Source organism: Paramisgurnus dabryanus, chromosome 6 (genome assembly GCF_030506205.2).
Source record: "Paramisgurnus dabryanus chromosome 6, PD_genome_1.1, whole genome shotgun sequence".
Classification (NCBI taxonomy): domain Eukaryota; kingdom Metazoa; phylum Chordata; class Actinopteri; order Cypriniformes; family Cobitidae; genus Paramisgurnus; species Paramisgurnus dabryanus.
In genome coordinates, this window is record NC_133342.1 from 25,519,166 (window position 1) to 25,726,056 (window position 206,891).

At 38.1% G+C, this 206,891-nt stretch overlaps 5 protein-coding genes across 14 annotated transcripts; 4 read left to right on the forward strand and 1 right to left on the reverse strand.

The window, feature by feature from the left end:
• Positions 1–1,876: 1,876 nt before the first annotated feature.
• Positions 1,877–101,669, forward strand: tnika (TRAF2 and NCK interacting kinase a). 8 transcript variants are annotated; one of them, XM_065276335.1, is made up of 33 exons: positions 1,878–2,198; positions 17,644–17,709; positions 51,082–51,138; positions 53,151–53,276; positions 59,496–59,606; positions 61,844–61,934; positions 62,740–62,870; positions 65,590–65,644; positions 68,063–68,141; positions 69,009–69,184; positions 70,979–71,045; positions 71,139–71,337; positions 71,660–71,770; positions 72,610–72,696; positions 75,179–75,370; positions 76,131–76,421; positions 79,651–79,815; positions 79,927–80,172; positions 80,402–80,529; positions 80,607–80,746; positions 82,495–82,592; positions 85,460–85,638; positions 85,973–86,078; positions 86,830–86,973; positions 87,471–87,573; positions 88,332–88,502; positions 88,624–88,767; positions 88,938–89,072; positions 89,653–89,753; positions 92,012–92,161; positions 96,865–97,024; positions 98,324–98,463; positions 99,817–101,669. In XM_065276335.1, the coding sequence occupies exons 1-33, from the start codon at positions 2,142–2,144 to the stop codon at positions 99,898–99,900; spliced, it is 4,290 nt and encodes a 1,429-aa protein (XP_065132407.1). In that variant the 5' UTR covers positions 1,878–2,141; the 3' UTR covers positions 99,901–101,669. The 8 variants fall into 8 exon arrangements, with proteins under 8 accessions (XP_065132413.1, XP_065132407.1, XP_065132408.1 ...); XM_065276336.1 differs by having other exon boundaries at positions 80,420–80,529; XM_065276339.1 differs by lacking the exon at positions 76,131–76,421 and having other exon boundaries at positions 80,420–80,529.
• A 280-nt stretch (positions 101,670–101,949) lies between these two features.
• On the forward strand, positions 101,950–113,705 carry slc2a2 (solute carrier family 2 member 2). 2 transcript variants are annotated; one of them, XM_065276345.2, is made up of 11 exons: positions 101,950–102,201; positions 104,552–104,647; positions 105,891–106,090; positions 106,296–106,420; positions 108,356–108,471; positions 108,991–109,153; positions 110,101–110,288; positions 110,393–110,497; positions 111,138–111,239; positions 111,437–111,640; positions 111,730–113,705. In XM_065276345.2, exons 1-11 carry the CDS (start codon positions 102,193–102,195, stop codon positions 111,931–111,933), a joined length of 1,512 nt encoding a protein of 503 aa, XP_065132417.1. In that variant the 5' UTR covers positions 101,950–102,192; the 3' UTR covers positions 111,934–113,705. The 2 variants fall into 2 exon arrangements, with proteins under 2 accessions (XP_065132417.1, XP_073671089.1); XM_073814988.1 differs by lacking the exon at positions 101,950–102,201 and adding an exon at positions 102,393–102,411.
• A 375-nt stretch (positions 113,706–114,080) lies between these two features.
• Positions 114,081–120,142, forward strand: eif5a2 (eukaryotic translation initiation factor 5A2). Of its 2 annotated transcripts, none has more exons than XM_065276346.1 (5): positions 114,081–114,239; positions 115,302–115,491; positions 115,619–115,723; positions 118,084–118,215; positions 118,324–120,142. In XM_065276346.1, the coding sequence occupies exons 2-5, from the start codon at positions 115,324–115,326 to the stop codon at positions 118,384–118,386; spliced, it is 468 nt and encodes a 155-aa protein (XP_065132418.1). In that variant the 5' UTR covers positions 114,081–114,239; positions 115,302–115,323; the 3' UTR covers positions 118,387–120,142. The 2 variants fall into 2 exon arrangements, with proteins under 2 accessions (XP_065132418.1, XP_065132419.1); XM_065276347.2 differs by lacking the exon at positions 114,081–114,239 and adding an exon at positions 114,575–114,709.
• A 47,228-nt stretch (positions 120,143–167,370) lies between these two features.
• Positions 167,371–196,685, forward strand: slc7a14a (solute carrier family 7 member 14a). Its single transcript, XM_065276349.2, has 8 exons — positions 167,371–167,739; positions 187,407–187,921; positions 188,923–189,159; positions 191,489–191,706; positions 191,848–191,994; positions 193,487–193,695; positions 194,729–195,606; positions 195,702–196,685. Exons 2-8 carry the CDS (start codon positions 187,615–187,617, stop codon positions 196,076–196,078), a joined length of 2,373 nt encoding a protein of 790 aa, XP_065132421.1. The 5' UTR covers positions 167,371–167,739; positions 187,407–187,614; the 3' UTR covers positions 196,079–196,685.
• Positions 196,686–200,951: 4,266 nt separating this feature from the next.
• cldn11a (claudin 11a) lies at positions 200,952–204,279 on the reverse strand. The gene is made up of 3 exons (XM_065276350.2): positions 203,845–204,279; positions 203,237–203,401; positions 200,952–202,672 (listed from the first exon to the last, which is right to left on the reverse strand). Exons 1-3 carry the CDS (start codon positions 204,068–204,070, stop codon positions 202,416–202,418), a joined length of 648 nt encoding a protein of 215 aa, XP_065132422.1. The 5' UTR covers positions 204,071–204,279; the 3' UTR covers positions 200,952–202,415.
• Between the last annotated feature and the right edge of the window lie 2,612 nt (positions 204,280–206,891).

Consider the following 206,891-nt stretch of genomic DNA (forward strand, 5'->3'; position numbering starts at 1 on the left):
GCAGTGCTCCGGCCCTCCAGGGTAAGATTTGGGGAACCCTGCCATAAGTAGATCTACCCTATTTCCTGCAAATATACATTCCCTCCAGAGCTTTAGCCTTTGATATCAACACAGAGAGGTACAAAGTAACTTTCTCAAATCTACACATTCACTGGATGTCAGTGTTGGAATGTTTCAAACAACACATGAAGCTTTGTTAACTTATTAACTCCTAAATAATACTCACAGGGGCACTTTAAGGGCTTAGTCCCAGACTAAAATGCTTGAGCTGTCTTCATTTAAAGGAAAACAACACTGTTTTTTCAATATTTTACTATGTTCTTACCACACCTTAGATGAATTAGTACATACCTATCTTTTTTCAATGCGTGCACTTTTGATCTTTGTACAGCGCTTCTTGAATGTGTTAGCATTTAGCCTAGCACCATTCATTCCTATGGCTCCGAACAAAAGTTTAATGTTGTGCCCTTATTCTTACTCATTTAACTACTCATGTAACATTCTTTAAATAGGGAAAACATGGAAGTGTTTGGTGGCTTCTAAATTCATCCCTGTTTGGAACCATAGGAATGAATGGGGCTAGGCTAAATGCTAACACATTCACAAGGCGCTGTACAAAGATTAAAAGTGCACGCATTGAATAAAGATAGTGTATTAATTTGTCTAAGTTGAGGTGAGAACATAGTAAAATATTGAAAAACGGTGGTGTTTTCCTTTAAAAACACCTTGTACTGACATATCATATATCAGTGTCGTTGTTTTGTCCCAATATGCATACCACTATTGTTCTTTGTTTTTGTTTTTTTGTTTGTTTGTAAAAACTACTTACATTTCCTAATATAACTAGTCCTCTATTAAATAAACCCTGTCCAGGAAACCACCCCATTATTTCTCTTGTGTTTCACAGTGACTTATGTATGTGTATGCAACTTATTGTAGTCTTCCTCACTTACGTTTTTATCAGAAGCAAATTACAAAGTACAACTATATTTATTAAATTAAAAAAAAGTAAAAAGTGCAAAAAGTGGGCCGATCTGAGACAAATGCAACATTGTCATCATACCATATAAAGGATTTGAAAAGCCACACAGTTTAGAAACAGATTTTGGAATGATTAAAAAGGTACACATGATCTTTTTAAATGATGAGGGAGGCTTATCTGATTTGCACTGACATTTAAAGAAATTAGCAACCTCTAACCTTGAAACACTGACATGAAGAGTCTTGCATGCTAAGTAATGAGAGCTACACAAATAGTTGCTGAGCAGCTATTATGAATATACAACAATTAAAACAAATCTATGGACTTTAATTAACTTCCAGTTACATATATATATATATAAGCAACATGTACAAGAATGTCTCTTGTGACAGCATGCTACTTTTTAATTCTAGTAAACTACAGCAAAACAGAACAATAAATTTGACCTAGACTAAAGTCTCTTAATCTAAATATGATTTTAGAGCATCAATGTTTCATTTTAAAAATTGATTGGCCTTACTCAGTCAATACTAAAGATACAAGTATCACAGAATGCTATTGAAACCAGTACATCACAAATATTATTAAAAAATGCTGTTAAATAATGGACAAAAACAAAATATGACTTCCAAGCAAGTGGATTAAACACAGCTGTGCCAACTGTGTCAGGCCTGCAATAATTTAAATTCCTTTCATGACAAGGAAACAGAACGTAATTTAAACCCCACAGATGCTTCCAGAGAAGATAAGAAATGTTTTTTTTTTTTTAGATGTTATGTCAAGAAGAAGATTGAACATCACAGAAGAAACAGCAAATGGGCGGTGCTACACAAATAGGCCGCGCCCCTCCGTTAACCACTCCCGCAATCTGATTAATGCTAAAGACTAGCGGCATTGAGATTCACAGACAGTATAGCGACTCAGCGAACGAGAGATGTGTAGCTGGTGCTAAAAAAAAAACATGCCGTCTTCACACCACACGATGATTCTGTTTGCCGAGGTCTAATGAAAGCTTGTGTTATATCGGTAGATCGATAGCTAAAAGAAGGATTGTAAAACAAGCCAGACGCTTTGGACGCGTTCACGACAAAAGCAGCGAGCGGCTGTTTGAAATAGATTCAAGGTTTCTTTGTTTCTCCGGTTCTCTGTCGTTTTGAACATGGCGAGCGATTCTCCGGCTCGTAGTCTGGATGAAATAGACCTCTCAGCGTTGAGGGTAAGTTATAACGTTAGGTCTTTCTTTTTTTTTTGAAGATGTACAGTGATGTCTGGTGCTGTAGCACGAGCCTGTCATTACAACGACGCGACCTCAACAATCAATACAACAATGGACAGCGAATGAAAATAATGGGTTAAACGACAGCGATAAGTCATTGTGTTTTTGATCAAGCGTTTTTGAAGAAGCTGTTGGCATGGCAACATTTCAGATCAAGTAACTACTGTAAAACTTATTAATGAATATTGCTAAAAAAAATCAATGAATTGATCAGGTTGGTGAGGGAAAAAAATCCCGATTAACCTGATGATGTTAAGGCATTTGCTAAATAAATACACTTTTTTTTGTGCATTGAAGGTGTTTGTCGGATTAGCCTGTTATTTGTTATGTGAGGGGTTTTATTTATCCCATCAATCGTTTAGTGGAAATAAAATATTTGTGCACTACTGCTGCTACGTGCTCTAGGCTATATGTCCAGCCTGGCAACTGTGTGCAATTGCATGGTTTAAATCCTTCTCACCCTACTATATAACTCGAAACATGTTTCTTTCTTTCGCTTAATGGTGAATAATCTGGGTTAAATCCTAACAAGGCTATGTTTACACCTCACGGTTTATAAAAACTGTGTCAGTCGGGCTAAACAGTGTTGTGCGCGTGTGTAGCCCAACTGTTACTGCATGATGATGCCATTTGTATGAATCAGATTGAAAGTGCATATTTATATATACCTTGAAAGCAGTGAATAGATGAACGTGCTTGTCAGGTGTAATTTAAATGTGTGTGCATGAAAATGACGCAAAAAAGATCGCGTGAAGAAGTACTGGACGAGTTGTGAGGTAAAATCAGCTGGTCAAGGGTGTCAAAGCAGATGGGCAGTTTTGAGAAAAGCCTACCTATCATGCCATATAGCGTCATGATGAGCCAGTTTCGCCGCGGCCATAAACCAATTACCCCGTGTGCTGTAGGATCTAATGTGCTAAAGGATAGCACGCGGAGTGCTTGCCTCTCTCTGCTCGCCAGGCTAAGTAGCGCGTGGGATGGAGAGATTACTGCAGATAGCCCTTTGAGAGCTTTTGATTTGGCCATCCATTGTGTCTGGTGCATTAGTGAGCGTCTTTGACACATGCATCTGTTTGTATGTGCATACTTCAACACTGAATGTTACGTAGTGCCACAGAAAATAAGGAACTGTTAACTATGCAACATGTCAACATGGCTGTGATATTCATTACATCAGATGATTGTGAGTGTGATGTTGCTTTTGCATTTAAGTGTAAAATTTGTGTCTTGGTTCATATGAAAATATTTTTAAAACAACCCCGTATTTATTGTGCAGACTGAAAGAACGTCTGAAACCGAGTATGTGAGCGAAGTGGATCAGAGTGGAAATTTGTTTTTCCCACTCCGCTCTGGCTTCACTCCGGGTTTTCATTACCCACAGGCAAAATCACACCATTCCACTCCCTGCTCCGTATCCACTTACATAGCCCACCAAAGCATCGCTGTGGGTGCTTGAGTGTTTTTTCAGCTGAGGCACTTTGGTTATGATGATATGGAATATTTGTCTATCGTGTAATGTGTTACTAGAATCACTAGTTGAACATCTCTCAACGACTTGGAAAAAGCACTGAACACTCAGCGTCAAGTCAAGTGTTTATTTCATGCCAGCTGCTGGCACTTTTTTAAAGGCAAGCACTTCAATACAAACAATTGAAGAAAACATGCCAGTCTCTGGAAAAAAAGATTTTGGGGCGGTTTCCGGACAGGACTTATCCTAGTCCCAGACTAAAATGCATGTTTATGCTGCCTTAATTTAAAAACATCTTGCACCGACAAATCCTTACATATATCAGTGCCTTTGTTTTATCTCAAGATGCACACCAGTAATGTTTTTGTAAGGTATGTTTGTAAAAACTACTTCAATGTCCTAATATAACTAAGGTCTAGTCCTGGATTAATCTAAGCCCTGTCTGGGAAACTGCCCCATTATGTCTTAGACTAGTCTTAAAAATTAGTCAGAAAGACTGTTTTATGTATGTTATGTAAAATGGTAAATTGGTCTAATTGAAATTCAGATAACTGATTAGCTCCTCTAACTAATTGTAAGTTAGTCTGACTCGTTCTTAAGATGTGAACTTCATGGCCCTTCTTACGTCCATTGGTTGACACATGGCACATACTCTGTTCTTTATCACGGTAAACAGACAAGTTGAGTGATACAGTTAAACATTCCAGTGCTGTTATACTAAATGTCACCCTTGAAACACTGCTCGGCCAATCTAACTGGCCCTGAGCTAACTGTTGAATAATATTTAATATTTGGTATTTAATACAAATCATGCTGCCTGCCCTTCACTTATCAGACTCAGAGACTGATTGATATATTGCTCCTGGCTATTACCATCCTCCAATGGCAGGAGTGAATTTTAAAGTCCGCTTGTATCAGTTCTTGACTTTCACTTTTTGTCAGCAGGGGCTAACAATGGCAGAGGGAAAACACTATGGCTGTGACGGTTGTCATAACCCTTGCGGGTGGTGAGGTGCGGCATGCGGTTGTGATGGATGTCACTAACTATAATAAAAAAATAAATTGTGCAATCTCACCCACCGAGATGTCTTCAGAGTAAGCAGACTTAGTGCGCTATTTGCAAGCGGAGGCAACTGATATCAGTGATGATGTGCTGGCTTTGGGGCGGAACAGTGAGGCAAGATATTCTCTCTTGGTCACTCAAGGTTGCGAAAAGTATCAATCTGTGCTACCATTACACCAGAATGCGTTTTCAGTTTGGCTGGAAACATTAGAACCCCAAAAAGTTGCTCACTTTGTTGTTTCACAAATGAAAGTGCTACAATAAACGCACCCATAAGCACCGATCCCATGGGTGCTCCGGGGCTCGGCTCGAGCACCCACCGAAATGGCAAAGCATATGCTCAATTGCTTCACATTTACTTCACATTTCGCATCTAAAACCATGCGGAAAATGTGGATGCACCGATAAAGTGTTTGAGTGTTTTAGAGCATCGGTCGTTGCCACGTAACTTAATCATTACTCGACATTGTGATGAGCACCCACAGACGGAAAAAAAACCCAGCGCCTATGAACACGCATGTTTGTTAAGAAACGAATATCTGATCCTTGTTTACATTTTTACATTTCAAAATATAAATATAAAAATATACATCAATGTGCGCGTGCACCCCCCCCCCCACATTCTATAACCATTGCAGTGGTAAAAATACTGCCACTGTCACAGCCCTAGACTCCACGGGTTTTTCACACAGAGAGACTGATTTTTCAAAGGCCTCAAATCAGTGCATTAGAGTAGAAAAAAATCACCACTCTTTTCTTGACCTTGCTTTTTTTTCACTTCCATTACTCTGCCAAGGCCAATTCTGTGGCTTAATGTCACAGTATATTCCTCTCGTGCACAGTCTAAACCTTCATTTGATAAAATGCCTGATAGGTCTTGAGGCTGTTTAGTCTCAACGTCCGGGTTGTTTTTGTACTTGTGAGAAAGCAAGACACCCAGGTGCTAACACCACATTATTTTTGCTGTTTGTACGACATTTTTTTGGACCGTGATTGATGTAAATGTGACACATGCACTTGGGAATCAATACTCTTAAATTCCATCAGTGCATTAACAGCATACGCAAATGACAAATGGATAATTTCGCTTAAATTGATAATTCACCCAAAAATTTAAATTTTGTTTACTCCCCCCTCATGTTGTTTTTAACTAGTACTGTGTTTTTTTTCTTCAGAAAAACCCCAGCACAGATTTGGGGCCATTACCTTGAGTGATTGTATTCTGCTGCATGTGCATGTTTTTATACATTTAAAGGAATATACATGTGTGTATATATATATATGTGTGTGTGTGTGTGTGTGTGTGTGTGTGTGTATGTATGTATATGTATATATGTATATGTATATATGTATATGTATATATGTATATATGTATATATATATATATATGTTCTAAGATGTTGATAATCTAAAAAGGACATCCATTCATCATAAAGCTATCATTGATATAAACCTAATGGGTTATTAACAGTTTTTCTGTATCTCATTTGTCATGCTATTTTTTAATGAGACATGCAAGAACTATTGTGACTTGTCATGCTGAATTTATTGCTGATATGCATTTGTTTGGTATTTCACTAAATAAGCTCAAAGTATTCATAGATTTCTCTTTCAAATCTATTGTTTAGGTTCCAAAGACATATATTAACCTAAAGGAATAATTTGGATTACTTTAATGATGGATTTACAGCTCTTTTCTTCCAGTTTTGTTATGTTGAGTTCCATATAAGAGAAGAATAACATGACAGCATTTTAATATAAAATCATCTGGGTTGGCTTAAGGGTAATTAAAGTGAGAGTTTCTACATTTTATTGATAAATTATTTCTTCAGTGTTGAGGTCACAATGTAATTTAAACTCTCATGTAAACACTGTTTTCTTACAGGTTTCTGAGATGAGCTGATTTTTGTTAGTTATCAGCAATGTTGAATGTAATAGTTCTCACTGTTCTCTCCTTCATTTATGTAGTGTGCATTCTCTTGCATGTGTTTAAGTGAGAGATGAGAAATAGGTCACCCCGATGCAGAGAGCACCGACATGTGCAGTAGAGAGGAAACATTTCAGTGCAGCACATGCTCAGATAGGTCATTCATAAACTTTCTCTCTCTGGAACAGAAACACAAGTCTATATATATATATATATATATATATATATATATATATATATATATATATATATATATATATATATATATATATATATATATATATATATATATATATATATATATATATATATATATAAGAGTGATGTTTAATATTACCTGGTCAGCCTCGCCTAGACCCGAGGGCAGACATCAGAAAATAAGCTTCAGTGGTGTGACCACAAACCTTGAAATGAGATCCATGCCCTTTCTGTTTGTTGTCTTGCAATTTTTAGCTCCGAACAGAAGTAGGAAAGACCTTGTTTGTTTGGGGGTCGTGCATAGAACAGTAACAGCGTTATTGGTCTCGGTTTTGATGAGTGTTGTCAGAATGACCTTCCTTTAGCCCATATTAATGAACTAGTGTATTTTATGACAGATCTACTGTTGAGCTATGGAAAATGAGTCCTGTTCATTTAGGCATATCAAGGTTCAAGGCTTTAAGAATTACCCTTTCTGAATACCACTGTTGTGGGCCGATAAATCGTCAGATGGTGCTTGGTATGCATCTCAGTAAAATGTTGCTACATCCAAAAGCCAGAGGGTGCTCTTGTGCAGAAACTCAATATGGGCTGCAGAAGAAGAAACATTTACACACGCTTCTCCATGAAATGGCTTAAGCATATAATTGAAGGCTGCGTCCGAAAACTCTAAATTGCTGTCTTCTGCGGCAGCTTATATACACTACAAACACATAAAAAAATATATTGCTATAATAAATATTTATATTTATATATGATATAAATGATATGTAAATATACACATTTTTATACTCATGCAAATATTTCATAAATATATACATGCATGCATGTGTGTGCATTTATATATACACATAATTATTATACAAATTACACATACATTTAATATGTAAACAAAAACTTTTATTCTGCAAACGATTAGTCATGACCAAAAGCCGTAGTACATGAAAATTTTGTGCATAATATGGGCCTTGCGATTCAGAGTAGTTCTCAGACAGATATTATAAGTGTGTATCTCATTTATCGTCCCATCCCTATTCCCTACTGAATAGCATTTGCAGTGACTAGAAGGTAGCCAATTACGTTGGTGTAATGTAAATATTCTTTTTAGAATATGACCAAAATGCTTTATGTAGGGGCAATGATATGCTACTGGATTCTGAACCAATTCTTGATGAAAGTAAAGCTAATATAAAAAATATAGCCTCAATAAAAGAGACAATAATGCTCAATGCTGCTAATTCTGGAGAAAATATTGGCCATAATATAAAAGTGTAATTTTTTTTTAAAGTAAAGCCCAGCATCACCAAATATGTCTCACCCAAATTTCCTATTTAAACAGGAAATATGTGAACACTGGATGATAAATGGCACTCAAGTGATTTTTTGTGTGTATTTAAGCAGGATAGGACTGTGAGGACAGAAGTACTTTGTTGAGTTTGTTTGGCTTGGTATTACAGAAGCCTTATCTTTCGGTCTACTTCTCCACATTCTCCCAGGTCTTTGTGTGCTTGCCAGCTTTGCGAGTTGAAGAAATATTGCAGGGACTGATGCTGTGAAGGCCAGGTGGTGTACGTCTGCTGTCCCCTCACCTGACTTCCGTACGCTGTACTCTCTCTGTGTGGGAGAGATGGCGAGATCGTACCTGCTGTGACAGAACGGTTGTGAAAATCTCTGCAGATGACACTGTGGGGCTTAATGTGTCCATTCTGTGTGTGTGTGTGTGTGTGTGTGTGTGTGTGTGTGTGTGTGTGTGTGTGTGTGTGAGCTGGTTATTGCGAGGGCTGCTGGCACAAGTGGTTTAGTTTTGAGTGTCATTTGCTGTCACACTCCAGTACTGGGCTACATTTGCTGCCATTCAGCCTCTAATGGGTTTTTGTATAACATGTTTAGTTTTATCTATATACATACGGTAAGGCAATGCATAGTTGTTGAAAGTTGGCCTTAAACTGTTTCTAGCAGCCTTGTTTTAATTGGAATAGTTTTCTCTGATGAAGTAAAATTTGTTTTACAGACATGTTTTGATGTTTTTTATGTAATTATTTTGAAAACAAAAACACTGTAGCTTTTTTAAGTAGTTTTTTGTTGTTGATGTAGAAAGGCAGGTTATATTGTGTCTGCAGTTAGCCTGTGCCTTGTAGCGTTAGCTGTCCTGAATCCCTCCTTTCCCCATCACTCTGCCCTCCAGCAGACGTCCATTGACCCACTTCCTGCCTGTATGATAAACTACTAATGTTGACTTTCCTTTGGTTAAGGCTTATTTCCTTTTTCTTCATCTGTATAAGATACAAACATCATCTGTTTAAAACTACTTGGGTGTCTCAAAGTAGGGCTTGGGCGGTATACCGAATTTTGTTAATATATTGTTATTTTTTCCCCTGCGGGATATGGAATGAGACAATTCCGTCCATATCAGTGTGCTGGAGGTGGCGTTTAGCGGCTTTTGCATCTGAGCTCCTCAGTTCTTTCCTGGTGAGAGAATTTTCTCATATGATTTGGGTTTAGAATTCAAGAGTGGTTGTTTCTTGAGCATTGTGCTGTCATGTATCTCTCTGCATCAGATTTTTTTTATTGTTTTGCACAATAATTGATATTAGCAAAGTAGTAATGTTCAGCTGTGCCATTAACTTAATGTAACAATGTTGATTCAGCCCGGCTGCTGAAGCAGCTTAAACCTAAAAATGTTCCCAGTTCGGCTACTTTCCCCAGTGGTTTGCTAGTACCATTTGCATAAATACAACAAATGAAATGAAATATAGATTTTAGGTACATAAATTTAGTTGAACGTAATCAAAAGTCATACTGTATAGTTTACAATGTATGAATTAAATGTAGTTCTGTCAACTGCAGGGTTTTTTCTGCATAGAGATTTTGGAGGCGGCACCTTGACCACATTTTTGCCTCTGGCTCTAGACAGGTTTTTCTGTCATGTGTCTTCAAGGAAAAGACTAACAATCCTTGCATTCAAGGTGTGTTATTATTTGTAAGTGCAGTTGCGGCCTTACGCCACTAGTGGCGCAGTTTTGTTGTCAGAACGGAAAGTCGCTGACCAAATTTGACTGGCATGAGGTGAAGCAGCCAGAGTTACTACTTTAACCCAATTAAACTATAGTAGACTATAATATAAGCTTTCATATGATTATTAAATTTTATTTATTAAAAAAGCACTATATTATTAGATCAAGCAAAGGGTTAGGATCTTAACAGAACTTTTATTGTATACAGAAATTAAGGCAGAAGTGGAGGAAAGGATGACAGAGTTGACAGATGATCTTTATGACAGTGTACAGTACATCAGCCATAACAAAAGACCGCAAAACACTGCAAAAATCATATTTCATTTCATTTTTAACAACTTTGCTGTTTGTAAACTGTAAATGAACTATGCTGTGTTGTCATTTTTTAAAATGTATTTATTAAACACTTAAGTGTCACGTCTAAAGTGTGTTGTTGAGCCACGTTACACATGCATGTTGTGTGCATCAGGATAGCTCCACCTGATTTTGAGCCAGAATAAACCCTGAACTGGCCCATTCATTGGTCATCAGGCCAGGAGGCTATCCTTATTGTTGAGTCCTGTCAAAGGAAGCACTCAGAGACTGCTTTTTGGCAACGTACACTGTAAAAAAGTATTTGCCTTACATTTTTTAGTTTAATTAACTCAGATTTAGAAGTCATTTCAACTTCCTATTATTTCTCTTGACAAGAGATAAGTTGTTATAACTTATGAAATATAATCGAAATATGCCAACTTCTTCATTTTATAAGTTATCTCATCTCTAGCCAAGTTAATTAATGGTAAGTTGAAATGACTTTTTGAGAAATATTTTTTTACAGTATAGAATGTCACAAGCCACCCTTGCTTGATCGGGAATTTTAATGTCCAGGATTGGGTTCAGAGCTGAAGGTGTAAATTATCACTTTGGTATTGATCAACGGTTCAGCAGACATTGGCCTTCCAGGCTGCTGTCTGTTGATGCTGGAACAATCTTCATTTGCCTTTTACATTGGCTTCAGTGAGTACTATGTGGCTCCAACCTGTTGCCTGTCCTCAAGTAGGTAGTTTTACAGTGTATCACATGTATGAGAGAAAGTAAACACAAAAGATGAAACGAAAAACACCTGAAGGCAGCCTGATCAGTATACTACACTGGAACCAATTAAAATATTTGCTAATGTAAGCGTGTACTGTTACATAAGATGATACTGGATTTACGGTAAGCAGTGCAGTTGTTGTGTGTTTGTGCTTTGAAGCCTATTACCTGAACACGGAAATATTTTGAAAATGATCTCTGTAATGATGTGCCTCTATTAAGCTTGACACTAATTACAGTCATATGCAGAAACTGTCACATAAACTCTATTGAGGCATCTTGGCAGATTTCTCAAACAGTGCTACGAGAGACTCATGATGACAGACACAGTGACACAGTGTCCTTGTGTTGTTTATTGTCAGGAAATGACTGTAACATATGGCTTACTGCTTTTAGAAAATGAGGGAAAATCAACACAATAAAAAAAATGTAAGGGTAGCTAATTCGTATTATTTTGTACAACCACACATTTGCTTTCGCCCCTGTGACACTGGGTTATAGGTTTCAGATGGAGCCCCATTTATTATGCAAAGCCATAGTTCACTGACAATCAGGGCAATTTCGCATTCATTATCGCGAATGTATTGCCTGCAATAATTAATACAATATTGCCGGGTTAGTGAACTACCGCTTTGTGTAGTAAATGTCACTCCATTTAAAAGCAGGTGATTGTGATTTCCTACTAATCAAGGCTTTACTGACTGACGAGATGCACATGACAATTGCTTGCGATAAATTGTGCAGCCCTATGTAGAAAATAATGTTCTGAAATTTGTTAAGATTTAAATGTTTAATATTTATAAAAGCTTAGTAATAGGAATAACTGAAATGTACAGTTTTTTCCATAATCTAATATAGTTCATTACACTGATTAGCAAGCGTGAATGCATTTTCAATACAATGTAGCACCTTGGTTCATTAAAGTTTATTGTGCAGTCACAATTCTTTGTGTGTAGGCCATTTCACAATGGCTTCAAATGTGGCTTATCAAATTGGAATTTGATGTGCATTTTCAAAAACAATGTAGTAAGTGAATCTGTCTCATTTAACTTCTCTGAAGTTATGTAAAGCAACTAAAACGATCAGGAAAAAACAAAAACGGATATGAAATAACAATATTTCTGTGCGTCCTCTAGCACATGGATGAGAATATGTGCTCACATCTGCCAGTGCCTCGGCTCTTTTCTGCAGCATGTTAAAGATAGATGAAGACAGAAATATTTGTGTATGAAAGACCGTGTGGCATAATGAAATGTTTATAGTGCACAAAATCTGTTGTTGTGCTTGGGTTAAGCAGACCGATCATTCAGAAAATTAAGAGGAAAAGAGAGATTGTGTATGGTCTAAGTGCTCTGAATGCTTTAAATTAGTTTATTATTCTCTAAAGAAGATTAAGGGACACTATACTTTTTTTTTTGAAAATATTCTCATTTTTCAGCTCCCCTAGAGTTAAATATTTGATTTTTATTGTTTTGGAATCCATTCAGCCGATATCCGGGTCTGGCAGTAGAACTTTTAGCATAGCTTAGCATAATCCATTGAATCTGATTAGACCATTTAGCATCATGCTCTAAATTAACCAAAGAGTTTCTATATATTTTCCTATTTAAAACTTGACTCTTGTAGTGTTACATTGTGTACTAAGACTGACGGAAAATTAAAAGTTGTGATTTTCTATGCAGATAGGGCTAGGAACTATACTCTCATTCTGGCATAATACTCAAGTACTTTGCTGCCTTAACATGGCTGCAGGATGTGCAGTGGTATTACACAGCAGCCGAAATAGTTCCCTTAGTAACTTTCAATTGCAGGGGACTATTTTTGGGCACTGCATAATATCATCGGAAAAATATCGAAACTCTTTTGTTATTTTTGAGCATGATGCTAAATGGTCTAATCAGATTCAATGGATTGTGCTAAGCTATGCTAAAAGTCCCTTAAAAACTAGTTTTAAAAATAAAAATCATGAAATGTACAATATATTTATATTTTGTTTTCGTGTTAGAGTCTGTTCTGTGTGTATGTTGAACAAAAATATTGTGTGTACATACAGTCCTAGCTGTATAAATAGGTAAAAACATAAACGTGTCTTGAACCGATTTAGCCTAACATCCCAACGATCTCTCAGCCCCTTTCACATTAGAAGCGACACATAGCGGAAAGGCAATGTAATCCCATTCATTTTAATGGAGAGTGCACGATTTCCAATGAGATGAGTGATGGTGACGGATGGCCACCTATTGGGTTAGTCCAGTGATGTGACAAAGTTGAAAAATAATGAGCAACTTTCGGAAGCAATGCTGGGCAAGAACCGCAGCGCTGCATCATGTTTAGGACAACTCGCAGGTATCGAACACAGGACATGCACATTCTCAGTGGTGTTTGTGGCACGGCAGGTATTTGAGCAGTGTCCAGAATCACATCAGACAGCCACCGCCAGTGTGTGTACATTCATAGATAATAATATGTTTAATTTTTAGATAAACGGCGTGACACGACACTTCTTGCCCAGTGTGCGACCTCCTTTACTACAGTGGATGGTTACTCGGTTGTTTATAATTGTTACTAGGAAAACAAGTATTTAAAAGGCCTCCTAACAAACTTTTCGAAAGTGATGGCGACACACAGCGACAAGTCGCTGGTAGTGTGCACACAGCATTATCCAATCAGCAATAGGTGGGTGTATGCGTGCAATGGAGGAGGTTATGAGCAAGCAGGACATTTGACTGCTGAAATAGTGATGGCTATGTGTTATACTAATTAAGCAGTATAACTGGAGAAAGGGTTATGAACAAAACCCTTATGATAAGGCAGGCAGCATGTATCTTTAAGTTGTTTATTTCTGTCTTTCCTTTGCTTCAAGAATATGCACATTTAAAGCAGGTTTTCCTCTCCCATGTGCTGCCATGTTAGTTTTCTGTCAGGCAGGTCTAGGGTGTAATGGCGGGAGCCATAAAACAACAAACAACAGAGACCTGAGTGATGTGCAAAGTTGTTAACTCATCTCTGTCCATCAGGCTCTCCTGCCTTGCACCTTCTGCCTCGCTGACAGTTCACACACTGACCTTCGTTTTCTGCCAAACCAAGACAGGAAGGTGTATGGGGGAATTTGAAACCGAAGCAGCAAAATAAACCAGGGTGTGAAGAATAGATAAAAAAAATGAAACTGATTTCCATAGCTGCAATGACTGACATGTGTGCTGATGCAGCCGGAAAGAAAGGCCATCCTGGCAGTCCTGTCAGACATACGGCCTGCATGAGATGTCTGGGGTGAAGGAGAGGGGAAAGAGAAATGCTGAGTAAGGAGAAAACAGACAAGACATACGCTGTGGATTTATGTGGCATCATCATAAACGTGTCCTTAAGCTCATTGAAGGTACAAGCTGCTAAAGTCAACATGTAACCCATTTACTTTCTTAAAAGAGTAGTTCAGAGAAACATTTTAATTCTCTTGTTTTTGTGTGCTTGCTCTGGCTTGTTCTCAGAAAATGCAAAAATGTATTGCACAAACCAATCGTTTAACTCCGGAAGACATTTATTAATCTGTGCGAGTCGTTTGCATTACTTTTATGTAGGGCTGGGCAAAAAAATCGATTTTTCGATTAATCGGTTTTTAAAACGTGGTCGATTAAAAATCGATTCTCAAAGAGCAGAATCGATTTTTTTTTCACATTTATTTCCACAAACATTAAACGGAGGAATGGAAGCATTTTAGATTTCGCAAGCAAGATGTGTTGTGGCTTTTAATTTGTTTTTATTAATTACCCACTTGTAAACTGCTGTTCACTGTTCTTTTTTATTAATATAGTATGTGTATTAAATCTATATTCATTGAGTTGAATCGAGAATTGAGTATAAAAACCTACCAGAGAACCGGAATCGAAAATTTAATCGAGAATCGGAATCGAATCGATTTGATAGCTTGTGAATCGAAATCGAATCGATCTGGAACATCTGAATCGATACCCAGCCCTACTTTTATGATACTGTAGGTGTAGGTGATTATCGCTTTGAAAATTTGGGACGTATATAATTATGTACTATAGGGGTCAGCCTCAAAATTGTATCATGATATTTCAAGAATTTTTGCACTTCATTTGCATTTTACAAGTCTTGTGAAATGTCCCCTTTTCTTTCTTTTGAAGTTCATTTTTACGTGTAAATATGTCAAATTACAGCAATCTAGCATCATGTGATCACAGAGAGAGCATTTCTGATTTCCCTGCACCTCTGACAATCACATGACACAGTTTGGGTTTTGGTCTGCTTGTACTACAAGTGGCTTTATGAACCCACTGGACAGACAGCCTCATTCCAGCAATGGCAATGAAGGTTGTTTAAGCAATTTCAACTAAGCTTTTAGCTTGAAGGCCGCCTTGGCATAAAATGAAGTTTGGGCCATAAACCCAATAGTTTTTCTCTAATGTTCTGTGAATGACTAGCAGTGACTCAGAATCGACAGTAACAGTTTTTACCCTGAGGGTTACTAGCAGAACTGCAAATATTGTTCTCTAGACTGTAGACAAATGGTTTCATTGTTGTATTACAAAAATGGTATCACAAAAATAAATTCTCATAATGGTAATATAGTAAGAATAAAGATTTATTACGTTGTTTGTTGTGTAGATTTAAGGACACAGTAATGAGTGTGGTTCTGTAGCTCAGCAGCACCAAATGTTCTGGGTTCAATTCTCAGGGAACATGTGTAATGATAAATTGTATACCTTGAATTAACTGTAAGTCACTTTAGATAAAACATCAATGAAGTATATGGGACCCTAGGCATTAGACAGAGCTTAGACAGTGTTTGATGGTTATGGATTTCTTAAGCCTACTTCTGAGGGATTGGATTTTAAAACTAAGCTGGAATACCGCAAATAGTTTTCTCTCTTTCAATACTTATGTTAGAGTGCATTCCAACAAACATAAAAATGTTCTCAACATTTCGCGTTATGGAGAGCCACTTTAAACGTCTTGCGGTGCACCATTTCCATGGATTTAAAGGGACTGCATTCTTTAACACCGTGTACACTTTGGTGTGTAAGAAGCATAAAAACAAACAAGTTAGGTAAGAATACTACCTGGAAACACAAAACAGGGAGGATCAGGAACAGCGGTTGACTGGATTAACGTGTTGTAGACTTTGTAGATGTGTCTTGGATGCACTATGATGTCGGTTAATGTGGTTTTATGCATTGACTGATCATGTTTTTCTAAGCTTGCCACAAAAGAAGTTCAAGATAAATCTTTTGTCATTGTGGGACATTGTGTAAGTTCTCTGTGCAGTATGCAATCACTCTCTTTCTCAGAAACGGTGTCGTCCAAACTAAACAACATTGCTTTGCTGCTAGCAGACAACATTTCCAAAATGGTTTGTTTGGTAGTAAGCTCCAAGTATTGTACAGACTGTCTACACTTGAACGGCAATGCAGTTTGCATTTTCTTTTGCCAGTGAACATAAGTATAACAGATTTTTCATCTCCACTAAGCAAAACCATGCAGTAGGCGATGATATTTTATGAAATACAGTTTAGAAAATAAAACAATAACCCTATAGTGAATGTTACAGCAAAACAAGAACCACTAAATTATGAGGAAGAAGTGTCCCTAGAAATAAATCAGGTGTGTGGAATGCCATCTCTATTTGCTTATGTGATTATTGATTCTTTACTGTGCATGTCATTTTTTACTCTGGCTGTAACAACATAAAACACTCATACATTTTATATATGATTAAATGGCACACAATGAAAAGATGTTGCCTTTTCCCCTGTGTATGTTTTGGATTTGTTTATGTAGGTGTTAGATGGAGTGTTGGATGTGAATCTCACACTTGGTTGGGTGCAGGCCATGAGAGATGCTTCATGGCAACAGTTGGATATACCAGGGGTTTTTGTGTCCCTGTGAGCTGAGAATGAATTAGCTTGTGAAAGCGTTCAAAGCTGTTAAAAGGAGTAGTTCAGTAGTTTCAAATGAAAATTGTCCCATGATTGATTCACCCTCAAGCCATCCTCAATGTATATGATTATCTTTTTTTCAGAAGAACACATTCGGAGTTATAGGAGAAAATGTCCTGGCTGTTTTGAACTTTATAATGGTAGTAAATGGTGCTTCTGATTTGAAGCCCCAAAAGCCCATCCTACACAAAAGTAATCCACACGACTCCAGTGGGTTAATAAATGCATTCTGAGGGCAATCAATCAAAAAAATATCAATATTTAAAACTTTACAAACTAAAGTAAATCGCTTCGGATAACAACCGATGTGTGCTCTCAATAGATTTGCGTAACGAATGCGGAAAAAATCAGGGATTTGGATTTCTAATTCCTTACTGGCTTTTTGTTTTGCTCTTTGTGCTTTAGTGTTCGTTGTATGCTATGTCATATGCTGGAAACGCGCTCTAACACACATTATTTCAAGTGTGTGTATATGCATGTGTACATATGTGCAAGTAATTGCAATTTTATATGAGAGCGTCTCCTTTACAACACATTGCATTGTATTTTGGGCTTTATATTTGTTTTAAAAAGACCTGTTACGGATACTGTTTGAAATTACAGATAAACAACATTAAAGTGTCATCTTTTTTGATGAATGTTCTTGCTATTTGAATTGATCATGTATTCTTTTTTCTTTAGGACCCTGCTGGAATATTTGAGCTGGTGGAGCTGGTGGGCAATGGCACGTATGGTCAGGTATACAAGGTAAGAGCACATACTTCGTTTTGTTGGTCTCAGACTGTCAGCATTTTAGATATGTGAGGTTGCAACTAATTTAAAGGTCTCAAATGTAAACCGTTTGCTGATCTAAACAGGCATGTTGGGACTCATACTGTCATACATAAATTGTTTATGTTTATTATGATATATATGATATATACCAGATATGGTAGATATGAGAAATGAAATATTATTATACGATAAGTTTGTAAATATATGCAATATGTTTGCATTTTACACATAATTGGTCACATACTTGTTAGTACTGTATATTCAACGTATATAAAACGTTTAGTTTGTAAAAATATATGGATTAGGTTAAGGTTTTTAATCCATGTAATAATTCATGTTCTCCACCTTTATGTTTGCCCCATACATGTATACTTTATGGGGCGGTTTCCTGGACGGATTAGACTAGTCCTATACCAAAATAAATGTAAGAGCTGTCCAAACTGAAAAAAACTTACACTGACATATCTTAAAATACATCCGTGCCCTTTGTTTTGCCTCAAAATGCACACAAGTAATGTATTTTTGTTAGACAGGTTTGTTAAAACTAGTTATTTCATAATTAAACTAAGGACTAGTCCTAGTTTAAAATAATCCCTGTCCGGGAAACCGCCCCTGTGTGTTTAAAACAGAAGTGGAAATTTAAATATCTCTACATATCGTATATATTTTTATAGCCATGTATTCGATTTTACTTGGTTAGGTACCCCTACCAGCATCATTCTGCTTGTGACATTGCACATGGTGCAATTTTGCCGTCTTGATGACCACACGGTTTGCACTTTGCTTCCTCTTAAGTGAATGGTATTTTCCATTCACATATACATGCACAGCTGCTTTTTGAGACACGGAAACCCGGCAAGTCTGGGTGTTTGATGTCTCCATTTCTTTCCTTTGCTGTGTTTTGATTAGTATCAGTCCAACCTTATCTCTTTGAACAGGCAGCTTTGTGGGAAAGTTTACAAGTGTCAGAGCTCTGTGGCATTGCAGTAGTGCAAAGACTCATGACGCATATGATGTGTGCTCATGGGGACGTTGTTTAGAGTCTGGCTTGCATCATGGCGCAGTCCCACCCTCTTTAACCTTCAATTATTTTCATTTAAAAAAGGCATAAAAAGCCCTTGAATATGTGTGCTTGAGGGCCTGAACTGAGCTGGGTCTCTCTGCCTGATAAAACATTTGAATCATCGTAATCATCATCATTCAGTCAGATTCAAGCTCAAATTTTCAAGCATCCCACCAGGATAGCATACGGGTAGAAAGATGCACCCTGTGGCAGAACAGGGACATATGCTTGGGAGAAGGAGACGGGAATGAGTGGTCACGAGATGGGAGGAGGGAGAGGAAAGCAGTGTAGAGACCTGGTACTGTGCCAGAGTCAGCAGATAGAACCTCACAGGAGCTCTTTAATGAGGGGAAAGTGATGAGAGTATTAGATGTGAATGTACTAAAGATAATGTCAATTATTTTAATGGGACAAATGTGTGACCTTGTCTGTGAAATCCAGGCTAAAATCTCATAATCTAATAATGAGATGGGTGCATCAGGTGCATTTTTACATTGGTTTCAATCTTTGACATGACCTTACCCGGTCAATTTTCAAGATAAGACAAGGTTATTTTTCACTGAATGTTCTTTACATTATGTAAGGTGATTTATGTAAAAAATCACAGCTTTCCATCAGTTCCTTTTCTTATCCTACTGTAACAACCCTGTACAATCAATTTCAAGGGGGTTAGGTTTACTATATGGCAGAGGAGATTGAATTACCAGTGTATGGTTGATGCTGTTAATATCCCTTACTATATTGAATGAAAGACTTTACCAGGCTGGTAAAAAGTAACAGTCCCGATGAAAATGTATTTAAAAAGTTAGTTATTACGACAGCATGTTCCTGGAAAGACCTCTACAGACCTGCAGGCAGATAGATCAGCTCTATGTTCAGAAGTATCTGTGCCCGGTTGCATGAAAGTCCTTAAGCTAAGAAATCCCTTAAATATAAGGTTAAGGGTACCCTTAATAAAAAATGGGTTGCAAGAAAAACCCTTAAGTGAACCTTAAGGCTGTCAATAAGTATTTACCCTTGAATGCTAAAGTATTACCTTAAGTTCTGCTATGCGTTGCTACAAAGTCCTTAAGTCCCATTTTCCCTTAAAAACTTAAGGGACTAAAACAGGTCCCTTAACGTCACACACGATGGCTGATTTTATGGTTTTTTTTTTAAGAAAATGAAGCACAAACGCGCATTTCTAACAATCGAAATAATCCCTAGAGAAAAGTGATGCGCATTTATCAGAAGAATGGCGGTTTGATCGTCCGTCAAAATAAAGTGTTTCCAGTTTGAATTACTTTGAGTATTCATGCATGCGGCACTTTACAGACTGTTATTTGCGATGTTTCATTGTACACAAATTCGCCGTCTGTTGAGCTGCGTGCGTTGATTTGTTTACGCTGTGAGATTTTGTAACCGTAGCAACTGCTTCTCGGCTGCCGTGTTTTGGCAGAGACTATCGTAAAATACTTAGTATCAACACTTAGGTAAGGGTGACAGTTAAGACCTTTGTTGCAACGCTCTTAAATAAATCCCTTACCTCAGGGATTTTTTCTCCCTCAGGGAAACCCTTAAGGAGTTTCGTGCAACCGGGCACAGCTTTGCACCTTTTCCATGCCAGGCATAGATCGCTACAACTATAGTGTGTTATCCAGTTTCTAATGAAATTGTCTCTCCATCTTGTTGTGTTTTCCTTTTCCTCCCTACGCTTCCTTCAATTCTGTGCATTTTAGATAAAGAGGTGACTGACACTGGGCAAGCGTGTGGTTTGTGCAACAGGAACAGATAAGGCTGTATTGCGCTCTGCTATTCGACTGTGTTGATAGTGAGGGTGCATTTTTACCCTTGTATCTTTATATCTGATGCTTTGCACAGTTTTTCTATTTTTGATAAATGTAGCACAAGCCCATCAGGTAGGCAGTGGAAAATGGGACACAGCTTCATATGCATTAGTTGGAAAATATGAGATGATCTTAAAGACTGGTCCGCCTTATCTTGTCTTTTTAACTTCTTATATTCACAATGTTATTATTATAATATCTCAGAGCAGTACAAAATGTGCTTACAGGGCCCTGAAGGTATATGGGCTATTATGGATAAAAAATAAAAACCGAGTAGACTGTAGAGTGCCCCATCGTGATTTATCTCACAAGCATCATTTCAAACAATTCCAGTGCATTCATTTCTTACAATTGGTACAATTTTGGGTCATCAACTTGTCTGTTTGACAATGTCCACAGAGCCCCAATCTGTGAAATCTATGACCATTGATTTGCTCAAAAGAATGAGAACCAAATGATGGTCTTCAACGTCACCGAATATTTTCAGAGCTGCTACAGTTAAAGGTATTAAAAAGTAGCACATTTTTCTTCTTCCTGTCCTATTAGGACAAAAGAGATGTGGGCACCTCTGAAAGTGCAGGGGCTGATTTGAAAGCAGATGAATGCTCTCAAGTTATTTTGGGTGGCATTGACCTATTTTTGGCTCTGCTGCTGAATAAAAATAACTTCTAAATGTCCTCGTGTGCGGTAGGGACACCTGGAATGAGCAGAGATTCCTGCTTTAAAATCCTGTAGAGGATGACAGCCTTGTCAGACTGTTGTGTGCTTTCTGACAGTGTGTCTCTTTCTGCAAGGGACAGATTTACTAAATGGGCAAATTAGCATGAGAGTGCAATTACAATTAAAGCACTGATGGAAATTTCTGCGGTGCAGGTTAAAGAACACAGGTGCAAAAATCTTATTTTCATAATGACCAATGCAATCTACAAAGGGTAGCGCAAATTAGCGTAGGGGGTAAAGAAATTATATAATAAAAAAAATGGTGCAAATACCAGTAAATTGATCAGTGCAAACTTCCCATAAATTTCACGTCTGAAAAGGAAACTTCTGCAAAGGCATATGCAATAAGGTCAGTCGCAAAAATGCACGCCTTTTCAGATAATGTAGATTCGTGAGTTTATCGCAAAACAGGCGTTTGAATTTGTGCAGTAAATCTGACCTTAAGTTTTAATTTTAAACCCATATGTTAAAAGAACATGTTGTTAACGTTGTTATCTGATATCTGAAATATCATTCTGAGGAAACTCAAGATAATGCTGTCTGTGAATTCCAACCCACATTCATTTTCCATTTTGATTGTATTTTGATTTGAAACTTGTGTTGTTGACTAAAATCTTGCTCGAAGATTAGTTAAGGTCATGTAAGAAAGCATTCATGCTAAAACCTGAGCATGTTATTGTGTGTTTTAGAGCCGCTCACAAATAAATGGGAGCCTTTGAAGCTGATCAGATAATTCTGACTCAAGTTGAATAAAACCAGTTTTAAAGTTTAATAGCAAAACTCAAAAACTCTGGGTGGAGCGGCATAACCAGAATTGTACCGTTTTGCACTAGTGACCTATTTCTGTGTTATGCCCTGTTGTGGCAGTTTGAAGTTGAGACTGAGGTTAAATAATTCACAAATTTATGTGCTGCTGTTACTGATTATGAATCGTGATGTCAGAGATTCATACTGGGTTTGTATGTCTTTCTTGGTTTCGAACTGTTAAGTGCTCATTATAGCCGCGACGGGTTATGTTACACGTCTGTTTCATATATACTTCTGCATCGACGTGCAAAGACGCATGCAGACCGCTGGTAGGCAGTATCCATGGGCAACCGTCAATGAAGAAGCAGCTTGGCTAGTTTAACCCACAAACGAAGAAGAAACAGCAGCTTGTTATGTATGTTTCGGGATGACGGAATGATGGAAGTAAATAAACAAAACAGCTGAAACAAGTCTTATTGTTCATATTAGGGTCATGGTCACATACTTGGTAGTCACAACTAGGGCTGTCACGATTAAATAATCGTGCAGTTTCAGCTAAATCACTCCTCAACTTGGCCCATATTTTTTTTCTCACTGTCGCAAGCAGAAATACCTATGATGCAATTTTTACCTGACGGGAGGGGTTCTAGTGGACCAATCACAGCGCTTGCGTTCCACGTAGAACTGACACGCTGTTAAAAATGTCCCACTCTTAAGCACGACTATAATATGGGCTTTAGCGTGACTCCTGTTGTGAATGTGAACTGCTTTGTCCATTTGATGAATACATTTACATGCATTTATTTAGCAGATACTTTTATCCAAAGCGATTTACAATTGAGACCGCTTTTAACATTTTGTCTTAAATTATGTTTATTAAAAAATTGGGGGGCAAGAAATTGACCTCCAGTTTCAGGCACCACTTTTTTGCATATCACTTTAAATATTTTAAAAGACTGTAAAAATGTAGCAGAATGTAAAGAAAGTTGCTTTAGATAAAAATGTCTGCCTAAAGCGTTAATATAAATTTACAACTTAATACATGACTGACAGTTTACACATCAATACCTTGGCATGACTGGCATTTTAAACAAAGCAATGCATTGAGATGCCGCTATAAGTACATTGTTATTCTTAAAGGGTTTGTTTCATTTAGCATATTTTAGATGATAAGCATACTTTTACTTGTTTACTAGGGTGTGGATTGTCATGTCTAAACGCGTTTCTCTTGTATACACTTGCCCGTGTCAAATAACAAACAGCTGAAACAAGTCTTATTGTTCATATTAGGGTCATGGTCACATACTCTGTAGTCACAACTAGGGCTGTCACGATTAAATAATCATCTCACAGGGCTCCAGGCTAACTTTTTTCACTAGGAGCACAGTGGCCCCCAACTGAAAATTTTAGGGGCTCAACCAAAAAATTTAGGGGGCACACATTGAAAATCAACATGCTAATCAAATAATGACATTTCTACAAATTTCCACTGTATTACTAATAAATACTTTGATGATAGATGCAGAAAGTACAATGTGCTGTTTCAAATTCAGTGTCACGTCACAAAAAAAGGTCAAATTTACTGGTCGCACATGTGCGACTGGATGTAAAATTCAGTGGCACAATCTCAAATTTTGGTGGCAAAATGCCACCATTTGGGGGCAGTCTAGAGCCTTGTCTCATTGCGATTGTTTGACCTCATCGCGATGATTTCAGATCACTGCAATGATTGCACATCTTTTTAAAAACACAAGGGGGAGCTGCAGCAACTGTAAAAATATTTTATGTATTGGCGTACGTCATGACTGTAACGTCACAGTCGGTGTTATATTGAATTAGTGTTTCGACTGTTTTCGACTTTTTTTCCTTTTACATGCACAGGGTTTACATAAGGAGGAGGAAACAATTGAGTTTGAGGCTCATGATATGCCATTACCATGTAAAACCTATGACTAGGTAAATTAGTATAGCATTAGTTTTAAATAGATGTTATTTTTCTGATATGAAAAAAATGTAAAATATTTTTTTGCCAATCAAATATTAAAATGTATATTTTCTAACAGTTCTATAAACTGCCTAGGGAATATTTTTCCTTGTATTTAAAGGATACATTGCACAATATGTCATGTTAAGATGATCATCGATTTCAAAACTAAAACCATCGACTTTCTGCTTCATAATTTTTTTATTTTTTTTTATTTTGTTAAACACAAAAGAAGATTCCTTTGATGGTTAGCACAGAGTTGACAGTACCTATTGACTTCCAAAGGATTTTTTCCCTTTTATGAAAGTCATTGGGTACCGTCAGCTGTGTGGTTACCATGATCACAAATCGCTAAAACTTCCAAATATAGAAACGATTGTTAAAGCTGAATTATTTAATGCTTTTCCTCCGTGCCTTTAAATATTGCATGCTGGTTTTCAGATGCCGTGGTTCTGCTCTAACACATATTTGCTTGTGTATGTTGTCTGTTGCTAAAAGTCGGCTACAGGCAATGATGAGCTCATGCAGTGTAGCATTATTAATTACAGCTCTCCATCTTTACATATGCCATGATGATAGAAAGGGAAAGGAGATTATCGAAGACATTTGAAACCAAAGTGGAAGTTCAAGAAGAATGTGTTTTTTTACTTCGTTGGCTCGTAACTAGCAGTTGGAGGAGGCTCCCGGGGTCCAGCTGCAAATGAGGCATCTGTGGTGTTCGAAACATGGCTGTGATGAGGGAAGATTAAGGTCCAATTGCCCTACTGCTACAGTAATTAAAACACTTCTTTATCTCCGTTGTACACAGTGGTTTGCCCATTCAAGGAAATTCACGGAAGAGGAAATTTATAGGGAAGTACTTTATCAAACGGCCTGAGTAACACCAACAGGTCTCCTAACAACAGATGGCATGCGTCTTGGCATTAGCCTGCATTGCTCTCGGCTCATAGTCATGAGGCGGAGCTCCTTGCTGGCATGCAAATTCTTCTCTCCGCCTGTTATTGAATCACATTTCTGTCATGAATGAAACTTGATGATTCAGTTTAAACATTTTGGATTGGAGCTATATTTCCTTATTACTGTCCATAGATGAGTAATGGCATAATTAATTGACCGTAATGGTGAACTAATGCATTGTTGTCCAGGAAGTGGCCTTTTAAATAAAGAATGTATGTATTCATCTTCCTTATGGCAGCGTGTGCCACCTGTTCAACCAGAATGCTTTATTATTATTTTAAAAGCAAAACTTGTACCACCCTAGAGATTAGGAGCGGATAAAAAAATGGATGTGTTATAAATTTATTTATCTTTAAAGATCTGACGGCTTAAATCAGGGATCATACTGCTTTAAAAAAAATTACTGTACTTGTTACATGACTTATCTAATCATAATTTAAAACAGGAGTCTCCAACCTTTTTGTGTGCCAAGGGCTACCACAATGGATAAAACAATCTGGAGGGCTCCTTTATGATATGTCTACTCAAACATTTTTGTTTTACCTGTTGATTTTCTTTTCTTCTACTTGTTGAAATGTTTTCATTTGTTTAATGTTAAAATACACAAAAGAAGCCAAGCTAATGTAAAATTAAGGCTTTAAGTAGAGTGTGCTTTGGCGGGCAACTCACAGTCTCTGTGTGGGCAACCCGCGGGCACCACATTGGAGACCACTTATTTAAAATAAAAAGGTTAGTTAAGGTAAGCACATTCAACCACTACTGTGTACTGTACAGCAAGACAGCATGTATATGTGCTGGTATTAATATGGCACATTAATGTCACACACCATATCTGAGGATTAATGTGATAGTTTGCCATGTTATGATGAAACTCTAAAGGAGAAGTTTTCCTCCAGAGCAGAAGCATTTGTTTCTTTGCAACTGCACCGATTATTTGACACGTGGATTTGTTTTGTTTTATTGTCACATGTGTTTTGTGGTTGCTTAGTTAATTTGTATTGCAGCAGTCTGGTACAATGCTTTCCTGCAAACACGCAGCTGGACACAGATTATTAAGCAATGCGATACAAATGATTCTTCCTGTTTGCCTCAATCTGTCCAGCAGAGAGAGAAATATGCTTTATACAGCATGCTCGTGGTTAAAAAAAATGAATAAAAACAAACAAAAAAATAGTATTTGTTATTGATATTTGTATTTTTGGTATCTTGTAGTAAAATTCCCTAACACTCTTAAAGCAACATTTACATCATTTTGTAAGATGTTAAGATCCATTTTCTGAGAATCAAGTGAATCATGTCAAATTATTTTCCTCTGAATAAATCTTCTTAAACAAGAAACTTGTCATACTACATGCACATCACATTTTTTTCAACACTATGGGTTCTTTCCTTTTTACGTAGTGATTGAAGTAAGCAAAGCCACAGACCAGACAAGAAACAGCTGACCGTTACCACTTCTGTTTTTGAGACAGGAACAAAAATTATTAAAGTTTCTGCTTTGTTTCAGATTGATGCAGACGATTGCTTTTATGCTGGCTTTGCTTTTTCCACCTAAAGCACTTAAAAAATACACTAGAAAACTGTTGCTGACTTTGATGTTTGCTTGCACTTGTATCACAAAAGTCAAAACCTTGATACATCTTGCAGTTTCGTAAACGGTACATCGATGCCGTGCTGTTAAAGCTCTCTCTGTTTCATAAAGGCATATGGACGTCTTGTCGCTTTAGTCAGTGTTGTGCCTAAATTTGCCTGACTGCCATCACAGCTCTGTTCATTTGAAGAGTCATTGGATTGTGACTGGATTCTGTGCTTCAGTAGAGACGGGCATCTGGACTTCCCTCGCTCAGTTGTGGGAACTTGGCTTGAAAAAGTGAGAAGTAACTGCGAGATTTGGTTTTCCAACGGGGATAATTTTGTTATTTTTAAGCGCTTATGATCCAGACACTTGTTCTCATTTGCAGGAACTGCAAATAATATGCTGCTGACTGATCATGAAACCAAACCCACCAAATTTTGCTCTCAGCAGAAAACTCAGCCAAGTCAATATGTGTGTGTACTCCTTCATTAAAGCATCACTTAAAATGTCAACATATACAAATCTTTTGACCAGTTTCAGTGCTCCGTGCAGCACATCAAGAATTATATAGCATGATGATGGATAGTTATAGCAATCACCCACAACCCGTATAGCTCACTGGTTGAACATTGGGTTTGCACTGTAAAATGTTAAGGATTGGAACCCAGGGAACACATATGATGATAAAAATGTCTACTAAATGTTTCTACTTAATACAAGCTGAAGATGATGCCGCAGTGAGAGTCGTGACCAAAAAACATTTACCGTTATCGACCATCAGAGCTCCTATAGTTGTTCTGTGTGTAAAAATGTTGAGGGCTTCAAAGGGAAATTTCTCTTTCATTTATTCCCTTCATGCCAGATGTAAGGTGTAAGATGATTGGGTTGCAGTAAACCGCTTGCTGCTCTCTCACATAGCAAAACTTGCATACAACCTCCCTTCCTGGCATCACTGTCTCCATGGAGTCATTTTTAATACATTGCTCTTTGCCCACTGCCAGTTTTAAACCATAGACCATGCGCTTTGCATCATAACTCTAATCCAGGTCAAAAGGATTCGCATTAAAAATGCTTCAGCACTTACGTCTCTCCTTGATCATACTCATTAAGGTCATGAATTATCAGCCTTTGTCCTTGTAGGTCAAAGATCCAGGATGAGGTTGTGAATATCGTGCCTTTAGCCCGAGTATAATGGGGCTTTTGTGTCTCTACTAAATTATTTTTTTCTTCCCAGATTCTACACTCGCTCATTATATAAACCACAGACTTGATCCTGATTTGTGTGTGAAAGACACTTGGCGCCTTTTTCTGACTAAAGTTGGGGTGGCGACTATAGGTCACGGCCTGGCTGAATTGGATAATGAGTTAAGCACAGGCCAGCTTCTGTATCACTCTATGCAGGCTTTTGTAAAGGATGATTTAAGATGTCTCGTGACTGAATTGTACAGTAGCTTCAAGCATTTTAATGGACAACAAGCCCTGCTTTTCGGTACACATAACATGGGGCTTTTGAATCACAGTATTTATGGCTGGGCATAAAGGCTAAAGAGCAGGAATGGTGGAAGGGGACTGTTTTTTTCCGAAGATGTTGCTGTTAAGTGCAGTATGATTTTGATAAGAGAACTTTTAATGATGTTTTTAATTAGTTTGTTTTATTAACTAGTCGGAATAGCCACTTTCCGACCATTTAGTTCCAGAACTAATTTATAGGGATCAGTACTGGGGCTATTACTTGAGAACTTAAATGTTTCCCAGGCTGCATTCGCACCCCAGTAAGAACTCTGAGGTGAGATATCATTCAGACTTGATGGCCGATCTGCACAAATGGCCACAAAATTCATGCAGTGATGGGCAGAACAGAAAGCATTTAGACAGCAATATTTCTTAAACATAAGTGTTTGTCCCTATAATACACATTTGCAAATATCTGCATACTGTTACAACTTCAGAAATGTTTTGCTTGCAGTGTGGATACTATCCACTGAATAGCCACAACATAAAGACTGTATAAGCAGTACTGGATTATAGCCGAGGATGTGAGTAGGACATGACCCAAAAGAACAACATAAAGTTGTTAAAGACTAAACGTAACAAAATGTGTGCGTGAGCTTATTTTACATATAAGATTATGGGTGTACTCACACTATCCAAACCATGCTCTGGCGCGTTTGACCCCCAAAGCCTGGTTCGTTTGACTAGTGTGAGCACTCTGTACCGCGCCTGGGTGCGGAGCGGTTCATCGCGCCCAGCCAGGTTGCAGAGGTGGGCTGGAGCATGGTTCACTTGGGCTCAGGCGTGGAAGGCTATGGTGTGAGCGCAATTGCGCAATTCAAAAAGCGAAATCGTCAATTGCATGACAACTCACCTTTATCTGTCTCCGTAAAACCTTTTAATGCGCGCATCAGGGTTACGTGAATGTCCGAGCTGCACACGTGACAGATCAACTAAGCAATATGATAACATGTGAGAGGGCTGTCTAAAAAAACAGAGACTTAACATTACAATGACTTCCAGTGTTAAGAGAGGTTGGAAAAGAAATGGTTTGGTTTGGATAATGTGAGTGCGCTGTAACTGATTTCATGCCACAGTAATACCTATGGTTGCAACATTCTGGGAGTTTTCATGGCTGGAAACTTTCCATGGGAATTATTGGGAATATATGGGAATTAATGGGAATACATGAAATTTAACGGAGTTGTCTATAACAGGGTACTTAAATGTAGTTTAAAAAACTTGCAGCATAATTTTGTTTAAAACAAAAAGAATAAATGCAATTTAATTTACCCTGCACATTCCTCACACATACACACTGCTTACTAAAATGATTTATAAAAAGATTTTGATCAAATAAATCCAGGCTTGATGAGCACAAGTATCAGGATTCTTTGATGAATAAAAAGTTAAAAAAAAAAATATTTTTATTTTAAATAAATTGTTCTAACAATACACACTACCATTCAAAAATGTGGGGTGTTTTTTTTTATTTCCTTATTTAAATGTCATTTTTAAAATTTGTATTACCTTGCATTCATGTCTGCTTATGACCAAACAAAATATTTATTTATGTTTGTATATGATAAAGGGTTTATAAATTTCCAAATAATTCCCATAAATTTCTGATTAAGTTCTGATTCAAAATTCCGCAGATTAAGTTTACTGAAAATGTTCGCCCCTTTGCAATCCTATATTACCGTGCTGAATGCTTACTTTTGTTAGAAAACAACATTTGTTTACTAGAAGTACACATGGATGTTGTTATTGTAAACGTCTGACATGGACAAGCATGCACAAGCCCGTTTTGATTTATGACTAATGCGCAGTTTCATAATAAAGGTTTGATTAAACTATGAATTTGATTAAATTCCTTACACAAAAGTTTGCGTTACTGTTGATAGATAGAATTGTGCTCGGGTATCATATATGTTGAGTGCCAGGATCGGAGCTCTGTGTTGTGAATTCTTTTTTTTGATAGCGTAGACTGAATACAGACATACACATTATGCCATATTAAAATGCCAAACCGATCGATTGAATCTAAGACAACTTGCAGTGCTATATATAATTGAGGCTGGGAAAAGGATATATTTATGTAATATAACATGTTTGTGAAGTAAGCATAAACGGTGTGTTTACAAGGTTTTTAAAAAAATGCAGCTGCTGGTGTTTTTTATGGCATGCTTTGGAGAAAAAACTTTTTTTGGTGTGTCATGCTTTTGGACAAAAGCATGGCATAAAAGCATTGCACTTCACTTAATTTTTTTTAAAGGGGGGAGTTGTAGGCTAGTGGTTAGAGAGTCACTAGGCTAGTAACCCGAGAGTTGTCAGTTCAAGTCTCACTGCCGGCGGTTTGTGACTGTGGTGCCCTTGAGCACACTTACAAAATGTTTCCTGTTATGCTGGTTAGACCTTACTCAGAAGTAGGTACGAATTTAGTTTCCAAATAAAGGCGTCCTTGGTACAAAAATCGTTCAGGTAGAAATAGTTCAGGCGCTATAAAAAGTTCCAGTGACGCAAATGGGGTTAATGTGACTGTATAGATAAGGGTAAATCGTATCGGGACACATTGCTGACTGGATTTAAGCCTGTGTGTTTGTATGTGATGCTTGATGCAGTGAAGGCCACATCAGATTTGATGCCTGTTAACCCAGTTATGTCCTGTCCCCCCTGAAGCACAGCACCTTTTTCCTGTTCCAGTTCTCCCTATTGCTAACCAAGGGTCAATTAGCAGAGTCTGATGTCAATATCCTCCCATCCTCTCCCACCCCATCAATATTCAGTGTCTTTAAAAAGCTATTTAGGCCTGGCCCCTCAGAGCCACCGGAGAACCACTATGCCTGCTGATATGACGCCTGATCGATTGATGACACTTACCTTTTGTTTCTGTGTCTGTTCATCTTTGACCCTTTAGGATGGTAGCCTGCTTCACAGGGCTTTAAAAGCATTTTTCCGAATGTATGAATGATAGAAATGTATAATGATATTCTTCTGTAGATTCGGCAGTCGTGCAGCACAGCTAAATTTTGGTACCAGAGGTTGTTCTTGCCCCTGTCTCTTCTGTTATGTTCTCCTTCAGTCTTCCTCTTTCTCCTGGAGCAGAGTGCCTCGGCTATGTAAATGTATTCCATCATTCCGATGACCTCCCAGGACTGCCGAAGCATGTCATTACTTTTCTCTGCCTGCCTCCCTCTTTCTCCCTCTCTGTCCGGCTGAGGATAAACGAATCAGTCTGCATCTCCTCATCTCTCAATTGCAGACATGTTGGTTGTTTGATGGACTTTCTGGCAGGGTATTATTAGTGTTGAACAGACATCCTGGCCACTGAGTATTTCAATTTTAAATACAGTCAAATTTACTGGTTATTTTTATACATTCAATAACAATAATATTAATATAGACAGTTTAAGCCATACTGTAGTAATTGTTACAATGAGAAATTATATTATGTTAATATGATACATGGACACATTTTATTTAAATGTGCTATGTAGTGTTGGGCGATATGCCCCATTTTGATATCGTCCTATTGTCAGCCTGTGGGATCGGCGATACACGATAGTATCGGGGGCGGGCACTAGTTTACTAATTTTTTTTTTTTTTTTTTTTTTTTGACTCATTTATGACATTTAAGTTACTTGATTGGTGGACAAAAAAAGAAGCAAGGGCAACATTGTCATGACTGCAACCTTCTTAAAACTGACGTCATTAATCCGAGCGTGTCATTAAAGCAAGGCGCTCTAAAATTTCCTGCGTGCCAGGGAGCGGGAACAACAAACTCGTTGGTTTTAACTGTCTGCGTACTAACAACCTCTCTAGTGCAAAGAAATGTCAGAGCCGCACATATTACAAGCTCATGTGCTAGGAAAAGTCAAAATCATGCGCATTACAAATTCAGGTGCTAGAAGGAGTCCATGCCACACGCATTCAGGTCGTAGCAAGAGTCCAAGACGCGCACGTTAAGTCCAGGTGCGTGTGAGAAGGAATCCGCACGTTACAAGCTCTCTCACGCAAAGTGAAGCCCACAAACCATCTCATGTGAGAAAAAACACACAATGCACGTGTTCATTTGAAACTATGATGATAATAATAATAACCACCACCAACTATCGGCTTGAAAGCCCGCTATTGGCTATATGTCTGTCGATAATTGATAAATGATACTATCGGCACAACCCTAGTGCGATGTGGGACTTAGAAGGATCTCTTTACAGAAATGCAATATAATATACACAACTATATTATCAGTGGTTTATAATGTCCTTACATAATGAACTGTATTGTTTTTATTACCTAATGCTACATACACAACAATCGCGGGCATTGCGTTAATCGCTCTAGATTATTCGCGGGATTTAATTTTGTATCATGCTAATTTTGCGCTCAAGTTGAATATTTTCAACTTGGGCGAAGACGCGTTTGAGGCGAATAGCTCATGTTTTGGCGGCAAACGTGTTACTCATATTGCGTCATTAGCATCGCCCCGCGTCGATCGCGTCTTTGCATTGACTTTATATAATCTTTATGAAATCGAAAATCGTTGAACTCGCATCTGATGTGAAACCACAGTTAGAATAAGCCGTTTTTATCTACATATATGCGTTTGATCAATACGTTGAATCAGACCATGACACGTTTCTTCTGTGGCAGCTACCATAGTTTCTCTCTTTTTGGTTTGTGGTGAGCTGTCGACTGAGCCGTTGTTTGCTGTTCACAATCTTACCGGTATGTTCTTGTCTTATTGCAGAACTTCCTTCAATTTTGGATATTTTATGCAACTTATAGTGGAAATGTAAAATGTTCATAAGAATAATTAAAAATGAAAGCATATTCAGTTTTAAGTATGACTAGAATTTTTATTTTGGCGTCACTAACAAGAACCTCAGCTTCAGTCTTCCACAGAAGCCTCTTACATGAGATCTCAAACACAAGAGTGCATAACTAAACTGCCTTGTGGGGCAAGCTTTTCTTGTTGCTCCTGACACATTGCCAACATGTCAACAAAAATTTGCATTTATCTGTCATGCCATTTTTAGTATTGCAGTCATGTCTGATGTCTGAAAAGTTTCAGGATAATAAACTTCAGTGAAGCGGTTGAAAGCAGTCTCATCAGGAATTTCCTTTTCCATGCACACACCCTCCTTTGCTTTTAAAGCTAATGGTGGGTGATGTGCCAGACCCTGCACTTGAGTTCCTCCAGGATTTAGACAGAATCTATTGTCTCCTCTGACCAGAAAAGAAAAGAAGCAGCTAGCTAGAATTAGTTTGTGTGTGTGTGTGTGTGTGTGTGTGTTTTTCAGATTTATTTGGTGCTAAAACATTTGAGCTGCTTTCCTCAAAGCTGTTTAATGTTGTAAACTTGAATAATTCTCAGTCTTGCACCCTAATTATTTAAGAAACATTTGGTAATATTATTTCCTCTGTACTAGTACTTTTACAGTGGAAGTATGTTTATGTCTGGGTGTTCTAATGATATCCAACATGATTCCTTCTGGCGAATATAAATACAGTTGAAACATCTGCTGGAGAGTCACTAGGTGGGTGTGAATGAGCCTTCAACAGCCGCTTATGAGACTTTCTTGGGTTCTTCAGCTGCTGAGGGGCTCCAGATGACTGCTGAGGCGAGGAACATGATTAGATTACTTGACAGAACATCCATCATTCCTTAAGAGGCAAGAGAATTCTGGGATTGCTTTTGGGATGTCATCTCCTCCTCATCATCCACCATCTCAAGGCCCTGTGGGTCTCATATGGAAAGAGGGTTTGGCTATTTGTTGTAGTTGTTGTTTTAGGGCATCTTTTACTTCTGTAAATTCCGTCTTCGACTGTACGTCTGATCCCTATGGATGTCCAGCAACGTGCCAAGAGAAAAATGCTCCTCACTCAGTGTTAATTTTTCTTTTGCTGTGCTGGAAGAAAAATGGAAAGTCTGCTGTCCCCCAAGAAGCCGATCTTATTGTACATGTCAGAAGTCAGAGAATACATCGCTTGACGAATAGCGCATACAAGACACGCTTGACACTTCTGCCTCTTAACCGACTATCGCAAGTATTACCTGGGAGTTGCACAAATCCGAGTCAAAAAGCATTAGGATAATGTATCGCCCTCAGAGCCAGCCGGCCGGTCCTTTAAAAACTTTGGCATACAATGGGCAGAGCAATAAATCAATACAAGCACGTCTGTTGCCATGGTAACCGCCTCCAACAAGTGGCTGGCATTTGCCTTGTTTATTTCTGCCAACAGCAAATCATACCTGATTGCAGGCAAGTCAATGTCCGCTTGATTTGTGACATACTGCTGTGTACACAAATCAAAAGAAAAGACTCGTGTAGGATATTCAAGCAATTTGAGGTGATATTTAAGGAGATATAAAATTATGTGAAAATTTATACAGCAAGGGATGATTTATGTAGAAGTAAAACTGTGTGAGTTATATATATATATATATATATATATATATATATATATATATATATATATATATATATATATATATATATATATATGTCTGAGTGCGTTGTGCTAAAGTAGAAGTATATGGGTGATGTGACCATCACCTTTTAACGCTGGTGCATTCATCACACAGGTATGATGTATAAATCCCATTTCTATCGATCCGGTCTCAAAGGAAGAAAGAGGGAGAGTGTGGAAGAGCAAGGTAGAATGAAAAGATTTACCTGACTGAAAGTGAAGGAGAAGATCTAAACCGGTGATGAGTCAACATTCAGAGACAAGGGCGAACAGACAGTGACCCCACTGAGAAACCATAAGCTGTTTGCTCTGCTGTTTTAATTGGTTCCTTTCTTTTTAATTAAAGCTGCTCTACCAATAATGGCAAGCTGGGAAACGTGATTCATATTTCATTTTTGCCTGGAGGTTTTCTGGAATTGATTTGTTTATTCCGAGCTTTGTCTGTTGTTCCGTTTGGTTATTGTTTTTGAGAGATACTATATGCAAATATATCCGACTCGCGTCTTTTTTGTACATGGTTCTCTCTTCCTATTGGTTAGGTCTTTATCTCTAGCTCTCTTGATTGTTTGATGTGACTAATAAAATAACAGAGCACATGTTTTGACTCATTTTTACAGGGTGGAGTGCTGAGTTTGTCAGCTGCATATTTGTGTCAGTTGATTTTTGCTTCTACCTGAATGAACTGCATTTGCTAATAGTGCCACAGGGATGACCTGTTTTTGTAGGCCAACGTGGAAGTTAGTGGGTCACTGGTTCTAAGAAAATAAACTTTGTGATAAACAAAAGGTTATAACACTTAGACTTTTTTGTCCAACAAGATATTCTTCACAGATAAACACAACTTTTGTGTAAGTCTAAATAAACTAGAAATAAAAAAGACAAATTTAGTCTTTAAAATATTGTGTCTAAAATTCAAGTGTAAAACGCTTCTTAACCAGGGTTTAGAATAAAGATAACTTTGGGTTAAACGCAGTTTGAAAAACCCTTTAAATTAATCTCTTCTTTGCTTCCTATGAGGTTTGTCATTTTCGTACAACATTTAAAAAATGCTGTAGATTTTGAAAACACATCACGTCTTGTTTTTCTGCATTTTGTCTTGGCCAATCACATCTCTGAGCTTTATTCATTTATAGCCTGTGCTGATGTATGGTGGCAGAACAGGGTCTGGCTGTATGGCTATTTGCTTTACTGATTTGCAGTGAGAGATGTTTGGAGACAGTCTGACTGTGACTACCTCAACACCAGCACCACAACTTTGGGTTAAATGCAGTTTGAAAAACCCTTATGTGTGTCAAGGACAGACCTTACTCAATGATACCAAGTGCCATCACCGTGTCCTCCATGCTTTCCGATTCTCCATTCTTGACTTACAGGCAGTTTGTCAGTGGCTTCCTGTATGGCGGCTCTAATGTGCAGTGTCACCGGGCAAATCCTCCAGCTCACCCGTCCTCACTGTAATTACTTTGCATGCTTGACTGACTCTCTCGATTAACACCAGAACACATTCGGCACCCGCTGAATTATTCCATCGATCCTTTTTTTTTTTTGAGTAGTCTTATTTAATTCCCTTCTGTTTCAGGCTGAGCTGTCAGAGTCAACGCAGATTAAACCCATTTTCGCAATGGGATTATTTGGGAACGCATTATTTATGGGATGTAGGTGAATTATTTTTTGTGGTAACAGGGTTTACAGCTTTGATAAATAGCCAATTAGATTGCCTCAAAGAAGGTCGAACAAAGACATGTGCCATTTAAATTTAAAGGGTGAAAGACCATGACACGCAAAAGCATGCTGAGTTTATTGCATGCTAAAGCATGGCACACATTTAGCACTTTCAGTTTGCAATATATAACTTGCATATTAACTACATATTGACCTGATCATGAGCCCCATTCACTTCCATAGTAGGAAAAAATAATACTATGGAAGTCAATGAGGCTTGTATTTTTCAGATTAGGCAATCCCATAGTGCATTGCAGGGTATAAAAAATCCAATATGGTAACCAAGCAATCTTGATGCATTCACTCAACACTAAAAACAGCGTGTTTTGATCAGGCTCTGAATCTGATCTCTTACAAAAGTTATTCACAAAAATGGAATTATCTCCGCTTTTAGCTAAAAAATCTGAGAGGTGATAAAATAACAATGAAGGTAGGATGAAACGGTTGTTTGAAAGCGGATGGTCTGTTCTTTCATTTGATATTTTGTTTATTTAAAGAAGATAATTTTTCTGAAAGGTATTAAACTAAAACTGGGTGGCAACTTAAAAAAAAAAAATGCTGACGGGGAAATAGTTAAGCATGCTTCCAAGCATATTTGATCATCACTTCAACAGTTGCACGATATAAATGTTAATGTATAAATTAGATGAATGTTGGTTTATAAAATAAACACCGCAGTCTTAAATCCTATTTTCTTTGTGTCTTTGCTGCGTTTGGGTTGGGAACTGCGCTCTGTTTCAGTCACACTTGATTCTGAGGAACTACTTTGTTTGGCGGAAGAGTAATATTTGTACTAATATAATTACAGTTTATTTGTGTTTTATTTTATAAAATCCCGCTAACGTTATGCATATGAAGTAACCGTTTTATAAAAGCAATAAACCCCGCGAAGCAGTGGGGTTACAGTGCATTTTATAACAGCTAAGGGTATAACAACGCCCCTTAGCTGTTATAAAATGCACTGGTAACCCACTGCTTCTTGGGGCTTATTGCTTTATTTAATGCTAAAATGTAAATTGGACTATTTATTTACCTAAAATGTATTATGCAGCCTTTTATTTATGCTTATATTTTATAATCACATGGTTCCTCCCATGTTTACATGAGGAGCATTACAAATATTTAAATGAATCCCTTCTTTGCTACCTATGAGGTTTGTCATTTAGTACAACATTTAGATTTTGGAACACAACACGTCTTGTTTCCCTGCATTTTGTCTTGGCCAATCACATCTGATATATGGTGGCAGAACAGGGTCTGGCTGTATGGCTTTTTGCTGTACTGATGTGCAGTGAGAGATGTTTGGAGACAGTCTGACTGTGACTACCTCAACACCAGCAGTATCCTCCCTGCTGCTCTTTTCATTTCAATTCTGCATTGCTCTTTCATAGCGGATCTGCTTTTTGCAGTCTACTGGAAATGGACAAAGTAAACATTTTCTTACTCCTTGCTCTTCACATACTGAAGCTTGATAGACCACATCAGCAACCACTGCATGGTGAATTCACACACAGATCCACAGTGACACACACATGATCCATATTTCTGTTACATGTAGGTCGCACGGTGGTGTTGTGCAGGAACAAAGCTCACAGTATGAGGTAGTGTTTCTGAGATGCTGGTTATTCAGCTAGACAGAAATGATTAGACGTGTGGTTGTTTGAGAGGGAGTGAAATCATAACTTATTTAGGAACTGTGTTCCAATTTCTCATTTTGTCAGCATGAGTGTTTGAGTCATTTGCTTTAAGCCGATGACAGGCTGGGTGTAAGGTTTAAAAAATTAAGAACCTACAAAGAAGGAATGAAAGTAATGCCAATTAGATTAAAGAGTAGTTCACTCAAAAATAAAATTCTGGTTATAGCAGAAGACCACAGTGGCCTCTTTATATCACCTGAAATATAAATATAATATATATAACCAACCTGAAATAACTCAAACCTGTTTTTTAGCTTATGCTTAATTATTAATAGTATTGATATGAGATTATTACTATCAGGCATCTTGGCATAACAAACATAAGTTTGGAGAGCAGCTTTGATTTTTCTGCATTTGATGTAGACCAAAGTTGCATCACTAGAAATGGCTGCTTGGGGCCAAAATTGCCACCATGTACTGTATCAAGTTCATGCACCTGTCTTGCTTTAAAAGTGAGTTTTGAAAATTTCACAACTCTGGCGAATTGTGTATTACATTTGCTCTATTATTCAGTGTATTGGTTATTGTATATGGGAATTCTGATCTTTCTTCATAGTTTTTTCCACATTTTATTGTCCCTGCGGTATTTTCTTCATCTTCTGCTGTCAGTGCTTGTTTGATATAACACTCCCACGAGATATGGATTTGAGCTTTGAGTGAATTTTCAAGGCTGCCTTCAAGATTTCAAAAACATCTTTCAGCGGGGAGTTGAACAGGATTAATAAGCTGTCCAATATGAGCGCTTTCATTCAGAACTTAAGAACCGTTATTTGAAAGGGGGGAGGAAAATGTAATTTGCTCGCTCTCTTCTCTTTGTTTTACTCATCTGGCTGGTTTAGATTGTGTTCACAGCTCAGGAGACAAACAGCAGTTAGAGCAGCACTGAACTTTAATTTTATCAAGCGTAAATATGTCATACTTCTGAAAGGAATGGATTTAAATAAAGAAGCTCAAACGCATTCCCTTGTATTTCTTGTACATTTGCAAAGCATGCTGTATTTTCAGCACATAGGCTTAAGGTCAAAGTATGGTAAAAAAAATTATGCATATGCGAGGGTCCACGTACATGACGCAGTTATCATCATCAGAAGAGTGCGCGCATACGGTATGCGCACAGCTCGATTTTTGAAACCCCTTAGGTCACGCAAGCGCCTGCAGGAGAAGGTAGCATGTAGCCCAGGAGATGCGTTGCATTTTATCGCAATGTGCGGGCGTCACACCAGGGTGTGAGTTTGATAGTGCGAATACATTATGTTAGGGGCTCATTATAGTTCTGCATAGATCCTACTACTACGCATCGGTTTTCATATTTATTTCTGCGTCGTCATCCGCACCAACGTGCAAACACACATGCTGACCGCTGGTAGGCAGTATCCACATGTGTAACCGACAGTAGCATGCAACAGTCAAAGAAGCATCAGCTTTGCCAGTAAATCCACAAACAAAGAAGAAGTTGCTTGTTGTGTATGATTTGAGAAGACCAGTATTGATGGAGGTAAATAAACAGCAACTTTTGTTGCGGTTTGAGTTAAGTCGGAAGTTAGGCGGAAATGCCTATCAAGGAATGTAATGCAGATATTTTTGACCTTATGGGAGGGGTTCTAATGGACCAATCACAGAGCTTGCACTCTGTGTAGAATGCGCAGACGCGTTGTTACATTTTTGGAGAGGTGCGTGTCAGGCTACGCACAGCCTATGGATAGCCTACGGTGTAGAGCCTACACGATTATAAATTACACTTTAGGGCTGCACGCCTATGACACAAATTGTAATTGAATATTTTTTTAAAGTTTTTTTTACTTTTTGCTGATTTCATAGATTTTAGATTGAAGTTTTAAATTAGCAAATAATTATGGAGTTATGTTATTAAAAAATACTAAATGAATGTTAAAGGACACATTATCTTATACATTTTAAAATCTCTGATTCCTGTCTGTATTTAGTGCCCAAACATACATTTAGGCATTAAGCAGACGCTTTTATCCAAAGCGTCTGCTAAAAGGCACAGAAATGAGCACAAATAGGCAGCTGTAATTGAGGCTTTTGGTGATTATGTATGTAATCCTGATTAGTTTTCAGATTAATTGTGCAGCCCTAGTTCACGTAGACGTAAAACAGACTACTTTAGGCTCAAGAGTAATTATTCTTGTTTAAAATATTTTTCCTTACCGACGCTCATTAATCGATCATTTACCAATAAGATGTCGATATTAAATTACAATTAATTTGAATGAATAAGCCATTAAAAATACAAAAAAACCCAACTATCTATATCTTATTTTAAATTATATTTTAACCAATAGTATTAAACGAACAAAATTCTTACTTTAACCAGTTGATTGTGTTCATTCATTGCTATGAGATATTACCATATATTATATATTATATTGTATTGTATTGTATACATGTTGTAGTAACAAAGACATATTCATCAAGGTTTTACTTTAGTTTTAGTAAAATCATGATTATGAATATAAACTAAAATCTCTGAACCCCATATTAATGATATATTCTCTTTCATAATCATTTAAGTGGTTAATAAAGAACTACACATCTACCCTGAGGACTCAAATTGATGTCAACATTTAAAGTAACTATCTGCAAGTCTATTAAAGAGTCCGCTTCTGTCTGAGCTTAGTTTAAGCTGAATAAAACTGTGCCAAATGGCTAGTCGGCAGCCTTCCATCGGCTCTGTTTATCAGCCCAGATGAGTAAAAGAGCAGCAATCAGCAGTTCTTCTCCTCTGGCGTACTGCACTGCTTACTGTAATTGTTGCTAGGTTACTGTATGGGAAGGCCACTTGCATTTTAATGGCCCTCAATGGGCTTTGTAATTGAATTGGTATGCAGAACAGAGGCTGACCCAAAAGGACCACTGTCTGATTATGGGCTGATTGCACACTGGGTGAAAAAACATTGGGTCCAATTATTCACCATAGCTGTGTTTCTTGGTGGTTTTGGATGATGCTTAAGGCACAAGAAGGATGCTGTTGGGAGTGATGAAAAAAAGGTTATTTTACCCCCCCCCCCCAATCCTCATTTAAAGTTTCTCTATTAAACTCCAGTAGACCTTTTTATATTTGATTTGCCTTTTTTATTTTTGTTGATTCCACAAGGACTCTGAATGAAGCTTGAAATGAGATTTTATTTTAATGCTAATCTGTGTCTTTTCAATAATGACATATAGATTGAATTATTATCAGAAGCTGTGCCAGCATTTCTGAGTAAAATTCTGATCAGCTCTGACTCCTGCAAACACAGTTACTGTTCAGTTTCATCTTTTTTTTCTTCAGGTCTTTTAAACTTATGCTTATCAAGTAGATGGTAACCTCTTTAATACTGTTTAAGAAGCTTTCCAGGGTGATGCCTTAAAAAGATAATGGGTACTTTAAAGATGCTAAAAGATAGCAGCTTTTTGTATTTGTTTACTTGCAACATAATTTGTGTAGTTACATTTTATAATAGTAAGGAATAAATAAATGATCAATCCTACATTTTTTAACAGTTTCCAGAAAGTCCAAACACACATTCTCTCAACATTTGGTTGTGTTTTTTTCTAACACATTCAGCCCACCCAATTTATGGTGTCCTATGGAGCAGCACTACTTGGATATTAGCCAATGGAAGACATATGCTCCACACACCTGTTTGTTTAAAACATTGTTTTTGTAGTTTAGTTCAGTAGAGCTAGTGGTACAGAAGTTACGCACATTAGCATAAAGCATAGGTTTGCTTCTCTTCTCCGTGGGTAATTGGCATCTTACAATGGTGGTAAGTAGTAACTTTCAATGGCAGGGGATTATTTTCAGTCAGTGCATAATATTACTACGCCTGCTGCAGCCATGGTTACAAGTCCTTGATTATTACGCCAAGCCATATCTGCCTAAAAATCACAACTTTTCATTTTTAGTCAGTCTTTGTACCTAATGCAACTACAAAAGAGTCAAGTTTAAATAGGAAAAATATCAAAACTCTTTGGGGTTTTTTAGCGTGATGCTAATGGTCTAAACAGATTAAATGGATTGTGCTAAGCTATGCTTAAAGTGCTAGCGCCAGACCCAAAGATCAGCTGAATGGATTCCAAAACTGTAAAAATCAAATGTCTAACTCTAGGGGAGCTGAAAAAAGAATATATCTAAAAAAAAATAAGTAGAGTGTCCCTTAATTTTAGCTTCTGTTAAGGTCGAGTGTTAATATAAATTTTATATTTAAAGCATTATTGGCAGACCCCCGCTGAAGACCCCTGTGCTCTATGATGTCAAAAGCATTACGGGAAATGAAGAAGTTGGAAGGCTTATATGATTGCTCATGACCTAGTTTAAGGCTTGAGTGCTAATGGACAGAAGCTCCTTGTTAATTATGGAAAGAGCTTAATGTTAACTATTAAATGTTACATTTGGCTAGTATGGCTACAAACTTGGCTGTCGTCTTAGCAGTACTATCTCTCTTCTCTGACAAGTATTTGCACCTCATGGGATTTCTTGTTATCTGTCATTTGCTTTTCTCTGAAATGTTGAATGTGGATTCTAAATATTGACAAACCACACTGTGGGATTAAACTTGTGCAAGTCAGCTGTCTAAATCTCCTTAATTATTTGCTATGCTCTAACAAATGGAAGAGATTATCTGGCAATACCCAGATTTCGGCATTTCTGGCATAAATGCATTTATTTTGCATACACTTCCCCACACTTTCAGTTGACTGTTTGTACTTAAAATTATTACACTATCATTGCTTAAATATTATGTTCTAATCATAACCATCCATTTAAAAGGAAATAAAAAAAAATTTGTTGTTTTTTTATATATGCCCAAAATAATATTGTACATATTTGTTGTTACACAATGTTCATTTTATGTACAAATGGCTATAAAAACTTCAAAAGGGGGCAAATAAACGTAATACAAATTTCAAGGTTGTATGTTTTGCTTTTGATAACTACACAACAGATTTTTAGATGATAACTTCGTTTATGTTGTTTGGGGGATTTTTGGACCTTGACAGATGAACCACAATAAATACTTAGATGGCAAGAGCTGCTTTACAACTGCTCAAACGTTCCTCCTGTGTCAGAAAAAGGCTAACAGCAATAGTTTTCTTTTCGTTGGGTGAACTAGCGCAAAACAGGTTCTTTCATCTAATGGATAAGGCTATTTTTGACCCAAAAGCAGCAGAAACCGCTCTAGCCAAAAGTCTTTGCATGTAATGAAACTTTCCTGTCATCTCTTTGAAGCCCAGTATGTATTTGGCTGCTCTCAGCAGTCCATATGCAGCACTTCAGCACCTCGTGGAGAGTTTGGCTGATCAGCTGCTGTGAATGGACAGATTGAAGTGGGCTGTATGCATCCGTTTTCCAGCTAAGCATTACTGCAGATACTGAATCTGGTGCTTTGCCAATGAAGCCGTATTAAAATTGTGCATAATTCTACTTCATGCATGCAGCTCTATTTCCCAATTGTTGATCTGAAAATATTTGCCCCATGTGTGCTTGTGGTTATCACTTTATCGAGAGCTAAAATGTTTGTTCTGCTGTGGTCCGGTGATGGCGCATATCCAAGTTTGGTTGAAAGAGTGCAGAGTCAATTTAGTCTTATCAGGGATGCTCACCTTGCACTGCACTGCAGCCATGCATAGAAGCCACAAGCCAATTGGTTTCAGTGGGAGCAGAGCGACGAGAGCCGAGCGGTTCTCGCTCGCATCTCAAGCGGACCTGCCATCTCATTAAACCCGGTTGTTTTGCTGTGACTGCAGCGGATCTTTGTCATCTCACCCCTGGAGCCCTCTGTCTGGAGATTTCTCTCCTTCTCAGAAATGTAATGCTGCAGAATAAGACTGAGACATTGACATTGTTTGCAACATAGGCAAATTGCTGTCAATGCAAGCTGAAGAAATGTGCAGGGACATTAAGGGGGCACAGTATGACACAAAAATATAGATTCTCTTTTGCTTATCCTGTTTAGGCAAGATTTGAGTTAAGTAAAAAAACACCTTCTTGGCATCTTACCCAAGAAGTGCCGTAGTAAGTTTGTGTGCAAGAATACCTTTGTTTAAATCCCAGATGAATAAAATGCATTTTTAAAAGTCACAACTGAATTTGACAGCTAGCTAGTATTATGCGTTTTCTGGAATGTAAACCGTATTTATTACCCATGAGAACAGCATGTCAAAGTTAGAGTTTTTATTAAAGGAATATTCCACTTTCAAAAAAAATTTCCCATGTCATCCAAGATGTTTGTCTTTCTTTGTTTAGTGGAAAATAAAAATTTTTTTTTAGGAAAACATTCCAGGATTATCCTCTATATAGTGGACTTTTGTGGACCTAAACAGTTACATGTAGTTTCAATGCAGCTTCAAAGGGCTCCAAACGATCCCAAATGAGGCATAAGGGTCTTATCTAGCGAAACAATCGACATTTTCGCCAAAAAAAGTACTTTTAAACCACAGCTTGTCATCTTGCACTAGCCGTGTGACGTGCCAGCGTGACCTTAACATCTGGGATGATATGAGGGTGAGTAATTTTTTAGGTTTTGTTTTTTTAATGAAAGAAGATTATTCCTTTAACTCTTTCCCCGCCATTGACGAGATATCTCGTCAATTAAGAGAAAACGCTTCCCCGCCAATGACGAGATATTCGGTCTTTCCGCAATACCGCTATTATCCACCAGGTGGCGCCCTTCCGAACTTTTTAAAACCGGAAGTATTGCCCTATGGCAAGCTGCTGCATGTCCGTGTCTGTTTTAAAGATCGCTCTGAATGGGATCTCTATGAAAAGTCCGTCATAAAAATGGAATTATTTTTGCTTTTTGCTCAAAATATGGTGTTTTTGCAAAAACCTACCCATATTCAAAAGCTGATTGCAAAAGAACCACTAAAGGTAGGATGAAACGGTTTTTTTTGTTTGAAAGCAGAGGGTCTGTTCTTTCAATTGGTATATTGTATGTTTATATATTTAAAGAAGAACATTTTCTGGAAGGCATTAAACTTTGGTGAAAATCATGAAAAACGCTGGCGCTGGCTGGCAACTTTTTTTTAAAACGCTGGCGGTGAAAGAGTTAAATTGAGGGTGTTACCTAAAATATTTTATTTAAAAGCCTCCCTAACCTAGAAAATGCATTTTTAAATGCGTTTCTAGCAGAAAATGAGTCGCCAGTGTGTGTGCAGAAACATCCTATTCTGCACACATCCTATGGTTTTGTAATTATACAAATCCATCTTTTCTTCTTTGTGTAATCTCCTTTAAACCACAACAGTCACACAAAACAAGCTGTTGGGGATCCCCTATCAATGTGATGTCACATTGATTACACCCCATCCATGACCGCTCACAGTCTCTGCCTTATGAGCGCGTAGTTCAACCTTCTGCCAGAGATGCATGTTTTTAGTTCAAAGCACATGTGTAAGTGCTTTAGCTGCTAATTTGCATACGGGAAGGGGAACAGAAGCTTTTTTTGCATTTAAAGACACACACACAAAAACAACAATTTTTTTGTTGCAGCCACAAATGGGGCCATGTTTAACATCGTATAATGAAAGATCTGTGGTGTATTATGAGCTGAAACTTTACAGACACATTCTGGGTATACCAGAGACTATTTTTATATTGCTGAAAACACCTACGTTAGTTGCCATTTAAAGCAAGGGATCTGTGAAAAATGTAAGCCAGAAACCATTGTCTGACCTCCATTTGAAGTTTTTGTGACTGAACGGAAACAAATCCCTGTGGCCATCTTCCAACATATAGTGGAAAATCTTTCCAAATTTTGGTTCAAGTCGGCAACCAGATGTGTGCGTAGTTTGTGTCTCCAAAAAACCTTTTACCATATAATGACCTTTAAAAAAATACTTATGGTACATGTCTAAAAACAAAATAGTGTTATCCTTGAACCATGTCTTAAACTGTCATGGTACTGTATTAACATTGTTTCGAATCATGCATTACAGAGCTCCACAAAATGAGTCCTGTTTATCCTCATTATTCATTCTCTCCCTGTTTACTTTGAATGAAATAGCCAATCTATTATAATTCCTGTTTGTTTGCTTCTAAAGAAGCTTTAAGATGGGATTTGCGGAATGCTTATAAGAGTAGTAGAAATATAAATATATGATGTGTTTTTAAATCTAGTAATCCTCATTCATGCTGGCGGTACTGCAGATCTAGGTCACAAAGGCCAGGATAAACACTCAATGGAGCTGAGATTATGAAAGCGCAGCTTTAAAATAGACACTCTGTGCTGACTTGGACAAATCTTATATGCAATACAGTGACTCTGCATTATAAACACACACATCACTGAAATACATATACTGTGTATTACAGTTATGATATTACATTTTTTATTGCTATGGTCAAGAGTTTGTGGATATTGCCTCTTTCTTGTTTGAAATCAATAACTTAATACCTGATAATGGTTAAATAAACCCGTGTTCAATTTGGAAAACGAAAATGAGATTTTTTGTTCAATGACAGCCGAAAGGCATCTCTATCTAGCCAGTCTGCTGTGTGTGTGTGTGTGTATGTATAACTACAGTAGCGGAGGTTATTATGCCTCTGTAATGAATGGTGAGGAAGTGTGCATGTTTGCACTGAGATGAATCGTTGGCTAATAATGGCCTCCTGAGGTGGTCCTGTCATTTGCCTGACTATCTTTCTTTTGGCTCTCTGACAAATAACCAAGGACACTCGCATTATGGCCAAATCCTGCTTGTTTTCAGGGTACGATTTTCTGGAGAGGCAATTCTTTTATTTCTTTATTTTGGCATTTAGCTGTCAAGATACTTTATCTCTTTGTTACTCTCTCTGTTTTTGTATCCTTTATTTCCTCTGTTTATTTCTCTGATGTCTGAAGGAAGGCATAGATAACATATTGTTGAGGTGGAAGCCTTTGAGTTTCAATTAATATGAGTGCTGGCTGCTGATTGGCTGACGCGAGCCTGTCGCCATGCTTGTGACCCACATTGGAAGAAGGATTTGGCAGATAGCTGAAGGAATATGTGAAGCAAGACTGCACAGAATGGAGTGTGGCAGGATGACACCGTTACCTGGCAAACACTTTATGCTTGAGTTAGCAATACAGACATGGACTGCATGCAGGGATTTATTATTTTTTTATTTATTTCATAGTTAAAGTTGCCATGAAACGGAAGTACGTTTCCCCATGGTAACGTATATCAAAGTGAAACCGGTTTCTGAAATGCGTCCATCGAGAACTGATTGGATCATTTGTAGTTGGGTTGTGTTGCTATTTACTTAGCGCTGCAATCTTTTCCTGGACCCCGCCCACGGGCCATACCACATAACCGAAAGTAAAGAGATGAGATTTGCGTTTTTGATTAAATATTATGATGAGGGCACCAGTGTTTCCTCTAGGATTTTTTCCAGCTGTGGCGGCAGGGGGCGCCCATGATGATTATAAATGTACATTATTTTTTTTAATGTAGAAAATAGGCTACAGTAAACTAACATGTGTTTTTTATCATTTTCATGCTGTCATTTACTTTTCCTTATATTTATAGCATATTGCTTTTCTATGTTTGATCTAAACTGTATTTTCTTAAAAAATACGTAAGTTTTATAGCTTCATACGGATCTTTCATTGTAGTTTTAATGTAGTGTGCAAGTTCGTGCTCGGGTTTAGCGTTACAGAGCTGTTGCAAAGTCACGCACAGTCCTGTTTGATAATCCGCACCGCTGTGATTGACAGAACACCCGACATCAGCAGCAATTTATTCCACACCCGGTCTGTTTGACATAAAGAGCCCGACCCGGTCACACCGCAAATCGCGCAGTTATAGAAACCTTTATGCTCTTCGCAGACAGATCTTAAACACAAATAAGCACGGGACATTTAAAAACTGTTACCTGTCGGAATCGAGTCGAATTCTGTTCTTGGATGTTAGACCCGCAGTTCACGCTCGCATATTGAGTCCCGACCTGGATCTACAACGCATATAACACGTTAATATTATTACACCCGTTACATCAAATATTAGAAGTTTCACCGGCGGGTACCCCGACCCTGTTGTTTCGTCTGAAAACAGATGAAACAGTCTCACCGTCTGCCTCCAGTTTTTATTACCAACGTCCGTCTCTTCCACGGGAATAATGTAAGTTTCCTTCCAAACAGATTCGACTAATGTCTTGCAGTCCTTTATGAGTTGTATTCAGTATTTAGCCTTTTGTTTTTGGACAAACATCTTATCATTTAATGTGAAACTTTGTGAGTGTCGATCTAAAGCACAGAAGATTGACTGACAGCTGAGCGGTCAGCAGCGCGCTGCGCTTATAGCCTATATTCTGAATAACTAATGGCCAGATAAGTTGATAATATGAGTACAGTGATTACAAATGAATGTCCAAAAAACTCGTAATATGATAAATCGAAAGATTAATCATGTCATTTCTCGCAGCCCCGCGCTGCGTCCGTGTAAATGCGCCTGTGAACAGCATACGCGTGATGACCTTGCAACTTAAATTACCCTAAATTTATTGTCAAAGATAAAAGTAAAATAACATTCGAATCTGTAAATTGTGTATTTTTATTTATGTGAACTCACAATAAGGAGAAAACCCTGTGCTTATTTAAAATCATTAAAAACATGACGTGTTTTCTGCTGCTTTGGTTTAACAGCGCGTCACAAAAAGAACAGAAACTCAAATACTTTTTTATTCGTTTTGTCAATCTGATAACTATTTAAGTGTAACATATTTCGTGTAGGCTTATTTATTTTATTATTATTTCTCAAAACAGAGACGTAGCCTATCATCTGTTGATTTAAATCTATTTGTGCATGAAACTAAACCCATGGGGGAAATTATGATATTTAAGGAGATTTATTTATAAATGAGTGAACAACGCGAATCCAGAAAGGAATTTTTTTCTTTCTTGCTGGGCGGACATTTCGGTATAGCTTTATTTATTTTGCGAGCTTCCGCCGCGGGTTTTGTCTAGAAGGGATACAGAAAATGCCAAAAAGTTTAGGATTAGATTTGGAGGTAGGATTTTTAGGATGAAAACAGCGGCTCTGGCTACATGAGATACACACACATCCTACAATCCTGTGAAATGTTGTGTTTAGAGTTGGGTTTGGGTGAAGGATTAGGATTAAACAGTGCTCATCCGGCGAGATTTCGTTTGCTGTATCCCTTCTATCCACAACCGCAAGCGTGGCGGGGATGTTTTAGGCGTGACGGGCCGCCACGGTTGAATGTATATAGCGGAAACACTGGAGGGCACATACATTTTGTAAAAATAATGAAGCTCACAGATAAGTCATTTGTATGAAAAAATACCACAAGACTCCAAAACCAATTACAGTTTTTCCTTTTTATTTCATGGCGACTTTAAGAAAATATTTTAGTGTCATATAATATAATGATACTGAGACACAATATTGTTTGGTTCACTTTCAGAGCAAATGATTTCAGCTGATAATTGTTTTTTTGTCATTTATTTTATTTAATGTATGTTCATGCATATTTTCTATGCTTGAACTGCATTATTTACAACTTTTAAGGACTTTTTTAATAACACAAAACAGCCATAATGTTTCGGCGATCCACATAAGGAGAGTAGTAGAGTTAACTTTGATGTAGGCATACTCTCATAAGAAGAGAAGAGGCACTGGTCAAGATCTGGGGATTGTTGTTGTGCACTTTACTGTAAACTCTCAGAAAAAGGTACAAGTAGGTACAAAGGTTTTCACTGGGGTGGTACCTTTTCAAAAAGTACCCTTTTGTACCTAAAAGGTGCATATTGGTAACTCCGAGATACATATTGGTACCTAAAATCTATACCAGGACCTTTTAAAAAGCTATCGTTCCACTGACAGCAGCTTTTGTACCTTTTTTTTCTGAGAGTGTACTTCGTACATGTAGTAATAACAATAAATTACACAAAATTATTTGCAATCAACACAAAATCTTACCCTAACCTTATATTTATTAATTTCACTGAATTAATATGGGTATTGGGTACCTTAAAATATTTCGTAAACTAATTGTTTTATTTGTTCTACATTAGTGAAATAAAATACCTCTACCTAAATGACTAGTAATTGTCCTTTGGTTTGCCTTAGTCATGGTTTCATAAATTGCACATGAATGCTGAGTTGTGGGATGCACTGATGTGTTGATGATTATATTATACAGTAAGGGGAATGGGAAATGCTGAGGTTGAAGACATGCCACATGTTCCTGTTTGAGGTGCTGATCTCTGTTTTGGCTGCTGTCCTTGTAAAGAACTCTCTTTCTTTCTCTCTCTTTGCCCACATTGAAATCTGGACTTCACTCTTCTGACACAACTCAAATGGCTTTTGTTAATTACTAACAAAAGATCCTTGTGACTTAGGAATTAGGGCAGACCGGCTTGGATGTAAACCCCCATGTGATTGTGATTTAGGTATAATATGTGTGCGTGTTCGTGTACTGCGTGCGTGTCAACGGGGGTATTTCACTGCTGGACACTAATAAGCTTCTATTGGTGATTAATGATATTGTGCTGTGCCTTTACTTTCCTTTGAGTATTTTTATAACATTAACATTATACACTTCATGACTGTAACAAAAGAAAACTCTTTAGATTATCAACCTTTTATTGGTACACATTTTCATTAAAACATTGCTCTATTAAGTAACACTTGCTACTTTCTGATATACATATCTAAATATCCCAAATTATCTAAAAATATCCAAATTCTGCTCAATGTGTAAACACTAAATAAAAAAGATATACATGCAAAGGTGCTTGTATGTATATCTTTATATTTAAGATAATTAACAATGAAACACTTAACAGATGGTCATTGCATACCAATGGTATTTAAGTGCCAAATATAATTATAGAATTATAGGTTTGTTAGGTGCCTGTTTTAAAACAACTGTATTGTTTGTTATGAAATGAATTTTTTCTCAGGCCGTATGTGTTAGGATAAGCTTATAATAACAACAGGTAAAACCAAAATTTTTTTTTGCCTTTCTTTAATATGAAGTGTTTTTTATGTCTTTAACACATTCTAAAACAAAAAGACATCATGTTAAAGAAATTTGCATAATTACACCTTTCCTGAACTTGTGTTTTTTTTCTCTGCAGGGTCGACATGTTAAAACGGGTCAGCTGGCTGCCATCAAGTGTATGGATGTCACAGGGGTGAGCTTATTTTCATTATTTGACTTTTTTGAGACCTTTCATGTCCAAACTACTTATTGGCAGAAATTAGCTAGCTCAAATTGGCAGGTTTATTTTATATATATTATATACTGGTTCATGTCCTTCACAGTATGATTTGTCTAAGCATTAAAGAAAACACCACCGTTTATCAGTACAGCAGGGCCAAAATTTGAGAGTACTCCCAAAAGTGCTATTACGCCATAAAATATAGTTCCTCTTTTAAATCCGCTTAGAAAAGCGCTACGTTTTATTTTGTACCACCAAACTTGCTCCTATAACTACTCGTCTTAAATAGGAAAAACGTTGATGCACACAGATGATAGAGGGATGTATCAACAATTCTTAGTTAAGGTAATAACATAGTTTAATATTGAAAATGAGTAGACTATTCCTTTAATCTTTGTACAGTGCGTTGTGAATGTGTTACGACTGTTTGGATCCTAAGAAATGAATGGGGCTACGCTAAATGCTAACACATTCATGACGCGCTGTACAAAGATGAAGTGCATGCATTGATTAAAGATAGATATGTATTAATTTTGTCTAAGTTGAGGTAAGAACATATTAAAGTATTGAAAAACGGTGGTGTTTTCCTTTAAGAAAGCATACTTTTTCAGTAAGGGTACTGCTAGCATGTGATACTGAATATTCAATCAGTATTCAATTATTTCAGTCATGTCTGCTCTTTTTTTCCATGCTGTTTTTATTGTAAAGTGAATTAACTGTCAATTAAAGCCATGGGAGATTCTGAATTACGTTTACAAATTTTAATTCAATAGCTGTTGTTATTTGACTAACTACACTGGGTTGTGTTTGTAATGGCTTAGGCTGGCTCCCTGCATTTCAGAATGAATAACAGTTGAGTAATAAAGTACATGCATGAACATCAGTTCTTCTTAAAAAAGATGATGACTTGCCTACATAGTCAGCATTTTTTACCTTACTGTACTGTAGTGAGTGATATTCCAAGAATTAATATGTTTGGTAATAATGATCACATGTTTGGGGAGTAAAGAGGACTACCTCATTTCAACAAAATCCAAACTCACGAGTCACATGCTAAGAACTTAAACAACATCCATCAAATATTACATATTTAATGATTCTAGTTAAAGGAAAACACCACCTTTTTTTCAATATTTTACTATGTTCTTACCTCAAACAAATTAATATATACCTATATTTTTTCAATGCGTGCACTTTTAATCTTTGTACAGCGTTTCCTGAATGTGTTAGCATTTAGCCTAGCCCCATTCATTGCTATGGCTCCAAAAAGGGAGGAATTTAGAAGTCACCAATCACTTCCATGTTTTCCCTATTTAAAGACTGTTACATGAGTAGTTACACGAGTAAGTATGGTGGCACAAAATAAAACTTTAGTTTGGAGCCATAGGAATGAATGGGGCTAGGCTAAATGCTAACACATTCAAGAAGCTTGTACAAAGATGAAAAGTGCACACATTGAAAAAGATAGTTATGTATTAATTCATCTAAGTTGAGGTTAGAACATAGTAAAATATTGAATTTTTTTTACTATGCATTAACATAATGTCAGCATTATTGTATTGTGCCACCTCCACTAAAAAGACAGCATGCTAGGTTTTAAGACACATCTTCTGTCTGACACGAAGTGAAAGAAAGCAAGATAAAGAGAGCTAAAATGAGGCCTGTCATTAGCTTAGATTGCCTCTCATCAGCAACATCCATCAGCATGCTCTTGAGAAAAGATCATTGAGTGGAGAGCTGAGGTGTCCCAGAGGAGTACTCCAGTCAGGGTGTAATGAGAGGGTCTTATCGCTAATCCCATGCCCTCGTTTCCTTTCTGCTTCAGTTCTCTACTTCACGTAAAAACACCAGCATCTTTTAGTGGGCCATTCGTTCTCATTGTGGTAGGTCAGCCAGAGTGGTCTCGCTGACCTCAAGCTTTACTTAAAGTAGACCATGTTAGATGCCATGCATCCCGTGATTTCTTGCTGCATGTGTCCCCACAGGATGAAGAGGAGGAGATCAAGGCTGAGATCAATATGCTAAAGAAATACTCCCACCACAAGAACATTGCCACCTACTACGGTGCCTTCATTAAAAAGAACCCTCCTGGCATGGACGACCAGCTGTGGGTGAGTACTGTGCCCCATTTTTTTTTAATAAAGATATTGAGTATATTTACACAACTCTGTATAAATTAATCTATTATATTAATCCAGTGGGAAGTGTATGAAAAATTGAATGAGCATAACTGAACAGAAGTCAAAATGCCAGTGTCTTGCCTACAAAGCTGTTGTCATGAAGAGTAAATTAACTTTTGTGAACTCTTTTATATGCATTTCAGTACCAGAATGGTCCGAGTTTTTGTTTCTTTTCTCGCCTGTAGTCTAGACCTGTTATAGCAGTGGTATTTCTGCTCCACCTCTCAGCTACTTCTTTACGTAATATTTCTCTACTACCGGCCCTTTCCCTCTCTGTCTACTTGCATTCACCCACGATTGTAAGAAAGGACAGCCCTGATAGTGGCAGGGTAATTTGTGTTGTTTATCAGCGGCCGCAGGGACACGCGGGCATGCGGACCAATAAAGATAGACATCACAGGAAATGAAGTGCATTTGTGGCACATCTCGGCGTAGATTGACAGCTCTTGAATGGAGAGACCTTTGAAATGAAGGTTGACATTCCCACTGCTGTAAGACTTGAGGGCCACAAACCTCTCATTCTCTTTAATATTTCCTCTGACCCGCCAATCACAAGGTGAAAGAGAGATATAGTGAAAGATTTTGGTCTGAGAGAGTGATAGAAACCCACATTAAGTTTTGTCATCTTTGTTTGGTAGTTGGTTTCAGGTTTCTGTAATTTTTTTGGGAGCTTCTTCTGTGATGGGCGTAAACCTTGATGCTAAATGTAATTAAATTTATTAAGTAGTGTAAACTCAATTTATTGAAGAGAATTCCACTACCTTTAATATTAGAGTTTCTGCAACAGTTTCTGCCCTTTAAGTTATTTAAACTTAAAATTATATTTTTATTATTATAAGCAAGCACGACCATGGGGGCACAAATGCATTTGCTATTTAAACAACATGGCGCTGGATGTGAGAATGATAACTGCATCAAGCTGAAACCATAGACTGTAATAAAAAAAGATGCCCGTTCGCTCTCTTCCATTGGTGAAAAGTGAAGCCGCCAGTGTCCCGGTACGGTGCTGACATCTTGGGTCTCGAGTCTGCGCTGTAGCTATTTCGGGACTAGTCCTGCGCAGTAGTGAGCAGGAATTAAAGCCGTGAAAATCAAGGCCCCTTCCTCACTCTCGCAGAATGCGCATATCACAGCTGCCAATCATGATGTCACACCACCACCATTTTTATAGCATTAAATAAATAACTAAAACAAATTTATTTTAAAAACAAACTCTTGAATTTACATCAGCGTGATTAAAACTACAGTAAATGACAGAAACCAGCTTCAGAAAAAAGATAAAGTGTAATTTAATTGTTTAGTTGGTCTCAAGTGCCATTGAACAACATGGGAGAGGCGGGGTTTATGACCTACTGTATACTGGGACCAGTCACTGGGGTGCGATCGAAACTTTTTGACTTCACTTTTCAGGGATTGTGTGGCACACTTTGCTGAAACCAGGTGTGCCTCTTAAGTCTGCTGGCTCTTTGATCGCCCCCTGGTGGCTGGCTGCAGTACAAATCATAACCTCGCCCTCTCCATTCAAACTCTGCTCTAAATAAAAACATTATAATAAAAGTTTCCAAAAGATGGTTTTGGTCCTTTCAAGTAGTTGTTGTCATGCTGATATATGTTCAAGTGTTCATTTTTGTAATAAGTTATATTTTAGCTAGTAATTTGATGCTATAGAAACGGGGCGTGTCATCATGATTGGCGTGGTTGAATTGGTCGCGCGAGCTATTGGGCGGAAGTTCGATACCGTGGCTCCACCTCTGGCTCCACATACGATTCCTTCTGCGCATGCCTTGGCTCCAAACTGGCGTTTTTACGTAACATGGCAGCGACCATGGTCGGACATTTTTGGCTTAAATTTATTACAATGGAGGGAGGCGACGTCGCGTCGTCCATCTTTTTTTTACAGTTTATGGCTGAAACTAGCAAAAAACATTTGCATCCAGGTGTATGATAGGGCGCAGGGTCTTTAACCTTTTCAATCCAAAGGCCACTGGGTTAAGACATAATTTTACATGAATGCATTTGGCAAATGCTTTTATTTAAAGCGACTTACATTTTTATCAGGATGTGCGTTCCCTGGTAATCAAACTTATGACTTTTGCGCTGACAATACATTTCTCCACCATTATGGGCATTTCACACTTCATGTTTATTTTCAACGGCGCCTGCCGTTAAGAGCCGTTGTCTGCAGAAAGGGCAGGATTTTGGGCGCATGAGCATGCTTGCAGATCGAAAACGCTTCACCTCTGTATCCGCCCCATTTTACCACTTCCTGCATGTCTCCTATTGAATATGAATTAGACATTTGCGGTTGCCGTGTACCGTGTGAAACGCCTATATTAGAGGTACAGGGAAAAATTAAAAGCATTTTAAGCCCTGTCAATAACATGTACAATACAATAATAATGTATTTAGATAAATGTAACAAAAAATAGTAAGCATATGAATATTGCAAAGTAAAAACAATTTTGTCAATACCATTTGTCTTCTGTGTGCAACATGACACATTTGTGCTGATTAATGGCCTGCAGTCATGTGTGATAGTCTGAACGTGAGTCAGTGTCTCAAAATAGGGATGTTTTAATAGAGTGCACCATAACCCTAAAGACGGCCTCATCAGTGATGCTTAATGATGTCATTCTTGCCTTTTTTTTTCTTTGCACATAGGACCAAAACAATTTTCATGTGATTTATAATGTAATGAAAATCAGGCAGCAATGTGATTTGCATCTATGTTGTCTTGTGTAATAAATGGCTTATGATCTGCTGCTCATGTAATATTGCAAGATTATTAAGCTTCAACAGTTGTATGTGCATAGTGCATTTATTCCTGATTTAACTTCCCAAAACTTCCAGCATACAGATATAAAAAATGTATTCCAGTGAATTAAATAATGTAACAAGGTGTTGCCTTATTTAGTCGGAGCTCCATAGTCATACAGCTTGAGTGGCTGTTGTGTAGTCAAGCACACGTCTCTGAGATGTGGTGTTTGAACCTAAAGCCTCTTCTCAAAGGCTAGACTGGACACTCTTCACTGAAGTGCGATAAGAGGAGCTTTAAGCACCAGTCTCTTCCAATTACAGAAGAACAACAAGTCTAGACTCTAAACTGGACAATTTGAGGATCAGCAAATCTGACTACATTTTTTGTAGACATTTCCCACAACCATATTTGATACGTTTAGTCATTGTTGTGAGAGTAATAAATCAGGAGATGTGCTGATAACTCCAGCCTTTGGCAGTTAGATTTTTTTTTTTTTTTTTGTTTAGTATGGCAAAGCTGGTTAGACTTATTTGTATAGAGTTTCTGGGGTTTATAAAAACTTGTTAGCGGTTGTGGCTTGTTACTTTAAAGCAGTGAAAGTGAAATTTCACTTTTACAGTTGTTTAGATTAAACTAAAGGCTGCTTGTTAAAGTCGGTAAAGACTATAGGCAGTGCTTAACTTGATACAGATGTGGACAGCTGTGGGGGTCAGACATTGAATGTGTGTTGTACTGTTTTTAGGAACTTAAGTCACGTTTTTTTTATAACCCTATGTTGTTAATGTTTTTTTATGTGTCCCAGACACACCCAGGTACACCAGTTCTGCAGATCATTTTTTTGTTTTTGTTTATTCACCTTGCACTAAATATGCCATTTACTTTGACTGTGGATCATTAGGTTAGTTAATGTGAGATGTGTTTTTCTCAATTTTTTCAGATTTTTTTTCACAAGTGAAAAACAGTGAAAATATTTGTCACTTGCCCTTTTCATGAGAACAAATCCTGTTTTCCTCTATAAGGGTTGACTGCGTCCTTCTGTGGAAACAAATGGGCACAGATTAATGGGCAGTGATTAGCTAACACGCTCGCTGTGTAATGTAAGCCTGTCTGCCGTATAGCACTAACACATTTTGGATTAGAGGACTTTCCTTTGCCTCTAAGGTCAATAACAGTAGAAAAAAATCATGACTGATGAAATCTCTGTTCTGCACATGGTTTGAAATGTGATAGGACAGCATTTAAAAAAATTCAGAAACTACTGATCCTATCTGTCTATTGTAACCAAACCAAATTCCTTTTGTGTATTATGGTGGCTCTTTATAAGTTTTTATACCGTTGAGAAAAATTGTTCCTTATTTTCCACCAAACTTGTTAAAAAAGCCCTGGTCTGTATCCTTAATCAGTCAAAGTCTGCATATTTATGCAGGGGCCGCATTTTTTAAAAATACGCCGCACCTTCGCCGCATAAATTGCAGATTTCTGCTTGCAAAATATGCGGGGCTTGCATTATTTCATAATCCCCGCATTTTGTAGCAAAAAGTTGTATATATCTTGGCAGAAAGATGAGATTTTTTTGCATTTAATTCACACATGCGCAGCCATGTCCCCTGTTGTCATGGGAATGTTAGAAAGCGACTTAATTATGCAACGTGAAAATCAATGAAAAGCTGCAAACAGTTTTTGCAAGTTCACGCAGTTTTTGCAAGTTCACGCAGTTTTTGCAAGTTCACGCAGTTTTTGCAAGTTCACGCAGTTTTTGCAAGTTCACGCAGTTTTTGCAAGTTCACGCAATTTTGGCAAGTTCACGCAATTTTGGCAAGTTCACGCAATTTTGGCAAGTTCACACAATTTCATTGCATAAATATCCCGCATATTCCATCGCATTTTTAAGAAAACATGCCACAAGATCAAGGATTTTTTCCCGCAACAATCACAAAAAAACTATTTTCTGGGAGGACTGCTTAATGTTATCTCTGTTGATACACACATTGTTTCATTTCACTTTTCCCACAGATGTCAAGCTAATCTTGTAATATAGCTTTGGGCAGTGCTTAAGTAAGGGATAATGTAGAGGCAGCCAGTAGTTATCAAAAAAAATAAGCCCCAACAGTGTGATCAGTCTTGTATCACACTGAAGGGGCTTATTTTTCGATAACTACCGGCTGCCTGTACATTATCCCGCTTATTACACGGCTACTTGCCACGTAAGGAAAAAAACTGGACATGAATATGAATTTGAAACATTTTATTGGAATATTTGTTTTAAATAAAAATTTTCTTATCTTTCCGCGAAACGATATAGTACCACCATTGTTAATTGTGGTTGTCCAGTGTTTGTCACAAGATGACGCCAAACGGTAATCTTTATTGGCGCGGAGGGATTTTAAACAAACAAGTAGTACCGGCTATGCGTTATTACTTTGGAGCAGTTATTATTTGAAAAGAACGAACCTGCAAATGTCTCAACTGACCAATCAGAATCAAGCATTCCAGAGAGCCGTGTAATAAAATTTGAATATTAAATATAAACGCATTTGATTTCTAGTTGCAACCTGTTTGTTATCCGTTGATATCCATTTAGCTACGTAGGATTGTCCAGGTAACTGTAGTGCATTGTCGTCCAAGCATTGACACTAAAGCATTGACTCAGCTACCAGATGTAACACCATCCTAAATCGAAATGCGAATTGAACGAGAAACTGCACGTTGTATGTCTCAGCTGATCGGTTGCATTCTCCGACAAGTTCTGTTCTTGCAGACAAATCAAGTCCAATTAAACCTGAGTGATACGCTCTGTAAATCACTGCATCACCTCTGACAGACACCAACCAGAGGGAGGAGGGGACCAGAGTCTGTAAGTGCATGACGGACGCTGGTCTCCTAACTCTTAACCATCATCCCAGCTCCCACTTGCATATTAATGGTTTCTCTCTTCATCTCTTGCTCTCTCCCTCTCTCTCGCCCTGCTTAAAGATTTATGTCCTGCATTTGAATTCGCCTACTTGAGTGTTTGTGTTGAATGCTGCAATTTTTATCCTGTTTTTTAATGATCTCAGGGATGTTTCTCTCTCTCTTAGTACATAATAAAACCCACCCGTTGCTCAATGGAGTGTAATCTTATGATAAACTTACAGCCTGATTAAAGGAGACGGTCTCTTTTGTACTTTGTCCTGGTTGGGTTTGTGATCGTTTTGTCTTTTAAATGGGTTGTTGTAATATTTTGAACAGACAAAAGTAGAAATGTGATGCAATAGGACAACAGCACAGATATGAGATATGTGCTGTTCCGAACACAGAGTGTGTGTGCATGTTTGTGTGAAGGACAAAAGGGCGTTGGTGATTTGTAGCTGTGAGCATCAGACACGAAGTGACCTGTGCTGTTTCCTCTACAGCTGGTGATGGAGTTCTGCGGTGCGGGCTCAGTGACGGACCTCATCAAAAACACCAAGGGCAACTCGCTGAGGGAAGACTGGACCGCCTACATTAGCAGAGAGATCCTCCGGGTAAGTGCACGTGCTTTGACTCACCTGACTGAAATATCCCGTAAAGGAGGTCAAGTGGATTTCTATAAAATGGTCTTTGTTTGTAGATAGTCCTAACTTGACCAGTGTCAAGCTGGTCTAGGTGGATGACCATAGATTTAAAATCTAAATCAAGCAAAATTAACCTCGAACATGGAATCGTTGATGCTGCCACGCCCCCATGTCACGTTCGGTCGGCTTCCCAAGCGGGGAAAAAAAATCAACCTCCTCTAACTTAGCTAGCTACAGCCAGTCAAAAGTTAGCATGGCAGATGCAGGAGACATCACGCGAGCTGCTCTTAACATGGTAAGCAAAAAACAGCAAGCGCCAATAAGAACTCAATAAGAACAGAGCACGCACGAGTGCACAGCAGAATGGCGTCTGTGCCAGGACCAGTCTTTTCTCTGAACTGAGATCTGTTTAAGTTTCATAACAACTTATGTTTAAAAGCTGTTTCATAACTCTTAAGCAACTAAATGACTTATTGGGGTATAGTCTCACAATCTCGTCTGACAGTAATAAAATCGCGATTTTAAGGTGCAAAGTACTGACAGGAATGTTCATTTGACAGGAAGTTTGATTTTTGTCAGATATGTGCGTGTACCATATTTTTGAAACAGACCCCTGTTCCAAGATGGCGGTGGTTTTGACGCATAATTCTTAATGACCATTTATGGTCCGCAACAGGGTTTATTAACAAATACTTTTGGGCACTCAAATAATAAACAAATTTAACATTAAAATAATACAAGAACACTTTTCAATCAGGGCATTTCACAATATGCAGTTTGTATAGTTTCAAATGAAAAAATTACATTGAATTCAGGGTTTCCGGCAGAATTTTTTTTAATTAAGGTGGTAGGGATGGGCGTGTGGGCGGGCCCGAGGGCGTGCAATCAAAGGGGCGTATGCGTCATGATGAAAATTAAAATATGTTAATAAAAAAAAATAAATAAAATATTTATTTTTAAAACACTCAAATAAAACTTAATTTTGAAGAAACTATGACAAAAAATAAACACATACTAGATTTTTTTATGAATTAAACGTTTTACCTCTAACGGGAATAACTGCGTGATGAAGTGAAACTAAAGGGTTAATAAACATAAACTAAAGTAGATGTTGTAGAACGTCTGGTGAACGATGATAGATAGCGCAAAAATTGTAAAAACTGATTATTTCCCACTAATGATTACATTATCTTAAAGGAGTGTAACTACTGTAGCATGTAAATAATGCACATAAATAAAAGTGAGCAAGAGCGCTCAACAATTATATCTCATAAACAGGCACGTGCAACCCTAGCAGGTTGCTCAAACAACAAAATCACTAGCTAACTTACTTTAAAATTGCAAGAACTATAGACAATAATACAAAAAAATATAATACAATAACGGGCTTAAAAATAACCCCAAAACATAAGACCACTTACAGTTCTCACGGACACGCGTTTTATCAACTGGCTATCCTCCAGACATGATGGACCACGTCTTATATCATTGCGCGTACACGCTCGCGGTGTGAAGCGCGTCTGCGCTATTCTCCGAGATGTTTTATCAACTGGCTAGTTATCCTCCAGACAGTGATGGTCCGGACCACGTCTTTCTCATTTTGGCTGTGTGACGCACGTCTCCGCTCACAGTGTGATGCGTTAAGGCGGTAGGGTTAGTTAAGGCGGTAGAGTTTCCAAGCTTAGGCGGGCCACCTTAACTGAAATATGCTGCGGGAAACCCTGGAATTGAAACATAAAGGGCACATATATTAGGAGGCGTGCACACCAATGCATTTACGCAGGTGTATGTTTTAAAATATTTCCAATGGAAGCATGCCGTTTTTTAAAAAAGTCAGCAGCAGGCGTTTTTCCCCCTACTAAAATCCCGAAGTTTTTTCCGCGTTTGAGCACCGAGAGTTGAAAAAGATTCAACTTTGGGTAAAAAGCTCAGCTTGTCAATGCCAGTTCTCCCACAGCCGTCCAATCACAGTTGAGGAGGGGAGGGACCAATATCACAACATCCAACCGTCGCATCGTTCAACAGCTTATAAACAAAGCAAAAGTATCACAGCAACCAAAGCGCTCAGCTGAAGAAAGCTGGCAGTCTGCTAAAAAAGCTGGCATTCATAGTTAGCAAGGGTTGTTACTTACAACCTTAGTTTATGAATGATGATTTCTACCATTTTTTCTGTCCTTGGATCCAATTCATTTTTTTCTCTCCACCAGGGGCTCAGTCATCTCCACTTTAACAAAGTCATCCACAGAGACATCAAAGGCCAAAATGTGCTGCTGACAGAAAATGCTGAGGTTAAACTAGGTAAGAGCACAGTCCTGTAGACTTGAGATAACTTTGCTTTAAAGCCAACTCTGAAAAGTTTAAAAGCATAAATCCTGTGCATGAGAATGCAAGGTATACACAGCTAGGTAATATTTATGCAGTGTTTTATTTGAACGGCTGCTTCCTTTAAGACCCTGCAGGGGAGTGAGGGCTGTGAGACGAAGCTTGGTAGATCAGAGGTAAATCAATTAGCCAGTGTGTAAATAATTGATCATCACTTAGTTCATGTCATTGCTACTAAAGCAGATTTCATAAATGTGTCGAAGGCTGAATGCAGATTTGTGCTTTCAAAAGGAAAGTTTCCTTTTTGCTATTTTTTTTTATTCATTTCATGGCCCGTTGCTGCTTGGTATGAGAGGTGAAGGATGCTGGTTAGGATGAACGAGATGCCTTGTAACGTCACGCCTGGTTAGGAGTGTTAAACCTAGACATGAAATCTGGAGCGTGAGAAACAGCCTGATCAGGGCTCTTTAGTGATCTGCAGGGTTCCTGTCATGCCAAAGGCACTGCGGCACTATTTTTGGGTGTTTTTTTGCTGCGTAAGAACCTATACATGACTCACAATTACACCCACTTGTTATTTTGCCACAAATATCATAATCTATGAAGACTTGATGAGGCAACCCTCAGGCATGTATAGTGAGACGATTAATTTAAAATGATCAAAAAATCTGTCGGTACAGGAATTGTCACATTGACGTGAACATTTGTCCGGTGTGTCTAGCTGTCACGGTGGTTGTAGATTGTTAATAAACTGATTTGACTTCTGTCTATTGTACTCCAGTGGATTTTGGTGTGAGTGCTCAACTGGACCGTACTGTGAGTCGCAGAAACACTTTCATCGGCACACCTTATTGGATGGCACCGGAGGTCATAGCATGTGATGAGAATCCTGAAGCCACGTATGACTATAAGGTGAGCTCTTCTGGGATAATATTCAATCCGTGTTAAGTTTTAAATTTAAGAAGCATTTATATTTACTCTTAAACTAATGCACCATTAAAATAATGTGTTCAATACGATTATTGTCACATCAATTGTGTTTGAATGCGTGTAATTACTCTAATGCATTAATAAAACAAATATTTTGCTGCTAATTTTGTGTTTTTGTAATAGGGCAGCATCCCTCTCCTTCATTTTGCATTAGCCAGAAGGAGAGTATTGATCGCAAGTCCTCAATTTACTCAATACACATGTGAGCATATGCAATCAAAATCAAATAAACTGTCCTTGAAAACAATTTAGCCCCCATTATCCACAGATCAGCAACGCTAATAGCGATCCGTGCCACAGCTGGCAGCATAGATAGTGTCGCAATAACAGGACACACAACTAGACAAACCGACAACTGCTGCGAGATCTCCACTTCCCGTTCGAAGAAATATTAGCCCATTTCTCTTTCTGTCGTTATGCTGTAGTCTGTTTTATTGCGTGTTTATAAATTCATTCCTGGTCTAGCTTAAAGCTCAGACAAATGTGGGGTAAGAGAAGGCTTTTATTGCAGTATGAAATATCATCTGTGTGCAGCGGTTTTACTCCCTGTATTGAATATCCGGCGCATGCTTCACTGAATTTATATTACCATCATATCAGTTTGCATGCAAGTCGAATATATAATGCTCAGCACTACTGATAAAAACGTGCTCTGTTGCTCGTTTTGTAACATTTGCCTGGAACGTTGTGGGTTCAGTCCTTTACCATTCAAGAGAATTGCGTACAGTTGGTGGGAGGCATTGTGGATCTTTATCACCTGACAGAGGAAGAGATAAATTAACAAAAGTAAAGGAGAGGTTAAATGCATGATTTTTTAGAAGAAGATTCTTTCGTGCATTTTAATGCCAGTCATGCAGGTAAATTGTGTAAGAGACGTGTTCAGTTTTTACTTGCAACAGTTCCACAGAATCATTGGGAGTGTGCCAGACTTCCAAGGAAGGCAAATTCTAGGTTACGTGATAAAGGTGCGTTGCGCCTTTTCAGGTAAATATAGATTATGAAACAAATGTGACTGCAAAATCTGGTCAAACTAGTCATGTACCAACATGTGGCCACACAAGTTCTAGATTTAAAAGTTATAACCAGTGAAACTATAACATATAAATGAAAATATCCGCTTGATTTCGTCAATATTGACTAAGACCAAGACAAAGATTGAAATCAATTTGAAGTCAATGATGCTCTTAATTTAATTTTTAGATTGAGACCTTAGCCTGGATTTCACAGACAGGGTCACATGTAATATAACGCAATATATACTGAAATCTAATGTACAGTGGCAAGAAAAAGTATGTTAACCTTTTGGAATTTCATGGTTTTCGCAATAAATTTGTCATAAAATGTGATCTGATCTTCACCTTCAAGTCAAGTGTAGTGACAAACATAATGTGTCGAAAGATCTGAATTTTTTTGTGTAATTATTTTTAATGTCTTTATTGAACACACTCGTGGAAAAAGTAAGTGAACCCTTAGAATTAATAACTTATTGACCCCCCCTTGGCAGCAATAACATCAACCAGGTGCTTCTTGTAGCTGTGGATCTGACCTGCACATTGTTGAGGAAGAATTTTAGCCCATTCTTTTTGCCTTAGCTCCGTCATATTCTTTGGATGTCTCATGTGTATGGCCCTCTTCGAGTCAATCCATAGCATCTAAATTGGGTTGAGGTCTGGGCTCTAACTTGGCTATTCCAAAAGGTAGATTTTGTTTTCTGAAGCCATTCTGTTGTGGACTTTCTCCTGTGTTTTGGGTCGTTGTCCTGTTGCATCACCCACCTTCTACACAGTTTCAGCTGACGTACAGACATTCTCACATTATCCTGAAGAATTGTCTGATATACTTGGGAATTCATCTTCCCCAAAACATTTAGCCAATACTGCCGTGGAGCTTCAATCTGCTCTTTTGCAAACTTGAAGCTTTTTAGTTGTTCTCTCATTGTTTGTCAATTCCTTTGACTTAGATGATGATCAGATCACATTTTATGACAAATTTATTCATAAAACTATGAAATTCCAAAAGATTCACATACTTTTTCTTGTCTGTTATTTGGTCCTGGGTGGTTCTCAACAGTAGTTCATAGTATAATAGATTTTTTTATACAGCATGTGATTTACAGACATTGGTAAGGTCAGTTGTTACATTGTCTTACTAGGCCTTCTTTGAGATTGTGTGAAATCATGACATCAAATTTTAATATTGTCATCTGACTAATATTGCTTTCCGAGAATGGGAACGAAAATTGGTTCAAGGACTCAGACTCAGATTATCATGTAATGTGTGACATTTCCAGATCAAATCTTACAACTGATCTGCTTCAAGCAAATCGGGACCACCCCGATCATATGAATCATGTTTGATATTTAGGATGTTAAATCAGGATAAACAGTTTGAAATTGCAACCGCTTAACAAGCTGCTGTACGGGTCCTGTGTAGACAGTGTAAACGGAGAAAGATTGACTATGTGTGCTAAAACCACATTTAATAATTGGGCAGGATTTTAAAAATCCTGTAGTGTGAGCCCGTCTTATATTGCTACTTGTATGCATCTTGTATTTCAGTTTGCATATATAAAACGGCGATATGATTTCTTTTGCTTTTCCATCCAGTTTCATATCAAGTCTCTCTCTCTTTTGTGTTTCAGAGCGACCTGTGGTCTTTAGGAATCACCGCCATCGAGATGGCCGAAGGGGCACCGCGTAAGTAACACAGTTCTTCTTCACTGGTCTGTGTGTACAGTTCATGTTATCACTGTGTCCTAGGACAAGCCATGACATTGAATAAACCATATTTGAATGTCACAGATTTCGACTGTGTAAAATAAAAGCGTCTGAGCTGATCTCAGCTAGGTGCTGTTGTACAGATGGCCGGGAAATAACGGACATGCAAGAGGGGCGGGCAGACTGTAGCATTCTTGTCCTGGCTAGAGACGGGAATAATCCCGGTGTCCTGGCAGGGTGCTGCTGTGTTGGATGGGGACAGAAAAGCTGTTAGGGAGTGCACTTAAGGACAAGCTTGCCTTTTTATGCAGTTCATTGGAGAGTTGACTCAACTTTATTATTACAACAATTTGATGTGAGCGTGTGTTTCATCTGTTGGTTTGTGTATTTTTGTTGGCACTGGCATTTTGGCCTCTGTATGCAGCACAGGTCTGTGTCCAAGAGTGGCACAGGTGCTCGAACCAAATATGCTCAGCCGTCCTTGTTTGGCAAGCTCACTTCAAAATATGCTGCCAGGCTGAAAGATATCATAACCTTTTGTCTACTCACAGACACCTGCCCACATACTCTGTTAGTCACCACCTGCAGCTATTTGTGGCACTCAACCCTGTGTCATACCTTATATTAGCTTTCACATTCTGTTGATTTGTCTATAACTAGGTGTCTGATTTTTCACAAATTGTGTTTGGAACCTCTGTTGACGTATTTGATATTGTTTGTGAAAGCTTTTAAATTGAAGCATGCTGATGGCTGCAGATATATGTAATGTGCTATTTATCAGAAATAGACCTCTCTTCAAGATCAAAAGGACCTTTATTGAACTAGCTACCAGAACCAACAAGCTTTTTAACAGATAAGGTTCAGTGTTTACACTGCACGCTAAGTGTCCAACTTTTGTTTGATCATTCGGGAACATTGTCAATATCTCTGTGGTGAGGGAGGACTAAATAAATGCATCTCTATTTTGGGGTTGGGGCCATGTATATTTTGTCACAGCCTCTGGTGTGAATCTGAAATGTAAAAGGTCTGCCTCAAATCAAAATGGAACATTTTCTATTAAAGATACTCTGTTTGATATATTGTATGTTATAATGCAAAGTCATTAACACAACATTTGTTGTTAATGTTTAGTTTTTGATTGGGAACTCACTGAGCATTTTTGTCCACCCATGTAAATGTGTCAATTTTATCAATACAGGCTACATTTTTAAAGTCCATGGCAGTTAAGTGTCCAGATATTCTGGGCAAATACCCAGGCTGCAAAAATTATCAAAATAACGCTAATCTTTATATCACAATATCCGCATAGCAATGGTTTGCAATAACTTTAATGATTTTAATGCTAGGTTATGAACAGTGTGGTTAATAGTTTTTTCTTCTGATACAGATAGCGGGGTGATGCTTTTTTTCTAAATATAAAACGTGTGTGGGCTTTCAGTTTTTGAATATTTCATTATAAATTGTCTGTTTCAAAACATGCATTATTATTCAGATTTCAATATCAAGCAGCCCTAGCAAATACCCATTCTTTTCCCACAGAATCTATTTGTAATTTTTGGGCTGACGTGTACTTGGGCAGAATTAAGCAGTATTTGTATTAAATGTAGTGGTCGACCGATATGTTTTTTTTTTCAGGGCTGATGTCGATACAGATGTATCATGTAGAACGAGAACTGATATGTCTGATGTAAAAATAAAAATGCATGTCAAAATTAAGGCTCTGACAAAAACTTTCAATGCTTTGAAACAATTCTGACTATAAGAAATGTTAATTATGACAATCATCATCATATTATTATTATTATTATTTATAATAATAAAAAACAACAGGAAACTCCCATAAACTAGATGTATACATAAAAACTATTTTTTATTGAATAAATGTATTATTTCCTAATGATTAAACGTTGCATACAATAGTAGAACTATTCAGATCAATGGATGACTATCCTATGGATAAAACGATTAACTAAACAATTCGATTTTTTATAATATTAGTAAATCATTTAATCGCTTTCATACAGCTTCATTGTGTATGTTGTTGAAAAGACCGCAAATGTTTTCATTAAACTATAACATTAATACTATTATTATAGGCACACTTAGTTGGTTCACTAGCCTATTCCTTAAGTATATATGTCGCCAAGACAGGCATTTAAGCATGAGAGCAGACTGACTGAAAACCAAAGTGCTTGAGTTCTTTATGCTTTAAAATGGCCTGTATTTTTGACTTACAATGACGTGCAAATGCCAGCTCGGTCAACTGCTCAAAACCTAATTTAATACTAGACAGTTCGCAGTCTTTGTAATGTGTTTCAGCAATACATTTTTAACATTTATAATGTGTTACGAATCAATTCTCTAACTTTACACTGACTCTTTGTTCTTTCTCTACAGCTCTGTGTGACATGCACCCAATGAGAGCCCTGTTTCTGATCCCTCGAAACCCAGCTCCAAGACTCAAGTCCAAGAAGTGGTGAGCAGCCCTTTCTTTGTTTACAGGGGTCACAGACCCTCGCAGAGACCCAACGGGATTTCACAAACACTGTCCAATCTACTGTTAATCAAAGGCTTTAGTGACTTCACTATTTGTTTCATCTGTCTCATATGATCTTTGTTTGATATGTCTGCCCTTCACATACACACACAGGCACAAATGCACACAGTCATGCACAGATGCTTTGAGAAAGGTTGCATGTCATGCTAGACATAAAGGCTTTAGTTAGTTAATAGCTACTAAGGCCTGTTTTACAGACAGACTGCTGCAGCTTTAAACGCAGAATAGATGTGCGTTTAGTTTACTGCGCTTTTTTTGTTTAGTTTAAGTATTTTCTTTAAAGATGCCATAAATTATATAACAGTTATTAGGAGTGGGCTATATTTACAAACCTAAAATCGAATTTACATGTCAATCCAAAAGGCAATTAATCTACATGGAGGAAAATCGAACCTGCTTGCATAGCCTGGATTAAGTCAGACTTACTGAATAGAAAGTGCTGTTGCCTGTCACTGTATGTGTGATTTGCATGCTTGCTAGACATGAATGCATTTTCTGACTGTTCCTTGTTTAAAGCCTGTATTGAAAAAGATAATACTACACATAAAATAATATGGATACACTGTTTATGGGAAACTGGCTTAATGTTTCATGATTCCGAAGTATTTTGTAAGTGTAAACATACGAGGAACAGCCCAGACACAACATTTAATCTTGCAAGGCTGCTGGATAAACAAATCATCAAACACATGTGAGATATGCATCTAAGAGTTATCGAGCACTCGCAAAAAGAATGAATGAAGATAAGCCCTCCAGTTTTCCTCAAACTTCTTCGTATATCCCCAGGTCAAAAAAGTTCCAGTCTTTTATTGAGAGCTGTCTGGTTAAAAACCACAACCAGAGGCCCAATACAGACCAAATGCTCAAGCATCCATACATCAGAGACATGACCAATGAGAGGCAAATCCGTATTCAGCTCAAAGACCATATCGACCGCACCAAGAAGAAGAGAGGAGAGAGAGGTGAACACACACACACACACACACACACACACACACACAGTGACCTTATCAGCTTTATCTATTAGAATTTGATATGTTCTGTTCTGTATGCGTCTCGTGCTTTCATTATATGCTTTACGGTGGTGAACTCAAATGATTTTACGCAATATCACATGGAAGAGAGAGCAGGCGTGTGAAGCCCTGCTTGGGATATTGTCCTCAAGCCGCACTTCATCTCTTCTGACATTTAGCATTCATCACTCACAGTACTGCCACATCTATTATTTCCTATTCTCTGTTTTACTAGATAAATGTCCCCTAATGCTACTTGTAGTTACATTGTGTGAGTTTAACTATAAGACTCATTTCCCAACAGCATATTTTGGCATATTCACTATTCCTATTAGACCTTTTCTCACTATGTCTAATGTAATGTAGAGATCTTCACACAGGCACCAATTAATCTAGTGAGCCTCACATGGGGCACCAATTGGGTAGTGTGCCATGTAAAAAAAACTCTTAAGTGTTGCTTTAATACAAGGAAGACACAGTTGTAATAAAAGATAGACAGGAATAACTAAAAACACTACTATGATACTAAAACACTAAAGGATATTAAAGTTATGCAAACTAAAGTACAGAAAGGTCTTGAATCTAAATAGCAGAATGTTTTCTGTTTTTTAATAAGGTGAATACTTTATTTCTCACAAGACAAAAAATGTTTAAATATTTTTGAAAATTTAAAATTCAGTTTTGTCAACCAAGTTAAGTGAATATTAAAGGAAAACACCACAGTTTTTCAATATTGTACTAGGTCCTTACCTCAACTTAGACGAATGAATACATACCCATCTTTATTCAATATGTGCATTTAATCTTTGTACAGTGTGTCTTGAATGTGTTAGCATTTAGCCTAGCCCCATTCAATCCTTAGGATCCAAACAGGGATGAATTTAGAAGCCACCAAATACTTCCATGTTTTCCTTATTTAAATACTGTTACACGAGTAAGTATGGTGGCACAAAATAAAACACAGTGATTTTTTTTAAGCGGATACCATATTTTCCGGAAAATAAGTCGCACTTTTTTTCATCGTTCGGCTGGTCCTGCAACTTATAGTCAGGTGCGACTTATATGTCAAAATTAACATGAACCAATATAAAACATTACTGTCTATAGCCACCAGAGGGTTTTATATGCTGCTCCTGTAGCCTACCCCAGAATAAATGTAAACTGTAAACTTAAAGACAACTGAGAAAGACGCAAACAATATGCCCCCCAAAAGAAAATCCTATTCTGCAGATTACAAACTGCAATTAGTAAAATATGCAGCCAAAAATTATTTCTAAATAAATGCGACTTATAGTCCAGTTTTTTCCTCCTCATGAAGCATTTTTTGACTGATGCGACTTATTCTCCGGAGCGACTTATAGTCCGAAAAATACGGTAAAAATGAGAACTATATTAACACTTAGTTTGAAGCATTTCGACTTTGGCTGCAGTAATATTGATGGAAGTTTGATCCAGGGGAGTAATGATGTTAGGTCGCATTAGTCAGTGTCAATTTTGTCACCGTCAAACTATTTTACCAAGGTAGAGTAACAGTGTTGACAGTATGTGGCAGTCATAGAGAAACACAAACTCTGTGTCTCTCCCCCTCTAACACACACATGCATAACTTTAACTGGCAATGGACTTATTAAATACGATGACGTGGTTAAAGGACACTGCGTGTGAAGGTTGATGACTCTTAACACATCATGGATAGGTTTTGCATGTCTGATTGTGACTGATGAACATTTTTCTCACCTGTAGATGAGACGGAGTACGAGTATAGTGGAAGTGAAGAGGAGGAGGAAGAGCATGACATGGGAGAACCCAGGTACAGCTTATATTAGTGGTGATGGGTTTTATATTGAATGTTTACATATATGGGGAAAATGAGGAAATATTCCTTTCATTTGTCTCTGAATAGCTCCATCATCAACATTCCCGGGGAGTCCACTCTGAGGCGGGACTTCCTGCGCCTACAGGTAGCCAATAAGGAGCGATCGGAGGCCCTGCGCAGACAGCAGCTGGAACAACAGCAGAACGAGGGACACAAGCACCAACTGCTGGCAGAGAGACAGAAGCGCATCGAGGAACAAAAAGAGCAGAGGCGCAGATTAGAAGAGGTTAGTGTAGCTCAACAGCTAAAACCAAGGCTTCCTGGGAACACAAACTGTTATCCATTGTAAATTTTTCTTTGGGTAAAATTGTATGCCAACTTTTTTACTATAAATGCACATTATGGGTGTGTTGATAATAACAGCAGTGCCCATAACTAAGGTTATATTTATATATAAAAGGGTTAATATACTACAGCACATGGTCCTGACACCTTCCGTTTGTGGATAATTGAGGACATCAGTTGCTTTGTCCCATAAAAATAACACATGACAAATAAACTGTTGCTATGTATATGATTCAGCTGCATCGTATGTTTGTGTCCCACAGCAACAGCGACGCGATCGCGAGCTCCGAAAGCAACAGGAGAGAGAGCAGAGACATCGCTATGAGGAGCAAGTCCGCCGAGAGGAGGAGAGGAGGCAGGCTGAAAGAGAGCAGGTACACACACACAGTTTATAACAGCACTGCCCTGATGACACAGCTGGAAAGCACATCTACATGCTCAATTAAAAGAAAGTTAATTGTTGTAAAAAGTAACAGTGTGTGCCTAAAGGAAGGTTCTGTGGAGAGCCAGATAAGAGGCACAGGAAGTGAGCGCACACAGCACCCGTGCCCTTCTCTTTATCTGCTCCAGACTGATTGACCATTAAACATCCCTAACTGTGACATGTTTGTGCGGTCTTATGTGTGCGTGCACCCCCATGACCTTGATCCGTGCTGCCATTGACAAATAGATGAGAATATCTTTCATGGGCATAAGTTAATTATTTTGCAGAGTGGCTCGGTTAATAGCCACTGTTTTCCAGCTCCGACCCACACACATGCCCATTCTTTTTACTGAAAAGGTTTTTTGGGTATTTTTATAATACTCATGCTTTCTTGCTCTCACTCTCTTTCTGTCTCTCTCTCTCAATATCCTTTACTTTGTCCTCTTGGACTGAATCTTTCAGGTACATGGATGGAAAAGCTCCCAGCTCTCTCTCTCTCTCTCTTTCGCTCTTCTTATATTCACACCTTCTCGTTCTCATGAGAATATCTGCTCTATTTTGTCCTCGGTTTACTCCTACACATTGAATTGGTGTAATAAATTATATTCCTTTTTTTTTACTCAATTTCTGAGAACTGTTGGATGATTTCACTCTGTCTGTCTTTCTTACCATGTTAAATCATATCCTCCTGTCACACATTCACTCTGAATCCTGTTTAAACTCTGATAATCTTTTAGCTTTTCTCTGTTTCCCTGTCTTTCTCTTTCTGGCGTCGGGGCTGGGCTGTAGGAGTATATCCGTCGTCAGTTGGAAGAGGAACAGAGACAGCTTGAGATCCTACAGCAACAGCTCTTACAAGAGCAGGCTCTCCTACTGGTAACACAGAGAAGAGATTCGCTCGCTGTGCCTCTGATCCCTCACCCCTCCCATATCATGTCAGCCTGTGGCCTTGTGCTTATGTACCCCATCTTGTGATTGATTGTTATTACGGTTTTGTCGATACAGTGATTTGTGTCTATGTTAGTTTTGCATTCGTCACAGCTGTTTTGACAGTCTAAGAATAGAACAACAACAAGATTGTGTACTGAATTCAAAAGAAATTTTAAGGTGGATGAGCGAATTAGGGTACGCCAAAGTCGTTTTATCTTCGGCAAATTAAAAGATTTGTTTTTCTGTAATCCCAGCTTGCTTTGAGGTATTTTAAGGGAATCTAGGAGAGCGGGCAGACTGTAGCTGCTGTTCTCTTTATTTTTTGGTCTCAAGGGAGTTTTGCAGTTAAGGTGATGCTTTTTCACTGAAACCACTTGGGAGAGGCAGCAGTGAGGGCTATATTTTCCGAGTAGCTCTGTTCTTTACCTTCAAACCGAGTCACAGATGTATCGAGGAAAAACTTCCCTGTAATTTGTTATCAGCAGCTGAACTCGCATTGACCCGTTCTGCTGCAAAGGCAGCACATATGCCTGGCATGGAAAGATGCCATGTCTTCTGTCATGTGACTGTTTTTAATGCGGTGATTGAGGCTTAGCGCTCCATTACATGGACCAGCATTAGATTGCTTGCTTTTGTAATTTTTGCTCCATGCTTTTTAGATTTATTTGCTATTATAGTACTGTTTTAGGCAGTAGACTGACTGCGAGATCTGTTTTGAAGGCCCCGTAAAATCGGTTTGCTTACTAGTGTACTTCTACAAGTTGACAAAAGTTATATCAAGCAAAATTACTCACAAACTGTCTTTTTCTTCCAGGAAAAGATGTGTACATTTCTGGAGAAAAATACCAGTGCTTATGTTACACAATACAAAGTTCTATACAGTTAGGGGAGGAGCCTCATTGTTCAGTCATGTCAATCATTTCGCAAACATTTCCAGCTTTATTTCTTCGTCCTAAGGCATAAAACCAAATCCTTGATTTTATCGACTAATATTTTTGTTAGGAATTGTGTAAGATGCTCTCCCCATACTGTAAGACCACCTGCAGTTACCAAGTAGCAATTCGTGGGTGGTGTAGGTGACAAAACTAAAGCCTGGTGCTGGAAATACACTCATAAAGGGGCGGTTTCCCAGACAGGGTTTAGATTAAGCCACGACTAGGCCTTAGTTATATTAGGACTTTTAAGTTGTTTTTACAAACATACTTAGAAAAACATTACTTGTGTGATTCTTGAGAAAAACAATGGCACAGATATATGTTAAGATTAATGTTAGTGCAAGCTGTTTTAAAGGTTTAGTCCATTTTCTTTAAAAAAATCCTGATCATTTATTCACCACCATGTCATCTAAAATGTTGATGTCTTTCTTTGTTCAGTCGAGAAGAAATTATGTTTTGTGAGGAAAACGTTCCAGGATTTTTCTCATTTTAATGGACTTTAATGGACCCCAACACTTAACAGATTTAATGCAGTTTAATATTGCACTTTTAAAGGACTCTAAACAACCCCAAACGAGGCGTAAGGGTCTTATCTAGCGAAAAGATTGTCATTTTTGGCAAGTAAAATAAAACCACAACTTCGCGTCTTCCTCCGGTCCTGTGACGTGCCAGCGTGACCTCACGTTATACGTCATCACGTCAAGAGGTCACGGATGATGTATGCGAAACTACCGCTCCAATGTTTACAAGTGTGGAGAAAAAGGACCATTCTGACGTTGTTATGTCGAATGATACTAATTAATGTCTTTGTGTCAGTTTATTGTTTAAAATGGTCTGCAAATGTAACACAAGACCTTTCTACGTCACTACGCAATTACGTGAGGTTGCGCGTCACAGGAACGGAGATAGACGAGAAGTTGTGGTTTAAAAGTGCATATTTTGTATTTTTCTTGCCAAAAATGACAATAATTTCACTAGATAAGACCCAAATGCCTCGTTTGGGATCATTTAGAGTCCTCTGAAACTGCATTAAAACTTTAAAGTGTTGGGCTCTATTAAATTCCATTAAAATGAGAAAAATCCTGGAATGTTTTCCTCAAAAAACATTATTTTTTCTTGACTGCACAAAGAAAGTCAACATTTTGGATGACATGGTGGTGAGTAGATTATCTGGATTTTTTAAGAAAATGGACTAATCCTTTAAGGTAAAACATCTCAAATAAGCATTTTACTCTGGGACTAGCTTAAACCCTATCCTGGAAACCGCCCTATAGTGTGTGAGGATCTGTTTTGTGCTCGTGTTTGTGCTGCTGCCACATAAGCAATCCAGCATGTGCTTGTGAATATGCATGTGTGTCATTGTACTGGCATGTGCCATATGGTCTTTGTGCTACTGTATTTGAATCCCTTATACTGTAGCATGGAGCTTATTTTGAGTGTTACGATAAAGTTTCTCTCTAACCATCATCATCTCTCTTTCTCACTATTATCAGGAGTATAAACGCAAACAGCTGGAGGAACAGAGGCAGGCGGAGAGGTTGCAGAGACAGTTGCAGCAAGAGAGAGCTTACCTTGTTTCTCTTCAACAACACCCTCAGCAAGACTCCAAACCTGCAGATAAGAAGCAACTGTACCATTACCAAAATGCAGGCAATGCCAGTGAGAAACCAGCCTGGGCCAAAGAGGTATAAAGCTTACTCTAGAGTCCTCATTGATTCTCCTCTTCTTCTGTGTTTGTCATTTTTGCAGCATTGCATCGCTGTCCTACGTATGCTGTGGTTACTGTATATAATCTAAGAGATTTTCTCGGTCAATAGCTCACTGTCAGCCTGGAAACTTTGAAAGTTGACGCTGCTGATCCAGCTTGAACAAGAATGCGACTTGACAGTTTAACTTGTTTTCTTTATTCCAGCAAAGTGAAATGGCCATCGCAGTGTTATTATGTTATTATTTTCAATGGCATAATCAAACTTTATGGGGCAGTTTTCCAGACATGGTTGATGTTAATCCAGGACTAAGCCTTCGATATATTAGGACAATAAAGTAGTTTTAACATACATACCTTACAAACAATACTGGTGTGCATCTTGAGACAAAATTATGGCTGATAAATGTTAGTGTCTGGGAAATTGCCCCTATGTGTGTTTTACATAGTGTTTAATAAAAAAACTTGGAGTAAAATTTATGATTGTAATTAACATTTACAATGTGCTTATTTTGAAACTCTCTTAGCATGGAAATATGGTGGGTTTTTCCTAGAATAATACATTTATTTATTTATTTTAAATTTCATCACTGCAATTGTAGAATAACCCTGAACTGAAAGTATTACAGCAACCATATTGTTCCTTATGTTATCTGGACTCTTTTTGGTTTACCTGTGTTTTTCTCTCATTTCTGACCAATTTGTGTGTTTGACCCAAAACTCTCAACTCACTGTTTCAGGTCCATGGCCGGCCCCTGAAACCAAACCAATCCATGAACAACAAGCCATTCATGCCCCCCTCCCGTCAGCAGAATGTCCCACGCCGCAGCCCCTCCGCCCCCACTACCCCTATTCGTGAACAGGTCATGCAACATTTGGAGCAACGGAAGCAGCAGCGCCTGCGGTTCATAGGCCATCCAAAGAGTCAAGAGAATTCAGCCTTGGCACAAGACATTAGCCCGGTTAGAGCCTCCAAGGAGGCTGGGCAGGAGCCCCGTGGACGCAGGCCCAACCCATCAATCGTTAAAGCGGTTAGTTTGCAGAACCTGGCCTGTCCTCCACTCATGGAGCCTCGCAGGTCCTCGCTCTCACCTTGTCGTAGAATAGATGTAGATGACAATGAGGAGCTGGTGTTTCATCTTAGTCAGGAGTCCCTGAACACAGCTGAGAACTGCATGCTGTCCATGTCAGCTCCAGAAAGCACCCTCCGACAGCAAAGGCACAGAGAAGTCCGTTCAAAGTCGGTGCCGTACAACAACCACCTGCCGCTGAGTCCGTGGGCCATGCCTGTCATAACGTTCAACTCAGATTATTCAAGTCACACTAAACGTAGCTCTTCCTTTGAAGACCTGTCTTCATCCTCTCGATCGAAGTTGTTCTCGCCTGATCTCAACCAGCCCATTTGGCGCGCCAATTCTTGCGGGCCTGATGGTTTGTTTAATAATATAAATGTGAAGTTTTCAAAAAAGTCGTCTGCTGGCATGGCGGAGCCACTGCGCGCAGTGCTAAACTGGCTTTCTCCTCGTAGCTCCCCTAAAACCAGCCCGTGCTCTTCTATGTCCTTGTCTCCCAGTAGTCCCCGTTACTCCACCCCTACCCCCACCTTATCCCCTATGGGATTTCCGATGTTCGTAAATGGGAGCCACCCCACTCTTTTTTGAGGTGCTGTGATCTTATTGTACATAGATGTAAATAGCTTTAAACGCTGCAGTTCTTCTTGAACCATATTATTGATTTTCTTTATTAATCCCCAAATAGGGTTGTAGTGGAGTTGTAATGCTATGAAGCTGTTTCATTGAGGCTTCTGATCAATGCTATTGATGGGAAAGTATAGGCTATACATAAACATATATTTTAAGGGTTGGTTCCATTTTTCTGATCGAATAAGCTGCCTTCTAAGAGGCCCAAATTACAATAGTGCAGATATTCACTACAGCAGCATTATTGCCAATAATGTTTCACAGTTCATCATTATTGGTCATTATTTTATACTCCTTCAGTATGAATATATGTATTAATCCCATAAAGCAATACTTAAGACATGTCAAGACTCCCATGCCAGTCTGACTGGCTCTTACCATGCAGATATTAATACCCCCAAACCCCCCCCCCCCCCCCAATTGATCTCTCTTGATTCTGAGCTCCATCAGATGGCCCCTCATTCTGCCTGGATGCCTACTGTATAAATGTAAGCATTAGCTCCAAAATCAGTGCGGTCCATCGCTGGGTGCATCTGGGTGCCTGTTGGTGATTATGCTTCTTTGTTTCTTCTGCAAGGCAACACATGGGGAACGCCTCAAATAATATAATACATTTCCTTTTTGATTTTGGGATGTGTTGTTTGGTTTTCTGGAATGCAATCCTGGTATCAATGCAAGACACTTCTGGAAAACTGAAACAATTCCATGTTTTGTGTTTTTTACCACCACCGTGTGTGACAAGTGTTAAGTACTATTTTTTAAATTTGAATGTTAGTTGCATTTTGAGAAACCGAGGATAGTAAATCATTTAGAATCCATTAATTCCCCTAAATTATGATCGTAGACATAGTGGATCATACTGTATCTGTGAGCAAACATCCCTCCAACATTCATCCCTCCACTAACATTTAACAGACAGTCTTCCTTCCTTTCTTTCTTGCCGACAGTAGGATTCTGCATCTCTGAGATGGGATAATTAACCGTTGTCTGTTTATAGCATCTGCTTCTTTAAAGAGTCTGCTGGTGCAAATAAAAAGCCCCCAAGCTGTGAGACGTGTACAGAAGAGACTTAATATTCGATTATTCACATAAACCTCATTCACACAGCACTTTGGTCCCAGAAAATATCCATAAAATTGGTAGACAGGCTTCAGTGTGAACACAAACACGTCCTGTAAATGTTCTGGGATCGCTCCCGGAGAGAGGACCTAGTGACATTGCCGTAAGATGCACGGAAAGCGTTGTGTGAACAAGACGCAGAAACGATGCCATAAGGGGCGTGCCGTACTCTGAAGTTGAGATCATTTATCGGCATACTAGTACAGTGCGCACCTTTATAATCTTATCATAAACAAAAGTGCACACGCATGGTTTCTGGAGATCTAAATAACGGATAATAAGCAAACTTCAGATGCTGCAGAGAAAAAAACTACCAAGTGGAGTACTTTAAACGCTTCATGTGTCTTTACGGGATCTTTACGGCATCTGTGTGAATGCATGCACAGATTCCGGAAAATCATTGGCGGTGTGAATGAACCAAAAATCAAACGATCCCGATTCCGGATGCATTTTCCGTGTTTTTTCCGTAATGTCTGTGTGAAAAGTGCTATAGACCCTTTTACAGCTCACGTGATCAAATAGCCTGCGCTCGCATTTGGGCAACAGAAGTGGTGTTATTCCCCATTGGTTCTAATGTGGTAGCAACTCAGAAAGTTTATTAAAACGGTTTCTCAACATCAAAATGTCCCGTTGTTGCGTTTGGTTGCACTAATATAATATACTAATATACGTATATATGTATCTGGCAACTTTATTTTTGGCCATCTGCTAACGTCTTTTATCCACTCCACTATAGTACACGGATTTGGTAGCTGTGTTGAAAATGTTGATAAAGTCAATTTTTTAAAAATAACTTACTGTTTGTGTTGCTTCACTGCTGATTCTTACGATACTTCCGTTGCCTAAATGCGCGCGCATACGCTGCCACGTCATCATTGTGTACAAACAGTAAAAGGGTCTATTGTCACCTTCTGCGTCTCATGAATATGGACACGCGTGTATTTAAAAGTAATTATTTATCTTGATTGAACCAAATGCCTTAAAGTGGGAATGCAAATCTTTTGATCAATGCCTCACATCTTGGCTTTTTTTGTTGCCAAAGCAGACTCTTTATCAATACAGCTTAGTTGGAATTTTCTGTGCATTGATATCTCAAAGGTCTTCAATTTCTCGCTCCGTTCTTATGAGGGCATTTAGAAGGTGCTGATCTGCTATAACCATTCGTTGTATGAGTGACCTGATCAACATGCAACGCCTAATTCAGCTGTTAGCTGAATAGATTGCTTTTCTTTTACAGATCATGTCATAGTTCCTAATGATTAACTTGCTTTGTAGTGCCTGCTGATACATATCTAAACTTGTCTTATTCCAATGTTGAATAGTTGGGTCCCGAGTCTGGGTGCATTTTTCAGGGTTTTGCTGGTTTTCACCCGTTTAATGGTGGTGGCTGCCATTTTAAAAAAGTCTGGCCCATCCTTACATGGTTTCTCTATTCACAAAGGTTGAGGAGCGCTCCAAACTGAACCGTCAAAGCTCTCCTGCCCTGCAGCATAAAGTGGCAAACCGTATCTCCGACCCGTCCCTTCCACCACGCTCCGAATCCTTCAGCAGTGGGGGTATGCAGCCCCCACGTACCCCTCCTGTGCACTGCCCTGTGGAACCTCAGGTACAAGTTTGATTAAAGCACTCTTTTATTTACCATAGTTAAGGGTGAACAAACATTCCACTACACTTGTGACCCTATGTTGTGACACTTTGTTTCATCTTATGTTCTCAGATGGCTCATCTAGTTCCTGTGAGGTCTCATAGCACCTCGCTATCAGTATCTCAGGCTGTACATGATCAGCCCACCAAGGGCGTTTCAACCTTCCAGGACAACCTAGCGTCCCATCGGCCCGAAATGCCGAGGCAGAACTCCGACCCCACTTCAGAGATGCCCCCTCCGGCTCCTCGCATGGCCAGCCGTGAGGAAAAATTCGATCGCAGTTCCCCCTGGCTGAGGGAAGAGGACCTTCCTCCAAAGGTCAGAACAGTTACAGAAATATGTGCACAAAGTAATGTTTAAAACTTTCCAAAGTTTGCTTCCATAAGAAATTAATATTGACATTTTTTAGATGAAGAGAATACATTGAAAATGCATTGTGCTTTCAGTCTTTGTTTTTTGTTTTTGTTGTGGAGATGAACAGATATTTGAGATCATTCTTTGATCCTCTGTCTCTCTGACATTTGGTCATTTGTGCTTTTGATTAAAGTTGTCCGGTAATACCCAGGTGCCTCAGCGGACCACCTCTATCTCCCCAGCTTTGGTGAGGAAGACCTCTCCTGGGAATGGAGACTTGGGTGGTGTGGGGAGAGCGGCCTCTCAGCTAACGCGTACCAGGTCAGTTCTCTGCCAAATCGCATGGTGTTAGTGTCGCTCTGTGTTGGTGCTTCATCTTTTCATGTTGATCTGTGCAGTAATCCAGATTTGAGAAGAACAGAAATGTCTCTGGATGTGGCTCTGGCGAGAACCAGCAGCAACAGCTCATCTAGTTCCAGCACACCCAGCTCTCAGGCCGGCTCCCATCCTGGATCCAGTGAGAGGAACCTGCCTAGAGGTAAGGGCCTTCAGCCCCTTCATACAGAGTAAAGTTTATGTTCAGTCAAAGGATAATTAGTCAATTTTCAGAAAAGGTTGATTGTCAGCTATCCAACCTTCAAGAACCTTAGTCATCACTATAAAAGGATATGTTTATTTGGAGTATACTCCATTTGGGTGGTCGTGGTGTGTTGTGAGTGACTGGTGCTGTCGGGGTTGTCCCGGCATGCCTCAATCTGACATCCTCTGTGGGACTGAAGCTGCCAGCATCTCACTCCATCCTGGTTATTTCTGCTGAAATCCTTCAGCTCTTGTTCCACTCTGTTCACCTGTCAGATGTGCAGTGCTGTGCTCATTCTCCAGAGAGAGAGCTGATGTAGAGTATGACATGGTGGAGGCATTAGTTCCCTGATTTACATATTTAGATATTCTGGTCCAGTCATGCCGATATTTTTATAGGTCGAAAATTGCTCTGCAAGACTTTTTTTATTATTATAGGGGTGCGCGGGGCAAAAACGCGGAGTTAGTTGTAACACAGACCGTTTACATTGTTGAACAAGGTTGAGTGATTAGTTTTTTCCATATTGTTTTCACACTGCCAAAAGACGATCTCTTGCAAATAATTAGAAATGTATAATGCAACTTTTTGCTAGGTTTGAAAATATTTTCAGCCAGCGGGGTTAATTGTATAACGCTGGGTTAAAACTAACCCCTCAGCACTTATGATATGAAAACAGCTAACGTTAGCGTAATTCTTGTCGTTGTTTTAAATAGGCTTCACACTAATGATTGCGGGCTGCCAACAAAATAAATGTGCCTGTCTTATCAAAAATCGTGAGTCGTATTTATTTTTGTTCATATCTTTAATATTGATTGAATAAGGTCACGTCAAAGATTGAAATCATAATGAAATTAATGGCTAAAATAAGACTTTGATGCTCATTATCTCTGAAATTGATGTTGAGACTTTACTATGGCTTTTACAGACTGGGTCACATGTAAAAAAATTTGTCATAATTGTGCTGCTTTTTCTCACATATTTAGAAATGTGTATCCATTTATAATTGAACTATGGTTAGATAAGGGATGAATAGTGTAGATACTTGTTTATTATAGACAGATATAAACAAATCCACTTCAAGTATAGAGACAAAATAGTAATTAAATATTTAGTGTTACAACTTACCCCTACCTATGGGGTAAGTTGTAACGTTTGCACTTTTGTCATGTTTGGTGTAATTGTCCAAGAATTGTAAGTAATGGAAACAAACTTCAAATGTTTATTTGTAGCAGAGATGTGTGTGTTGCTTGTATAAACATTTTATAAATCAAACTCAAATATTTCTTGAATGATTGAGCCAAAACCAAATAGCGTTAGGTTGTGCCACGCTCTCCCCTACTGTTTAAAGCAATCTGTCTTTCTTAAACATAGTTTCTTCGCCTATATGGTGTCATAAATGTTAAAAATGTTTTTATGAATTTGTTATAATAGTAATTAGGGAGCTTAGATGCAAAAGCTATTAAATGCCACATCCGTTAAAAATTCGATGGTGATATTGACAGAAATCTCTCTGCACATATTTTACTTTCATCAAATATTTCAAATCTGTTTAATCACGGCCATTCAAAAATATAATTTTTTGGTAGAATCTATTAGGAGTCAATTCAATTATTCCTTATGGGTTTTTCAGTGAACATGTTTATGTATATATTTGGTTCCCACCAATCATAAACAGTTTGGTTTACCATTGCATATGTGTTTTCCAGGCTCTGGTAAATCAGGCGGATCTCCAGCTCCATCACAAGAGACCCCAAAGCCCAGTCAGGATGAAGTCAAAGAACCGAACAAACCAAATCGACCAGCGGTATGTTCTTACCCTTTAACATTTCTCACTATTCTATGGTTACTGTCTCAAGTTTCAACTTATTAAACGTATTGTCTTGCGTACCTGGAATTTGCTTTAGGCCTTTAATTTGTTTGGATTAAGTTTTGGCCTTAAAACAACCTTTTATATGTTAATAGTTGTATTGTTCAAAGGTCACATAACACACAAATCTCATGTTAATCTTGAGTATTTATAGAGTAGTATTGCATCCTTCATATTTCCAAAGAGTCTTTAGTTTTATCATTTAGATGTTTTAAAGACAGATCAGGTCTACTTCAACTTTCCAGGGAAAAATCTGAGCCCCTGGAGGCGTACCGCGGGCGGAGTGAGTCACGAACAAGAAATACACGCAAAACATTATACAACTATCCCTGCACAACTTATGATTCACTACATGTTCGTGTCAGTTAGATTATATGCACTTACACAACAATTGCCAACAAAACGCAGACATCTGATGCTGTTTTACTTATGAGTCTGTGACTCATGACCCGGTTGGGAACGCCAAATTCAACGAAATCCATTTTTAAACACACACATTTGCACAACTCCGCTGCTACCCCAGATAAACAAACTATATCTATTGTTTCCATAATGCTGTGTTCATTGGAAGGCTGAACAAGCTTAAATTTCCCTTACGAACAAAAACACACATCTTTGGTGACGTTGGTTTCATGTCGGCTCTTGATTGGTGTGTGTGTGCGCTTTATAAGGACTTAAACTGTACTTCCACCACTAAAATTACCTATAAAAGAAATAAACCAAGATTGTTACGTATTAATCTCTCATGTTCGATAAAAACATTCGAAAACTTGTACGAACCCTGGCAAAGTGCTTTTTTGATACTAAGCCTATGTTTGGCATGAAGAATCCAACTCTTAAAAGGAACACGCCCACATTTTGTGAATTTAGCTTATTCGCAGCATCCCCCAGAGTTAGATAAGTCCATACATACCTTTCTCATCTCCGTGAGTGCTGTAACTCTGTCTGACGCAGCCCCCGCTAGCTTAGCTTAGCACAAAGACTGAATGGCTCCAGCTAGCAAACTGCTCCCAATAAGTGACAAAATAGCGAAACATTTTCCTATTTATGTGTTGTGATTTGTATTGTCACACCGTGTACAAATAACAAGGTCATATGAGACACAGCCATCTTTAAACCGTATACATGCTGGGAACTATATTCTCAGAAGGCAAAGCACTGCTACTTGGGCGGAGTGATTTTCACAACTCTGACCGAACTCTCTGCTCGCCCAAGTAACGTTAGCAGTGCTTCGCCTTCTGAGAATATAGTTCCCAGTATGTATACGGTTAAAAGATGGCTGTGTCTCATATGAGGTTGTTATTTGTACACGCTGTGACTATACAAATCACAACACATAAATAGGAAAATGTTTGCGTTGTTTTGTCACTTATTGGGAGTAGTGTGCTAGCTGGAGCCATTCACTTCCAGTCTTTGTGCTAAAATAATCTTGCGTCAGACGGAGTTACAGCACGCACAGAGATGAGAAAGGTATGTATGGACTTATCTTACTCTGGGGGATACGGTGAATAAGCTAAATTCCCAAAATGTGGGCGTGTTCCTTTAACAGTGATAAGTCAGAATGCATGAAATAGCTTTAGACCCCTCTTTTTAAAGTATTTCTTTTGTGAACATATTAAGCCAGTAAGCCCAGACTTTTCAGTTTTATGCATTGTCAGTTCTATTCACATTAACCTTTTATTCCGTTCATTAATCTGAATGTAATTTGAATTAAATAACCAAACAGGATGCAGAAGTGCAATTTAAGAAAGCAGAAATATCAAGAAAGACCTCCTAAATATCCCCTTCATGAAGAAGCAAAATAAGTAAAAAATTTAAGGGATGATACTGTATTTTATGGGTGTTTGAAAACTAGAGTATGTCTATGGCATGATGCATGTTTAAACGGGGAACTAGAGCTGTCTACATAATTAGCTGTATGACCTACAAATCTGCATTAACCAGCTCCAGTTCTCTCTTTCTGCAAAACTCTTTTCTGTATTTTTCTCTCTCTCTGTCCTCTTTATCCAACTTGTCACCAGAACTTTAATCACGGCTGTAAAGCCAGAGTAAAGCTCGGTGACATTGTCATCCATCTTTCTGTCCGTCCTCACTCTAAAGGTTGCTTGGCAGAGGACTGTGGGAATGCTTGTCTGCTAATCTCAATAGCAGTGCTGACTTGAGAAAACCTTGTTCTCTTTCACCCCCTAAACTTTCTCACCAAGCTGGATTGCCCAGTGGCTTTGTCAATAGACTCTCTCTGTGTATGGGGGGCTGTCTACCACCCCCCATTTGGCACAGATTGTAGTGTTCAAACACAAATAACCCCAGGCACTTGTTGGCAGCCTCGCTGTTTCCATAGCAACTGAAGTTCATGAGAGGGCATCCTTGTTTTAGGCCAAGAGCTGAGATTATGGTTTAAATGTGAACTGATTACAGATGACCTTTGCATGAGAGCTCCAAAATGCACTGAATGTATTTTTAGTGTTGAGCGTTCTTCATTTTCTATGCTGGCGGGGACATTATTAGCATATTTAATTGTGTGGGAGAGGACTTTTTTGTTATATCTTTTTTATTTGCAACAATCACATTACTCTGCTAAAAGAAAATAACTTTAAAGATTGTTTGCCGGTCACTTTTGGTGCCCAGAAATACTCAGATTTTACCATTGACTTGGCTGAGACACCAAACCGAGCATATTTGTCTTATCTTTGTAATTAAATCTCTTTTTTTATTTTTTTAATAAAGATTATGGACCTGCTTAATGAGATTTACTTTTTATTTGTTATAGCTTTAATGACTCTTATCACTAATCTCTCTTTCAGGATCTGACTGCACTTGCTAAAGAATTGAGGGAACTACGAATAGATGAGATCAATCGACCGCCTCTCAAACTCACCGACTACTCGTCCTCAAGTGAGGACTCTGAGAGTAGTGAGGATGAGGATGGTGAGAATGTGGGGCATGATGGCACGGTACCGGTCAGCGACATTCCCAGAATCATGTAAGAACACATGCCTCCAGTCCTCCTTAAAATTCATTGTTTTCCTGGGATACAAACATGCTGGGACTTATTTAGATATGGTGTTCATGAGGGGGTTGAAGTTTGAATCTGGTTTGTGTCAATCCTTGATCCCATTACCCCCTCTTTATTTTTATTTGCTTTTTATAATAGAGATTTGACTGATAATAGTGATTTCCTATTTAAAAAATGCAATTCGTAGCCAATTTTTATTGGCTAGCAAATATAGTAAATCAGTCAACCTGTACTTTCCACTACCTAATCAAAGTTGCTAAAAAGCCAAAAATAAACATGTTGCTTGGCTCGTCTCCTCCAGGCCCTCTGTTCAGGGGAATAATGAGTCTTTCACAAGCACTCATGATGATTCTTTTGGTGATTCCTACAACGATGAATCTGAAGACGGCACTCTGAGAAGGAGAGAGGTAAGTGTCTATGCCACGTTAGGCTACGTTTACATGGCAACGGTGTAGTAAAACACAGAAAAATGTATTTGCATTTTTGAAAAAACTCACGTACAATACATTTTAAGAGGATCCACATTTACACAGATTCTCCAACATTAATACACACATTTTGTAAAGTTTTTCTTAGAGAAATGTTTATATAATCAGTATATTTTGCAGTTGTGTACAGTAGTTTACATGGAGACAACGAGGCATTATTTTTAAAACCATGCACTTTCAAAGGTGTTTTTGTAAATGCCGTTGGAGTTTAAGGTTGAAAACTAGGGCTGTGACGATTAATCGTGTAAATGTCTAAAGGAATATTTATATCGCTGTTCTTCGGATTGTTTCAGGTATTTTTATGATAACCTAGTGGTTAGAAAGTCAGACTTGTTGCCGGTTCGAGTCTCACTGCCGGCGGGTTGCAACTGTGGTGACCTTGAGCAAAGCACCTTACCCTAATTTCTCTCCGAGCACTGGGATAGCTGCCCACTGCTCCGGTTGTGTGCGTGGTCACGGCTTGCAATGCGTGTGTTCACTATGCGTTGTCAAGTATGCGTACATCACTTTCAGTAAATACACTATACACAATCATTTCAGTATAGACAGGGGAACAACATATATACAGTACCCCTGTCCTAATAAGGTATATATTGTTTCATATACACGCACATCGTTCAATACTGAATTAACAAGCTTCCATTTTTAACTCTTTTGATCCTTTGTATAGACAAATGAAAGGCAACGTTTGGGTCACGGCGAGAGCAATGGTTTCGCAGGTCATGGGAATCTTCCAGACCTGTTGCAGCAAAGCCACTCACCATCAGGAACTCCAACTGGACTCAATTCCCAGGACCTGGACTCTATGGATGAGGTAGATAACACGATGAGAGACAAAACAGCTGTGGTTAATGCGCACACTCCCTAAGTTGTTTGTTTATGTGAGACCACAGAGTGCTACAAGAGACATTAAACAAAAAGCGTAGGATATGAGAACAACATGCAAATATAGCGTTATACATTAATACAAAACTATCTGACTGCAGATTAATCATGATATATAATGTTATAGAAAGCTGTCTAGTATTTATCAATAGTGTCAGATATCATCCCAATAATACATTTGAATAAATCTCCAAGTCTAATTTTTCTCTATCTAGATGACGGGTGTATTTTTATAAAATATGTAGCTTGACTTAAATTGCCTGATGAGTCATAGTTGCCTCCATTGTTCTGTCTTTTCTGTTATTCAAACACATGATTTGTGTTTCTTTTGTCCTTTTAGCCACAAACCCAGACAGTTTTTTTTTTTTGCTTGCCCGCTGTTAATCTTCCCACTAAGGCTGATAAGGTTCTTTGTTGTTTTATCAGTTTGGTCTTGGCGGTGGATCGAAAGCTTCCTTCACTCCTTTTGTGGACCCTCGCGTGTATCAGACCTCCCCCACAGACGACAATGACGAAAGCTCAGCAGCCGGTAAGTAAACAAACCCATAAACAACCTAATCGTTTTATCAATCCCTGCATACATTAAGTTAAGGCAGGATTATTTAAATAGTTGTTTACTTTGGATAAATAGGCCTTAAACTTAAATTTTATTCACAGCTATTTCATGTACTACGGCTTTTGATCAGTAAGTCCTTATCGATCTGAAATCAGTGTTAGTTTGAGTCGTTTAAAGGGACACAAGGCAGCATTTTTATGTTAATAAATCATCTTCGTAAGTCGGTATATGGTTAAATGACTCATTACATGACGAATGAAGACTCTCTCGCCCGCCCCTACCGTCTGCAGGAAGAATACCCCACTTGCAAGTTCGCTGTATCCGACCCGGTGTCCTTCAGTCTCGTATAGTCTTAGATATAGAACGCATTTACTCCCAGACACTAGGGGGAGCTAGTAGAGAGATAATACTCAGACTTGCCTTGTGTGCCTTTAAAACATGCATTTGAAAAAGCAATCGTCAAACATAATCATTATAAATATTCTTTATTATCATGAAAATACCCAAAAAGGTTTGAAGAACTGCAATATAAATATATCCTTAAGTCATTTCCTGGAGCTGCGTGTGTATGGTTCTTGGTCTACAATATTGGTTTTCTGCACGAGAGCGCCCTCTGGCTTTTGGATGTAACGGCATTTTTTACCGTAATTCATTGAAAAGCCATAGCAAGCATCATCTGCCGATATATCGGTGCACCCCTAATATTTACCCATGTCTTCTCACCTTTCCAGCTATGTTTGCGAATGAGCTTTTACGCCAGGAGCAAGCCAAACTAAACGAAGCTCGCAAGATCTCTGTGGTCAACGTCAACCCCACCAACATCAGACCCCACAGCGACACACCAGAGATCCGCAAATACAAGAAACGCTTCAACTCGGAGATCCTGTGTGCTGCTCTGTGGGGTACATACTCTGCTTTAGTTTTCAGAGCAATTCTTCATTCAATTGCCTGTGGTCGTAACCATAATTCTTGTTTGAAGCAGCTGTGTCAGGTTGCATAGTGTTAAAGCTTGTATTTGCACAGGGGTGAACCTGTTGGTGGGGACCGAGAACGGCCTAATGCTGCTAGACCGAAGCGGTCAGGGGAAGGTCTATAACCTCATCACTCGTCGGCGCTTCCAGCAGATGGAAGTGCTGGAGGGTCTAAACGTCCTGGTCACCATATCAGGTTTGTCTTAAAGCTTGACAGGGTCATCAAACAGTATTTCCGTGTCATGTACCGCAGTCAGATTAAATTTAAGTATAGATTTTTAAAGTCTGGTGGCAGCACTTGTGTGTCTTCTGGGGACAGGCATTATGTTTTACGATCGTTTCAGCCATCTCGCTGGTATTTTTTAGGGAAGAAAAACAAGCTACGCGTCTACTATTTGTCATGGCTGAGAAACAGAATACTGCACAATGACCCGGAGGTAGAGAAAAAACAGGGCTGGATTACTGTCGGTGATCTGGAAGGCTGCATACACTATAAAGTTGGTAAGTGAACACGTTTTTAAAGTCGAGGCCTCCAATAAGAGCACTGTTTTGATTTAAATATTGTAATTATTGCGTTGACATATCACTGTTGTTTTTTAATTAGTCGTATTGTTATGTTAACATAATTTAAGCTTGCACAGACTCTCACAGATCCTTTATGGCATCTCATATCTTCACACTAAATTTTGGTAGCGTAGTTAATTTTTGACACGTATACTGGCGTACAGTCTAATGCAAAGCGTATTCAATTTGACTCAAGCGCGTACATTGGTGTTGGACGCATGCAATACCACTCCTGGCCTACAGGGGTTCGAAATGAGCAGTTGTGCAAGTCTAAAGAGGTGACGACATAAAGATATATAAACAGCTTTGTACTCTTTCATTTATAAATGAGGGTACTTTCTGATCTCTTCGCACAATATCTCATATATATAGTACATAATTTATGTCTAAGTAGCTTGTACTCTGAATTGTTTTGTTTTTGAAGTTTTTAATCGACTACCTTGAAGCGACTCATGGGACAGTCTGCTTACTGTATAAATACAACGCAGTTGACTGAAAAACTTTACTTTGTTTTCAGTGAAATATGAGAGAATCAAATTCCTGGTGATCGCACTGAAAAACGCTGTAGAGATTTATGCATGGGCCCCCAAGCCATACCATAAATTCATGGCTTTCAAGGTATCACTGTATTTTTATATCTCACTTTTTCTTTCTTTCTCTCTCTCTCTCTCTCTCTCTCTCTCTCTCTCTCTCTCTCTCTCTCTGTCGCTTTTTACAATGTTGGATTGTTTCAGAGCAGCTTTAAAAAGAAAGAATAGAAACCACAGAAAATGGAAGAATTATTAATATATAGAATACAATATATGAAGAGCTCAGATGCAAAAGCTACTTAACGACACCTTCATCAAAAATGATATAATAATATTAACCGAATGCTCTCTGCATTTATTATATGAAGAGTTTGTTTCCAAAATGCGACAAAAAATAATAGTTACCACCAATCAGTATTGTATCAGGTCAGTATTAAAAAGTCAAGTCTTCATTATATGCAAAATACGATATCCGTTGTGTTATTCTGTCATCTTTTCTCCCTTCTTTCAAACCGCAACAAACGCCAGTCCTCCTTCTCTGCAGAATGCAATAAATCAGCTTAACCAATCACAGTGCACCATTCCAGGCATTGTAAACAATAATGGCAGCGCTTTGAATACACACTGAATCCTAGTTTTCCTCATCTACAAACAAACAAAAACAAAATAGTTATTTTGATGGCTTTGATAAAGTTGTGGTGGGGAAGAAATGCAAAATCGAATAATTGACGTGAGAGGAACTCGGGCGAAGGTAAAAGGCCGGTTGCTGCTTGTTTCTCACACGACAGTATCAAGCTTCTGTCATGCTAACACATTGACCCCAGGGGATCTTATGAAAAACATTTTATTATTTTACTCAAAGTCAACGAAAATCGAGCAGGACCAAAACATTTTACAGCCGATCGAGTTCAGCGACGACGTCCAGCAATGACAGTGTTCTTAATATGCCAAAGTAATTGTTTTGATTAATGCCAATAATATTTATTTTTTATCAGTGTATACCACTAGTCAACTAAATAAATATAACATGACGAAGATGAATGCACATTTATATATTGATTCAATAGATTTATTGCATTTTGTGAAAATAACCTGTTTTTATAATAAATCTTTGAAAAATCAAATTATGGATTTGAATTTTTTATGTTATTATAACCTTAAGATGCTATGTGAAAGTTTGTAACAGAAAATAAAATTTTTACCCAAATTAGTAAAAATGGTTTATTGAAACCAAACTCGTCATATGTTCATCAAATACTCTCGTATCAAATCTACTTGATCCCAGCTTTAGACTATTCAGAAATATCACTTTGTTGGCAAAGTCCGTTAACACAACGTCAATTTTTTAGCAAAGTGCACAGAAGATACTTGTGAAATGACTCTGTGAGTCTTGAATTTTACCTAAATGTGACAGCCACATGCATCACAGCGCCCCCTATTGTCTGTTTTAGTTTTGTATTTCTACACTTTAAATTCTGACTTTCATCATTTGTAATGTTTCTATTTGCATCTTTAGTAATTTTGCATGTGTTTACTATGTCTTGTACTTAAAAAAAATTCCTTTTTAAAACATGTTTTAGCTGAAAAGTAATTAGTTTGCAGCAAATTGATTAAACACCAATGAAATGACTAAAGTGACATTTGCGAAAATAAGACATTTCTGAATAATAACATTTAGATTTGCATTTAAAATGTTAAAGAAACATGTAAGACGCACTTAGAGGGTTTTGCATCTGAACACCTCATGTGGGATTATTGCAAATTATATCGTCCTCCATAAAAATTTTGAATTAAAATCTAATAAAACCGTATATACTTTCATTTTGACTGAGACGTTTAGTCAATTAATATGATAAATGAGACCCATCATATAAAACTAGAACTGTCTTTTTATCTTACATCTATCCACCTGTCTTTCTCTTTGTATTTCTATAAAAGCATGTAATAGGCTTTATGCCCCGCTGCACTACTTCCTGAACTTCAGCCAGCTCCTTGTTTCCTGTCTGCCATTATTGGACAAACTGATTAATCCAGGTGTGCCTGACCTCAGTAGTCACAAACAAACTGATTAATCCAGGTGTGCCTGACCTCAGTAGTCACAACAACAATAATCAGACACACCTGGATTAATCAGTTTGTCCAATAATGGCAGACAGGAAACAAGGAGCTGGCTGAAGTTCAGGAAGTAGTGCAGCTAGGCATCAAGCCTATTGTAAATAAAATCATTTGTATATAAAGTGAAGTCTTTCTAGCATATAAGGGCTGTTTGCATGCACTTACTTTCTTTTTAATACTTCCTAACAACTCATCTCCTTAACTGAGCCATTCTGCTGATCTCTCTTTCAGTCTTTCACAGAACTGCAGCACAAGCCTCAGCTGGTTGACTTGACTGTTGAAGAGGGTCAGAGGTTAAAGGTCATCTACGGCTCTAGTGTGGGCTTTCATGTGATAGATGTGGATTCTGGAAACCCATATGACATTTACATACCCTCACATGTAAGTGTATAGTTTGGCTGTCGAATATGTGAATTGAACAGTGTATATAATGTAATTAGTAACATTTTGAAAGATTAGATTTTTTATGTAGATTTTCCTAGTTAACCTAAACGGGTTTTGATTTCCCAGAAAATGTACATGTACATTAAACGGATAACTTTGCACACGCTGCAGGTCACTTCTGATAAAAGCGCCTACCATCGTGCTGTGGTTTGGCATCTGTAAAAACACAATTTGTGCTTCTGGGTAGGGGAGCTGATCGTGAGCAACCTCGCCTTGATTGGTTCAGGTTCCCCTGATGATGTGGCTCTTGGGGGTTTATAGTCTAATCTTGGTGAAACAACATGTGCCTACACACATTCTGTTCCCCTGATGGCACCTGCAAGTGTGAAAAGGTGTGAGGATGATTTTTAGGAGCCTTGAAAGAAGCATATAAGCTTATCTTTAAACTCCATTTGTCGAAGCATTCAAATATTGTTGTGTAGCCAGGTTATTGATAATGATTTGCAAGTTTGAAAAGAAATATAAAAGAAAAGTTGCTTGGTAATAAAGGCAAGTTATCCATACTGAGTTCTCAGAGGTCATTAATGCAAAACCTTTGCTGTGATAATTCCCTAATAATTTAATGCATCAGTCCAGCTGGAGCTTTTATTAAAATTCATTTTAATCTAAGATGGGCTTTGTGCCCTGAGCTTTATCTTTGTCTAGATGAAAGTAGTTGTAATATAAGTCACATTGCACTGTACAATGATTTTCCTTTTGATAAAAAGTCAGTATATTGCCCCCTAATGGTCTCTATGAAGGTATATTTGGTGCAAAACAAATGCACACCTGTGACAGTGGAATTTGTATTTGTAGAGATTATCCACACATGTGTATCAGTAAACTTGAAGTCGCAGAGGACGAGATGCAAACTTGTAGATTTTTTTTCTTTCCCTCAAATACAACACAACAGTTACACATTCACAAATCCTTCAGTGCAGCTGCACAAATCCCATTTTACAAATCACAGATTAAGAAACTCACAAGTTCACATTTTTTGCTACAATTGATGCAGTAAATATGGTGCATAACCTACTTGAACGCCTGCATCAAATAATGTGAAGTCACACACAAATTTTGTACATTTGCAAAATCAGTTTGTGCATCTGTGGGATGAGACTTGCATGTGTGTACAATTTATTTTTCACAAATATTTTTTTATTTTTTTAATATTTTCTAACCCAAACACAAGTAGATAAATACAACTGCTTGAATACGAGTTTCAAATACTCTTTTTCATGTGCTCTCTCTTCTGCACCAAATATCTCGAGATAAATGGTGCGAAAGTGATTTGTATACCTGTAGGCTATGGCGAGCACTGTTCAGCACTGCCCACCAGGTGGCGCCCCCTACACTCACTGAAGCAGAGTTTATTCATTACCACCAATGTTTCAGCAAAGTAAATCGCCTTTATCAAGGTATTATTTTCACCAAGTGGAGAACAATATAAATGGGAGTGCTAATTATACACACATGAAGGTAATTACATACAATACTCCAATGATTCATTAGTAAACAAAATATAAGTTTCATAAATTTCAAACCATCAATATAAGTAGATTAAAAAATACAAGCAGCAAATACACACATAGGCCTACATTTAAGTAAGATACCAAATGATGTAAGTCCCATTCATTTTTAATATCATAAAACAAATTATTTTATTTTTCAGAATAATTTTTAATTCAAACAGGAGGTGGGGCCATGGAAAGAACGTTTGTGATTTCTTTTGCAAAATAACCTTTTTTTTTAAAGAAAAATATGTGTATTTAAATCATGCTTTTTCTTCTAATATACTAATTTGGATGATTATTTCTGTCTTTTTGAATCGGGTTACTGAACAACTAAATTCTTTTTATTATTATATAAACAGTTGTTCTGATTTTTTAACATTTACTTTGGATGCTAACCCAAATCAAATCAGCTTTTTAGACTTGTGGATAGCTCGTAATTGTTTATATAGGGATCCGATAAAAAAACTACAGCTCGTAATACACTATTGAGAGTGGATTCTTATTGTCGTGAGCAGGGCCGTACGCAGGATTTTATAAATACCGAGGTCCATATGTATTTTTTTAGGGCATGCACGCCAGGAAAAAAAATCTTATTTCTCTGCTCTACATATATGAATTATAACACATCAGAAAACCAAAAAATCGAATAACTATAGATTTCAAACCATGTCAGTATGCGCAAGAATTGTGTTGTTTATTAGTAAGACATTGAAATAATTATGTTACCATCCTGGGCACTGTCAGTTAAGTAAACATAGGCTAACTGAATATAGGATCAGTTTAGTGAATTAACCAAAGGCTATCAAGAATTTGTTTATTAAATTCATTCACAATATGCACACACTTATTATACACTTAATATGCTGAAATACAACATCAATATTGCAGTGGCAGAACTAGAATTATTTAAATGGGGTGGCCAAGGCTACTTTAGGGGGTCCATATCCTATGAAAGAAAATGATATGTAATTATTTTAATACTTCACATTACCCCATATTAGATAAATATTCTTCTTGCCCTGAATTCATTACATGCATTATACTAACTGTAAGATACAAACATAATGCAAGGCTGAACTTGCATAATAAACCAATAATAAACCAACTTACTTCAAAGAGCAGAGCTCAAGGATTGTTGGCAAAAAAAGATATTTATTTAAAATGAAATTTGTATTAATCTTTTTTTACGAAGTTACAATCAGGACCAGTGAGTGATTTTCTCTTCTTTTGTTATTTAAGTAACTTTAATGACTTCAACCTGTACTGTTTTTTAGACTTTAAGACAGAATGTAATAAAATTTTTACATTTGGAAGACATATTAAGACATAATCAGTAGTTTACTATGATCACTAAAACAGTCCGGACCTCAATGGTGGGTACGGCCAAGGTCAAGAGTCCTGTCTGTGTCTGCCCTATTTCCCTCTTGTTCCTTTGTTGCCCCGCCCCCTTTTTTTGTTGCCATGGACATTAATTCATACTCCACCCACTGCCCATCTGTTTCCATAGTAATTAATTGTTTCCGTTCTGTCATTGGTTCTTGTCACGTTTAATTACCCTGATTGCCTGTTGATTGCCTGTTTGTCAGCCGTTGTTTTATGTTGGTTGTTTCCTGTTATGTGTAACTGTTCGTGTTCTTGCCTGTGCTCCTGTACCTTTTTTGGATTTAATACACTTAAAAACTGCATTTGGATCCACTCATCTTGCCATGTCTTGCCTTCTTGTGACAGTTATCATCCGTTAACATTGAAGAAAAGTCTTCCTTAAGGTCAAATGTAATATATAAAGTCTAAAAATAATATATAAGGGACCAAATGATTTTATTTAGAATCTTAATGATATGGAAATATCTTTGGGATTCACCCCCAAACAAATACAAGCTTATTTATTTGATAACATGTCACTGTGGTAAATCATATGTAGGAAAAACATATAGAGAATATAAAACACACATCGCAAAACATCAGAGTGCAATAATATGCAGAAATATGAACCTGCTATTAGCACTGCATTTTGTTGAACTTAATCATCCTATTACTTCATTATTGTATATAGGAATTGAGAGGGAATTTCCATCTAGAAGGTGAGGTGAGTTTGACCAATTTTTACTTAGACAGAAGGCCTTTTAGGTATATTAAATGTGAACATTGGCACACATGGTTTAAAAGTAGATTTTGATTTGGGTTGTTTTTATAGGTATTATGATATTAAAAATGAATGGGCCTTACATCATTTGGTATCTTATTTAAAGTTAAAATGTGTGTATTTGCTGCTTGTATTTTTTAATCTACTTATATTGATGGTTTGAAATTTATGGAACTTATATTTTGTTTACTAATGAATCATTGGAATATTGTATGTAATTACCTTCATGTGTGTATAATTAGCACTCCCATTTATATTGTTCTCCACTTGGTGAAAATAATACCTTGATAAAGGCGATTTACTTTGCTGAAACATTGGTGGTAATGAATAAACTCTGCTTCAGTGAGTGTCGGGGGCGCCACCTGGTGTGCAGTGCTGAACAGTGCTCGCCAAAGCCTACAGGTATACAAGTCACTTTCGCACCATTTATCTCGAGATATTTGGTGCAGAAGAGAGAGCACATGAAAAAGAGTATTTGAAACTCGTAGCAGCAGATTCAAGCAGTTGTATTTATGTACTTGTGTTTGGGCTAGAAAATATTACAAAAATAAAAAAATATTTGTGAAAAATAAATTGTACACACATGCAAGTCTCATCGCACAGATGCACAAACTGATTTTGCAAATGTACAAAATTTGTGTGTGACTTCACATTATTTGATGCAGGCGTTCAAGTAGGTTATGCACCATATTTACTGCATCAATTGTAGCAAAAAGTGTGAATTTGTGAGTTTCTTAATCTGTGATTTGTAAAATGGGATTTGTGCTGCTGCACTGAAGGATTTGTGAATGTGTAACTGTTGTGTTGTATTTGAGGGAAAGAAAAAAATCTACAAGTTTGCATCTCGTCCTCTGTGACTTCAAGTTTACTGATACACATGTGTGGATAATCTCTACAAATACAAATTCCACTGTCACAGGTGTGCAGTTGTTTTGCACCAAATATACCTTCATAGGTCTCTTTGTGCACTGCAGCCTAATTTGCAAGTCTCTCTCTCCCCCCAGATTCAGAGCACTGTGACCCCTCATGCCATCGTGGTGCTCCCAAAGACTGATGGCATGGAAATGCTGCTGTGTTACGAGGATGAAGGTGTTTATGTCAATACCTATGGTAGAATCACTAAGGATGTTGTCTTGCAATGGGGAGAGATGCCCACTTCTGTTGGTGAGTTGAGTCAAAAAACATTTTAAGTATGGTTCATGATGTTTATAGTATTTTTTTAAGTACCTTGGAGTAGCATGTATGCACAATGTCTTACGGTTAGTACCATGGCATATTTCAAAGGGATTGGAAATGGTCTTTTTGTAGGTAACTTAACACTTTGAAGTAAGCACTTAATAAATGCTTCGCTTTTAAAAATGTTGCCCTTTGGAACAAGTGTCAGGTTAAAAACAGTCACTTACGGCTAAGGAAAAATTTAGTCCCATGGCATTTATGTGACCGGAATGTTGCAGTATTTCTAATGATTAATATTACTGCGAGTCGCCCTGATCGCCGTCTGTCCTCTATCGCAGCAGCAAAGTTTGTACGTGTCAGCTCATCCCAGCAGCACACGGGCAGAGATTGAGGGAATCGCAGCTAACAGAAGGGCTGCCACACTGCTTCTGCCTTGTGGGTGGAAATAAAAGTAGTTCATCCAAAGTTCAATAACTTTCAGATCTGGCTTTAACTTTGAAATATGAATGTGCTTGTGTCTGCATTCGGCAGGGTGTTGTGCTTATTAGTAGGGCTTGTGAACAGTTATCTATTTTCAAAGACGTTGCCTAATCATTAGCCTCATTTACCGTGTGCTTGTTTTTGTAGGGTGATAGCAGATATCACCCTGACAGATATGTGAAAGGACCGCAGATATGAAAGAACTGTCAAGAGTAAATCGTAGCATTCAGGAATGTTTGCTGGCCTGTGCGAATCAAGGGGACATTTCACAAGACTTTTTTAGGATGTCAAATAAATCTTTGGTGTTCACAGAGTACGTATGTGAAGTTCTAGCTTAAAAATATCATATAGATAATTTATTATAGCATGTTTAAATTGCCACTTTGTAGATGTGAGCAAAAATGTGCCGTTTTGGGTGTGTCCTTTTAAATGCAAATGAGTTGATCTGCACTAAATGTCAGTGTTGTGGTTGGATAGTGCAGATTAAGGGACGGTATTATCCCCTTCTGATGTCACAAGGGGAGCCAAATTTTAATGAGCTATTTTTTTCACATGCTTGCAGAGAATGGTTTACCAAAACTAAGTGACTGGGTTTGATCTTTTACATGTTTTCCAGGTTGATAGAAGCACTGGGGATCCAATTATAGCACTTAAACAAGGAAAAGTCAGATTTTCACGATATGTCCCCTTTAATGTTTCTATCTCCTGGTAGAGGAAAAAATATGGCAAGAACTGTGTTATGTTGCCTATGATTTTAAGAGGTTTATTGTTTCAAGTGAAGATTGTCTATACTTTTCTGTTTTGCAGCCTACATCCACTCCAACCAGATCATGGGCTGGGGAGAGAAAGCCATTGAGATCCGTTCGGTGGAAACGGGACATTTGGATGGGGTTTTCATGCACAAGAGAGCTCAGAGACTTAAGTTCCTCTGTGAGAGGAACGACAAGGTAAGACACTTCGGCTTCATTCACTAGAGTTTTCAATAGCCTGCTGTACATTCACTCCTGTGTAATTCTCTTATGTACTATCATCCCTTATTAAAAACAGCTTAGACCAGTTTAGATTCGTTTAAATTCCAAGATGCTCTTGGTAAGTTTAAGATGTTAGACTGTTAAACTAAGTAAATGTTCTTGTTTCACAAGAATCATACATCATCTTAAAGATGGGGTGCATGATCTCTGAAAGCCAATGTTGATATTTGAAACAAATACGCCCCTACCCCAATAGAATTTGGGCCTTCATTTGATAGACCCGCCCCACACATACACAACCAAGGCAATGATGTTGGTTAGTAGACACATTAGTAGTGTGTTTTGGTAGTCGCCTGACTCCCTTTTCCCCAAGAGTTTTTTTTTTTTAAATCACACACTCCGCTTTTAAGATGGTCACTAGTACAGGCCAAATTATCTTTGAGTTTCTTTGTGAATCTCGTTTTTTTCCCATTGCAAGCGGAAATGCGTATTTTGATTTGATTTATTTATTTAAAAGGGACAACGCACATTAATCAACAAAAGGACAAAGTCCAGAATGTAAATGTGCCAGATGAAAAAAGTGATGAATTTTTGACCTGAGGGAGGGGTTCTAGTTGACAACAGCGCTTGCAGTCAGCATAGAATGGACGCGTTTTTACATTTTTGGCGAGGTACGCGTCTGGCTATGCATAGCCTACGACGTAGAACCTACGCAGGACTACAAATACACTTAATTCTGAGAGAAAAGATGATTTTTAGAAACAAATGATGTAGTTATGATATTTCCCAGCAGGGAAATGACTTATGAAGCCAACCTTGACCCTTGGGCAAAACTACTTTGAAGATCCTTTGAACGGCTTGAAAATTCACAAAACATACATTATAGCAGTGGTTCCCAACCTTTTTCACTTCAAGGCCCCCTAGTTGCCCACAACAATATTTGAAGTGCCCCCACTTAATTTTTTCCACATAAAATTAATTAGAACTTGACTAGACAGATGTGTATTTGCTACTTAAATGGCCAAAAAAAAAAAACATTTTAATTTTAGCTTATTTTAGCTTATATTAATGCTGGTTTTGTCCCTTTTTTTTAAATTTTTTTTTTTTTTTTAAGTCATCTTGAGGCCCTTTTGAAATCTGCTTAGGCCCCCATGTTGGCCCCGATGCCCTATATGGGAAACAATGCATTATAGTGTTCAATAAGATGCATTCGGTTCGTCATTTGGGTAGCTACTGTAGTATAGCCCTCCTTATCTAGAGTTTGTATGTTATTTATTATATGTGGTATTTAAGATGCAAGTAAATATTTTGAAACTTCTTTCCCTGCAGGTGTTTTTCGCCTCTGTTCGATCTGGTGGCAGCAGTCAGGTTTTCTTCATGACGCTCAACAGGAACTCTTTGATGAACTGGTGAAGATCCAACAGACTGGACACTGTGGAGCCTTTTCTCCCATCAACATTCTGAGCGCACGGTACTCGGACACATTGGTCTAAATAGAGACAAAATAAAGACTCATAAAGAATGAGACTTGAGACATGGGTGTGTTCCTGTAGGTAGATCACCGGCTCTCTTCACACTGCTCACACAGATGCAGTATCTGAAATCACCTGCAGTGGCATTCAGTCCCCAGAAGGGGGAGCCGTTTTAGACCTGTGGCCTCTGATAAAGGCAGTTCTTTCAGTATTCCCCCCATTTACCTTCCTGCCCCTGTTACTTTTGTTTGACTTTATCTTTTAGGTTTCAACGAGTCTTAGTCATTGCATGATTGTAAAGAATCGGACAGTATTTAAAAGATAAAAAAAAAAAGGTGGAAATAACATTAGCACTCAGGCTAAGATCAAGCGGTTCCACTTTTCGGTACTGGTAACAGTTCTGCCAGTTTCACAAATATCTGGTTTATCCAATTTCTCATAGGAAAACAACATGCTCAAAATGAACACTGGTGCTCATTTGTATATTGTCAACAAGATCCATATACTGTACATTATCCAAAGTACTGTATCAAAATGTAGTTCAGTCTGTTAAAGTGTTATAGCTTTGAGGTCGGAAAGATGGAATTCACTAACAACATTACTGCCTGGGTCATAGACGCTTCTTTATGTTGCAAACCATGTTTTGAATTTTATCTTTATCTCTGGTCTGCTTTGAAACATGACGAAACAGGAGCACGAACGTTTACTAAACGAGAGCCATACAATGAAACATGTCCCGCTCACTGTTTGCATGTATTGTGTAGACACTGGAACAGATGTCGTATGATGTTTATGTCAGATCAACATACCTGATATCAACAGAATCAATTTAAAAAAGAATGAAAGAAAGAAAGGAAATCGAAGCACCTTTATTTCAGTGACCGTTAGGAAATGATATTGACTTTCATTTAGATTTCATTATAGTGCCTAGCACAAGTAATCCTGCGTGAAAGAAATCTTTAGAGGCACATTGATTTTCAATGTTTGTGTCTTCAGCCATCACTGTGGGCTGTTGTTCTTCTTCTAAAGGCATTGTTGTGTTAAGCTATAGTCTCTTGCACTTTTATTAACAATGTTTAATCAGTTAAAATAAGCCGTTACACAAAGCATTCCAGAAAGGGAAGGGGTCTTTATCAACAATAACGTAAAACTCTCAAACGTATTGTTTGGCCTAAAATATCAGAAATGTTGATCTTAACTTTATAGGTTAACAGTTGCCATACTGTAATGTTTTCGTTTGGTTCATTGGGTCATTTTTATAGCTTTTACATTTTGGGTTTGTTTGCTTGGGGCTTCAGTTAAATGCTTTAGATTTTCTCAGAGTCACTTGATGTTTGCACAGTATATAGATATTTATATTTGTTTCACATCTCTTACATAGCAAAAGAAGAATATTTTAATGGTGACGGAATGAGACGTTTTTAGCAATAATGTCCTGCTGATGTATGTATGCTGTGTGAAACACTGTGTTGGCCGGTGCCGGGGAAGAACTCAGTCGAACCTCACCGAGCCCTTTTGATGAACAACTTTATTTGACACTCAAGAATGGTTACTTAATCTTTCTGTCTTAATACGTTTTTAACGATCGTCATTCTTTCGAAAGCTGTAAACAAATTTTTGGTTCTCTTACGGTGATAGCACTATATGTTCTCATTTTGTTTTTGTTTTATTTTATGATTAAAAAATAAATAAACCGATAAGTACCTTTGCCTTGTTTGTTCCCTCTTTCATTGTAGAATGTTTGTTCACAAAAGCGCCAATTTCGCTGACGGATGAAAACGACCCTCAGACTTTGTTCTTTGAAATGTGCTTGTGCAAGAAGGGTTAATATATTACAAAGATTTCTTATCCAACCACGTTTTGTTATGCTATATTAAGAAAAAAAAGAACAATACAGCAATGTGGACACCTTTGTGGACATTTTTTTTTTTGCATTTAAATCACACATTTTTATTAACATACCTGAGTCAGCTTGATAATTTTTACCACAGCGAATAGGGAAATATTTGCAAGAAAATGTTTTTTCCTAAAGCACCATATAACCACTACACCGATACATGGCTATCAGCATGATCAGGAATCATTTGGCATGAGTTCCCTTCACTAAAGCACAAATGTGCGGCATGATCCCGCAGTGACAGGATTGATCATTTACTGGCTATTGGGAAAGCAGCCGAGAAGCTTAGCCTGCTATTAACACGCAGGAGTCGTTCTTCTTCCCGCTTTGAACAAAATGGAGAAGGTAAATTTGACTTTGCATCTTCACTATAATAAATACCTGGATGATACTGGACGTTTAAAGCAACTTAATAATTTTGATTTGTAAGTCAGTGGTGTAAATGGTGTCTTATTTCTATTTGTTTGCAGTACAATTTCTTTATTTTTTGTAGCTTTTCTTGCTTAATTTTAGAAAGGTAAACTCTGAGATGGTGATGAGATACTGTACAGAATTGTGAGTGCATAGGTTATTTGTGCTGTAATGATGATGTTTCTGAGTTGATCATTAATGTTTATGCGATTTAGACTAAATGGAGAGCCATCTGCTTGTTAAGGTTTACAAATGAATAAGCAAAATACAAACTTGGGGGAAAACTGCTCAGATGTTCATTGTGCTTGGTGAAGACAGATTGTGATTTATTTATGTACTTTGTAAAGATATGCAATGGTTTATAGTGTAATGCACAATGCACATCGAGTGTAAGTGATTTTTGTGATTTAAACACATTGTTTTGTAAATTATATTCATTTAGATATTTAACATAGTACTGCCTGAGTACTCATAATAGTTTTTTTATCTGCTGGTATACATTTAAGAAGTTTGTATACAGTACCTTCTATTTCTATATCTATATATATATATATATATATATTTTTTTTTATTTAAACATTTTCTGGGTGAATTTCAACCCAGCTGCTGCGGGCTCGTCCCTTTTTGACCCAACGCTGGAAAAACCCAGCATTTTTTTAGTTAAACTTTTATAAAGTAATTGCACTTTTCTCTGAAACTGCTATAAGCATTTGTTTCAATGTGTATGTCTTTAAAGGAAAACACCACCTTTTTTCAATTATTTACTGTGTTCTTACCTAAGCTTAGGCAAATTAATACATACTTACCTTTTTTTAAAGCATGCACTTAATCTTTGTACAGCGCATTGCGAATGTGTTAGCATTTAGCCTATCCCCATTCATTCCTTAGGATTCAAACAGGGATGAATTTAGAAGCCACCAAACACTTCCATGTTTTCCCTATTTAAAGACTCTTACATGAGTAGTTACACAAGTAAGTATGGTGGCCCAAAATAAAACATTGCAATTTTTTTAAGCGGATAAAAAAATAAGAACTATATTGTATGACGGAAGAGCAATTTGTTTGCAGCACTTAGACCTCGGTGCGCAAGAGGTCGATGTGCTCCAAACTAAGTGCTCTTCTGCCATACAGTAAAGTTCTCATTTTTTATCCGCTTAACTCTTTCCCCGCCATTGACGAGATATCTCGTCAATTAAGAGAAAACGCTTCCCCGCCAATGACGAGATTTTCCGTCTTTCCGCAATACCGCTATTATCCACCAGGTGGCGCCCTTCCGCAACTTTTTAAACGCGGAAGTATTGCCCTATGGCAAGCTGCTGCATGTCTGTGTCTGTTTTAAAGATCGCTCTGAATGGGATCTCTATGAAAAGTCCGTCACAAAAATGGAATTATCTCTGCTTTTTGCTCAAAATATGGTGTTTTTGCAAAAACCTACCCATATTCAAAAGCTGATTGCAAAAGAACCACTAAAGGTAGGATGAAACGTTTTTTTTTGTTTGAAAGCAGAGGGTCTGTTCTTTCATTTGGTATATTGTATGTTTATATATTCAAAGAAGAAAATTTTCTGGAAGGCATTAAACTTTGGTGAAAATCATGAAAAACGCTGGCATTGGCTGGCAACTTTTTTTAAAAACGCTGGCGGTGAAAGAGTTAAAAATCGCCACATTTTATTTTGTGCCACCACTACTCATGTAACACTACTCATGTAATGTCTTTAAAAAGGGAAAACATGGAGATGTTTGGTGGCTTCTAAATTCATCCTTGTTTGGATCCTAAGGAATGAATGGGACTAAGCTAAATGCTAACACATTCATGACGCGTTGTACAAAGATTAAGTGCACGCATTGAAAAATTATGCTATGTATTAATTCGTCTAAGTTGAGGTAACAACATAGTAAAATATTGAAAAGCGGTGGTGTTTTCCTTTAAATATCAAAGATTTAATCAAAATTAAAATTAATTTGTATTCATAATGTTGGCACACCATTCTGCATTAGTTTTCATGTCAAGGTTTGCATACATTGTAGGAATCAATATATAAGCACAATATAACCTAAAATGACCCATGTTGTGGGAATCATTTAATATATCTAAAGAGAAAAACTAAATAATTAACATAGAAACCATTTTAACATTATTTGTATACTTACTGGATAAACAAAATAACTGCAGCTGTTCATACAGTATAAAATCAATAGAACGAATGGAAAGCCCCACCATGATAGAAAAATAAGTGTGTGTACCTGTATGTGTGTTAATGGGTTCCTGTATTAATATTCTATAGCAGTTAACGGGAACACTCGCTCTGGCTGTGTTCACGGCAGCACTTGGCTCTCTGCAGATAGGATACAGTTTGGGAGTCATCAATGCACCTCAGAAGGTCAGTCAGACATCACCACTCAATTCATTTCCCTCAGCACATGGTTTCACGGCACGCAGTGCCCGGTTGTCGTGGTTACGCACCTACACTGAAGTGAACTACTGGTCTGTATGTATATGGGTCTGGCCTGTGGCTAAACTGATCTTTGAAACAAAAACCTTGTCAAAAATAAAATGTTTAGGTTTGCTAAGGATGAGGAACATGGATCACAACTGTGTGGAGAAGTTTAGCCAGGCTAGAATTCTAGGAGCTGAAGTTAAAATTTTTTTACACAGTAACATTAGCTCAGTGTAATAGTTAATACGCGTTATGAACGAATGTTATTCACTTGTCATTTATTTCCTTCGTTATCAAAAATAAACTACTGTAAAAAGATTCTGTTGTTACAGATTATATGCACTGTCAAAAATAAAGGTACAAAGCTGTCACTGGGGCAGTACCCTTTAAAAAAGGTCCTAATATGTACCATTTAGGTACAAATATGTTGTATCTTTGAACTGCCAATATGTACCTTTGAAGTACTAATATGCACTCTTTGGGTACAAAGGTGTACCTTTTTTAAAGGGTACTGTCCCACACTGTCAGAAATAAAGGTACAAAACTGTACCTTTTCTGTCACTGGGGCTGTACACTTTCAAAAAGTACAGCATTGCACCTAAGGATTTTTCATTTTAGTACCTCAGAGGTACATACTGGGACCAAAGAGAGCTTATTAGTACCTTAAAAATACATACAGTATTAGTTTCTCAAAGATACATATTGGTACTAAATATTTACATATCTGTACCTAATGGTCAATACAATTATCTTTTTAAAGAGTGCTGCCCCACTGACAGCTAGGATACATATTTTGACTTTTTCTAACAATGTAGGTCCTTAAGGTGTGGTAATCTGCCCAAAATTTTATTTTGTTTTGTATACCTGTAAAGGTACCAAACGGAAACTTAGGGTACAGTCCCAGAGACAGAAAAGGTACAGTTGTGTACCTTTATTTCTGACAGTGCAGTGATAACTTTTGTACCTTAATTTCTGAGAGTGTGTGGAAGTCTACCCGATTTAGCATTTAGTCCACAAAAGTTTGTGTTGTTGCTGCTGAAACGATCTATACATACTAGTTAACTACTTAACTCCCTTTTCACAAATTCTGAGCAAAGTAAGATTTGGATTTATCTCCTCTAGGTTTTCTGTTCAAGCTTTTATTTACTAACATGTAAGGATGAGATTCTGTCATTTTGTGTTTAAGATCATCGAAAGGCACTATGCCAGATCTCTCGGTGTCTATAATGAAGAACTCACTCGTAATGAGAGAGGCAACGATACGGCACATGAAGATCAAACACATCCTTCTGTGGTCATGTACTGGTCTTTGTCAGTGGCTGTGTTCGCCGTTGGAGGGGTATTGTCCTCCTTTCTGGTGGGCTTTGTTGGCGACTTTCGTGGAAGGTGTAGTATCTGTTAATGTGCTGGGTATCATGTCTGAAAAGATAAGAACATGAAATGCAAAACATGAAAGAAACTGATTAAATAATGTTACAGTTAATGAGCTTTCTTTATCATAGAAGACTAAATAAAGTTTAAGATGTTCAAATAAGACAGAATGTGCCTCTTGTTTGTGGGTCTTTCTTTGAAAATCAATATCGTTTCACAGGATCAAAGGGATGTTGGCTATAAACCTCCTGGCCATATCGGCAGGGTTGCTCATGGGTCTGGCGCAGATGGGCACACCTCACCTCATGGTGATAGCAGGACGTGCTATCATGGGACTTTACTGTGGTAAGAACTTTGGCCTTACAGAAAACACACTACTGCTATTCAATGCACTTTCAAATATATTCTGACAGATGATATGCATTCCAGGAACCACAGTAACGCAATCACTTATAATGTACAGCACTATTAGCCAGTCACTATCATGAATTATACCAAGGGGGTGTTGAATGCTTTACTCTGATTGGTCGAGAAATGTTCCAGGAGTATGCATTATTTTTCGATAAACGCACACCTGGCCTGTCAAATGTCTTGGTTATGACAGACATTGCTCTGGGGGTTATCTTTGTGGTGCTTGGAATTAATAAAAAATCATGCATCATGCCGCATTACCACCTTGGCTGTGCATTATTTGGAATAATTCAACGGCCCATCATAAGTCATTCCTTACATAAACCCACAACAGCGTGAACGTGACCCTGATGCAAATACTAAAAAAATTGGATTGCCTCAACCCATGGTTGGATACATTTTGGACAGAATCGATTTTTGGGTTATAAATTAACCTTATAGTATGCTGTTTTGTTTCAACTAAAATACTGGTCTGTTTCAGTTTCAACCTGTGGTTTGGTAACAACAACCCAGCATAGTATCAAAACAGCTTGTTCTGTCCAATATTTACCCAACCATGGGTTAAACCAACCAAATATTTCTTCTTCTAGCATTTCAGCTGACTGTACTGTTATGCTGCTCCTGACATGGCTACTCACCAACGAAATAAATTGACATGAACTATTTATTTGGGCTACAATGTAATAATCGTTTTTCTATTAACATGCTCTCGACACATAGGCCTACCATACGTTCAGTCAATTACTTTTGCATCAAAACCACTTAATCCCGCATTCAGGCCATTCAGAAATACCGTTTTTTAGGCAGAGTGGAAGTGGCACAGCTGGCGGAATGGTGTGGCGCCAACAACCTGTCCCTGAAAGGGGAGAAGACAAACAAGGTTGTGATGGACTTCAGGAGAAACCCACTGACCATTGACAGCTCAGCAGCACCAAATTTCTGGGGGTGCACATCACAGAGGATCTCACTTGGGCCACCAAATCACTCTCCAAGAAGGCACAACAGTAATTACACTTTCACCGCCAGCTGACAAGAGCAAGTTTCCCTCCAGCCATCCTCACCACATTCTATATGGGAACCATTGAATGCATGTTGACCAGTTGAATCAATGTCTGGTATGGGAACTGTAGCACTGCATACCCGTCAATGGACAGTGAACACAGCTGCAAAGATCATCGTGGCCTTTTTCCGTCCATCCTGGCCATTTTCCTTACATGATGCTCAAGCAAAACCACCAGCATTGTGAAGGACCGGACTCATCTCTCCCACAGTCTCTTCCAGCTCCTACCGTCAGGAAGGTGGTATCGGAGCATTAGAGTCTGCTCTGCCAGAATGCGCAACAACTTTTTCCTCCAGTGACTATTTGTAACACCGTGGTCCTAAGAGATGCAACATTTTGTTCCACTGTTGTATGTCCCTACATGTAGAGCAGGGGTGTCCAAAGTTGGTCCTGAAAGGGCCGGTGTCCTGCAGAGTTTAGCTAAAACTTCCCTCAACACACCTGCCTCAAAGTATCTAGTCTGCCTAGTAAGACCTTGATTAGCTGGATCAGATGTGTTTGATTAGGGTTGGAATAAAAATCTGCAGAGACACCGCCCCTCCAGGAGCAGGAGTGGACCCCCCTGATGTAGAGGAATGACAATAAAAGCTTACTTGAATTGACACTTGACTTTGATCCATTAAGAGTCTGATAAAAAAAATGCTAATTAACAAGAAATCATGCCAGATGCACTTTTTTGCTGAACCCCAAGGCAAACACAACCACATTACAATTTACTATTAGTAATAGTTAGACTCTATTGACGTTGCTATTACTTAAACTATTGGACTCTGTTTTACTTATATTCATGTTTTATAATTAATTTACAGGATTGACATCTGGCTTGGTGCCCATGTACATTGGCGAGATTTCCCCAGTGAAGTACCGAGGGGCTTTGGGAACACTTCATCAGCTGGCTCTTGTAACTGGCATCCTTCTTAGCCAAGTGAGTCTTACTTCTTTATTTAATCTTCACGCCATTCCAGCATCTATGGCTATAAACATTGGGCCACCGGTTAATCCATACATAGATTAGTGGAGGGGCAATTTGCTAACTTGCATGTTTTTTGGCCTGTGGGAGGAAACCCATTCTGACACAGCGAGAACAGAAATACCACCTGACCTAGCCGGGGCTCGAACCCTGGACTGTGAATTGCCGTGAGGTGCTGCCCACTGAGCCACTGTGCCGCCCTATAACAAACCTTATCCATAAATAAACTACATTGAAATGTTCCTGGTGGGACCTAAATGAGACTATCAGATACTGTAGATAAAGAAGAATGCACATCTGTGACTTTCCACAGAAAGTATATCTAATAAAATCACATGTAACTAATAAAAACAGTGAGGCTTTCGTAGTTTTGTAGCTTTTAATTTCAGTTAATTCATTTGATCCTATAGTTTATCATTCTATTTTGGCTTATTATAGATGTAAGATGTGTTCTGATGTCCTTGTATTGTGCAGGTCATTGGTTTAGAGTTTCTGCTGGGAAATGATGACATGTGGCCTCTGTTGCTGGGTCTGTCTGGCGCTCCCGCCATCTTGCAAAGTTTACTGTTGCTTCTGTGTCCAGAGAGTCCTCGCTACCTCTACATCAAACTAGGCAAAACAGAAGAAGCATGCAAGAGTATGTACTAAGACGTCTTACTCCTAATATGTTTTGTTTAATTTAAATTGTAATCCTAATTTGAGTTTGAGGACCACTGCTTTAACTGAATTCATGATAAGATCCAAAGCCAAAAATTATGTTCATGGTCACCGGTATCCCTGGTGCTATATGTCAATGCACTGGGCTATCGGCACCAATGTTCACGTATTTTAACTAGCAGATCATAGTGCTACTCTTCAAAGTCTTTGATTCGATTCCCAAGCAAAGCATGTGCTGATGAAATGTAAAACTTAAAAGCATTTTAAAGGGACACTCGACTTTTTTCAAAATCAGCCTCCCTAGAGTTAAACATTTGATTTTTACCTTTTTGGAATCGATTCAGGCGATCTCCGGGTCTGGCGTTACCACCTTTAGCATAGCTTAGCATAATCCATTGAATCTGATTAGACCATTAGCATCACGCTAAAAATAATCAAAGAGTTTGGGATATTTTTCCCCATTTAAAACTTGACTCTTCTGTAGTTACATCGTGTACTAAGACCGACAGAAAATTAAAAGTTGCGATTTTCTAGGCAGATATGGCTAGGAACTATACTCTCATTCTTGAAAATCGCAACTTTTATTTTTTTTCTGTCGGTCTTAGTACACAATGTAACTACAGAAGAGTCAAGTTTTAAATAGGAAAAATATTCAAACTCTTTGGTAATTTCTTAGTGCGATGCTAATGGTCTAATCAGATTGTTAAAAGTGGTACCGCCAGACCCGGAGATTGGCTGAATGGATTCCAAAATGGTAAAAATCAAATGTTTAACTCTAGAGGAGCTGGAAAATTAGCAATTTTTCAAAAAAAGTGAAATGTCCCTTTGAGTCATTTTGTATCAAAGCATCTCCCAAGTGCATGAATGTAAATATGGCCAAGGCAACTAATAAAGCTCAAATTTTCCCCTACTTTTTCTTTCTGGCAGGTCTGAAAAGGTTAAAAGGAGATTGTGACACATCAAGGGACATCGCCGAGATGCAGGCAGAGAAGGAAGAAGCCATGAAAGAAGCCAAAATGTCAATTCTGAGGCTCCTTCGTTCCTCTGTGTATCGCAAGCAGCTCTTTGTGGCCTTGATGATGCATTTATCACAGCAATTCTCAGGGATTAATGCTGTAAGCCTCCTGTTTTATGGATAAAACTCATTTTAAATGACATAAGGACCACCATTTTCTATTAGACAACAATAATATTTGAACTTCTGTTCTTTTTTGTCCAGATCTTTTATTACTCCACTGCGATCTTCCAGACAGCGGGCGTTGGGCAGCCTGTGTATGCCACCATTGGAGTGGGAGTTATAAACATCATTTTCACCCTTGTGTCGGTAAACAGACGCTAATTTAAAGGCAAACACTGGCTGCTGAGGAACAGGCTCTCGTTTCTTAGAAACAGCAGTATAGTTTTGTCTTTAGGGACTTCCTATCTCCCCCCTTTTCGATAGCAGAGACTGATGTTTTAAATAATTTTACCTTTCATTGGATTATTTAGAAATTGTTAACGTTTCCAAAAATATTAGTCATTTATTTAAGAGAGATAATTATACACATTCCTGGTGTGAGATTATCAGTATAATGTTAACATAATAACATTACTGTGACCCAGTGAGACATCTTACTCTAGAATAGGTGAAGTATAAAAAACAGGCAGTCAAACAACTGCTGGAGCTAAAGCGGTTACTCAAGCCTGCCTTTTCTCCGGCCACATGCTGGAGAACGGCCAGATCTTATCTGGGACTTTGCAGTGTTTATCTCATAGTTCAAGGGCAGCCTGCAAGTGAAACCATTTTGAATAATATGCCAGGAGCCTTTTATTTAAATAAGCCTCTTTGAGACATTTATTTATTTGGTGATTCGATAGCCAAAAGTCTTTTTTATCGATTCTTTGAGCATATGGGCAATTGAAAGATAATATTTGCATTGAATTTGAGTCATTTGTTTATTCTTTTATGTTTGCATGTGTTGCAGGTGGCTTTGGTGGACAGGGCGGGCAGGCGGACTCTCACTCTAATTGGTTTGGCAGGAATGTGTTGCTGTGCTGTGGCCATGACGGTGGGCATGGCTTTTCAGGTGAGTTTATATAGTCGATATATTGTATTTTCAGCCTGCATGTGCTGGGGAAACTGTAGCTTCTCAAGCTAAATAAGCAGTTTTAACTACAAGCTTTACAAAAAAGCTATAAAATAGCCTACACTGTAAGAAATTGTTGCTGACTTGACGTTGAATCCAATTAAGATTTTCAATCTTAATTCTGCTCTGCTTCCCAGGATGTTTACCCATGGATGAGCTATCTCAGTATGACAGCCATTTTCCTTTTCGTATCATTCTTCGAGATCGGGCCAGGACCGATCCCATGGTTCATTGTGGCTGAACTCTTCAGTCAGGGGCCACGTCCAGCGGCTATCGCATTAGCTGGGTGCTGCAACTGGACTAGCAATTTTATTATTGGCATGTTCTTTCCTTATTTAGAGGTAGAGTAAATCAAATGAACTTACATTTCAAATTATTATTATTTTTAAATGAAAGAAAACCTTACCTTTTACTCTGCTTTGTTCCATAGAGCCTTTGTGGGAGCTATGTCTTCATAATTTTTGCAGTACTCCTGTTTGGATTCACTATTTTTACCTACTTACGAGTACCTGAAACAAAGGGGAAGACTTTTGAGGAAATAGCAGCAGGCTTCCGAGGCAAGCGAGGTGCTTCTCCCTCTAAAGCCCTTGCTGAGACTGAAATGGAGCAGCTCAAGAGCTCCACAGAGGCTTAAAGATTCAATGGAAACTGTGGAATGAGGAACGTTACTGCTTTCACAGAACTTATCTGCTGTATGGAGCCTTACCATTACTTGTAAAGAAATAACATGATGTTCTGTAGTAAACTCAATAGCATAATCATGAAGTGAGCAACATACACTGTGGACTTTGACTTTTGGGCATCTGATATTGATATTATGGAGACTTAAAACATTTTTTTTATATTTCCAAAGTTATAAAGTGTATTGTTCAATTTTTTAATGTTGATATAATACAAGCCACTTTTGAAGGAAAGTGACATCTTCAAATAGTTTCACTTGAAGTTAAATCTGAAAGATATTTTTCTATGTTGAGATGTTGACTTACCAGAATTACGGTTTGTTTAATTTTATGTTTATCTTTCTGAAGCATGATACTTCAGAAAACAACATCTTATGATGCCAAAATATATTGATTCATTTGAATCTAAAATAGAGTTCTAGTTAAAAAATCCCATAACATCAAATATTAAAGTCTGTCCTTAGCAAACTTCTGAATTGCTTGTAAAGACCAACCAAGAATTGGTTGGGATGATCAGTAAATTATTCACTCTCTGGATTTTGTCACAGCTTTGATTCATAGAACCGATGGTGGAGTTTATTTAAGATTTATTTAAGGATCACTCGTAATCATAAGGGAACCCCTTTTAGTGCTTTTTTACACCATTTTGTATAAAAATGGTATATGACTAATAGCCAGGAAATAATAATAAATAAAAGGTTAAATAAATGTATTTGTTACAGCGTAGTTTCATAAAAGTAAAATTAGTTTTTTATGACCTAAAACTTTGTTGTAAAAATGACCTTTTTTATAGAAACCAGAAGATTTTCTGATAAAGAGGAATAGCTTTGCAAATCATGAATAGCACACATTACACAAATTTCATTGTAAGAGATAGGCAAGGGTTACAGTAAGTGATTAATAACTTGCTGTATATCTTGGCACGTCCCACTTATACAGCTATCTTATAGCTTTACAACAATTTTACAGTTTTGTAATAGTGATATGGGGCGACACAGTGGCTGTGTAGGTAGCACTATTGCCTCACAACAACAACATGTCCCCAGTTTGAACCATTGCTGAGTCAGGAGGTCTTTCTGTGTGGAGTTCTCTCTGTGCCAGTATGGGTTTACTCTGGGTAGCCCAGTCTAAAGGCATGCAGGTTCGGTTATCTGGAGATGCCAAATTGCCTTTCCTGCAACGTGTTTATAGATCAACTTGTGTACAGATTGAATAGCCCTTGCTATGAATATAGCCATTAAAACTGGAATAACATAACTGCATAAATGTTTATTTTGTATGAACTATTCATTTAACTACATGATGTGTTTGTGCCACATTGTATTCACATACTTGTTTCTATAACATCAAATGTACATAAAACATTAGATCAATTTTGACAGTGAAGGCACAATCACTGAGAAAAAATGATTTATTAGCTAATTTAAGGGGTATGGACAGCTGATATCTCTCTCTTTATACTGATAAAGTTGTCTTTTTTCCTTATCAAATAATTTTAAACCAAAACTTTTTCCCAAATGTTATAGTTTATATAGATATAATGATATAGAGTAAATATCATTAAATAAAACAAGCATGCCTTTTCAAAACAACAACATTAATCTATCCTTTGGAATCTGTTGCTATTGTCATTCCTATATTAAAGCTTTACATCATGTCACCTTGATGAGCATGTACTTGAAAAATGTATTGCAAATATGCTAATAAATTATTACTTTTACATCAACCCTAAATTGTCGAATGGATCGATGTTTACTGCTTACCCTGACGTTGCACAAAAAGATAAATAAAGAAAGAAAATAAGTGAAGAGCTTAACTATAACTATTCTGTATATTTACCTTCATGTGTCTGGTTGTCTTCTGCATCACAACATCAACCTGATTATAAAAGACCAACACAATATAGTGTCAGGTGACACGTATAAAGGAGGGGTCAGAAAGTGTCCATTCACTGCTATTCATTTCTACATTAATGCTTTAAACATAGCTTAGATTTGAAATTAACCGTACATATTTATGTATACATCTATGTATATTTTTCTCTTTTTTTCTTTGTTAGGCGGATGTTTTCGTTGTTGTTAATGGGACAATGTGTGTGGACTGAAGCATTTCTCCCCTCCCGCACGAGAATCTCATTGCAGTAAAAGTGTGTGCGCGCGCTACTGCGCCTGCGCAGGTCTCCTCGTCTTTTGTTGGAAGTGAATGACTGGCGTTTTTAATGCTTTCTGCCCCAGCATCGCTACATTTCTAAGTGAATCCCGTAAGTACGGTACAGTAGGTGAATACAAGTGTGCAAGAGGATTGTATTGTGTGATCAGCGCAACGATATGTAAAGTTGTGCTTTATTTTGTATGTGTGTGGGTTTCAAGATAATGAAAAGCTAGAAATGAAATGCATAACGGCCTACAAAAGTTCTCGATTCAGCTTTGAGTACATCTGTTTACTTTACTACAAGCTAACTTGTATATCGTGCGTTGAGTTTTATAATGAGTTTATACTGGTTTTGTTAACAAAAATATTTAAAGGATTGTGTTAACTCCGTAGTTCCGGTTAACTTTGTGTGCACTTGTAAAGTGAGTCATTCATCCAGCCCGAATTCAAATATCGTGTCTGGCTGGTGTAGATTAACATTAAACACTTACTATCGGTGGTCTGGTCGTGTTGGTAGTCAATCATTTTAGGAGCTGGCCATTCACAACGTCGACAAATAATTCGTTTACTCGATAGTTGGTAAGTAAAGTTTACGCCACATTTTCAGCCATTAAGTTACCGTAGTTGCCAGCTAGTAACGTGGAGCTCGTGCTCTCGCTATAAAGTTGAATTAACTTAGACCTCTGTATTCTGGTTGTGTATTAAGATCAAAAGAGAGTTTTTTTGGACCATATTCTTTCTCTGTATTTTAAACAAAGAAAATGTCTTTGGCGCATATTGTGTATTTTCTTACCGGAAACTCTACGTGTGTTTTTAATGCTGCATTGCATTTAAAGTGTATTTTATGTTTAATATTGCAAACACGATTCAGTTGATTACTAATAAAAATGAGATCATCTGACAAATTACCGTTATATAACATCTGGAAAGTACCAAAAACTAGCATTGTGCTACCATGCTATCATACCATTAGACATGGCAATCCCACGTGCAAGGCCATGTTTTTTCATGTGCCATGGTGCGTAGGACCTACGCCGTAGCCTCTACGCGGCACTTTTCATTTAGCAGTTGATGCCACCACGTTGCCACAGTTTGTGTACTATTCTTTTAATAATCCAGCGATTTAACTTAAATAATATAATTGAGTCTTTTATTTCTTTGTTATACACAGAATCCTCTCAAATTAACTCATCATGGATGATCTCGATGCTGATTTCACCGGTGGTGATGCTGGAGCTTCACTGACCTTCCCAATGCAATGCAGCGCTCTGCGCAAGAACGGCTTTGTGGTGCTGAAGGGACGTCCATGCAAGATTGTGGAGATGTCCACCTCCAAGACTGGCAAGCATGGACACGCCAAGGTATCACATTAGTAAACTTGCTGCAAAGAGACCATTTAAAACTGAACGAAATACCACATTAGTACGGACTACATAATGTTGAAATGGTAAAATCTTAACATAAATGCTTCTTATTTGTGTTTATCAGGTTCACATGGTTGGTATTGACATATTTACTGGAAAGAAGAATGAAGATATATGCCCCTCCACCCACAACATGGATGTGCCCAATATCAAGAGACTGGACTATCAGGTGAGTTATCAATGGTCATAGTTACAGATGGTACTCAACCAGAATGCATTTCTTGCTGCTATGTGTACCACCACATGGTAGTGTCAGTTAGATTTCTCCTTCAAACTGCTATTTTGCTCAATAGCCTTAGAACTTCACTAGGGATGCTCCAATCAATTGCCTTCGGATCTGTATTGGTTGAATTATCATTGAATCAAATCACTAACTATGGCCAATTTCACAAACTGATCTTCTTATTTATTTTTGTCATGATGGTGCTTCTGAATACGAGTGCATTTTGAGACCATTTTTATACAATGCCAGCATTTTTACAACCAGTCTCTCATGTGCGACCTGCAAGTTTGGATTTTTCTCTGCTTGACGGGTATATTATTAAAATCATGCTACAGTAGGTGTGTATAATCCTATTGTTGCACATTCCAGTCCTAACATGCAGTACAATGCACCTTCACACCCCCATCAAACAGCATATATACGTATATATCTCATTGCATCTTTATGCTGAAAGTTTATTATTTGCATGGGTTTTAAAGTTTGGACATCTTAAATATTAATTTTACATTAGTGTTTATTTTTTTACTTTTAACTGGCATGTGCTTTTTTAAAAGTCCTATTAAATTGTTTTTTGTGGAATGAATATTTGTTCTTATTAGTTTGATTCTTTATTAAAACAATATTGTACCCAATTGTGGCAAATAAAATAACAAATATAACATCTGTGGTGTTACATTACAGTGGAATTCAATTGGTACTGGCAACTGTGTGCTTAACATAATTTATCAAAATATATTTGTCGTCATTTATCACAATACTTCCACAATATTTGTTTTCCTACTATGGAAGTCAATGGTAACAATTAGCTGTGTGCTTGCCTTCATTTATTAAAATATCTTTTTTTGTGTTCATCAAAATAAAAAAAACATACAGGTTTAGAACAACATGAGGATTAAATAATTTAATTATGACAGAATTTTTCATTTTTGCCTGAACTATTCCCTTAATGAATCGAAATGGATACTTTGTATCGGCTGATCTTGATGACAAAGAAATTGGTACTGTATTAGTCAGAAAAACCTTGATTGGAGCATCCCTTATATTCATGGAGCGAACATGTCGCACAGCTTGTTTCCATAATCAGTCAACCGCACCAGTAGAGATGTTAGAAGAAAAATAGGCCTACTATAAACAAAGTGTTAACATTCATTCAAAAAGGTCTGCAAGCATGTTTTTTGAACAAATTAGCAGAACACGCAATAAGTTTTCGATCTGTATATTTTCAAGGACTGATGTGCTTTAAAATAAATCATAAAACTAATTGTATTAAAACAATTTTCTAATCCTGGTTATTTTTCCATGCAATAAAATACGTCGATAGAAATGTGAATAAATCAGGCTTTACATTTATTGGCAGGCTTTGTCAATCTGCGCTGCACACGTGACCGATCAAGTAAACAATATGATGGGCTTGTGAGAGGGCTGTGTGTCATTGTGCACCAAACGACTCCGGGCATGGTTTGGGTAGTGTAGTCAGGTAGCTGAAATCTAAACCTTATTAATACTAGTAAGACTTAGTATTACCTTTTTTCATTTTCTCTTCATTTTCAGAGGATTATGAATTTGAAAAATGACTGTTACGACCCTGGCGGTGTTACACATTTTTTTAATGGGCATTTTGGTTGAGTACCTACTGTGTTTGTGCAGAAGTGCAATTTAACTTCTGTCGTGTTTTGCCTATTAAGGGTGAGATTTATTGGTGCTACCCACCCTCTCTCTTACCCTAACAACCACTTTTTGCTAGATCCAAAAAGATGTATACAATTTTGCTGATGTTGTTTCTGAGCTCAGGGATGGTGCATGTTTTTTTATCCAATATGGATCTGTAATATTGCTTTAATATTGGTTCATGCTGGTAATACTTGCCAGCATTTAAATAAGACCAGCAATGAAACTGCTTTTAATGTCAGGCTTTACTACCCTAAAATCTGGGGTATGTGAGTGTGAGCAATCAATAGATTGGGAGATGTAGCTAATAAACAGTGTTTATATGGAAGACTACTTTATAGGTAGTCAGTATAGGTTTTGCATTAAGTGTGTGTTTTTTATTGTTTAATCTCTTTTTTTAAAGTGACTGCAAAGTCATTAAACGTGCATTTAAAAAAAAACTCATGTGCACCTGCAGTAGTCTAGAGACTTCTCAATTGTTAAAGCATCATGGACCAAACTTTGCTGGACTAAACCCGAATCCAATTCTTGCCTTTGAAAGCTTGCATCTGACGGGAAACCAAGTTATTTACAATTATTATATATGTTCTGTGATATTGTGGTATAATTTGCCTTTTCCTGTCTTCCTCTCGACACAGCTTGTTGGCATTACAGATGGTTACCTTTCCCTTTTGAAGGACAACGGAGAGTTGCGTGAGGACCTCAAACTGCCAGAAGGGGAGCTAGGCAAAGAAATCGAGAGCAAATTTGAATCTGGGGATGAATTTCTGGTCTGTGGCTCTTCTTTGTGTGCTTGCACACATTTGTTTGTTCACAGTCATTTTTAAGATGTAAAGATGTGACCGTGTGTTGAAGTTCATTTTTTTTCACACCCTTAGGTTTCTGTGCTGTCTGCCATGGGCGAGGAGTGTCCGATCGCCATCAAATCCATGAGCTCATAAAGAACCGAAGCTTGACTGGCTGGTTGAGTGAGGGCTTCTACCACAAATATTACAGTTTAGGTCACCAAAGCCACAGCCTCCACAAACCACCTAGAATTGGTTCTGTTGATCAGTTAAAAGGTGCTGTACCTTCACGAATCACCGAGGTTTCCTACACGCTTGTTTTTCAGTAATTTTCGGCATCGTTCCTTTCATCATTACACAGATGCACTTTTTTTTCTTTATTTTCACATATGGGTATAGGTTTTTAATGCTCTACATATTGGTTATTATTAATGCCAGCTTAAGTTGTTGCAAATCATGCAACAGCTGTAAAAAAAATTACCTCTTTAAATGATACTGACTAGTGTGCTGGCATTTTGTTCATCTGTATTTGTGCTAAAGTCTGCATCTCTCATGTAGCCTTGGAGATGTTTGAATATTGCTCTTACAGCTTGGCACTTGTTGGGGTGGCTGGCAATCAGGCAGATGTTGTCCTTATTCATATTCAAGATAGTACTTTCCTTTTACTTCAAATTGCATCCAGACCAAATATACAATTTGTAACTGAACAATGCATTTTATTCGGCACATTTTGTTTTAAGTTGAAAGTATTGTTTTGTATTTTTAGTTAATCTGACCATTCCATTCATTCTTTGGTTTAAGTTTACATCATTCACTTTTATTTTGGTAGTAGTGAAAAAGTGTTTACACAGCAAAAAAAAAAAAAAAACATTTCCTGTTGCTTTTTCCAGCAGTAAGTGGAAGATAACTTTACAGAATGGCTTTGAGTTTTGCACTTGCTAATGAGCTGTGATGCAGTAGTAATTACATTACCTCTGTAACAAACTCTTTGTTTGTGTTAAAAGTAGCTTTGCTATTTGACGACAACCTAATTTAAAGCCGCAGCAATTAGCTTGTTATATCTGTTTTGTTTTTGTATGTACTCATGGACGGGCACAGTGTGTGTGTGTGCACTAAAGGGCTTCAATATACATTCTTTAAAATTCATGTTCCTGTACAATCTTGTATGCACCTCGTGTTTTGTTCATGAAATGTAGTTTAAAAGCATTTGTAGTTACCCTAAAATAATTGTTTTCAGTGCAAAGATGAGGAAACTTTACGTTTTAGTTCCTCAGGATGTTTTTGAACTTTTTTTATGGTAAAGCTGGATTAGCAAACAAAAAAGCACTTGGTTTTTCAGCAGCTTTAGGGGATTTGTGTTATTTGTCAGCTTGCAACATTTCCTGATTTAAGAGACCAATTTTTAATTTCAAATACAGCTCCACTACAAAAGTAGCTTTAGGTCAGATGAAAGTGTTCTATGAATGTAGAGTATCGAAAATCTTCATGCATATTGGCATCTCCAAATTAGTAAATCTCTCAGGTTTCCAGTATTCAGGTGTTTTCCAGTGCATAGTATTAGTCCTTAAACACTCTTTTTTTTTTCCTGTCTATATGTATGTCTGGAAAGAGAAACAGATGGCGGATGAGTGATATGGATCTAAATTAACCAATTCTGTATCTCAAGCTCCCGGTTCAATTTCATTCCTGCAATTATATGGCTTTCAAATTCAATAGTATTGTAAAACCTAGAAATACATCCCAGTAAATGGCTTAATTATAAGTGATGGGCAGGACACGACTGTACGGAGGTTAATCACACAAGCAGTAGAGATGAGTGTTCAGTGTTTTCATATAGTTCAGAAATTATTGTATGGGATCACAGATGGGATGAGAGGGATTGAATTATAATAAACTGTCAAGAAAAAAAGTATTTTGTTTGTGTACTTCATGTTTGCAATTGTCCAACTATATATTTATATATATTATTTGTTAACTCTCTCCTCGCTATTGACAGGTTATCTCGTCAATTAAGAGAAAACATTTGCATAAAAAACGTGTTCCTGTTGAGTTATGGTTATCTGTAATACTGCTATTGTCCACTAGATACCCACTTACCCAATTTATAAAAAAAACTGAAGCAAAAAATATTAAGTTTACACTGTATGTTTTGATAATCGTTCTGAATCTGATCTTTAAAAAAAATTCCTTCACAGAAGTGCAATAAGTTTAGCTTTTTGATAAAAAAAAATATTTTGGAAGAAAAATACCCATACTTAAGAGTTTAAAAGCAGAGAAAAATAATATTTTTTTTCTCCGTTTTGTTTGTTTATTGTTTGTTTAAAAAATATGAGTGTCTTTTCTTTCATTTTATATATATTTTGTATGTTTATATATTTTTAGAAGAAAATTTTCCTGGAAGGAATTTTGTAAAACTTTTGTGAAAATCACAAAAAATGCTTGCGGACAACTTAAAAGTTGAATAAGTTAATAGCATATCAGGTATAGAGAGTATAATTTTTCTCTTAACAATCTATATTTAATGTGTCCTTGTAGCTTAACTGGTAGAACACATTTTTTGTGTTATTTTTAACACGCGTCGTGTTGATTTTTTTTTTTTGTTAAAATAAAACACAAGTATTGTTAAAAGTAACACAAGTATTGTTAAAAGTAACACAAAATGTGTTGTTTCAATGATAACACAGAGATGTGTTTATTCTGGGACAATGCATTTCGTGTGGTGTCTCTAAACTAACACTGATTGTGTTGTTTTTTAACAAATCTGTTCTAAGAGCGTGGGTTTGATATCAGCGAATACACATATCTATAAAGTGTATCACTTACATGCACTGTAAGTCACTTTAAATAAAGGCATCTGCCAAAGACATAAACTCTAAAATGGTGGCATTAAAAATATTTGTATTGTAAAAACATATTGTGCTGTCCCTTTTAGTTGTTTTAAAGGGATAGTTCACTTTAAAATGAAAATTCTGTCATCATTTACTCATCCTCATGTTGTTCTAAACCTGTATGAATTTTTTTTTTCTGATGAACACAAAAGAAGATATTTTGAGAAATGGTGGTAAACACACATCAGTAAGTGACCATTGACTTCAAAAGTAGGAATAAAAAATATGACGGTATTGTCAACTGTGTGCGTACCATCATTTATCAAAAAAAAAAATATTCATCATTATCACAATACTTCCATAGTAGAAACAAATATTTTGGAAGTCAATGGTCACTATTTGCTGTGTAAGAAAGAAATTCATATCTGTTTAGAACAACATGAGGATGAGTAAATGATGACAGAATTTTTATTTTTAAGTGAACTATCCCTTTAATAGAAAATGAACACAAAATGACATATAGTGTGTCAAATAGCATAACACAAAAAAGTTTAAAATCAACATCTTTAAAAGATCTCCCCCTCCCTTGCCAGTTGTGTGCTGAGGTGGCACAATATAGGATCCAGTATTGCGTTTCACGTTTATTTTTGACCCAAGTATTTTCTAGTTGTAACATATAGCATAGCCACTAGATGTCAGTCTAGGACAGTTTAACTACCACCCTGCATGCTTAATTTGCTTTTGGTTATTAAGAGGTGACATGCAAGTTGCATGCCTTTTATTCTTAGATTGTCGTTTGTAAATATTTGCTGTGCATGTGCATGCTGTGCATGGGTGCTATATGTTTCAGAAAGTGATTGTGAATTAAAATGCAGTGTTTACATTACTTGTACATTCTGGAGGCCGGTGTGAGATATAGATTTGAAGCAGATGGTTCCATGGTGTCAATGGTCTTATATATGTACATATGAAACAAAACACGTTGTTTCATCACATCTAATGGCACACAAATCCAGAGGTGGGGATTCTTTTGGTCCTCACATATATTGCTTCCATCTGGAGACGAGTCTGTCATTTATTTTTAGGTGCTAAGAAAAACCTTGTTTCATTGTTGGATCATGAGTGACAGCTGGTTCCCACTAAAGAGATCAAATTTAGTACATCGCTATATGTCCAGCTTCATTTTCGTCTTCTGGAAAATGAAAGCAAATATGAATCCTAATAACTTTAGATGTGGCTTTGTATTCATATAGTGGGATCAGATCTATGGCGCCTGTACTGTATTGTACATAAACTCTAGATTGAGTGAAATGCAGTTGTTTATATGTGGCTAAGTGGTCCCACATTTTTCAGCTTTTTCAGTACAAACTTGCTGCTGAAATGAGGGACTATCTACAAGAAAGAGTTTGACTTGAAATGTCATTGAATAAATGTATGTCTGGTAGGGAATTAGACTCATCTTCTCAGTTACAAACATGTTGCCAGATGTTCCTAGAAAAAAACAAGCCTATTTTTTTCTTTTCAGATGGTAGGGGTGTATGGTGTACATAAATCATGAAGAATTAATTAAAATCATTGTTCTGGTTGCATAAAACATACATTATTTTAGGCTTAACTGCTTTGTGCAAAGTATGCATCTATCATACATACCTGCTGTATTGTGCTTTGCTTTTCGGTTACTATCAATTCTAAATACACAACTGTATTCTGGAATTTCTGGACCAAAAAAAAACCTAACACGCATATTTCAAGAGTTTGGTTCCAAAACGTGATAAACGCCTTTAAAAAATATATATAGTTACAGCAAAAACCAGTATTGTATTTGATCAGTATAAAAAAGTAAATTCTTCATTTTACACAAAATTCAATACCTTTGTGTTATTCTGTCATCTTTTCCCCCTTTTTTTTGCAAAAACACAATAAACACCAGTCTTCGTTCTTTGCAGAATGCAAAATAATTTGGTCAACAAATCACAGTGCACCATTCCACGCATTGTAAACAACAATGGCGGTGCGTTGAATACACACAGAATCCTAGTTCTCAACTACTTTGTACTTCGTGAACAACAAACAAACAAAAACTAAATAATACTTTGATGGCATTGATGAACCTGTGGTAGTTTTCTGTGGCGGGGAAGAAATGTAAGCCATCAAAATCAAATAATTTATCTCGGGAGACAAAAAAACTCTGGTTGCTTTTTCTCACACGCCAGCATTCATGCTAACACATAAAAACTTTCCATTATTTTACTCAAAGTCAACGAAAATCGAGCAGGACCAAAAGATTTTACAGCTGATCGCTGTCAAAAAAGGTTCAGCGATGACAGCCCAACAGCAGCAATGACAGTGTTATTAATATGACAAAGTAAGTGTTTTGACTAATGCCATTATTGTTGTGTTTTTATTAGTGTATACCACTAGTCAACTAAATGAATATAACATGGCAAAGATGAATGCACATTTATATATTGATTCAATAGATTTATAACATTTTGAAAAAAAAAATTCGCGGAAGAAATAATCAGTTTTCATAATAAATCTTGAAAATCAAATGACGGATTTGAATTTTTTAATGTTACTATAACCTAAAGATGCTATGTGAAAATTTGTAACAGAAAAAAAGTGGTTTTCATCTTCTCACTTTCTTGGTATAGAAAACGTTTTTAACTAAATTAGTCAAAATGGATTTATTGTGTTTTGGAACCAATTTTTTGGAACCAATATTTTCTTTACAGATCTTATACTGCGTGGACATGGAAACATTGAAGTCGATTGACCTCCAACCTATCATTTAAATGCACTCATCATGAATAGAGAATGTGGTTTTATTTTAATTTTATTTTGTAGTGACTACAAGCTACCAGCTATGAAAATGAAAAGTGAGGGTCACTAAACTATGATTCATTCTGATGCTGTGTAGTCAGAGCTAATGCAAACCAGGCCCTCCTCATCTAACCCTGATCCCAGATCAGAAGTAACCACACAGCAACCTATACCAGAGCCCACTACACAGACACTTGATACTATCTATCTGATTACATTCTCTCCCTCTCTCTCTAGGCTTCCAAAAAAAGTAACAACTAGGATTGAAATATGTTTGATATTAAAGTTTATTCAGAATATTCAAAGAACGCCTCCAGAAACCAACCTAAACACCCAGTTATGTGTTCACAATTTCTAGGAGAGAAAAAGCAGTGCATGTATTTTTATTATTCCTGATGTGGGGAGATTCTGAATGCTGAATATTTAAATGTGTCTATGGCACTTACTGTGCTGATTTTACCTTAATTAATAGTGTTAGCAAAGATCAAATACGTAAGGCAGGACTATTCAAATCTTACCTCCATGGAGGGCTGAGCACTTCAGAGTTTAGCTCCAACCCAAATCAAACTTACCCACCTGTGATTGTCTAGTGATCATGAAGACCTTCCGTGTGTCTCAATCAGCTCCCTTGTTCAGTAGTCAGGGCACTGATCAGGGAGTCGGCCATCTTAAGGGCTGTCTCAATCGCAAAATCCGTTCAGTGCACTGGAACGTTCGTTCCCTAAAAATTCCCACAATGCAACGCAAAAACCAGTGAGCATCGATGGTCCCTATGTTCCCTAACCGGAAATCACGTGACCTTTTCTGACGCTCGCCAACCGAACATCACGTGATCCAACTCAATAAACTTTATGAAATGTTACAGAACTTTTATAAAGACAAACGTTTGTTTTAGTTGTAAATATAAACACACATTGCTACACAGTAAGGGACCACAATCTACTCAATATTTAAAATAATAATATTTATTTAAAATTGTAAATATATTTATTACATTTAAAATGTAATTATATGCCTCCAACTTTATGCACAGATATGTAAGAGAATAATGACAGCATTTTCACAATGTACTGTTTTTAAAATTAAGTCAGAGAGATGTTGGTTTTGCCGGTTGTTGATGAGTACAGCTGTGAATAATCACAACGCGCTTAAGCAGCAACGTGACAGAAAAATAAGTGAACATTGTCCCAATGTGAAGTGAGCTAGGGTCCTTACCAGTGCCCGAACCTGTGTACACGATATACTGATTCACGACCTCGGGAGCTAGGGAACGAATTGAGACACACGGCTTGATTAGCTTGCTCAGGTATGTTTGATGAGGGTCGGAGCTAAAATCTGCAGTGCCCGGCCCTCCAGGGTAAAATCTGAATAGCCCTGATGTAAGGAATAATTGACAACGGGCCATTGAATTATTCCAAAGTAATTCCCCAAATAATTCAATTATTCCGCGTATACCACGGTTACCACGCATTGCTCTGCTGATTATTTTAAGACATTTTACAGGTTAGGTGTGAGTTTTACATAAAAATAATTAACACATTTCTCAACCAATCAGAATAAAGCATTCCACAGACCTGTGGTATAATACATAATAACGCTGCAGTGTGTATGCTGTGAACCACTAGCATCACCAAAACTGCAAAAATCCATTGTTCAGGCAAACAGGACGGCCCGCTGTGTGCTCACAGCAATGCTGAGGTGCCAAAAAACAACAGCTGCTTTTTAAAGGAAAGATACAAATATGTGTTATAAAGAGATTGTGAAGTCCCTGCCTGAACTGCTGCCACATTTTCTGGGACAAGAGGTTTGTGTGAATGGGGTTATAGAGTGAAATAATCTAGTAGCCTATGTAAACTTAATCTCTTCTGAACATTTACATTTATTCTTTTGGCAGATGCTTTTATCCAAATCGGCTCCGTTAAAAGATACATTTTTAATTAAATTTAAATAAATGTATTACTATGGTTCAAATCCAGGGAACACACAATGCTCTGCCACTGAGCTATACAGGAGGATGCTGAAGTTTAAAGTCATTACTCTTGATTTGAGTGGAGTCAAATGAATTACAGCATGCTGCGTAATAAAGATGAGTTATGAAGATTGCTTATTAAAACATAACTTAATACAGGATTGAATTCATTTCCTGTACTTTTCTTTGTAATACAAACCTTTAGTCATTTCCTGTCACATGTTCTCAGGGTAACTCTGACAGGGTTCTGAAAAATACATAACAGCTCATTGTGACAGTGCTACATTATTGTGTCAAAATTAAATAGCAGAAATATATATCACATCGTAACCTTCCTTTATATTACATCGTCTCTTTTTTATTTGATTATAGCTCTTATGAGTTCAGACTGTCACACAAAAACATCAATGTGCCACGTATTCCCAAATGTTCTGGTTACACATTGATAACACAATCTTATCTTTTCTAGCTTTTTAAAGGAATAGTTCACCCAAAAATTATAATGCTGTCATCATTTATTTGCCATCATGTTGTTCTGAACCTGCATGAGCTGTTGAACACAAAATAAAATATTTAAAAAAAATTATGACCTTCATAGTAGAAAAAACAAATACTGTAAAAATCAAGTTTAGAAAAACATGAGGGTGATTAAGTGATAATAGTTTTTTTGGAAGCACTTAAGGGAGTGATTTTCTGGAATTGTTTTTTTTTTATGATTTTCTTTTATTGTCAGCCTAATAGGTACAGTACAACACACCACATTACACATTATTTTATAATGACTCTGAAACTTACAAGCATGTGAGAAATATGGAGTTGTTTTTTCAGAAATGTTAAATATATGGGGGATGGTTGAGATGCAGTATTATTTAAAAGTAGCTGCTTGCCTACTGTCACTGGGGCGTTGTCCTTTTATCTGGACTGTGTGTGCGTGTCCCTACAGGGGGTCACATGTTCTCTGGACTCATAACAGACTTGACACTTCCCGTCACCCCCTCATTAGGTTCCCTTTGAAGTGCACTAGCAGGAAGCATAAAAGGTGACGCTCCAGATGAAAAGCATGACAGCTAAATACAAGGTTGTTTTATGCATTTATTTTCACCTTCCTCCTGTAAGGTTATTGACTATTTAGGCGAGTTAGGCAAGTGGACAAACCTCTTTGAGGTGTCATAGAGTTATTTAGTGGTTTCATTTGTGACTCAGTCTCCGTTTTTAGTTGATTGTTTTCTATATGAACTCATCCTATATAATGTTAAGAATATTCAGATATGGGGCCCTATTTTAACAATCTGAAACGCAAGTACGAAGCGCAAAGCGCTAGTGAGTTTGTGGGCGGATCTTGGGCGCTGTTGCTATTTTTCCAGCGGGAGAAATAACTCTTGCGCCAGGCGCAAATCAATAAGAGGTTGGTCTGAAGTAGGTTCATTATTCATAGGTGTGGTTTGGGCATAACGTCAAATAAACCAATCAGAACACTATCCAACATTCCCTTAAAACGCAAGGGCGCAAGTTCCATGGCGGGTTGCTATTATTATGACGGATTTACCAGGCGCACGCCAGGAGCGGTTCACGTTCTTGTAAGAGCAGTCAAAGACAGAGAAGTTGTTTTGTAGGAGAAACCCGCCCAAATCAGCGTCGGTTAAACAGGCGTGAGAGGAAATAGCCACAATTGTCTCATCAGCTGGCATCCCCATCGTTGCGCCAAGCACTACAATGATGTCAGGAGACGGAGGAATACCGAGCTTGCCAGCATAAATCGGGCACGCCGTGTAACGGGAGGTGGATCTGCCTCAGGATCTTACGCCAGCAGAGGATATCGCTGCGTCCACCCTCACCGCTGAAAGGGTTTGGGGGCTTTGAAATCGGACCCAAGAAACGCAAGCAAGGTCCAACCCCAAAGTACTCTTACAAATCAAGTTCATATACATTAAGGTTTCTTATGAAAACATTTAAATTATTATTTACATAAAATAAACGTAATACAGCCACACAACAAACTTATGGAAATATTTGAGTCGTTATTTGCATGAGAATTTTTTAACGCAGCCACACAATAAATAAAAACTATCACCACAATGCTCACCACTATGATTCCCCTTATCTCGTGTATTAATATTTTTAAATGTAACAATTTATGATTTGCAATAAAAACTATTGCATCTGTGTAGATTAGATAAGCAAAGTGTATGCGCATTGTGCACGCTATACATTATCAAGCATGCGCCCTTAAAATAGCATAATGAACAACGCGCAACGCACCACTGACTTTAAACTTTTTTTTCTGGTCAGTGGCGCAATTGTTTTTTGAAACTGCAAAATAGCACCAGGGATGGTTTGCGCCGGAACACGCCTCCTTTTTTGCGCTGAACCGCCCAGGGAGCGCAAGTTCATTCCCTAGTTTGCCGACGTGCGTCTGTGGAGGGAAAAACCCGCTGTGCGCCGGTGCAAAATACGAATGATTCATGCGTCACTGACAAAGTCAATTGCGCTGGGTGCAAGATAAGGCCCACACCTTGGTATCTTTAATATTCACTAAGTCAAAGATTGAAATCAAACTCCAAATCTCTTTATAAGATTATTGGCTGGTTTCACAGACATGGCTAAGTTAAAGCCAGGACTATAAGCCTTAGTTAAATTAAGACGTTTAAGCATTTTTTATAAACATGCCTTAGGAAAAGACGTTACTGGTGTGTATTTTGAGACAAATCAATGGCACTGGCATATTTTAAGGTCTGTACGTGCAAGTTAGTTTTCAGTTTAGACAACTCAAACATGTTTTAGTTTAAGGCTAACCTTAAACCTTGTTTGTGAAACCGGGGATAGGAGACTTAAAGGTGCAATTTGTAAGATATTTTTAAGATATTTTGTAAAATAAAACGATGTCATTAAACTCAACATTAATAAGACGTGATTGCCTCATCCGTCAACATGATTTCTCGTTCCCGTCTGATTGATGGCCATCAGCGGTTGAGTTAAAGACAACAATTCCCATAATTCCAAGCTGCTTCAGAGCGTTATTAATCTATGGGTGCGTCCAAAACCGCATACTGTATAGTAGGTACTGAATAAGATGAAGTACCTACTTACATTTCGTTAAATCAATAGGTACTGTATAGTATGAATTCTGGTATATGAATGAGATTCGGACGTACTACATCCGCCATGTTGCTACATCACGTCATGTCATTCCAGCGCGAAAACAGGCGCATGCCTTTCTTCTTCGTTGAATAACTCCTTTGCCTGGGCATCATGGGATAGTGAAGTGTCCATCGTATGCACACTGCAAAATCTAACCGGAAGTAGTAAGTCATCCGGGTACTTTTCGCATACTGTTTTTCGAATACTATGTATTCGGACATACTACTCGCCTCGCCTACTGCATTTGCTTACTATATAGTATGAAGTAGGCAGTTTCGGACGCAGCACAAGTCTTTGATATTGTTTTGATTGTTAACTAGCGGCAAATTCTACATATTACACCTTTAAGATTTCACAGACAGGATCACAGCTGTTTGTTTTTAGAAATGCAGTACTACATTGTTCTCATTTTTTCCCCTATTTTTAAATAATTGTCGCTTGGGGTTGGGGTTAGATTTGGGGTTTGGGTTGGGATGTTCTTTTATGTATTGGTTTCTACATGCTTTTCTTCCGCTTATAAAACTATTCTCGCCTATTGGCGAGTTGGGGTTTGGGTTAGGAGGTCTAAAGATGTAACAGAAAGTGATTCTAACCCCAAGCGACAATGGTAAGAAAATAAGAAAAAACAATGAGAAAACTAAAATCACACGAAAAAGAAACTTGTGCCACAGACACGTAAAACTATTTAGAAAAATTTGTGTTGACTGACAGGAAAAAGACTAAATTTCGTGCCATGTACACAAATAAATTAATCAATTTTTCATGACTAACACGACTTTCCGTGAGAAATGTCTTTTTGGTTTTGTGCAGGTGTATTAACAGCTCAGATAGACAGAGCCTTTATATGTCGGGATATTATGAGGAGGATGATTTCATGGGGTGAGAGAAGCTTAGCCTGGCTGTACAGCTGGACTTTCATCAGTAGCACAATGACTCACCTCTTTGTGATCTCAAGTGCAGCTCCTGTTTGAAGATCCTCCAGGCGTATCCCGATGTGTGCTCGCATTTAACTTTTATCAGAGCATTAGATTTGCCAAGAGTTTATTTACACCTGTGTATTTCACAGTATGCGTCTCTCTCTTTATATTTTTTAACTGACTCTCTTTCTGAAGCCTGTTTTCAAGATGCTCTTCAACCACATCTGGCTTCATGTATCCACCAAATCAATAAGCATGGCTTCAGGAGGGATAGAGGGACAGACGAGGGTTAAAGTCTGTATTGAAAACAGATGAGAATTTTAAGTGCTGGTTCAGGCAACATACTCCCCCAATTTTTGCTCAACAGGTGTTCCCATGAAGAATTTGCTGAGGGAAAACAAAATTATTTGGTTCTGATTGGTTAATGTCACTAAAAGAAAAAAATCAAACACTCGCTGTTTTTGTTTTTGTGAAACAAGGAACACTCCTTTTTTTTTTTTACAAGTAATCTCATTGACAAAATTCCAGATTGTGATAACATCCGTATACAGTATGTGCATATGAATGATAGTCACTCTTTGATCAAAACAAAGCCAACAGTCAGTATCATTTACATGTTAAATATATGTATTTGGTCGATGCCTTTATCCAAAGTGACTTACAGATACAATTTGTAACTTGAATGCACTGTTTGTGTGTATGTAAAATCATATACCGTGGAATCATATACACTGAAAAAAATTTTTTTCATTCAATTTACTAAATTTTTTAAGGTAAGTGGTTGCAATCAATTTATTTAAGCTACATTTAAACAACAGTTTTTTATTTTATTTTACTTCACTAATCTTTTTTGTTTAAATTTAGCTTAAATAAATTGATTGCAAAATTGAATCCTTTTTTTTCAGTGACAGCTCAAAATATAAATCATTGTTACAGTTTTTCTGAATTGCTAAAACACATTTTTTGAAACCATCACTCATTTTCTCAAAACCTTAAACACAAATCCCAATTTTAAACAAAATTCACAGAACCCCTGACTCTCCTAGCAAAATCAAACAATTGCTTCAAAACCATTTCACTTGTACTCAAAATCAAACTATGCTTTCAAATCATACACACACAAGTCTATAATATAAAACACTACAAGCATCCATTAGACACTACCTTAAAAAATGGAAAACACAACATCCAAGAGATCTGCTTACAGAAAAATACATGTTTATTGTACATAACAACACACTTGACAAATACTGTTAAAAATCTCTATTACTGTAATCACAAGTTTAGTTCAGTGAATATAGTGAATACTTTACTGTAAGTACTGCAAGTAATAGTAAGTTTTCAATATTACTGTAATCACAAGTTTAGTTCAGTGAATATAGTGAATACTTTACTGTAAGTACTGCAAGTAATAGTAAGTTTTCAATATTACTGTAATCACAAGTTTAGTTCAGTGAATATAGTGAATACTTTACTGTAAGTACTGCAAGTAATAGTAAGTTCTCAATATTACTGTAATCACAAGTTTAGTTCAGTGAATATAGTGAATACTTTACTGTAAGTACTGCAAGTAATAGTAAGTTTTCAATATTACTGTAATCACAAGTTTAGTTCAGTGAATATAGTGAATACTTTACTGTAAGTACTGCAAGTAATAGTAAGTTTTCAATATTACTGTAATCACAAGTTTAGTTCAGTGAATATAGTGAATACTTTACTGTAAGTACTGCAAGTAATAGTAAGTTTTCAATATTACTGTAATCACAAGTTTAGTTCAGTGAATATAGTGAATACTTTACTGTAAGTACTGCAAGTAATAGTAAGTTTTCAATATTACTGTAATCACAAGTTTAGTTCAGTGAATATATTGAATACTGTAAGTACTGCAAGTAATAGTAAGTTTTCAATATTACTGTAATCACAAGTTTAGTTCAGTGAATATATTGAATACTTTACTGTAAGTACTGCAAGTAATAGTAAGTTTTCAATATTACTGTAAGCAGCACTTGTATTTTGTAAAAATTCAGCAATCCAACTGCAAATTTTGCCAATTGCATGGTCTCTGGTGTCCTTTTCTTCCTCATACTCTTCATCTGCCTCTCAGACTGTTTCCAATTCACACAATTGGTAAAAAATACCATTAGATAAAATTGTGTAGAATTTTGAGTTGTTGTGTTTACTCGATGATAACGGTGTTGTAGTTGTGTTCAACTTTTGCCTGCCTGTGTTTAGCATTTATAAAACAAGTGCATTGCAGTGTGAAATGTGTGTTTTAGTGAGAAGTTTGTGTTTAGAATTTTGCAAAAAGAGTGCATGATTTGACAAATGGGTTTAGGCCACTATGAATTTGGTTCAGAGATTGGGGTTTAGTGTTTTAGCAATTCAGAAAAACTGTAAAAGCTTATCAGTGTGAATCAGGGGGGAAGGGAATTCAATAATGTTTTTTCTTTATTTGTAACCAAAAAAGCTACAGATTTCAGCTCAGTCAATGTTTTGTGATATTGTTAGTGTTTTTATGTGTATCTATCAAAAATCAAATGGTCCTGAACAGGGCTGACAAGCCATAAATGTCAAGTAGACCTTAGTTCCTGATTCTTTGTCTGAAAGGCCGAGAAATTTTACCTACTGAGAAGCTCAGATTTTGGTAAGATCAATCTTATTTATGACTAAGCTGGGATGTAAAAAACACAATTTTACAAACGTGCTGTTTGAAGTAATCTCTATGGAATGATACTTTAAGCTGTGGTTTAAGCACATGATCTGCTTTGAACTACTGTTTGTGCAAAAAGTCAATAACAAGATTGAGTCAAAGTAAAAACAGTACACCAGCACAACTCCTACGCATGGTTAGCACATTTGTACGTAGAAGAAAGAAAAATGCTTACGGCCTCTCGCTTACAGTTCAACAAGGCCGCTTTCATCAAACATTTGTGAAGTCTGTCTCTGAGACTTTATATTGGCAAGCTAGCATGTTTCTCCAACAGATATACGATTTTCCCTTTGATCATTTTATGATTTTCAGAATAATGGCATGTGTTAGAAAGCGCTGACATTGTCGAACGTCTCTCTGCGTGGATAGCTTGGATCAATGCTCCATGTGAATAGAGAGCAAACATAAATACGCAACCCATAAGAGTGATTAAACTTAAGATCTTTCAATGTTTTCATCTCAACAAAATCTCTAATTTCTTTGAAGAGGGGCCAGACTTCAAAACTATCACAATAATTCTCAGATTGGGCAATGAGATAAAATTCAGGTGAGGTTAGGCTTGGAGTGCATCTTACATAACACTGTTTAAGAGTGGTATGAAAGTCTATTTTTCTACGCGAACCAGTTTGGACCGCCTTGCGGACTTTGTTTGGACTCAGACTGAATGAAATGTTCCTCGTGGAGGCAAAATCAACCGCACATGTTAAGCTCGGTGGTTGTTTGAAGAGCCGAGTCGAGCAGAGTTAAGAAAACACAAGTGCCGGAATACAGTACACCCAGGTTGAAGGCCGTTGGTCTCCTGGGAGTGGTTAATAATCATAGAGGTCCGTGACAGAACATCATCACTGTGTCTGGAAGCAGTAATTATCCCAGGATGTGTTAGCAGATCTTCAAAGACAGATGGTTTATGACAGAACGTTTCATTTAGATATAACCGCTAGGTGATACTGATGCAAACTGAGTGAATTTTTGGCATTTAGAACCAAACACTGATATGTATACTGTAGTCCTCACACATTCTCATCTGTATGTACAGTAGGGAATTTTTAGGAGCCCCCCTCCCAAAAAAAGTATGTGCGTGAACGGATACTTTATATGTAGCTGAAGTGTGCCAATATATACAGTATATATATATAAGTGCCAGTAAATACAGTGCCTTTAAGCAATGTTTTGTTACACTGTCAGAAATAAAGGAGCAAAAGCTGTCACTGGGCCAGGTCCCCTAAAAGTACACATTTGTACCTAAAAGATGCATATATTAGTGTCTCAAAGGTACTTACTGGTATCTAAATAGCACATATTAAGGCTAACATCCCAGAGACAGCTTCTGTGCCTTTATTTCTGACAGTATATCAGCCAACATAGTAACTTCTCTACCAATAGCATCAGTATGGGTGGGATTAACTCTTTTTACTGTATGACCAGTAGAAGGGGAGTTTTTTTTTAGGATTTCTGGAACATGTCAAATGAAAAAATCCCACATGAATTGTGCAAACTGTTGATGTAAAAAGACTGCCCAACATTTTTATCCAACTGTAATCATATTCCTATAACCCTTGTTTACATTAAAATGATAGTTCACCCCACCAAAAAAATCTGTTATTATTTACTCATCGTCAGGTTGTTACAAACCTGTATTAATATCTGTGTTTTTCTCAACAACACAAAGGAAGATGTTTGTAATCAAGTAGGAAGCCGGAGCACCATTGACTTCCATAATAGGAAAGAAAAATACTGTAGAAGTGAATGGTGCTCAAAAACGATTTGGTTGCACACATTGCTTAAAATATTATTCTGTAACCATACTTACAGTTTATGGTCTTTCACGTAAGGTGCCATTTTATAATCTGTGGACTGATGTGTGTGGAAAATATGTAAATATGCTTTAGTCTTATGCCCAAATGATGGTTCCCATATTTTTTAGGCGATTTTTAAAAGAAGCATATGTCCACATCAAAAGGATCTTCTTGGCATATCAAAACAATTGCTTCCACATGAACACATGGCTGCTTCTGCTATGAAAGATGTGCATTAGAACAGAGTTTTGCAATGTTTGCCCAGACAGAAGCTTACTTTTTTATTTCGGGAAAATTCTGCAGAATTCTGCAGCATAAATTTGAAAAGGGCTATGCAAAAATCTTGTATTTGGAGTTAGTGCAGGACAAACATTTTTTTTACATCATAGTCGTGTCATTAAAGTCAAGCTTGTTTACTTAAACCACTACATTACTACTACTTTTTTTTTAATGATAAAAGATATCCTTCTGACCACTTTAGACTCTGCACACAAAAAAAGTGCTAAAGGTTGAGAATTGAGAGGGTGTTGATAAACGTTATTTCTTTTAGGTTTGTGCCAGGACATTGTTCCTGAACAATGAAAACACAGAAAGATCTAGGACAACCAAAATGTTTCCCAGTAAACGTTGTGACACACAGTGCAATGTGCTTCATTTATTCTGTAGATAAGGTTTTTAGTAATGGAAAAACAGGGCAGCTGGAATATTCCGGACAGCTGCTGGGATGAAGTGGCTAAACATCTCTTACTGTTCCTGATGTTGAACCTCATCCCTGTTCATATTGAATAATAAACATCAGGCAAATGTAAAAACAATTGGAATGTTTGCAGCAGTATTTCATTTTCAGGCACAGGAGTGTGGGAATTTAAAATAAAGGCTGGATACTGTGATAAATGAATGTTTATATCATTTTTAAACCATATTTTTTTCAAACTACACTTATAAAAATAAAGCTGATACAAAGGGTTCTTCACAGTGATGCCATAGAAGACATTTTTTTGGTTTTCAAAGAACCATTTAGTCAAAGGAACATTTCGTTCTTATCTTTGTTTTAGGTTCTTTGTAAAATGGGGCAAAAAAGGGCTCTTTATTGGCATCTTGTAGTACATTTACTTCCAGTGGATAGACTGAGAAAGGAATTGAGAGAAAAAGAAAAGAAAGAAAGAAAGAAAGAAAGAAGAATTTATAAAACTCTTTATTAACAAATGTATGAAAAACTCTTACATCAATAATACACAACAATCATAAAAGAAATTCTCCTAATTACAATGCAAAGTTAAAAGATTATTAATCATCAACAACAGAACACAGAGCCCCCTTAATACACCACTTCAACTCAAAAGAAAGCAAATCATTCACTGACTTGAAAAAACTACAGTTTTTTACAATCACTTTGCTACTATTTTCAGAACCTTGATGTCATTTTTCACAACTCTAGATACAAAACTCAAAACGGTAATCACTTGTAACACAGGCTGTCTAGTGTTCAAAACATTGCATTGTGCATTCACATCTTTAAAGACATCTTGCACTTGCACAATCATTTTTCAAAACACAAATTTACTGTGAAATACCATGGAAACATAACTATAGATCACCCACACACAAGCAACTGATAGTTTCACTAAGTCATTGTTTGTACAATCATTAAGTATTGTAGAACAAAATTGGTGATACAGATTTCATTATGGTACATGTAGAGCAAATACATATCTGTAAAAGTTCTGCAGTAGTAGAGAGAATACGACAGACACATTGGAATCATTGAACAAAGTTTGTAATGTATTGATGAAAACACTACAGTACAATCACAACATAGGTCACATCATTTCACAATCTGCACTCAATCATCAGTAACAAGTTGGCAGAATTGGACAAGCAATTACAAGGTCCTGCATCTATACAGTACAGTGATAATTGGTTCATGCTCCATGCTTATTGGTTACAATGAACCTCATTATCTTGAAACTTTCATGATTTTCAGTAAACATGAAAGATTCTTTGTCTGTTTCCATACAACTATTACGAATAATGCAACAGTTACTTATCATTTTGGGCAGTTGTATTGATTGATAGTTAGATCATTGTAAGAAAATGAATAGACACTTATTTGAAATGTGATGTGTGAATAGCCTTTTGAAACAGTAGTACTTTGATGTTAAGTTGTGTCATATTGAACATGTGATTTTGGTTGAATGAACAAATGATCCAAGTTTTATGTATATTGTATCCAAGCAATTGAGAAAAGAGTTAAGAGTTTTGAAAAATTTGCATTTTGATCTTTGGTTGTGAGTTTTGTGTCTAGAGTTGTGAAAAATGACATCAAGGTTCTGAAAATAGTAGCAAAGTGATTGTAAAAAACTGTAAAATGGATATGCACTCAGTCTGGAGTTTAAAAAGAACAGTAACTTCATGCAAATGCCCAAGTTCTTCCTACTTATTCAAAACGTGTTTTCTGTGAATATTTGACACCCAAAATAAAAGTTTCTACAGAAAAAGCCTCAGAAAAAAGAAAGAATGAAAGAAATGAAAATCAAAACAAAGAAAGAACGATTTAAAAAATGAAAGAAAAACAAACGAAAGGAAGAATGAAAAAAGAAAGAAAGAATGAATGAACGAAAGAAAGAAAGAACGAACGAAAGAAGGATAGAACAAACAAAAGAACAAATGAAAGAAACAAACAAACAAAAAACACAAAAAAACAAAGAATGAACAAAAGAAAGAAAGAACGAAAGATAAAAATTAAGGAAAGAACAAAAAAAAGGAAAAATGAACAAAGGAACAAAAGAACAAACAAAAAAATGAAAGAAAGAATGAAGGAAAAAATGAACGAAAGAAGGAAAGAAAGAATGAACAAAAGAAAGAACCAAAGAAAGAAAGAACAAAAGAAAGAAGGAAAGAACGAACAAAAGAATGAAAGAAAGAAATAAAAAACAAAAGAAAGAAAGAACGAAAGAAGAAACAAAACAAAGAATGAACAAAAGAAAGAAAGAAAGAAGGAAAGAACGAACGAAAGAAGGAAGGAAAGAATGAATAAAAGAAAGAACGAACAAAAAAGGAAAGAACAAACAAAAGAACAATAGAAAGAAAGAAAGACAGAACGAAAGAAAAAAGAAAGAAAAAAGAGAAAGAATGAACAAAAGAAAGAACCAAAGAAAGAACAAACGAAAGAAGGAAAGAACGAACAAAAGAATGAAAGAAAGAACGAACAAAAGAAAGAAAGAACGAGAAAATAAATAAAACAATGAATGAACAAAAGAAAGAAAGAACGAAAGAACAAAACTAATGAAAGAACAAAAGAAAGAAAGAAAGAAAGAAAGAAGGAACAAAAAAAGAAAGAATGAACGAAAAAAGAATAAACAAAAGAAAGAAAGAAAGAAGGAACAAACAAACGAAGGAACAAAAGAATGAAAGAATGAACGAAAGAAAGAACAGAACGAAAGAAAGAAAGAAAGAAAGAACGAAAGAACAAAACTAATGAAAGAACAAAAGAAAGAAAAAACGAATGAAGGAACAAAAGAAAGAAAGAAAAAACCAAAGAAGGAACGAACGAAAGAAGAAAAGACCGAATGAAAGAACAATAGAAAGAAAGAACGAAGGAAGAAACGAATGAAGGAGCAAAAGAATGAAAGAATGAATGAAAAAAAGAACAGAACGAACGAAAGCAAGAACGAACAAAAGAACAAACAAAAGAACAAACGAACAAACAAAAGAGAGAGAGAGAGAGAGAAGAAGGAAGGAAGGAAGGAAGGAAGGAAGGAAGGAAGGAAGGAAAGAAAGAAAGAAAGAAAGAAAGAAAGAAAGAAAGAAAGAAAGAAAGAAAGAAAGAAAGAAAGAAAGAAAGAAAGAACGAAATAAAGAAAAAAGATTGGTAAGTCAGTCTGTTTGAGAGCTGGAAGCCTGTAATTGAATTAGAAATGTCAGGAATTCTTTCATTGGGGTGAAATCCTTTCTGACCCTGAAGTACAGAGCAACAGATGTGCTTGAATGAAGCTTTTGACAGAGAAGTCAGAATGAATTCTGCATTTCTTTCTCTTCATTACCTTCATCTAATTCTATATGTCAGAGGTCATATCTCTCTTCACCCTCTTCACTCTCATGTAGGACATACTCTCTATTCATACTCATGTTGTAACAAATCTGTATGCTGTTTTTCCCATTCAACACAGACATTGAATGTTGTCCCATTTTATATTAGATGTGCACATAAGTTTTATTTTACAGTGTTTTTGTTACAGATATATTAATAACAATAAATGATGCATAATTACATCCAAGTGAAATTAAAACAAATTGTAATCCTATAGTACATGCTGTTAATCAATAATTACACTGTATCAAGGACGCTGTAAAATAAAAAGAAACCAAACATTACAGTTGACTTATTATGTACATGTTTAAACTGTAGGTTTACAGATTGGTTTACGGTTCGAGGTAAGGTCAAGAAAGAAACATACAGATACTTCAGATGTAAGTACAAGTTTTCCTATTTGAATACAAACAGTTAAAGACACCTAATATAAAGTGTGACTAATATTTTTTTTAAGAATCTTTGCATACAGTAGGCAACATATATAATTTAAATATTTCTTTTATGGTGAAATTCAACCTACAAGTTAAGTTTTGTTATGACGGCTTAGTAAAAATATAGTCTGGCTTCACAGTATGAGCTGGCAACCCAAGGCTTCTTCACATCATTAGATACGCTTCACTGGGCCTTCAGTGTGCAGACTGCAGTGCCTAAAGTCACTAAATCATCCAGAAGTGGATGTAGTCATAGTCATACCAGCTACCATGTCAAGCTACACCTCAAAAATGGTCCCTTTAGATAGTTGCAGTCTCTTTGCAGTTGCGATCTGAATCATAATAAACACGTCCGGCATCATGTTGTGCCTGATGGAATGTTAATCATCTGTTAATCTCTATCTTCACTCAACAGGGAGTGGCCTTAGTAGTTGAAAACATGCTTTTATACCTATGAGAAACAAACTAGGAGGGGCTGACGACTGAGATACTCTATAATGCCGAAGTGCAAAAAATATCTAAGATCTTGGCCAAGTTCTTCAAAAGATCTGCTTATCCTGGCCTCATGCCCCCGCTCCACTGTTTTGCTACTCTGCTGGTCATCTCCACTGAAACATGCAGAGCAGCAAGATCAAAGACGCTCCCGCTGGAGGTCTAAAGATGGAGATAGATCAAGTTTGCTCTCGTGAAACGTAAAGCCCTTTCAACTGCTGTTTCGCTTCAGTGGCATTATGATCTTTGTAACCGGACGATCAAAGTAGCAAACCTTTTTTGGGATGTGTTGTGAGCAGTAGCTCGGCTGTACGCATTCTCTCGCACGTCGTCGGTGTGAATCGCACAACCTTGGTATTTTTAGAAGGAATGTTAGGTTGGGAACATTTTGTTGGCATAGTTATATCCATCTGCATGATGATGTAGCCCTAACCTCTCATTTTATTTTCCTCTCTCTATTCCTTTGATTCACCGTGTCACTTTAATGTTCACCAGCTGTGAAACGTGTTTTGTACTTGAAATGAAAAGTGCTCTTTTGTTCCCACTGAGAGATTGCCATCTATTAAGGGGTTTTGTGCTTTTTACGCACGGGCTGGAGAAATGCCACTGCGTATAATTGATATTTTACTCTTTAAGAAATGAAACATGTGGCTTTACACACCACGTACTGTGTAACACACCACTGGGTCACCTGTCAATCAAAGTGCCTAGTGTATGCTATGAGTGCAAATAAAGGTTTTCTTTCGTCAGAAAAGGGATGGGAGGACCAAACCGTAGGGCTGAAACAAAAGTTTACAAGAAACATAAAACCAGGATAAGGAACCGGTATTGTGATTTGTACAAATGGGTGCTTGAGTTTGCTGGGATATGTGATTGATATTTCCTTCCTACAGTATGCTCAAACCTGTTCCCCTAATCTGACTTTCTATCAGCACAAGTAATGGAAATATTTGCATTTCCAGCACAGTTTTTGTTTCTGTTTCTCTGTGATTCACCTGCTGGATTTAATGAATATGAGCCCAACAGGGACCCTCAAAAGTGCATGGCCATGTCACAACCTCGTGTTTTCATTTTATAGAAGAAAACATTCACTTCTGAAGGGAACAGCTCATCTTGCAGTGTGTCTGGAAAATGAACCATGAAATTCAATTTGTTTATATTCGTTATTTTGTACACTTTATGATGTAAAAGGATTTTTCTTTTTTTCCTTTTTTATCGATGTGTTGATTCATGCATGGTATGATTTCTTAAAGTTTTGCATCCAGTATTGTGATTCAAAGTACAGTAATTGCTTAGTTGTTTTAACTTCATGCTGCATTTTTTACGATGTAATATACTGTATACGTTGAGATATTAGAAGTATGCTCTGTTGCAGTATGATCAGTTCCATATCTCACGAGAATTCGTACATATTTTACGAGGTGGCTAATTCGTATTTATTTATATGACCACATTCATAAGTTTTGGTACGATTTGCCTTGACCCCTGTGATGTTTGGGTTAGGGGCAGAGTTAGGGTTCCATTTTTGTTGTTGTTGTTTTTCTTTCATGAAGATCGTACGTTTTTGCATTTTCGTAAAATATTTACGAATTCTCGTGAGATCAGGCTGTCAGTTCAAGTGCATATCATATTTTGATTTGTTTAAAGCGTAACTAAACCCCTGGTCAGAGGCTGACTCCACCCACTGCAATATTTGAAAAATGCAAGAAAAGTGGGCAGATCCCAACGGAGATAGAGGGGACGAACTAAGCTCGTATCAAGTGTGTGGTGAGATCGTAACAAGGGCGTGGTGAGCTTGAACCTGCTTACGTCAGGAGTCATTTCTTGGACCCAACATCCAATAGGAAAATTCAACTGCAGTAGCCACCGTTCAACCTCAAGAGGGCAGCACTCAGACGTTTTTACACCATATATTGTAGTATTGAAACACTTTATATCCAAATGTCAAAAAACTTACTAAAATCAATGAACAGCACTAATAAAGCATCATTCTTACAGATCATTAACTAAAAAAAGTTGGTTTGGGGTTTAGTTACTCTTTAAGAAATGGCATCAAGACACTTTTCTAGCATCACAACTTTATTTACAGTAGGGAATGGGATGCACCGAATCCAGATTTTTTTGGGTTCGGCCGAATACCGAATCCACTGTTTAAGATTCGGCCGAAACCGAATACTGAATCCTACTCGCATCCTTATCCATTAAAACAGTAAAACACATTAATGAAGTAAACAATGTCCACAGCAGTGTATTTTTCATTTTATTTAATTTTAACTGTAAAAAAATAGGCAACATTATGCCAGGATGACAAGTGGGAAAAACGATTTTGACAATTACCATACTGAAAGCCTATGCATAATGAAAGCGATGCGGTGCGACACGCTCGGTTTTTCAGGTGTGTATGCAAAATGTGAACCGCCCCCCTAAGGCTCACTGAAAGAAAAAGCTTATCTCCACGTCAGCACCCGCTGTGTGTAATCAACGGCCGTGTGACGTCGACGTAAGCCTAGGATTCGGTTCGGTGGAAAAAAAATCTAGGATTCGGCCGAACCCCGTCAAAAAGCCCAGTATTCGGCCGAATCCGAACCCTGGATCTGGTGCATCCCTAATTTAGCAGCCATTTACAGTATACTTAAACTATAAGATTAAAAACTTAAACATAAAAAGAAACCAACTCGTGCACATAATTTAGCAAGACCCTCGCAGTGTATGTACCCTTAAATTAGTGGCTAGCAGCTGTGTTCAAATGTGCGCTTGTTGCATCAAGGTATTGAATGAGTGTACTCAATAATGTCCAATATGTCTTCAGAGACCAACAATAATATCTGTCCTCTCCAATAGTGCACTATATTAGAGTACAGTATAGATGGCTGTTTAACACAGCCATAGACTTGTGTCATATGTTGCCTTCAAGAACACCTGGGGAAATCATGCGTCCAAGTTAGCCATTCATTATTACAACATGCAGTGTTGGGCTAGTAAATGTAATAGAGTACTTGTTACTCCTTTCAAATATCATTACATCAGGGCCGGTTCTTGATATTTTGAGGCCCTAGGCAAAATTTATGTTGGAGGCCCCTCACATCCCCCCTAATTTTCAGAATAGATTTAATCTAATCTAATTTTTGTCTACCCAGTAAGAAATCATTTAAGCATACAGTGATTAAACATGTTTTTCCCCATTACTTTTCTTTTTTATCAAGTTAACAAATTGATTAAATTTATGTTAAAATTTAATTAGAAATTATGCAAAACCACATGTGTTAAACATTTTAAGCTAGGTCAAATTTGTTGTTGTTGTGGATCAGCAATTTATTTAAAACACCACCTTTTCGGGATAACACAGGATAACAGTTTTGCTTTTTCCAAAGAGTAAAATTAAAAAGACAACACTACATTGCAAAAACCCTAACCATAAAAAACCCTACCCAGTCTCACAAAGTTTCGTGATATAGTCACATATTTTTTTGATTCTTTTTTCGTGCTATTATCACGAAATTTCGTGTTTTTTCGTGATCGTATAACGAATTCCTGTTTTCGTGTGATTATCACGTATTGGTTACTCAACTGCTTTTTCCTATTTTTAAACCATTGTCGCTTCGGTTTAGGGTTAGATTTGGTGCTTGCATAAGAATGTCACTTTATATATTGGTTTATACTATTTTTTCTGATTTATTTTTTTATATGTCGCCTGGCGTTAGTGTTAGAGTTGGGTTTGGTTAGGGATGTCATTTTATGTAAATCTAACCCTAAACCGAAGCGACAATGGTAAGAAAATAGGACAGAACAGTTGAGTAACCAATACGTGATAATCACACGAAAACAGGAATTCGTTTTTACGATCACGAAAAAACACAAAATTTCGTGATAATAGCACGAAAAAAGAATCAAAAAAATGCGTGACTATATAACGACATTTCGTGAGACTGGGCTGAAAAAACCACAGATGAACACCTCCTAGAAATCTCTTATTGTTTTTTTTATTTTAGCTGGGTATGAAAAGGAATTTCCCTCTTACTGAACCAATATACAGTATAAAGTTATCTATTAGACTATAGATATATTCATATGTATTGCAATACCTTAAATATCCATACAAATCAGCTGCCACTGGAAGTTAAACAGACAAACTACTAAGCAAAATAAATCGTTTTTTTTTTGCATCGTGTTTTCATAATTTGAAAACTAAAATAAAGTGTAGAGGACTTACAAGATATATACAGACAGTTTACTTTAGGTAATTTATTTGCCGTTCGACTTTAAATACAAACTTTTTTATCTTGGCCAATTTGATTGTCAGCACCCCACGCGATGCTATCATGCACACGCATTCAAAGTGTCTGAACAGTGTCAGCAGCAATCAAGTTTGATCTGTCCTGAAATTACGTTGATACAGAACAAAGCCAAGTTTATTTTTAAAACGCATTATTTCAAAATACCTTGCTAAGCAGGAATCAAGGACGTGATAGCTGCTTTCACCGTCACTTTAGGTCGATAAGCTGAAGAGATTTGAATGCTGTTCATCTAGGCTTCTTCAACTTTTTGCGGTGCTGCAAGAACCGACAGGCGAGAGTGAATCGAGAGATCATACAGAGGAATCTGCTCATCATAAAGCAGGCTTTACAGACATTTTACTCTTTACGCGTGTTTTTAATCTATATTATAAAACAGTTAGTTCCAATCCTTGATTCTGATTGGTCAATAGCTGTGCTTTATTCACGATAAAACATGGCTATGACCACTTCACCCAACAGTTCTATTTATCACTGTGCCCTTAGCAACACCCTTAGCAACCACAGGTATCAGTTTGAGAATGGTTTGTTGTTTTTATTTGAGCTTTTATGCATATTACACATTGGAACGTTGTTGTTCACAGTCAGGGACTATTTTTATCTAGCAAGGTAAGCAATAAGGTACAATCTGTACAAATACACATTATACACTGAAGACACTTCTTACATACTAATACACTATATATCCTAAATAGTTGTGACCTTGTGCTGATCGCAGACAGACAGCCTTAAGCTATTTCTATAGACCACACACTCGGTCTCCAGGCCTGACAGTCTGGCATTAGTTGAGTGCATAAATTCAATTATGTTTGTGATCTTGCAGCATTACTCTGCTGTGAAATATGGTATTAAACATCCTGAATCGATTGATGGTTAAATACTCTTGCGTTTTATGAAGTGCTTTTTCCCTTTGTTTTGGGTGGGTCGTTGTTACAAAACATAAAGCTCTGGGAGATCAAAAATGTGACTCTGCCTGTAAAAACTCAGCTGAAGCACATTTTTGTGGTTTACTGTTTTCTGCATAAAACCATCCTACATACTATAAAGGACATTTTGTGAAAATATATCTTTCATATTGACTTAGGTCATGACAAAGACTGAAATCAATGAGTAAAAATCAAACTTTGATGCTCCTCATCTTTTAATTAGATAATGAGACTTTGGCCAAGTGCAAGTTGCTGCAGGTGCTTATATACAAATGATATCAATGTCCATATTTTACAGTTTTTATCAATGACTTACAAGGACATTTTAGATATATATAAAGTTAGAACTCCTCTTCAGTGTTGTTTTTGACCTTTGAACCCTGTTCCACACACTTTCTCACACAGCTCAGTCCTATTTAAGAAGATATATAAACAGACACTCAGTTGTTTTGACCCACTCGTAGGCTGTTATTCTCTTCAGAGGTAAGGGAATGTTTTTCCTGGTGTACTGCCACATCTCTCCCACTAGTTTTCCCAGCGTTGTTCCAGCATGAATGTTGTGCACACCAATGATACGCTCACATCTCATCACATGAGCCTGTGTGTGTTTGGTACACATGCACTGTCAAAAAGATCAAGTGCAATACATGATGAGTGTGGTGCTCCGGGGGAATCACGCTTATGTAAACTATGATTCACACATTGACATTCTACTCTGAATGATGTTATGCTCAACAAAGCTTTGATTTTTTTTATTCACACATAATTGCACATAATCGAGAGTATGTTGCCTTTAGCTGAAATCTTTTAATTGAATACTGAGATTGTACATAAACTCTCCTCTTCCTTAAAGTCCCCCTGCAGCCCTTAAAACTCATTTATGGTCATCAAAATGACACATTTAAATGATATAGCCTGTAAAAACAAAATTTCATGCCATACAACAGCTTGGTTGTACCCTTGTTTCATTGAATGAACACAGATCCATGAATATGCAAACTAGTTATCACCTTCACTCAGTCACACCAGCTTCATTCACTACCTGATCCACTCGTTCAAACACTGTAGGTTTATTTCAGTCATTTATATTTTACCAGAACCTTATTCATAAGAGTGAATTGTATAGGTTTTATTTACAAGTCCATGTATCAAAATGCTGATGTGTTTATATATCTCTCTGTATAATGCTGGCCACATAACTGTAACTGATATGATTAGAGTGCCTTGACTACATTATCAATATCCTGATCTCACGAATTTCCGTGGGATAGTCACGGAATTTTTAGCTCATTTTTCGGTGACATTCTCACGGATCTCTGCATTTTTCCTTGGCCCTGCCATGGACTTTCTTTTCCGTTGCATTCTCACGGATTGGGTACTCAACTGTTTTGTCCTATTTTCTTACCATTGTCGCTTCGGTTTAGGGTTAGATTTACATAAAATGACATCCTTACCCAAACCCAACTCCAAACCCAATGTCAGGCGACAATTGTTTAAAGTTTAGAAAATATAAAATAATAAATACTAAAAGTGACATACTAATGCAAACACCAAATTTAACCCTAAACCGAAGCGACAATGGTTTGAAAATAGGAAAAAGCAGTTGAGTAACCAATCCGTGAGAATGCCACGGGAAAATGAGCAAAAAATTCCGTGACTATCCCACGGAACTTTGTGAGATCATGTTGCAACATCTATATTAGCTAAAAATGTGTTACACAAACTATGTTTTCGTCCTCCACCTCAGGCTCAGACATCATAACATACATCATTTCCATGCCATGGTTTGTGTAACATTACACTCTTAGAAAGGATGTGTTAATTTTTTACACATCTTTGTGCGTTAAGTTTTCAATACATTATGTGTAATTTTAACACATTATGTGTCATTTTGTGTTGATCTTGTATTAAAAGTAACACAAAATGTGTTGTTTCAATAATAACACAGAGATGGGTGAATTCAACCCTAGTGTGTTGTTTTTAACACATCCATTCTAAGAGTGTAGCAACACATTATTAACTGTTTAATAATGTAGTCAAGTCAAAGGCTAATTATATCAGTTACAGTTATTTGTCTGGCCTAAGGAGGAGCAATAAAACACATTTTCATTCAGACATTGACTTTTAGTTGATCCTGTATAGAGGGTTTCAGCAGTAACATAAACAACAAGGGGTGGTGATGGTGCAGTGGATAAGACACGCGCCTTTGGAGTGAGAGACCCGGGTTCGAATCCACTGTGATGCACCATTGTGTCCCTGAGCAAGACACTTAACCCCTAGTTGTTACAGAGGCGTGCGACCTCTGACATATATAGCAATTGTAAGTCGCTTTGGATAAAAGCATCAGCTAAATGAATAAATGTAAATAAACACGAACACGTGTAACTTTCTGTAAACTCAGCTTAAAACAATAACAACAGTCCTTTTAGAGTTGTTCATTTCTGATAACAAGCAAAATAAACAACAAGAATATTATTTCATATTCAATATTCAATATTATTTTAATATTCAATTAACGACACTGAGCTAAAGTTACTGCGTAAAATGTGTACTATAATGTAAACAATGTTAACTACAGATCGGTTGCCAAACCTCCCTTCACATCTTCCCCTGTCTTTAGGAAACCAATTTTTATTTTTATTTTTGATGAGGTATTTGTTTCAGAGTTCATTTTAGCCACTAGTCAGACCATTAAACAAACAGAAACCGGAAGTAAAGTTCTGACCAGACATGTAACCACGTCACTGCATGTGTGTCCGATGAAACCGTCTATAAATTACTATTCACCAGATGGGGTCTTTAAGAAATTGGTCACATAATCAAACAAAGAAAAGATTGAGGGCCTGGGGCCAGTGTGAAAGAGTTTATGACTAGTTAATAAAATTGTCACTTCTGGCCTGTGCTACATTGCCACTATGTGTTTGTTGATCATGTATTATGTAGCTGTCAGCTATCTTGTCTTGTAAATTGATTGATGATTAAATACATTTTCAAAGTAACATGCATGCCGTTGTTTTCCTGCAAAATTGGTTTCTAAAATGTATTCACTGGAAAGGAAGCAATGATAAATCATAGTGATTTGCATTTTTTTGCATGCTATTAAGGTTCACATTTGATCAGTATGTGTGTTCTCTGGGACCATGACCCATGACCTTTGCCCTGCTAATGCAATGCTCTACCCACTCAGCTGCAACCTTCCCTGCATTTGTTAAATATAATCAAAGTTGCTTTCTGGATTATTTTGTACTGACGTCACATTTCCGTTATTTAGTTTCTTTTTGGTCAAATAGTAAGTGCTGGAGTGCTCTTCTATCAATCTCTGCAGACATGCTGCTGTGGTTTAGTGAAAGGAAATGAAGCGTCTTGCATTACAGAGCCTAAAGAGCAAATGAGCATTTAGGTGAACTGTATTGGAGCCCATCTGTCCTGCTTATGGCACAATCACTTTTAGTTCACAAGCTCAGAAATTGATACACGATGTAGATGCTCCATGGATAATATTCCTCTAAAGCTAATAAGAATGTATTATTAATTGGTCCTGGCCTCGAGTTACTTTGATGATTCCAGTATACAGTGTTTTTAATCAAACCTCGAACCACCGACCATACACAGTGATGTTATATTTGAAATGTGACCCATAATGTTGCTGGATTAAAGAGTGATTGTGTTTGATTTGTGAAATGTGAAACCGATTAGTCCTAAATGAGACTTGCTTACATGCTGTTTTCTAGACAACACCAGCTATTGTTACATTCCAGCAAGCAGATGTGAGACAAGAATTCTTTCCTGAATATCAAGAGTGCAGTCAATTATTTTATACGCTCAAACTATATAAGAGTTATTGTCTTTGTGTTCAGTCTTCTGTAAAAAAAAAAAGGGAATGGTTTCCACACATATTTGGCCACCTGATAATAAGTAGACTAAGAGGAACTCGTTGTTCTCTGCACAAATATGAAATAATATGTTTGTCTGTGTGAATGTAAATGCGTAATGTAATTTCTCTTATATTTTTAGGAGGGGAAAATCAGGGGAAATTCAGGCCATTTTAAGGTCATGTCAATATTGAAATCAATGATTGAAATCAAACTTTGATGCTTCTAATCTCATAATTAGATTACATGGGATGGTTTCCCAGACAGGGCTTAAGACTAGTCCCAGACGAACTGAAATGTTAGTGTTGTCTTGACAGAAAACAACTTGTTCTGACATCTCTTAAAATATATCAGTACGAGTGTTATGTCTGAAAATGCACACCAGTAATGTTTATTTATAAATTATCCTTTTAAAAAACTACTTAAATAAGTCTTAAATTAAAGGGACACCTAGAGTTAAACCTTTCATTTTTACCGTTTTGGAATCCATTCAGCTGATCTGGATTTTACAGGCAGGATCATAAATAAGTATTTATAAGTATACGATTTTTTTCTGTTAGGGGTGGGGTTAGCGTGAATAATAATTATTTATAATTAGCTTCATATTAAAGTAATGAAGGTTATATTCACCCTGTAAAATAATGTGATCAATACGTCATATGTTTTATATCATTTATTAAAATAATACATTTCAACTTCTTATATAGCAACTCAGTTTAAGTTTAAATAGTTTTTGTAATGAATACTAAGACACTGTAATCAATACTAAAAAGTCAATTCATTATTTGCAGTATAGTTGCTTATTTTATTATTATGGAGGTCATCATGATCAAGGCATTGCGCCTTCAGCTCTTTAAAGGAAAGAAACAATGGTGAATCAGATTCAATTTCAAGGCCTCGATAACAAGCAGATGTTTTTGGAGCCAGGTTTCCCCATAACACCCGAAACACACTCTCTGGCAGTCCTCTTTGTTTTCATCCCCACTCCAACTTCCAAGGCCTTGTTCCCATCCTCCCCTCCTCACTGGTTGACATTACAGGCCATTGCGCTGGCCTTGGTCTGGATATAATCCCTATATCAAAGCTGTGACAAGGGCTGTATCAGTGAGTCAAACAATGAGTAATTCATAATAGGGGTTAAAGAGGTCCACATGTCTCTAATAAGGCCTCTGACAGTCCAGGAAGTCAAGCATTATGTAATCATATTTTCTGGAGATATGTTAGCCTTGTTTGTCTAGAGGATTCTTCTCAAATGATCAATCTTTCCACATGTATCTGTCCACAGTAAAACACCCATCCCTATTGTTTTCTAGGATGATTAAGACACATTTTCCTTTTGATATCTTCTTTCGACTCTGCACCTCATCTCACTCTGGTGTCAGCTTGTAAAAGACCCCATGATATAAATGCAGTTTTTCTGTCCTGTGTTGACAACATGATCTCCTGTTGAAACAGGAAGTCTTGGTGAGACATACTTTAGGGTGGGTTTTTATTTTAATAGCCGGTTGTTACAGTATGTCCTAGTGGTGACCCCCCCGTTACACTCAAAAAAAATTGTAAAAAAAAGGTAAAATTCTGGCAGCTGGGTGCCGAAAAATACTGTAAAATAATGGGCACAATATATTACAGAAATTTTCTGTGATACAAAATACGTAAATTCTGTAATTTTACATGCACATTGACGTGTTTATCATGTGATTTTACAGTGGATATGTACATTTGCTAGACTGTGTGCAAGCCGAATTTATCCCCGCCCACAACATTTCAAACTGGGAAGTTCGGCCTGGAGTCGCTCCAGTCTTGAGCGAAAACTTTTCGAAACCAATCAAATTGTCAGGGCGGGCTTTATATGAGGATCAACAGTAACATAATCAACCACGTCAGCAAAGAGCGCTTATGTTGTATCTGTTTACAACAAAGATGGCTGCCGCTGGAGAATTGAGATGTGAAGATTCTGCCATCAAGTCTGTTCTAGAAGATATATAGACAGCGCGCACGACAACGTGGATATAAGTAGCGGTCATTGCCAGCTCCTTTTCAGAAGCCCATGGATGAAGTTCATCTAACTTACAAATTGTAATGCAGAGTTCAGACTGCACGATTTTAGCCCTGATTTTGACTCGCCGACAGGTTTTGAGAAATCGTCGACAAATGCCCGAAATCACAGGCCAATCGATGTTTGTGCACACGAGTGACAATCACACAGTGTGAATGATCAAAGACGCGTTCTGAGAGAATCGCAGACGATTCAAAATCATGCCGTTTGAAATGTGTTTTGACTGAAAATAACATCGTCGATGACCTACAGCCAATGAGAGAGCAACATACAGGACAGCTGGAAGTTCGGGGAGGAGTTATGAAGGTACAGCCCATAATATCAGCAAGCATGGATCTGGTTAAGAAAAGGGCTTGTTTTCTTTTTATTTTCGCTACAAACGAGCTCACATGCTATTTGTATGGCAAGCTTCTTGCTGGCTACCATTTTTAATAATAATCCGCAGTGTCACGTGAGAACTCCGGTCTTGCACGCGCCACCTCGCGTTGTTTCCTTGTCACTTCTCGCATGCGTTTGGCTGTGAAACGTAGTTGTTGGCGATTCTTCCTATGGTAAAGTCATGTGTGAAACCCCCTGTCGCCGATACATTGTGCAGTGTGAAAAAGCAGCGACTGAACGCTACCCCAGATAGTCACGCAGTATGAAAAGATCTGTGACCCGACTAGTTTTAAAATCATGCGGTCTGAACTCCGTATAAGAGATAGTCTGACTATTTGACTTAGAAAATAAGTCACAATGTCGTGATATGAATGAGGTAGGTGTCGATCTACGGTCACTAACTTAGACTTAGTACAATCATAATGTTAGTCTATTTTTTTACTTTTTCTTTTTTTGTTAGTCTCATTGTAGCGAAATAACTAGCAGACACCATTTCAACATACGTCACACACACGGTTGCTCTGATTATGATGGTCTATCCAATTGAGGTCTATCCATTTTTTGCATTGGTTAGATTGAAACACGCCCCATAATCCCGTAATCACAGCCCAATGGAGCGTTAGTTGATCGTAAGAATGGTCCCTGGTTGTTACTGAGGCGTTACCCTTTTAAAACGTACACATTTGAAACCTTTGCAATATGAAGGGTTCATATATTATATATATGAACCCTGGGGCAGTACCCTTATATATATATATGTATATATGAAGAGTTTGGTTCCAAAACGCAATAAACGCCATTTTTGAAAAAAAAAATGAGTTACTGCCAGAATCAGTATTATATCAGGTCAGTATTTAAAAGCAAATTCTTAATTTTACGCAAAATCCAATATCCGCCGTGTTATTCTGTCATCTTTTTCCCTTTTTTCCCAAAACACGACAAACTCCTCCTTTTCAACAGAATGCAATAAATCCGCTCCACAAATTACAGCGCACCATTACACGCATTTTAAACAAACAATGGTGGCGCGTTGTGGACACGGAATCTTAGTTTTCCTCATCTACTTTGTACTTCATGATCAACAAACAAACAAAAACAAAATATTTTTTAAATGGCATTGATAAACCTGTGATGGTTCTCTGTAACGGGAAAGAAACGTAAGCCATCAACATCTAATAATTTACGTGAGAGGCACTCGGGAGACGGGTGCTTGTTCTCCCGACAGCATCTAGCTTCACTCGTGCTAACACATTGACCCCAGGGGATCTTATGAAAAACCTTCCATAATTTTACTCAAAGTCAACGAAAATCGAGCAGGACCAAAACATTTTACAGCTGATCGCTGTGAAAAATGTTAAGCGACGATGTCAAGTATAACTGCAGCAATGACAAAGTAAGTGTTTTGATTAATGCCATTAATGTTTATTTTTTTATCAGTGTATAACACTAGTCAACTAAATGAATATAAAATGGCAAAGATGAATGCACATTTATATAGGTTAATGATTCAATATATTTATAGCATTTAAAAAAAAACTTGTCATGGATTTATTGCATTTTTTGGAAAAAATAATCTGTTTTTATAATAAATCTTTGAAAATCAAGTTATGGATTTGAATTTTTTATGTTTTTATAACCTAAAGATGCTATGTGAAAGTTTGTAACAGAAAATAGTGGTTTTCATCTTGTAACTTTCTTGGTATAGAAAACATGTTTTTACCTAAATTTTTCAAAATGGATTTATTGCGTTTTGGAACCAAACTCTTCATATATATATATATATATTTGACTATATTATCTGATGGTGTACTATTAGAGTTGGGACATGATGTTGTTCAAAATTCCTCCATTGACCAAATTTCCTAAAGATATGATAACTTGTTTTGTTTTATCTTGTTTTGTCTTTCTCTCATGGTGATTGCTCACTTACACTGTCCTCCACTGTGGAGGAATTCAAATCCCTTTACACTTTTCAGAAAACGTTGCACTCAATTCCTTCTCCTGTAATTATCAGCATTGCTCCACATTATTAACTTCCCAACACTGCATTTATTTTCTTTTTGTCTCATGCGCAAGTGAAAAAAATCTTTCACCCTCCGGCTCGCAGTGAAACATTAATCTTAGAAATTACGTCTCACTGTCTGGAAACAGGCCCTGTTGTATATGTTCTAACTTCTAAGCATTACATGTTCTGCTTAATATGATACAGATGCATTCAAATGCAATCATTAAAAAATTTGAGTGAAACAAAAAAGACACACGTGTGCAAGGAGAAACTATACATTAGCATTTTCATTCATCTGAATAGCAGTCTATATGCAAGTGCTTGGTTTGCATGGGTGTGGGAGTTGAGCCAGTCAAATGAGCCGTGATTGCCATGTGATTAATCACTATGAAATGTAATGTGAAATGCAGTCAGGGAAAAAATCCAAAACCTTCCAAAAACATTACATCTAAAAATTCCTTGTTGCACATTTTTAAGCTCAATCAATTTGAGATTACAATTAATTTCAATTTTCTTGTCTAGTGAGAAGTTGGTATAAATTAGTTTAATTTTATTAAATAAATTGTATTAAAGGAGACATATCATGAAAATCTGACTTTTTCAATGTTTCAGTGGTTCCCCAGTGCTTCTATCAAGCTAAAAACATGAAAAAGATTAACCCAGTAACTTAGTTTTGGTAAACCATTCTCTTTAAGCATGTGAAAAAATAGCTAATTGAAATTTGGCTCCCTTTGTTATGTCAGAAGGGGAAAATACCCCCCTCAGAATCTGCACTATCCAACCACAGCACTGCCATTTAGTGCAGAGATCAGCTCATTTGCATTTATAGGACACACCCCCAAAATGGCATATTTTTGCTTACACCTACAAAGTGGCAATTTTAATATGTTATAATAAATTATCTATATGATATTTTGAGCTAAAACTTCACATACATACTCTGTGGACACCAAAGATTTATTTGACATCTTAAAAATTATTGTTAAATGTCCCTTTTAACATTTTTGGACATTTTTGCGGGTTATGATGTTGCTGTCTACATCTACCAACTGTGCCATGCTTAACAGTCAAACTCCCCCTGAAACTATGCTATACATTCGTGTGGAAAGTATGCATAAAAACACACACTGTTTTGATATTAAAGGTCATTCATGGGGTTATTTCAAACCTGGGGATGAGGCGGTTGTAACATGAGGACAGTGGCTGATGGGCACTGTAGAGTTAAGACGCAGCTGGAGTTGAGGGATGTAATGGAGATTTGACCCAGCTCTGGTCATATAAAGCCAGCTGTGGAAACACAGACCTGGTACAGAGCAGCAGAGCAGATTCAGGTTGCAGGTGTTCGGCAGTCAGGAGATCGTCAGATTGTTTTTCTAAAGCTTGGCCCATTTGAGAGGCAGCCAGCCGTTTAAAGACTCTCTGTGGCTGTGGTTTCCACTGTGAAAGCGATAGATGAGGATAATGTTTATGATGAGCAGATGATCAGCCCTTGGCAAGGCTCATAGAGCAGAGGGCAACCTAACAAAATTCAGTTAGATGCACGAGATGCAACAGACGTCATGACAACTGCAGAGTCTAAACTGAAAGTAAAAGTGTTTCCTCATGTGGTCATAATCAGTCACAGCTGCAATACAAGATTGAATTTCACACAGGCATCTAAATTTGTGAATAGCCTCATTATGAAATATTGAAGAAATGACTGTGCAAACAGTACTTATTTATCAGAGTTAGGAGGCAGAATGTATCGCTCGCTGCAGGAATATGTTTATTTGTGCTCATCAGAGTCATTAAACATTCATTGTCTCCTCCAGTCTAATTGTTTGCTCAGCTAAACCAGAGTTAAAGATCCACGTTAAAGGCACAATAACTAATAAAAAATGTAGCTCTCTACTATACTATTATACCTTCCTCATTCTTCTGTTTTCTTTCTCTTGTAAACGCATAGCTATTTATAACATCTGATAGATCCAGAAGATACTCTGGCTCCCTTGGGTCTCCTTGTATTCTTCCAGAGCAACACAGTGTTTTTAAAGTACTGAGAATGTGTATCTCAGTTACTGACACACAGATACTTACTGCTCCACTAACCTTTGATACAGGGCATCATTTTTTAGAGCTCATTCAAGGACTGTAAGATAAATGATAAAGCACAGGAGACTGAACCTAACTCTGTGACAAATCAAATAACTCAGGAATTGCTGAGTCTAAAAAACTTTAAGCATCTGGGACCTATTGTACTGTAGTCTTCGTATGGAGATTGTTCACAGACAATTACATTGCTGTGTGTGTTGCTCTATATGAGGAACTGTCATATTACTTGCACGTCTGGTTGTGAGAGGCTAATGTTCACATTACCATGGTTTACTTTGCTGGTTTAATTTCCTGTGCTGTGTTTATAAAGGGCAGGTGCTGCTGTTTATATTGTTGTTATTCAACTCATTGTCTCTGTTCCAATATGATAACAGTCCAACAACAGAAGTGATCAAACAAAACTTGCGTCTCTCCTTTTCTTCTATCTTTTTTCAATTGCTCACACAACCTTTTTATTTTATTGTATTATCTTCAGTAACAACATGCTAGCAAGTATACTGATATTGTAAAAGAAAAATTACTGAACAAGAGGACAAAATGTATATTTGAATAATACCTATGAACTGTTGTTCAAAATACAAAGGCACAATTACTTCATATTGACCTTCCATAGATGTTTAAGCGATATTGCATAAAGCATTTTATAAGAGGTCCTCTACAGTATAACTGTCATGTTTAATTACATACTAAATCTTCATAACCATAACAATATCAATTTTAAAAGGACCTTGTCACAAGACTTTAAGATGTAAAATAAATCTTTGGTGTCCCCAGAGTACACATGTGAAGTTTTAGCTCAAAATACCATATAGATAATTTTTTTAACATGTTAAAATTGCCTCTTTGTAGGTGCGAAAAAAAAGTAACATTTTGGATGTGTCCTTTAAAATGCAAATGAGCTGATGAAATGCAAACACTAATCGCAATGATGGTGGTTCGTTGCAATTGAATCTCAATTGTGCTGTGAATTTTTTTTTCTCTCTCTCTCTCTCTTTCTCTCTGCACTAAATGGCTGTGCCGGTTGGATAATGTAGATTAAGGGCAGGGGTTATTATTATAAGATCTCCTTATGACATTGTCAGGTCGAAGCGGACCACAGACTGTGTGTGTCTCGCTCCTTCCAAAGTTCCACCTCGAGGAGGTCCCAAAAGCACCCCAATGACCAAACAACGAGAGATAAGTATATTAAAACAACAAGCTTTATTTAAATTATTTAAAAGGTAATAGGGAGTGGGGAAAGGGATTCTAAAATTATCGCTTCTTGCCCTCAGGGGGAATACGGGGCCAAGGACGTTGGAGGGGAGAAGCCTTCTCTTCGGGAACAGGGGACAACAGGGCAAGGGCCGGGCGGAGCTCCTTCGTCCACGACCCACCTCCTGTGTACAAGGACTTCCCGTGGCACGCCTCGTTACTCCTGAGGGCAGAATAAACACAATGTGAGTTCTTCGTTGGACAAAACTTGCACAACGCCTTCCTTCTAGGTGCCTAGATCAGATGGAGTGGATTTAGCAAAGACTCGAGGCAAAGTACGCATCTCTTTCTCACCAGGTCGCTGGAATGGGTCACGGGACTTTGACTTTAGTCCGCACACAGGTAAGTATGGTCTTTCTTTGCAGGTCTCCTAGAGCGGGGGAGGGGTCGTTGCGGAGCAGTTATCTTTAGCTCGTGATAAGGTGAGTATCTTCCTTTCTATACAGGTCTTCTAGGGCTGGGGATCGTTGCTGGATAAGTTAGCTTTAGCTCGTGATAGGTGAGTATCTTCCTTCCTATACAGGCCGTCTAGGGCTGGGGATCGTTGCTGGATAAGTTAGCTTTAGCTCGTGATAGGTGAGTATCTTCCTTCCTATACAGGCCGTCTAGGGCTGGGGATCGTTGCTGGGTAAGTTAGCTTAGCTTGTGATAAGGCGAGTATCTTCCTTTCTATACAGGCTGTCTAGGGCTGGGGATCGTTGCTGGATAAGTTAGCTTTAGCTCGTGATACTGTAGGTGAGTATCTTCCTTCCTATACAGGCCGTCTAGGGCTGGGGATCGTTGCTGGGTAAGTTAGCTTAGCTCGTGATAAGGTGAGTATCTTCCTTTCTATACAGGCTGTCTAGGGCTGGGGATCGTTGCTGGGTAAGTTAGCTTTAGCTTGTAGTAAGGGAAGTATCTTCCTTCCTATACAGGCCGTCTAGGGCTGGGGATCGTTGCTGGGTAAGTTAGCTTAGCTTGTGATAAGGTGAGTGAGTATCTTCCTTTCTATACAGGCCGTCTAGGGCTGGGGATCGTTGCTGGGTAAGTGAGCTTTAGCTCGTAGTAAGGGAAGTATCTTCCTTCCTATACAGGCCGTCTAGGGCTGGGGATCGTTGCTGGGTAAGTTAGCTTTAGCTCGTAGTAAGGTAAGTATCTTCCTTTCTATACAGGCCGTCTAGGGCTGTGAATCGTTGCTGGGTAAGTTAGCTTTAGCTCATGATAAGGAGAGTATCTTCTCAACTAGGCACGGGAGTAGGATCGAAACTGAAACCCATACATCACCGTCACCATCCAATGCAGCAAGAGGCGAGGGACTTTGTCGGGCTCACTGCCGGGGCTAGCACAACAACGTCCTGCTCAATATGTTCCAAACGGCCAATGACCGCACGTCCTCTTCCCTAGACAGGCGAAGATCTAGACGAAAGACAGGAGTTGTCACACATTAGTTTTCACACACAACGGATGTATGGGCGCCCAGGTCTCCTCGATCACCCTCAACTACTCCTCTGCGGCTGATGTAGTTACAGAACTCCTCACAGTACCTTACTTGCTGTTTCCCATTGAGCTCCTGCTGAACACAGTTACAGGCTTAATGTGTTTGGCTGGGCACGCACCGTCGTAGCGGCTCCCGATGGCATCCACAGGGGTTCAATCCCTCCTGAGGTGGGTACAAACAAGGACACAGCACAACACTTCAGAAGCTTTGTATACTCACGTCAAATAAATCACTCACTCGTTGCACAGCACACACTCCAGTGAATAGGTTAGGGTCCGTACTCCTCTCCTGGTGGGACTATGCCTGAATCGGGGGAGTAGAATCGTACTTGGCTATGTCGTGCGGTTCCTCGACCGATGGCAAAACTCTCACTGTCCAGTGTCAGCTCAATACACGTCTTTCGGCTCGCCCACCTATCATACACACCTGGTGGGGCCGCTTAGAAACAGGTTACACTCTCCTTTAACAATGTAAGCATTCAACATTTATCACTGATTAGCTGTTACTCACGGCTGGCAATTCTCTGATCGATCTCTCTCTCTTCTTATTTCCTCCTTTCTCAGGACATCCGCTGATGTAAACAACGTCTTCGATGCAGAGCACCCAGTCCTTCGTGCAGACAACAACAACAAAGGTGTCAATGTGTTTGTTTCACTACAAGGCTCATTCTTACTTGGCTTTAAATGGTGCTTTCTCTCTCTTCACAGATCCCAGAACGTATCAGCAACAACGTACTCCAGCATCAAAACGACTCACAACCCAGCAGGTACTCACAGCGTACATCCAACGCGACCGAACTCCTGAAAAGTAACTTCTGCTCTCTCCCTTTATATCCCTCTCTTTAGCGTGGCTCGTCCCAATCCTCGTTTACCACGTCGCTCACGCAGCTGTGCCTCATAACAGTGATTGCGGGGGATTCCCGGGAAACCCGGAAGTGCCGGTGTCTGTGCAAACCGGTCCAGTCACTCTGTCCAGGACTACAGTCACCTGTCTAGTCACTCCGTGACAACATCATAAGGAGAGCCAAATTGAAATTACCTATTTTTTCACATGCTTGCGGAGAATGGTTTACCAAAACTAAGTTACTGGGTTGATCTTTTTCACATTTTCTAGGTTGATAGTTATAGAACTTAAACATGGAAAAAGTCAGATTTTCATGCCATGGCCCCTTTAAGCATCTGAGTTAAAATGAAGCCTGGCTAAATTAATTCTTATTGCATTATTTAACAAAACAGGAAACTTCTGTGGTGTCTTGGATTGATTATTTTGGGATTTAAACACTAACACCATGAAGCATTTAGTCTTGTTACTATGTACAGTAGATAGCAGATGAAGGGTCTGTGGGAGGGAATCAGGCCTGGTAGGACTCCAAGTAGATCTGCTTTGACAGCTGTGTAGGTATAAACAGAAACTTACTTTAAAAGATACTTTTTAAACCCTTGGTCATTACTGGGAGAGACACAGTATCATGTTACTGTATGAATGTTGCTACTACACCAAGTATATTTTGAAGGTTATTGCATATACAGTAAGCTGATCTATGGTGTTTATCAGAGGTGTGTGTATGTAGTCTAGTGTAAAGTCATCAAAAGACACCACCTTGATCAAATGTGTTTGTAGCTCTCAGTTTTACTGTAATGATGCATAAACTGGCATGACATATATATATATATATAAACAAACTTAAAGCATTATCAAGTGAATTATGCTTTATAGCGTTCCAAACCTAATACTGCAAATGATATTTTTTGGGTCACTAAAGAGATTACGTCAGTGAAAGTCTCCTCTATGTTTTTCATTTCAAAGTGGTAGAGCCTGTGCTAAAGGCAAGAAAAACATTCATTGAAGATCCGCCTGGGATTTGGCCATCATTCGTAATAATACTTAAACACTAATTTTGCCAGTATAGCCACAAAGACTGTTCATGCACTCTTTTTTTGTTATCGTCAAATGTGCATGTGTTGATATATTCTCAGTAGGTGATAATAAACGGGATAAAGTTTCATGCATATAATCACTATCTGTTTTTTGAGGTGAGTCGACCCTCAGTTCCCACAGCAACTACAAAGCCATTCATGTGCTGCAGCTCTAGTGTTACTATGGCGACTGTATCTAGATCATCAGTATTTCCAAGGAATGGAGTACAATTAAACAAAGAATGAGTAAAAATAGAAGAAACAGAGAGAAAAAGATCAAATTATCTTCTTCAAACAGTGTGTGCTCACTTTCAAATGTGAAATCTATAAATAGCAAATGATCAGTTTCAGATCCCTGCCTTTGAACAATGCCTATGTCACTGATATATAAAAGATCACTTTAAATGTTTGAATAATTTTCGAGCAGGAAGAATATGGCTTACATTTCTAAAAGACTGCAGCGCTAGGATAAGTAAAAGTGCATGTCTGCTTACACCCTGACATGGCACACAGCACTTTTCCATGACTGTTTTCCTAAATATGAATGTTGCTGTGTATTTTTGCATACACACTACATACATACGCATTGGTTTCACAAAAGCTTTTTTGTGGTGAAAAGGTTTTTAAAGATATTAAAAAGGAAAAAAATAAAATGGTCAAATGTATGCTTATCAATAGAAAGTATACTATAAAAAAATCAAAAATCAAAATACTCTTTAAAAAAAATCTAATTCAAATCTTCATACTTTTAAAATTGTGTTATGTCTGTGTGAATGTGGTTAGGGTGTTTTCCCCAGTTTGTAATTTAGTTAAGAGAACGGGATTCTAATTCAATTGTTTATATTCATTTTGCAGTCGACATTCTTCTTTGCATAAGTTTACAATTTGGTATCGATTTCACCCCATGAGCACCCCAAGAGGCCTCAGGATGTCAGCAATAATCAGCTACGCATAATTAAACACCTTCATCTAAACATTTCCACCTTTGAAAGGAACTTCATCATTAAGGCTGCTTTTAAAGAAACTAATTCTCCACTCATCTATTATGTAAGGAATAATTGACGATGGGCCATTGAATTATAAGAAAATAATGCACACCAAGGGTGGTAATGTGGCACAAAGCAGAGTGTTACACCACAGTTGCGCATTATTTTCGAATAATTCAAAGAACTGGAGTCAATTATTCCGCTTACAAACATTGCTCTGGTGCCTATTTTTAAAAAATTTGACAAGTTAGGTGTGCAGTTTACAGAAAAATAATCAACACCCATGGAACATTTCTCAGTCAAATTCTCAATAATCAAAATAAAGCATTCAACAGACCCGTGGTATACTAGAAATCCCAAAGCCATATTAGTGAACCTCTCTCACACCAGACCAAAGTAAACATAATTAAAGTACTCTAATAGATAGTAATATATTATGATATTCTGATATTGACTCTATACTTCTCCTATGGAGATTTTATTTCCACAGTTTTAAAATTATATCTATTCACATTTGCATATTCATAAGATACTCTAAATGAATAGCTGATTTGTATAAATCAAAGGATGGGAGGTATCTTTGCCTTTCTGACAGCCTGCACGGTGTTCCCATTAATTAGCCCTTTTTATGAGTCCTCCATCCCACTTCAATCTGGATGACTCTGGCACCAGATGGTGCCCAGTTTAACTGATAGACGCTCGGCCCTCCCACTGGATGACTGATGCAAAGGAAAGATCCAATCACAGCAGCCTTTTTGAACTCTATCTCTATTGGCACAAATAATAAAACAGCTTCTTCACAGACAGACAGACAGTGACACAAGCTTAACAATGTTGAAATAAAAATAGAAAAATAGCGACAGTCTGTAAAGTGGTGAACTTAAGAAAACAACAATTAAATATGTAGTGTATTTATCACTAAACAGGTTGTGTATCTAATGATCAGTGAAACTTTGTAAGCTTAAACGAACAGTGTTGGGGAAAGTTACTTTTAAAAGTAATGCATTACAATGTTAAGTTACTCGCCCAAAAAAGTAACTAATTGTTTTACTTTTCATGGAAAGTAATACTTATGTTACTTTTGGGTTACTTTTTCTTACTTTTCTAAGGCTTGATCTCTTAAGCCTTTCAGGTGTTTTTATGACTGATAAGTTCTGCATTTAAAAAAATGTCATTTTCTATCATAAAATTTCAAGCTTTGGCCTGCTATCTCTGTTTCTTAAACTGTTCCCGCTCAGGCGCGCATACATAGATTGCGTGATTCTAGTAGTTTAGTTTAAATCAGTACATTATACCTTTTTAAATCAAATTAATTAAACTGAGAAGTAACTCACGTAACTTTTTAAAAAAAAGTAATATTATTACGTAATGGACATTACTTGTAATGCGTTGCCCCCAACACTGAAAATAAATATTGCACAGCTGTTTTTCCTCCCTTTATTTAAGCTGTTTTTTATATAAACCGTTTGCTAATTGCTTAAATGTAAATGTACTGTTTGCTTTTTAACAGCAAATGAAATCCGTTCGAATCGGACCTTAGTGTTGCAAGTGCTAAACCAGTTTAACTGAGGCTGCAATAGTTTTCACAATAAATTAGGATGAATTCAGGTAGATTGGGACACTCTTTGACATTGAGATGTCTGTTAAAATCAACTTGAATTCACATTTTATATATTGTTTTAATACAAACTTTTTTTGAACTTTATCTGCTTGATTTTCAGAACAGTAATGTGCCACTTTGAGGTTAAAAAGTGACACTTGACAGGTTTGTGATATCTAAAACCAATAATAGTGGCCAGTTCCGAGAAAACCAGGTGGGACACTACTGCTATTTTTAGAAAAAAAGTAAAAGCTGTATTTGTACTGAATGACACAAACACAAGCCACTCCCATTACTTATTTTGTACGAAACTGAGCACTCCTATTACTATGAATAGTGGACAATGAAACGTTCAATATTGCTGCTCTGGCGACAGAAGTTCCACCTTCCAGAACATTGCAAAAAGGAAAGTTGGATCAACTCAAAAAAATACTTTAATTGGTAACACAACTTTAATTGGTAAAAAAACTAAATTCTTTAAACTTAAATTTTTCATTTCAAGTATTTTTCACTTAAACATATAGTTGAAAAAACGTAATTATTTTAGGTTTTACCGATTGAAGAAATTTTTAAAGTTGTTCTAACTTTTCACTTTTTACAGTGAATTGATAAAGAGTAATATTTTTTTTTAATTGTGCCTAAGAAATAAAAGTTGATGTCAGATTGAATTGTTGGTCAGAAATACGTTCTTGTGATTTTAGAGATATATGTCACATCTTCCCCATACAGTAGGACTTTAGTCTTGCAAGACTAAAATAACTGCAGGCTTTGCAAACATGGCCACCAGTACTTAAAGTTCTGGTTACACTGTAACAGCAAACATTCAGACTTATAATGTATAGCTCATCAGTAGAAGAATCAAATACAGTTCATTACTTTATTTATGAATACAATGAGGTGGCAAAACAAGCCACTAAGTTGACTGATGACTATCTGAGGTTGCTAGGTTAAACTATAATTACCAAGAATCTCATTTGTGTTTCATTCTAGAGCATTATGCAATAAATAATGACCATCTAGTCTAGTCTTCTAATGACTAACATCTGAATCTGTGCAAATCAGTGGCGAAGCTACGGGTGGGCCTGGCCGGGCCTGGGCCCGCCCACTTTGAGTTGTGGCCCATCCAATCAGAAGGCCATTTTCCAGACAAATGTGTAAATAATTTAACAAAAATAAATAATAGTACTACGAATAGACGTCTTATCACACTATAATTTCATATATGTAATACAATTATAAATATAATTAAAATATAAGTGCAAGTTTGCATGTTCAAGCAGTTTCGCAGTTTTCTTTTACCCTATTGGTGCACACGCTTGTCAACATGAAACGTTGAATATGATTCGTCAGTCATTGTTAGTTCCGCCTACGCGCGATTGAACTGAATTTGAAAACAGCGAGTCGCAAATCATCAAGTTTAACAACCTTTCCACGATGAAATCTGCTTATGCCTGTTTACTTTTGGAGACGGAGACTATTACATCACTCATGGAAATGTTGGATTACTGAGGACATCTTTTCAAACGTCAACAAAATGAAACGAGCACGTATTACGTTGATAATGACTTCATGCTGTGTTGAAAGACCTATAACGTTACGCTCATCGATGATAAATGCTCGTCTGAGAAATGTATTTCTGCTTTTCTTTGCGCGAAGGGACATTATGATCATATTGGACTTTGTTATTATGAACCAGAAGCCCCGTCTCAGACTACAGGACATGTAATGGTGAGTTTAGACATTTTCTTAATGTTTATAGTGGTGTCATTATTATTTACAGTTTATAGTCAGGAGTATTACTCCAATCAACTATTTAGGGGGCTGTATGATTTAATGTTGTTGGAATATTTACACTTAAATGACAACACATGCAATTTTGTATTGCGCCATGTTGTTTGATGGCCATTGTCTCATTACATAACAATCTTTCGAACGAGTTCTTTAGTAAAATCACTATCTGTTGAATCTGTCGTAGCCTATGACGCTTTCACGTCATGCATTTTGCTGAGGAGGAATGACATATTGTTCGGATCTACGTTCACGCAACGTAAATAACGTAAAAACTAATTCCGTTACTAATTCAGTTTATATTGAGTTCTGTGTTTTCAAGTGGGTTAATAATTTGGTGGGGCACTGCTCATAGACTGTATAAAACAGGCACAGCCCCACCTGCCCATATACTGTAGACAAGCTGGTTGGTTATTTAAGTTGTTTTATAAATTTCCCCTTGAAACATTGTGCTGCCTGCATGGCATTAAGGTAACTTGGCTTAGGTAGCGTGCACCAAAGCTTTTAAACCCGGCTGAAAACGCCTGGAGGACGCCAAATGCCAGCTGTTTTTTCAGCCAAGCGCTTTGGTTGCTGTGATACTTGAGCTGTGAGCCGGTTGGTTGTTGTGATATTAGTCCCGCCCTTTCACCCACTGTGATTGGACGGCTGTGTGAGAACTTACATTGACAAGCTAAGCTTTTCATCCAGAGTTGAATATTTTTAGACCACAGCACGGAAAAAATGGACAGCTGCTGGCTGTTTTGAAAAAAGCCGCACTTACATTGGGGAAAAAAATATACGCCGGCCATGGGCGTAAACACTCCCAATTTATGTACATTCTATGCTTTGCCCACCCTGTTTTATAAAGGCCCACCCACTTGAACATTTCTGGCTTCGCCACTGGTGCAAATGGTAAAAGAACAAAAAAGTAATTAAAAAGTCTGCCTTAACTCATAAAAGTTAGTAAAAAAGTTCCTCATTCAGATGCTTATTTGACAGAGAAAGTCTTTTCTTGTTTGTGTGCAATATCACCAGACTGTGGGCGATTAGTGGGTGTCACCATCTGAGGCTTAAACTAATGACCATCTTATTTGTGGCAAGGCAAGGATTTTCACTTTCCTTAATGGCTCCATCACCCTTTTAAAGGTCGGACAGTTTTGCTTGATGGCATATCCCCTACTTGCATGCATAGTCAGGGTTCGTCTTGTTCTGCATCACAGGAGGCTTGGCATTAAATCCGCTCATTGCAGGCGCGCCATCCACCATTTGAGCAATCAGAGCTATCTGCTATTGATAATGAGCCGGCTTAGAGCTGGCACTCCTGAGGTGAGTTTGTGCCTCAAAGAGAAATGGACCACGGGTGATTTCTGACTGTTGCCAATTAGTAACAAGATCTTAATGCTCAGTGCAGTGCAGTCCTAATTATGTTTTGAAACACAAATGCTGGAAAGCGTTTTAAGCGGTTGTTATTGCAGTAGATTTGGTTATTAACATACAATTGGTTAACAAAATATATACACACAAATAAGAAAATTGTTGTTTCAGCGGCAACAACATAAAAAACGGCTTTTGTGGTCCAAACTTAACATCTGGTAAAGTTCTGCAAAGAATCAATAACAGCAGATTCCCTCCATAGAGTAAATTAGTTCTTATAACAAGCTTAAATCATAGTGTATCAACTACACTGAGCTAATGTTAATGTATACAATGTTAGCTACAGATCTTTAAATTCCTGCCTGGCTGCCAAACCTCTCTTCGCACAGCGGTGATTCATGCTTATCATCACCATGGCAACGCACCTCCGATGAAACCGTCTAAAGCAGGGGTGTCCAAACTCGGCCCTGGAGGGCAAAGTTTAGTTGAAACTTCCCTCAACACACCTGCCTGAAAGTTTTGAGTCTGCCTAAGACCTTGATTAGCTGAATCAGATGTGTTTGATAAGATTTCGGGCCAAACTCTGCAGAGAAACCGGCCCTCCAGGAGCAGGATTGGACACCTCTGGTCTATAGTAAGGGAATAAGCTATATAAATTGTGGATACTGTAAATCAGATAATTTGTAGTAGATAATTTGTTCCTCAAGTCATAGGAGAAAAATGTGTGAGAGACATGAGACTTTTTTCTCTCTCTCATTGCTGTCGGAAACGATTGAGATAATAAAGAGATCTCAGTTGTCATTTGACGATCATATATCATGTCTGACTGAACTTAATTGTGCAGAAAAGGCCCTAAGTAGATTTGGGTAGGTTTGTGGGCGATGGATTTTATTAGATTTTTGTGAGTTCTGACACTCAGGGTGAGAACTGAAGAGAAAATGATGGAGGGGATTAAGATAATTTCGCATTAACGCATTGGCATTCCCTTTTTATTTTATATCGCAAAATCCAAGTAGTTGATGCTGATTGGCACCAAAGGTACCATGCAGCTTCTATAGCTGTGTTTAACTCTTCTGTTTTAAGGAAATGTAATATGTAATATTGTATTTTTTAAGCATTATTGTATTTTCTATATTTTTAAATACCCAAAATAAACCTGAAATCCACTTTAACAATATTACATTTTATGTATTTATGTATTAACGATATTGCTTTTATCCAAAGCAACTTACAGTGCAAACATTTGATCAATTTGTGTGTTCTGTGTTCAATTTGTGGGATTGAATGATCTTTTGCTATTCACCCAATTGAGTTTGCTGTACATGTGACTTATTTCAAATGAGAGTAGAGGCTTAAGGCTGGGGAGAGAGAATCAAAGCAGGGTTAAAATCCTAAGGCTCTTTGCTCTGTTTTAAGCACAGATTTGATGGAGACAGTAACTTCCCCCCAATATTCACTGTATGAATCACAAACATGTGGTTTAAGACCTGCAGGGAATTTGATATTTTACCAGAGAAATAGCAACAGCATAAGATTTCAAACTGGGGACCACCGCAGGTAAAATTATATGCGTGTAAAATCTTGCTCAGGGTGAACCCATGTAAATTATGTAGCAATAGACCATGTTCCCCACCATCTGAATATTATTACAGAGTTAGACAGGGTCGTAAAATGACCTTTAAATTAAATGAATTCACTATGTAATTCATTTTTAGGTGATGGATGTGTACAATATTGTACATTCATAAGCAAAAGTATTTCATAGGAGGCCATTATTTTGTAAAGTATGAACCTCATGCTCCTCACTTACGTCATTTTTCATCTCCTAGATTTTGCACTATTACAATAGATGCACGATAGTTCCTGTTTCCTGCCCATCCCCTTCATAAATGCATGATGGCGGATCACAGATTTTCGGTATCGCCTAAAGACATCACCGATATCATAACCTGGTTGACGTATGCAGTCATAATAAATAATAAATTTTGTAGCTGATCACGTGGAGAAAGTGTCTGAATAATTTAACCCCCGCGTTGCTAAACAAGTGTACGTTCCTCTTTGTGTGTGCGCGCGCTAGGACGCCGCGTACAGTTGCAGCATCAGTGAGGAAGTGCCGACCCCTTAATCCCCAATGATGATTTATTCGGCGACAGAGCTGCTTTGACTTGGTGTGTTAGTATGTATTATGTGTATATTATGTGAGACGCAAACAGAAATGTATCCTGCTTGGATAGCAGCTGCGTTTGGACTACGACACCGTATCACAGTGATCTGAACCGCAGCACATCAGCACAGCTGGACAGCGGGCACCTCTGAAGGTAAGAGATGTCCAAATCCTGACACTATCTTAAGTGTAGGCATTGTTTATTGAATTAAACTGGACAGTTCAAGTCAAACCGTAAACATAAAAACCATAACCTAATTTACCATCTTATGGCAGTCCGCATGCACAAAGAAAGTGATGGAAATACACAACAGCAGCCCGTTATTATATGCTTTGTATTTTCTTTGTTTTTGTATTCTTGGCTTTCATCTCTGCATCCAGCATTGATTAAAATATTGTGAAATGTTATTGCATTAACTTTATAAACTATATATATGCTTTTCTATATTCTTTTCTCGGAAGGGGAGGTGCGAAATGGCTATCAAGTAAATGTGTACATTTCAATAACACGTCCTTTCATTCCCATTTCCTCAATAGGCTCCAAAACCTGTATCTAAATTTAGATAAGCAGTGGACCCTTTGATTGCAGTGTAAATATATTTTTTGTAGTAAGTGCTGTGGGCGTTGAAACGAGGTTAATCTCTAATGGCATGATGGCAGTTACTCATGGATGCTGCTTTTAAAAGCAGCGGCGAGTCTCGCGTCTTATTTTCCGCCAGTGCTGACCATGGTGCTGAAATACACAAACGCTTGCTTGTGTGATCACGTTGCTATATGTTTTACTTCTACTTAAATTATTATTGAATTAATAAAATACTTAGAAATGCTTTATCAAAAGAGACGTGTAATATGCAATTGTGTGATATATTTTCCAATGTGGGATTTTGTTGTCATTCTCCACCTTGAAAGTTGTCTGATCATTGGCAATTGTGCATAGACTGCTCTTAGACAGATAAATAGAAGAGCAATTTATTTTCATCAGGATGTTGGCGGTGTTTATAAAGAAGTAACTATTTATAAGACTGTATATAGTGCTTTGTAGAAATCAAACCGAACTGAATGTTTTAGTCAAATTAATTGGTAAAGTCCTAAGAATGTTACTGTACATAAAACTGGTGCACTTGTGAATGCATCTATTTAGAGACCTACGGACACTCCCTTAAATTTGCCTTTTGAACTCTGACTCATGTTATAGATGGGTGTGACCTGCTTTTCTCAATGAACTGCACTCTTACATGCTCGAACCAATCTCCCACCACCATCATTATGTCAGTTGTTCTGTTTGCACACAGCACTATAACACAATTAAAGCCTTTCCATCAGTTAGGACCACCTGCAGATCTGCACTGGTTATGTTAGTGAACAAGAAACAAAACACGATTTGGTCACGAGGAAACTACACATAAATGTCATCACTCATCATATAATCTTATTAGACAGATCCAACATGAATAATGACTGTCTGGCTAAGTCTTTCAAATACTGAATTGCTGCCAGCATGCAGTATGTTACAGTTTGTAAACTGCTTTGTATTTTACCAAAGTAAAATTGTGTTGCGTGTGTAGCCTATAAGATATTTGCTATGTACTAGATGGGTTAAAAGAGACATCACCTGGTGCCATGGGAGTGTTTGTTAATTAACAACCTCTGACTGTGCATATGTCACTGTTGCCTGAATACTGAATCGTTGCTATGACCAATTGAGAAGGAAAATAATGCTAAACTAAATTCTGTAGTCACCTTGATACTTAGAAATGTGAATCGTGCTGAGGGAGACAAGATAATACATTTTGGTATGAAATGGTGTTAGCAAGGCAGATTCATTCCACTCAGCAGCCAGTTTATGTAACCGTGCTGTGCACTAGAGGAGGAGGGGAGAGCAGGGAAAACAAGAAAAAGGGAGGAGTAGCAATACAGCCTTGATACAGATTTGACCGCATGTAAGTGTATATAAGTTTGATAAAAGCGCACAGTTTGTGCATTAAACAGAGTTAAAAGATTTTTAGAACTTTATTTGCATATGTATATTTTTATGACAAAAAGAAAGTTCAAGGAAAGTCAAAACCTTGGGAGGAATAACAGGGCCACAAAATGTATAAGTGCATGTGGCAACATCATGGCACAGTTATATAAGTATATGATATAGGCTTGCTCTACATCATAGACAGTTTTACCTGAGTATAAAAATATGAACAATTCAAGTGTTTACCGGGATAGTTCACACTAAAATTTATATTCATTATTCATAAAATTATAGTAGCAGTAGCAGTAAACTTCAACTGCCAGTCTCTAAAATTCTACATAAAATGATTTTATGGGTCATTCTTTGCAATGAGTCCAAATAAATTGGATAAAATAAACCTTGTTTTCTCACTCTGTTAAGCCTGTCAAGTATTCTGTTCTCTCTCTCTCTCTCTCTTCACCATTTGCCAAGGTGAATATTGGCAGTACAGTGCAATTAAACCAATCTCTTATACAGTACATGCAGTTCTCAAAACACCATTTTTACACACCATCTGCTGAAGCTGAAGCTCCTGTGTTTTCCTTAGGTTAAAAAGCAACAGTCTTCGGGAGTGAAAAAATAATCAAGTCTCGTTTTGTGAATTTATCCTTTATTTTTACAGTAAAAATAAATACAATGTAGAATTATTCAGTTTGATCTCAGTCTTGTGTGTTAAAATGCCACAATTAAAAATCTGGATTTTTTTTATTGCCCGGTATATCACTGCATTTCTTAAAAATGTTAAAGCTGATTGCACACGACTCATTGCTTTAAAACAACAGTTTGACGGCACAAATTTGAAAAAGAAAACTAGAAAACAACAACAGAGTGATTTAACACTTTCCCCGCCATTGACAAATTATCTTGTTAATTAAGAGAAAACATTTGCATGAAATTATAAGAGTGAATTAAACAAATTGTCTGAAAAACGAGGATATTGGATATACGGGTTGAGACTGGTACAGTATATTGGTATGGTCTGATATGACCCTACTTCTTTGCAATCCGGTTGTTAAGTCTGACATCATGCATCGCTTTCGGGTCCAAACGATCTCAAATGCCATAGGGAAATAACAGAAAAATAACGCTAATTAAACTTGTATCATAATGCAAAACTACCAAAAACACCCAATCCTAATTTTTATCTCCATAACAAAATCCGAGATGACCAGACATGGATTCTTAAACATGGATTTTTTATGAATTATTAATATTTTGCTGTCAGTGATTCTGTGAGCCTGGAGACTGTGATGTACACTGTAAGTCTATAAAATGTTTGCATAAGGGTGTAATATGAATAAATGGTGCTCATAAACGGCTGTTTAAATAATATCCTCTATTGAAATGAGTGGAGCCATGGACCCATTACTTAGCGGATAGAAGCTCTGCCAGAAAAACAGACATACGTTTTCCAACAAGCTCGCATGTATTACAGATGTATATTTTCAAATAGGGTGGTAGAAGCTTAAAAGGTCTATAACGCAGGGTAAATAAGTTTATTTAACCTTATTCAGGAATCAGGACAGTGGTGTTGTACTGCATTGACAGCATCTGATGTAAAATGTGTTTCATATGAAAGACCACAGGTCACATGATTAGATGATTGACAACATGCTGGAACAAAATCAAAATGTCCAATGAAAGAACAGGCCTCAACCATTTACTTCAGGCATACTCCATATCTAAAATGCTTTTTTTTATTAAAATTTTGATTGTGCAAAGCCTCAATTGAAAGTATTGAACAAACATAATGCTTTATGTACCCCAAAGAAAACCCGGTTAGTTTGTATTAGATACCACTGTTCACTAATAAGAGATTTACAATGGCAATAGCTCAATCAATCAGGCCTCCATAACAAAAGCCATAAAATACGCTCAATCTCTTTATCCCACTATGAGCTTACAATGGAAATCAATTCCTCTCACATTGCCTGCAGATGGCCAGATGCTCTGTCTATCATCTCCTTCCTTACCGATCACCCCCACAAGTACACAGTTTACGACTAATCGACAGTCATAGCTGATTTAATTGAACCTTTATCGTCTACCTGGGGATCCACCTGCTTTTTTATTGTAACTCTGAACAGTAGGCCTGTGTAACTTAATTTATTTGCTTAGAGCACAGAAGTGACAGCCTACACTCTGACTATGATATTTCATCAAAATGCAGGTAATAGGTTTTGTAGTGATTACAAAAGTAAACGTAACCATGCTTTGGCCAGACATGTGGCAAATATAGATAAAGGTCTGTAATTGTTTGAAATATTCACAGTACTGTCTAACCTCCCAGTCACATTAGCTACAAGAGACAGAGCGACAGGCTACTATTCATTTTCAACGGGAGTTTTATCGAGAAACAAAATACTTTTAAATCCAAAAACACCATTCTTGTAACTTAACAATACCTCTAAAGTGACTTTTGATACTGCTTTTAGATACTAGCCAAGGAACGCCCATCAAGCGAGTGCGTGTCGCTCAGTGTCGCTCACTTTTGTAGCAAATGTAGGGTAACTGTAGGGTAAGAAGCATCCCTTACCCCTCGTTCAGACAGCCAACGACGTTATCGCTGTGTGTCACCCGTCTCTTTCAATGAGGCGTTTCTAAATCTGCTTGTCATAAACAAATGAGTACCATCCACGCCAGTAACTGACGAGAGAAGGATGACGTGAACTCCACTGCTTCGTTCTCATTGGTAGTCGCTCCCGAAATTCGCTCAACATTTGCATAAAGTTAAACTTTTCTCAACTTTCTCGCATCGCTGGACACACCCATACGATCGCCAACGGTCACTTTCGCTCGTGCCTCCGGAAGTCGCCCGGTTTCCATTGAAATGAATGAGATCGCGTCGCTCTGCTACTGCTGATCGCTGGCTGTCTGAATGGGGCATTAGCATTCAAAACAAGCCAATTTAGATTTTTTCACAATATAGGCACTGAATTTACATCCTCCTCATTTTAGATTCTATAATTTAAAAATAAGAAAAAAAATCGAAAAATTATAACTTTAGTATATTGTCTTGTGCTGATTAGAGCCTCACCTGATGATGGTCCAAAATTCCTGTGACGGGTAACTTAACAGTGAGGTTGATTTGACATTAACTCTTTCCCTGGACACAAGAAGAAGTTCAGAAATGTATTGTAAGAGCTGCTTAAAGGTTCTCTAAGCGAATTGACGCGTTTTAGACCATAAAACATTTTTTGTTACATACAGCAAAAATCTCCTCACTATCTGCTTGCTGCCTGTCTGCTGATCAAACTGTAAAAAAACGTGATCTCTGTAGACAGCCCAGGCTCTACAAACTTCAATATAAACACAGTGGCCAAACCTGCACCACGAAACAAAACAAAGTGTTCCAGCCAATAAACGCCAAGAAGGATTTGGGGGTTGGGTTTGGGCGCGTTCATGAAAGCACAGAAGGGAGGTGTAGCAAATGGCTCGGAGTCAGATTGGGGCCATTTGGCATCTGGATTTCAACAGCCCTAAAATTGTGATAATTAGATAACCCTGTCTCCTCTATCACCTATCAAGGCTGTAAAGTGGGCGACAATTAAAACAAATGCCGTCTTCAAAGGAAGTTCAAAGGAATTCCACCAGAGTCCACAGTCGCCAGAGACACAGCAGGGGGGGCACGGACTATATGTCTCTGATGAAACCACATTTAAAGATCACAATGAGCTGTTTAAATGTGTATATATTTTATATCCCTTTACTGCATGATCGTGTATGTGTGATGGAACTGTGTGTTAACACTCTAGTTAGATTTTGTTCACTGTAGCATGGTTCATATCTTGGGTATGAAATTATTATTCAACGTGATCTTAAACCCATGTCTTGTCTAGTATCAAATTAATCCACTCTTTATTTCCTAATCATTTCTATGTATCATATTACCATAAGCCGCATCAATGTCATTTAATATCGATTTGAAGAGTTATGGAAACAAACTTTTATCATTTGGCATTTACGCAAATGTGATGTCTGAAAGAACAAAGGCTTGTTTCCCGCGCGATCGAACACTTCGCACATTGGTCATTTCACCTAAAATGGGCTGGGCGCGTGAAAGGTCAAAACGGCCTATCGTCCAAGCCATCATCGCTCAATCACCCAGGAGCGCTCAGTCGCTCGGTTACTCAGGTAACCCGTCAGCGCAGTTTGGAAACTCGCTGAGACTCACCCAGAGTCCCTCGGATTCATCATCTTTTCTCTGAGCCCTGTCCTACTCTTCGGGACAGTAATTTCCTGGCTTGCACTTTGCACTTCGAGTTCGGACAATTTACGCGGAACACTCCGCCATACGGAACAACCAAACGGACTTACGAGCACACCTGGATTATCTCTCTCTCTCTCTCTCTGCTCGCACCCGCGCGCACCAGACACGTCGTACTACATCATAAAGAGCCAAATGCAAGTATTAACCTTGTTCTACTCGCTGATGTTTAAGCTTTACCCCTTATGAAAATTAAGGCGATCCTTAGAGATTTTCCGATGGTTTGTGCAGATGTTAAGCAATAGTGTTTTTGCCAATCTTTTACTCTCTCTCTAGCTTTTCAGTCTTTTCTTTCTCATCTATGTTTTATGTTATTGTATATGTGTATGTTTAGTTAGTCGTTGTGTGTACTTCGTTTTGTAGTTAATAAACCGGTTTTGCATTTTCACAATTGAATTGTTTCTGTGTTCAATGCTCACGAAATTAAAGTCACTATTTCTGCCTTTTGATCCAGCTACACGCTGCGAGTAGCACTGTATATCAGTAAGAAGGTTAATTTTAAAGGCCATGAAATTAACATTTCTTAGACGTTAATATACGATTATGGATATATGTCTTCGGTGGACGAACATATTAATTAATTGTTATTATTAATTCTGCTACGCCAGGTAAAACCTGATAAACTTGTATAATTAATTACAGTTAGTTATACATAATATTCCCTTTTGAGCTAAAATCTAAGATTCCCTTGGGAATCCCCGTAGTATTACAGTCGGAGGTTTATAGTGTTTCAAATAACTTTATTCCCCTCCTCCCGCTGAATCGCTACATATTAATGGTGGAGAACGCGCGGGCAGATTTAAACATTATTTTCTGAGCAAACCAGTTACAAGTCAAATGTGTTTTGCATTGTGTGAATGAAAAAGAACTATCAGCTATAACTGATTTCGTTCTTTATTTGTATGAATGAAAATGTATTTTCCTGTATCATTTTCAGGACGTAACAGACTCGCGCCCCTGTTATGTATAGTTTACTGCAGTCTTTAAGGTAACCGTATTAAAACCCCTTTGATACGCTGAATTACCGTCTGATTCCGCCTAATAAAGAGTAGAATTCCTTTATTTAGAGCGAAGCGGTGGTCGAGTGAGTACTCCCATCTGATAAGGCCTTTTTGTTAAATCTCCAGGAAATGATTTGCAATTAGAGAAGCTGTCTATTGTATTTTTCCATTTTATTCACGTACGTGGATTTTTTTAAATTGAAAGCACCGAGGGTAAGACTTCAATTTTTTTTAAGGAGATGAAAACTTGATCAAGTATTTATAGTCACAACGTACGATAAAGCACGTTGGACTCTTTGTTTATTGCGTGTCCCGGTAACTAAGCCAAAATTAAAATAGGCAGCGCAAACATGAGCAAATTACATCCGTCGTCTTAGCAACGGAGCGGCCGCCGATGTAATTGTTGAATAGAAGCGAATCTTTGTCAGTTTAAAGCGTACTACCTAGTTCTAACACTAGATGTCAGTCTTGAGTGTCTAACACTTCTCCTTCTCCTTTACTTTAAGCCTGACTTCCGCTTTCTTTGTTTGTTGGGCGAAATATCGCCATCTGGTGGGAAAAGTTCGTTTGGCCCTCTCATAAACTCTTTTGGGAAGTGTATGACAGGAGTCAAACTTGAAATTTTTACCTTACTTCAATAACTAGGTTATTCTACTACTTTGTAGTTTTATTTCCTACATATTGAAGGTTATGGTCTTAAATGATAAATAATAATTAATATTGCTGTGGCTTTATTAATTTATTATTTCTTTATTTTATTTTGATTTATTTTATTTTATTTCATTTTTGCTGTTCTCTCTCGCTCCTTACTTTCCTGTTCTCTTTTCGATTGTAGAGATTGTATTTTAATTAAGTTTAAATTTAAATTTAATGCAGTTTGATTTATTTTAAATTTTAATTGAATTAATTCTTTACTGTGAATAGAATTCAGCCCCATAAGTCCCATTCTCAGTGAATTCATTTATGTTTTAACTGGTGCAATAGGATAAGCCCCTGTGCATCTCTTTAAAGCTAACACTTGATAGATGAATCAGGACTTCGCCAGCGGTGAGTTCTACAAGAGACCGGTCCCGTTGAACTGACTCGAGTGTGTACAGTCGGGGTGCTGCGGTAGCTCCCTCCTTTAGCACCTTAGGCAGCAAGACACAGTGCGACCTCTGCCACCGGGCACTCCAATCGCTAACCGTGCCAGCTGACACACAAAGCCCTAGCGGCAGTGCCAGTTGGTGGGTGACACCTTTGAGTGCGGCCTGGCGGTGTGAAGGGCGTGACTGTTGAGCGGTCGAGGTGGGGAGGGCAGAAGGCCCGGCACTCTTGGCTGCGTGCTCAGGGAAGCGCCTTGTCTCTGTGTTCCACCCTGGGTTGTCTTAAATAGTCAACAGGTGTTAGTGTAAAAGAGATGCACTTTTCTCCCCTCTGTAGCCACTAGAGGCACCAGATCCCTCTCACGTTGGGTCTAGCCCAGCCACTCTAGCTAAGCCACTCCCCTAGCTCGCATGACTCCATAGTGCCCTCTCCCTGTAAGGCCCTGTCATCAAATCTAGGGTAGAGAACCTGCTAAGCTGAAACAGGAAACCCCTTTTCCACCTCCTATCCTCTTCATTTTCCCAGCCTTAGGACTTCGTCTGTTGGCTGTCTCAATTCCCATTTTCATTTTATTTTATTAGTATTATTTTCATTTTATTTGTTTTTTTTTTTTATTTATTTGTTTTTCTTTCCTCTCTTTTCCGTTCCTATTTCATTTCCAGCAACCTATCCTCCTCATTCTTTATTCTATTTTGTTTTATTTTATTTTAATCATTATAATTAATTAATTTTAATTATTTTGATTCACTTTATTTTGGGCTGAAAGAGCAAAACTGCACAAACCATAAGGAGAATTCATTAGTAATACGCTCGATAAACCAAATGTCCAAGGCGACCTATAGGTTTTAACAAAGCGACAAATTACTAAACTTTTTCCCTTTTTTTTTTTCCCCCACACTGATTATCTGTGCCGCTGGAGAAAGGTCCTGATAATAAGCTCATAGCCCACACATATATATATATATATATATATATATATACTTTTTTTATTGCCGTAGCTCGTTGAACTGTGCGGACTCGCATTGGCTCTTTGTGTTTTCTCTTCTATTAGTGTGTCAACATGTCCAGATCACCAAGCCCTGTCAACCACTGGGACCAGCTAGAGGCCTGGCTCAGCGCTGTGACATCTGAACTCCTGCCCAACCTCGCCAATGAACTGCAACACTTGGAAAGAGAGCAACTCGACGACACCCTGGACAAGTTCATAACCCTCGACCCAACGAGGAGCTACAGTCACAAGGATATAGCCAAGATCACAGGTGCCATCGCTCACAACCTCATCATCCAGCTAAAACTGGGCGAAAGGAATGTCGCCCAACTGGAACAGGATACAGCAGCTCTACAGCTCCAAGCGGCAGAGGCACGGAGGAATCAGGAGGACGCGCAGAATCGTCTAGATCAGCTGACACAGGGATTAGAGGATCAACACCCATCGACAGAGGAGGAACACTGGAGGCTAAAGGACGAGATTGGACAACTCCAAGAGGCCTTGTCAAAACTCCGCACAGACACAGAGCACAAGGAGCAACAGGAAAAGACAGCCAGAGAAGAGCTGTCTGGAAAGCTTCAGCAGGCTGAACATCTTCTGGTGAGAGCAAAGGCAGAACTGAAGGAACGTGATGCCAAGCTGAAGGCCTGTGAGAATCACCTGCGAGCGTCTCGAGATGAAGGTCGAGCTCTGGCTCAGCAACGAGACCAGGCTAGGGACGACCTTGACTCTGCCCAAAGAGAACTCATTTATGCGTATAAACTGCAAGCTGAACAAGTAAGGGAAATAGCAACCTTTCCCTTTCATTCAACCAGTGAGCCTGCACCCTCCCACCAAAGCTTTTCTGTTGAAAAGGGGGGCGGGAGCCCACTGTTAAAGACATCAGCCAGCATCCCAGAACCTCTCACTACCACAGAGGGGTGGGAACAAACAAATTTCCCGAGGTCACCTGCAGACATGCCCGGCGTGGCACCCAAAGACCTCGACAAGCTGGCTAGAAATATCCCAACATTTACCCCAAACCCTGCAGGTGGCCATGATATCCACTCATACCTGCAGGACATTAACTTTTATTTGCAAACACTGCCAAATGTAACCACAAGAGACAAACTGTATCTGCTACGGGTTACTTCCAGTCGTGAGGTGAGGAGTTTCCTTGACCGGCAGCCAGAAAACGTCAAGATGGATTACAAGCAGCTGCAAAAGGCTTTAATAGAAGAGTTTTCGGATCCAGAGTCAGAACATGGACTAGTTACAGCAATGGACCTCAAACAGAGCAGAAACGAAACTCCACAGGCCTACTACAACAGACTCAGGCGAGCTTACTTTGGCTCACGGAATGAGCCAGGAATGGAGGAGGACTTTAACTTCAGGACCCTTTTCCTGCGAAATCTTCATTTCACAGTAAGCCAACACTTAGGGGTTATGGCCTGCCCTCGCACGATGACAACCAGGCAGTTGCGGGACTTGGCCCATAAAGCTTATGGTAAACAAAGAGCGGCCTCTGAAAAGACTGTTAAAAACCCTGTCATTCTCCCTGTCTCTGAACTGTACCCTGAACTACCACTGGAGGGCGCACGACCGCGCCACAGTGAAAGACCTTTCAACAGAGGGTCAAGAGACTTTACAGCCAGCCAGGAATGGTACGGCCATGAAGGGGCTCGTCCCAAGCACCAAATGGGACGCGCCGAGAGGTCATGGAGCCAGCCAAACTCATCAGACAACCAGAAGGGTGGCGGCTCGTGGGAACCTGGCCGACGACCTAGAGGTAACCGTCCTGCACCTGGCAGATCAAAAACTGGTAACAGTCAACATCGATACACACAGAGCAGGGTTAAGCCTGAACTACCCCAGAAACAGAGTGACACAGACACGTCTGAATCAGCAGAGATTCTGAGAATATTGAAGGAGTTAATCCAAAAGAGGCCCCACAAACAGGACCACGAAGACAATCCCGACTCCTTATTCATTTCACAAACCAAAGACTTTGGCGTACAAACAATATCTCAGACACCAACCAACCAAAGCCTGCAAGTACCAGAGAGTGCTGTGTTAACTGTCTCCTTCCCTACAGAGTCACAGGAAACCAGCCTTAACTGCCTGCCTATTAATACAACAGCCCCAGTACCAAGCCTCCTGGGAAACCTGATCGAAAGAGGAGAAGCCAAAAAGCTATATCTATCCATCACCTTGGAAAATGAGGTCGAACTAGAAGCCCTCGTCGACACCGGAGCTGACCTAACGCTGATGTCATCCCAGCTTTTCACCAGACTCCAGAACAGAGCTAAGGCCCAAAATTTGACCCTTAAACCCCAAAGGTGTATGCTGAATGTGCAGTCTTACAGCCAGACTGAAGTTCAACTGCAACAGGTGATTCCCATCCACCTGACAATCGGTCCTATGAGCATCATACACCCTGTGTACATCTCACCAATGGACTCATATCCTCTCCTCATTGGCAAAGACCTGCTAGACCGCTTTGAACCCTTAATGGACTTTAAACAGTTAAAAATTTGGGCTCAAGTGCGAGAACCTTTACCCTTTCAATCAGCCAGATCATCTGAGGTAAACTGCCAGGTCACACAGGTCATGGACGACCCCCCAGCCAGCCGCGGGAACTTCGTCTCAGACCTAAACTCCAAAAGTTCACTGCTCTGCACTCTGCATCCAGCCAAAGACTCAGAACCATACCCAGGACTTGACGCACAAGTTCAACAGAATTTAAAAGATGCAGATGCCATGCAGGATGATGCAGATCATCAGAAACTACAAGCCTTTAACATCCCTACCCAAGCTATGTTAAACCACCTCTTAGACCCCTCCACCTACCCTATCACAAACTCTGACATGTCTGCTGCTCCAACCCGCAAACGTCTCAACGATGTCAGGCACCTGCTGCGCATACAACACAACATCCTCTGGTATGTCCCTGATGAACGCACTACACCTGCGCTTGTGGTTCCTCAGGCCCATAGGGGGGTCCTACTGATGCATGCGCATGACACAGCATGTGCTGGACACCATCGCACAAAAGCCACGTATGAAACACTGAAACAGGTGGCATACTGGCCTGAAATGCAGCAGGATGTAGCACAATACATCAAGGGATGTCTGGTTTGCTGCCAGTTCCAACCGGCTAACCCAAACCATGGAGCACCACTGCAAAAAAGAGGTGTCAACTTCCCATTGTCAGACCTCCAGATAGACTGGGTTGGACCATTACCCAGGTCAACGAGGGGCAACGAACACTTTCTCACGGTCATCTGCCAATTCACAAAGTTGGTGGAATGCTTTCCAGCACCCAATGACACCACTCACCAGTATCTGGATGAACTTCATCTGGGAACGACCTTCGCTTTTCAAACGACCAAGATCTGGTACTGCAGTTTCGCCCCGCCAATTCAGACAGCTCACCAGCAGCTGTCAAAGAAATTTCTGCCACACTGGACAGGACCTCATGAGATGGTGGACAAACTCTCTCCCGTTGCATACCGGATCAAGATGGGCAGGAGTCAGAAGGAACCAATTTTCAGAGGGGTCCACCGGAACCAAGTCAAGAGACACTCAACATTGTGGCATGACAGTAAAGGGGGGACTAGCACTAACCAGGCCAAACTCCCTCCACACTGCCTCATCACTAAAACTCTGCCACCTAGGGAACAGCCGCTAATGAAAAGAAAGAGAGCTGTCCTGACCAAACAAGGACCTGTAGCGCTCACCTATTGTTCTTTCTCTCTCTCTCTCTCTGTCATCAGGATGCTGCTGTGGATCACTGTCCTGTACATCAGCCTACAAGGGGGGTGGTCGCAACCTGAAATCGTGTCGCCGGGTCCAGCCTCAGGCATCGTCCTAAAAGAGCAACCCGGACTCCTGATCACGAACTGCAGAACACATAGCCAAAAAGTCTATGTCCGACTCAACCCCCGTGATGTCTACAGAGCACACTACACAGCATCAGCACCAGAAACCAGTTGGGCAGGAGAACGATGGGCGCAGAACGCTATGTTTCACGCAGAGGCCGACATCAAACACATGCTGTACCAACTTCAGAAGATGACTGTCACACAAGCAGATCTCAGCGGACAAACTAAGCGCCCCAAGCGGTTCCTGGGGGCCCTACTCGGAGCCGCCGCAGCAGTCGGAACTTTGTTCAACATTGGAGTCACCAGTGTCAATGCAGTCAGCATAGCCACGGTGAGACGACATGTGAATGAGATCCAGGAGGAAATACCTCAACTGAGAGAACAACTGACAGCTCAGAGCAAATCACTGCAAACCATGGGAAAATCCTTAAAAGATACTGTCGTAATTCTCAACACACACAGTGTCGCACTGAAACAAACAGTGAACTCTTTGAAACAGATTTTCTCAGTACTGCAGGTGGATCATGCCTATTCTCAACTGGTCACAGCTCTGATGTCAGACATGCTGCGCGAGGTGAGCTCCTCTGTGGACAGTCTAGCCATGGGTAGAATTCCACCCTACCTGGTACCCCTAAGCCTGGTACAGACCATTTTATCCTCTGCCACTGCAGGGCCAACAAACACTCTGCAGGCACATCTGGCCTACTCCCTAGGTAGCGCAATTCCCTTAAGCATAGCCCCTGAACAAGGCGAACTTGCTTTTCTGATAAACCTGCCAATCATTGAGTCACACAACATCTACAGACTCAAAGACATTGTCAATGTTGGCTTCTGGCAGGGAAACACCCACATCAGAATACGCACCCCCGACGTTGTGGCTTACCATGACAGCAATGAACAGCTGTACCTTGCACCAAACCTGCGCATGTGCAGCCTCACGAAAGACATTCATTATCTCTGCCCCAGCAAACCTTTCCTTCGGGACAACACTGACGGCATCTGTGGGCTGCGGCCCATGAAGATTGACTCTCGTTGTCCTGCCTCAGCTAAACCACGAGCCGAGGTCACTAACACCCAAGCAGAAATCGTAGGTGACCGATGGCTGGTCAACACCCCAGCCAGCACAGCCATTTTGACCTACGACCAACACGACACAGCCACCCGCATCAGTCTACCAAACCAGACGATGTGGATTCAAGTTCCAAAGGATGCGATTCTTCACATCGATGAACTCGCACTCTATCACCTTCCCAGTGAGGAGTACCACACCGAACTGGAAATTTCAACTTTCTTCAGGGACCACAACTTCACTTTAGACCCTGAACTGGAGATGAGGATTGCAGAAGGGGGGACCCAACTAATTGATGTCACGCCCATCGACACTGCCCTCCAGGCACTTGCTCGGATGCCAGCTATGCACAGCCTCCCTGTTGTCCGAGCCTGGACCGCCGCTGACACGGTACTGTGCCTCTCCACAGGAGTAGGATATGCCCTTACTCTTGGCCTCGCTTTCATCCTGTACCGAAGAGTCAGCGGGATGCAGGAAACAGTGAACAAGTGCACAGCTGCCCTCCCTCGAGCCTTCAAGCGGAACCGTGGGAAGCAAGACACACAAGCCGAGCAAGAGCCCAACCTCATCGAAATCACCCCTCTGCAGGCATGCAGAAGCGCTGCAGGAAATTAAGATACACCTGCCATCCAGACCAAATGACCTGTCCAACCATCGCCTATTGAACCATCGCCCACCAAAGTCTCTCAAGACCCTGGTGGCCATGAAGGGGGGATATGTAGCAAATGGCTCGGAGTCAGATTGGGGCCATTTGGCATCTGGATTTCAACAGCCCTAAAATTGTGATAATTAGATAACCCTGTCTCCTCTATCACCTATCAAGGCTGTAAAGTGGGCGACAATTAAAACAAATGCCGTCTTCAAAGGAAGTTCAAAGGAATTCCACCAGAGTCCACAGTCGCCAGAGACACAGCAGGGGGGGCACGGACTATATGTCTCTGATGAAACCACATTTAAAGATCACAATGAGCTGTTTAAATGTGTATATATTTTATATCCCTTTACTGCATGATCGTGTATGTGTGATGGAACTGTGTGTTAACACTCTAGTTAGATTTTGTTCACTGTAGCATGGTTCATATCTTGGGTATGAAATTATTATTCAACGTGATCTTAAACCCATGTCTTGTCTAGTATCAAATTAATCCACTCTTTATTTCCTAATCATTTCTATGTATCATATTACCATAAGCCGCATCAATGTCATTTAATATCGATTTGAAGAGTTATGGAAACAAACTTTTATCATTTGGCATTTACGCAAATGTGATGTCTGAAAGAACAAAGGCTTGTTTCCCGCGCGATCGAACACTTCGCACATTGGTCATTTCACCTAAAATGGGCTGGGCGCGTGAAAGGTCAAAACGGCCTATCGTCCAAGCCATCATCGCTCAATCACCCAGGAGCGCTCAGTCGCTCGGTTACTCAGGTAACCCGTCAGCGCAGTTTGGAAACTCGCTGAGACTCACCCAGAGTCCCTCGGATTCATCATCTTTTCTCTGAGCCCTGTCCTACTCTTCGGGACAGTAATTTCCTGGCTTGCACTTTGCACTTCGAGTTCGGACAATTTACGCGGAACACTCCGCCATACGGAACAACCAAACGGACTTACGAGCACACCTGGATTATCTCTCTCTCTCTCTCTCTGCTCGCACCCGCGCGCACCAGACACGTCGTACTACATCATAAAGAGCCAAATGCAAGTATTAACCTTGTTCTACTCGCTGATGTTTAAGCTTTACCCCTTATGAAAATTAAGGCGATCCTTAGAGATTTTCCGATGGTTTGTGCAGATGTTAAGCAATAGTGTTTTTGCCAATCTTTTACTCTCTCTCTAGCTTTTCAGTCTTTTCTTTCTCATCTATGTTTTATGTTATTGTATATGTGTATGTTTAGTTAGTCGTTGTGTGTACTTCGTTTTGTAGTTAATAAACCGGTTTTGCATTTTCACAATTGAATTGTTTCTGTGTTCAATGCTCACGAAATTAAAGTCACTATTTCTGCCTTTTGATCCAGCTACACGCTGCGAGTAGCACTGTATATCAGTAAGAAGGTTAATTTTAAAGGCCATGAAATTAACATTTCTTAGACGTTAATATACGATTATGGATATATGTCTTCGGTGGACGAACATATTAATTAATTGTTATTATTAATTCTGCTACGCCAGGTAAAACCTGATAAACTTGTATAATTAATTACAGTTAGTTATACATAATATTCCCTTTTGAGCTAAAATCTAAGATTCCCTTGGGAATCCCCGTAGTATTACAGTCGGAGGTTTATAGTGTTTCAAATAACTTTATTCCCCTCCTCCCGCTGAATCGCTACAGAGGGGAGGAGTTAACTACGCTCAGTTTGTTTGAAAACACATTTAAAAAATCAACACACAGATTCGCTTAGAACGCCTTTAAGCAGTTTATGCAACAGTTAAAACTATTTTTAATTACCTGAAAAGGCAGATTATGTGTGTTAACATGACATTAATTGCATCACACATCACTCGTCTTTCTTTAATACAATGATATATTTGCTTATGTTTTATATGGAATAAAAACCTCACGTACATAACCAACGTATTTACGATCCTGTGGGCGTAATTTATCAAATAAGCTTATCACAAGCTAATGACATAGCGGTGCATGTAATAACGTCATGTAACCTGGACTGTTGTTACACGTATTTGCTTTTTCTAGTAAACAGTACTAATTTTATGTATAAATATATTGATACAAAACCTTGTTTATCCACGTAAATCTGTTTGTGTGAAAACTACAGCCTCCCCACACCTGAAGTGATTTCAAACAGCACCACACACTGAGTTAATTTGACCCAGCATTTGGGTTGATGCGTCACGGGAGGGATTCATTTAACTGTCAGTGAAAACATCCCAAATATTAACCCATATTAACTAACTGCCCAAAAAACTATCCACGACTGAAAAGAAAATAACACACAACTAAATGACCCACAAGGCTTAACCCACGGTTTGGGTAGCCTAGATATAATAAACCAGTTTTTTTTAGAGTGAAGCTGTGTATGAAAGTTCCTTACACCGTAGCTTTGTCTTGTTTTTGTGACTTTCCTCCTGTACACCCACACAGTGTGTTGCACTCCAGGCCACTGTTTAAAACCTGTGTGTTATAAAGTCAGTGGTGAGGAACTCATATTGTTTAAAACACATCAACGTCCGTCCAGCACCCTGAAGGCAAACAGTGTTATGTGCCTGTGAAGGTTCAGATCTGATGGGAATCCATATTAGATTAGAGCTCAGGCCTTCAGTTTGTTGTTAACTTGCTGACATTGCACACGCCGAAGGCTGGTGAACTTTACAGTTAAATTTTTGTAAAAAACAAGCAGGACATTTTTCTGCTTCACTGTTTCTTTAGGAAGCACAAAGCTAACCAATGTACTGTACAAATAGTTTATGAATCAGTTAAAATTTCCCTATTAGTTTATTTTGCAGAAAATGGACACATTTTGTTTGCTGCAGAATGTCTCATGTGTCTCATTTTAATTAAAGGTGACAAAGAATGATTGAACGGGGTATTTATCCTTGTTCTGTGATGTGACAAATTTTTTTGGTTGCGCCTGTAATGCCTTAGAAGCTTCCAAAAACCTCTCTAAGAAAGTTCAATTATGGTGGATGATTTTAAACGCATTGTTTTGCACCTATTTGGCGTCCCTTGGGGCTTAACTGGCAACCTCATTATGAAATGCAAGCACTTGACACTGATTGGCTGCCTTTGCTGGCACTCAAAAGAAATGTAAACTTCGCCATCTTCAAAACACAGACCGACCAAAATTTTACAGATTGAAGAGCACACCTCAGAACGCGACTCCCCATTTTGCCTTGAACTTCGCGAAGACTGCTGCAATTTACTTCCTGTTGGAGGCGAGAGGCCGGGTGGATGCAAATTAAGGGAGGGGAATTTAATGAGAGTGGGGGGAGTGAGATGCATTTTACGTAATATGTATCCGTTGTTCAAATTGGGCCATTTTCTGGCGGACATTTCTAAAGGAGGAATTTCTATGAAACGGAGATGTTCAGAATGTCTAGCACTTTTTGTATGTTTGCGAATGCGGGTAGACTACCGTTATTCAACTAAGACAAGGTAAACGTGTGGTTTTTTTTTTCATTCTTTGTCACTTTTCAAAGGGTTTTCATTAAAAATGGTGCTGTTTTTTATCTGATACAGTCAGTAAGTTGAAACACTAGTAAAAACCTAGTTTTCTTTCACTACCTTTTACTTGTAATTACAGGAAAGCAGACTGAAGCAAGACAGAAATCATTATACCGGTCAATAAGCATGTGCCCATGTGGGAGGAATAGATTGCTCAATGCTCTGTTATACTGTCATCCTGCAGACAGTTAGTCAGACACAGAGAAGAGAGAGAGAGAGAGAGAGAGAGAGAGAGAGAGAGAGAGAGAGAGGAGAGAGAGAGAGAGAGAGAGAGAGAGAGAGAGAGAGAGAGAGAGAGAGAGAGAGAGAGAGAGAGAGAGGAGAGAGAGAGAGATGAGAGGAGAGAGAGAGAGAGAGAGAGAGAGAGAGATGAGAGAGAGAGAGGAGAGAGAGAGAGAGTGAGAGAGAGAGAGAGAGGAGAGAGAGAGGGAGGAGAGGAGAGAGGAGAGAGAGAGAGAGAGAGAGAGAATTAAGAATTGGTGAAAGAGCAGATCAAGGAAATAAGGGGGAAATAACTTTAAAATTCAATATAATATGTTTAGAAAGGTTAGAGGATAAAGCATGTCAGAGGAAATTATGTCAAAAAGAACAAGAATAAACACACACTGGTTTGGTTTTGTGTCTGTTTCTTTTTGGCTTTGGACCAGGGCTCATCCGTACATTTTATTGGTTTTCAGCGTGTAGTTCTTGATGTTCAAGAGAATCTCAAGATGTTTAATCAACAACTACTTACACAAGGCCATTAAAATGAGTATCACTTCCCAAACAGCTTTTTTTTATGTCTCTCATCTCATCTGTCTTACACAATTTGGCAGTGTAAAAATCTGATAAGACGTGCGTCCTTCTATATCAAATCTAAGAATAAATTTGAATTAAATAGACGCCTTCCCAGAATTGACAGGTTTCTCATATTATCATTCTTCTTATTTATGATTAAGTCTGAAGGTTTTGTATTACCTATCAGTATCAATGTTCTTGACAGTATCATTTAGCTAGACAGATGACTGTGTTCTTATCTGCTTTTCTTGACCTACAAGGGCAGTGAAATATTGTGGTAGTAAAAAAACAAATCTGCTAAACTAACTTGCATAAGGTTTTCATAAGCAAAAATGAGTGAATAGGCAATGGGACAAAGGGGTTGTTGCCTCCTGCATTAATATTTAATCAGGCAGATAAATGTGAATAGAGCATTATATTCATTTATGCTACCACAAAAAGGCTTTTACCATGACACAATTATTTATAGTCAACAACAGCCCCTCAAAAAGCCTGTGAGTTACACACACTTGAAAAATGGCAATTTGAAATAAATGCTGAAAAAAAATCATCATGTTGATGATGTCATCTTATTTTGTTCACAGCACTGCTTCATCTTCATCTTCACGATCATGTGGATCTCTCTGACAATGATGCTCAAGTGAAAAATAGTAAGACTGCAACATCTCAGCAGCTTTCTCTGGAATCCATTCGTAATCCCAAGGTCCATATCCCAAAAACGATACTTAATTCTCCACAGACTCTCTAATCCTATTTCTGGAAGCCCTCTAAACCATAACTCCAGGCTCCAGGATGAGCGGACTCTTTGCCAAACTGGACCCACGGCGGATTCAGTGGGGGGCCACCTGGTATGCCTTCCAGTCCCGCATCCTGCGCACAAAGCCGGTGGAGTCGATGCTGGAGAGCACAGGAGGTGGCACCGGAGCTCATGGCACCAAACTTGCCCGCGTGCTCTCCACGGTAGACCTTGTGTCTCTGGGAGTGGGAAGCTGCGTAGGTACGGGCATGTACGTGGTATCTGGACTTGTTGCTAAGGAAATGGCAGGACCTGGGGTCATTGTGTCTTTCATCATTGCTGCCGTGGCCTCCATCCTGTCAGGTGAGTGCACCGTCAACTTCCTCTGACACACAGAAGAGGAAAATGTGCCAAATGCCAATCTGTCATCTAGCATTAAACCTGCCTCTAGTGAAGTGTGACTGCTGGAGATGATTTACTTGGTGTTAAGGTGCTGTGGATAATAAAAAAAAATGTATCTATTGATCCTGAGTCAGTAGATTTGCGTATATATGGGTGTAAAGTGTTATTTCTGACCCATGATGACCTACAGTAAACGTGATTATTAGGTTTACAGGTGGGGCTGTGAACAGCATGCAGCACCATAAATAGAATCGGGAAAATTAAATAGGGAAAAATCATTTACAGGTGTACTATGAATGCCAGCATAAAGACCAAAATGAAAATGGAAAGGAAAAATTTTACATTTTTTCCTATGAGCTAGTAAACTTTGAACCCATGGAAACAGACACAGTGTTCAGATGTTATCATGAGAAACAAATAAAAATAATACATCACACACAAATAACACATGGATCACATTAAATGTTTAAAGTCCATTTGGCAACCATATGGTGGCACAAAACAAAATCACTGTTTCAGATGAAAGTTAAACATATCTAATTATTTAATTGTATCAATTTTATGTTATTTTTAATTAAAATTGTCCCAGATTGTACCCTAAAGTGAAAAGTGCATACCGGTATAAAATATGCATGTAACTTTAGGGTTATGCCCTCCTCCATAGCTCTGATGCCAAATAGTGCTTTGAGGATTAAATGTGCAAACACATAATCCTTATCCATTCCATTGGTGGTGGGGTTTACAGGGATCCAGCCTGAGGAGGATTTCCCCGGTGCTATTCAGCCCTCTGGGATTTTCTGGGTTTGACATTTGAGATTTGATCTGACACTGCAGCCCAAAAAATCAATGTCCTTATTTGGCAAACCTCTTAAAGACTTGCATACTTGTATTGATATGGTAACTTACCTATAAGGTAAGATGTACTTCACTGTGCTGCAGTAATATTTGCTATGTTTCCACAGGGGTGTGTTATGCTGAGTTTGGTGTGCGGGTGCCTAAAACAACAGGTTCGGCCTATACCTATAGCTATGTGACAGTGGGTGAATTTGTGGCTTTTTTCATTGGCTGGAATCTGATTTTGGAGTATCTGATTGGCACAGCAGCAGGAGCCAGTGCACTTAGCAGTATGTTTGACTCGCTGGCCAATCACAGCATCAGTGGTTTCATGATCAACCACATAGGAACGCTCAATGGCCTGGGTGAGTATACAATGAAATTAAGTGTGCGTTCTTATCGTTTTGAACATTTGGTTTTATTAGGATAAGATCATCCCTAAATGTTTTTTTTATTATTATTTACTTGCCCTCATGTCATTCAAACCCTTGATGTCTTTCTTTGGTATTCAGAACCAAAATGTGGATTTTTTAAAGTGTGGTTTGGATAGTGACCAACTGTTCTCAAGCTTTAAAAGGAAGCCATAGTGATTAAATTACTCCACGTGACTTACATTTAGGCATTTAGCAGAGGTCTTTGTCCAAAGCCACTTACAAATTAGGTCCACTACCACTGTAACTTTTGGGTGAGGTATTCTTTCAAAGTCATTTTAGAGAATTTTTTCTTAACATATAATTATAAATGTATTGCTGAAACACGTTACAAAAACTGTGAACATGTCGGACTAAATTGTGGAGTTATACCGTCAAACAGTTTTTCCACATTTCTGGATTATTTGCAGAGCTTAATTGGTGGCTCGATGACACACGGGAGCCACCAAGCATTACCCCGTCTCTAACACAATCGCAAACATCTATTAAGGTTGTAGCGGTATTTGAAATTAGAGAGAGACAGCAGTTTTTCCACAAGTGGGTGTGCTTTCAGCGTTGACATACTGTAATTTAAAAAAAAAAAAGTTCAAACTAATTTGTTTTGCAAGTCAATTCAACATACTATTTTAAGTTTTGACCTGTGATAAGTTAACATAACTTATAAAAACAAGTTTAAATTGTTTCATTTCATTTTTTTAGGTTAAATTAACATAAAATATGTTGATTTGACAAAAATGCTGCATTTTTTTTACAGAGAATGCTGTCTATTTTTCCGAGATTTTGAAATATTTTATTTACTGGTAATTTGTATCATTTAAATTTGGCTAGGTGGACCATATTTTTCTGTAGTGTAACAAACTCAAAATACATATTTAATATCACTAAAGGCTTTTAAGTAAACAGCTACCGATAGTGATAAGTGATGATAAGGGCTCAGATCAAAAAATACAACCTGAACAGAGACTTGTGGGGGAAGGGGTTTATCAAATGGGGTTTAAAAGAACATTAAGGGGCATTTTTTTATGGACAGGGCTTATCCTATAGTCCCAGACTAAAATGCATGTTTGAGTTGCTGTTATTTAAAAACATCTTGCACTGACATATCTTAACATATATTAATGCCATCGTTTTGTCTCAAGATGCACACCAGTAATGTTTTTTCTAAGGTATGTTGGTAAAAACTACTTCAATGTCCTAATAGAACCAAGGCCTAGTCCTGGATTAATCTAAACCCTGTCTGGGAAACTTAAACCCTAAGGGTGAAAAGATGATTATTTTATGCCTTAATTTATCACCACAGTGGGTTTTTAAGAATAAATTATGGAAAAAATGACCTCTTTCTTCTGCAGTCAAGTGAAAAGTTGTTCCAGTTACATTTTGCAAGTGAAAATATGCACTTTTAGGTATTTTTATTAAAATTAGGACAGCAATATTTTAGTGGAGTGAGTAAACTTTACATCTATTTTTGCTTTGATAAAGGAATTTATTAAATGTAAGTTCAGGAGGAATACAACCTAATCTTCTAATTATTACCAGGATATTAAAGGAGCCTCTTGTTCCCGACATTAGTTCTTTCGGCATCCCTCACCGCCCATATATAATTATTTGTAGTAGTCTGGGGAGGTGGGCAAATCCTTGAGCCCCCCTTTTGCTGAACAGCAATCCACATTGTTACACGATTACTGTATATGAGCAGATGAACCTGTGATAATGTTCCTGTGATCAAATGCTTCTTCCAACTTGCTAATGCTTCTTTAATTCTTTAATAGAATATATAAAGAGAAGGAACAGTAGGTTTTAACTGAGGCAAGAGACCGTGCAGAAGTTATCGTACATGAGTTAATTTATCGGCCAATAAAACAACATAGCTTAATGCTACAGTAAAGGTCTCACAAAAGATACATAGAGCAACTAGGCTCTTAAATGACAGAAGAATAAAACAAGGGTGTTGGGCACTCAGGAAAATATTTCACAGCATGTTAACAGGAAGAGTTTTCTTTTATGATACTGTATCTGCCCCAGACAAAACATAACACAAATCAAGCCAAAATACATAGTCTAACACAGCCAGTAAAATCTCTTCTACTAGCCAAGTGCAATAAAATCCGTGCATCCATGTCTGTAAATAGTAGCCACAACGTGGTTCATAATCACTTCCGTTTAGTACTCTCGTGTCTATTCTTTGAAGTACATGGTTTATTCATGACAGCATAAGGGGGTCAGATATTTAACAACGCTGATGACTGTTGTTATATAATCTCAGGTAAAGGCGAGCAGTCGTATCCTGACATCCTGGCACTCGTCATAGCCATCCTGGTCACAGTGATAGTCGCTCTGGGTGTAAAGAATTCAGTGGGCTTCAACAATGTGCTGAACGTCATCAATCTGATGGTGTGGGTCTTCATAATGATTGCAGGACTGTTCTTCGTCAGTGGGAGCAATTGGGACGAGGGGAGATTTCTACCTTATGGCTGGTCGGGGGTAAAGAGCCCTTTGTTGATTTTTGCTTTGTACCTAATTTAATTTCGTAGTGAACAGGAAATCTTTTATATAAGCCAACATTTCTTACACTCAATACAAACAATGTTTAGGAAATTACATTGTCTACTGTGTGCTCAACAGGTCATGCAGGGTGCAGCCACTTGCTTCTATGCCTTTATAGGATTTGACATCATAGCCACCACTGGAGAGGAAGCAAAGAGTCCCAATACCTCCATCCCTTATGCTATCACTGCCTCTCTGGTCACCTGCCTAACTGCCTATGTCTCTGTAAGTATAGATGTGACGTGAAGCATCATATGCCGTTTTTCTAGTTGCTCTTTGAATTTTTTTATTCATCTTTAAAGGTGAACTGCAATTGTTTTTAAAAGGTTCTCTGATGTGCACTTATAACATTACTGTCGGAAAAAGAATAGTCAGCACTGCAGCTTCTTTTACTTTTCTGCCCCCAACTGTGCGATCAATTTAGCAGTGTCTTATTGACACAATTTGAAACTTAAATTTGAAAAAATTATAGCCTTGGACTATTGGCAGTAATGTCCAAATCCCATGGAAACGCAGTTTTTTCATAGCCGGTTATCGTTTTGCATTTGAAAACAGGTTTCTATAATAAGCAGATTTTTGATAGTTAACAACTTATTCTGTGCATGTAAACGCACTCACTAATTATTCCCTTCTGCTATTTGACTTTATCACCTTGCAATGCTGTCTTTCTGTATGAGGTTGCTATAGTAACAAACTGAGGGTTAACTTACCAACAGGCATTGTTCCTGCATCTTAATCTAGATTATATATTATAAACTAGTACATTAAATTTTTTCATTTTTCCACATTTGAACCTCTCCCCAAACCCACACTCTTTCTCTGACTTTTTTTTGTCTGCATTGGGTTTAGCTGGAAATTGTCTTTACCAAAATGGCTCTTCATTTTCACATCTATGAGACTGTCGGATGAGAAGCAGACGTGCTAATGAAGTGTCCTCCTCTCATCTCATGCTGTTTTAGTTTAGCATAGACTAATTTTAGTTCAGGAACTCGAGTTCTCAGTCTGTATGTTTGTGTAGAGTACAGTACGTGTATGTGCATATAAATGCTCACGTTATTGTATGTTGGTTGCAAATTAACATATGGCTACTGACAATCAATTATTATTTCATTTACAACACAGTTAATTATATTACTTACAAATATTTTACCCTAAAACAAACGATACCTTAAACGGACAGTAAGTAGGGTTTTAAGTGTTTTATTAATCAAAATCAATGTCTTTATTCATAAATATGTCCTTGTTGGTGTCAAATGACCTTTGCCAGTTATCTGGCTTTTCTTTGTAAGATAAGAATTCCTTTTCTTTACTTACATTGAACGGGTAAGTCCAAGGAGGCTTCCATGTCGTTCCGCCGTATTGAAACTATAATAGCACAAAATAGGGACAAAAAGCACTTGCCTACCAACGCGTTTCCACAACGTGTTTTCATTCAGAACAAGTGAACCAGCTGAAAAGGACAAGGAGATCAGTGAGTACATAACGGCTACCGTAGTTGCAACACGCATTTTGAAAAGCGAGGCGCTAGAGAGCACTATTCGTTTGAATGCAAAATACAATTTCACCACTAGATGGGGGTAAATCCTACTTATTGTCCCTTTAAAGAAAATACACATAGCAGCAAAAAAATATATAGTTGAACAATCAGGGAGGGGTAAATAAAACACACACTCCTCTCTTTTCTGTTATCACTTTTTCTTTCATCTCTTTTTTTTAGGTGAGTGTGATCCTTACATTAATGGTTCCCTACACTGAAATTGATGAAGATGCTCCACTGATGGAAATGTTTTCTCTACATGGTTTCCAAACGGCAAAATATATAGTGGCCATTGGCTCAATTGCCGGACTTACAGTTAGTTTGTTAGGATCTCTGTTCCCAATGCCGAGAGTCATCTACGCCATGGCAGGAGACGGTTTACTCTTCAGGTAGGGACAAAGAAATAACCAACAAAGAAGACATTTTTGATTTGAAAATGTCTTTGTTTTGATGTGAAAATACTACAGTCATGGTACGATCTTTCAAATGTTTCTTAAAAGGTCTTTGTAAGGCTGTATGATTCCATAAAAACATTAACATCTAAAGAAGTGGTCTCCAAACAGGAGTTTCCCGCCAAAGTGCAGTCTATTAAAAGCCTCAATTTTATTATTTATTTATTTCATATTTTTATATTACCTTGGCTTCTTTTATGTATGTTAACATTTTAAGCAATGATAAAACATAAGAAAAATCTAATCAAATCAACAGGTAGAAGAAAAATGTAGACTATATCAAAAAGAGATTGTTTTATCCATTGTGGTAACCCTTGGTCACAAAACAGGTTGGAGACCCCAGATCTAAAGGATTTCTGTTTCACAAATAGGCTGTTTATACCTGGTATTAAGATGCGTTTTGGTCAATCAGATCAAAAGTGGACAAGAGAGACACATTCACGTTTACACCTGGTATTTTAATCCATCTCTTTGTCCACTTTCGACCAATTCTGTCCTGATTACTGAGAGGGTGGTCAGTGGGCAAGTGCTTTCGCTTATACCCGAGACGGAGAAATGACCGGTTTAAGGTCAGAGTCCGCTGCTTTTGTTGTTGTACATGTAAAATGTACCAGCTCCAACCCAGCTCCAACACACCTGTTTGTAATTATCAAGCATTTTTTTCAGCTGTGTTTGATTGGTGATGGAGCCAAAATTTGCAGGATTTTAGCTTACCAGAAGAAGGGTTCGGAGACCCCTGCAATAGATCAATAGGCGGAGAGTATTTAGCATTTAAATACATGTCACCTTTAAACTAAATTTTCAGGATAACCAAGCTTCTATCATTTTGCCGTCGCAACCAAAATGCACACCAGAGTCTTGACATTTTAATCGAATCTGTTGTAATTGTCAGTCAAAGACATTCAATTTTGATGTATAGTAGATAGCTATTATGTACACAATCTGACAATAGCTGTGCTGTATGTTGCAGGTTCTTGGCTCATGTGAGCACATACACAGAGACACCTGCAGTGGCCTGTGTGGTATCTGGGTTCCTCTCAGCTCTGTTGGCTCTGCTTGTCAGCCTGAGGGACCTAATTGAGATGATGTCCATCGGCACCCTGCTCGCCTACACATTAGTGTCGGTGTGTGTGCTACTGCTGCGCTACCAGCCCGAAGGAGACATCCACGGTTTCGTCAACTTCCTTTCAGAGCAGAACGCGAAGCGCAAAGAAGGGGTATTGGCTGAGTGTGAGAAGGACGCCTGCTCGCCGGTAAGCGAGGGCGATGACTACGGAGGACCTGCCACAAACACCTGTGGAGCAAAGAACCTCCCGTCGCTGGGAGACAACGAGATGCTAATCGGTAAGCCCGACAAGTCCACCTACACCTCCAGTCACCCGAACTACGGCACCGTGGACATGTCCTCAGGCATCGAAACGGACGAAACGGACAGTGCTTACTTGCTCAAACTAAAGAAGCTGCTGGGGCCACGCTATTACACCATGCGCATCCGGCTCGGCCTGCCGGGAAAGATGGACCGTCCCACTGTTGCCACGGGCCGCACCGTCACACGCTGCGTCATCCTGCTTTTTATCCTAATCTTTTGCTTCTGCTCCCTCATCATCTTCGGGTCGGGTCAGATCGCAGAGGGTCAGTGGTGGGCTGTGCTTTTGCTGGTGATACTGCTGCTGGTCATCACGCTCTTGGTCTTCATTATCATTCAGCAGCCTGAGAACCCCAAGCGTCTCCCCTACATGGCTCCCTGCGTTCCCTTCGTCCCAGTCTCTGCCATGCTGGTGAATATTTACCTCATGCTCAAGCTTTCCAGCATCACGTGGATCCGTTTTGGTGTGTGGTGCCTTGTGGGTAAGTTTAAGTGGGACTAATGCGCTACTGTTTCTTTAATGATAAAAATCTCTGACAAACAGTTGTGCAGTATCCTATGTGTGTTTGTGTCACAGGCATTCTAATTTACTTTGGGTACGGCATGTGGAACAGCACCCTGGAGATCACGGCACGTGAGGAGGAAGCCCACGCCAGCACGTACCAGCGCTATGACATGGGTGTGGATGACAATTTAGCAGCGGATGATGATCTGTATCCTTCAGGAGATGGGGGTCAGTTCCAAAGCTGGAAATCCCATGAGGGAAAAGGTGGGCACCAGAAACAGCAACGCCAGGAGCAGCACGACTCTCAGCATGAAGTCCTGGACAGAGTGGACAACAATAGGACCTCCTCTTACTCTTCAAACAGCAGGGCCAAAAGCAAAGCTGGCAAAGCCAGTCCAGGCTTTGAGGCGCTGGTGGTCGATGATGATTTGGACGATCCTTTGGAATGAGAAAGCAGTTTGAATGTACTCATCTGCCAACAGCTGCAGAACCCTTGGGCTAGGTTGTTATCTCTCTGCAGTGAATATTTATATCATTCCCATTTCTTCATTCGCAGATGTTTTCTTCATTCGCAGATGTTTGGTTTTTACTACAGATAGGATAGCCAGAATGATCAGGGTGGTGTCCTATATCTTTAAAACACATTTTGATTGTGTTCAATCCTTTTAAAATTACACAGCACCTTTAATGATTTATTAGTTTGGTCTTGAGTTTTTAGATTCACCAAGCACTTGAATATTACCTTTTTATTGTCTCACTAAATAGCACCACCAAAATGATAGACTAGGAAAAAATGTATTGTCATCTAGTGAATAGTTTATGGCTTTATCACAGTCCCACAGCTTCCCCTAAAACAACTGACAGCAGGGTCACTTCCTGTATTTCATTTGCCCAGTGACGGCCGGTGACTTCTTTTTTCGAGGGCGCACAATGCGAAGTTCGTCACAACATGTTTGTAACCCGTCATGTGTGTGGTTCATAGTTCAAAATATGTTTTCGGCGTGTCGAGTGATCCTATGTGCATCACGTGTCTTGTCAAAATAAGTGCCTGCTGCAGATGCGTCTAAAGGGTTTATAATAAAAGAGACGCTCGCGTTTGCCAGATCCTCACATAATCTCATGCCTAATGGGAGTGTCTTGCGTGTATTTTGTGAACGTGAGCGTCTCTTTTATCATAAACGGTTTTGACGCGTGTGCAGCAGGCACTTATTTTGACAAAACACGTGATGCACATGGTTCACATGACGCAACAAACACATATTTTGAAAACACCAGCAACACACATGGCACTCCGAACACATTATTTTAAATTTGCACCCCTCGGAAGAGCAGTCACAAGCCGCCACTGCATTAACCTCACTTATGTGGGGTCAATTTAAAACCAGCTAAAAACATTGCTATTCAAAGACCTTGCTGCAGATGTTCACTTTAAAACTAACCAAATTTGCACAAACTTTTCTTATTTTAATAACTATTGCTTCAGATATCATAGATTTCCTATTATACATGAAATACAAACGGTAAGGACAAGCGTTAAATATAGTCCCAAAGTGAGAGAATCAAAGAGCCATTTCTCTTCCACGCTAACATCTAGCCCAAGTAAGGTTTGGATCGTAGGTTGTCCCAAATAGTAATTGGACTTTGCTTGCAATAGTGCCTTCATCTGTTAACGTGTGCTTTAAATTTGTCCATGCTTGTTTGTTTTATGTCCATGGTTGCATTTTCATTCGATTTTGTTTCACCGCTCCATACATCTTCTGCCAGTAGCTCCACTCCGTCCTTGCAAGCAGGCAGCTCTGTGTAAATACTGACAGTGTGACCACAGTACAATTTGTGTCTCTCGGCTGGTCAGGGTGTTTCCATTGAAAAAATGACAAGATGTAGGCAAACAGAAGCTACATGAAATTTGCATGTAGTGGGGAGCGTGTCGTGATTTTTTGTCTGGGTGTGCCGTTCTGCTGTTCTCTTCCCCTTGATTTACGTGGCGTCTGACTGATTCGTCCAATCTTAGTCTATCTGTGCCGCAGCTCTGCCAGCCGAAAAGGCAAAAATGAAAAAAAGAAAAGACAACCAACTCAGGTCTCAAATTCATACTTTACACATATTTACAGAAAAGGCACAATAGTTTTTGTTTGCTTTTAGTTTCTCTCATGTTTAATTTAAATTTTAAAAAATAGATGAGCGAGTTGCCGTACAAAGCTGTCTCTCTTGAGTACTTCTCTGCATACATTCACCATAAAGCATATACAGCTTTGTTTGGGGCCTGGGTTGGTTTGTTACTTGCATCTGGTCTATGATGTGATTATTTTTGTCGCTGTGGCATTTTGCTGAATGTGTAGCATGTTCAGACATACAGGGCCCAGAGTTCAACTGTGTTCCTGAGTATTTGCATGTGTGGTGACCATCGAAAAGAGTTCTGAGAGATGAGAATAGCAGTCTGCCCTTATGCCCCATCCCGAATTCCCGAGTGGCCTCTGTTTGCAAAGCAAGCCAAAGTCTTCAACCTTTGTTTACTGACAAAAGACACCATTTTACTTTTGTAGAGCAGAACACCATATTAAAGTGTGGAGGCGTAGGACAAAGAAATTGAAGAGAAGTATTTTTTTACAGGCATTTCATAACTTCGGGTTCTCTGTGGGGTTGCTTATCCACCGCTGGTGGTGCTTTGTGGGTTCACTTATGGTTCAGCAGAACTTCTAAAGAAAAGTTGTGAAAGCATATATTTTTAATGACCTCTTTCTAAAATGTTAAAAACGTAACTGGAGATTTTTGGATTTTGATTTGGTAGTTTTAATGTTTATGTTGGAATGTTAAAACATACCTATAGAATAGAGTCATCGAGGGCACAGTTAACCGGGATTAAACCCAAACAAAACACTATTTTGCTATTATGAACCTGTTTGAAAAAATCAAAACTACTGCTTTCAAGTCAGCTACTATTTGTTATTTGTCTCTGAGAAATGGTACAGTGTTTGTACTTTATATAAGCTATCTTTCCTGCTATCATAGTTTGTTTGGTATTTGTTCAGGAAATGTGGAGATCGGCTTCCCCTGCCAATCTGATTTTGTTTCTGCTGTATATTTTGGTATGAAGTGGATGTATTCTGGTTTCTATGATTTTTTTTAAAGAACCTATTTATTGTTTCTTCTTCTTGTGGTTTGCTCTCCCGTTGCACTGTGTAATGAAATGTTAATATTGCTTCCATGCAACAATGAAAGTCATTTATTGCAGATCAGATAAGACTCTTGATTTTCCTTTCTCTTAAAGGCAGTATCACAAAATCAGGGGTAACAAATATCCTCAAACGAGTGGCTTGTGTTAGCGGTGCAGTCTAGCTCAGTTTCCTGTGGGGTGGAGCGCTGAGCCTAGAATAACAGGCAGTACCTGAGCACAATGGAAACATGGTCATACTGGGAGCACCGCCATGGGCTATGCAGAGGAACGAGATGTTGTTCCATTATCATTGCTACAGTGGTGGTCGATGTCGATGTGGTACAGTATTTTGAGATATTAAATCATGATATCTCAAGCTTGTTATGTTCAATTCATACAGACTTGTCTGTCTGTATGGCACAGACATCGACTTAACCAGCACGCTCCTTTTGTGGGAGGGTCTTCATAAGTGTTTTTCCTATGATTCCTCATAGGACGTCATTTGTGTTCATTTTCTATCTGTCATCAACCTTATCAAATTTAAATGTGATTTGCTTATATTGTACGCAATAACCTGGTGCTATGCAGACATCCTGGATGTAAGGAAGACAATGCACTGGCACTGTGTGGTACTGTAGATACTTTTTCCTGATATGCTTATATATAGAAATACCTTTATTTAGATATATTATACATGTAAATATTAGGTACTTTTATGCTTATGCAAACATATTTATAGAACAAACAAAACCAAATTCTTCATTATCATCAGCTGCTTCGAGTTACTTAATACCTGCATATCTTAATCACTTGAATTTACAGAGCCTGGGACAAACTTCTTATGGACAAACTCTCTACACTGGGCACCATGGGCCTCATTTATAAAATGCTGCATAGAAACCATACTTCATTTGATCTTATGATCATTTATCAAAAATGCATAAGTGTGATTCATAAACCGAACTTACGCACAGAAAATGCACATACCTCTTTCTTAGATATGACATTTATAAATCGCAAATGATCTTGAACTTGTGCGCAGCTGAGCAGTTTAAGACCTTCGCCTTTAAACGATGCCTAATTAATGTCATAGACATATAAAAGAGCGCTTGTCAATGTTTAAACCCAATTTCAAGCAGCAAGAATGGTTTATATTGCCAAAAACCTGCAGCAATCAGACAAGCAATAGTGCGTAGGTTGGCTCAGACCCTGGCGTGGCGCTAAAAGCACTTTTCCACGTCAAAGATAGTTTTTATAAATATGAACTTTGCCGTGAATTTTTGCACGCTTTATAAATGAGGCCCATGAGTATAGCCTGTACTATAGATGACCTTAAAGGCGGGGTGCATGATCTCTGAAAGCCAATGTTGACATTTAAAATCAACTAAACAAACTAGCCTCTACCTTAATAGAATCTGGACCTTCTTTTGATAGACCCGCCCCACACATACGCAACCCAGACAACGATGTTGGTTAATAGACACACCCCTTATTGTTGATTGGCTACAAGTGTGTTTTGGTAGTTGGCCTGACTCCCTTTTCCAATGTTTTTTTTTTTAATCATGCACCCCGCATTTAATGGGTCACCCTTTCACAAACATTCCTATTTTTTCTCCCCAAAAATAGACCTTCTCTATATTTAAGTCAATGACAAAAGTGTTATCCCAGTTCTGAAATTTTCTTTTGGTAAACGTTCAAAAAATTGTCAACATCAGTTTTCTTAGTTTTCAAGGAAAACGAGTGAGTCATGGTTCCCATATTTCCCAATTTGTGATTATTTTCTTGAAATTCTTTATCAAATGGCAACTTTAAACTGTAGAAGTTGCACTTTAAACTGCTGAAGTTGCCATTTGTTGGTCAAAATATTGATATACCCTATGCAAGTCCTCTGAAGAAATGCAAAACCTTCTCTCTCCAAGCTATGAACATTGGGAGGGCTGGATTGACATCAGAGAGCATCTGCTTTTGCCCTTCTTTCCTGCTGGTTCAGGTTATTTTCTGCTTTGACATTTGCATTATTTACAGCCATATTTGGAGATGAAATATACTGTATATAACAAAAAATGTCAGTCTAATATATTCCACCCTTAACTACCTCTAACCAAAGACTGAAGGCCGAAGGTATTTGTTGTCCCAAAAAATTCTGCCATCATTTACTCACCTTCATTTCAAACCATGTCTTTATTTAGAAAACAAAATGAGAATATCTGCACCGATTCTTTATGCAATTACATTAATTGGGCACTGTCGCTTTAAAAGCCATGAAAGTGGTCCATATGACTCATAAACTATATTCCAAGCCTCATAAAGCAATAACATTGGGTGAAAAACAGACAGGATGGCAGAATTTTCTTTTCTTTTTTGGTGACCTGTTGCTTTAAGACTCACAAATGAGAAGCAATAAGCTGCACCGTTGGCAAAATAATGTCATACTGACATTTGCACTCTTGTTTATTCCAACTCTACAAAACCACAAGGACAAAAATGTCTGTGTGTTGCTTAAATCTTCAATATTCTGCATTTTTTGACTGTCACACCTTGTATAACAGGAAACATTCACTGATTCTATTTAAAGAACAGAAGATTAACACAAACATCACATAAATCTTTCCTAATGGCAAATTACAACTCTTAACCTTTAATCAGCGTGTCTACCATTAGACATTATGCTGCTCATCAGTTGCAACACAACCAACTTTTCATTGAAGAGAAATCGATACACATACCAGTACACGTAACCTATGACTCGGGTACCTGAATCAATCATACAGTATGCACCCTTGAGTGCCGTTACCGAGAATGAACAAGAAGTTTAATGATGATGCAGTGCACTCGCCTGAGCACCTGGCAGCTGCCGAGCCGAAAAAATGCAGTGTGCTGAACAATATGCAGTCCCTTAGAGAGTAATTCTGCATTCAGAAAACAGAATTTACTGTTCAGGTTTTTCCACAGGGGTTTATTTTAAAAAATGAGACATTGTCTATAATAAAAAAAATCTAGAACTAGTTAAAGAGAAGGCAATTTCTCAAGGACAACATTGTTTATTACAACAATAAAAACTGCATACAAGTATTACAATAAATAAAAGAGTCAGTTACTGCTTTGGTCCAATTTTGATCTAATTACATTTGAGCAGCTATTATTCATTTCCCGTCTTAACTTCATTTGCTTGACATAAACAATGTTCTGAAGTTAATTAAGTTTTTACAAAGCCGTACAAAAAATACCGAAACATATAAAAACATTCACAATAAAACAATTGGCAAATACTGTTAGTATTCATATAAAAATGCATATTGCAACTTCTACTACAAAAATAAGACTTATAGAAGGCACACTGTACTGTGCAGAATCAGTAAAATCCATATGAAAAATAAATCCTTCGTTACTGGTCCTCTGATTACAGCAGGTCTTTCACCAGTGACTGTCCCTTAATACTGTATGTAACCTTGCTGCCAAGTCAAAGGGCGGAAAGGGTTTACAGTTCATCTGTAAAATAACAATCCACAGCTTCACCACTGTAGATACAAACACGCTTGAAATGACAAAGTGTTGAGAGAAAGATAAAACAGAGAGAGAGAGAGAGAGCAAAAATCTGATGGGCTGAACTTGCTCTGGAGTAATCCCAAAGCTCACACGTGTGCGCTTTTGGCATGGTTAGTGGAGGCCGTGCTTGGATGGGTGGGGCTCTGTTTGGAGTAGTAGAATCGATTGTTGTCAGTGTATGAAGCGGAGCTGTCTGCTGAACAACAGGTGATCATACACCCTCCCAACAGACACAGTCCAGTACCCACCCACCCAGAATACAGGGAGAAGCCAAAGGACATCAAGCCCCTCTCGTGATGGGCGCCAATGGGAAACCACACGGTGGATACGACGCCACAAAAAGCTGAGGAAATAATGACAGAGAATTAACATTAAATTTGGTATTTTACTTGTTAATGATAAAAAGGTAAAGTATTTTAAAAGATGTACTGACAATATTGTAATATTACCACCCACCTATCGCTTATTTTAGTTACTCAGCTAAAGGAGATACTGTATGTGTATCAGATATGAACAAATTCAAAAGTAATTCAAGTTTTTTGTAAAATCTAAATTCTCCAAGAGAAAGACAGAAAATAATTTTCATTTCTAATAATTACAGAAATTAAGCATTTTCCATCTGGTAATAATACTTTTTATAAAATGTGCAAATTGTAGCCTATACATTACAATTAAACGAGATTCATATCCTGTGGGCTACAAGTCTCCTACATTTACATTTTTACTTTTATGCAGTTGGCAAACGCTTTTATCCAAATCGCCTTACAGTGCATTTAAGATGCATATATCTTCCCTGAGATTGAACCCATGACATTTACAATATGCAAAGGGAATACTAACTGTCTGAGTGAAACACTAGAATGACTTTAAATATAATAAAACCTCATTTAAGAAATCTCATGCCCACCAGTTAACAGTATGAGGATCCCTCCGAGCACAGATCGCTTGTTTTTGGCGCTTTCAGGTTCATTGCCGAGGTTAATACAGGACATGGACATGAGCACGAGCGCGAGAGCAGGCAGTCCAACAATCGATGCGGTGACCATTAGAGCACGAGACGTCTGGATGTAAGCTGAAAAAAACGAAATTAGTCTTTAGTCATTTTAATAATAACACGATATTTTATTAAAGAAATAAAAATTTAAGTTTTCAATCAAACAGCCAACATTTTAAGCATCTATGGCATAAAATATTTATTTCATATTTTTGTCTCACTTGTTATTGAATATCTGTGTCTATACACCAAGAAAGGACATTTAATATATTAGAATTTTTAAAAAGTAAAAAGAAGGACAATACATTGACAATTAAAGCTTTAAAGAATTAACCAGTTTTATTGTAGTAAAATTGACTTTGTATTAGTAAAACCATGGTAAATAGGTTGTCACTTAAACACATTTCCGTAAGGGTAAATTAATTCATAGTTCCTTCACACCTGGAAAATTGTTCACTTTTGTTTGTGTTGCTTTTATTAATAGCACCTTTATTACAATTATTTATTTACTTTAGACGTACCTGGTAAATCGAGAATCTGAGTGAGTGTGATGCAGTGATAAAGAGCTGTTGAGATCACACAGTCTGCCCACAGACCCTTGGCTTCCAGTTCATCCATCTTCTTACAGGTGTTCATGTTGTATTTACAGGTGACGACCCAGTCATTGGTGGCAGTGGCGATGATAAGTCCGATCCAACCAACAAAACTCATCACAAATCCCGTGAACTGTATGCAAGTATTTGCCATGATGTACAATTCTTATACGATAAAAAAATCTTTTCAAAAACAAAGGTCCTTTTTGCTTTAAAACAGAAATGAATGCAGTCAAATAATCTGAAGCCGGGCGAGTTAATTTGTGTAATTTATCTGTTGTAGTTTCCAAGTATTTTAATCCACTGCGCACAAATCATGTTGAGGCAAAGGTCCCAAAAGTAAGCAGCACTCGATGTTCATACAGCATTTGTGAACCGTTACGGCGGTTTTATAGAGGAACGATGAAAAAACTTTCAGCCAATCACATGCGCAGACACACTCCTCAAGGTTACTCCACAAGTCTCATTTCTAACTCTCGTGTTTCTCTTATCACGCTCATATAATATACTAATAAATGATGCATACATAAATTAAAAATTAAGAAGTCATTTGAGCCGTATTAAAACAGAACAATGGCAGAATTATTGTTGAGTTGAGAAACGATGCAGCACGCGTCAGCATGGATAGATTTGTGATTCATGGCTGCCCCCTGCTGGTTTATTTTCACAAACGGTTTACAAATGTTTCACAAAAAGTTTTAATATATTTTGGAGGATGAAGTTGGAGTAGTTACAGATGATGACCTTTGCTGATTACAAAAGATGAGGGCAAGTATTGAACCATTATGCATCAATTGCTTGACCAACAGAGAGATTATCTAAGAACATGAGAGACGTTCTTCAGATAATAAAGATGCTCAGTCTTGGTGAGTCTGAGCTTGGGTTAATGAGTAGTCGAGAAGTGCAAATCTAGATGTCTAACATGAAGGTCAGCTTAGAGATCTGACGTATGTTGAGAATGTTGAAAGCTGCAGACAGATTCAGAAGAACAGAGCCATTTATCCACTAGGGGGACTCCTTTGACTTCCATAGTAACACACAGGTCTATACCTTCAGACAGATATTATCATTCCTATTCATCTCAAAGGTAGTTCAGATAGATATGGGAAAAATAAGTCCAAAAGAAAACAAATCAGGCACTTGTGAAGCATCTATAACGAAATGCATGAGATGTACTGTATATGTTGCATACTAACATTTCAATATATTCAGAAAACAAAAGGCCAAGGGAGAAAGATGCTTTTTACTTTTATAATATAGTGTAGTTACAGCATCTACCAGCAGAGGCTAACAGGACTAATCAGTCAAATCTTGCGCCCTTGACCATGTTTACTGTATGTCGGCCCCTTCCAAATATTTTGAACATGTTTAATCTAATCTTCAATGTTTGCTTAAATTCCGTCAGTTTAGCCTTGTTTATTATTGTGAAAACATTTAATGTAACTTGTATAACAAGGAATTTATATGCATTTTAAGAATCGCAGCTCTTTATAACCAAAAGGTAAATTAAGTGAATAACATCTTGCATTTCCTACACTCATATCTAAGTTTACTAAATCTTCCTTTGATTACCTTATTAAAACCATGCTTGTGAATATAATAAACTGTCAACAGCACCCTTGTTCCTCTACATCTGTCAATCTAGGGGCTAAATAAATCACCACACAAATATCTCAAGCAATTCATCATTTGCTCCAGGAACATGGCAGCATAAAAATTTAGCTAATGATATGGATCCTAATGTTGGTCTGACGGAGCAAAATGATCAAAATGTACTGCAGAGCGCAGCCATGCTGTGTAAGCAACTTGCTGGGTTGACCAAACATCTTTAAATCACCTTAGCAGGAGGCAAGGGAGGCAATCATCAAGGTTTTTACTTCCATCAATGTATTACATCTCTCATGTCAGCAAGGTTGCGAGCAGCTGAGAGACATCATTACTTGTGAATATTTCTAATTCTGTGCAAGAGCTCATTTGTAGAGCAGTAAATGACTCTGGACTTGTAGTTTGGACTTGTTTATGGAGTATGATAAGGATCTTAGTAATATCATAGAGTTTATTATGTAAAAGATGCATTCAATGTATTTAAAAATGTAAAGTGTTTACATCCAAATCCACATAACCAAACATATTTCATAGATTTATTAAGTAATCAGCATCGCTCATAACTTTGATGTGCTGTATTATGCTGTTAATTCATCTTATATTATGGGTGGAGAACATTACTTTTGGCTCTGTGCAAACGAAATGGCATTCAGACCCATGGAGTGCTCCTATAAATAAATGTGTAATTTCATGCACTGGCTCTCATTAGAGCCAAAGATATTCTCTCTTGTGACTGATGGTGCACTAGCATTTGCTTATATTGTGTCTGATTGCCAGCTGAAGGTTATTTGGTTTTCGTACACAAAATGTATCTGGGAATGATTTTGGGAAATTCTAACCTACTTGAGTACTAACAACAGTGAATATTTTTTCACAATTCAACACAATCTCTAGGCAATTTGAGTGTATTTTATTAAGCAGCTAATCCGCCTAAAGTCGAACTACCAAATTGGTATTTTCATAAGATTTTTCCCTGTGATGTTTGGTTTAGTGGTGGGGGTTGTGCCTTTTTGTAGCATTTATTTTGTATGAATTCGTACCACTTAGCCAACTCGTGTAAGGGGAAATCACCCGTTGGAACAATGGAGGAAACCAATCGGCATGGTGAAAGGCCTTTGTGCGTTCAGTTTTTTTTCTGGCGCTTACTGATGACGTTTTGACATTATTTTAGGTAGTTTTATCTGACTCTAAGATAAGATAGAATCTTGCTGTGTATAATATGGTGCTTTTCCATTGCATTTTGGTTTGGTCTGGTCAGCTTACTACTAGATTCTAAAATCTCCTGAGGGTTTTCAGAAAATCTTAATATCTAAGCCTCTGTAGCACTAGAAACATGAAATAAAAGTAACCGGCGGTAGATGTAATGTTTT

Bases quoted from the DNA above. Each gene is read 5' to 3' on its own strand.
- cldn11a (XM_065276350.2), bottom strand. From the start codon at position 204,070: ATGGCAAATACTTGCATACAGTTCACGGGATTTGTGATGAGTTTTGTT. The intron at 203,402-203,844 runs GTACGTCTAAAG...CGTTTTTTTCAG, and splicing joins TCAGATTCTCGATTTACCAG to CTTACATCCAGACGTCTCGT. The intron at 202,673-203,236 runs GTGGGCATGAGA...TTATTTCCTCAG, and splicing joins GATCCTCATACTGTTAACTG to CTTTTTGTGGCGTCGTATCC.
- tnika (XM_065276335.1), top strand. From the start codon at position 2,142: ATGGCGAGCGATTCTCCGGCTCGTAGTCTGGATGAAATAGACCTCTCA. The intron at 88,768-88,937 runs GTTTGTCTTAAA...GGTATTTTTTAG, and splicing joins CGTCCTGGTCACCATATCAG to GGAAGAAAAACAAGCTACGC. The intron at 98,464-99,816 runs GTAAGACACTTC...CTTTCCCTGCAG, and splicing joins TCTGTGAGAGGAACGACAAG to GTGTTTTTCGCCTCTGTTCG.
- slc2a2 (XM_065276345.2), top strand. The intron at 111,240-111,436 runs GTGAGTTTATAT...TCTGCTTCCCAG, and splicing joins CGGTGGGCATGGCTTTTCAG to GATGTTTACCCATGGATGAG. The intron at 111,641-111,729 runs GTAGAGTAAATC...TTTGTTCCATAG, and splicing joins TGTTCTTTCCTTATTTAGAG to AGCCTTTGTGGGAGCTATGT.
- slc7a14a (XM_065276349.2), top strand. From the start codon at position 187,615: ATGAGCGGACTCTTTGCCAAACTGGACCCACGGCGGATTCAGTGGGGG. The intron at 191,995-193,486 runs GTAAGTATAGAT...TCTTTTTTTTAG, and splicing joins GCCTAACTGCCTATGTCTCT to GTGAGTGTGATCCTTACATT. The intron at 195,607-195,701 runs GTAAGTTTAAGT...TTTGTGTCACAG, and splicing joins TGGTGTGTGGTGCCTTGTGG to GCATTCTAATTTACTTTGGG.
- eif5a2 (XM_065276346.1), top strand. From the start codon at position 115,324: ATGGATGATCTCGATGCTGATTTCACCGGTGGTGATGCTGGAGCTTCA. The intron at 115,492-115,618 runs GTATCACATTAG...TGTGTTTATCAG, and splicing joins GCAAGCATGGACACGCCAAG to GTTCACATGGTTGGTATTGA. The intron at 115,724-118,083 runs GTGAGTTATCAA...CTCTCGACACAG, and splicing joins TCAAGAGACTGGACTATCAG to CTTGTTGGCATTACAGATGG.